Source organism: Sander vitreus, chromosome 17 (genome assembly GCF_031162955.1).
Source record: "Sander vitreus isolate 19-12246 chromosome 17, sanVit1, whole genome shotgun sequence".
NCBI lineage: Eukaryota > Metazoa > Chordata > Actinopteri > Perciformes > Percidae > Sander > Sander vitreus.
Window position 1 is genome coordinate 13,702,746 of NC_135871.1, and position 219,585 is coordinate 13,922,330.

Sequence of the window (219,585 nt, forward strand, 5' to 3'; positions counted from 1 at the left end):
GGTGGTACCTATTCTTTGGTCAGCCACCACATTATGCATTGTGTGTGTGTGTGTGTGTGTGTGTGTGTGTGGGGGTGGGTGGGTGGGTGTCTGTGTCTGTATGCTGTCTGTCTGTCTGTCTGCGTGCATGTTTTTTTACGCCACAAAGATAGGTATGTACTGGCAAGATCGAGTCTGCCTTGTCATGGTAAGCTTTAGTGTTCCTGCAAGCAGAAGAGACTTTCTACTGGAACAAAACATAACAAATTGTCTTTGGAGTAAATTTATGTAGCCATGTTCTTTCTCCATTTAATGTCCTGGAATGTGTGTGTGTGTGTGTGTGTGTGTGTGTGTGTGTGTGTGTGTGTGTGTGTGTGTGTGTGTGTGTGTGTGTGTGTTTCTGTTTAGGAGTTAGTATCTTCTCTTATATGAATTAACCTGCAACAGCCTGATTTAGTGAGCACATGTTCACAAACCAAAGTGATATATTGATGTATTTGTACTTTCCTTGTCTATGTGAGGTCGCTGTGGCTGCACTCCCTACATTGATCTCACCTGTAAAGAATGACGTGTTTATATTTGCATATAAAAGGATTCCAAGGATAGCCAACCCGAACATCATAACACAATCCGGTCCAAAGTTTGATCTCTTACAATACTTTGTCATTTAATGTGACAGAGGGACGAGCTTAGTCTGCATCCAACTTTGCAGAGTACTAGGACACCATATACTGTATATGACAGCACTGAACAGAGCAGAGTATCATGTTGGAGGGGGGAAACAGTACAGAACTCCCAATCTAGTACTTTATTTTGCTTTTCATCATCTACAACTGAAATTCAGTCTGTGCATTTATTTAAATTTTTTTATTTAACCACATAAGCCGATTGAGAACAAATTCTCATTTGCAACGACGACATGGCCAAGACAAAGCATAAACATGCGAGACAACATAGAGTTACACAGTAAATACATAAAATGCCAGCAACATCACCTGTGAAGTGTTTTGGTAGTCTCTCTGGCCTGTGGCCTGAGCTTTGAATGCTTTCCTTTCCCAAATGCGTACTTTATGTAGGAGAAAACCAAAATATACATCAAAAGGCACAGGCATTTTAATGATCCCCCAAAGACCTCTGAGGATCTCTGCTCTTTTGTTTTCATGAACTCAGTGCGACTCATAGTCAAGGGATGGGGATATTTGTGCACGTCAAAAACGTCTGTCATATAGATGTGACTTATGCAAGTGTTGTCAAAGCTTTTCTTTATATCATATATGTTCTAGAAATTATTTCAAATAAATTATAGGCGACCTACTTGATGAGAGCTTTCACATGCTGCCTTAAACACCATGGTGTAAACTAATGCAGGGCTCAGACTACATATCAGAGGCTGACCCACAGCAGCACAGAGCACTAATGCACGCACAACTGTAATCTGCCATGTCACTCAGCCAACTCATAGCAATAATTAATGACTAATACAGTATATGATTAACCAATCTGACATATACATATGTCTTCAACGGCAATATTGAAATATTTTAATTTCCTGTTACTTTCACTGCCTTTCAGATGGTAATATTGTACTTGTTAATTAACCAAATTCAAAATAGGAATACTGCTCAGTTAATGCATATATATAATACTATGATAGGGTCCTTTCAATACAATTCAAACTTTTACTTGATACATATACTTAACATATTTTCAACCACTGATTTTTACACCAACAGCAGCACCAGTAGTTTTCTGGGAAACTATTAATTTGGGCAGTTAGCATGAACAGCAATAGCCAGTTAAGCTAAACAAAGAAAGCTATGCCACCTGCAGAAAGTCAAACACCAAAGAAAAGGTTAAAGTAATATTTATTATTATATTATTATCTTATATTCACATACTGTACATATCTTTGTGTATGTTAAAGCTTTCAAGTCTTGAAGAAACGGTTAGCCGTCCTGTGTTTCTCCTTATGTGGTCAACAAATGAAACTGAGTCATATTTTTGGTTTGAATGTTACAGAACATGTCAGAGTGTTCAGTAACTCTTATAGTAACTCTTTCTGACTACAGTAGACAAGGTAACTGTAAAGGATGAACATGGATGGTGCGCTGTTAGAGTGAGAGTGATACTGGTGAAATATCAGATGGAGCCAGTGCCACACAGGAAGAGGGAAATCGATGTCTTTGTACTGGACTCTGTCCCGAGCTGCTGGGCTGCTGTGTGCACACAACAACGGAAATACTGATTACTAGCAGATGGTGTCATCCAGGGTAGGAGGCATAAACATTCAAATGCTTATTACTTAGATAAATCAACACGAGACCCTCATAGAGTTAGCAGGGGAAAATGGGGAAACCAGGGGCGCGTAACACGAGGTGCCAGAACGCTGAATGATACTGGGGGTCAGGAGCCCCGTCAAGCTTTTGAAATCCTTTCAAATTGTTAGCTTCTTGAATAACATTCTTGATCTATAAAAATTAAATGAGTTTGCTCCATTAATTCCTGACTCTCTTTAAGCAAATACCCGCCAAAGCCATGAATCCTGCATTTGCTGCAGAAAAGGACATTCCAAGTTTTCATTTGAGTCGAAGAACCACTTTTGTTAAGTGCACAATCTTTTTTCAAGGTCTTCATACGGTTAAGACAATTCATCAGCTCCATTAAGCCAAGGTGCAAGGGTGAGATCAGATTATGGTTTGGCATCTGAGTCTAAACCATCAAGTGTCTGCATATTTCTCAGGCCCCATCAACCTAAACTCCAACCTCTCACTGACATAAAGATAGCATTTCAACATCAACCTCTACCATTAGCAAATTCCTTTGTTTTTATGACTGAATTTATTTCCTCAAAGAGGCAATTTTATGTTTTCCTCTTTAATCATGTTTGACCAAGCTGGAGAATTAACAGCACATGTGGTTGAGCTTAACTTCAGTGTATGGATGTGATTGGTACACATGTCTCTGTGTGTAGCGTGTTAATCTTTCTGCTATCAATTTGTGATATCACTGTTACATAACACTGTTATATAAAACCTAGCTTCGGTTCCTAATCTTTTAATTCTCCAATAAAATGTACAAACAAACAAAAGAGCTTTAAGGAGAATGATGTGATCAGAGTAACTCATCAGGTTTAGAGTGCTGGCAGTGTTTGAAACGCATCAAAGTGAGCAATATAAAAAACAGAATATATCATCTGTCATTCTGTACTTGAACTTAGTTTTCAGGTAGTGTGGTTGCAAACCAACCATGGCTATCACCTGTCTGACTAACTCAACTTTGAGGAATAACTTCAGGCTGTGGTATTACTCTAGTCTATTTCATATTGTGCCAGATTTTCATACCCTTGAATGAACTCAATGTACAAATTCAGCAGCAAGGAAAATGTCTCAAAATCTAGTTTGCTCCAGCACTGAATGCACTGGCTGTTGCAGGGATGGAGACAAATGTTAGTATTACGCCATGGCTGCATCACACTCATTTACCCCGAGTGCTTAAAATTCACAGTGAACAGACAGAAGCAGGACACCAGCTGCTAAACCTGGAGTTAATAAGGCGCAGGAAATTCTCTGGAACATTTGGTAACGTTGCTACCTGCACATATCCTCAGTGTGTTTTTAATAATTGTGTTCTTGTATCATAGTCCTAAGAGCCGTACATTCTCTTCTCAACTTGACGATATGTACAACCCAGGTGCTTAAATTGTATAACTGTGCCAACAGCAATGTTTTATCCCATTTTGCTGTTAAAACAATATAAACATGCCGTTATTGCTCACATTCATTTCTGCCTCTAAAGGATAGGGCTGGTGATATTCCATATTTTTCTTATTCTCAACAAATCCCATGAAAAGACAAAAAACAACAATTGGTCCAACCAACAACAATTGTCTGTGTGGCAAACGCCTGATATACTGCACCTTGTACATCTGTACCATGGACCTCCTTGTTGTCCAAAAACTATTTAAAAAATGATATCAATGAGCCAAGTCATTGCATTGGTTGACATTTTTCTTCATGATGATGAACATGGGCACTGTAGTTTATAACATTCCCACTTACACTGTCCCACTGCCATAAATGGCACTCACTCGAATACCAAAATACTAAATCATTTTGTTGAACCTTTATTTATACAGAAATAACAGAAGCAAAGTAAAAACGATGAACAGACACATATCTAAAACAAAAATATGATAATATATGATGTGCAGGCTCAGTGAATGCAGTCTCAAGCATGTAGATAAAGGTGAATGAGAATGTTAATAGTTATAAAGAGGTGCAATTGTTCTGGCACAGGGTTTCCCGGAGCATCAGCTCACTGTAGCGTGTTAGGTACGGGCCATAGTGCCGGAGGAGCAAATATGATGTAGGATGCCAATTTTCCAATAAGGGCTTAAAGGCTTTGTAGATAGATAACCAATGGTTATTATGCTTTTCGGAAAGGGAAGGTCAACTAACTTTATCGTATAGAATGCATTGGTGAATGTAATACACCTGAGGGAAGAATGGTAAATGAAATCTAGTGGCCTCAGAGTGGAGGCAGCAGCATGTTGATATATGACATCCCTGTAATGAAAAACTGAGAGATCTGCTTCAACAATCATCTTCCTACACATCAGCGGGAAACTGCTCTTTTTTCTGCACAAAAAGCCAAGCTTCTGTCATAGTCTACAAACATTTATATGTGATATTTAAATGTGATTTGCCCATCGAGCCAGAAGTCAAGATATTTATATTCTGCGACCCTCTCAATATTAAAACCAGTGAGAGTGGACTCTCCTAGTCTTAGTGAGGACTCTAGCAGCAGTGTTCTGAATCAGCTGCAGCTGTCTGGTCGACCTTCTTTGAGAGACTTTAAAGAAAGATTACAGTACAGTACTGAATATAAATGTATGGTATGAACTGTTTCAAAATCCTGCTGAGACACAAGTCCTCTAATTCTTGATATATTCTTAAGGTGATTGTAGGTTAATAGTTAGTCTAGCTTTGCCAGACCATAGTCCTCATAAATCGACCGGAGTTTTAAATGCCAACACAAAGGAAGCCCAAGGCAACGGACATCCGGCCTAAATGAGTGAAATCCGGCGGATTTTCCGGTGGCAACGGAGCAATCCCAGAAGTGGAACGTCAAGGATATAGACTAGCTGATAGTAGACTTTTAATTGTCTTAATGTGGCCATTGAGCTGAGCACTGACTTTTAATCGTTCTTCTTTAGCCCCAAAAACAATTACTTCAGTTTTATCTTTGTTTAATTGAAGAACATGTTGGCAAATCCAATCACTGATTTGTCACCCTTCTCCTCTTAAAAGGAGGGTGATTGGAGGTTGACCTGAATGAGGAAAGGGGAATAAAGAAGATGAACCTCACAGGTGGTATTTGGCATCAGGGACGGAGAAACTCTCTTGGCTCTGACGTTCGTCATGTTTTAAACTCTCTTCAGGCGGAGGTGGCTCTCTTTCAAGGTTTCTAGCGTGTTGTGTTATGTCTTGTCTGCTGCTCGAGTCCTCACTAAGACCAAGAAAGTGGATCACATCACTCCAGTTCTGAAGTCTCCACACTGGCTTCCAGTGCCTCAAAGAATTTATTTCAAAATACTTTTGCTGGTTTATAAATCACTAAACGGTTTAGGGCCGAAATACATTTCTGATCTGCTACTACACTATGAACCACCCAGACCTCTCAGGTCGTCTGGGACAGGCCTGCTTGTTGTCCCCAGAGTCAGAACTAAACAGGGGGAAGCAGCGTTTAGTTTTTATGCTCCACATATCTGGAACAAACTCCCAGAAAACTGCAGGTCTGCTGCAACTCTCAGTTCTTTTAAATCAAGGTTGAAGACCTATCTTTTCGATGTTGCCTTTCTTTAAATAAGCATTGTTGACACTGTATAACAATCTATATAAACATATAAAGAGAAATTCCTAAAACAAATAATAGAATTGAATTTATGATTATTCCGGTGACATTCTTTTGCAGTAATGGACAGGGGCTGGTCAAAAAGTTAGTCGAAGTAACTAACTAATTTAGGGAGAAGGCCTAAAAAGAAAAAAATAGTCTATAAACACTCTGAGCGAGTTCTTGACTATTTAGAGACAGACTGCAGAAGAAATAAAATAGTTTAAGAACACGTTCTGGACTATTAAGAGATTTTTGTCTGCAGGGCGGTACCGGGTTTTGCAAGGTTTGCCGAAGAAAAGAACTAAGCTTTGCGGTGATGACCACATCAAAAATGATAAGAGTATACTCAAGAAAAGCTTCTGTAACTATGGGGAATGAAACCTCAAAGCCGTGCGACGCATCTGGACCCATAGTGGGTGAGATGGTTAGAAAGTATGGACCGGACTGCTTGAGATATCTGTCATATTGGTCAAAAAGCTTTGGCTTTCCAAAAACTGGATCACTGAGTCCAGGAAAGTTATTTTATCTGCTTTTATATATTTAACTGTTTTAACTGCTCTTCAAGGTTTAATTTCTTATACTGCACTGTAATTTTTCCCGGATTTTATCTGTTTGTTTTTTTTTAATCTGTTTTCATGTAAAGCACTTTGAATTGCCCTGTTGCTGAAATGTGCTATACAAATAAAGCTGCCTTGCCTTGCCTTGTCATTGTTTAGATTCCTTTTGTTTCTTATCCTTTGCGGTGGGAACAGATGGGTGATGCAGAAGGTAAAATAGGTTTGAGGTAAACAATTTTAGTCCTGACTTGTTAAGACAAAGTCCATTGGCCTTAAACAAATTTGTCTGTGGTTGAAATTGTCATTAAGGTGCACTGAATGGAGGGCACATCTAGTTTAAAGCCAACAATCTGCTCAAGCTTTCAATTCCTCTCGTGACTGGTGGAAGACAGCCACTGGTAAACACAGCTGTATTCAAGGAGCTGGGTGTGTTCATTATATGAGTAAAGTCTTGTGACAGTATTTCATATTGTTGTCTCACAATTTCATTGTGTGCAGTATGTGCAGGATGTTTTTCAGAGTTGGGTGTGCCAGAATATGTGGGATGTCATGTCAGAAACCATATCCTTGGGAAAGAAGTAAGCCTATACTGCATGTTGGTGTTCCCTGTGCTTTTTTAACATATTTTGCAGCAAAATCACCCACAATCACAGTTTGAGGCCCAGTCATTTGCTCTTATTGTAGCCCTTTGCTTTCAGCATTACTCTCAGTCCATAAGCTGCTGTGTGTGGATGACAAGTTAAGCAGGTCATCTAACGGAGATCCAGGGTCCTGCAGCAGAAGTGCAAATCTGTTTTCAAGTTGTACACTTGATTGTTGGGGAGGTTTGGTGCTAGTTCTCCCCTTTTGCAGCTGTCTACGGCTTTGTCCTACTGAGCATAGAGGTTGAATGAGGTTTTCTGCCTGGATGGTAGTGCAGGCCAGCCAGTAACATTGCCAATCTCAGGGCCCTGGGGTCTGGCTATCACTCACCCTCCCATTTCCCAGGGAGAATATTTATTGTCAAGCCTTGTACCAAGCGCGTTCCAGAGAGGACTGCTACTTGCAGAATTATTGCCTGACAGGCAGCCCCCCTGTTTCTTAGAAGTCTAGTTGGTGCTAATAAGTCGTGTGTAAGCATTATCTCTTTTTCCACTGTCAGTTAAAGTGATGTCCTTCCCACACAGTCCTTCCACAGTAACTTTTGGTTTCAAGCACTGCAATTCTCTGTAGAATGTTGAAGAAGTCATCCCTGGAGAGGTGGTGCATCTTCCAGATAACTAGCAACAAGTGTCATCTGCATAAACAGATAGGTCATCATCGAATTCCTAAATCTATAGCCTGTAAGGCCTTAAGAACAGAATGTGCACTGAAAGGCTGAAAAAAAAATAATAACTGGAGGTGGCCACATGTGTATGGCCGCTATGTGGAGGAGGGTATTGAAAGCTGAACACATATCATTGTTTACCTAATGCTACAAGATATTCAGAATTAATGCTTGGAGGTAAGGATAACGTGACTTTCTTTTTTATCATAATCTAATGCCTTGCAGAATTTGGGTGGGTCCAAATATAGGAGCTGGTAAGTAGCCGTAGGTAGTATCACTCTAGCTGCATTTGTGCATGTATTCCTTGGGGGCCTAAGAGCCGGCCAGTGGGTTTGGATCCTGTGTATGGTGGGCTTTTGCCTAGGCAGCATTTCTCTCCCCGCTCCCAGGTTTATAAGAGGGCTAAAGGTTAAACTTAACAGTAAAGTTGCAGCTGTAAAAACTGAAACAGTGAGCTGAAAGATGCTAAAATGCTCTGTAGCATTGATAGAACCTGCAGAATAGAGTGATAATACTCTGTGGTTTTGTCATTATTAGGAAACTATGACATTACACAAAGTAATTTGATCCATTGTTAATATAAAAATATTGATTATTGCAGCTTTAAAAGTACTAAACTCTTAGCAGCAAAATGTACTTATAGTATCAAAAGTAGGCTACTCAGGCAGAGTGACCCTTGTCAGTGTTATATTAGTACATACTGTGTTATATTAATGGATTATTGTTACTGATACATTCATGTGTAAGCAGCATTTTAATGGTGTAGCTGGTCGAGGTGAAGTTTTTTTAATTGCAGTTTTTAAATGTCATATGGGTACTTTACTCATTTACTGTATACAGAAGCATTGTTTTAAAATTTTGATTTTCAAAGTAACTTGAAACTATAACTGGTGCAGGGAGCTTTGGTGGGAAATAGATGTGGTACTTTAACATAGTTATTAACTTGAACATATAAACTTGTTTAGTTTAGAGTTTAAACAGGCAGCGAAGCTTCAGCTATGCTGCAGCACCTTCTGTGCCCAGGGACCCAAGGCCAGAGCTCCTCCTCCTTCTCTCCGCTACACTGAAGAGATCTCACTCTCACTTTGTTCTCTCTCTCACAACACAGTTCATGGTGCTTGCTTTCACTGTCCATACACATCAATCTTTCTCTAGGTCCTGCTTTGTTGTTCCATCCAGATTTCTTAGTCATACTTGCGCATGTTCTCCGTAATAAAGGATAATTCTCACAGTTCTTAAGCTCTTTTAAATTTGCTCAATATATCTTACTGCTCTGCCATAACTCTACACATGTCATCAGCACAAGGAGCAAAATGGGAATCTGTAAGTCATTACCAAATGATTGCATCTCTGAAATGAAAATGAAAATTGTGAGAAAAGAGGAAAGCGGAATGGTGATTGTTGTATTGTTGGATTATGTAATACCCCACCCATTAACCTAAATGCAGGTAAGTATGACTCAACGTACATTTAGGGAAACACTGCTATTACTAGTACTTTCTTTCATTTCATACAGCACTCACATTTATTTGAAGTTTAGAACTCCAACTTTGTGTTTCAGACATGCACTTTGGGGACATGTTGCTTGTGTTCAAGTCCAACAGTTCAAATACACATCTGGGGATAAGTCGTAGCCCATTGACTGGAGGCCGGATTACATCACTATGACAGGCAACGTTGCATAAAGCTGGCAGTGTTTGACCCTCGCTAAACATGAGCAACCAGCAGGCAATTAACGGGGTTCTCACAGCCTGCCATCCTCCAACAGTCCTGCAGGCAACAAAGGAAGTAAACAAGATTCCCCTTGTTCATCCTTCCGCTTAGGATATTGGCTAAGCACACAAACAAAGGTTTGGCAGGTTGACGTTTTGAGCAGCGTCATCTGATTTTGTACTCTTTGTGACAATAACGTTGAAGTGTTCCCCTGATGCTGCATAATATCACCCAGGAAATCTTTTGCTGTGTTGAATTTACAAATCATGTATCAATCACTCCCACCCACATAGGTCACATATAAACATTTGAGAGGAGAACAAGATAAACACTGGTTATCTCACTTTGATGTAATGCCTGATCTCAGCCAAGGTATGTGAGCCATTTTCATATGAAAACTGGAATTAGATGATTTGAAAGCAAACAGGTGGTTTCTTGGAAACAATGACCCTTTTTTTTGTAAGTTCTTCTAGACTCTGTATACAATGTGTTTAACTTCTTATGATAGTCCCAGTTTGTTGACAGTGTAGGGTGACTAGTGGACAGCATTAATATGTCAATACCCAGTTAGAACCTTCTTCGGATCCAGAAAGTATAACTAGAAGTCCTGCAGCTTTGATTCATGATTCATGCTGTGTGCAGATCAGCTTGAATGTTTTCCACAGCTTTCTTGCTCCCCTATCGACTTCTCAATTGCCTCACAAAACCTATGAGAACAATTCATGAAGCTCTGTTCTGTAAAATGAAGCCTGTTGAGTGACTCAAATGTTGCTGGAAATTACTATGTGTAACAATCCATCTCAGTATGAGAGGAAATGCTCTGTGTTTCTTCTATTTGAAATAAGATCAGGAGTTTTAGATAGTATTTTTAGGCAAGAGATTCTGGTAATATTTCAGGAGGCCGAGGGATATCGTAATGGTGTCATTTTAGCCATTAAGAGAGTACGTCGGAGGTTAGAAGTTTTTCGAAAATGACATCACATGAGCCAGTTAATGCACACATCTAGTGCTTTTGTCATCAAATGTGTACAAACTGTCATTGGTTCACACAAAAACTATTTTGTGAGTGAAGATCTATTTCTGCACAAGTCATGGTCTCAGTTTTCCAAATCCTTCTGCAGCCCAGAGGCTTTGATTGATGGTTGCACTGATGTGGCTCCATACATCAGCTATAAACAATACACTGTGTCATCAGGTCAAATGAACATGCATGGTAGGAAGATACATATTGTCTGAAGTTTGCAGAAAGAAAATAAGCGAGCGTACACAAGTGTTTAAATTGAGGGAAGAGACAAAAACAAATGAAGTCAGTGACTGTGAAATTTAAGTGACCTGTGTTTGGCAAGGGAAACACTATAATATTTTGACAGTGAAAATTGCTATTGTGAGAACATTTGAAGAAAACGTCTGAGTCCAATCTTTCTTTTTTTAGGTAGGATCACTTGTCTACAGCCGTGCAAGCAGCTGTGTGGCTGTACTTAGAGCACAGCTAAATACAAATATCATCACTCTAATATGCCCACAATGACAATGCTAACACGCGGATGTTTAGCATGTATAATGTTTACCATGTTCATTTTCTTAGTTTAATGTATTAACATGCCAACATTTGCTTATTAGCACAAAACACAAAGTGCAACTAATGCTGATGGGAATGTCGTTCATTTTGCAGGTATTTGGTCATAAACCAAAATTATTGGACAGATTGAAATTTTGACCTGATGATGGAGCTAGATGAAAAGTCATTACAATCCATCCTGAGGGGAATATTAATTGATGTGTGAACCAAATGTCATGGCGATCCATCCATTAGCTGTCGAGAATCTTCACTTATACTTAAAACCACATTGTCAACCTCATGGTGGCGCTAGAGGAACAATCAGTTACTTTAGTCCTACTCCACTACGCTGTGGACAGATAGGTCTGGCAATGTGAGACTACTTCAGTCTGGACCAAAGTGATGGACCAACTGAACAACACTGCAATCCCCAAAGCCGGGCCGTTGCTTTTCCAAGAAGAATGCATGCTTGTGCCACACAGTAACATTTTGCACATACAGTAAGGTGATATAAGGAAAGCTTAATTTATTTAATTTGTATTGTATTGTCTTGTATTTAATGTGACAAGACTGCCTGTTACATGCAGAAGTCTCTTCAGTCATTTTGGAAGAAACAATGACAAGTTGGAGACTACCAATGATAAATCCATCTCTAGAGTAGACTATAGCTAAATGGGGAGGTAAACAGTCACATTGGCTTTGGAGCAACAAAGATTCATTCAAAGATCATTTGATGCCATTACCATAACCACAAGTAAACTAAAGTACTACTATACTGCAGTAAGTGAAGAGCACAGTAATAATGGCAGGAACTACCAAAGAAAATGCTGCTTCCCTCCGGATATTTAAATACATACTGTACATTATGGTGCAATTGTCATGCAAGCAGAGTTGTCATTCCATGTGGGAGATTATACAATGATATTTTACAATGCCAGCCATTCTGACCAAATTTGTTTCATTGGTATGACTCAGCGTTTGGCATGATCAACCTAAATGGACTATTTGATGTAAATCTTAACAAAAAAAGTTAATTTCTACATAACCTCTTTATTTTCATTATGCCCAGAACTATTGTATTTAACAGAAGACGTGCGATTTTCATGTTACATGTGTCACTCTCTCCAGTTCTGGATTGTGCTCCTGAGTCACACTGAACCCATTTTTTGTTAAAAACACATAAACCTCCACAGTGAAGTCACATCTTGGAGAAGAGAGCTGGAAACTAACCTGACATCCATCACTTTCATTTCATGACTACTCCTGATCCGTGGTTTTAAAAGAGGAGTCTATGTCCATTCTCTGCTGCGTAGGTAAGCATTGGACATGGTGTGGTCCAAATCACCCAGAAGGTTTTCAGAAATATCTTGAAAGTGATGGAAACCTGGACTGGGCAAATTCTGTGTTTTGAGCAAGATATTAGAGTGTGTTCTTCACTCTCTCTTTATGGCACCGTTTGGTGTAAACAAGTCTGACATGGACTTGTTGCTAACTCTTATTCTTCTCTTTTCATTTATAAATATTACATGACTTTAAATACATTACAATTTCACTTCCAATGCCTACATTTGCTTTGCTGTAGCTCTGCACTTTTTGAAAGTGATGTTGAGGATGCCAACTCCTCTGGTTAAGCCTCATTACTTAGTACTACTGTTGGTAAAAGTGAGTGAATACAGATTTTAGAAATGAAAGGTATTAGTGGAGGCATCGTGATGATAGTAATTACATTATTTATGGTTAATGGCTATAGTATAAAAAAGTCTAGTTCATACCAAAAGCTATAAAAACTAAAAGCCTATACTAGCTTTACACTAAAACAGCCATTGGAGACTTTGATGATTAATGATTTAAAAGAAACATATTAAATTAAATTAAAACCCATCTTGAGAAACTATAAATGACAGCTGCACCATGTCTAATGAGTGCAAGTCTGTGGAGCATTTCAACTTTTTCCACCCCTGACAGTTTGAATGTGATGTTCTCTTTGGTCACTGCAGAATGCTTTTATCATCAGTGAGCATCTTCATATTCTTGTATGTCTGACTAACCGTTCACTACTGTTTCTAATTTCTGTCAGGCTAGTTAATCCATGTTGTTGAAAAGCAGTATCCCCATTTGTTAAGAAACTGTCTGCTCTTCAGCCCCTTTTTTCCTCTAAATGGAATGCACATTTCCAATTGACGCAAACCATCTCTGAGACGTATCCTATTGGTACACATATGCCTACCCACATCCAGAGCTATGATCCCTCTACAGTGCTCCAAGAATGAGACGTTGTATCAGGACGATCTCCAGGCGCAAGATACTGCTTGCCAGAAAAGTGGAAGCATCCAAAGTATCTATTGTATTAGAGGTCATTTTTATGCTTTTTTTTCTCACATTGCAGACATACCTGGGATTCTCACTTTGAGTTATTGATGTTTTGCAAGTTTTGAATTATAGCACTGCTTTAGTCAAAATGCTGTTACCCACAAATTCAAAATCTACTTTTTGCTTGTGTTATTTATTTAGAAAATAACCTATAAGATTCAGGAAAGTTGTGGTCAAAATTCTGTTTAATACCGCACACATATCTGAATGTATATACAAACTGCTGTTTTTTTATTGTATTTTTGAAGAGCACCTAGCCTACTGCTGCTACAGCTATTGAACATATTTTTGGTTTCTTTATCGCCATAACTTTGTCCCTCCAGAGTAAAAAAAAGCCCACTCCCCTCCACCTCTCTTCCCCAGTGAAAGTACTCCAGACACAGTGGGAAGGTGGGCTTGATGGGGAGGGGATAGTGGGCATCACTGTTGTGAGAGAGGAAGGGAGGGGTCCCCCCAGGGGCTCTGTGCCAGCGCGGATAAGAAAATTACGCCATTGGAAGATGATTATGTAACTCTGTCTCTTAACAACCGGTGGCAAATGGTTCATACCCCAAAGAGTTTGATTGACAGACTCTCTGCGAGCCTTTATATAAGAGGAGGGAGGTTGGTGCCTCATTCAGTCACTGTTGTGCCTAAAGTCCTGCAGGCTGTGGATGTAGTGAACCTAAGTGGACTTTACGCTTGTTACGCACGAGGTTTACAGGAGATACCACTTCTCATTTATTTAATTATCGGCTTTTCACCCAGATTTCAACTTTTTTATTTTCGTGTTGTCGGATATCTGACTGAATTTAAAAAATAAAGGCAGTATTTGCCAGGTAAGTTACATGGACGGCACTATTTATCGTTGCAGTTTTCTGTGTGGAGAGATGAGAGAATTCACCAGCGCTGCGTGTTGAGTAATTTATTACCTGTTGACTGAGAACACTTCAAAAGAATTAAGCGATTTTATTCCTCAACAGTCAACAGGCTACAAAACAGTTTGCATGCGATGCTGTGAACAGTAGATATATTGTAGCCGAATAGTATCTAAATAGATTAGTTTTTTTCCTATTCTAGCATTGTTATCTCTCTATTTTTTTCCTTCGAATTATTCACTGAGAAGAGCTGAAACTCAAGTGCAAACCCAACATTTGAGATGGACCCATTGTGTCGAAAAAAAGACAAGCGGGACAAAAACTAATAATAAATCAACATTTCTGTTTTTTTTAAGGAGATATGATACTCAGGAGAAGTCTCTTCTTGCTCTTATCTTTTTATTTCCTCCACGCATTACCTCAAGGTAAGTGGGACACTTGTTAATGACTGTAATGCTGACTAATAATAATAAAAATAATAATGATGAAAGTCATTGATATGATTGCTATTATTATTCAAGGTAACTCAATTCTAGAAGCCCCACTAACTTGAGGTGCAATCATCCAGTGAAGTTTTTCCATTTGTTTGCCATTGGCCCTTGTTCCTTTGTCTTATGGCTTATGAACTCAAATTATGGAGTATATCTGACATAACTGTCCACTTGCATGGTCTGATTTGTAGATGGTGAGCAGGAGGACGAGACATCATTCGACTTGTTTGAAATCACCCAAATCACTCGCAAGACTCTGGGGGCCAAACAGTTCCGGGGCCAAGACTCAGATGCCCCTGCTTACCGCTTCATACGCTTCGACCACCTGCCCCCAGTGAGCCCCCCCATACTCAAACAAATACTCCGTCAGATCCAAAACAATGAGGGCTTTGTGTTTGTGGCCAGCATACGCCAGGACCGGGCCTCACGGGGCACCCTGATTGGTTTAGAAGGCCCTGATGGTCGCCGGCAGTTTGAGATTGTGTCCAACGGACGGGCCAACACTCTGGACCTGGCATACTGGGTGGACGGCTCCCAGAATGTTGTTTCATTTGAGGATGTGGACCTGTCTGACTCACAGTGGAAGAATATCACACTTCATGTTCATGGGGAGAATGCAAACCTGTTTGTGGGCTGCAGCCTGATAGACAGCTTCATCCTGGATGAGCCTTTCTACGAGCACCTGCAGGCTGAGGGAAGCCGCATGTATGTGGCGAAGGGATCCATCCGGGAGAACCACTTCAGGGTAAGACAGAGACTACAGCCTGTAGGTAGCTAGACAAAGATTTCCCATTTGGAATCTTTACTTCAGTCCCTGTGTGTCTTTTCTAGCCATGCTTGCCGAGTTTAATGGCCCTACAATGTTTTGTCAACTCTCATAACTTACATGAAACTGTGGTCCTAACTAAGCTTATAATAAAAGCTCATTTTAAACAGCAGTTTCACAGAAGTAGAGACGAGCATACTCCCTCTTTAAAGTGTGGCAGACAGGCTTAGTGTTGCTCTGGTCTTCCTGTGTGGAAAAGACTCCAAATTTAGACTCTAAAATTGCCCCTTGTGTTTAAAATTCATCAAGGTCAAGAGTGAAAGTGTTTGTCTGGCTGTTTCCCACTGCATGCTTGACTAGGAATAAGTGGGTATAGAAAATGGACGTATGTCCCTTCTGAAATGTGCCGAAGTAGCCAAAATATGTAAAAGACATATTTTCTTACCACACAGGGCCTTATGCAGAATGTGCGTTTAATCTTCGACACCCCAGTGGAAGATGTCCTGCTGAGCAGAGACTGTGAGGTCCCTAAACAAGGTAAGAGTGGATATTCTTTTTGTGGTTATCTTCAAAATGTTTAAACAGCATTCACCCAAAGGTTCTGGCCATACTCGAGCACTGGGAACCGATTTCTATTTGTGTGATTTTCAAAAGCCGAATGATGAGTCAAAATAATTATATTTGCTAACTGTTTCAAGCCCAATGCCTTGCAGATGTGATTGGGAAACTCTTTCACATGCAATCCTCAAAAGCATGGTGTCTTTGTTGTTTTAAGTATCAGTCATAGCAACTTTCCAGACTTCCTTTGTATGACTTAAGCTTTTTTTGGTCTTTTTTTGTTAGTGGGTCAAGAAATTTGCAGATTTGATATGTGGCAAGATCTCCCACCATTACTTCATGTTTACGGAAACAGCAGTGTCGATGCAGTGGCTTGAGGTCGAGCAGTGTGCGTGGTGAACAAAAGGAGATACAGATGCTTACATTTATTTCCATTGGCAGTGGATTCGGGATAATGCCCTGGGAAAGAAAATAGAAAAGAGAAAGTAAATGCTATACTGCAGAGCGGGGAGCTTCCAGCTGCACACACACACACACACACACACACACACACACACACACACACACACACACACACACACACACACACACACACACACACACACACAGACACACACAATGAAGTCATGAATTGGCTGATTGGGTTGCTTGTCTCAGCTGAAGCTTTGCTCTCATGAGGAATAGGAACTCGTGATATTCAGCGGGGCTCACACGAAGAGCGACTGCGACTAAAAAAATACAGAACCATCCTTTACAACAAAGCTAAAGGTTCACCAGATCTGGAAACACACATACAAAGCAAATCCATATGCAGTGTGCGTGTTGGTGCGGTTGTTGCATTTCTGTTGCCACAAGCAGTGTTGAATTCCAGCTGAATGAGTTTATTTGTTTAACAAATGTCACCCAGGCCTGGAAGTTTTCTGCCTGCTGGCTGGTACCAGTCAAGGTTCTGCCCTGGTAGCAATTCCTATTCCAAAAGTAAAATCATAAACCCACATGACCCACACTCATAAAAACTGTCATGTTGGACATTAATGAGCAGTATTAAAACTACCCAAGCTTTTTGCTCTTTTTTAATTCTTTCCTCTATCTGCTTTGAGAAAATAAGAGAACGTCTATCAGGGAGAGAAGAATGTGTAAATGCTTTCACAGACGAGCTTGCGCACGTTCACATGCACACACAGCGTTAAGCCCTCCTGAGATTTGAATGAATCTAGCAGACTGAAAGGGAAAGAAAACATAGCATTGGCTACAGCGGGACATCATTGGGCAATTTGGATGACTACTTGATTTAGAGTCCCCCAGTTTGCTATTAATCTTCACCAATTTGCATAGCAAGATCCAAACCAGTTGAAGATATGTGCTATGCTTTGGAGTTTTGATATGTGTGTTGTGTGTTTGTTTTCGGCATCACACAGTCATAAAACTCATCATGATGTCACTGAAGTTCAGTGGTTTGTGATACAAATTGGGCAAATAAATTGACGGAGTGTAAAGGATTAGATGCTCATAATTATCACACGGTTTAAAGCAAACTCTGCCCCACAAAAGATCCCCTATCCTGTCTATGTTGTACAACGATCACAGCTGGCAGACACACTACTCTGGGCTGGACTTCGTACTTCAGACTTGCAGATTGTGCACAGAAGACTCAACATTTAGCCTTTCAGACAACCCTGTGGTTTAAGATTGCATTCCCATCATGCACTGAAGGAGAAGTTTTTCTCTTGTTAGTAATGAAGGATAAATGTTGTGACTCAAGGGATTTTCACACACTTTGGTCTCGACTGTGCTGACATCTAGACAAGGGTATCTCTAGTGCCTGTGCTACCGATCAGCTGTAAGGACAAGACCGTGAGCTTCACAGGCTCCTTGTAAATCCATCTGTGTGGTCACTCCGGTCTGTTAAGTTCATACTGTAAGTGTCCACTTCTCTAAAAGGTCGTGGAGATTTATGACGGTGTGGTTTCTCGTCACTCCAGGAACACCCAGATTTCTCCAATCCCCTCCCGTACTCCCACAGCCAACCATGCTATCATCTCTAGTGGTTAGATTTACTGCCACCATTTCAAACAGATACATTTTTTTCAAATCAAACACATGCTGACTGAACATCTGTTTTTTGGAACACAATAAACATTGTAATCACTGCATTGTTGTGATCTTTTTGCCTGCTACAGGAAAGCAGGAAATTGCTCTGTTCCCTGATCAGAGTCCTTGTGTTCCAATCATCATATCTCCCAAGTATGTTTTCCATCACCAGTGTTGCTTGCTAATTTACCCTGATGTCTCTTTTTTTTACCCTTCCAGATGATGCCAATATTGTAAGCGAGAGCGCAGAAATTGTGGATGTGAGTCCCTCCATCACTACAAACATCATCGGTCAAAAGACAGATGATATGGGTGCAGATATGTGCGAACGCTCCTGCGAGGAACTTAGCACCATGTTCCAGGAGCTCAAAGGCCTACGTGTTGTCGTCAGCAACCTGATTGATGGCTTGCAAAAAGTGGTAAGTTAGTGGAAGTGACATTATGTAAATCACTGTGTTTGTGTTAGACAAGCTACTACCTGTTTTGCTGTGCTTTACAGGCCAATTTCAGTGATGAATGTGAAATCCGTAAGATCAGTTTTTGTACACGGGAAGAAAAATCAACATTTCGGAGAAAATTGACATTTTAGGGAAATATGTGAAACAATTCTCAGTATGGCAGCCAGGAGGTTAAAGGTTTGATATAGGTTACTAGGTAACCTACATTGGTTTGAAAGCAAACAGCAAGTAGCTGCAGGAGTTTATAAAGTCGCCTGTGATGGCTGAACCCCTTTGACTCCTGCTATCTGTGGCAGCGTGTCAGAGTGATTTTATGACATGTTACATGTGGATATAGGAAGTGTTCCCCTGGCAGCAATGGGGTCCAGTCTAATGTCTGGCTGTGTTTAAACAGCCCATGTGTTTCCTCTGGGAGCCTCCCAGCAATAAGAGTCTGGGCATGAACCTTGGGAGAAAGAAAAAAAGGCTGGGATAAGAAGGGTCCCTGAGGCTCTTCCAGACCGAGTGGTGTCTTAGATTCCAGTGCTGCACACTACTGCCTCCCTATTCGACAGGAGGATGCGCACACACACGCACACACACACGCACACACAGGCACACACGCACACGCACACACACGCACACATACACACACGCACACACACACACACACACACACACACACACACACACACACACACACACACACACACACACACACACACACACACAAACCTTTGGCAGTAGTTTATCGACTGACAGCTCCCAAGTGTTCACGACTCCAGCCAGAGATCCCCTGGTCTCCAATTGGGTTAGAGGTTACAATGTGCATAACTAAACAGCACTTTTGAAAGGTCTATTTTTTAATAATATTATATTTAATTACATTATAGAAATAAAGATATGTAGTTTGCAATTTGGAGTAATGATAAGCACATTTTGAAATTAACATTTTCTCGTTAATACAATGGAGTAGCTTTTTGTGTAGGTGTATTTCTTTTGTTTTAATTTAAAAATCAATCATTCTTACCGGTCCGTTTAAGTTTTCTCTGGCCTCTTTACCCTCCTTCAAGAAAGATGTCTCATAATGCAGGTGTCCACGTCAGAGCTTTACTGAACTGGAGAGGGACAGAAAGGTTAATTGAAAGGGTGATAGGATGCTACATCTGGCCCTTAATTATTATAATACTGTATCTATAGTGGTGGTTGTGTTTCGCAGAGAGTGATGTTTGTGCTTAAACTTGACTGGTTTTCAACATAAGTAATCTTCCTTCTATATGAGTAATACTTATGTGAGAAACAGTGCTTCTACTAGAGCAGGGTGTACTATTCCTCTTTCCACCTGGTGAAAACATGCTCGCTTAATAGAATCAGCTTGCCAGCAGGTGTATACCTTCAAATGCTTCATGGAATGCAGTGTACCTTTATCATGAGTGTGTCCTAATCGTTTCTGACTGATCTCCTTGCTGACTGCGAATCTGTCTGTTATTGTATGTTCAGACTGAGGAGAACACAGTCATGAAGGAGGCCCTTGGGAGGATGAAGAACTCTAAAGAGAAAAACATGTGCTGGCAGGATGGCCGCCTGTTCGACGATAAGGAAGACTGGGTTGTAGACAGCTGCACCAAATGTACCTGCCAGGTAGTGCCATGTTATATGGAAATACATAAATATATACATATTTATTGTGGATATCAATGACCCTGATATCTCTAATATTAATTGATTGCAGGAGTCCAAGATCGTGTGCCACCAAATTACATGCCCCGCAGTGGCCTGTGCCAGCCCGTCATTTATCGATGGCGAATGCTGCCCTGTGTGTATGCGTAAGTAGTCGAAACCTTCTATTAGCCAATGCACCTAGCATATAAAGACAATTATAAACACATGCAGTTTTGTGCATGCATGGTATTTTAAATTAATGGTTCTATATGCCATAAAACTAATGTTCCACGCGTATTCAATTTTAATACTAGGGGACTGTTGCAGCCAGTTTGTCTTTGTGAGCGACCCACATATTTATTGGTCAAAATATAAGACACTCAGAGTGGCTACTGTGGGTTTTTCGAATGAGGTCATGATAAACAGGCTGCCACAAAGAATAAAAACAGTGCAGTCATGATCATGTGCTAGTATTTGTATTATTCAGTTTTGACATTGAGCAGAAAGGAAGTATTTCTTATGTAAAAAAAGGAATAACATGTTGACTTTGTGCTTTTACTTTTTTCCAGCTAAAGACAGTGAGGATGGCTGGTCCCCCTGGTCAGAGTGGACAGAGTGCACAGTCACCTGCGGGACAGGAACTCAACAGAGGGGTCGGTCTTGTGATGCAACCAGCAACCCCTGCACTGGACCTTCTATTCAGACCCGCAAGTGCAGCCTGGGCAAATGTGACAGCCGTGGTGAGGATGTTTTTAAAATCTCCTGTCACTTCATTTAAATAAATAGTAGTAACCAGTAGTAACACCCTTAGGGCTGTGATATTATCTTGATCAAAGTATGCATCTGCCATTGCCACAACTATACAATAATCTAAAACAAATACCACTATGACATATGGGAGGAAGGAACATGATGGAACTTTGGAAAAACTGAGTAAAATATGAGATGAAATGCCCCAAAAGTACAAAAGACAGAGTTCACACCTCCATAAATCTGTTGAAAATGGATCCATCTGACTGAGGCTGAATCCCAGTAAAAAACTGGATTGCATGGTCGGCTAGCAGGGTCTGCCCAGTCAAAGTTCATTCCAAATAAATCACTGAATGAGAGGGTGTTCCACAGTGCAATGACTCACCACTGCCTGCCATGCAAAATATAAAATATTAATGAATGTGATCATTAGATGTACTATATATATGAGGGGGATGCAGAAACTGATGAATTATGTGTTTGATAAATTGTGGGATTATCATGTCTTATTACTTGCAGCTAACATTACTCTACGTCTGTGTGATTGACTAAATCAGTCTAACCACTGGAGAATAGTTTACCCACAATGACATAAATACTGGCGCAAGCATCTTAGAACATCTTTGAAAGTGAGCCATCATCGCCAGCATTGCATAATGTTTACTTGTAGAAAATGTGGTTGCCATTTTTTTTGCTTTTGCAAATTATACATGTCTGTAACTATTTGACTGAGTGGAAATCTAGAGGATAATACGTTATGTGTTTTGGTGATCTCTGCCTGATATGTTTGATGTTCGATACCCAGTTCGCCAGGATGGAGGGTGGAGTTTGTGGTCACCATGGTCGTCCTGCTCAGGGACCTGTGGAGAAGGACAGATCACCAGGATACGACACTGCAATGCTCCCGTGCCACAACTGGGGGGTAAAGACTGCGAGGGGAGTGGGAGAGAGACTCAGCGCTGCACTGCCAAGCCCTGCCCCAGTGAGTACTTCAGCCTATTCAGGGAACACTTAAGAGCAGCATCTCCATTACAGCAGCATCCGTATCGAACAACCAGACTTTATTGTGCCTCATGGCTCCCCCGAGGCAACATTCCCCCTGTGTTTTGGACTGGTCTCTTGTCTGTCATTAAAATTAGCTCTTTTCTCTTGTAGTATTAAGTTCCAGGCTTCTGACTCTCTGGCTGTTTTTTGGAGTTGAGCCTTTAAATGTTGACTAATTTTTATTTAGTAGGAAAGAGTTCAAATATTTGTGGAATGTAATGCTTTATTTAAAAAATTAACTGCTGAACATCTTTCTCTGTATCCTTTTAGTTGATGGTGGTTGGGGTCCTTGGTCTCCATGGGCAACCTGTTCAGCAACATGCGGAGGGGGAGTCAAAAGTCGCGCGCGTGTGTGCAACAGCCCTGAACCTGAGCATGGTGGCAAGAAGTGTATCGGGGAGGCCGTTGACAGTGACAGCTGTAACAAAAATGGCTGTCCTATTGGTAAGCACCAGTCAGTCTACACTAGCCATGCAAGCGACAAGCTCTAGGGAGCTCAATGTCAGTTGGTTAGTCCACAACGTTGGTCCAGGCTGAATTATCTGAACAACTACTGGATAGATTGCTATGAAATTTGTACTGATATTCATGCTCCCCAGAGGGTGAATCCTTCTGACGGTCATACTATGACTTTTCCTCTAGTGACCAGTGTTAGGCAAGTTACTTTTAAAAAGTAATTAGTTACAGTTACTAGTTACTTCTTCCAAAAAGTAACTAAATTAGTTATTCAGTTACAAATTATGAAAGTAACTAGTTACTTCAGAAAGTAACTATTGCGTTACTTTCAAGTAGCCTACATTTTTAAATGCTCAGATGTGACCCCACCTCCACCTACCCCTCTTTAATGGAACTTAAAATACATGTTCATGTTCAATTATTTATGATAAATTTGAATATTATAATGAAATGGACACTTAATACAATACATTATTAACAGAAACAATGTACACAAATCTAAACTATTTTAATGTTGCTGTGGGACAAAGTGAGACTAACCTCCAATCAAATGCCATGTACTGTATGTAGATATTATGTTTATATAGTGGATCAATACAAATAACACAACACCTCAACAGGCCACAACGGGGCAAAATTAAATTAGGCTTAATATAGTTAAGCACTATACCAAAAATAAATAACAAATATATACACTCTTTGTAGTGCAAATAATGTATGGCCTGATGTTTATACTTGTGCGCTGGTGTGTGCGTCGAGCATGTGTGTGTGTCTGTGTGAGGGGACGGGGGGGACGGGGGGGACGGGGGGAAAATCTGTTCTTGTGTGTCCGACTATGCGTGCTTTCGAACACCCGCCCAACTATACCTCTGATTGGCTTATATTGACATTTTACTCAACCTCAGCCAATCGTCAGCATGTATGCGCTTGTGTCGTGTACTGCCCACTAACCAGTAGTAAAAAAAAGTATTTGCCTCTCAGCTCAGACTCAGAGATCTAGTTGGTCTGATGAAAAAAAACAGCTTCAAATATAGTAACGCGCCGCATTTTTTGGCAGTAACGGTAACGGCGTTATTAAGATGGGAAGAGTAATCAGTTAGATTACTCGTTACTGAAAAAAAGTAACGGCGTTAGTAACGCCGTTATTTATAACGCCGTTATTTATAACGCCGTTATTCCCATCACTGCTAGTGACATTTGTGATTTTTAATCAAACTCGTTGACCAAATAACTGCAAAACTAATGACATTCCCATGCTAACACAGTAAAAAATAATAATAATAATAATACATTTATTTTTATGCTGAACATGTTATTCATTATAGGCTACCTGCTAAACACCACCATGTTAACTTATTGTCATTGTGAGCATGCTAACGTTAGCTTTAAGCTCAAAGCACCGCTGCTCGTAGCCTAGTTAGCCTGTCTGCAGACTCTTAGTCTTGTTACTTTAAGGTTATTACATATTTTTGACAGAATACAGGTTTAAAAAAAAAAAAGAAGCTTTTCTCACTCCTTACAGAGTAAGTAATGGCAGCACTGTTTCTGGAAAGAGTTGTTTTTGTTTTATCTTGAAGTATCAAGTTGAGATAAAAACTATTACAAATTAGAGTTAAAAAAATTTGGAGACACACCATATATATATATATATATATATATATATATATATATATATATATATATATATATATATATATATATATATATTTGTCCAGCCATGTTTAAATCCATTTCCCTTGTTTGTACCAAACGGCAACCTCCAGTGCAGAAACAAAAACTGCAGTTCATCAAGTGGCCATTTGAGGCTGGCTCCAAAAGGGAGTAAATCCCCATAGACCTCATGTTATAACGCCCAACTTTACAGCCGAATTAAACATGTTTACGGCTTAGTACAACAAACGTTTTTTTTATGACAACTGTGGGTGATGATTTTTTTATAATGTTCCCATTTAAATTATATTCAGGCTTAAAGTTTTGTATAATTAAGGGCATTCTGCTTTGAGTGACACGTGGGCTGCCATCACAGGAGGCGAGCATAGTCTGTAGGCTTCATGCGGCCAGCTTTAGCTCCTACACGCTCCACCTCTGCCCATTTTTGGATAAGCTGTCAACACTGCCAAGATGGCAATGGCCAAAAACCCATGGGTGACGTCACAGAGACTACATCCATATTTTATACAGTCTATGGTTTTACCCATTCTTGTCATCTAAATCCCTTACAGATGGCTGTCTGTCCAACCCATGCTTTGGGGGTGTGGATTGCAACAGCTCTCCAGATGGATCCTGGGAATGTGGCCCATGCCCTACTGGTTTCCGTGGAAATGGTACCCACTGTGAAGACATCAATGAGGTAAAAGTTCCTGTTTTTCTTATGTGCATGAACCAGACAAGTATTAAGATTTAACTGATGTCATTATTCGTCTGCATTTTACTGATACCTTTCATTCCTTCTTCCAGTGTGACATGGTTTCTGATGTTTGCTACAAAGTGAGTGGAATGCAGCGCTGCGTCAACACCGATCCAGGTTTCCACTGCCTGCCCTGTCCGAAGCGTTACAAGGGCACCCAGCCTTTCGGTATGGGTGTGGAGGCTGCCAAAAACAACAAACAGGTGAGTTGAAGTTACTCTCATTCAGTGCCAGTAACAAACTATTGATTGGATGTCATTTAAACAGAGTGAGAACAAAATGCAGTAAAGGAAAGAATACAATGTGGGCTTTTAGCCCCATGCTAAGTTCTCAAAAGCAGTTGTGTGGATTGTCATATTTCAGATCTAAATTTATTAAAGCAGCAGCTCAGGTGGTACATAAGCCTTATTCTTGCAGTGAAAGTGTTTACACAGCATTGGAGGGGAGGCCACCATATATGAATGTGACTCACCTTGACCCAGTATCAGCAAGCAGGAGAGGGAGGAGAGTTGGGCAACTCTTAACAACAAACACATGTTACACATCTCTGTTACTTTCATTGTAAGATCAGAGGCAGATTGAAACTGTATTTTAACTGTAGATGTTGACCGGATCAGTGCTTTTATTCAAGTAAAGTTTGAAGTGTGAAGTTTGTTTCTTAACTTTGGCTCTACTGATTCAATCTTGCAAACAGCTCAGTATTTCCACCGTAGCTGTATCACAGGTTATACAACATGCCATATGTTTCACATGAATTACTTGATTGGAACACACTTTTCTGCTCCCTTGTGATCACTGAATTCACAGACTCCCTGGAAAACTGAAAAACTTGCCATGCCACTCTGACCGGCCCTTGCATAACATCCCTCGTGGGCCATTTTGTCACTCTTTGGCCTCTGCAGCTGCTTGTCTTTGATACGATGCCCCAATTTCACTAAATGATTTGGGAAAAAGGGGAATTGTCTCATCGCTGGCATTAAGGGGCCTCCATTTCACAGTTGTTTCACAGTTTCTTGCTGTCACTCTCTGCTCTATGAGCTCATGGAGTGGCATCCAAACTGCAGTTATGTTCATCCTCTGGTAATGAGTGGCAGCTGTGAATACCTTGTGCTGCAATAAAAGGGTAATAGTGGATCGTAGCGGAATGTATGGGAGCGGGATTGCATTAAGTGGGATTTCATAAAATTAACTGTGCCCAGAAGTGCCCTGGACTTTGGTTCCGCCAACATCTCTCCCTTAACCAGTCACTTTGGTTTGTAGTAGCACTTTGGGGTGGCATTCCAAAATGAAAGCTACAAGGAGTAATGGTAAGATAAGTACTCTTGACTTAAACATGTCATCAGAAGCTGATAACATAAAAACATGTCAAACGCTAATGACAGGGGCATGGAGGGCCCGTTTGTTCCAGGCAGATCACATCCACTGCCCATGATGTTGGATGTGGTCTGAGGCATATCTCATAATACATTTCCACCTGCCCTGTTTTTCTCTTTAGGTGTGTGAACCAGAGAACCCATGCAAGGACAAGACCCACAACTGTCACAAATATGCTGAATGCATCTACATCAGCCACTTCAGTGACCCTATGTACAAGTGTGAGTGCAGGACCGGTTACGCTGGAGATGGCTTCATTTGTGGAGAAGATTCGGACTTGGATGGCTGGCCCAATCAGAACCTTGTTTGTGGTGCCAACTCCACATATCACTGCAAGAAGGTATTTTATTAAACACCATCCCATTTTGATGTAGCCTATCCTGCAGTGATTATAAACTATTTTATCTGTAAAAAAAAAAATAATCCTACTACCACTATTTTAGGATAACTGCCCTAGCCTTCCCAATTCTGGACAAGAAGACTTTGACAAAGACGGTCAAGGAGATGCTTGTGACAAGGATGACGACAACGATGGAATTCTAGATGAGCGGGTACGAGAGTTTTTAACATTAACTATGATCAGATTCATGATACTCAAATAATTCCCTAACAACTATGTACTTTACATCACAGGACAACTGCCCCCTCCTTTACAATCCTCGCCAGTTTGACTTTGACAAGGATGAAGTTGGAGACCGCTGCGACAACTGTCCCTATGAACACAACCCTGCTCAAATAGACACTGACAACAATGGAGAAGGGGATGCCTGCGCAGTGGACATTGATGGAGATGGTAAAATAGCCAAGCCTAAACAGATACAATACTGTAATTGTTATATTTAAATTCTCAAGAAAATGTCATCAACCACCCTTTTTCCTCAGAAATTCTGAATGAGAGCGACAACTGCCCCTATGTGTACAACACTGAGCAGAAGGACACTGACATGGATGGAGTTGGTGACCAGTGTGACAACTGTCCATTGTTGCACAACCCTGACCAGGTACCATGTCACACTTCATATAATGACACATTCCAGTACAACAGTCGGTACAGGAAGTGTTCACCTCTGTCTGTATTTATCCAACAGACGGACTTAGACAATGACCTGGTTGGAGATCAGTGTGACAATAACCAGGACATCGATGAGGACGGCCATCAGAACAACCTGGACAACTGTCCATATGTGGCCAACTCCAACCAGGCTGACCACGACAAGGATGGCAAAGGAGACGCATGTGACTATGATGATGATGATGATGGTATACCTGACGACAGGGACAACTGCAGACTGACACCCAACGCAGACCAGCTGGACTCTGATGGTGAGGATGTAACATCATGTGTGAATCCAGCTGTTGATTATTTACATATTTGCCCAGTGGTATACGTGCTGTGTAATGCAGTAATGGATAAATGTTCCTACTCATCTACAAATGACTTGTGTTAACACATGCCTGCGTCAATAGGTAGCAAACTTAAAAAAATCTCAGACTTCAGTTACTAAGTTGCAATAGTATAATTTTGCTGCATGCTATCATAAGACTTGCAAACTAAAACAAAACTAACAACAAACCAATAAATCTGTAACTAGAAGTGTACTTTTTGGCTTATGTAAAATATATTAATATTAGGGATCCATTTTAGCATTTCAGTTTGTTGTCATTATGTAAGATTATAATACTTAATGCTGCATGATTGAAAAGGTTTGATGCAGCTATACTTTTACATGCCAGTTTTGAATGCAATATTTATGGAATTGTAGATGCTCAGATTTGCCATTTTTCTGAGCACTGAAAGGACTTTGTGTTCGTGTTGCCTTAAAATCTGAGATTGAGAGTTTATTCTTGACCTGGGAAACAACAGTTGACAAAATAATCTCACCAATAATTAATAAATTACCATTGAATTATCATTAGTTAATTACCTGCCAGCACACATGAAGTTGAATGTAATTCAGCCTGATGTGAGAGACCTATTGAGACTGTAGCTGAACTTGTCAGTCTGGGGATTGATCAATGATCATCTATCATCAGCTAGATTAATAGCATGTGTAATGGCCCAATGTTTTTGTTTGCTTAAACAGTCTCTCTCCCATGGGCTCCATGCTTGTACTGCTTTGTACTAGTCATTACTCAGTGATGATCACATTAAGCTTTAGTATGCCTCCTCCCAGATGTTTTCACAGTCAGCAATTAGCTCCACTGCAGTAGGTGTGAAATATGGTGGCTGTGGAAAGAGTCCGGGTTGGCACGGGTGATGTCATTCTGCATGACTTCAGTGAGCTGTCCAGCAGGGCACACGCCAAGCTGTGAAGTTTTTATTTCCTTTAGGCTTTGCTCGTGATTAATCCACAGTGCCCATTTTAAGCAGGGTTACCTGGAGTTTGTACAGCTGTCTGTAACTGGAAACAGACTGCAAAGAAGGAGGGCCCTGGACACTGACGCTTTCACAGCTCGTCAGATAGTGTTTATTTGATAGGATCGTTTTAGCCCCTTGTGCAATAACAAAGATGATGACAGAAAGCAGCTAGCTACTTCCACGCAGTGGCTTTCATCCGCCACTGGCGTCCTTTCCACTGTAGCTTCTGGCCTGCAGTCTGGCTCTAATAGACTTCAGGCTTCAGATGGTTACAAGTATCAGTGGAAGTTGTCACAGCATGAAAAGATGGCTGATTTGCCTAAGTAGACTTGGCAAAGGTATTAAAGCCAGTTTCCTGGGAGGAATTTCTATTTTCCCCATTCATCTTTAATATTAACTTGGAGGAGCTCCTCAGTACTCACTGCAGTGGGATTTTTATTATGATACATTAGCTGCCATAGAGATTTTTCCAATCGGTGGGAAAGTAGGAAAAATGTAGTTTAAATCATGCATGTCTAATTTAAATTAGGTCAAACCAATTTATTTGATGTCTTTTTTTGTTTTTTTACAGGCGATGGAAGAGGAGATGCCTGCAAAGATGACTTTGACAACGACAATATCCCAGATATTCTTGATGTGTGTCCGGAGAACAATGCCATTAGTGTCACAGACTTCAGGAAGTTCCAGATGGTCCACTTGGATCCAAAGGGAACCACTCAAATTGATCCCAACTGGGTGGTCAGACACCAGGGCAAAGAGCTGGTTCAGACTGCCAACTCTGACCCAGGCATCGCAGTAGGTGAGCAGCACTAATATGTTTACTCTCCAACAACCATTTCATGTGCTGCTTTTTAAAAGATTTGAAACCCCATTTGACTGCAGAGCACAAAGATTTACCATTACGTTTCTTTCACACCATCACAGGTTTTGACGAGTTCAACGCTGTGGACTTCAGTGGAACGATGTATGTGAACACGGACAGAGATGATGATTATGCAGGCTTTGTGTTTGGCTATCAGTCGAGTGGCCGCTTTTATGTAGTGATGTGGAAGCAGATCACACAGACCTACTGGGAGGACAAGCCCTCCAAGGCCTTCGGCATCTCTGGCGTTTCACTCAAAGTAGTCAACTCGACCACTGGCACCGGAGAAAACCTCAGAAATGCTTTGTGGCACACGGGCAACACTGTTGGACAGGTGGGCTGCAGTCTGAATGTTATTTGGTCTGTTTTAAGGGCTAAGCAGTATTAAGTGTTTTTAACCATTTCACATAGGTGAGGACTCTGTGGCATGACCCCAAAAACATTGGGTGGAAGGATTACACAGCTTACAGGTGGCATCTCATCCACAGACCGAAGACTGGTTTTATAAGGTAAGAAATGAAGTTGACCAGAACAGGAACACCTTTAGTTTTTCTGTCTCATTAAAAGCCACTTTGATTCCAGAACTCCAAAGACCTACCGTACATATTTAAGTCATTGTATTTAATCACTTATATCCCTCTACTGTAGTTTTCTGTAGTTAGTTAGGTTAAATTCTCTACATTAGTAAGCATCATGATCTCAACACATTAAGAAGTTTATGTCTGTCCTGTATTTTGCAGGGTCGTGGTCTACGAAGGTAAACAGATCATGGCCGACTCAGGACCAGTTTATGACAAGACGTTTGCCGGAGGAAGGTTAGGCTTGTTTGTTTTCTCGCAAGAGCTGGTGTTCTTCTCCGACCTCAAGTATGAGTGCAGAGGTTAGTACAAACGCTTAAAGTTCTAACCATGAATGTTTCTGTTTTGTTAGAGAAATAGTGATGTGCGTGTGTATATGTGTGTGTGCATGTATGATGTTACCTTTCAAAAACAGAAACTTTGAAAAATTATTCGGAATTAATAGCACTGAAGGATTCCCACTGTAATACCTACATTTGTCCATATGGGGAGCTGTTAATGATTCAATTAATGCCTTAGAGTTTGAGCGGTTTTATTAATAAGGCTAAATTATAAATTAGGACATGACAAACTATTTTATGGGGTTGGGAAGCTAAGTGAAACCTTCCTGTCGCTGAGGCAGGGGTTAGCTAATTTCCAACGAACGTAGACATACATGCAGACACTTTGAAATACGTAACTTCGAAATATTGTCCTATCAAGTGCCTGAACGGAATAAACGCAGTGTGGTATAAGTGCGATGCAGCAATCATTTACATTATTTAAACGCAACTGTACATATAGAGGATTTGGGATTGATGTGTGTGTGTGTGTGTGTGTGTGTGTGTGTGCGTGTATATTGTATGTATGTGTATGTAATGTGGGCACTTATATGATCCACATATATCGATACGTACAGTATACAGTACAAATATCAGAAAGTGGAGGAGAAAACTTTCTCCATCTTTGAATAATGTGGGTAAAGTCTTTAAACCTTCAACCTCTTTTTCAAACCTCAGATAAGCCGGAGTTGCCAACAGTGTTCATAAGGTAATGAAAAGAGGGGTTTTGTGTTATGTGTTGGCTGAAGCAACAAACAAAAAAAGAGTCACGCTATGTTTCTGCTTGTCAGCTTGCCCACGTACAATGCCCCAGATGCATTGTGAAAGACCTTGCGTTTTGGTCCAAGGACTTCAGATCTCTGTTGAATGCTCAACAGTGGAAAATGAGCCTGCAGCCACTTTTCACAATCACAGCCACAGTTACTGAAGACACGCTCTTTTTTACGCACACAGTGCACATGTTGTTGCTGCACTCTGGCACTTTGACTGTGCGAATCTCACAGAGTGTCCTAGTTTTGATTATAAATGTGGCGTTAATGGAAGCTATTTTCTCAATCTTTCCACAGATAACTGAATCGAGTCTGATAGGAAAAAAAAAAACATCTCAAGGCAAAAGACAAGAATCTCTCAAAGCAAACATCATGTCATCGCTTAATCCATTTTAAGGTAAATGAGACTTTCCATACTTCTCCATGCTTTGACAAGATCCATCCACTGGAGAGGAAACCATGGCCGATTCCAGTTTTCCTGTTGACTTATATACATTTCCAAAGCTCGGAAAGAGAAACTGATGAGAATGGACGAGTTTTAAAAAACAAAAAGCAGATTATCTAATTATAACTAGTGTACCTATGTCTACATTTTAAAGGGTTCATTGTGCAACCACTTACAAGCTGTATATGCTTTTCCACAGTTTCTTGTAACTTGTAAGTGGCTCATTTCTCTATCCTTAATACGTTTCTGTCTGTTTGGGATTAAGAGGCTCATTCATTGCTAATCATAGTGTCTGACAAACATAAACTGTAACCAAAGCATAACCATTTAGCTGTTTAAGGTCCATTTCTTTTTCTCCTCATTCTTTTCATCCTGAATGTCTTTTTTTTTTTTTTTAATGGGGAACGATTTTAGTGAATGCCAAAGATGTTTATACTAAGTCTGTATTATAATTCCTTTTTGTAAATTATTTATGCTCTGCTTGTTTTGTTTGTTTGCATTTTTTGCTAGAGTTTGTAAATAATTATTTATTTGTTTACACTGACAAAACGCATAATTGAATATCACAAACGTCAAGATAACACATTATAGTACTGCAAGATTTCTTGTGTTGTCGTGCATTTCCTTTACTTGTTAGTTTTTCAAATCTTTCACATAAACTGTAGCATAATGCTTTGGAGAGGATAAACAACAGCTGTTTTTAAGTCATCATTACATACATAAACACAGCATGTGTATATGTATGTGATGGTAGCTGCCAGAGGAAGTTCATTTGTGTTGTATGTGTATGTAACAAAAAGTTTCTTTTCTTGGCTGTCCAGACAGGGCTTTATTGTCCTCAAAGTGATATATCACTATGATTTACGTGGAACATGTTTTACATACTTTACGTCTATAGGAGCTTATAAATGGTCCATCACCAAAATTAGCTGCAAATTGGGCTACTGACACTGTAGCAAGCTCCCTTTTTATGTGTAACACTTTTACAACAAAAGAAAAAAGTAGATCAGTGTTTTGACATCAGTTTTAAAGGTAGTGAAATGAATTGCAATTTAAGTGCCTGATTCCTGGTAGATCTAATGTTGTGTACCAAGCACCAAGTGACAGCACATCAACAGTTGAGAGTCTGAGGTTCAGCAGTCAGCCATTGCGTGTGATGGAGTCATGAGGATCAAATACAGTAAAACAATTTTTACAAATTTACTTTTTCAGTCATGTTAGTCACAAGTATCACTTATAGATGTTGTGAAACTTTACAGTGTTGGTTGAAATGGAATCCAGATAAAGGTCTCTAAAAACAAATTGTGACTGTGTGATTGTATAGTGTGGATCGAGGACGTGTAAGTGTACAACCTTGTTGTTGTTAGTCTGTATAGCAGCCGTGTTCTTCTGTGTTTGGGTTCCATCTTGTTCATTTTGTTGAGAGTTTGCAATGCACCAAATGTAAATTTGTTCTGTATACTTGTGTTGTTAGATATACATTTTCTACAAACAGTGTAAGATTGACCTGTCCTATAAATAAATTGTGTGTACACCATTTTGTTGATTATATACATGAGGATCAATAGGTACCCCATTACAATGTTATACTATGGAAATAATGCTGTTTAGCCAACATTACATACAGTATGAATTACTATCTCAATACATTTTAGGATAAGGATAAGGCTCATGTTCTTTTAGACTATCTTTGTTATTATCAACAAATCCCATGTATAGATCAAATCAAAGATTTGTGTTAGAGCCTCGCAATACTTTCTGACTAATTTGTTCCTACTGAAGATGTAAATCTTACAGTTTCATTTTTCTTTTCTTTTTTAAAGGCTTAATAATCTCCATAAACAGCTGGGCTCTAGTGTTTAGCAAATGTTACTCAAACAGGAGTAAATTGTACATTTGTTTTGGACAATTTTCAGCAGTGTATTAATACACGTTTGGTGAGCTAGTGAGTATTTACACCAGCAGATGGTATTTGTCGGATTGACTTAATGTAATCTACTGTGCCCACGTTCATGATAATGAAGGAGCATGTCACCCATCGCAACTGTGGCTACTGATGTGCTTTTAAACGTTTTTGGACAACATAATCATAATCTGTTAGTTTATCTACTGTTAGCACAAATTGAAGTTAGGCACACATAGGCTACATGTACAATGAAAATGTTTCCTTATTGTAAGATGTATTCTATTTTATGAATGCGAAAAAAAACGCAAAAAATCTAACTTCAATTCAAGGATGGGTGTGCTCAAACATATAGTTAATTCGACTATTTATCTCACTTATATTTCAAATTTGCCCACATATTGTCCTTTGAAAGGCTTATCATGCATACCAAGTTTGTCTGATCCATGTCTGAGATGGACTCTGGAACATAAACATATAATAGACAACAATAGATGAGATAATATGAACAGTCAATTTCCTGTAAAAGCCTCTCTCATTCAACTAAAAAAATCTCAACTTCCCACCACTACAAGTCCAGATCCTGAAATACCCTTCATAGTTAATTAAAATGTGCATTACCTCAGCAGATGTCTTTGTGATAATGTAGCATTGAGTTTGCCGAATCTTATGGTCTAGAGAGATACAGTCTGTGGTTATGCAGCAGACCATCTGTCTCACAATGCAGAAACTAGGGAGTGAAGGGGTTAAGTAAATGATGGTGAGGCCAGGAAAAAATGCACTATTAAGGAAAATGGGGAAGTCAAAACCTTGCTCTCGTAGCTCTGTGGCAGAGGTATTTGGGTTGAGGCTCTTGGAATAGTCCACGTGGCACACACCAAAGACTGGCTATATGGGTCTGGCACTGGCGGCTGGTTTCAAGCCCAGAGCACGTTCCAGGGTGGTTCGTATAGCTTGCCAGAGGATGTCAATGTGTGACACACTAAACCAGCATTTTCTGCTGAGGTGAGTATTTAGCAAGCAGCAAACATTTTAAAAGGATGAATAACCTCAAGCAAACTGGCTGCAATTAACTGAAAAAGCATCAAGAAAAGTTTACTTTCACTAGTGGTTTTTAAGATAAAGTGTCACAAGGTGAGCAGTTTGGAATGACACAATGAACGAGTTAAAGATCAGATAGTTTGGTGTTGATATGTATTTATCTTGTATGTACAGATGTGGAGCTCAGCACCAGATTGTCAGTTTTAACAGCACAGAGAGACACAGAGAAAGCTGAGGGTGCATAGGGAAGTTTCTTATTCAAATACAAGTTTAATAGGAGAACTGTTCTGGGTGTGATGTTCTCCTTCGGTCACAGTGATGTGATATACCAGCTTGTCCAATGCTGGGATAGTTACTGTAGACAATTCATGGACTTTCTCCACTCCAACTCCTCTTCCTCCTCACTCTTTCCTCTTTGCACATTTGCCATATCTGCTTATGTGAAAATGTAATATTCTAGTGAGGTTGAGGAGACACAAATAAGCCCAAGATAACTCCAAACCAGAAGTGTTTTAAGAAACCTGCAGACAAACATAGCCTGAATCTGAATGAAGTGAATGGCTATTAGAAAATATGTGAGCTCATTAATAAAAGTCACTATAGATAGACAGCCCAAAAAAATCTGTCTATAAGTTAATTTCATCTGGTCCAGAAATCTTATCTTTCTTAGAACAAAAAAAACTCACCCAGTAGCTGAGATCATTTCTTCAGTTTCCAGTGTAAATCAACTTTTTTTTTAGAGACATTGGGGTGAGTGACCTTATTTTCTCATATCAGAATATTAATTATTGTTCTACAAATATATTGTCTTTTAAAAGATAAGTTTAACCTTTGGGAAAATACACTTAATAGCGTTCTTGCCAAGAGTTAGATGAGAAAATTGAAACAACTGTTATGTCGACAGAAACATTTTTCAACAAAGAGCAATAGTACCTATGACTCCCGGGAAGCATGTTTTTTTTGGGGGGTTTTTTTGTTTCCTGAAATCCAAGTAAAGTCAGCATTTGGTGTTCCCTGTGGCTCCTTTACTGAGTGAGTCTATGTTGCTGTTGAACAAAGTGACTAAGGGGCTGCCAAGGGCAAGTGTGTTAGCAAAGAAGTCTGTCATTTGAAATAAAGTAAGTCATTTATTTCAGGGCATGAGTTCCTCTAGTCATTGGAAAAATATCTATGGTCCTTCTCTCTGCCAACCTTGGGGGCGCACCCTCATTGCTCCTAGAAAACAGAGGTGCCAGAAGTGTTGGGCTGCAAGCTGAAGTCCTGCACAGGGGCTCCAAGCTGTCTACATCAACCCAGATCTTTGATATTACTCATGGGTTTGAGATGCTTCACTTCAGATGCTTTAAATGACTAACATCAGAGAGTGTATAGCAGTCAAGAAGTAGGAATTTTCAAGTAGAAAAGAAGGAAAAGAGAAGGTTTTCCCATGCAGCAGTAATTATACGTTTGGACATTTACTCAAATCCAGGCTGAAAAAGACACTTTAGGAAAACCTAATGGAACTACAGTTTTCACAGATAGTATTCAAGTAGGATCCTACAAAAAACCATCCTGGGTGTCAGAGCGAGGCTTGTTTCCACTTACGTCTTGATGGCACCGGTGTGAAACTGGGAACAGATGTATTGGGTCTCATTAAATCAGGTTGTGAAGTCTTGGCCTGGCAGAAACCTTGCATAAAACAAAGCCAGACATTGCAGATAGCTGCATGCTCTCTAAAGTCTGATTTATCGGACTTACAAGAATAAACTCAGATCAAATACAGCCCTCATATCTTCTGGGAAGCAAAGGCAATCAAGATATCCCTTACTTCCCTTTGCTTTGAGATAACCCTGTCTTTTGTTTTAATGATATTATCCAAGAATGCAAACGTCCATGAAATTGTTTAATATTTAGCTGTGTTGGCTGTGCATTGTGATGCTAGAGCCAAATCAATACAACAAGAGGTCATGTGTCACCAAAGAAGGTTTATAATCTTGGGCTAGATGACTTGTAACTATTTTAGCTTCTTAAAATAACCTGATAGCTGCTCAAATCCACAGAAAATCGGAATGGTGAGTCAATCTGTGCTGCTTGTGCAAGACATATAACCCCTGCCTACTGAAGAAGTCTGTCCAGGTCACATGCAGGTCAAACTGAACCATTTTGAAATGAGAAATAAACTGACATCTCCACCAGCATGCGGCAAATACAAAGATCACTCAGTTTGCTGAATGTACAGCTACTGTAAACACAACGCCTGAATGTGAGTTGACATGCAAGACTTTGTGACAGACTCATAAGTTCCAGCTGGAAACCAGACATGTGCTCTGCCATGCTCTGTGATGGGTGCTGCAGTGTGTGCTGTCTGCAGGAGGCATGTGGAGGAGTGTCAAAGCTGTTGGCACACACACTTTTACACAATCAAGACATCACGTTACACTCCACCTGCACCTGACACAACAGTTAACCCAAATCTGCATGTTGCTGAATTGTCACAATGGGTTCATTCTTGATGTTGGAAATAATAGTTTATCAAAATAAATAAATAAATGAACTCAATATCCACTTACTAGATTTCTTCCAGACCTTTCAGCTACATCTCATTCCATCAGTGGATCGCATTTGCTGTGTTGTCACGGAGAGTAAAGAGGAAGTATTTATAAACAAGATTCTAAAAGTATTTATAATAAAATATAAGGTAATCAAGGTAATTTATACATACATAAATACTTCATATTTTAAATTCATGTTTTGTATGACTTCAGCTATTTTTTATTGTCAATGGTTCATTATCTCTTTACACACCAAGTACGGATGCTACACATGGTAAAGTTACTAATAACTTTATAAAGTTACTCTTTACTACAAAAATAAAAAAAATCAACATAAACAGTAAACACAATGACCCATACAGACAACAAATCAAACATTTCAAAAGCTACAAAAAATATTTTAATACCATTCAAATTATCCTTATATCTGCTACTACTACAAGGTGCATTCAGTATGGAGGCATATGTTAGTGTCAATGCAGCAGAAGCATTATAAGAAGGCCTGACGGATCGACATAACGGGAGAGGAAGGCAGTGCCGGTCTGCTCTTTATGAGCTTGACTACAATGCTACAAGCTCCCCTCCCTTTTTCACCAGTGGAAACATGTGATCACACCGTATCCTTTTACATCTCTGATGGGTTTTTCAGCCATTTGCGCTCTGCTGTAATGGAATATCCACTCATGAAAATACACATGGCAAGCTGTTTGAAGATATCAGCCATTCCTTCCTGTCTTTCCTTTTTTTTGTTATTTTCCAATCACAGAACTGCTGGAAAATATGTCAGAGTTTTCCATTCTTTGTGCCAAAGTAGTTTATTTTATTAATATTTGAAGATATGGAAATGAAAATATGTTTCGTACACATTTCATGATTTTCTATACCTTACAACTAAATATTTAAACGGGTGCCTTAAGAAAAGTGTTGGTGTACTTTAATTTCAACTTACAGAAAAATGTATATTTGCCATATATATATATAAGGAAAGTTTGTTATATGATATATGACTGAATTTCATTAATACCTTTGATGAATTAGGCAGTATTGCTATAATAATAGCCTAATGTATAAGGACTGGGCAACTGCTTCTGCATAACTTCTGCTTTCTTTGTAAGCAATTTATAGCTCTTAAAGAAATGCAAAAAAATAACTTCTGGAAACTTAAACAGTTTAGCCTCGAAGTGATAAGAACTCAGACTGCAGTTAAACTAATGTTAACATTTTCCATGTGTCCTCAATAAACGATTTACTTCAATGCCAACATTTAGCTTACTGTGTGTTGATTGATTGAAGTTGACTTATCTCAAAAGTGAGAAAATGAGAACTTGTTGCAGCTTTCAAGATAAATAATTAATCTTAAAGAATATGAGAAGAAGTCTTTGACTGCACTTGCCGCTGTGCCAGCATGCGCCACCATGCACCACTTCCTAAACTAATGATATGGCTGGATATATGTATAAAAATATATATAGTCTGGCTGGTTGTAAAGTTCAGTCAAGTTTTTATATGTTAACAGTCTTCTGACTTCTGTGAGACGGTTGTTGGCTGCACACATGTTCAGAAGCACAGCTGTTGGAATTGTCAATGCAACAATGTCAGAATGTGTGTGATGAAAATCTTTGTAGGCAATCCCTTTACTACTAAACAGTTGGAAAAGTCTTCACGAGCGGTTTGAAAAAAACAACCATAATGGTCTTTTTATGCTTGTTGGAGCAGTAAAAGTGGCCCTGATGACTTCAGTTATTTGTCAAAATGCTGACACAGAACTATAGGGGCACACTCATTGTATCTGGTGGTCCTGCATGCTTTAATAGGGCTTCCAAGGAGGTAGTTACTGAATTTTATTTTTGGGTGAACCTTCACCTCCTAAACTAGTCATCACATAGAACTGAAGGGCTATAGTGACACAAAACACTGTAATACTGTAAATATAATACATTTTTATTATTATGACACTTTTGTTTTAATGTAGGTTTTCTGTTTTTCAAAAATCAGTTTCGCTTTTCTATATATAATATAAACGTGACTTCAACTTTATGTGTTTGCCATTAATGTGTGAGATTCTTCATATCTCGTGGGTGGGGCATTTTAAAATGTTATTGTACACTGAATAAATACAGATGTAAAATGCAAGTAACCAGATAGCAACTTTATCACATATAAGGTGATATGTCAATGTTGTGTTTACAACTTGTTTCCGCTGCCCCCGGGTGGCCAGAAAAATTATTGCAATTATTGCAGGTTTAAAGTGGCTGTACTCGAAATAAGTGGGCTGGGATTGCCTTCACACGGCTCTCATAGACCGTTCGCCAACATTACACTTAAAGTAAAAACTATAGCTCTCACACATGTGCAATGACTACCATCCACAGTCCTCATGTTGAATCACTTTCTCATTTCTGAGCATTCAAATCCCTATTCTGACATCTGTCAGAGAAGGCAGGAGTAAAGGTTGAAAAAGAGGACATGTGATTGCAGAAACATGCAGTATTTTAATCTTCTCCACCTCAGTGATGCCATTACATCAAATAACTTTGCTCAGGCCAATACTTTATGGCACTTGAGTCAGGCCCTATGCATGAGCCCCAGAGGGCAGCAGAGCAGGTGTATCCAGGAAACCTCCCAGTGTTTCACTGACAGTCGGATGTGTCTGTGGGGCCCACAGTTACTTTGCCTGATGGACAAGGCTGTGGAGCCGAGTCCTGGGAGAAACAGACACTGCATACATCAGGATCTCATTACTGGCTTTCTGCACATATACACTGTGTCATATAAAGTTTAGGCCCCAGGCTATGTTGTCATTTTTTCTGATTTGCACTTTTTTCCAAGAGCCTAAAGCATGCATTCAGAAACTATGAGTACATTATCTCCTTTCATGACATTCCAACATGCAGTCATCCCAAATTACTTAATGAGATTTAGCGCCTTATTTACCAAAGCCTGCACAAAACCTGAATGGATGCAGCATTTTCCAAGTCAGAGAGTTCTTCCTAATTTATTCAGACCATTTGCACAAATGTAGTCAGTCACAGTTTTCCAGTCAGAACATCAACAAATGTCGCTGACTGTGCTGTCTGGTCAAATCATTTGCCCCAGACTTGTTGTGCAGCTGCATCATGTGTTCCAAACATGGCTATACTCTCTTCATTACTCTTTCAAAAACAGTTTTATCACCTGCATATCTGTTACGGAGCCACGCATTGTTACAATTAATAAATTAACTTTATTATGAGGAATATGCACACAGGCTTTCTCACAGTGAGACCCAAAATGTTAAATGTTGGGAAACGTCCGCTGACCTGTTACCTTAAAAAGTTGTGTAGAGTGGTTGAATGAGTGTTAATTTGCTAAGGGAAAAGGGTGAAATGATGGCGAAGACTGGCTCATAAATCACACTTATGCAGTGATTTCATTTAATCTTTGGTGCATTCTTTTAACAGCATGCTCATCCAAATTGCCCCTGTGTTGCTGAGCCAAAAGTATACTTCTTCCTGGCTGAAAGCTGTTGGCTTTGGCCTGCTGCATCAACCTGAGTCAGTCTTGACTGAAAAATGTCAGCTGCAGCCACTGAATTTTTTTTTATAAGAGTAACTGATTAATTGGAAAAAAAGGAACAAGCATCAGCTATTAAGAATTTGTTCCGCACTCCTAATAGGGTGATTGATTTTCAAGATTAAAGCGGATGTTTTGTTGCTGAATTGGCTAGCTTTCCAGCATGTCAAAGAAGCATGTAGTCCATCTTCATTACATCTGGTCTTTAGTTTGATCTAGCAAGGAAGCTTTTTTAAATTATTTTTATAGCCTCTCTGCTTGATTTAACAGTGGGCGATAAATAACAGTTGGGGAATGTCATGCAAAAAAATCTCAAACTCACGACATTACTCTTAAATGGTATCAAATTGCCTGCAAAGAAGCAACTTTAACAGTATGACATAACTCATTTAATGAAAGCTGACATTTCTTGGAAAAGGGTAACTTCTTGTGGTGAGGTGCCCCCCCACACGCATCTTTAAATCCAGTAACCTCATATCAACTGCACTTTTCCACTAAAGAGGCAGTGATATGTGAATGAGACACTCTCCTTCCTGGCTACCCACATTGAGTAGCAGCAGGCTGACTGATGGATAGCCATTTCAGTTCATCAACCAATTACAAGACCTATGTTTTCACTGTGATTTACATTTTCCATTTAACAGTCATCCTCATGTACTTGCTTTTTGCATAGTTTGGCTTTGGCTATGTCCTGCAGTGTTTCGGCTTAAACAGTTCTTAAGTTCTTCAGCTATTTCAGGTTATTTCAGGTTATTTTGAGTCCATGCCTCTAATAGTTGTTTTTTTTTACATTTAGGCCTCCAAACAGTGTATTATTGTGCAATAAAATGTCTTGTTAAAAGCAAAGGTTAGAGACACACAGTTAAAGTCCCCCTCCACTCAGAAATTGTTTATTTTTAATGTCACTTAATGTTCGACCTTCACTGATGTATGTGCAAAGCTTGTCTAGAAGGCTGTTTTCACATTAATTTGCTGAAGGAGGAAAGTTTCTTTGTACTCAACTTAAATCAGAGTTAAAGGTGCTGTAGGTAGGTGTGCATGAGCAGTGATTGACACGCAGTTAACCAGTCATGGTCCAATATGCAACTTACACAAGTGTGAAGTGCCAACTTTAACCCTTCAGCACATATGCTGCGGACAGACTTTTCATTGCAGGATAAAACATCTTGCAATCAGCAGTTAAACTTTCGAAAGTAATCTTATTTGAAGGAAAAAGAGCAGGTGTGCTTTTAGTTATTAATAAACAGTTTATTAAACTGTTTTGCTATGAAAACTACATGAGAATAAATAGTATTCAAAGCAGAATATTGTATATATCTTCATACATGTCTGGAGGGGATACTTTTATTTTGTAATAATGAAATCAGCACCTGTGCTATTTGATACTGCACAAATTGTCCTCTGTCTCTAAAGACAGTAAGAGCTTTACTCCACATAACAACAATAAAGTAGTAGATATACCTGTAACGCATCGTTACTTTAAAATGTATTAACCATGTATGTAGGCCTATTATCTGCCTTCCAACCTTGTGTACTGATGGCATTTTAATCTCCCCTTTTAAAAGGAGACTACAACATTAGGATGAAACAAAGAATGTAACCTGGCTTGAATAACTTAATTCCTTTGTGTTTTACCAACAACTGTACTCACAGTAGACTTCATTGCACATAATGATGAAAAAAAAAAACATCCTTATATATTGTCTCCACCAAATCAACCCAGTAAATGCTTCATGTGTGATCAGCATTGAGCGTAACTAAACGAAATGATTACTTGCGACTAATCTAAACCAGTCTGACGGAAGTACTTGTCAAATGGTTGTATGAAAGTGAGTTTGATATACCTCAATGTTGACTTTGGCAACTTTGTAAATGTGCTATGGGATTTAAAATAGCTAACACGTGTATTCAAACTGTGTAATTCTTCCTTAGTTCACAGTGCAGTGCTTCATCACTTCTGAAGCTACAGTGACTTGCACATATACTTACTGAACATTATTCCCTTGAGCCCATTTACACTCTTTGTCTTTGGTATTTGAACATAAAGGGTTTCCTGAGCTACTTTACTCTATGCTTGGACCTCTGCAATCAGGCATGTCCTCTCTTCAAGGTAATTTGGTCGTAAAGGACATGAGGGCTGAAGCATCATGGGACCTGTAAAAAGAGAGCTTGGAAACACTACTCAGCAACCCCCAAAGGTGCAACGGTCACGGGACCCCATTAACCTCCTTTCAGTGGTCTCTGGGTTGCAAAGAAAAATAATCAAACACTGGTTGGTTTGGCATGGAGGTTCCATATAGATAACATATCAAAACATGTGTTTTGTAGGACAAACAGAAAATATATGTGCACAATAAAAAGTCAGATTTGTTATTTACAGTGTGTGCCACAGAGAAATGTACGGTGGCCCTGAAGTGCAAATCACAACAGCAAATAGAAAAACGTCATCAAAAAATCATAAAACACAACGGCAAATAGGAAAACAGAACGGCAAATATGAAAACTCGACAGCAAATATGAAAACACGACAGCAAATAGGAAAACACGACAGCAAATATGAAAACACGACAGCAAATAGGAAAACACGACAGCAAATATGAAAACACGACAGCAAATAGGAAAACACGATAGCAAATATGAAAACACGACAGCAAATAGGAAAACACGATAGCAAATATGAAAACACGACAGCAAATATGAAAACACGACAGCAAATAGGAAAACAAAATGGCATTAACTTCTACCAGAAAAGGTAGGGCCTATCTAGCAGAGGACGGAGCCTCCTGATTGGACAGACGGACTGTCTCTCTGTTAAAAGTAGGCGCTTTTCCGTGTTTTTCACCTTTCCTTCCTGTTAAAAGACAGACAGTCCGTCTGTCCAATCAGGAGGGTCCGTCCTCTGCTAGATAGGCACTACCTTTTCTGGTAGAAGTTAATGCTGTCGTGTTTTCATATTTGCTGTCGTGTTTTCCTATTTGCCGTTGTGTTTTCCTATTTGCCGTTGTGTTTTATGATTTGTTGAAGTGTTTTCATATTTGCTGTTGTGCTTTCCTATTTTGCTGTCGTGTTTTCATATTTGCTGTTGTGTTTTCCTATTTGCCGTTGTGTTTTCCTATTTGCCGTTGTGTTTTATGATTTGCTGTTGCGTTTTTCTATTTGCTGTTGTGATTTGCACTTCAGGGCCACCGTAGTACTAGTAATATATTCGTTTTTTCTCATTTAAGGGAGCTGTGTTCAATGTATCTTGATTTCCCTCTGGAGTTGGCAAGAGAAAATTGCTTGAGATATTATTTTTGGTTAAATTGAAATAAGCATTAAAATTGAATGTCTAGGTTTGACATCAGTCAGGAAAGGTCATGTGTAGCCGGTTCACTGTCTGCCCTATCTTACTTTTAGCAGAGGAATGGTACCTAATTTTTTTCTGTGAGAGGAGAATGACTATATAACTTAGTGTTTCCACGAACCAACTCATACTAATGTAATTATTAACTGTGGAAAACATGATTGGTGCCTGAGTGCTACACTCACTTCAATGTGACTTTTGTTATGCCTCTTGGAGACTATTTAATTTAGGGAAGTGGCTTACTTAGCCTGTTAAAGTTACTTATGTTGCAAAGTCAGTGAATATCCCATATTTTAGGGCATATGGGTCATTAAGTCCCAACCTCTAACTATTTTCTTTGGTGCAGTGTTTAATTTAAGTTACACTTTAGTCTTGCTGCTACTAAGAGCCAACTCCATTGATGCACATTTTGACCTCAATCATTTTGGGGTCACCTCCTAAGTAAAATCACTTGAATTCTTACGTACATGCAATGCATTACCAGCAGGGAGAGCTGTCCACCAAGACAGCACTGTTTACTGTTGTAATAGCCACAGTAAGCTACATTTTACAGAGCAAAGACTGGGGGCGGGGGCTGCTCTGTAACCTTGGTTATTACTCATATTCAGTCAAAATGAAACAAGGAAGTGACTTTGATGCTATAACAACGGTTACTTTTATTAGCTTGGTGATACTGATTTTTGCATTTATGAAGAAAAAAGACCATGCCTCCCACTCCTAGTGTGACGTCCTCGTGCGTTTCCTGTTACCAAATAAAGGCAGCGCAGAGAGGTGGGGAAAACTTAAAGAGGTCGCACTCAGTTCCAGTTTGTGGCACCAGAAACTCTGGAGTCAGGCGGGCTGAAAAGATCGTTTATACACAACGTGATCAATCAAAATATAGTGGGGGGGAACCTATTCGTGGTCTGCACACTATTACCATGGTGACCGATATGAGTATGAAATTAAGTAACATTTTAACAATAGGCTATGGCCACAAAAGCGTCGATTCAATCAGAAGATAGTATGCCTAACAATACATCTAGTCTGTGGGTGATTTGGCCCAATTAAACTTTTAAAATTATTGTTTTTATCAGGACGCCATAATCTCGCAACATGTCCCGATGTTGTGCAATAACACTCCCTTCAAGAAAGCAGCTAGCTCAATGGCATCCTGGGGTCCAGGCGTGGCTTTCAGATGGGTGTGGTTCCTTGTGTGGGGAAGTTTTGTTTGTACTGTAGTTAGACGACTGGCTTGTAGGCTTCACATGTTGAATGAATGTGACATGAATTTAGAGTGAGATTAATTTAAAGACTGGTGTTTTTTTCTTTACTTGTCATCTTTGAAAGGTTGAAGGTCTCTGAGGCAGGACAGCTCTGTGATCAAGGTAAATGTCATAGGTTGCCTTAGGTAAGTAACTTGACCTTTATCAAAGACACATCTGTTATTCTGTACATCTGTTAATAATCGTTGCTTTCTGTTTTGTTTGCATTTTGAGCAGTTGTTCAGATGTATTTCCATCTCATCTCACCTACACTACATGCCAATGCTGCCTAAAAAGTTTACTTGTTTGTTATCACTTACATTACAGATTTGCAGGCCTGTGTTTTACCATCAGAAACAGTTTGCTTGTAAATAATAAGGATTGTGCTTCTCAGTGCTGTGTGTGAAACTGGGATATGTCATCAGCTGCTAATCTACAGTATGATTGGCCTGACCTTTCAGAGCACATTGATCCTATAACAAAGCATAATTAATAAAAATATTGCCTTGACTTTGAGGAAATGCTCTGACAAAACAACAGTTATGGGATGGGCTATGAATAGTTAATTAAACAGTGCCCCATATCCCTGAAAAGGTCACTGTCAGTAGCACATTTCTGCCCTGCGATTGGCTGTTTTTATGCAAAGTTCAGATCAAAGGCTCCATTCAGCCCATGAAACGAGAAATTCTAGTTAAAGTAAACCTTTATGTCAGAGTGGGTGTGAACAGTGGCTGTCACAGCCCGGGGCAACACTAGCGGATCTCTCTGTCTGACAGAGCTGAATGATGAAATGTGTCCTCTCAGGTCAAGTGGTAGTTGTGTTTTAATTGATTTGCAACTTTTACAGAATGGCCCTCTTGCAGCAGCTGAAATCCCAGTTTGTGTGCCAGATGATCATCTGGTATGTGTTCCTGGTCAGCGGCCTCATTATCAACCTGTTGCAGATCTGTACTCTACCTCTGTGGCTGGTCAGTAAGCAGCTGGCCCGCAGGATCAACATCAGACTGGGCTACTGCATCAGCAGCCGTAAGTACTGTTCTTACTCTCTGCCACATAGATTATGCTGAAGTCTGGTCTCTGTTGTACTGTTTCTGTTTTGCTGCTGGAAGGAAGAAATCCGTCTTTTAAGTGGTAACTTTGTCAAAATGATTCTGTCGCATGCATGCAGTGAGATTATTAATCTGTAACATTAATAATCTGTAAAATAAGTCTGTAACACAAGATGTAAGTCTGTAAGACCACTTCACAAACAAAGATGTAAGTCTGTAAGACCACTTCACAAACAAACAAAATGTCTTTGTTCACATAACATAGACTTTGCTGCATCATTGTGTCCTAATGATCCTCAGAGATGGTAGCTGCTCTGGAGTGGTGGTCTGGGACAGAATGCACGCTCTACACAGACCCAAAGAGTTATCCACTGTATGGAAATGAGAATGCAATTGTGATTCTCAATCACAGTCATGAGATCGACTTCCTGTGTGGCTGGACCTTCTGTGACAGATTCGGAGTTCTTGGGGTAAGAGAAAGTATCCCCAAATATCTCCACGTTTGCCTTTTTTGACTTTGAGGTTGTTTTGTTTTACTTCAGTCCTTAACAAGCTTTACATTTTCATCTTTTTCCAGAGCTCCAAAGTGTTAGCCAAAAAAGAGTTAAGTTATGTACCTGTTATTGGCTGGATGTGGTACTTCCTGGAGATAGTTTTCTGCAAGAGGAAGTGGGAGGAGGACCGAAGGACGGTGGCTCAGAGTCTTCAGAACCTGCGGGATTACCCAGAAAACTACTGGGTATGTTTTGGCCTATGGAAATTCTTATGTTGATGTTTCAGAGATATTTTTGAATAATGGCATTAATAAACAATCTTATTTCCTAGTTCTTGCTTTTCTGTGAAGGAACACGCTTCACACCAAAGAAGCACCAGATTAGCATGCAGGTGGCTGAGAGCAAAGGTTTACCCAAACTGAAGTATCATCTTCTGCCCAGGACCAAAGGATTCTGGATAACTGTCCAAAACCTCAGAGGAACAGGTGAGTGTCCATCATTGATGAAGTGAAAAATATGGCCACCCATAAATATCAAATACTGTGTGTGGATTTCTTTGAGAGGGATTTGCAAATGAAATGAGTTACAAACAGTTAACTGTTGCTGTGTGTTTTGTCTCATGCAGTGGCAGCTGTTTATGATTCCACGCTGAACTTCAGAAACAATGAAGCCCCAAACTTGCTCGGAGTTCTTAATGGGAGGAAATATCACGCAGATTTATATGTGAGGTACAAATAAATGTTTTGCTACATGTCATTTCCTGTCTACTGGTGTAATCATTATTTATCTGAGAGATCTGACTTCCCCTCTTCCTTGCAGGAGAATCCCTCTGGAGCTGATCCCAGAAGATGAGGCGGAGTGTGCTGCTTGGCTCCACAAACTCTACCAGGAAAAGGTACGAGTGTGCTGAAGGTGGACGTTTAGCCTTAGGCTTTTTAGCCTCTATCTCATAATTCTAATCTGGCTAATTTTGAGAATGTTGAACTTCCCATTGCTGAAACATTATACAAGGGAGTTACATCTTTGGCTCCTACTACTTTCTAGCGACATTGGCAGCAACATAGCTTTCAAAGAACAAACAAAGTCCTGTGTTAAGGACTTTGGTACTGAGTTGTGTTTGCATTAATGTGTCAACAGGATAGCTTTCAGGAGCACTACACACAAACAGGGCATTTCCCTGGCCCCACAGTGAGCCCTCCACAGCGACCCTGGGCCTTGATCAACTGGCTGTTCTGGGCCTGCTTGCTCCTCTACCCACTGGGCCTGCTACTTGCTCAACTGATCAGCACTGCATTGATAACGACCATCTTAGCATCTGTGGCTGTCTGCTCTGCAGGTTGGTTTCATGCAAACTAAAGTAGAGTAAAGTCATCCTGAAATGGGTATAAAGATCCTTCCCTCAAGTTAACCAGCTCCTTTTTGTCCAAACTTTCCACAAAGTAGCTGATTTGATAACTCAAATGTAAGTCCTCCTTTTCTTTGGAAAATCTTATTTATCAGTCCTGGGAGCATGTAACCAACAGCAGTCAGACATGTGCTCACACAGCAAAGTTAAAAATTAATTCATCTGAATAGTTTTACTGAAATGTAAAATGGAGAAATGATTTCTCAAACAGCGTGGGTTTATGCGGAGCAGGTTACAGTTTCCACAATAAATAAGTGCCCATGTTTTTGGTTGTAGGTAAAATGACTCATTTTGTTTTCTTGAAAGAGACCAGCCCAATCTTATACTTTATATTTATTTAAAAAGTGTCTGTTAAATTTGGAACTACATTTCGACATTGGTTGTTATTCCTTAGCTTTCAATCTCAAAGTGACAAATTCAATCATGTCACTTAGATCCTGAAACCAAATTAAAAAGAGAATTTACTGTGGAAATAACCACGCTCACCACTTCTTTGGGACTTGCTCAAATAATATTCTAAATGTACCCTTTCTTAATCTTTCCTTTACAGTTTCACTGGGAGTTCGCTGGATGATTGGCCAGACTGAGATCGACAGAAGCTCAAGCTATGGGAATAAGGAAGTTCATCTAAACAACAACTAAAGACTCCTGACCTGCTCAGAGCTGCTTCTTTGCACAGCTACTTATATGCCAGTTGTGTAAACACCCATCTGACAGGACTGGTCCAGCAAGTTCAACCTTGTTTCAAAGCACAATGCAGTCTCAACTTAACGCTATACAGCAGAAGTTCAAGATAAGATCATGAAACTGGACCATGGTGGACAGCTTCGTTTGGTAAACTTATGATAAGATTGCATAAGAACGCAAGATAAACATAAAATGTTCTCCTTAAATCAGAGCGTAAATATTTGAATAGTCAACACAAATACTGGTAACTAAAGTCAACTTAACCAAGTGTAAAATGGACTACCTCTTTGGTTGTGATATAAAGCATAAATGGCATTTTTCATGTTGGAAGAAAATACACATTTCACTTTTTTTAAACATGGGTTTATTAATATTGTTTGTACACTGTATAAGAGGAGCAGAAGTGGTGGTCTGGTGTTAAAAAATACAAATACAAAATCCTTATTTAAGTGATAAATGATGTACTGTAAGTATTAGAATACTTGGAAAGCAGGAAGGCTTTATAATAGATACTAAAGCAATATCTCACCTCGGATTCTACATAATTGTACATGCTTATACACGTGCCTCTGCAAGTTGAGATAAACATGAGGAAAGAGTCATTGCATTGAATGAATAGACACACTTCTCTGTTGCATAACATTGACACTCCACGTAGGAGCGACAACTGATCTACAATGCCTCTCTTTATGACAGGAAAAACTGAGAAAATAACTTAGAGAGTAAGCCTGTCTCCTATCATTAGAGACTCAAATCATACTTGTAGCATCAAAGAAGAAAAGACAAATCTGTGCATACCCTCGCATCTATGACTACAGCATACTGTGTAACACTTGACGGTGGTGTGTAGAGCACTGAGTGACCTTTCCATGAAGCTAGAAAGAAATGATAGAAAAACAGTCATACTGGTGGGATTTATCACCCAGTGATACATGCATACATTCAATTGTTAAAATTTGCATCACATACTTATCACCAAGACTACCATGGACCATGGGCCATACCTACATTTTTTAAGACATTGGTTGGTGGACATCAATGCTGGTGCATAGCTTTCAGGAGCGCATGGCTGTTCTGTGGGGAATTAATGGAATTGTTGGGTCTTTGTAAATTATAGTGTGGTCTAGACCTGCTCTATCTGTAAAGTGTCTTGAAATAACTCTTGTTATGATTTGATACTGTAAATAAAATGTACTTGAATTGAATTGAATTGGCTCTCTGCTCTGCAGGTTGGTTTCATGCGCTCATGCCCCAAGGTGAAGTCATCCTGATATGGTTATAAACGTCCTTTCCTCAATTTAAAATTCTTGGAAACAGCTCTATCAGTCTTTTTCACTAAAAACACGTTTTGGATATTCTCTAGACATTTGTTGTTAACAGATTCATCTCTTGGCCTTGATTATGTCAGCCATCTGTGACAAGTTGTGTGATTTGTATTTTCCAGCCAAAATTATTGACATATTTTGTTTTGTTTTATTTCTCAAAACATTAGGTGCAATCACCAAATCAATATATACTTAGCAGTGCACCATTTTATTTGTCCTCAAAACATTTAGCTATGTGTCCGACAGTGAATAACTGCATCAGCCAGTGCTTCACTGCTACCAAAACTACATTCCCTTATCATTACTTCAGTCAGATGTACAGGGAATGGTGTCAATTGCACTACCAAGTCAAATATCCTTTTGTAGACAACTGAAAACAAAAATGTAATCTTCAACATGTCTTATCTGTTTGATGTTATTGCTTTTCTTTTCCTTTTTTTTAAATTACTTTTGGTTTTTTTCTGGTTCAACCATGTAAAGCACTTTGTAACTGTTTTGAAAAGTGCTGTATAAATAAAGGAGCTAAAGTTAAAAGCATATTTTGGTCCAGATTCACTCTGCAGCCACTTTACCTTAAGGACAGTGCTTTCACAACCTAGTTATCCAACAGTTGTTCTTATAAAGGGCTTCTAACTACTCCATAAAGCATTAGTTCATGTTTACCATTAAAGCCATTAGTTACAACTTATAAACGCTTTATAAAGGACGCCTTATTATAACAAAGTTCATACACTGTTGTGAGAATATATTTTCAGTGTTCTGAAAATAATTTGTATTCAATGAACGCAAACTGAAAAGAACTAAGTAAATAAGGAGGTTTCTCGAAATAACCAAAGACTCCTGAGCTCAGAGTGTTTTCTTTGCAAAGCTACTTATCTGCCAGCTTCTGACACAACAGTAGTCACTAATTGTGACACCGGTAACTTTTGACTTAACGCTATACTTCGAAAGCTCAAGAGGTCAGATCATGAAACTGGACAGTGCCAGGCAGCTTGTGCTTATGCATTTGATTTGGAAAATGTAGTACAACATGAGACAAGATAATATTATGCCTCTAATAAGAATGCAACTATTCCAATGCTGTTGAGAAAGATTCTACTGTCAACTCAAAATGAAACTATTTGATAGTAATGTAATAATAAAGAAATGGCATTTTCATGATGAAAGAACACAAACATTTCATTAAAAAAACAAAACGATTGGTTTATTAATATTGTTTGTACATAGCAAACACTGTAAGAGCAGCAGAGGACCAGAATTTGTGGTGTGTGTGTGTGTGTGTGTGTGTGTGTGTGTGTCTGTCAGTGTGTGTGTTTGGTTGTGTTCAGCAGCAGGGAGGGAGAGCAGGCCCCGTTACGCTCCAGTCACAAAAACAGCTCTTCACTGGCAGCGACCAGTAGACTTGAACATTGCTCCAACTTGACCTTAACTCCTCAGCAAAGGCAAAGAAAAATACATTTAAAAAATCCTTCCTAGTGCCAAATGACAAGTGATAAATTAATTTTTATATTTGGATGGTGTTCATTTCATAAAAGGTAAACCAGCGTCTCCTTCCATTCAGTGAGGCTTACCACACCTTTTTCAGTCTCAAAGGGCAACTGAAATAAGATTACTCCCTCCTCTACTCAACTGCCCCTTGGGTAAACAGTTTAAAAGTGCCATAGATTTTGTCCCCCCCACCCATCCCCTCCCATTTGTTTAAAAAAAAAAAAATTCCTCAATGCCTTTTGAGAAGGTCTCTTCACCAGTGAGAACAAATGTGGCAATAGTTACTTTTACAATATTGTTTATACAAGAATTAAAGCCAATCCTATTCTTACAGTATGTACAGTCCCACCCCTGCCCCTCCTTCCCCCAGTCCATGGGTACATAAAGACACAACCCTATACCCCACAGGTCCAGGTGTCCTCTGAAATGATATTGTATAAGTTCCTCAGTTTAACTCCATGTGCCTTGGGCCGTAACTTCCTCTTCTCCAGTTCTTTTTTTCTTTTGCCAACAGCATGTACAGTAGTGCTTTCATTTGTAAACGTAAAAGCTGCAGAGGAAAGTCCATTCACTCTTCATCCGTACAAACCTGAAACAGACAAGAGATGAAGAAGCTTTAATGGGAAATTGTTGGATGACCAGTTTACCCATCTGTAAACAATCATTTTAAATAACTGAAGTATTTAGTCAAGCCATGACAGTTCACAGGTGAGAGGTTTTGTGATTAAATGTTGTTTTTTTTCCTTTATTTAAATGTATGCCATAGCAGCATCTCACCTTAACAAATGGGTGGTCGAGCAGCATGCTAGCTGTCCAGCGACGTTTGGGTTCGCTCTCCAGACAGTGACCGAGATAGTCCTTCCCCTCTGTGCTCAGCTTCTCCGGAATGGGGGGTTTATGGCCCATGCCCACTTTGTACATGATCTGGAAGTTGTGCTCATACTCGTGCCAGGGCCTCTGCAGGTTGAGATAAAGTTAAGAACATCACATCATTTCCTTTCCATTTACACGTCACATTTTGGTGAAGGGAATTTCCTGAAGTGATAAGAGACGGGGAAAACATTTAAGAAGTAATATGTGGGCAAAAACACACAAACAACTACTACCTTTTCACTACTCTGGAAGAACAGTTTTGCTAAAGCGCTACTAGGTCCACAGATTGTTAGATTGAAACAGCAATTTGTTGCCAAAGCATAACAGCATATCAGCCAAATAGTTTTATTTAGAATCTGCTTAACACAAATAACCTTGAAAGTAAAACTTTACTTGATATAAATGTACATTCAATTTCACTTGAAAGGACTAAACCATAATCATTGCATGTGGAAGCCACAGCTGATCCACAACACGTCTCGTTTGTAATAATAATTATAACAGAGCAACAATAACCTAAGACAATAAGTATTTTAGTCCGTCTTATTTACAACATGGTATACTTGCAGCACAGAAAGATCCCTGAATAAGATACAAGCCAATGTAGCTTAAAAGGATCTATGAGTAAGGCAAAACACTTTCCTATCACTCCTTACCTTTCCAGTCACCATCTCAATGAGAACGCAGCCCAAACTCCAGATGTCTGCTGCTCGTCCATGGCCTTCACCCTTTGCTCTGGTGATGACTTCAGGTGCCATGTATGCTGATTAAGACAGAAAATAATTAAACACTAGAATTTATTAATCAGTGATACAATAATATGCAGGCTCGAGAAATATATTTGTGTACAATTCCACATGGACAATGGGAAATATGTTTGATGTAAAAACGTGTACCAAACAGTAAACAAACATTCAGAAAAATGAAGATTGTTGTATCCATTGCACAAGTTACAGAAAGGGTTTCATAGGACACCACGACTACACAAGAACACACTTTTGTAAGAAATCACAGCATGTGGATGGACATCCATTGGTAAAGGGGGGGGGGAACATCAAGCCACAGTGACCCCTGGTGGTGGCATCCAGACAAAAAATATAATTGCTTACCTGCTGTTCCCAGTGTGCTGTTCACCTCCCCTGGCATGGTGTGAGTGTTGTTCCTCAACTTGACTGAACAGCCAAAGTCACCCAGCTTAATCAGACCCGATGATGTCAAAAAGATGTTAGCTCCTGATATAAAAAAAGGAGGAGGAGGAGGAGGAGGAAACAGAGACAGAATGCACAGTAGGTAAATGAATGCTGAGTTAATTCTGGATTTCCTGCACTTCCGATAAGAAAAAGAAAAGGTGACACTGACCCTTGATATCTCGGTGGACAATGCCGTGTTCATGGAGGACATTGATGGCTGTAGTGATTTGTTTACTATAGAGTCTGATGACATGTTCCTGCAGGCCCAGTCTGGACACCTCCTCCAGAGTGCCCTCGTCACAGTACTCCATGAAGATGTACATCTCCTCCTAGAGGTGAGCGCATGAACATTTAGACCAAACTGCTTCAGTACGCACCAAAAATACCTGGACCGACGGAAACGCGTGCCTCTTACCCGATGGAGCTCGACTCCAAAGTATCGCACCAGGTTTGGGTGTTTAATGCCTTCAAATATTTTGAGCTCATCTGCAGTCTCCTTGATTGTTTTGTGATCGTTCGGCTGGAATCGGATCTGGTTGAAAAAAAAATACAAATAAAATGTTACCGCTACCTGCAGCTCTTATGATTACTTTGAAAACAATTAAATTGATCTTGCTGGAGCACATACCTCCTTCATGGCCATTAGTTCACCAGTGTCAACGTTGATGCAGGTGTACACCTTTCCATACTGGCCTTCACCTATTATGATACACACAAACATTACATCCTGTATGTGCGTTGCGTTAACGCGCATCATAGCAAAAGCAGCAGTCAGTGGGTAGCCGTACCTATCTTGTTGCCCCTCTGCCACTTGAATGTCACCTTCCTGAGCCCAACGTGCATGACGTTGTCATAGGACTTGGGTGTGTGACACACTTGGCCAATGATGTTGCGTTGCTTCATCACAGCGTAGCGTTTGTCCTCAAACTTGCGAATGGAGCGACGGACGGACTCCATGGGGCTTTGCCGTGCTGCTGTGTCTGAGATGGGAGTCAGGAAACAGGATCAATTATTTTCATGTCGGAAGGCATTCCCCATTGTATGTTTTAGTCAATTCAATGTGCCTCAACCCTCCACAATCTCACCCTTGGACTGGCTGATAAAGGTGCGGAGCTCCCAGCTTCGACGAGCAGCGCTGTTAGGGTCTCCCTTAGGGTATGAGGGTTCTGGAGGAAGAAATCACAAGAGAAAATTCAGCCAGTAGGAACGATTAATATGCACAATGTGGATCAAACAATGGGTAGCACTGAATGCACCCACCTTCTCTGTCCTCTGTGGGGCTGGAGTGGCGGCTCAGAGATTTGAAATGTAACTCTGCTGCAACCGACGACAGACGGTCATTCTCATGGTAACTGGATCCCCTGCAGGAGCATGGAAGAAACGGATGCAATTGTGGTTCAATCAAAACCTACTGATTCAGATAGTAGGTTTCAGTCTGGGAGTTTCTGATGGACAATTTAAAGATCAACGCAGAGTACAATCTCTTCTGCCAAGACCGCTTTATTTTTATGCTCTTAAAATGTGTTATGCGAGTATGCTCTTGATAAAACTGCATACACTTAGTCCCTTATCTTTAATTAATTGTGGAAAATTTAGAAGTACAGGCCACTGCTTCCTTAAAGCATCTTAATGATATGAGACACATTGACTTGCAAAGGGAGAGAGACAATCTTCAACTTCAGATGCTATAAGAGCAAATATCGCCAGACTTAAAATGAAAATTACATTAAAACAACTGTGAACTATATAAAGAATCCAACCAATCAAATACTATCCAATTCTATGCTCGACAGCCAGTATTACAGTTTCAAGATAATACAGGTGCTGGTCATATAATTAGAAGATCATGAAAAAGTTGATTTATTTCAGTAATTCCATTCAAAAAGTGAAATTTGTATATTATATTCATTCATCACACACTGATATATTTTAAGTGTTTATTTCTTTTAATTGTGATTATAACTGACAACTAATGAAAATCCCAAATTCAGTATTTCCGAAAATTAGAATATTACTTAAGACCAATATAAAAAAGGATATTTACAAATGTTGGCCAACTGAAAAGTATGAACATGAAAAGTATGAGCATGTACAGCACTCAATACTTAGTTGGGGCTCCTTTTGCCTGAATTACTGCAGCAATGCGGCGTGGCATGGAGTCGATCAGTCTGTGGCACTGCTCAGGTGTTATGAGAGCCCAGGTTGCTCTGATAGTGGCCTTCAGCTCTTCTGATTTCCAAAGGAAATGCAAAATTTACTTTCATCAGAGAACATAACTTTGGACCACTCAGCAGCAGTCCAGTCCTTTTTGTCTTTAGCCCAGGCGAGACGCTTCTGACACCGTGTCTTGTTCAAGAGTGGCTTGACACAAGGAATGGGACAGCTGAAACCCATGTCTTGCATACGTCTGTGCGTGGTGGTTCTTGAAGCACTGACTCCAGCTGCAGTCCACTCTTTGTGAATCTCCCCCACATTTTTGAATGGGTTTTGTTTCACAATCCTCTCCAGGATGCGGTTATCCCTATTGCTTGTATACTTTTTTCTACCACATCTTATCCTTCCCTTGGCCTCTCTATTAATGTGCTTGGACACAGAGCTCTGTGAACAGCCAGCCTCTTTAGCAATGACCTTTTGTGTCTTGCCCTCCTTGGGCAAGGTGTCAATGGTCGTCTTTTGGAGAGCTGTCAAGTCAACAGTCTTCCCCATGATTGTGTAGCCTACAGAACTAGACTGAGAGACCATTTAAAGGCCTTTGCAGGTGTTTTGAGTTAATTAGCTGATTAGAGTGTGGCACCAGGTGTCTTCAATATTGAACCTTGTCACAATATTCTAATTTTCTGAGATACTGAATTTGGGGTTTTCATTAGTTGTCAGTTATAATCATCAAAATTAAAAAAAATAAACACTTGAAATATATCAGTCTATGTGGAATGAATGTATACATTATACAAGTTTCACTTTTTGAATGGAATTACTGAAATAAATCAACTTTTTCATGATATTCTAATTATATAATGTGTCTATTATATGATATACCTGTATATAAAGAAAACTGATAAAACCTTTCAAGGGAAACACTCATTGATCCTCAGTCCGCCTTTTAAAACCCATTAACAGTTCAGTATGCATCAGAGTCATTATACAGCTCAAACACATGTGAAGGTTAGATCTCTAGAGTGCATGTTCAGATTTCAAAAGCATGTGCTTTCTGGCTTATTTGTGTGTACAAAAAAGCCAAAACTATCAAAGCAAGAATGATGTTAATAGCACTAAAAAGCAGAATAGCATAGCCCACTCTTTCATTGAGGTAGTGTGTGTGTGTGTGTGTGTGTGTGTGTGTGTTTTTTATCTCACACCATGCACAACAATCACCGTCTCTTCCTTTGACCAGTAACAAGACTTGTGTAAGGCCTTTTGTCTGATTTGGTGAAATGAAGCAGGGCTTGTAAATGGCACATTAACGCTTCTAAGGCTGCAAATGCTGCTAATTAAGTGCATCCAGAGTTTTGTTCAATTACAATGATTTACTTTTAGCTTACATCAACACAATGCATATTATTTAGATGCATCTTCTAGCACTTTATTTAAGCTGCAGCAAGTCTATAAGTGATTAAAATGATCATCTGTTCAGCCATGCTTTACATGCAGCTCTTCACTCTTCACTGTTAAAGGGCCTGTAAATAACAGATTTCTAATCTTGAACATGAAGCATATTCTCCTTCAATTTCCAGAAGCTGTATAAAAAATTTAAAAAAATGAGTGATGGCTATTGTTATTGTATCCGAAGCTGTGCTTTGATAGCAGCTTCTACCAGGTGACTTGGGGGCAAGGCTACCTGACGTCACAGGGGCTGCTGCTGGGTGCTTTGGTGTGGCTGTGTTCCCCAGGGCCCTGAGGGACGGGGCGAGGGCCGTTGGGGAAAAGCTGGTTCCGGAGGTCGCAGGGGAGACTTCGAGAGCTGTGTGGTGAAAAAACAAACTGAGGAGCTCTGACTTGGGAGGTAAGGTGGCTTGAGAGGGATGTGTGTAGATATGTTTGTGTGTGTGACTGGGTGGCTGGTTGAGGGACAGACGCACACACTCTCTCATTCAGACACTTTATAAAAAAGTGAAGAAAAAAAAGACCACTGACATACTTAGAGCATACACATACAAAACACACAGCATCACACACAAACTCAACAACTACAGAGCAAAAACATCAGTAGGCATACACAGCAAAGGTAATGAGGCACGATGAGCCATGCAGGAAAGAGCAATAAAACACAGGAGGCATGCAGATTATTGGAAAAGCTTGAACTGTAACCACCTACCTGAAACCTTCAGCATTTGGGATGAACAGATTAGGGTTTGGTGGGTCACTATGGCAGCGAGGGACCTTTACAGGACGAGGGCTATTCCTAGGAGCTGAAAAGAAAAACACCCAATTCTTCATTTAGTCACGCCACCCACAAAAGGAAACCTTGTTTGTAGGTTGTGAGAAATCTAAACACTACTTTTGCATGGCATTAAACGGCAGGAACATGGCTGTGGCATTCTGCGGTTGGTCTGGTTTTAATCATTTATAAAAAAAAAAAAGAACATTTCATTTATTTTAATCAGGAAAGGTTTCCTGAGCAAACATGCTCTTTTTCAGTAACACCCATATTTTCATACTGCCCTACGGCAACCACAGTTTTCTGCTGTTGGCCACTGAGGAGCAGCATGAAGTTGCTTAAAAAAGGAGCCTGATTAATCAGTGAGGATAGTCGCACCAACAAACATCAGGGCATACACAATGCTTCTTTGCTATTCTACAGGAATTGAATTGTTTACTTCACTGCCGTTGTGCCTGCTTTGTGTTAAAAGCCCGTCCCTATGACACCTAGGTTATAAAACTAGCAACAGAATGTAAACACCAAAACAAATCCTGAACTCCAAAAATGGAAGTCGTCAACAGTTAGTATCACAGATCTTACCAATGTACAGGCCGGTGACTGGGCTATGAGGTTTTCCAATCACGTGTCCTATACATTCATTCATCAAAGCTTGTAAATTCTGCAGAAAGACAAAATTTAATTTGTAAATTCAGTCAATCGATAACAAATACATCAAATTCAAAGCGCATGCTTTTTGTGCAATTTGTAGAAAACGACAAAGAGAAGAAAATAGGCAATTTTACCAGGAAGTCATCCTCTGGCAAGGCTGATATAAAGGCAGGTTCGATAGCCTGAAGAAAATCAAAACCCTGAGTCGCCCACCTGTAAGTTCAACATGGCAGTTAATCAGTGTGTCCCAAAACTTCACTCACACTGTACTGTGCTGGTAAAGGTGGAGTGTGTATGGTTTGCAATTGTATTTCATGAAATAACCTAAAGGCTTCCCTATGTTATCAGAGTACAATTTATTTTATAATTACTATTTTTTTTATTAGAATTTATTGTCCACCTTCGTGGAAATTTGCCTTTGGCTTCTTCAAAAAACTTGCCGTGCTACCAAAAGCTCTTGACAAAGAGGGCTAAAACAACATAGAAGATAGGTATATCTGGTTTTACATTTAATAGTTCTAAATACAGCAGACATAAAACACTATTTTAATTACGATGAACTTGTACTGTAAGAAACAAAAAAAAGCTTTTCTCTGTCTAAGTCTGCAGTTTGTTTAAGAACATTGTTTGTTACCTTTTTTATCCAAGAAGAATGGCACTAGTAGAACTGCTTATTGAGCATTTAGTGAGGTTAATGCCCAACCAGGCTGCCTGGCTTTAACTCTCTTTGCAGCAATGCTACAAAAAGCATCCCTGAGCAACATACTCAAACCCTTAAATGTTGCCTCAGGAACACCACACTGCGCCCAACCAGAGGGCAAAAAAACAGAAGGGAATAACTTAAAAATGTATGTGAATGCTCCATTGATAGAAGCCAAGGCCTTACCTGGGCTTGGTGCCCCTGCCACTCTCACATTTGGTCAGGACATAGGTCATCCATTTGCGGGCAAACGTTATATAGCGTTCCCCAATCCTTTGCCTGAACTCCCCTGACATCAGACGCACCACTTCCTTGTGGTACTGTAAATAACAACAAAAAAGCAAACAGGAGTATATTTAGAATTACTGCCTCAACGTCCCCTCACCTAAAGACTTTGCAATTAATTCAGTCCTCATGTAGCTTTATTGTCCCTTTGCAAAATATAACCCATAACTACACCAACACTATTAGCCTAATTGTTGCTAAATTGTGGACAAGAAATGTCTGAGTAGAAGAAGGGATAGATTAGATGTGCAGCATCTTAAGCATGAGCTTCTTTGAAAACATACACTATGTAACAGTTACCTCGAAGGCAAAATTGTAGCCCTGTATCATTGCCTCCCTGTAGTACTGATGCAGAGTGGCTGACTCGGACTCCTCCACCTCTGCCTCAAACTCTGTGGTGAACATGTACTCCACTCGGTCGATGGCAGTGCTGATCTTAATGCAGAGCTGTAGTGCCTCATCCTGTTGTAGGAGAGAGAAAGATGGGGAGAAGAAAGTTGTATTATAATTATTATTATTTTCTAATAAAAAGGTTCTTCAGAAAACCGAAAAGTCAAAGCGATCAGTGAGAGCATTTAAAACTTAAAGCTGCATCATTTTTGAGAAATGACATGTTGTAGTGTGGCTCTGAATGTAACAGATGCAAGCTTAGTGACCTTTTTGAGAATTAATTCTAAAATCTGGCCTGATAGTGGCCCGTTTTTTGTTTTTAGGTAACAAAGCTAAAATTCAGGGTAACTGATAGCACAAGCAGAGGAAAGTAGGACACCAAGATGCACCTGTCTTTTCGCAACAACACAAAATAAACAAGTGTTTTAACAGGTTTAAATCATAGCGTGTGGTTATGTAAGTACCTTGAGCTCCTCCAGAGCACTCGCGATGAGAGGCTGACTAGATGTTTGTTCCCGACTAAGAGTGAGCACATCCTCCATGGATTGTTGAAAGGCCTTTCGCTGGGCCACCAGATGAGCTGACTGCATCACAATCAAGAGCATGTTTTCCACCTGAAAGCACATTGGACCAGTGGAAGGCTTGTAAACACCGGACACACTCATACACACAGATTTAATTAAAAATGGTCATATACCTTCATGGCTCTTAAAGTGTCAACAGTTTCCATCTGGGGGACCAGTTTGAGCAGCTCTCCGTCCCACTGAGCCCAATCAGAATCAGTAGTGCAGTCCCCAGCTCCGTGTTTACTCATGAGCAGGTAGGCATCATCCTCTGCAATTTCATCGGGCTCTTTGGAGCAGTCTTTGCCAGCCGCGGCATTGAGAAGCTGCAGGATGAGAGGCCGCTGATCCATCAAGGCACAGGGGACAAAAACTTGCAGCTCCTCCAAGCCTGGAATCTGAACCTATATATAGAAGGAGGAGGTTAAACAGATACTTAAATGACCTGAGGACAGAAAAGAAAGATCAGAAATGTGTGAAATTAACAGAAACGCAAACGCACCTTGACATAGTTTCCCTTCTTCAGTGCCTCCAGGAAACAAGTCACCCCGTTAGTGATACTGAAAACTGCAGCAACTTCTAAGTCCTGCACAGAGGGAATCAAACAAAGTGTGTGTCAGAAGAACACACAGTCCCAGTTCTTCGGTCAGCAGAGAAAACAGGGTTACAGATAAACTGCAAAGTCAGTACTGTTGTAGCTTTCTATTTCAAGGGAGTGAAAGCTCTTTACTGCTGTCTCTCACCTTGCGAAGCATTTTGGCAAAGCCCAGAGCCTTGGACGCTCGTTCCCTGGCCTCGTGGAACAGCTCTTTAAGTGACCGACTAGTCTCGATAACTGACCGCCTTCAAGAATCAAAAAGGTGCAATGTTTAAAACAAAAAAACAATTATTAACACGGACTGAAACAGAAATCAAATAATCATGTTATCCCCCTAACCTGATCTCATCTGAGGCTGTGCTGTCATCTGCACATTCCCAGAATTCATTACCACTCTTTTGCAGGCCAGCATCAAGGAACTCTCCAGTGGATTTAAGCAACATCCCAGCAATATCACTGCAAAGAGCAGAACAGTCCTTAGTTTCACATAAATCATTAGTAACACTCTTAAAGGAAAGGTTCACATCGAAACAGGTTTTTCTTGCTGTAATCATTCCTCATTAACTTCAGAAATTGTGATCCTGTCCTTAGATTAACAAAACAACAACATTTATTTCAGTGTGGTTTGCAGGCAAGTGACTCACCAGAAAAGCTTCCCAGACTGGGCCTCCCCTCCACGGATATAAGGAGTGATGACCTTGGTGAAGTGCCACTCCTCCTCTAACAGGTTCTTTAAGCTGTGAGAGGCCTGAGGCAGCTGCTGCAACATCTGGATCCAACTGTGCATGTAGTCAAAGTAGACCTACAAAAACAGCGACAGATGTTGGATAACCACAACTTACATTTCAATAATGCATACATTCACGAGACTCTCTCTACAATGATTATATACAGTACATTTAAACTTACTCTAACTGGAAGTAGAGTCTTACCTCGAGCATCTTGTGAAGGTCCTCTTCAAACTCATCAATATTGGCATTTGTCTGCAAGCCCTGAGCATCAGTCACCACGCCTCGCAGCATGAACTGATAATACTGCTTCATCAGAAGACCACCTTTAAGAACCTCCTTACACTCACGCACCAACTGCAGAGCACAAACAACACATGTAAATTAGCACATATATATATGACTTACATTACATGTATAAGTCTTCAAAGATAGTTCTGGTCAGTAAAATGGTAACAATAGTTATCTCAATATTTGTTTCTTTAAGACAATATTAAAGGTAGAATATGTAGTGAGCCTAATCGTTTATTTGATAATCTATACAGACAATCATTTTGTGTACCTATGGAAAGTACACATTTAGGCTACTGGTTCTAACAAGTATGTATGTGTTTGCAGGCCATGCCATATGATTGGCCACTTTCATTTGAGTGAAATAAGCAAGCATGCAATGGAAATAAGATATATGTTAGTTAGACACGTTCAGTCATTCAGCATGAGCAGCAGCCTGTATAGAAGAGTCACTGAAAAACTCAACAACAAAAAATTCTAACGCTAAAGTGAGTGTTTCAACAGCTGCTTGCCTGTTTGATACTGAGCAGTGAGGGCTCTCCAGCAGGCCTCTGTTCAAGTCGCAGTTTAAGGCATTCGTGAATGACGTTGAGAAGGACTCTACACAGCACAAGGAACGCTGGTCGAAAGGATGGGAGGTCCATGTCCAGCAAATCCTCCCAGGAAACCTGGTCGGCTCCGAGCTCTGGATGAGCCGGACCACTGCAGGAAACATGGCGCGACAGCTCTGGCAGGTAATCACTGTACAGCATGGGGTCTGGGAAGTCTGCAAACTGTGGGTGGAAGATCCGTTGAAGTTAATTCAGAATGTCTTATAGCACCATGGCTGTTATATTAACTGAGTAAACAGTTGGCTTCATAATAAATTCAAAGTAGTTTTTTTTATTTTGTTTCACTATTTACTAAATGATGATATTAATTGTTGCCCAATCTCAGACAGGCATCTGTAAAGATCCACCAAAAACCTTTGACTAGCTCTTGATTTGTGCAAAGAAAGATCATCACAAAATCAACAATCCAAGACATGTTCAATTCCTCATTGTACATTTCAGCGTGAAGGTCAGTGTCTGAACCTCCCTAAAACGCTCCATGAAATGATCAGAGCTCATCATTTCCAACACCTAGATGAGCCGATTATCCATTATCCAAAAAACTCAATACGCATCTTTACTGCTTTATTTTTTCATTTAGTAACTTGTGTTTACATATCCTCTGTTGTTTATAGCCTAGGCTTGTAAGCTGCAAATGCATTTTCCTCCAGTGCTTAATTACATTTCAAACATTTGCACTCAAAACATTACAATTATCTGTTGGACTGCTTCTGCTCTCCACTTTCCAGTAATTCAAGACAGCAGTGAAGTGTATTACCATTATAAATGTAATATGACACTTATATAATGTCAAATGTGTTTTTTTTAACATGAATTAGCACAAATGTAGAAGCACATCACATTGCATTTCACCACACATAGTACTGGTTTAAGCTATGTGATAAATACATCTCTGAATTCTTGTTTGATTCACTTACTACTTACTTCTACAGTGTGCCCTTTTTTTGATTGTATATTGAGTGAAGAATACTGCATTTAGTTTGATTGTTAAGCGCTATGCCATGCTCCAGGCTGTATCACTATTTTATTATTAACCTGAAAGTGAAATCAGTTTGCTGAAAAAGAATGCAGTCAATGATCTTGGGTCTCATTTGTATTGTCTACAAGAAAATGATCCAAAAGAAGGAAATTATTTCTGTATAAAACCCAGCCAATGTAAAACACAAAACTATTGTCGATGAAATTTCAGAACATTTCGAAAAAAAGCCATCACAATGTTCCAGAGCCCAAGATGACATATTTAAATTGCTCCTTTTTTCTGACCGACAGTCCAAAATCCAAACATTACTTATTGCGCATCAAAATTGTTGTCAATTACTTTTCTGCCAATCAACTAATTGATTTATCAATCAGTTCATCAATTATTTCAGCCCTAAACAATAGGCTACATTTTGATATATACATTTTAAACCTCATTTGTTACCTTATTTATTTTTTTTTTTTTATAGTTTAATATTTTTATGTATTTGTATAATACTGACATCATTTAAAAGGGATGGAAAACTTTTTATAAAGTTTAAAGACTCCCTGTAGCAAAACAACTTAGTTTATTTATTCTATGTGCACTTGTGTCAGACTCAGCACAAGACTACTGAGAAAGAGAAGTCTACTTGTACTACTACATGGCTTTTTTTCCACAGCACACCAGTCAGTAAATGTTAATAATTACTGACTTAGCTGTAATAATGCTATTTAGTTAATTTTAGATTTGCTTAATACAAGTTTATATAGGATAAATTATAGTAATGATTAAGTGTGGAGGTAAAGAAACAATAGCCTCACCTCCAGTGCAGGAGTGTGGCGGAGCAGCGCTGCTCTGGACCTCTGAAGAGAGCGGTCCATCAGTTTGTGCAGTCTGAGAATCAATTTACGCAGTCCCATCTGTTTCAGAGCTTTATCCACAAATGGTCTGTAGATGGCAGTAGGGCAGAATACTCCCCCTCCCGTAATGGCTTCTGCACTTCCTGCAGTAGCAGTTGGGAGAAACTCCTCTTCTGACAACAATCGGGAAAATTTAGGAGTCAGGGAGGGAGGCAACTCTCCCTCTGCTACACATCCCAATATTCCCTCCTCCTCCTCAGCATCCCTGTCCTCTCCATCGCTTTCAGCTGTAAAAGTGGCTGTTGAGTCATTCTCCTCATCTTCCTCATTCTCCTCTTCTTCGTTGCCACGGGAACAGCGAGGTGAAGGGATCTCAAAGACAGGCCACCCGATACGGGATAGATCATGAAGGCCCAGAACAGTGGCCATAACGCGCAGCTTCTGGTTGAGGTCCTGGGTGATATTGAGCCACAGACAGAGCGCCTGCACCCTGCCCTGGAAGTCTCGTGCTGCATACTTGTCATAGTCCTTCTGCAGGGCCTGCAAAGAGGGGTACAGTGCTTCCACAGACTCCAGCAACTCAATAACACGCTTGACCTGCTCAAATGCAAGCCGCTGGCGCTGGAGGTGCTCCCTGTAATCAGCACCAGAGCCCAGAGGCTCTGCTGCATTCATCGCTGGTGAGGGGAAGGCGCTAAAGCCCCAGGGATCTACTCCACAGTGGTTGGTCATTGCTACAGCAGTGTCCCTCTCCTCTCCGCAGACTAGATCGGGGACACTCTGATAGTCCTCCCCGATTGTTTGAGGCCCTGAACACTGGGCCCCTCTCAGGCTGGCATAGTTTACCTTAAAGTGCAGCACCTCATTGATGATGTCAGGGATGGCCTGGCGGGCAGTGAAAAGAAAAAGGTCTTGGTCGCTGGTGGAGCGTCGTGCATGCCAAGCTTGCAGCTCCAACCAAATTACCTCGTTGTTGTGACCCATGAAGGCCATGTTTTCCAGGCCTCTCTGCTCCTTCTCCTTCCTCTTGGAGGACATAGATGTGAGCTTGAGCAGCAGCCGCAGAGTTTCAAAGAACTTGAGGCGATCGGCAGGACAGTCTGTCCTAGAGGTCTGGCGGTGGGTCCGGGCAATATGGGGCATAGACACAGGAAGTTTGCAACTGCTGCAGCCCAAACTCAAGTAATGCTTCCTGGGATCCATGTTGATGGCACCAAAATGGCTTGACTTTGAGAGTGGATCCAGCATGAAGGAGCCTTCAAAAGTCTTCTTGTGGTCTCTCTCCGTGGAGCGCAGTGTTGCCCTCTGCTTCTTGCCCTGCTTGTAGCTATGCTCCTCGGGGGCCTCTGCTGGCCTGGGACTTTCTCTCATGACAGACGGTGTAGGGTCCACTGAAATAACCACAGTAAATACCCACTCCCAGTCAATATATTGCACATAAAACTGCATGTAAAAAAAGGTAGTATATTTATATATTTTTTTAAAGATTTTTTATATACTTCTGTCAAATAGATTTATTTACTTACCCTTGTTCGGAGACCGACCAGCACTCCTGGCCGGGTTGTTTCGTTGATGTTTGCCAGACATGCGCTTCATCTGGCGGGTGGTATAAGGAGGTGTTGTGCCATACAGGACTTCCTCTTCCTCACTGGGAGAGTCCCAGGATTCATCCACCTCAGAGTTCTGTTGAGATGCATCTTCCACTGGATTGGCCTGCCTGTCAACATTTAATGATATCAGGGCAAAAACAGACAGGAAAAACTATCAACATGGGTTGCTTTTCATCTTTACAATAAGCACCATTACCTGGAGGCGATGTTAACAGCAAGCCAATGCTTTGACATTATAAAACTATTTCAGTCATAACATAACGAAACCAAAGAAATGTGTGTGCAAGGTCCAATAGTGCTGGGTTGTTTGTACCCATAACAGAGTGTGCAGCAAGTCTCCTCTAATGCCACGGCAAACAGGTTGCTAAACTGCAACTAGACTGAATGTCTGCTGCTACCTACAGCAGACTGACGAGTTGTCCGTCCTTTGGAGCCTGGCTGGCTGCCTCCCAGATGTACAGCAGCAATGCTCTGTGCATGACCACAACCGTCCAGACGCAGGATAATAAGCTGTGGGTTCTCTACTGGCACCCTCTCTTTGTCTACGTAAACATAATGGCGCAACCAGAGTGAGAAATAGTAACCCTCATTAACTGTCTGCGAAGTCATCAACCATACTGCACAATTCAAGATTCCATGGAGCACTGAGACTCACTCACCCAAAATGTGTAGAAGTTGTTAGATCATATGCAAAAACAGTGCTAATGCAAAACAGCATGTCACTTTCATGTGTTGTTCATAGTAACTCTTGAGCAACAATGAAGCTGTGAAAATCATTGTTGCGTCACAACATTCTGCCTGCAAATTTCAGGCTTTGAAAGGCTATAGCAGAATATGATGCATCTAGTTCTGCAGAAAGAAAACACAATATCGATAGAAACACCTTCTACTGGGAAAAAAGTAGAAAAAAAAAAGAAAGGAAAGCGGAGTGTGCGAGCAGCGTGCCTTTCCAGATTACAATGTCAGAGCTTTGTTCCCTAATGCCTTTCTGAGGGGTTTTTAACAGGATTAGAGAGAAAGGTTGAAAGGTCTGACCCCGCCAACAAAAACAAAAAGAGAAATAACGGGAGGGGCATGAAAATGGGCGTTCTATATGCTGGTCGCCATGTGTCCCTCCATCGATCATCTGACTGAAAGGCATTCCCCAACACACGCCTGTTTGTGTAGACAGAGCTGAAAGGGGCACACTCTCGCTGGGGGAGTGTGTGTGAGTGTTAAGGGAGGGGGGTTACTCTATGGAAATCACTTGCTTAAGCTTTTCAAGAAACCAAACAGAGAGAGAGTGCTGACTTCTATTGCCCATCTGCCCCACTGCAAAATCTGTCTCCACAGCACACACAGTGAGTGTGAGTCCCCTGGGAGCAGCAATGGAACTACGCGCGAGGCAGACAGACACCTGCTGCAAATCCTGCGACCTCAAATGCAACAAGACTTTATGAACAAAACATACTGCAAGAATAATGTCATTTGCACAACCATCTTAACCATGACAGTCTTGAAATTACAGAATAACTCTTGCGTGAAAGAACACTGGTGCCTTTATGAGTGTATTGTATGGGAAACTGTGAAGGGGCTTGTTCTGCAGGAGCAGGACACAACAGTGATCTTTTCAGTATGCAGGCACGAGAAGGCACAGTAAGCAATCGTATGTGTTGCAATAATGCATTTAACACAACAGCAACATATTGCTGTGGTTTTGCAATGCAACAGACAGGTATCAGGAAACTGCATAAGTAAATGCCATCAACCTCCTACTGCATCAGTTACCAGTGTGATCAGATTGTGCGCACATTTGTGAGCATCTCAAAGCGTGCATAGGTGTGTGATGTCAAGAACAGAAATAGTACATGCATTCGAGAGAGTAAATGAGACCAAGTTTTAAAAAGACACTTCTCTACATAGAAAAGCATGACTAAATCACTCAGGAATGACAGCGGAACCAATGACGCCATCACTGCCGGTTGTTTGTTTGGTTGCCATGAGACACTTCAAGCACAGATTGTGCTGCTGCAATAAAGACTGCGCAAATTCCTCTTCTGAATTCTTTGCTTTTTTCCTAAAACCTACTCACAGGCCGCACAACAGTTAACCCTTGCAGCACTATGGTCTTCAAGCTGTCCCTGCCTGGCTGCCACTAGTGAATTATCACTACAGATGGTGTCTGGCTGGTCTCAATGGCTCATCTGATGGCTCATTGGGGCTCCAATAAAGGCCAGTGGAATGCTAGAGCCCCCAGGCAGAAACACTGAGTGCATAATAAACAGCACAAAATCAAGTCTTTTCTGTATGGCGACTGAAGCAGTGATACGAAGGGCTGCCAGAGTCAGGGGGGCCTGACCTTTGACACCAACCATCCACACACTATTGTACCAGGAAGGGGCTCTCTATTGTACAGCTGTGACACGTGGCCGTTGAGGCCCACAGCTGAATAGCACACAGCTGGTTGGTGAGCACACTTGCTCACAATGGCCAAACTAAAGGGGATTTTTTTTTCAGAGAGGAAAAGGAGGAGATGGAGGCCGGGGTTTTGTAAGAGCACACTCTCCACCAATTAGGTCATGCTGGCATGACTGATGCTTGGTTGGCTAAATCCAGATTTTGATTACCCCCCACTGTAAAAAGGACATGTCTGCCCAGGGTTAACTGGTGAGGCAATCAGAATATAAAACCTATGTGTACACATGTACCCAAGTCTCAGTGGAAGGGTAGCTCATACTTACAACAGTATGCATCTCTGAACTGCTGCCTATCCCTGATAAACAGACAGAGCTGATGCAGCACCAATAGGCTGACAGAATTCAGAAACATTGAACACAACGTACTTGACCCCACCCTTCTCTGTAACAGTGTGACATTGCCAGGAGTGGACCTCCCAACCTCTCACACATGCAACTGTGCAAAGCATACAGTACATGCACACAGAGGAGCTTGCTTCTGCAAGACATTATACTATATGCAAACAGCCATCTTAATTCAAAAGAATCAGAAAGCCAGTGCATTCCTAAAACAATGATGTGCTTACTATCTGACCTTATAAATCACTTGACACCAGAATACATCCTCATTCTAAAAAAGACATAGACCTGGCTGTCAGCAGAAGTTCATGCTATTAACCACAACAAGTCACGCAATGCAAATGTATCTAAATGTAGACAATGATTGCAGACTGTGGGTTGCAGCATGAGGTAAATTGTATAATTATATGTTTTTCACCTTATGCTACTTGCATCATAAATGCAGTGCAGGCAGCAGTCTGCCCTACTTATGAAATGTAATCTGAAGCTGTAGAGAGTCATACGCAACATCTGTGTTAGTTTCAACTTGCATTTCAGTTGTTTTTGCTGTGCACACCATAAATTCCAAATCAAATAGAAGAACACAACATTCTGCAGAACTTAACCATCCTTGCTTTCCTTCTCTACCATGACGATGTTATTCCTGCAAAGTATTAATAACATAATTTGCGATAATTTTCGTAGTTACAAAGATCCTATTCTTTAAAAGGAAATGACAGATGAGAGTGACAGAATGTGAGAGCAGCACACAATTCTCTCAAGCAGGTGTGGGCAGAGACTGGATGCAGTTAGGAAATGCTCGAGGACGGTCCATCTGTATTCTACAGCCTGTCCTCCTGGCAAATGCAGGCATTAATGAGTTCTACCCATAACCTCTCTGGGGCTCCAGGCAGCTATCCACTGCGCTCTGTTCACCACATCCTGAAATCTCTGGAATGCTTGTGAGCCACAATGTCTTCAGACTGACTTTGTGAAGAAGATATTATTGACAAAGGACCTCTGTACTTGCTAGTGATAGCCCTTAATTGCCAAGCAAGCACATCTTTCTCAGAAATAGTCAGTCAGATTGAACCAACCTCACATTCAGTGTTAAAGTATGTACACTCAGCAAGGTGGATGGAAGTTAGTTACAAAAACTAAAAGACAACTAATTTTGCTGAATCTGAATCGTATTACGGAGATATGCAGTCTAAACACAAGGCAGGTTGAACTTCCTGCAAACTATGCAGCTTTGCCATGTAACCTCTATTGTTTACAATGGTCCAAGTTTTGTATGTTTCTAATTCCATTACTATAGAAATGGTAAATCCAACAAATTCTCAGGCGGATCCACATTCAGGCTCACGGACACATACATGCTAACTAGTAAACACTGCCAAGGCAATGAAGGCATACATTTGAGCTCTCCAGAGCATGCTTTACCTTTCACCTCAAACTTTGTGCACAAACTAAAGTATAAAACCGGAAAAAAACGAGAATTAATCTCTTGTAATCATGTCAACCTGTGACACGTTTCCAACAATAGCATGACTCAGTATTTTTCTTTATGCAATAATGTCAGGCAGCAATTAGCATACTTTAACAGGTCCAGTATTGCACAATCATTCAAGCTGTTTGTGTGTCTACATCGGACTGAGTGGCCACAAGGGCGCAAGGGAATAACAACTGGCTGGTACTCAATCATTACTGAAAAAATCGACAAAAAAACAAGCTGTTTGCTCGAAACTAGGATTATAGCAGATGACAGAGCTAATCCAACGTGATAAATGCCCTCAAAGTCACTCGCTCTGCAGACAGACGAATGCATGTTGAAGAGAAGGGAGGAGAGGGGAAGACATAACAGCAGATTCCTGAGGGTCTGTCGCCAGCGGTCAGGGGCAAACACTGCGGCATTTCGATTAGGAGATGCGCAAATATGACAAAAGCATCTTATGACTGTCTGTGTGTATGCATTCCCCTGCGAGATTGCACAAATGTCTCGTTCAGTAACCTTGTCATCTGAGCACTAAGAATACAGTATGATTAAACCTTTGCCGTTGCACATGACGTTACATTTGCAACAGATTGTCAACAAAGTTATAACCTCTACGAGGTACAATAATGATCCAAATAAAAATGCATTACGTGTATACTTTACACAGTCAACGAGCCCATCATGATTCAGCATTGGAGTGCGAGACAACAACACGAGCGCCAAGTCTAGCTAGATGATTAACAAAAACAGTGGAGCAACATGCTAGCTAAAGCAAGCGAAGTTTGTGCTTTTGGTGTTATAATGAACTGCATGGTCTGGCATTCTCAAATAATTAACAACACACTTTTAAGTCCACTTTACGAGCCCACATTGCAAAAAAAAAAATATATAGCTTCAGCTCGATTAGTTTCTGTTAGTGAACTTGCGGGTAAACAATAAAGTGACAAGCGGCAGCTAGTAACGTTAGACGTTAGCTAGCTTGTTCCCTGACATGTTGCACTGTTACAGCGGTTGATCATTGTTTGTAATGTTACCTTATCATTTGGCGAGCATTTTGCCTTTCTATCTAGCAACCGATAATCAGACGACAAGATAATATCTGCAGCAAAGTACGCCTAAAAATGTTGCTCCAAAAAGTTTGCAACTCCAGTGTTGCAAATGCATTAACTGCACGCGTACCACTATTTGACAGGAAGTCAATTTCTAAGAGATGCGCAAGCGCTCCCATAGAGCCGAGTGCAGTGTCACGTTCAGCTCCCTATTTGGCAACTGCGAGGTCCTGATGGTGTAGTGTCTGTTCAACAAATTCGCATACCTGCTGGGCTTGTTACGATCCGGAGGCTCCATAGAAAAACAGTGGCTTCTTGTTCCTAGCCGTGCATGGACTAAACCATGTCCAAGCGATATCAGATAGACTTTGCACCGTTAAATCTTTGCAAGAGAATTTTGTCTCTTTAGAGCACTTTCTATCCGCCGGCACAGTTGATTCTAGCTTGTGCGTATGCCGTCGCCATCTTTCCAACGTTCATTGAGGAGGAGTGCCTCAGTCTTGCATTACTACGGCAGCCCGGATAGGTCAACTACGGTCATAACTGTGCAGCCAGGGCCCCAGTGTTTTTAACCACAGAGTACAGTCACAGTGAATTAGTTATCATATGGTCACCTCTAGACTGATATGATGAATGATCATACTTTAAATAACTTGTTATATAGTACAGTGGTATTCCTATGCTGTAACATTACAACAGCCCATGCATTATGGGGGTTCTGGGGGCCCCTGGTGGTCTTGTGACAGTTGCCCACTTATTCAACCATGCTAAGGCTAAATTAGAAGGTTTGCATTTAAATGTAACAACTTAAGTTTACATGTTTGAACATAAATATTATGTGGTGACACTGAAATTTACCTTATTGTTTGCAAGTTTTAGCCACAAATAGCAAAGTAAATAGAACACATATTTTCTATGACAACTCATTTAATACCAGAGTAATACAGGAATCCTAAATTAATAGATTAAATAATGTTGCATCCAAACCAAAGTGTGCCTGTTTAAATTAAATGGATATGGTTCTAGGCATTATGCACAAATGGTGACACCAAAAACATTGTCTAAACATCTACAGCTAAAACAATTTTATCTAATTAATCATTAGACAAATCCTGAAACAAAGGAGCTCATGTTACCCTGATAACACTGATAACATATAGTCAGAACAGTGACCTCATTCTGACCCTTATTCAATTAAAATGCAAATCTTTGATGATACGAAGGAACCGCCACAGTCAGTGATTTGCTCAGATATGTTTTTTTCTTCAAGATTAAGTAATGTTTTTAATTTCAAGTGTAATATACACAGAGACCCAAGATTATAATAATACAATTATATTTGTTTGTTTCAAGGCATTAGTTAAAATGAGCAAATCATCTATGAAATTGAGTTAATATGAATAATAATTTAATTATGAGTTATAATAAACAACTTTAATCTTTAGTGGGTGCTGTAGCCTTGTGAAGGATAAAAAAACTTAAAATCCAACAATTAGTGCTGGTCTTCATCTTTTCATTTCCCTAGAAACACTTTCAGTTATAATATCATTTTAACACATAATATTATGTTATTTTAACACACCTATTAATTAGCTATTAATCAAGTAGCCTTCTGGAAGGAAGGAAGGAAGGAACTCTTCAGGAAACAACACTCACTCATAATTCAACATATAGTACAAGTAAGCCCTTCCACAGTGTCAAAAGCTGCACTCAGGTCAAGGAGCAGCACCAGACTACTCTAGGCAGTTTCAGTTGAGTGACAGGAACGGAAGCCAGATTGAAATTTATTAAAAAGATTGTTGTTGGATAAATGGGCAGTAAATTGGCTCGCAACAGCCGTTCAAAAAGTTCTAACATAAAAGGTGGATTAAAAATTGGCCTGCAAAAAAGAACTTGTGGGTCAGTATTTGTTTTTGTAAGCAGCGGTTTCATAACAGCGGTTTTAAAAGCTGAGGCCACAGAACCCACGGAAAGCGACATATTAATAATATTAAGAATAGATCTACTTAAAACAGGAAAAAGCTCTTAGAGGCAGTTACCAGACTGGCAAGGACCTCAGGGGAAATGGTTTGGAACTGTGAGAGACTGCAGTTTATCTGGGTCGCAGTGCCATATAAGCATCACTGTATACACTGTATACTGTCATATCCACCTACCTCATGTATATAAAGCAAGCTGTTACACTTATCATCCCATATTTATTCTGGCACCCTTTGCACTCTGCACCATTGCACTACTGTATTATCTAACTATGTAGGCTATTTGTTGATTTATATCTTGCATTAATAATCTAAATCTGTAAAGTAACTAGTAACTAAATCTATTAATTAATGCAGTGGAGTAAAAAGTAGGATTTGCCTCCAAAATGTAATGGAGTAGAGGTGTAAGTAGCAACTAAAATACTCAAGTAAAGTTAAAAAACCTCTGAATTGTAGGCTACTTGTAAGTTTTAGCCTACATTCCAACACTGACAAGAAAATAGGCTAGGCCTATATAAATATAAATTTGAGTCCAAACACACAAAAAATCCCCACAGGAGTAGCAGTAGTTTCATTTCATTTAATCTAAAAGTTTATATTAAGGAGTCATTAATCCGTTATTCCTGAAGTATAGGTCTGGCAATGCGATACTATTCCTAAACCACGTCTGTCCCATAGACTGTATGCCTAGGCCTATTATATGTCTCTGCACACAACCTGCTCCATTCTGCGTCTTAGGGCGTCTCATTCTCTTTGTTCCCAATCCTCATCTTAGGTTACAAAACAACAGGCGACAATAATGACAATAGCTTTCAGACATTTTCGATGGCTTTGAATTGAAACTGAAAGACGTAAAAACCGGATCATCAGACTACCTGGGAGGAGAGAAATTCTTACGTCATACAGCCTTTTTCGCCGCCACATCACTTGCTGCCTTCATTGTCATTTGAAGCTCGGAAATACCATAAATAGCCTACATTCAGGAGCCTTTAACTTAGTGTTTCTGAAATAATATAAAATGTAAATTGTAGGCTAAATTAATATAAATTGCATCATTTTAGAAAGTAGGCACCAATGTGCTCTTTTGACCTATCCCATAGAGGATCTCAGCTTCTCTAGTCAAAATAGGTTACTCTTCTCATCCAATAATAGTGATATTTCCGACAGCACCTGAAAGCCTCATATGCCACAGCAGGTTTCGCGGAGGGGGAAGAGAGAATCCTCATTTGAGCTTTGTAACAACATCCTTCTCTTAAGGATATATTTCGCTAAAATAACGCGCGAGGCGGTTGAATTAATAACGTCAGTTTAGTAGCCTATTATATTTAAACCCGTAACGTAACACCGAGGTGATAGGCTACCTCTTGAAAATGCTTCAGTCTCTAGCCAGCAATTCGTGTGTGCGGTTGATACAAAGTCACAAATCGACGTGGTATTTTGTATCTCTAGTCTTGGGGTATATCCTTTATCTCATATTCGGCGCTGTTGTCTTTTCTTCGGTTGAGCTGCCTTATGAAGACCTCTTGCGCCAGGAGCTGAGGGCCATTAAAAAACAGTTCCTCCAAGAAAATGAATGTCTATCCGAAGAGCGTCTAGAACGTTTTCTAAAGAAAGCCCTGGATGCCAGTAATTATGGGGTTTCCATCCTTAATAACGCCTCAGCTAACTGGAACTGGGACTTCACCTCTGCGCTGTTTTTTGCGAGCACCGTGCTGTCCACCACAGGTAAGTGCTGGTCACCGCCGATAACCTCACGCTGGACAGTATAGGTGATGCATCATGCAGCCGACCAGGTGCGCAAAATAAGATAGAATAGGCCTCTATTTTTTTTTCAACCAAAATTAATCTTAAGTGTGCTCCTGTTTTGGCAAAACATCCTTAGTCTGACCTGGGCCTACTACTGAATGTAACTAGTCAGGTAGTGGAAACTAAAATGTTTCATGCAGAATGTGCCTAATTTTTATACACATTAGCCTACAATAATTATGTCACTATTTCAATCAGGCCACAAAGCTGTTTGTTGCATTTTCTCTTTAGGCCTACAGAAGCTAAAGCGGTGTTTTCTATCTTGCATTTATGTTGGCACAGCGTACACTGCCTTGCAGTCAGTACAGCCTTTGACAAATATAGCCTTACATTACTATAAATGAACAGCCCTCTTGCAGAATTTACAGTAGGGCCTATATTGCAGTATTCCAGACAGAAGCAGGGCTATATCCAATGCGAGGCACTGAAGTACACAAATTTGTGACAGTTCAATATAAACATCATCTCCCTTTCCCCCCAGGAAATCACATGTTCCAATTTAGGCACAACCTAAACACACAGTTTTTTAGATTTTCTTTTAAGGCATTTGTACAGTTTTGCACAACACTGTGCATAGAGTATTTTCCTCTTATCTTGCTCAAAAGGACATGGCTTGCAAGAGCTTGTCAGCCAGGATATCTGAAGAACTTTAGTCTTGCCACAAGGCTGCAGTTATCTCAGAGGTTTCAACATAAACGATTGTGCTGATACCTAACGGTACAGCAGTGGCTTTCTGGCTGCATAAAACCTTTCCTGTTTTAAGTCTCATCAAATGTCTGTTGATGGTTAAACAGAGAATCGACAGACATGTAGATCAGAAAGAGCTCTGACTTTTTTAGTCTCAAAACGTTTTGTGGTTTTGTGACTTTTAATAATCGCAATGGCACTTTCAGAATTACTTTTTTTTCCTCCACAAGCTATGATTGATGTTAGTGAGCCACAGTATTTTTAACACTCTTGTTGGTCTACTTCACAAGAACATGTAGGTTTTAACAGCAATACCTCCTTCACATCACTTTGAGACACTACTCTCAGTAATTATCCTCTACCTGCCTGTGAATGCTTTAATTAAGCCTGTACCTTGTTTACTGTCTGTTCCTCTGTTTAATGCCTATTACATTTAATTAGCGACTGTCTGTTCCTGTTATTTTATTTCTCAGTTAAACTGGGGCATTAAATTAACATGGTTGCTCAAGAACCTGTTTTAGTTTCAATAAGCCAAAAACAGGCTGAATTCTAAACCTGATGCACACGTATACACATATTCATTTTCTGTCCTGTTTGTTTTCCTACAGGATATGGTCACACAGCACCGCTGTCCGATGGTGGGAAGGCCTTCTGCATTATCTACTCAATGATTGGCATCCCCTTTACCCTCCTCTTCCTCACTGCTGTGGTGCAAAGGATCATGGTGTTCAGCACGCGGAGGCCAGTCATGTACATCCACAGGCGCTGGGGCCTGTCCAAGCCACTGGTGGCTATCGTACACGCCACTCTGCTCGCCACTTTGTCCGTCTCTTGCTTCTTTCTCATCCCCGCCGCCATCTTCTCAGCGCTGGAGGAGAACTGGAACTTCCTGGAGTCCTTCTACTTCTGCTTCATTTCCCTCAGCACCATCGGTCTGGGTGACTACGTACCTGGAGAGGCCTCTAATCAGAGGTTCAGGGAGCTTTACAAAGTGGGGATCACTGGTGAGTGCTGATGATTCTTCGTACTTTGAGCTATTTCCATGGCAAGGTGGTGGCTTACTGTCCATTTTCATCCTTATTGAGGTGTTTGTCTTGAGTCATTGTAAACAGCATATATCATTGTCAAACCATTTATGCTGTGAGCCAAAATATATTACAGAACAGACGACAGGCATTGTGTCTGTTTCAGGATCACATTTCTCATAAACTCTAACACTTCATGTTGCAAAGAGGATATGAGTGCTTGCTTTGTTTGCACTGGAAGAAAAGGAAGCATGCTATCCAGCAAAATAACCCTAATAACATCATATATAATTTGTGCAACACTGTGTAACATGTAGTATATGGATAGTCTAAATTTGTTCAAGTTAATCTTAAGTCTCAGAATTAATGTTGTAAGGATTTACTGATGTAAGAATATCCCTTATAGCATGTTTTATGATGGTGGACTTTGACCTACCTGGGTGTGACACGTGTGACACAATCTGCTGGGTCTATTTCTTGACCCGTTTATTGAAAACGTGTGTAAAGTGGAATGTCATGTGTAATTAGTAAACACATGCTTACAAATACACAGATAGCATTCAGATATATTTGGTTCCTCCTAAAAACATTTTGGTTTTGTATTGGCATGATGGATAAGATTTTGACATACATCAGTTATTGCACTTTCCAGCTTTGGGTTATAGCCAAAAGGAGATGTGACATATACTTTTACCTGACAGATATAGTAGGAATTATATTGCTAGCAATATACTTTTGATTTTAAAATTGGTCGCTATTACAAAACTAAACTAAACTGAACTGAGAAATCAACCCCTACAGCATTAGAAATGACCTGTCCTACTCACACAGAGTGTCATGGACATTGTTACAACAGAAAGCATATATTCTGCAAAACTTTTCACTGCAAACTTCTAAACAATGCATAGCTTATTAAAAATGGTTCAGTTGCAAAATCTGTAGCTTTTTCCACACTTTGGATATTTTTAAGCTGGTGAATGCTGCTGAAAAGGCAACATTTTGACATCCTATTTGTTCAATGCTGTTTAAAGGCCGTTAATCAGTCAGGTAAGAAATCATAGTGCTGTGCAGGGGACAAAACGAGCCATGGCCTAATGGAGAGCAGCAAGGCATTGATTGCATTTTCTGGGTGATTGTGCAGCTTTCTGTCAGCAGCATTGTCAGGGCTAATAGTGGGGGGGGGAGTCAAATTCTATTTGAACCCTTGCGCTCTTGACAAGCTGTGTGCATGAATGTCGAACACTACTGCAGTGAACTGTCATCTGCATGTGTGTGTGGGTGTGTGTGGTACGCACCAGCCAGCGAGACGTCATTCAGTAGGAAGAGAGTGAAGTCTGTGACAGAGTGTATTTGTTTCCACAAATAACACAAGACACATTTGTACAACTTCCTCTGTGAAGAATTACATGTCCGTAACGGATGTGAGTGACATCATTATTTGGATCATTAAAACAGAAGAGCAAGACACAGTTTGCCACAAATGATGAACAATTCATGTTGTTTGCTTAAGTGTTTTGTTTGTCTTGTTCTGCCATGCCTTGGATGCTAAGCAGTCACTGCTTTTGTTATAAGCATTTAAGACACAGCGCTACTCTGTGTACATACAGTAACAAAAAAGGGATTTGTAATGTATTTTAAACAGAAATGCCCCTTGGGTTGCTGGGGCGTTTCAAGCGGATTTTTCATGTTAGATGCTGCCAAAGATGGTTTGCTTGTATCAAGTGAAAGCAAGTCGGTGAAAGCTCAATCAACATCTCACTATTCAACAAAGCACACGCTCTGTTATCACATGGTTAGCTAGACACTGCCCTCTTGTGTCAGTGCATATAAGCAACAGGTTTTGGGAAAATAGTGAAGAAATGCGTTACTTGTTAAATAATTACTTTGTTTTTCCAAAAGAATGACTTAAATAAATCACAAAATATTTTTTTGAGTCTCACTGTGTAAATACAACAGCAGCTGCCATAGTATAAAAAAGCATCAGGTAAAATTCTACAGTAATAAAAAAAAAAAGACATCAGAATAGTATGTGTTAAGTCCATACACTTCTGTGACTGTACTGACCTGGACACATTCAAATCACTTATCAAAACCTACCTCTTTAGATTAGCCTTCACCCTCTAATAATATTACATTTCACCTGGTATTATTTGCTGGTTTTATTGTTTCACTTGCTTTTGATATGCTTGTTTTTAATGGGTCGGTTGTATTGCTTCACTTGTTTTTAATGTGCTTAATGTATTGGTTTTATTGTAAAGTGTCTTTGAATACCTTGAAAAGCGCTATATAAATAAAATGTATTATTATTTTTAAATCCCATAAAGAAAGGAATGTTGAGAAAGTGATTTACTGTCAGGGTTATAAAATATGTGGCAACTGTTTGTTTTTGGCTGTAGGGATATTTCAATATGTTTTGATCATTTAATTATGCTACTCACTTCGTCTAATTACTCCCTTCTTCTTTTTTCTTCTACATGTGTCTCTTCAGTCTACCTGATCCTGGGTCTGATAGTCATGCTGGTGGTGCTGGAGACCTTCTGCGAGCTGCAGCAACTGAAGCAGCTGAGGAAGATGTTCTACCTGAAGAAGGAGAAGCCACAGGACCGCCTCGCCATTATGGAGCACGACCACCTGTCCTTCACTACTGTGTCCAACAGAGCCACAGCTTACACTGAGGGCAAAACCCCGACATTTGATAGTGTCCCAACTCTGGCCTCCCCCAATGACGATCCCATGATCCAGTAAACATCGACACAGCAAACATCTATTGCAGGATGAAAATGGGAAAGTAGTGGGTAATGCACGCCAGACTGTAGGTAGATAGAATGAGTAGATCAAGTCTCAGCTGTAGGCATTCTGCAAAGCTCAGCCCTGCAAATTTTACTTGTAAAACTAGTTGAGACTATTCAGATTAAGCAAACAAGCTTCTTTATCAAACCACAATACTGAAAATATAGGGCTATGCAGGAGAGATTAAATGTATGCACATTAATCAGGGAGAAAATTAATATTTTAACAGTGACTATAAAGACATAGCCAGCGATAAAAGAAAAGCCTTCAGCTGTATTTATGACTCACAGGAGATACGCTCCTTTTATGAGCTGTGATATTTATTGCATATTTAGGAACATTTTAGAAAATAATTGGTCTCTTAAATCTAGCTGAAAGATAGGGCAATGCTCTAGTCTGTGACAAAATAGAACATAAACATGTACGTATCTTATAAATAGAGATGCTTGACAGGTATGTGGAATGTACATAATCGGGTAAATGTTTTAAGATGTACAGTATAGCTTAAATTAACACACCTGATAAAGATGAGCCAAAGTGTAGCCAACACATAAGAACAACTCATGTAATTAACTATCATTGGAGTTCAGTGTACATTATTTTTTTTCATTTAGAACTTTGACAGGAAAATGTGGTCAGTGTACCATGACAAGTATTGCATTCAGTTAACGTTATTTTCAGGCGTTTTCCCATTGTGTATCGACTGACAGAGAGCTTGCAGTTGATTCTGAACAAAGCATCTGGAAAAAATAGACAATACATTTTATGAATTAGTGGTCTGAGCTCAGAAAAAGATATACTGAAAGTGTGCAAACAAACAGGTTTTGTTTAAAAAATAAGAAATAAAACCAAGAAGAAACTAAGATAAGTTAGACTTTATTAATCCCACACCGGGGAAATTCCTGTGCTACAGCAGCTTAAAAGAAAAGAAATGTACACACATCAGAAGAACACAAAAACGCATTAAATAGACATGATAAAAATATACAGAAAGTATTATAAGAAATAGAAAAAAACAAACTATTTACTCTGTATATAAGAACATAGTTTTACAGTCTATGTTTTGCAGCATTTTTGGCTCATCTTTATTGAGGCGTTAACTATTCTTGTTGTACTTCACGTCGTCACACACTTCATTGTGAGGGATAGTATTTGTCTGCGGATGTGTGTGTGTGTGTTTTCTCTACATGTTGCAGTGCTATTTCAATATCCATGTGTGATGATAAGCAGCACTATAATTTATTGATTTGTCTGGCTTAATGTGTGCTGGACTGTTTGAAAAGGGAAGGAGAGGTTAGCTGAGCTTAAAAAAAGGGAACCACAGAGTGCTGACTGGCCCATTGCATTTTACTGTCAATAAAGAGAGCTCAGTTTGCACGTGTACTGGAGCCAGGCAGTAGTACAGGGGAAAAACATAACTGTTTGTTATTTCTCAGAGAGAAAAGGGAAATGATTCCAAAGATTTTATCGTTTAAAAAAAGGAGATCTTTTTTAATGGAAAAATAATGGTACTTTTGATGTGGATGATCTGTAAAGGCTCAATAATGGCGCTAACCTAAAAAAGGCGCAAGATGTCGAAAGAAACTATTTTACTGTATTTACATCATTTGAATGTAGAAATGTATATTTTTTGACATGAGGAAGATTTAAAACACTTTAGTAGTAATTAATGAAAGTAATTATCTACTAGAAACGGTGCATTAGGGAAACTTGAAACTATAAGTTCAAGCAGCAGGAGTGCAGCTAAAACATTCCAGTTCTGATTATTTACATCGGATCTGCTCATCAATCAAGAATAACTTTCCAAAAATTTGCATACTAAACTCGCAAGTTTGTATGACATTTGACTGTGTTTTAAAAAAAAAGATTTGTATCTGAAGGAAAAATGTTGTGACAGAAGTACTTAATTTCATCCCCTTACCCATCCTGCAATATTCCGTTTGGCGAAAATAGACACCCAAACGTACAGTGTATCATACGGCTGCAATGCAGACTTATTTGTCATGAATCCTATTTTAGTACATTTAATAGAAAGACATGCATTTGTTATACATTTTAACTATATCTCAGTATCTGGGTGGAGCTGAAGTTCTAACCTCATCTTTCTCTGCTACATCGCCACATCAAGACACAGTCGCAGCCTTTTATGATGTCTTGAATGTAACATTTTTTTATGCCGTTTGCTACAGCAAGATTTAAGGCCTGCACAGAGTGCAGCATTACGCCTTGCTGCTCAGCTGGCTCTGTCAGTTTAGTGATGACAAGTTGATTTGAAAACAATGTTTTCATGACCGCTTGCAAAATTAGCTTTAAGTGTGTCATCATCTGAGTTACTCACTGATCTTTAATATTGTATTTTATAGATCAGTGGGATTGTAGATTTTTTTTTTTTTCACCAGTCTGGGCCTTCGTGTAAACTGTGAAGCATTGCAACTGTTCATATTATCTGCTGAGAAAAAAAAAGGATAACTTACTTTTTGCCAAGCAGGGGTTGCTCTTTTACTGTAAGATGTTTCATTGTTTTGTAGATACATTAAAATAGATTGATGTCAAGGCTTTTACCCTTGACATCCCACCCCAGCATTACTGTTTTCGACAGTATTTGTCATGCACATACAGTTTGTCTTGAGGGTGAGAGCTGTCAGGTAAAGTAGTTCTGTTCAGGGAGAAAATGTGTCAAGGATTACAAATGGAAGCACAGTGACGTTATTTATTTATGCTGACAAAAGTAACAAATTTAGGCAATTTGGAATCACAGGTTTCTGTACATAGCTCTTCAGTTGTTTTAGTGCATACTGTAGATTCATATGCATTGATGAGTATTTTAGTATTACAATACCAATTTTGTAATACAGCACCTAGGTTTTCTGTAAAATTCATTTTGGCATAAAAAGTGAATCCATGAACTGTAAAATATCAGTGTGTCTTAAATAAAGTGTTGGTTTATTATTACGTAATCTGACTGTATTATCTAGAGCTAGTACTGTACATATGTTCAATGCCATATGTTCAATGCCAATCGAAACTAGCTGATCCAGTGGTAGGTCATTGATTTTGTGCTCAGCTGTGTCCCTGCAGCAACACGTGTGCTTACATAACATGCAGTTACCATACACGTGTACTTCAATTGAATCCAATTAAGGTTGAAAGTTGTGGATAATTGCCAGGCTTTTCCATATACAAAACACTTGGGTGAATTGTAAAGAAGAGAAGAATAAATGGCAATCAATGTGATTATCTGTTGGGTAGCATTTTTTTCTTTATTTGTTGCTACTTTAAAATACTATTTTAGTCATTTGTCTTATCTTAGAAAAAGAAACGGAGGTGTGGACTTCATCATTGTCTCCATCATAGAAGAGCAGTAATTAAAGTTGGAGGTGAACAAGAGGCCCACAGATATCCCATTCATTAATTAACAAGAAATGCTTTCTTATTTGAGCATACGAAGCAATGATTTGCACATCAGACACATTATATGTGGTACTTCATAAAAGAGGGGACATTGTTAGCTGTTGAAGGACACTGATTTATGATGAGAACCTGTGAAGACCAACAAAGCTCCAAAATGTGCAGTATATATTAGTGGCTTTGGTATTACTGTACTATATCTAGCACACAGAAATACATAGAAAATACAAAATGAAAAATGTAGGTGTATTCAGTCTAAATTATCCACCTTATTCATCCCAGTATAACAGAATATATTGTATTTTATTGCACCGGGCAGCATATGTCTCAGAGGAAAGTGAATTTATTGGGTGTGTTTAAGGTGCTGAAAGAAAATAACAGTAAACACTTTTTTTATTCAACAGCTGTAACTCTTGTTGATCAGAAGTGTAATTAGCTCTGACATGCAGGCACTGCTCACTGCTGAGCCACTGAGCTGACAACCATGCTATCAAGTTGAACTACCTGAATAAATATGAGGCAAAGGCAGCTCCTGGCAAAGTATTCATTGGATGCACGTTATGAGAACACAATTAGCTGTGGGCGCACAGTGCACAGTAATTGAAAATAACTGTTGAGGAATAATTTACATAATGTGATTGTAAAGAAATATCATTCATTCAGATCAAAATCCCTGCTTTGAAGTACACACGCATGCTTGAATGTGTATTATATAATGCACTATACATTTCTGGAAGTTAATTATAATAATCTGCAGCCTGCTAAATGTCACTAAATGAGTTTCTTGAGTTACATACCTGTTCACATGTAAAAAAAAAACAACAAAAAAACCCAATGTTTAATACTTAGAGGGGAGAGCATCCCCTTACTGGAAATGAAACATTCTGCATGTACAAGCAAAGTCTGTATCTTACAGCAAAATGAGACTGCATTTACTGACTCTAGAGACTCAACTTTGGCAGGTGGCCAGCTAAAGCATAGAACATCACTCTAATGCCACAACTTTTCTATACTTAATTTGCTTTTTATTTGTTCCCACACGCAAACATGCACATACATACATACATACAATTGTCAGTAGACGACGCCAGGCTGTCAGTCAGGAGTGTATCAAGCAGAACAGGACTATGCCCTAAAGGCACATCTCTACACACTGGAATTAAATGTTCCTGCCGGTCCTTGTCATTAATATTGCTATTTGATCTTTTTGCATCATTCATATGCACACAGAAAACTACCATAGCCTGAGCTGTGAAGATAAAAAAGAATGTAGCCTCACACTGCAAGAATATTGTATCTATGTGCTGAAAGTGAGAAATGCATAATTTCACTGAACCTAAAGCTATTCTTTAAGAAATCCGGATGTGCCCTTGGTTGCATTACTGTACAAATAATTCATGTGTTTTGTTGTGCATGTGCATCAAACAGCCACTCCAGCAAAGCCCAAGAGTAACACACACTGCAGCAAAATATGTGATGCTTGACATTTCATCAGTCAGGTTTTTCAACAAGTCCACTGTTGCAACTTTGGCTCCTCATTTATCAATGGTCCAGAGACTCAGGGGTCACCCAGGACAGGAGGTGGGTTAGACTGAGGCATCAACTGGCATCTACCCTATAGCACCGCTTTCTGGTGGTGGAGCAACTCTATTTATATCCTGACACACACGCTGGGACTATGGGAATGCAGGAGGCCTCAAGCACAAACATTCCCCACTGCCAACTCTGTAACTGCTCTCCTTTGCTACTGGAAACACTGCTTTCATTTTGCTGGAGTAAAGGGAGTGTAGCTTATATTTTCTAAATCATAGTGTGGATTTGCGTGAATTAATGTACCCAATTAGAGGTTGCAGTAGTGCACAACAGTCCTATTTTCTTGGCGTAGAAGGCATGTATATATACAGTATGTTCAGACATGCACCAGGAAACACTTAGCAGGACATACACACTGCCCCAGTTAACTGTCTTGATTGTATAAGATGTGAGAAAAACTGACAGGACCAGAAGAAGGGAGAAGAGAAGAGAAGAGAAGAGGAGGGGGGGGTGAATGGATGCTGCAGCCATGCTCTTTCTTGCAAATATTTTGCATTTAAACCTCCATTGCTGCAGTGTGTCATGTTTAGAGAACATCAGGACTCACAGTTGGCTCCCCTCATGTTTCAGACAAAGAAGACACATGCACCTTTATTAGGTGCTGAATAACAAATATGAATACATGAAAAGGGGAACAGGTCAAAAACTGTATCCTGCCGTTGTTTTCCCGGGAGTTCAGATTTCTGACGAAAGCGGTTACAGGTCGAAACATTATCAGTCATGCTGAAACATTTAAAGTAACTCTTGGGAATGCAACAGCACGATGCACGTTTCTTTCTTTTCCATTTTATTATCCCACTGAGATCTGAGTATGATATCCAGCTGTGATGACAACTAATTGGATGACAAAAAGCAAATAGTCATGTGCCTTTGACCAACACAACTTGTATCACATCATAGGCACATGAAGGAACAATACTGACAATTGCCATGACAGTTATATAACACTATCAGAGTGCCTTCACAATAACCTCAAAATGGCCTAATTCATGAGATCTCGTCCTCACCAAGTATTTACAACCCAACAAAAATAATTGGTTATAAATATTTGGAAGAATCAATGACTTGTTTCAAGTGGTGAATGTCAGACAACCTTCAGGGCTGAAAAGCATGGTGCCGAGTTTCCCCTCGCGGACATGGAGTGACCAATTACTTTGAATCCCTTTTGGCAAATTGGGCAAAGAATATGCAGCTCAGTCATTTATACCAGGAGAGGTGCACACTGTCTAAGACACCAAAAAGCAAGAGGATTTACATGTCAAAAACAGATCTAATATTATTCAATGTATAAAAACATGTTTTATTTATAACAATGGCTGTGAATGTTTAATGGTAAAAGGTAGTTATTCAATTAGAGGGTGGCCCAGTTCAGTCACTGATTATATTGATGTCTGTAAGCAAAGCAGAGTTTATTATCTATGTGTAAATTAAAAACATTTTACACAACACATTCTGTGTGAACTATATGTCAAGCTAAAAAGCACCTCTGAAGTGCCAGTTTCCTGCTTTTTCTGATGTTTCATTTAATATTAATAGCAGCAAAACAGAGAAGGGACTATGCATGGATACTTCTAGAACTTTAATCATGTATTTTTGTATTTTTTCCATTTGTCAGCAAAACTAAAAAGGGAACATCTAAGAATGGAAATCAGGGCGGTTAAGTCTGGCCAGAAAAGAAGACTGAAGATGGCAAATTTTTCTTCCCACTGGAGCTGTTTGCCTCGGCAGCTAACTGGTTCCCAATGTTGACACATAATAGCGTCTGCGGGTCCTCTCATCCATGGAGATTCTGACTCCCCTCCAGCTGTGTGTCAACCTTACCAATAATGGCAGCTAAATAACAAATATACCCTAAAGAAATCACACAGGCCCATTCCATAAAGGTTATGTTTTCTCCTGGCTGAAATAACATTTCTTCCTTAGCAACAGAGGACTAGATGTGTCTCTCTGGATTATAACAATACATTGCTCCTCATGTTGGCATATGCAAAAGTCGCTAATCAAACGCTGAGTAATAATGAGATATAACATGTTTACAAAACTTAAGAAGTAAGTACTTAAATACACTATGAATGTGACCTTTTTAACTGGCTTAGAGTGTCACTTCGCCATCTGCATTGGCCAATCAGCAGTGGACTGTCACACTGTTTCCAGGCTGACCGCTGCATTAAATATTGATGGTGAGAAGAGAGAGGATATACATCTTCTTCTTTTTTTAATTGTATGAAACTGGACACAGGAGGGTAAGAGAAATAATGGAATTAGGTTTATAACATACTGGCTTTTGTTTCTGATTAAGTGCTCATACAAGTTTTTGAGAATACAGAAACGACCTAAAAGGGAGGTTATGATGAAGGATAGTGAAATATTTATCACGCGCTTGCACTGTTTTTATCATGACTACAGATACCACAAGTAACCTGGAGCCCATGCACTTTGAAATCCCTCTACATTCTGGAAATATATGGACTATCATATTTTGAGGGAAAACTTCTCAGGATTATTGTAAAGATTTCTCAGGATTTAGAGCTCCCCTGAGAAATGTGCCTTATTAAAGTAGGCCCTTTTCACAGAAGACATTTTGTCATGTCAGCAGGAAAAGTGTAGATATTAAAATTAATGATGGTGGAATTCCATGTAGCTGCTTTAGTTTTGGGGCTCATTGCCACACTGCCATGACTTAGTGGGACACTTGAATAGAACAGAGCCATCGTTAAAGTTATCACTGCTGTGAAAAAGGACTTATAACGACTAATTTCAAGTACATCTGTGAAGTATTTCTTTGGCCTTTATCAGGACCATGGGCTGATAATGTTACCATCAAGGTACAGTAATCATTCTCATAAAAAATTACACAATTCATCCATATAATAAGACATATATATATATACTATATATAATAATATATATTTTGCACAACAGCAATGTTGACGTGTCATAGCAGTAAAAGCACAGGTGTAACTAATAACATTAATGATGGCTGCATTCAATTTAGGTGAGTCAGTTCCACGACCCAAGTATGGTGCATGCTGACTCACTGGAATGACTGGGACACGCGATGGAGCGTAGTCATTGTTAAACCTATTAATTACACGAGCACTTTTCAAGTCAAAATGTTTGCTGTGAAAGAGAACCATTACACCTGGACATATGGAAATAAACTGATAATTTGAAAACTTAATAACTGTTTCTCACAGGGAAGGTTTCCACATTATTTAGATTGGGTAAAGCAGAAGGTTGACCAGTGAGAATTGATTTGGCATTGGCTGAGATGTGAAGTTGAGAGGTGCATTATGCTAAATGAACCTGATCCTGTCCTCCCTAACACTGCCGATGGGAGGTGTTGACCCGCTTATTGATGACTATAGACTCCAGTTTTTTGCTCAAGTAAGCACAGGTCCCGTAAGCACACGTCCCCCCCCCCCCCACTGCGTTGATGTGAAAGGAGTGGCTGGTCATTGATCCATGCAAAACCTGTCTACAAAAAACAGTCTGTGTTCTTGTACAGCTCTCTGCAGTCAGGAGCTCACAGAATGCCGACGCAATGCAGCCAGTGGACCACAGACCTGGGACCTTTGGGCGACACTACCCCCTTCCTGCAAGGTAGAGCTTGACTCTTATTCATATTATACTTTACCTAAGGAGTCCACCAACATTTCAAGATTATAGCAGGGCCTGTATTTCAAAGGTCTGTGTGAACAGAGGCAGAAAAGAAACAGTAGAAATGTTATTTCTGTTTAATGCCACAGATCAAAGATGACTACAGGGAAATGGTTGATTGCAACCAATCAGAGAAATGGTTCAAGTAATTGGGTAATCACGTTCACTGGTGGTGATTATATAATTAAAATCAAGTATCTGACTTTGTTTTGAGCTTTCAGAAGTGTGATCTGTGCAACAACATTACAAGTAGTGTGTTTTTCAAACTCTCGTGTTAATATAAAAAAGAACTGTGACTGTCAACTGATGAAGATAAAGATGAGCTACATTTCATGAACATTTTGCATTAAATGTGGCAAAGTTTAGAAGTCTATAAACCTAAGCAGTATGTGTAGATCCAACAATGAGGAAAAGGGGAACCCATGGCCTGTGAATTGTTGAAAAAGCTATAGTTGCTTGAAAAAAGTTATCTGGTAAGAGGGATCAGTATGTTTCACACCTGTGCTGAAAAACATCTAAAACCGTCTGGGCTTGTGCAGTCAATAAATCTGTGATATTCTGCACCATAACGGAGGAAAATACATTATTTTTCATCCACACAGCAGCGGAAACGAAAAGTATAACAATTACCAGGAAAGCAACTTGTCTGTCTTTTGACTTATCCATTGACATAAAATGTTTGGGGCAAAATGAACTTGATTACCAAACACATCAACAGGAGTTTTATTGTTAGACAGATGCTAATATCAGCTAGACAATTGTGCCTCTGCCTCACATTCCTATCCCCTTTTTCACTTGCTAGTCTTTTAAATATCACCCAGAACACATGTTACTGTTCTGAGCCACAAATAACTGGCACTATCAGATCAAAAATAAAACACCTACTTCACACTTTAAAGTGTGGGAGAGTTGCTGTGCCTGTCTGAATGTGACAGTTTGAGGGAAAAGGACCAGAAAGACCTAATTTGCAAAGTATGACTGCATGCTGCTGATGTTAATGATTGGACTTTTCGAGCCAAAAAGCCAAAGAAAAATGCAGATACTTTACATCAGCTACAAGGAAGAGAGCTGTATAAGTGCATATATGTGCAGATTGAGATTCAGGGGCCACTGTGGGTCTTTTTGGAGTCTGGGAACGAAAGCAAATTCTGTTTTGTCTTGTGTTTCACCAAAGAAGAGAGTGTACTATGTTCATATATCTGTATGACCTACTGGTACTGACGTGGTGGTTCAGAAACACCAGGTTAAATTAAAAGGATTGCATCCGGTAGATGGCGCTGTTGCAGTGCCTCCAGGACCCATCAGCAGCATCAAGAGCACAGCGCACCCTTTTGTTAAAACAGTCTCTATCGTAGTGGCCAGGCATATATGTTGGTGGGGCTGAGAAGAAGCAGGACGATGGTACTTGTCTCCGTCAGTATTGATGAGGATTTAGATTTACAGTAGTTGCCCTGCTTAGTTGCCTTAAGGATGTATGGTGATGGAGAGGGCCGTGTGTGGGACCGGGTCGGACGGCCCCACCGGGACTGTATGTACTACCTTGGACCTACTACCTTGATGCCGATGTAAGACATGTAAACTTTTACAAAAGCATTGCAGCCATGCGACTGGAGGCAGGGCCATACCTGTTGCGCACTTGATTTCATAGGCGCATTTATAAAGTATTGACTTTAAAGGGCACAGGTGTTAACAGTAATAGCTGTAGAGTGTTATTCTCTGTTCTCTCTCTGTTAATTGTTGGGAGTCAGCTATTGGATTAGGATACGGCAGCACAGAGGGTCAAGTAAATCATGTTTTGCTTTCACGTTTCATAACAGCTGAGAGGCTGCCAGGTCACCACTGTGCCTTATGGTACATCATACTACAGAGCTTTATTAGTGCAACATTTAACCATTCTTTTTCGTTTTATCTCACCTGCTGGACACAAAATAAGTATTTTCCCCAGCTGCATGATAACATGATATTTGATAGGCTGTACTGTGTAAGCTGCGTACAGTTTGTGCCCCATTGCCTCTACATGTAGGCTATGAAGCCCGGAGCTGTCACAAGTGTCCCGTCTCCGTCTCTACAAATCACTCCTGATCGATTCATTAGCTTCAGATTCCTACAGTATAAGCCTATAATAAGAGTTGCAGTGCACAGTGCATAGTATACAGCAGTTGCAGGAGCAGTCACTTTCGCTTAGTGTCTTTCACAGTGTTGTTGTGCGGACTGCAGGGCCAGCGAAGGATGATGATTTCTGTACAAGAGAGGAGCTGCAGGGACCCTTAACGCCGGTCATTGTGGAACATACAACACTGACTTTCCTGCTTTAGCCAACGAGAACTCTTGTCTTATCAAGTCATATACAAGGATTTATAGGCTTCCCTTTCTTTTCACTAAGCGGTTTCACTTTTGTCTTACTGTATAACTCCGGCCACCCTTGTTCTCTCTTCCCAGCGGGATGCGCAAGTCGCCCGACGTCAGCCCGAGAAGGCTTTCGGACATCAGCCCTCAGCTCAGGCAGCTCAAGTACCTGGTGGTGGACGAGGCCATCAAAGAGGACCTCAAGTCCTCGCGCTCATTTGAGGACATCAACAGCGCGTCCATAGAGGAGCGAATATTGCGAATAACCGGCTATTATGGATATCAGCCTTGGAGTGGAAGCTACAAGAGTGAGTCAGTTTGCATGCATGGAGCTGTTAACTCCTGTGACTATGATGTGGTAGGCCTACATAGTGGCCAATACGTCTACTTTATCTATATAGGCTATGCAATGCTGGCCATGCATATTAGTCCTTGCTACATCTGGCACTGATTGGATTTTAGATAACATTAAAGTAGCCTACTATTGATGATAGTGATACAATAAAAAGTGCTGACTTCTTTGGAGGTGCAGCTTGATGGTGTGATCTTACTGCCCTGGACAGGTTTCACATTGTTACTGGGAAAGGTCACAGGATGATGGAAATCACCCTGTTCATGCATGTTTAACCAACCAGAAGCACATTTAGACATTTGGGCCCCCTGAATGTAAAGCAGTGTGATGTGTCCCCCTTGAATCCCACCACTCAACTTCTTTCTATCCATCCTTTCATCCTCATCCTTTACATTAACCTGGTATTATTGCAAAGTGAGGGCTGGTGTGCCAAGTACAGTGTGTGTGATGCGCAGAACAAGAAGAGAGCTTGTCTGAATAAGAATACACATGGTGTCACCATTATGTTGCTCATCTTCATCATTATTTCCCATTAAATCTAAATTTGCACACTCTGATAATTTGTTGCTAAAGCATCAGTGTTGCCTTGCTGCAGACAGTGGAGCTAATGTTTGCTTCACTGGACTTTGTTGAGCTCGGAGCCAAACAGTGGGAGTGGTGCTCGGAGCGGTTGATTCTTTGAAGAAAAGAAGCTTGTCAACACAGCTTTAATTTTCCTCATCTCATTTCTCTACATCGTCTCTGTGATGATGTATTACAGTCTTGCTTCCCTTGCTCTATCTTCATAGGATCTCTATCTTGCTGTGTGTCGAAACAACTGTCAATCTTCTGTTCATTTGTCTGTTATTGCTGCTCAGATGTGAATACATTCAGTAGTGTTTTGCCATTTGATGACCTATAACCGGATAGTTGGTGGAACATTTTGTAAATTTCATATGAGAGACTGCAATATTAAAGAGCTACACGGCTACTTTAAAATTCATAGGCCTATACCTATATTAACAATGCAGACTTTACAGAACAGCTGCTGTTCAGATCAGAATTTGTCTTTACTTCTTTGGTAACTACTGGTGCTGGGACAAGGAAAGAGGTAGTCAAGTAAAGTGGAATATTCCACTTTGGCCTGATTGAATGGTGGGGGTCCAAAATATATGCATATTTGTTTACTTTAGATGAAACAATTTATTGTGTCATCACCGAGGGCCATCTGGCTGCCAAAACAACTGTAGTTAAAGGGGTGATTGAACGCAAAACCGATTTTACCTTGTCATAGTTGAATAATGACAGTTTAGTGGGTAAACAGGACATACATAGAACCTCAAAATCCCATTGTCACCTCTTTCCTCTGCAAATCTCACAATTTGAAACTGCCTCTGAAAACGGGCAAATCTTAACGAACCACCGAGTTGACGTCAACTCGGCGGCTCCTCCTCATTTGGCTCTAGTCTATCTTTGTCACGCCCCAACATTTACATAGGCTACACCACTGATCTGAGATCAGGTAGTTTTCTGAATAGGTCGCGCAGATCTCTGAAATTGTATACATTGTTAATCTGCTATTTTACCACTAAATTCACTTCTGAGACTTTTTTATGCGAGAAATCAACTGTGTAGAGGTCAAATATGGGCCGTTTTACGAAAATTGATGGCTAATTGCAAATTTTGTCCGACTGTGTGTCGGAGTTCAGCGGCCGGTGCTGCCTGTGTTGCTGCCTCGCCGCCCGGCCTGCCTTCCTTCACAGACCCCGGCCTGCTGTGAGGTAGATGGAGCTCTGTCACGGCTGGCAGCCCACAGCACTCCATACCCACGCAAAGTCACCGTTTTTTGGGTTAATGGACTACCAAACGCCGCTGCCCTGACAGAGCTCCAGGGCCTGCAGCTTCCCTCTTCCTGCTAAATGGCCGGTGTGTGTGAGTGAGAGCGCGGTCAGCAAGCTTGTTACGCCAGCAATCTCTTACCACAGGTTCCAGTTAATCTTATAATGTGTGTAATTCTAATGTGTTGAGTTATTTAAACAAACGATCGGAGAAATGAACGCCTCTTGTCCGCGAGTCTCATTGATAGAGCCTGCGGCTGGATGGAGCTCTATCAATGAGAGCTAGCTAGCCTCCTCTTAGAATTCGTCTGGAATTCACAAAAATGCTTTAAATTGAAATCGGACACCATTGTTAGCTTTAGAAGACCTTGGGGTAGATGTTATATAAGTGGCGTAACAAAATTCAAACTGTAAATATACTCTAATTACACCAAAAATGAAGCTAACTAGCCGTGATCTGTACACATAGGATTGAAGGGAGAGTCGCAGCTAACGAAACCCCTAATGTTCTCAAAAATTCATTAAATTGAAATCGGACACCATTGTTAGCTTTATAAGACCTTGGGGTAGATATTATATAAGTGCCGTGACGAAATTCAAACTGTAAATATAGCTACTCTAGTTATGCCGGCAGCTGGCAGCCAGCCAGCTCCGCGGAGCTCCAGTAGTCCAGTACCCAGGGAAACAGTGACTTTCACTGGGTATGGAGGTTGCCGCTTTTTCGTCAGACTGTGTGGAGCTCCTAGCTCATTATTGATTAGCCATCAATTTTTGTAATATTTGAGCTTTAAAGTCTCAGAAGTGAATTTAATAACGAAATAGCCCGACAAACAATGTATGACTTTGCAGTGTCTGAAATATGAGACCTGCTGTCTCGTCTCCAATGTGTTTCTATGTGGTTCGCTCAAACCAATCAGCGCGCAGCGCATCTAAATATTCATGAGCATACCATATTTGGAAGAAAAGCTCTTGTTCCAAATAGAGCCATATTCACAGGGTAGTTAAGGGCCTAATAAAATAGCATTCGGGCAATTTTTAGCCCAACCAATGTTACATACCCTATTAGGAGACCTTAAGGAACAGTTTAAAATACCCTATATAATCACTTAATCACCCCTTTAAAGTGGCTATAAGTAACTTTCAGTTTGTGTTGATTCTAGCGGCCACTTTGGACAAAAGCAGTAGTGTTTTTTACCACGCCTGCTGTCGTATAGGTCTTTTTCTTTACAGTGTTGCCCACTGTATATTAATGAGTTACTGGGAGGTCATATAGTCTAGACTTTGATTTATAGCGCATTTCATGAAACCCACGGACGCTTTACACAAGTATAGGTGGACAGGGGAAATGGAAGGGTGACGTAATTTAATACAGGCTACTGACGTACAACCACATTGCGCATTGTAAAGTTATTTTATGAATGAATAGACATAGACATATTACATACCTGAGGGCCAATTCAGGGACATTTTTATCTCCATCTGTGTAAAGCCTGGCAGAGATTGAATCTGGTTTCGCCCATTTCACTTTCCCTTTTAGCTTTTAGTGCTGCGTTTTAATTTCCTTTTTTTGTGATGGTCCTGTCCAAGTATCAGACATAACTACATCATATAACTTCTAAAATACTAATTAAAATACAATTAGGCCTATATAAAGAAATCTCCTGCTACCTTTTACCTGGCTGGATACAATAACATAGGCTTTTCAGGTGTTTCAATGAAATCTGTAAACCGTCAGAATGTGTACTCTGTAGCACCGTCTACCTGCCGTAAATTATTTTGTGACTTTGAAAAAAAAAATTGGATCCTGGCAGAGGCATTAATTAAAAACAATATAAATATAGCATTATTTTCACTGTTGGTCTCGCTTCCTGTTACAGGTCATTTATGATCTTCAGATGGAACATTACACAAGTACTTTATATTTTATACACTGAACTCATTATCTTCTATATAACAGTTATTTTCATCTTTTTCTTTTTTCCAAATTATAATAGCTGCTGTGGAACACACATAATGCCAAGTACTGTTTGTTGGAGTGGTTGAATTTTTATTAGACTGAATGAGAGTAGTGTCCACTTCACGTTTAATGAGATAAATATGGTAGGTTTAATTCCAAAAGAGAGGCTTTTGCATGCTTTTTTAAATTCCAAAACACAATAACCATGTTAATAAAAGAAACGTTCCCCTGAAAAAGCCGCCACTACTTGGGTTATTTAGTGTAGTCTGTGCCCTAAAATAGTATTTTGTTGACGTCAGTCGAATTGCGAATAAAATATGAAGGGTTGTTCTGTCTGTGTGGGGCAATGTCTCCATTAATTAATGTTGCATTTTGCCTTTTCAGTTTGTTTCTGTTTCTAGCAAATCAAATTAAAATATTCCATGTTCCAAATCCACACAGTGGTCAGTTCCATCTGGACCCCTTACAGTGGTTGCAGAACAGAATCAGCCCACAACCTCCTCCAGCACAACCTGGCTACTCAGTATCCACTGGCAACTAGAAAGCAATGGCTGAATGTAGTGGAAGGCTGATGCTGAAGTAGGGCTGCACGATATGAGGAAAATATGCGATACGCGATAACTTTGTTGAATAGCACGGTAACAGTATTACTAGTGAGAAAAAATCTCCATGGAGAAATGTTGCACCTGTAAGATTCGAAAAAAGAGAGTGTTGAAAAGCTGAACGCAGGTGGCGAAAAACTAACCTCCATGGCCATTATGAAATCTATAAAGAGAGACTTTGCATTTATAATGTGGTACTAAGGAGTGCAAGGCAGTCGTTCTTCTCCGAAATTATTGCTAAAAACTTGAATATTCACGTGCTCTATTTGCTACTGTCGATAGGTTATCAAACCCTCCAGTACCAGTAGCAGCTGAATTTTTTGTCCACCGAAGCCTGCAATAACTTTGTCATCTTCTTTAGTGAAAAAAATTCAGAAAATTAGACTAACAGTCAGTGCATCCATATCAGGTAGAGGATATGTGCTGTCTCAGTTTTTAAGCAAAACAAGACCCCATATGACACAATTTCAAACGATTCACCAAGGTAATCTGGCAGATATACAAAATCTGAAAACCTCTTCCTGTTACCTTGATGTTTTACCAACTGGCTTTTTCAAAAATGTTTCAAATTGTTTGGCTTCAGATCTTTTACAGATTGTAAACATGTCTCTTCAAGCAGGTATCTTCCCACAGGCATAAAAAACTGCAGTAATCAAGCCACTCTTAAAAAAGAATAACCTAGATACGTAATAATGGACAACTACAGACCTATATCAAACCTCCCATTTTTAAGTAAAGTTATTGAAAAAGCAGTTTTTCAACAAATAAACCTTTTATTGTCCCAAAACAATATTTTGGATCCCTTACAGTCAGGTTTCCGACCACATCACAGCACTGAGACAGCTCTTCTGAAAATCTTGAAATGACATCCACTTAAGCACAGATAGTGGCAGAACTACAGTCTTAGTATTACTAGATCTCAGCGCTGCTTTCGACACAGTTGACCACAACATATTATTAAACAGACTGGAAAACTGTTGGAGCAGGTTGAATAATTCTTTCTCTAAGGTTTGCCAGAGTGCCCAAGCATCAGTGTGAATTCGACGCAGCGCCATCTATGGGAATGGCGAGCTAAACTCATTTCAGGACAATAGCATACATGGCATTAAAAAAGAAAAAAAAGAAGAAAAAAAATTAATCAATTTTTGGAATTCTATTAATCGATTTTTAATCGGTGGAGCTTGAATCGCGATATGAATGTAAATCAGTTTTTTTGCACACCCCTAGAAGGCAGCCAATTTCAAGAGACGTGGGAGGCTAAATACTTCTCAGTAGAGTACAAAGAGATGCCTGTTTGTTTCATTTACCACCAACCTTTCCAAATTGCCACATGGGCTTTTTTTCACACAGCAGAGAGAGAGAAAGTAGAGCTAGTAGTAAGCCATGACTCAGGCTGAGGATAAAAGATGGATGTGTGACTTAATGGATGAACATCTCTATGATCTGAATATGGGACTGCAGGCATCACAAACATGCAGGATGCTGTAATAGTCCTCTTAACATAACTGCATGTGTAACAGAGCCAAATGCAACATGAAAACCTTACTCATTTATCAAGCCTGCCTGAAAGTCACTTTGCCTTGAGTGGTGCAGATGTAAACTCAAAGCAGAATTAAGCAAGCATTTTGCTTTTGATGTAGTAGATATAAGTGAATTATACTCCCTTTAAGTACCAGGATGCCACCGCCACAGGCTGTGTTTAGCATGATTGGACCCAGCTATGTAATGTGCTCAGCTACCATGTGCAATGTCTTCTGTTTGATTCTTGTCTCAGACTTGTGTCATCTATCTCCTTTCTCTGTATCCACTACAAGAGATTGATAAACACACAAATAGTCACAGCCAAAATTATAGTAATCAATTTTATTCTCAGTGAAGATTAAAGGTACAGTGTGTAACATTTTTAGTTGTTCATTCTCAAAATCTGTGTTGCCCGTTCACAAACTTGTCCTTTTTCATGAATATTTATCACCGCCTTTCAATTCCAAGTATTCCTATTGGCTTGAAATTTTACATTTGCGTTTGCACGAACTGGGGTAGACGCTCCATATTCATGCGCCATCTTGAAATACGTTAGCCAGTAAGGGACATACAGGACATACAGCTCCGCCTTTCGCGTTTTCGCTGTCACATGATAAACTCACAGGTGCTGTTAATGCTGCTAATGGGTATCGTAGCTTCCCGGCCCGGCAAGTTTGAAGAAGGAAACATGGAGGACCACACGTATTCAAAATACAAATTTCAGGAACAGGAGTCTTCTTCTTCACCCAGAAAAAGAAAAAGGATATTGAAAAGAGCAAGAGACCAGCGTCATCAGAAAAAAGCGTGAAGGCTACCGTAGCTGTAATACGTACTTTGAACTGCGTGGCGTGAGAGAGTTGATTGCGATATATGATCTCAACGCTAGATGGGAGAAATTCCCACACACTGGACCTTTAACAAATCCTGACACGTGCCCTATCTGAGAGAAAAAGACTTACTGTACTTTGAAAATGGCCGTTTTTTTTTGTCACTAGAGAAAGGTTACTGGAGAGAATATATTGAGCTACAATATTTCTATATCCTTAAAAAAACACTTTTTACAAATTCTGTCTTTAGCATTCTTCTATTCTTTTGTTTCTTTTGTTTCTGCATGGGAAATTGTATATATATATATATAAATATATAAATATATATATATATATATATAAATATATAAATATATATATATATATAAATATATAAATATATATATAAATATATATATAAATATATATATATATATATATATAAATATATATATATATATATATATATATATATATATAAATATATATATATATATATATATATATATATATATATATATATATAAATATATCGCGTAAGATTTGTACTTTCTAGGTTTACTCAAAGAAGCAGCAACCTAGAGCAAATACCCTTTTACACTTTAACTAGTCAGCTTTGACATAAAGCGGCAGAGCAATGGTACTATCAATGCTTACGTCCATCCACCATGGAGGATTACTTCTGCTGAATTTGAACAAAATGTCATCTTATAAAACCTACCCACGTCATGATTAATAATAAATGAATGTCCTCTTCGCAGACCAATTAGAAATTCACTTTGATATCGCTGCTGCAGGTTATCTACTGAGAGATACATGGGGGACAAGTGGAAAGTAAAAACCTCTTTTTAAACTGAGAGTGTCATCGCTTCCCTCTTAGCCTGAGGATTCCTCATGACACAAGACACAATTAGCTAAAACAATACCACTTAAATTAAAATCATCTTGAATTTTATGTTTTTGGGCATTTTCTTGATCTTTTTTATTTTTATAGTTATTTTACTGGTTTATGTTTTTTGATTGCTTATGTTAGTCTTTTGCATTTATTGAGTAAAAGATATACAGTCTGCACAATAGTGACCGTTATAAAGACTCATATATGTGCTTTAAAAGAAGAGGTTTCTTTCATGCAGGAGCAATACGAAAAAGAATGTAGCCATGGAATATAAGAGAAAACCTGAATCTTTCTTTCTTTCTTTCTTCTTCCACAAGCAAAACCTTTGATTCTTGTGGTATCCAGTAGTAAAGTATATGCTTATAGAAAGTCCTTTTGAAGATAACAGTGCCCTAAAAGGAGAGCTGGCATTTCCAAAGTTCATTCCATGGACAAGTTCAGGCTGAAAATGTTTGTTTTACTTCAGATCCACATAGACAGAAATTGCGTTCTCTAAGATTAGTCTTTTCCTTTGCCTGGGAAATCGTCCCTTTAGGTTTGTGAAGTTCCACTGAGAAGTAAAACATTTGTCTGACTTTGTTCTTTTCCTAATTTACTTGCGCTATCTATCACAAATGTAGAGTCCCCTCTGGTGCAAATTTATAGCTTCATGGGGCATGAAATAAGGTTGGATTCTATTTTGAGCTCAAGGTTTGGGCATGGTAAGATGCAACAGTGGAGCAGGTTGAAGAGAGCCTATGCATGCATGTATGTACGCATTCATTGCTGGCAGTAACAGGACAGCTGGAAGGAATGGGCAAGTATGGGCTGTCTGTGGCTGACGATGATAATGACACATAGCTGAGGAGAAAGACGGGAATAGTTATGCAGATACACGCAGCTGCTTACGGCTGAATCTAGCTTGCATTCAGGCTTAGTTGAAAACTCCTCAAAGTCAAAGAACAAGAGAGTTTTTCTTAGAATTTCCATCATACACCAGTGATCAACAACAATTAACCAGTTAAATATACCAGCAACAAAAAATGCCTCAGTGGACCCGAATGCAATGCAGCCACAAGAAGTCCTCTGACTGAAGGGTACAGCTCACACTTTTTCTCGTACTCTACTGTAGAAGATCTGTGGTTCTGCTATCCCTGTTCCTCTCTTTGAAGTATAATCCACAGCTGAGTGTGACAAGCTTGAGCATGTTGTCTGAGGGTTGGCAAAGGCACTATGGGAAATGTAGTCAATCACAAGCTCAAATAGAAGTAAGCCCCAGACTGATGATCTGTACAATGTAAGTGGGTGACATTTTCTTTAAAAGCAGCCTATTGCCATTATTTAAATGTGGTGTTAATATTAGAACAGTATTGGCATTTCAGTTGTTAATTTGTCACTGCCACACAGAGATAAAATCACTGATTCATTGGGTAGAAAATATTTTTTTTAATCCTTTTACGGTGTGTATTACACTGAAAATGAAACCTCTCCAACCTTGATCAACTTCCTCCACATACCTCTTATCCAAGCCAAGCGACTGCACGCATATAGGCACAAGTCATGCAGGCTGATGTTCAGTCAAGGGTGCAAGATAGTCTTTGTATGTAAACAGAGACAGTGTTACACTTAAATTTGCACATGTTCACATGCTCACATGCGCAGTCATCCACAAAGAGAAAGAAATGTATCAACAACAGTACAGTATTAAATAATTCATTACCTTGCAGGGTTGCATATCTATAATGTTCTTTCTTTATGCATACATTTTTAAAACACTGCTATATGTTCATATACACAGAGGATTTGGGCATCATAATATATTTAATATTTTATGTAAATGAGTTATATGACCATATGGTGCTAGCATCTGACATGTTCCCTGAACGGAATGCTTCAGACATACAGTCCTTTTTTCAACATGTGGGTGCTCTCGTTCAATCAAAGGGACTGAAAAGTCGGCAAAGAAAGGAACCAGCACGCAATTTAGTGCAGGAGACATTTCTGACGGTGGCTTTTGGGCTTATCCTGATTCGAAAAAAAAAATAGATCCAGTAAAGTACGGAGCATATTTGAAGTACCGAGCATATTGCCCCAGTTCTGTAGGAATTTAACAGGAAAACATTTTTAATTTGGTTCAACATGTTTAAAGATGAATTTGAATAATTTATGTTTTGGAGAGCATTGGTACAGCTTTATTAGATTGGAGTGTCTTTAAAAACGGTTGGAAAGGTTACCAGTGTAATCATAGGAATTTCTGACTCCAACCAGTCCTTGAATAATGTCACCACTGTGTTTTAAAAACACTGCTTGAGCTGAACATTTTTAGTTTTATGTTCATGTTTAAGTGGTGCAAGCAAGGCTTCTCTGAACAAGCGTATTTTAGGCTTTTTTTTTTAACCGTCTCCAGTACAGTAGCTGTAGCTTCTGTTGCGTAACATCACATCTATAATTCAGAAGGATGCATAGATCATTAGACACCTGCTCCTGTTGTCCCGCTTGTGCCTAGTGGACTGGAGGAGCTTCGAATCAGCTATACCACTTTGAAAGAAGAAGAAGAAAAACCTCCAGTCCTGTCTCTTTCAGCTGCTCGTCCAATACCAACTTAGTTCAGAGCTGAATATTGCTTAGAAGACCACTTTTGTGTTTCTTGCACAGAGACGCTTTGCTTGGAGTGGTAAACATTCTGCATGCATGAACTTGTGGAGCATCTTATGTAATGTCCGAGACAACTGGTTGCCTCAGCTTAATATTGTTCGTGTTTGTGTTTCTCAGAATTAACCCCGAAGACAATAGCGTTAAGTGAGTCACAGCGTTGGTGCTCCGTTCTCAGTGCTCACTCTACCTTGTAATGGAAATGCTTCTAGTTTAATGCTAAATCCTGTCCTGCTGTCAGCCCTTTCTCCTGCTCACTCCTTTTATCTGCTGTTAATTAGAAGTTGTGAAGTGATGACTCCTATCTCTGTGTAATTAATCCAGGGTCTGCTGTGACCAGACACAGCACATCGTTGGCTGTGTATGGACACAGAAGAGCAGTGCTCAGGAACAGGGAGAGCAAAGTGTAAATGGGGTTGTGCAAGTAATTAGGAAGCTTATATGGGCATCGTGATGGGAGAGGATGAGTACTGATGGCAGCTTGTAAGCACGGATACACACAAACACAAGCCTTGGTTAACTACTATTAACTAGTTTAAATCTTGTTTAAGTGTGAGACGTTGAACATTTAGTGTCCACTTGTACTGCTTAAAGGCAGTTAGAACAGCGAGTGCAGACGCCATTAATATGACAGAAAAATTTATAAGACTGCAATCTTGACACTTCTTCACCAGCCAAGTGTCAAGAGTGATAGTGGAAGAGTACAAAAAATACAATGTCAGCTCTATCTATATCTCAGTTCTGTAGTTTAAGCATTGGTTTGGGAGAAAAGTGTTGTATCAACTGACCTAGTTATAAAAAGTTGGGCAGCCGGAGAGATCTTACCATCCACCATTTACATTTTTCAATCGCATTAAGCTCTCTGAAAAAATATAAGATTCCTTTTCTTCCAGATTTGCGTATCCCATTACACATTAATTGATACTGTATTGATATTCCCTTTCATATTCCATATTCCCAAAGCAATATGCTAATGACCGACAGCTGACCTTCTCACAGCATCAACGCCTGAGATGCTACACAATCCAACACTAACAACACTTGTCAGCCGATAAAGAGGCGTTGCATTAGAGAACTATAGCACCAAAAAGAAAACCAAAGACAGACACACATGTCACTTAGTTTGCTTTTGTTTAAGCTGCCAAGTTATATTGTTTTATAATGTAAGATTTCTGAAAATATTCTTGCACACTTTTGACTTTTATGGACACTAATCGATGTTCTCATACCACAGACACACATGTAAAGGCCTATGGGCAATACATACATTTAAACATTAGCAAATATCAACATGAATTCATTAACATTCATTGTACAATACATTAATCATTATACAGTCCTTCAGGTAATCAGAAAAAAATGTAAGCGTCAAAACAATTATTACTCACTAGAGACAAAAATGAGTCACTTTCCTTTGAACAAATGAGAACACATTGTAAAACTGTGAGTAAATATATTGTGTGCAGTCTATCTTTCTCTAGGGCTTACACTCTTCACATCAACAATAGTGACTCATTTTATCCAGAGGCTGACAGATTTCTTCATGTTTGTTTGAAACCCGATACTTTGTCCCCAAGAATCAATTATGTTGCGAAACAAACCCACAAATGTTCCAGTGGGATGAAGTGGACATTGTTTTGGAAGTCATGCCCGATTGTGTTCACTTTGTAATAATGTAGTGAAAGTTATTATAATGCTTGATTGAGTTGTCAATAAACTATGTATTGCTGCAGTGCCCATTAGATGATTACAACGTTGTCTATGATTAGGGTCTGTATTTGTACTTAGTACTTACTTTAAAAGTAACTTCCATAGCAATCAACACTATATGCAGCAAATTGGAAGAATTCAAAAATGATTGATCTTCCATGAATATATAATTTAGTTGCATAGTAGCTGTAAATTTGTTTATATGATTTTAAATAAAGAAAAATGTAGATGAAAATGAAAAATATTTGTAGTTTTGTAGTTTGATTGATCTCCTATTATTATTATTATTATTATTATTATTATTATTATTATTGTTGTTATTATTATTATTTTATTATTATCCTCTTTTCTTCCCTGCACAGTCAAGAGTAAGTGCCATCGATTAACCCATCGTCTCCTAAAGCTGAATCCATACCAGTCTTATCCTCTCTGTCCTTGTGTCCCCCTCAAGGTAAAAGCAGGTAGGGACATGGAGAAGAGAAACAAGTATGGCCATTTCTGCCACCACTGCAGCAAAAATCAAAAGAGCTCAGCATGTGACTCTTATATATCTCTGATAAATTTGGAAAGGGTTTCTGCTGTCAGAGGCAATGGAGAAACAGACAGGAGCAGCCATGCTATGGGATTATGTGAAGAATCGTTCTGGTAAACATTTGATCCAGCATTTGCCTACTTAAAAAGTCAGTAATGATGTAAATTTGGAAGGTATTGCAACCCTGACTTTATTTTCAGCCCATTGTTAAATATGGTGCCTCAGGTATGTTTGTGTAAGAAGCATTGTTCAAGATGATGGCGTGCTTGGTGTTACCACTGGAGGATCAGAGCTCACCCGGCTTCTATACTGACATTGTGCATCACTCTTCATGGCACAGCATCTTCACTCAGTTTGTCACTGGCTAAAGCATGGAATTAAAGGAATAGTTCAACATTTATTTCTTAACTGGTTACTATAGGGGCTTTCTGCCAGAAATCTTTATATCTTTCTGGCTGCAAGCATGGCAGAAAATCGTTTTGGCAGATTGGGCCTTCTGGAAGAAATCTTTCTGGCGACCCAGAATTTTTTTTAGCAGATAGCCCTGAAGGCTTACTTCTAACGTGCAGAAATAGTCGGGCACATAACTCCCCATAAAACCCCAACTTGTTATTTTCACACTTTGGTTTTCATACGGATAAAACAAGCAAGGTATGATTAAACAAACTAGATATAACATGTTAATTAGTGAGCTTTAGAGATGCTGGTAGCTGGATTTTTAGACCTTTGGACAGTTGTTTCTCCTGTTTTCAGTCTTCATGACAGGCATTCTCCTCCCCTTCCGCTATCTCTCCACTATCTATTTCACAAGGGAACCGTCACTGTATCTGGGGCTCAGTGCCGTCCAAGATGATTGTGAGAGGTTTACGTAAATACAAAGAACCCAGAGTGTTTTTTCCCCTATACCCACCACATCCTCATACCCAAACGACAGACTAGGTTGATTGCCAATGACTCCTAAAACAACGTAAATGACCGTTCTATTTACTAACCCCAGTCTCCTGGGTAAAAGTCATGTTTGTTTGACTTATCCACCATAACAAACTACCTTTTTATGAGGCACTCTTATTCTTTGTCAACTCACATCCTTGTTTGCTCTTGCAATAATTACTACAGCCACAAGAGGTCGTTACCGAACAAGAATGTAATTGTCGGTTGTTATGAGCGGCTTGCACCAATCGACCTATACAGTTGTTTTCTGGTTGAGGACGGTCTGCTATACCAGAATGTTAACTCGTGCAACCAGACCATACTTCAGGGCTGACACAGCTTAAAGCTAAGCTAACCGGCTGAGAGTGGTATTGATCTTCTCATCTAGCAAGAAAGTGAAATAGCGAATTTCACAAAATGTCAAAATATTTTTTTATGTAGGGGATGCATTTCTTGATAGGATGCTTATGGTGTACAGACAGGCTACTGTCAATGTGTGAGGGCGAGTTGCTTCCAAAGTCTGAACAGATCTGTCAGAGAAAGAGGGTGAGACTCAGAAGAGAAACAACAAAGTAGACCAACTGGATGAATCTATTTCTAGATGATAAAGGCCGCCATTCTGCCTCTGTAGTGTGTAGGCTGTGATAGGCCAGCTAATTGGTGTCTCTTGTATGAGAAGTATTATCACTGGTGAATGTTTGACAAGTGATCCCTTTCGTGTGAAATTGTTAAAAGGGGGAAAATCCTCACTGAGGACTGTGTGCACACCAACTTTAATCTTTTCGGAAAGTAGTTTTTTGTTTTTATGCGCTCGTTAGACTAAGATTTAATTAACGTAGACAGAAAATTGGACTCCAACCAGTTGATTGTAGATAGCTTGCACTAGTTAAAATTAAAAAAGGAGGTGGTAAACTGAATTAAATCAGATTATACAGATTTGAAATTGTACTTCTAATTTCGCATCAGAATCACATCAAGTAGTAGGCTACACTGTTGTCTAGCGGAGTCTCTCAATCTCTCATTCCATCTCACAGATTATTGGTGCGTTCGAAAGAGTATCACAAATGACTGTAAGAGTGTAAGCAGTTGATTTCCTTTGGAATCCAAGAGCCATGAGCAAGTACATCTGACCATCTCTCTGGTTCCTCACTGCATGTAGAGATTCATACACAAAAAACTCCCCAGATGACGAGTTTGTGTCCTGACTGTAGTAGATATAAAGTGCTTTAAGGTCTCGATGCAGTACATTACAAACTGTTCAAGATGATGAGTAGGACATGCCCCAAAAGATATTTCATGTTCCCTCTCTCATGTATTCTTTCAAAGCAACTGTCAGGAATACCTTTTTGAGCCGTGTACCGCTTACTTTGTCTTTGCAACATAAACACAAGTGCATTCAAGGTTTTCAGGATTTTATTGATTCCACAGTTGAGTAGAGCTGGTAGTAAGCAATTAATATGTACAGCAAAAGTGGAAATCATCTTTCCAAAGCCCAAGGTGACATCGTCAAATGACTTGTTTTGTCTGAGTCTGTCTAGTCCAGTCCAGTCTGAAACTTAAATATATTCAATTAACAATTAATAAAATAAAAGAGTAAAGCAGCAAATCTTTGGACCCAACAAATGTGCTGGGGCATTTTTTATGATTTTTTTCATTATTGATTAATCTATGATACTTCTTTAGTTTATAAATGAGAGAATGACACAGAATAATAATAAGAAAAAAATGGCTGTTACCATTTCCTGAAGTGACATCTTCAAATGTTGAATAGTCCAACAAGGCTAAGAGTCATGCTAGTTGATTTGTAAGGCTGTACTTGAGCTAAATGCTAACATCTGCATGCTAAAATGCTTATAGTGATAATGCTACCATGTTTAGCATGTTCATGTATTGCATGCTAGCATGCAAACGTGCTAATTAATTGTTAATCAGTAAAATTACTTAAACAATTAATCAGTTATCTAAAGTGTTGTTGATTTACTAATCCATTACTTGACTCATTGTTTGAGCTCTACTTGACTTAAATAATTAACTGATCATTAAAATGCGTCATGATTCATTTTCTATCCGTCATGTCTAATCATTCATCACTTAAAATAGTATTGTTGTGGTAATGGTTTTATTCATACTTCTCTGTTCTTCTGAAAAGAATGCTACATTTCTGTTAGGTTTGGTTTTATGCAAAGTTTTGCTTTCCTGCTGTGTTTCTTCATACATCTGAATAGAGAAGGGGAATTACTAGAATTGTTGGGGCTTTGTAAACTATAGAGTGTGGTCTAGACCTACTCTATCTGTAAAGTGTCTCGAGATAACTCTTGTTATGATTTGATACTATAAATAAAAATGAATTGAAAAATTGAATTGAAGTGAATTGATAATGAACCCCCTTTTTCATTTTGCATTGGTTTCATCTGACACATGGTCCTCCTCCCACAGACCCAGAAAGTTTTCTGTGCGAAACACTCTTGTACTAAATATGAGGATTTGATTAAAGTATTAAATCAAGAGGTCTGTCGGTTAGCTGTGATAGCCAAGGGAGCTAGTCTTCCCCATGCATGTCACTATAAGTCATTATTATAACCCCCAGCCACCAGTGTACAAAGTACTCACTGTGGGGTTAGGAAATCAGGCAATTAAGGGAGCTGTGGACATGAGATGAGAGCCGACAGGCAATGGAGGAGTGCAGAAGGAGCCAGGAAGGCTTGAACCTCTTCTCCCCCTCAGGGATCTGACTGGTCCACATCCCTCACCCCACTACATGTACAAAACAACTACTTATTCACAATGCTTATTCAAATCAAGCCAATGCATAGGCCTCCATTTGCCCAAGTACTTACTATGCACAATCACTCCATGCTGAAAGGATAGCACTGTGACAGAACTGTTTATGACTGGAAATTGTATCAAGAATGTAAAAGCTTTGACTACTGTTTTGTCTCCACTGGCTGCCAAAATATGCAGTTTAAAAAGTGCTTTTACAGTATTTTGACCAAGAAAACATATGGTAACAATGACAATATATTAGTATAAATATTAGTATGATTACTGTAAATAAGAGTTTTAAGTTTCTTCATGCTCACAGCTTTTAAAGGCAAATTGTATATTGATGAAGACTTTCAGATGCTGAGGATTAATTAATGAATTAATGAATTATCTTTTATCTTTCTTTCATGAACGAAGACCTGAGTTTGTTCTGCAGTACGACTGACACAAACAACAGATTACATGACATTAATAGTGCAAGATTATAGTACTCCTCCCTGATGACATAATTTCTGGGAACACATTCTGTGAAAAGTACTGAATAATGCCTAGCCTGGAGATTGCCTTAGGAGGGCTATCTGCTCCAGGTCAGTCAGACCTCTCAGTATTCTGCTCGTTCTTTCTGACATCCTGTTTACCACAATTCTTAACCATTATGATACTTTAAAAGTTCTAGGAAACCTAAAGGCTACCTGTGTGTGTGCTTTTCAGTCAATACTTTAGTATACCTTGAAATTCTACCACAATATCATGTCCAAGTGGTGCAAATGTTCTGAAATACAGACAATACAACCCTCAGCTCTAGAGCACCTTTTTTTTTCTTTCCGCACTGTGAATTCAGGGTAATTACTGTGGAGAATGGAGCATGATTTCAGGTGACATTTGTCTCCCATGATGGAAGACTTCCCTATAATGAAAAGCATTCTCATTGAAATGATGAATTGCCAAATTTTTGGTAATTTCATCACCAGCTGATAAAAAACACATCTCTCCCATTCACCCTAACAAGCGCTGTGCATTTATAGTCTTGGGAATGCAAGGCATCAAGTTCTATTTTTGTCCAACACTGAAGGCTTACTTTGCTTGGGTGCTCTCACTGTCTGAGGTTGGACTTAGAAGTGGAGGTAGAGGAGAGAAAGGGTGTGAATTTTAACCTACTGACAGCACACACACACACACACACACACACACACACACACACACACACACACACACACATACACACACACACCTGCTCCTGGCCTTTTGAAGGGCCTCCAAACACCTGCTTCTATAAGTGGATGCAAAGGTTCGCTTGTCATCAGAACCCAGTTTGATCAGTGTTGAAAGCGCCCCGGCTGGACTCGGCATCCAATCTGAACACTTCAAAGACAAAAACTAACAGATCTGAAGCTGGCATACAGGGCAGAATTCATTTCTTCTTTCCATTTGGCCATCAATAAACACCATTCATCCTTCGTGAAAAAAGACTTTCATATTGTTATTGCTGCAACTGCCAACTGTCTTTCCTGGTGTTTGGACCTATTCCCCAGCTTTTAATTATTTACCACAAAAGGCAGAGAATTGTTGTCAATCTGTCAGCCTCAATTGTGTTAAAGCAAAATGATTTATATCGTCAAATCTCTGCATAATTGAGGTGTAGACTCTCAAGTGTATAATTTTACTGTTATTCGCCGGCCTCATTTGTGCCCCAGATATTCACAGTTGTGTCAGAAGCATGGCACCACATTTAGCAAGGATGGAGATTAGTCAAATCCCTTATTTAAGGTCCCATGTTGCTGGCAGGGAGACAGTTAGGCTGTTTCTGCTGGAGGAGTGAATAGAAGGTCTGCAGCAGGATTCTGCACCTGGTCACTGCTCAGACTCAGATAATGTTATTTTCATTTGTTGTTTAGGATTGGTCTGGCAGTTAGCGAGAGTGTCTCCAAACTGAATGTCAAAGGTTTGATCCCCTGTGTAGCGCTACGTGTTGAAGCATCCTTCAGCAGCATAAATAACTCCTCACTCCTTCTGCGACCATTTTATCTGCAGTAGTATACTGGCTTTTCAGTGCAACATCCAAACTAGAAAGGGGTAAAAGAACATTTCCTGCCCGTGGGGTTCAATAAAAGTATATCAGAAATTCAGCCGAGCCTTGTTGAAATTCACATTGCCGATTGCTATTCATGTTAATTTAACTTTACTAGCTGCCTGAATGTAAAATAACACAATACAATATATATTATATGTACATGTCATTATATTTTATCTTATTCCCGATGACAAATTTAAGGATAAGGTTGGAAATAATCTATCTTTTTATTTTTAACAACAACCTAACCCACAAAGAGACCAAAAGAAGCAATGAATTGATCATATCATATTATTTTGGGTAAATCCCACATACACATTCCTGCTGCTGTAAATACCAGAGAACCAAATGTGTATTAAACCGTTGCTGAAATTAGTCAAATGCACTTATACACTGTAAAACATTACAGACCCATTTAGTTATGTCCACTTATTTCTTATTTTTAACTGAACGAGCTTATACAAGTTGTGGATTTTGAACTCAACTTTATGAGTTTTTGAAAGTTAAACTTGCATTTATTCATTGGGTCGACTATTTAAATTTTTTGTCAGATATGTATGTGTTGATTGAACTTGGGTATGTAAGCTAAGTTATCAGTTGAAAAAAAAGCTGTTGCAACAAAAAAGAGTTGCCTTTCGAGTTTAAAATAACTTCTTCACGGCAAAGTTAAAGCATGGACACAATAAATGAATTATACACCGCAGATAAGTGATGTAGCCTATTAAAATTTCATTTAAAATATAACACGTGTTGTGGCAAACAAGAAAGCACTGGTGCCCCCGGCGGAGGGACTACCTGTTAACGGCTTGTGAATTGTGAATTTGGCATTTCACTTTTCTCAAATTGAAATGGAAAGTACTTTTCAAAAGTCAAACGTTTAGCTCCGCCCACATTTAGCCCAACCCCGATCTGCGTACTGCAGTCAGGTGCAATTGGTTCATTGGCTGGTCAATTCCCATGATGCAAGGCGGTAAATAGAGTTGTGTTAAAATTTGCTGAAAGGTTAGCAGTTTGTTCGAAATACAAATGTAACTTTATGAATTCCGTTTATTAAATGTGTCTGCTTAGAATGTAGTGTTTTGTTGCCTGGTAATTGTCATTGTTGTGCTGGTTTACATTTGTAACGATGAGTTAAGTGACTGTTACGTTTGATAAGAAGAGCTGGAGTATTGCAGTGTTAAACTTTGAGCAATAATAGGCTTTCTTCAGCCATTAATCTATGGCGTGTCAATTCACTGGTGGCCCTTTTATGTCAAATGATGCAAGATCAGCAGCTATAGAGGGGACCCTATTTTGCTCGGCTGCACCCAAGCACCCACACTATCTCTGCTATAAATGTGGTTATGTTGTTGTAACTTGAAACTCTGAGTTGTAATAAAGCAGGAACGTGTGTCTGTTATACTAGGCAAGGAATAACTTTAACTTTAATTTCTAAGTTGAAACAAAGGCAGTCTTCAAATTGAGTGAACTTTGATTTTCAAGGCAGCAGGTGAACCTGCATTTCCAAGTTAAACTAGAACAGATAGGTGAAAGTGAGGACAAAGACAAAGAGAATTTTTCTAAAAGTTTTCATTTAAGTGTACTGTACATGTGTGTATCATGTGGGTCACATTATCACCTTTCATTACTGCTGTCCCACTTTTTGCTCCACTGCTGAGCTACAGTTTGATTTCTTGGTCATTTTTCATCCAAACCCTGAGCAGGTGTCTGTGTCATCAGCGTGTACATGATGTCACAGTGCCCCCTACAGGCACAATTGAGGCTCTGCAATGTCAAGATATTGTCTAATATCAAGACAGGATGTATGACAGCTATGATTATCATATATTTCCATTTTCATTTGTATCATACGCTGTTTAAAACACAGCAACATAATATTTAAAATGTACTATTTGTTACATGTTATGGGGCTGTATGTATAAATACTTGATTTAACATTTAAGAGCATATTTTCTTTCTCTTTAAAAAAAAAAAAGAGACTATTTTATAATAGAATGGGAAAAAATGACATAACTGAATATGGTAGACCGTCATGCCCACACTTTTCAGGCTCAGGTAATGGCCTCATATAAATGGTGGAGGGAAGCTTTTGGAAATGCTGTCCCATAATTACAGCAATTTAGAACAATTTGATGAATAATGGTAAGCACAGTGAGATAAGTGCAGTTTAAAGCATAGCCTTTTAATATACAGTCTATGGTTTAAAGAGGACTCGCTTCAGCAAAAACAGCTGGGAGGTTTTTTATACATTTCAGTTCCATGGACAGCTGTGAATGTTAAAAATGTATCAAATGTAAATGAAACACTGGACTGGTGCAACATGAAAATCAAATTTACAAAGCAATATATACAAAAATTGAACTGAACTTGTTATTTAGGCTGTATTGCCTGCCTAGTAAAAAAAAGATGAAATAGTTGTACTGTAGCTTGACAACAGAGGGAGCCAGCGCCATTTAGACGAGGAGAGTATGAACCAATGATAGGTAAATGGATTATACATGCACTGATGCTCTGCACAAATGAAATTCCTAATGGATAAATAAAGATCTTGGAAGTAAATTGAATTAAGAGAAAGTATCTTTCTCTGTGGGCATAAATTACCTTCTACTGAAACTGGAACCAGCAGCTGGGGTGGAAAGGTCAGTATCTTTGTTCTTTAGTGAGTAGGAGTTAAGGTGCCTCTTCAAGGATAATTTGACAGTACAACCAGACAAAATATGTAATCACCACGGCCCACTTCATTAGTGGGGCAACCTCAAAACCAGTGTACCATTTTCCTGCCAACATGTTGGTTAGGAAGGTTTGAAGGCTTGACTGGAAGGTTGGCTTCCAGATATGAATGTGTAACTGTGTGAGTGATTATGGTGTTTCTGCAAATCTTTTCCCTTTACGTCTGGTACTGGTCAGAATCATTCTTGTCTCAGTTAAAGCATCTCTACCCACATGTCCAACAGCATACAGGGCCGTATACTGGACTGTGGTCTCTGAGCCTGCCTGCACATCTGCACCACGAATTAAACTTTTACACATTACATGTTGTGGTTCTGAAACAACATTAATTGGAAAGGAGAAATGTACTATCGGCGGCTGATTCCTCTAGTGGGATGTAAATTTAATGGAGACTCACTTTTCTTAATTTGGCGTGATTATAAGGCTATCACTTGGTATTACAACTTGACGGATACTGCTGGACTTTATTAGCTGTGGATGTAATTAAGAGGAAGCCCCACATTACTATATTTTTAAGTGGCAGCTTACTTTCTGTCTTCCACCTGGACAGCTCTGTGTTTTGAGGGTGAGGTTATAAGCTCTCTGACACATACTCTTCTCTTTAAAGTTCCCAGTCAGTTGATTAATCCAAAATGTCTCACGTTTACTGGCACTAGCTTCTCAAATGAGAATATTTTGCTGGTTTTGTTTGACCTCTGTGATAGTTAACTGAATATATTTGGGTTTTTGACTGTTCGTCATTTGTAAATATATAAATGTGTAAACTAATTTTTTTATTATTATTTTATGGCACTTTATAGACTAAATGAGTAATCTTGTAAATAAGAAAATCATATGAAGATTAATCAATACATAATTAAAATAATGGTTAGTTACAGCCCTAAAGTGTTTGTGTGTCTAGACTACTGATGACATCCAGCAATTTAGTTTAACTACTAACTTGTATGTGGCATATCTTCAGACTGAAACCAAAGACATAAAAAAAAGAGTTTGTCTCACTCTGAAACTCTGAAACATTTAAATACCCTCTTTTTTCAGAGCAATGTTGGTCTGTCTGTTATTTTGGGGTTGACTATGTACTGTAGCAACATCACTAGATAGTCTATCAAGTCCCATGGAGTGGACTATTAATGTTTATATCATCTCACCAAATATAATTCATGCTGCTTTTGTCAATGCAAGTCTGGGCCAACAATGTCGTTCTGTAATGTACTGTAACTAAAATGGGGAAAGTTTTTTGGCAACTGTTTTCTGTCTCCTACACTCCAAGGGAACCCACTATGGCCACTAATCCAGTAAACTGCTGTTGGTTGCACTACCTTGACAGCCACCTGCCTCCACAGATGAGCTGTGTCTACTCTGAAGATATATAGGGCCCAGGAAGAGGGAAAGTTAATTTGACTTGACCTTTCTGGTACTTGAAACAAGCTGTTATTTAGGACTCTATATGCCACAACCTTCCCCTCTTTTATTTCTCACGCCCTGGGAGTAAGTGTGAGGGCAGTGAGCCAGACTCCTTAAGTTCCATAATGAACCTTCAGCTCTCATGTTTACAGCTCTGCTACTTGTTCTCCATGCTAAGCAGGAGCCAGAAGTGACCTGGAGTGGAACAGTGGAGGGGGAGCTGCTTCAGAGGAAATTAAAAATGCACTTCTTTTTTTCCAGAGAGAAGCAAACACTGAAATCCTCTCTTTAGTTTACCTAAAAAAGAACACTGCCAATATTTTATATTAATAATATGAATCACTGCACCATTAATATTCATAGTGGTAATATTAAACTGAATTGACCCATTTCCTTTTTTACGTACATAACCTCATCTGCTTTGCTCATACATGAAAGTTGGTCATGTCAGAAGCTTTTAAAGCTGGGAAAAGTTTGCAAAAAGTAACCTAATCCTTAAGAGCAATCTGAGCATTTCTGTGAGCAGTGCTTTAGCCCGCTAACATTCTTACAATGATGATACCATGCTGATGTAGCAGGTATAATGTTTAACCTGTTCACCTTCTAAATTTAGCGTGTTAGTGTGCTAACATTTGCTGTTGATGGGAATGCAATTAGTTCTGCAAATATTTGGACATAAATGACAATTTTGGACTGATGATGGTGCTAAATGAAAAGTTAAGGAATTAGTGCAATTCATCCTGAAGGGGGACATACATGTGTGTACAAATGTCATGGCAATCCATCCAATAGTGTTAAGACATCTCACTTAAAATCAACCTCATGTTTGCACTCGAGGAAAATTCAGGGGATCACCAAAGTCACCAGGATACATTGTCTGAAAATCATGAATGTCTGTACAAACATTTGTGGCATCTCAGATGTTGAGCTATTTCACTGGATAAGGGAACATTTGGATCTGACTGGACGCACTAGAGGAAAAGTCAGAGGATCTCCACTGCAAATTCCATGGCAGTCCATCCAATAGTTGTTGAGATGTTTCACTAAAAAATGTCAACATCATAGTGGCTCAAGAGAAAATGTCTGGGATCTAAAAAAGCAGACATTCTCTGGCCAAGTGTCTCCAAGTTTCCTTAATTTCAGCTGAGTAAGTACAACATTAAGTTGTTCTTACTGGTTTTAGACAAGTAATTGATTTGTCTTAAATTAAGATTAGATGTGTCATTGGAATGGATAGGAAATGCCAATAACAAATATGTTAATGTTTTGGCAAAGAGGCAATTACAACAGTGCCAACAGTCTGTACCAAACAGCTGCTATACACAAATTAAGCCAGACACATTTACTCACATTGGCACTATTGGTTTATTTAGATCAAACTACAATAAATCATGTACTCTTACACTCTTTTAGCAATCCAAGTCAATCATCTTCTACATCTGATTAGCAGGTGAAGCACAATTATGCATGATCAATATAATAGATTTCAGACTACCTAATTTTCCTACTTCTCACCTTGTTCTGTAGGATTACAGTAAACAGCTGATTTGTAATTGTGAAAGTGTTGAATACATGAGGTATCAAGTAGATGGAAATAACATAAGGATGGAAGATTAACTAAAGTGCAATTCTTACTCATAAGCTCTGTCTTATGTAGTTTTTTTTTTTTCAAAACAGTTATCCATTGAACAGTTCTTTTCCTCTAGCACCACCAGCAGGTCAAAGTTTTTATGTATCCTGTAGAAATATGTACAGACGTTTATATTTTCTAGAGGATAAATCCTATTGACGTTGGCGATCATCAGACTTTACCTCTAGCGCCACCATGAGGTTCAATTCCAGCTGGTGCGATGACCTTTTCTCACTTTGTCATACCCCTCTCTCTCCCCCTGTTTCCAGTCTGCCTTTCTCAACTATCCGATAAAGGTGAAAATGCACCCCCAAAAAAACTTTTTCCATCAAATACATTTCCTGAGCAATATCAAGCCATTACTGTTTCTCTGGAAGACCAGCTAACACTAATTTGTTGTTATAGCTTTTTTGCTGTCTCTCCCTTGTATAGCTACCTCAATTTTCTCTATTTGCACCTAACAGCAACATTGTTTAGAATGACATATCCCATAATGTCTTACAAAGCAGTATATTCCCAGAAAGGTTTCATATGAAGCCATCACCCAAGTCTGGTTGATTGCAGTTGGTGCAGTTAAAGATTGTTTGACCTGGACAATGGCTACTTTAGCTTCCCTTCATTATTCAGCATGAATAAACATAAAAAAAACACTTATTTGGAGCTCACTAGTACATCCCGCTGTACATGAAAGAATAATCACGTCCCGTCCCGGATCTGCTTCTATCAGTCCCTGGGTAGATATAGGGATTCAAAAGGCTGTGCCAATGCAGGGGCCTTTTTACACTTCTTTATTGCTCATGCTCATACGCACTTATCCCTATTCATATATTATGTGAATGTGTGTTAGAGAGAGAGAGAGCTGTCATGTGGCGTCTCAGAGCATGGACTGATTTGATCCTCCTCCGTGTTTACAGATAAAAGTCTATGAGTCACTGACTGGGATCTTGTAATGATCTCACCCGCTCCACCTATTTCCGCCTCCCTGTCTTTTGTATCAATAATAGCATGTGCACTCTGACTGAATGTTCTTGATCTTAACATATAAGCTGAACATTATGTAGTTTCCAGTGACAGCTGGCAGCTGCAGAGCCCAAACGACACTCACACAGACACACAAAACCATGACATGGAATCTTTCACCGTGACACACAAAAATATAATTCACAGGTGACATGTATATAATGTTTGTCCATCAAACATCCTGTGCTGCTCTTTTACTTTGTTCGCTGTGAGTTCTTGCACTTCATCAATTAGCTCCCATCCACTGTTCCTGACGTCTCCCCTTTGCAAACCCAAACACAAGAGTGGGAAGCAATGGAAAATAGTCAAGGATCCAGTGCATTTGGCTGCTAAGGGATGCCAGAATGGGTCTGGGACAAGAGTGTTTTTAGAGCTTCCTGTCCTAGTTATAGGCAGGGCTTAAGTGTGAGGTAGAGTCTAAGCAGTGAATTATTCAGTGCAGCTTCCTTTAGGCATGCTCACACTCAGGGGCTTTTACACACACACACACACACACACACACACACACACACACACACACACACACACACACACACACACACAGAGCCACTGCAGTCACACTCATATGCATGTCTTTAAAGACATTGATGCAGGGTCACGGGGACAGCAGAGGCATTGACAGATCGATACTGAGCAGTTCAACTTGCACCGCTGACAGCGATCTGCTTTCCTCTGATGGATTATCTGTTTGTGTAAAATGGCTCCTCAGGAGTAAAACACAAGTGACATGCAGAATGACATAATAAAACAATTTCTGTTGACCAGCTGCTTCCACGAAGTGAGTTGGACAGCTCTTAGTTTAAAAGTGCTGTGAAACTTGATGTGAAGCTCTCAATTGCCACTTCAGGTTTCAAAACTAATTCCTGCTTTTGGTAGAAAGACCTAACAGACAAGAGTCAAGAAACACTCAACAATGTTTTCTGCACCTCGTGAATGAGCCTGAAACTTATACCAGTACAATTTGAACTGTGATGACTTTGGGAAAGTCAAAGACAGGATATGTAAGGGTGATGTGAAACTGAAAGCTATCAGGACTGTGACCCAGGTCAGTCAGAGTATCAGTCAGTCAGCTGGGAGTTACGTCTCAATCCCTTAACAAACCACAGCTGGAAGGAAACTCTGAACACAACAGCTAGAGTTTGTTCATGGCAGTGCATATAGGACATTTCTCCCATAGCCTAGTGAATTAAAGCACAACAATAGTTGAAGTTGTGTATTTGCCTAGTCATCATAAGACTGTGGGACATGTTTGTGTTAATGTCATTCAAAATGTCAATGTTTCTGCTGTCATTTGGATCAATTCAGTCACAGTGGGCCGCCAACTCAGCTTTTATTTATTTCCACAGCAATCCCTGACCTCATACTTTACATAAAAAATGAGTTCTACGCAGTGCATATTTTAAATATGACAGACTCTGATAGACTTTAATGTGAAGTTGCATTATTATTATTATTTTTATAATCTCCCTAAACTGCCCTTCATTCTCATTTAAAATCTACAATCCCTAATGTCCATATCTTCTTTATCAACCCCACATGCCCAACCAGCTGGGCAAAAAAGAGAAACATGTGATTTAATACTCAAATAGGGGGATTAGCACTTCCAAGAATTGTGCAACACCTTAACACACTGTACACACCTATGCAAAATAACAGGTAAAGAACTGCATGCATGACCTTGAAGGAACAATCTTGTCTTTAAAACTTTGGTAATCCATACAATGTATGTGCTAATTTCAGATTAAATGAAACACATTAACGATTTTAAAATGTATTATTATTAAAATTAAAATATATTAACAATAAAGCCATAAACCAAAACCCAGGAGCATAAACACGAAAAATAGGAAGATTGTATTACAACGTGCAATCTGGGGACCCTCAGGAAGATTTAATTGCAGGAAGTCAACGTGGTCGCGAGATCAAATAAAGGATTAGTTCGTTTCAATATAATTTAATTGTCCTGAAAATACTCCAAAGAGTGTTAATGTTGTTGCTAAACAACACTCTCGCACCTTCACTGCATTGATCCCATCAAATCTGTCACAGAGTCCATTTATAGCTCAGAGTTTGCCTGCACGCTGCCAGGTTAGTGCCTCCGTCCAGTCACTTCCATGCGGAGCTTCCTTTGCCCAGGAGGGACCACCGCCACGGGGGGTCGGGGAGGACAGCCGGGCACATCTGCCTTGGGACAGGAACTGGTGGGTGGTGGGAGGTGATCGTGATGCTGATGGATGTGTGACGTTGGCGAATTGCAGCAATTGCCAGACTGTGCGTGAGGAGAGACCAGCCAGGACGCACTGGATACAGCAGATTTGGGGAGGGAAGGCAAGTGGAGGAAGGGGGTGGGGGAATACAACGGAGGTAGAAAAAAAAGCATCAAGAGGGAGTTGTATGGATGCGAGGGGACAGAGAGCAGGAGACCGGCTCTAGAAACATCAAGGGTCCCATCAAGTGGTCTGGTGTCTGCACCAAATCAGCTTCAGGGATGTAGTCGAAGCGGTTTAGAGCTCAGCCCATCCGAGCTCATCATCATGAAGAAACACTCCGCTAGGGTTGCCCCGCTGTCCGCGTGCAACAGTCCGGTGCTCACCCTCACCAAAGTGGAAGGTAGGGAGAGTTCATATCTATTTAGAGCTCCTGGAGCTGGTGTGTGTGTGTGTGTGTGTGTGTGTGTGTTGGGCAGCCTGTTATGTCTTTTCACAGAATACATTTAGAAGCATCCCTCTGTTAATCTGAGAGAGAGGATTTCAGCTAATATATTTCTCCCAAGGCTACTCACGTAGGCTATCTCGTTCAAGAGGCAACTTTAGAACTGCGAGCAAGATAAAACAACACGGGAATCTATCAAGCGCGCAACTTATAATAGGCTACAGTTAAATCTATGATACAACATTTATGCAAACAATTTGACATCAGACAGCATCCTGATTAATTCCATGCAGGTCGTCACTCGGAATTTCATCGCATTATTTATTTATGATTTTCTTTCATCGTGTGATGTTGTTGAAAACCCCAAAATGAAGCCTAAAATAGACCTGCATTACCATGTTATTGACGCATTAAATGCACTGCTCCATTGGTAGGATCTTAAGTTGTTATTGCAGCAGGGGTTCCCCCTCACACTCTACACCCTCCACCCATCGCTGGCTGCAAGAGTCACAGCTAGTGTGTGTGTGTGTGTGTGTGTGTGTGTGTGTGTGTGTGTGTGTGTGTGTGTGTGTCTGTGTCTGTGTGTGTGTCTGTGTGTGTTGCTGCATCACCTGTCCTGCCATCTTGAACAAGTATAGTCTCATATCATGTCTTCCCGACTCTACAATGTTCTCCTAATGACTCACGCTTTTGCAAAGGAGGGGTGTTATGCATTCTTTAATCCACCCCTCAGGTCAGAGGACTAGTAATGTATCAGTGTTTGGCATGAGACCAGAGTAAACTAAATTGGCTGCTGATTTCACAGCATTTTAGTGCCTTGCTCCTGAAGTAATTCCTCGCACACCTAAAAAAAAATAAAAAAGGGATTAAATTGAACTGACAAATGATTGGTGCATATAAACTTGCATTCTATGCATACACTTATGTCTTCAACTTTCGTTGTTTTATTAATGTTTGCATGATTAAAACACACATACACATGTCATGGTGCATGAAAAGAGTCCTCGGAGGTTGTGATGACTTACATATATAATTACTATTTGATCAGCTTAATGTTATACTGCTGGTAGATGTAGTTTGTGCAGTGCAGTAATGTAGTGCTTGAATAAACACTGATGGCGACCAGTCAAATTGGGACAGCGCAGCAAGTGGAGGTAATTTGCCAAAATGTCAGTGTAGCCTCTAAAACAAGGTTTAGTACAACAGTTAATCATGAAGACAATAATATAAATAATTGTGGAATTGTGTACCTCTCATGCTCTGTTGTAAAAACCTGAGCTACAGATCTTGCTGACTCAGACTTGTCAGTGAAGCTTAACCTATACCTCCTGATGTTTGGGAGTTCAACAGTTTTATTAATGTGGAAATATATTAAAATACTTCATAATTTATAACAAGACCAGCAGCTAGAATATAAATGATGTATTTTCATGCAGTTTCATATGTACACTGCAGAAATCAAATTAACTAACCAGATGCTATAGCTGTTTAAACTGTGTTGCATATATTCAGTCATTGTAAGGCATTCTGGGTAACCTCAGAATCACTGCTGCTGGATTACCAATGATTTTTAAGCTTATTAGTGTGAATGTCAGCTCAAAATATTTGATTCTCAGAATAGCTGAGATGGTGGGCTGTTATTTGAAAAGCTTCTGTATACAGAATTAACAAAAGCTATGCTGTGGATGGAAATGGATGGAAATGTGTGTGTTGAGGGTGATACAGTATTGTAAATTTTTAAAGGGAGTCAAAGCTATGGCGTTTATGATGTGAATGTTCGGCTTCCCATTTCAGCAGCTGCTTTGAAGGAAAAGGGAATCGCAGGGGGCAGCAGCAGATCGACACACCGCTTTTCTGAGACTCCACTGCTTGTGTAACCACAGCTCCAAAACCTCTGTTCTAACAACCTGCACCCAACTGTCAAAGAGTAATTTTTTTCAGTTTGGGATATTCAGTGGTCTTTTTTTGTGTGCGTGTCCAGTTAACATCCACAGTGCCATGGAGTATTAGTGTGGCAATGCCCAGTCTTCAAACAGCAATTACAAGACCTGAAACCAAGTCTAATTTGATTTATTTCGTATTTCAACATGAAATTCTAGTTATTTTTACGTATTTTTGTGCTTTGATGGAACCAATCAATTTTGACATCAGACTTATTATTGGTGTCATCATCACGAGAGGCTAGAAACACAACAATCGATCATCACGCAGCAGATCCCAGAATCATCCTACGTTCCTTTAATGTTTCTTGATTTTGTTTTGTGACAAAAGTCTATCTCCCGTTGTCTTCTACAGCCACAAGTTTGATTCACTGCCTTCATCTGCAGTATTTACCTCTTCCTGTATGTGTCCTTGTGACAAATCAACCCAACTAATGGCCCATGGATGATAATTATTGATTTCTCTTCAACTGTATTTCTAATGGTGATGTCTTTGGGGAATGTCTGCGTTGTGTCATCAGAGGCAGGGGTAAGAAGTTCATAAAAATCCCTTTAATCTCTGTAATTCTATCACACACTTGGAAACAGAACAGGCGTCTTTGAAAAGTGATTCAGTGTACATATGTCCCCAAGGACGCTGGTCATATTTCACCCGCTACTATTATCAGCACACTGAACCTTTTCTTCAGGGCTCTGTGTACCTTCGCCACAGGCTACTGTACATCAATCAATTCATAGCAAATTATAACGAAGTAGAGGTTTAAATGTACAGATAATGAACTCATTTACCATAGTATAGGATCTTCAGTGTTTCCTGGTGAGATGGATTTAGCGTATCCTGTCTGCTTTAAGATTTTAAAGATGTATTAAAGAAGTATTAGACTAATTGCTTTGTGTGGATATTGCCTGAAATGATTGATGAAAAGTCAGTGAAGAACACAAAAACCTGAATCATCATCAATGTTAAAAACAAAAATAACAGGATTCCTTCAAGCGCACTCACAAAGGACATAAATATAATCTTGCATCTCATACTTGTTTGCCTGTGTCTTATTTGTATGCAAATGTACATTCAGGCCTGTGTGACTAGCAATAACCTCAGCATGGAGATGAGGCTACATCTGTCGAAAACAAAAGTATACATATACATGTGTTTAACTTTCACCAGTTGTGTTAAAAGATCACCAGAAGCAGCTATGACGATCATTTTGGAGTTTTCCTTTCCAAGCTCCATTAAAAAGGCACATCTCACTTTGATCCTTTGAAAGTAATTGGAGTTGACTTTAAAGGTAGTCAGAGGAGTAATGCTTTTAAATAAATTTGTAAAGCAAGTAAATCAGGCCTTTCTCACTTGATAGGTGTGCAATGAATACACAATGACAGGGCTTTTGTTTTATCACGAGGCCAAGCTTTTGCTCCGGTTTATTTACATAAATGCAGAGTGTGTGTGCAGAGAAAGCCATAATGAATCATATTAAACTGATTAGATGGATTAATGTTAGGTGCTATATTGATTGATGTATACGTTCATTTGAGATTTGCTGCCATGACTTCCTTCCTGCATATCTCATTTGTACGTCATATAAAAAAATGCGTTCTGTGTCGTAGTGTTTCATCTTTGAGAAAAATCCTCTGCAAAAATGTGTAGAGAGGAAGCTCTAAACTCTAATCCTAAATTGAGGGAGTTGATCCAAAGGCTTTCTTCAGGGTGCAGGAAGGCTGCCTATCCAGCCAGTAGACCTGATGGTACAGTTGAGGTGTACATAGAAGGCTAATTATGAAATAACAAAACATTTCCACCATCTCTACAGCAGTTGTGGTAACTAATTGTGACCAGCCTGAAAATAATGTCAGCAAAAAAATTTATCTGAAAATAGTGAAGTCATAAGTCAGGTGTATGTAAGTCTAATAGGGTTTGTATATTTTAAGCGGCCTTGGAGTGCAGGGAGGGAGTAAAACCGCTGTTTGGGCAGACACTCAAAGTGTACACCTGCGGTGGTTGCTTATCCATTACTTCAACAGGGGCGCTGTGGCCAATCTTTTTAATATTGATTTGTCGCGGAAAGTGCTGGGACTCTTGCCAGTCTAGTCTAGTCTAGTAGTTAAAATGCAGGTCCATCAGGCTATAGTCACTGTTGTAAGGGACTGCAAGAGAAAGGGAGGGATGCTTCAGGACTGGGGGATATACTGTTGGGCAGTGTACCCTCTGCCAAATATGAGTAATTGCTATTGCTCTGCTCTAACACACAGTTCACGGACACAAACACAAACACACACTGGCCTGCTTGCACCTGTGTTTTGTCATGTCACTTACCAATGAGGCATCAGAGGGCCGCAGCATTGACCTGTATCGTGAGCATCTGTTGAACCAGCTGGGCAGGTCAGGGCAGTGACAACCAAGTTTGCAGCTCAGTGAGAAAGTTGCTCCGTTGTCCTTTGAGGTAGAAGGAGAAACCGGTCGGGAGTTAAGGAGAGCGGGATCAGTAACGGTACTGCCCTTGTCTGCCCTCCTGGGCCTTTGTCCCCTCAGCCCATGTGGTCCCACCTATCAGCTGGTTGGTGTGGCAGGGCGTGTTTACCGCCTGACTCTCTGTTGTGTTATTGAGCGAGACAGGCCTGTCAGATGAGCCTGCTCTGGTGTGTTGAAAGGCCTCTGACTGTCAGCTTGGCCTGACCAAGCTGTCACAGCCAAGTATCACAGACTCCCACTGTCTGTCAGACTTAGAGATTACAAAGACACTGACTGCTGCCTGTCTGTCTTCTGCCTGTCTATCTGACCTGCCATGATGAAACTACCATCCTTTTCTAATGTGAAGTTCATACAACTTCCGAGATTATGCCTTACTTTTTATAGACTGTAAAGCTCAGACTTTGACATGTCAGGAATGACAAACCGCATTAGTCAACATGGGATTGAAGGATTTATTTTTATTGAGACTACTGATGCAATGATTGATGTTGTGTGACAGCCAAAGATTGACAGAACAAGTATTTTGCATTTTCATCTTGCATCTATGCAAAGAATCTCTTTCATTTTAAAAATCTAGATTATGATAAAATGTTATATTCTCCTCTGTGGAACCAGCTCCCAGTCTGGATTCGGGGGGCAGACACCGTCACCACATTTAAGAGTAAACTTAAAACTCTCCGCTTCGATAAAACTTATAGTTAGGGAGTGAGGAGTTGCAGTGTTCGCCTAGACCGGCAGGGGAGGGTGTATATCCAGAGTCATGGTGCAACCCCTCCCTATCTCTGCTTCTCTTCATAGAAAGCTTACATTTAGGGAGTGAGGAGTTTCAGCGTTCGCCTAGACCAGCGGGGGAGGGTGTGTTACCACAGTCACGGTGCACCCCCTCCCTATCTCTGCTTCTCTGCAGCTCTTAGCTATGCTGTTATAGTTTTAGACTGCCGGGGGACTTCCTTTGACATACTGAGCTCCTCTCTCCTCTCTCTTTTCATCTGTGGGCAAATGCTTGTTACTAACCTAGCTCTGGGGAGGGTGTTCCCCGGAGCCCTTATGTTTTCTCGCCCCGCAGTTTTACCTGGATTAGGGTGGCACCTAAATCATGGTTACAGCTGTCGCCGTGGTCCTGCTAGGGGCCCTGCTACACCCAGCTAGGCGCCCTGCTACACCCTTCTATGCCCTGCAATGCCCTGCTATGCCCTGCTATGCCATGCAGTGCCCTACTACGCCCTGCAACGTCCAGCTACACCCTGCAGTGCCCTGCTACGCCCTGCTACGTCATGCTATGTCCTGCTACACCCAGTTACACACACCCCTGCTACACACAGTGTGGTCTAGACCTACTCTATCTGTAAAGTGTCTCAAGATAACTATGATGATTTGATACTATAAATAAAATTGAAAAAAAATGGAATTATATTGTACTGCATATGGTATAATGTTTGATTATGAGCATGACAGAATGAGTTGCACCAGTCAATTCATATTGATTACCAAGCAGAGACAGTAAGACAAGAAGAGTTCCTCTGAAGTGTGTATTGGTGATTGATCTGTTTACCCCCTTAAATCACTGAGGCAGAGCGCTGCTGTGCACTCTCACTCCCACGAAGGTGTCGCCAAACAGACAAACTTCTCCAACTTGAGGTCCCAGTGAAGCGCTCCAGACAGTTGTACAGCCACTCTGGTGAACTCACTGCTGCCTGCTAGGATCTCTGTTCTTGCTCTGGGAGTAGCAGGACAGCAGAGAGAGTGGCGTAGGCAGTGGCCTGTTAAGGGAGCTACAGAGGGACATAGTTGGGCTTTCACGGCCTGTCATGGCCAGGCTCTGTGAAGTGTGAGAGCAGGCAGTCAGGCAGGGCTCTGCTGGCACGTTTGGGATTTGCAGCTATCAGCAGGAGAGATCTGCACTGCAGATTCTGCGGGGGGGAGGCGTGGACTGAGATGGGAGAAAAACTGGAAAACTGGCCAGATAAATCTCAAAACCAGTCGGGGTGCTTCGGCCTTACTGGAAGTAGGACGTATATTAAAAACTATATTCACCACCCAGAATGTACACTCAGCAGGGCTGAAATATTATTCTTTCTGTTGATAAATGCTTTATATAACATAGCAAATTCTTATTTTTAACACTTTCTCTATCACCTTTACCTGTGCATATGGAATTCTAAGGTGTTAGTATGCCTTAATTCAGCTGGATGAAAAGCCATAGAGCTGTCAGAGTGGATCCAAAGCTGGTCCTGCAAGGATGCCAACACTTTTTTTGCTGTCTCCAGTGATTTCACAGATGCCTGTTACATTCAGTTAAGCACATTCGGACATAGACTGTGTTGAATGAGTGGAGATATTTTCATCTAGTGTTAAATTAAACTTCTTTGCTAGAATACAGCAATCTGCAACTACACCTAATCTTAATCTGTTTTAGTATGAAAAAGGCTGAGATTAATTTTGAGATATAATAAAAAATACACGTTATCAATCCAAAGATTGCATTGTAGGCTCTTTACTGCAGTAATGTCTGACCTTGACAGTTGCCATTTGATTACAAACAGATAAGGTTAAGAGTTATCAGTTAATCATTTAGCAGTTACAGAAGGAGACTCTTCCTGGGTGTTTCAGTCATGGTAATAATGGCTTCAAATGCTATTAGTTGAGGAGCCTTTTTATCTCACTCAGCCACTCTACTGACCCAGCTCTCTCACACTGATGAGTTCAGCAGTGCTCCATATTGGTTATCACTGCCATTCAAGGTTGATACAGTATCATTAGTCACCATCAGGCTATCAAAAGTGTTACTTTCAAATCATTGAGGCAGTGCGTCAGTGGGTAAGAAATGAATATACCTTGATGCCTCAGCATTTAATCATAGAAGCTTCAATTAATAATTTATACAATGTATTTCATTTAATGAAAGAGAGAATGTATTATATTCAGAATATTGTGCTAACAGCATACTGGGTGAAAGGAATATTACTACGCTTGATGTAGTTGAAGTGTCATGATGATTGTCATGACACTTCACACAGTGTGTTCACATGTGCCAGAGCTGGAAGTGCTTAGCTGGGCCCCAGTGCCTCTCTGGGGGCTGATTGGCTTGGCCCATTACTGCATTTTGAAGATTAAACTGTGCTGCACTATGGAGCTGTGGCCAGGGCCACATGATGTGGGACGGAAGCCCAGGAAGGACAAAAACTGGGAAGCGTAAACATGAGATGACCTTCAGAACAAGACAAAGAGGCTTGGAGCTCAGAATAGAGAAACCTAATTCTCACCCTTGTGCCCAAGACTCTGACAGACATTCATCCACGTGCTACTGTCTCTTTTTTGTTGGTGTTTGCTGATTCATCATTTTATTGCAAGAACAGACAATGATCTTGAATCATCTTTCATTGCTGCCAAATGTGCCCCAAAACTGTCAGAGCTGTCAAGTGCTTTTTTTTTCAGGTGCAAGAAGCATTGTTCAGGAAGCCCAAATTATGCAGCATATTTTCATCTTAATTGCATCACATTTATTTTCGTAGCAGATAAACAGAAATCAGAAACTCTTGTGCATTCAGCAGAGAGCCTGGGGAAGCCGGGGCATTAGCATGGGAGGCGATAGTCATCAGGGATGTTAATCTGTCATATGATGAGACCACCTGGCAAGGTCAGAGGCAGCTCTTCCAGAAGAATGAATCGTCTCATTGGGCATGATGGATGCCCTTGTATACAGCTCTTTTGTAAAATAGTAGCAAGCAAGGCAATAGGTGTCCATTTGACTGCACAAATCACAATAACATGAAGGCAGACAGTGTCATCAGTGCTGACTAGATGAAATAATGTGAGATGGTTCAGTGTCCTGTTGCTGTACAATGAGAATTTTCACAGTGTAACCCCAACCTAAGTTAGATTTATGGTAGTCTCGCTGAGGCCTTTTGAAGTGCGTTCTGTATTCCAGTCAGCACTGTACAGTGCAGATGAATCGGCAAAAGGTTCCCTGCGGCACATCATTACCTCTGGAAGCACCATTAGGGAGATCCCTCAGTTTTAACTTGTTGGAAGGCAGGACGCTATAGAAGATGAATGGTGCATATTATTATACAGCCGTAATGAACAGAGCGCATATAGTTGGGTGATGTTTACTGTGTTGTCCCCTCACTTACACTGCCCTGATTTAAAGGTTGGGATCTTGCAGTTTTGTTTTCTGTGGTAAAAGTTTAGCTATAGGCTCTGTTTGACTCAAATATATAGTGTTGGTGTTCTTTGTTACTGTACTGTGCTAATTCTTAGCCAAGATATGTTAATTCATTGTCATACACAATGTCACTGAGAGATAAAAGGAGGGTGAGTGAATGTAGATCTCCTGTATGTATAATATATATTTTGTTATGTTGCGTTTGAGCTTCTTCGCTTTTATGCTTCCACGCAACGATAAACGATAAACAGCTGTAAATGAATGGTTTAGAGGAGACAATAATCAAAGTATCCATGAGTGATTTCAATGACTCGAGATAACAAAATGACCTTGGTAAAGGAATCAGCTTTGAAGCACAGAGTGGGTGTGAGTGGGACAGAAAACAGCACATCAACACTTTGCTTCAATTCCCACATTATTGAAGAAATATGGAGGCTATCAGGTTCTGACAGGAGAAATAGCAAAGTTAAGCACACACACACACACACACACACACACACACACACACACACACACACACACACACACCATTGTAACTCACAAGGTGGAGAAGAGGTCGTCTTGGATTGGATATCAGATCTGCCCTCTTTTGTCCTCTGTTTGGCTGCAGCCTGTCACACTTGAACACCACATTTTAAACTCAGATGTCTGTCTGATTGACCACCTTCAAGTTCAATTAAACTGTGAAATAAGCTATGTTTAGCCAGAAAAAACATGGGTGATCTGAAGTCATTCACATGGCGAAAACACTCTAATGTAAAAGGTCTTAGTTCTCATTGAGATGTATAATGCTTAAGGGCATAATAAAATTCCTCAGCTGACAAATTATTGAAAAAAATATTCCTGATCATAGAACACATTTCAGTGTGTTTAGTTGTCAGTCTAACACATATGTGTTCATCCATAGGAGAAGACCGCATCAGGGAGAATGTGGTGGGCACCACAGACGCACAGTCTGCTGGTGCTGCGGCCGGAGCGGAGTCCGGCTCCAACAGACGGAAGCTCCACTGCTGCATCAGAGTAACAACCATACAGGTGCGGAAGGCCCTGTGGGGAGTCGCCATGGTGATATGTGTGTGCTCCTCCTGGGCAGGCTCTACTCAGCTGGCCAAGCTGACCTTTAAGCAGTTTGACGCCCCCTTCACCCTCACCTGGTTCGCCACTTCCTGGAACTGCCTCTTCTTCCCCCTCTACTACATCGGCCATATGTGCAAGAGTCCAGAGAGGCAGACGCCCAGACAGAGATTCAGGTGAGAAGACTCTCACTGCATGCAAGCGAGCAAGTAAACATTACTTACATATCACTTTTTAAACAGAGATAATATATAAAACAAGGAGAAATAAGAATTTACATCTACAAAGTAAGCCAAACTAAAATTAGGTTTTGATTTGGCTTCTTTGAGACTTTGTGGAGGCTGTTCCAGAGTCAAGGAGCAACAACAGCAAACGCACAAACACCTTCCTTGACTTTGGAACAGCCAGAAGTCCCAGCTCTGAAAACTGGAGGCCCCTGCAAAATACAAACAGCTCCTTTAAATACAAATGAGGCTGACCACAGGGGTCGAGATAAACGAGGTAAACAAGGTATTACAGTAGTCTAGACATGACGTAATACTGTATAAGCATGGACGACTCTTGAGGTAAGGGTCTGCTTTTCACAGTATTCCTTAGTTGGAAAAAAACAAGACTGAACAAGAGATTTCATATGGAGCTCAAACTTAAGGTTGGGATCAACAGCAATCATATGCAACGGAAAAACTGAATCTCAGTGCCCTGAACAATGTTGTATTGTAGTAATGCTGACAATGCATCAATGTACCATTATGAGGGGTAGGATATTATGAATTTCACTTCATAAGGGTCTACTTAACAGTGCATCTTATCCACCCTAAAACACTTCTCAAGTTCAATTGTTAAAAATGTGTTTTTCTTATTGTCATGGCTACCAAGCCAAATACACACACATCACAAATATTTCTTCTGCAGCTACAACAGAAATGACTACGAGAAAAATATCAACCATGTATGTGAAGTCAACTATAGTCAAAGGGAATTATTTTCTTTCTATGCTCAGTGATGATGCTGACGTTATCTCATACAATTTCCCATCATAGAAAATAAAGCAATTTCTTTCTGTCCCCATCAGCAGCAGCCTCAGTAGACCAGAATGCAATGCAGTCATTAGAAATCATTTTGTGGAAAGTTTGTTGGAACGAAGAAATAGTCTCACTATTCTTCTTTATACAGATCAAATCTACAGCTGAAATGCTTAGGCACATCCTGTGGAGATTGTTGAAAAGCCTTGTGGGAAATATATGAATACAGTGGTTTCAAACCTGGGGACGAGATCCCCAAAAAAGGTCGCAAGACAAGACAGCTGCTTGCAATCAGAATTTGGAATATCAGCATTCTCTTAATGTAAGCCTGTTGATAATCTTACTGATTGACCAGAGTTGTTTACCTTCCATGTTTGCTGGTTAGTTATGCACAGTCACTCCCTGTTCATATTTGTTTTCCAAAATAGCCCACCATTAACTTAATTTGTAATATCAGGTTCCAATGCCATCTTTAGTTATGCTGCTGCAGCAAACTTAAAGAATATAAACTTAAGTGTGTTAGAGGTGCATTCACACTTAAAACGATCCATTCATCATGGGTTTTTGGCAAAAATCTGCTACCTGATGTGCTTTTGACTTCAATATGAGGAGTACATGCTTCTCTTTGCTGTTGTTTGAGAGGGTTTGACTGTTCTTGGTTATTAATAAATCATTTTAAAAGTCTTTTGAATGAATTCAAAAGTTGTCAGTGTGAAAGCAAGGATGTTTTTCTCAGTTCCTGAAACCTTTGCATGTGAGAGTTTTTCTCTGGGCAGCTAAAATAACAATTAGTGTGTATGATTCTTGACCTTGGAGAAAGTAGTTTGTCCAAAAACAATATTAACTCAAGGTCCACTTACTAGCTTTTTTTCCTTAGGTTTTAATATTGCAGACTTGGAGCTTGCTCAGTTAAGTTGCTTAATTGACTTAAAAGATCGGAAAAATAATAATAAATAAATTGACTTCTATTGCTGATTTTTATTTTCTCATTACCAAGGAAACCAAATACAAATGATGTCCAGGCTCTTTAAAATGTCTACCACCAGAGAACGACTTGCAGATTTGAAACATGTTGCTGCTGGATGCTGCTCTACAACTTTCCTCAGTGCAGTTGTAGATCTGGAAGACTTTCCAAAATCAATGCAGATTACAGGTCTCACAAGTGCAGCAGTACAGCAGAAACAACCCACAAACTATCCAGTGTTTGGATTTGAAGGTGGTGTATCCAGTGTCTGTAATGAAATGATGATAGACTTTAATGTGATTGCCACTCAATCAATGTGTTTATAAAGGGGGTGCGAGTTTAGTGCTGCTGACTCAGCTCTCTGGAGCTGATTCATAACAATGCCACTCCTCAGCTAATGCTGCTTCATTACTTTCACAGGGCCAGCAGCTTTCAGAGTAAACGGTGTAACTCAAGAGCACAATCAAAATGCCAGTATCTCGAAAATGTTATATTTTGACTCAGGGTGTAGTTTTTCTTGGCATCACAGCAGAGTGATGCAACGTAACATCTTATTGAGTAGAACATTTCCAAACATAGTAACAGAGTAGACAGGATCACTATCAAGTATTTTGATACTGATACATAATGTCACGCTTTGGTTCCTCTCTCACGTTACATTGTGACACATTGACTATCAGTCAGGCAAATAGCTTTAGACTGTTTGCTTTTATTTAAGGGCATTTTCATTCTTTTCAAATATTTGACTTCTTAAATCTCTCTAAATTCTCTAAATTATAAATTATTCTCTATTTTAGGATCAAGTCCAGCCCTTGAAGTTGAATCACTTCATAAAGATAACAAAATGTCACCAGACTGACTCTCTTTTACTTCCAAAATATGTCCAGTAAGACTGAGCTCACTATCATTTATTATACTGAGTCATCACAAACTTGCTGCACATATTGAACATGCATAAGTTCCAGAAACAGTTTTTTTTGTGTATGTCCCTAGTGTATTTATAATATATTGACATGTTGGAGCCTCCACCTGGTAATACCTGAGTAGTTTACTTTCATTAATGGAGACAGATCAGAAATATTTAACTGTAATGCCTTGTGGCAGATCTGATTGTATTTGTAAATATTTACTTATTTCTCTCAGTCCCACATGCGCTGCGATGCAATGTTCTCTGGTATCATTTGTTCAGACAGAGCTGTTTGTGTTCATAAATATTGATTACTGTAAAGTCTCGGACCGTAAAAACTCATCAACTGTTAAATTAGTTATATCACATTTTTCAATATGCTAACACTGTGCTCTGCATTATATCTCTGCACAGGGAGTGCTGTAGGTTTTTCGGGGATGACGGACTGACACCCAAGGTGTTTTTGACCAAGATAGCTCCCTTTGGCTTGCTGTGGCTCCTCACCAACTACCTGTACCTGCAGGCCCTCAGGAAGATCAACACAACAGACGTGTCAGCGCTCTTCTGTTGTAACAAGGCCTTCGTCTTCCTGCTGTCTTGGATTGTATTAAGAGACCGCTTCATGGGGGTCAGGGTGAGTACATCTACCTGTGTGTGTGTGTGTGTGTGTGTGTGTGTGTGTGTGTGTGTGTGTGTGTGTGTGTGTGTGTGTGTGTGTGTGTGTGAATAGTAAAATTATTATTTAGCCTCTAGGCTACACTATGAAAACAACAAGCAACATAATAACAAACAAACAAGCAATCGGTAAAAGAATGTCATTTGTGTCCATGTGCTATTACGTTTGTGTGTATGAGGTTACATATTATCAATGTAGCTTTTGGTTTTTGGAATCAACAATATGGCGCGATATTATCTTTTAATTAAATGTTTGACCATCCACAGTCTACTAAATTCAGTTAAGATTAGAGCCTGGCCAGTACTGTATTTTTCAGGCCGATTCCATTATGTATATTTAAGTTATCATGAATCATGAAAATCTGATATATGAGTAGCTCCACCAAATAGTGATTTTTCCTTCCTAGATTGACTCAATTTGAGAATTTTCATAGCCTTGTGGAGGCATATGTTGTCACAAAACCAAGCCAAGATTAGAGAACTGTCAGAAAAATACAAAATTTTGTGTAGCAGAAGTATGCTCTTTCTTCTTTCCTGTCCTGTAACTCCCCACCCATCAGGTTTATCTTGTGACACCTTGGAGGGGTAGCGAACATCATCCATTAACATAGACAAAGACAAAAATGCTGAATATTTTTTTGTCTATGTTACATGTCTGTTCTTCTATTAGCATAATATCTCTGATAAGCCAGTATTGTCCAATAACTTACCAATATGTCAGGCAAAGGCTCGCTGTATGTTGGATAACATTAGATAAAATGACAACCTTCACTTGCCTTTAGGCTTCTTATTGTGTCTCTCTTTGGTTTGGTGGAGAGAAAGAAGTCCACTATTTCCTCTAAGCGCTTATGGTAAAGTGTGGACCTAAACTGAGTACTGGTGTGTATGTATCACCTCTATTGTGCACTAGAGTTCACTCATAATGACACACAAAATTCAATTCAAATTTTTTTATATGAGTTATCTCAAGATACTTACAGATAGAGTAGGTCTAGACCACACTCTATAATTTACAAAGACCCAGCAATTCCAGTAATTCCCCCAAGAGCAAGTATTTAGTGCAACAGTGGCGAGAAACCCTGGGTGGTGAGGAAAACTTCTTTTTAGGGAGAAAACCTCGGACAGACCCAGGCTCTTGGTAGGCGGTGTCTGACGGTGCCGGTTGGGGGTGTGTACATAACTCTGAAAGGAATGCAAATAATATGTGTAGTGTTGCTCTGACTGAATTTGCAGTTGAATGTTTGAGCTGCACATACACAAGCAGGGATCAGGAGTAGAGAGCATGTTACCTTTGTGACAACTTGCTTTCCCACCAGTGATCACTGTGCCATTCGAATGGGCCTCCTGGTGTGTGTCTGTGTGTGTTTTTGTCAGATGATTTTGTTCGGATGAAGAGAGAGAAGGAGTGAGGGTTTGTGAATTGAGGTATCCCCACTGCACTCCTCAGATGCTTTCATAGCTGCAGCCGTCCTGCACTCTGCAGAATGGCTTTCCCCCTTTTCTCTTTCACACACTCACAACCACCCCATCTCTCCGTTGTGCATGCCCTAACTCCCCACCCCCATTATATGCGATGAAAGGCCTCAGTAGGAGACAAATACTGTAATAATCTTGCTTCTCTCTCCCTTACACCCCCAGCCTCTCTCTCTCTCTTTCTCTCTTTCTCTCTCTCTCTCTCTCTCTCTCTCTCTCTCTCTCTCTCTCTCTCTCTCTCTCTCTCTTTTGCTTGGTGGTGGGGATTGCAGTGTTTGGATGTATGCAGCAATGCAGGGGATCTTGGACAAGTTTGTCATGAAAGTGAAGGAGGGGAGAGAGAAAGATTTGGGATGCTAAATCATCCTTATTAAACAGGGATTAAACATGTTGTTTCAGTGATATTGTGTACATACAAAAATGGCTCAGTTTGGTGGCAAAGTCAGAATGGTTAGAAGGTCATGAAATAAATCCACGAGCCTTTTGGCTGATGTGTGACTTGCATTTGGATGTATCAATTGTTAATGAAGTGAGATACAGCCTAATCCACATCTGCATACTGCAGTAATAACACTGTTATCCCATAAGCTACTCAATGTGCAGGTGACATGCTGCTTTCCTCCTTTGACGCTGTGCTAAAACATCTCAAGAAACTAAAACACTAACACATGTGTGGTCGCTGACCTTGTAAGCAAAAAGTCTATCACGAGAAGAAAGGTATAGCTGTGATTGACAGCCAGCCTGCACTGCAGAAACAGCCATTTTGGCAAAGGTGCCCAAGGGCTTTGGCCAAGCAAAAACATATGGCTCATTTATCTTCCTGACACCTTTTTAATGCACAGCTTATCCACTCAGCTGGACGGCACCCTGTCCCCATTGCTATTCTTCAGCTGAACACTCTCACACACACATACACTCAAACATATAGCAAAGACAAACGTTAAGTGTATAAAGCGTAGATGAAAGATTTTGGTATGGATTCTTAAAGCAGGATTAAACATGGTTTTGGTGGCATTTTGAAGCTGTGATAATTGCAGAGGCAGGGAATGGGAGTGGGTGTGAGGAGTGGGGGGCTGGCAGATCAGGGGGGGGGGTATTTGGTTTGTAAACATGATGGCAGTGTAACGAAAATCAATGTCAGACAATCAAGCCAACACTGTAGAAGCTGCCAGCTGTGTTGAAAGCATGTGCGCTGTGAATCTGAGAACAGTTTCATCTGGAGTGTGTACAGTGGTGGAAGATGTACTCAGATCCTTTACTTAGTAAAGGTACCAATACATTAATGTAAAAACACTCCACTACAAGTAAGTCCTGCATTTAAAATTATACTAGTAAAAGTACAGAAGTATTATAAGATAAATTAAGTTAAAGTATTACAAGTAAAAGTAGTTGGTTTTGCAGAAATTCAGTCCCTGTCTCTGATATAATATATTACATAATTATATTACTTATTACCTCAGATAAATCTGAGCTGCTGTCAGAAGATTTAATAGGAAAGGAAAGACGAAAACAATCTTTGATTTTAGTGAAAAATATTAGAGAGTTTTACTTATTTGGTACCTCAAACAGTTATTAAAATTAAACCATGTGAGAGGTTTAAAGGAGAAATGTCTATTTGGTGGAACAACCAACAGCTTATGTACAGTAAGGGGTCACAAGCACACAAAAAAAGCTGAAACCACTAGTTACATTTTTGTATTTTATTAGTTTATGTCATGTATTAATATTTATTTTATGTAAAATCTTAATCTGAAAAGAAACCAAATAATGAATATAGTGGAGTAAAAAGTACAATACAATCCAAAACGCAGTCAAGTAGAAGTATATCATAAAATAGTACAAATACCTCCAAATTGTACAGTACTTGAGTAACTGTACTTAGTTACATTCCACCACTTAGGGTGTATAAGTGCTTGTGTTTGCCTGAATGTGAGAAAATGTAAATACCAAATGAGCAGACTGCGGAGGATAAAATAAGCCCCACATTTTAATCACACCATTACAAGCCGTGTCCCGTGACGCTTCTGCAGTGAAATCATATGTGCCATGTGTGCCTGCTGTGTCCCTACACAGCAGGAAAGGCTTGGGTGTCTTTATCACCACGCTGCGAGCAGCGTGTAGTCCATCCGTCATTCGCTGATGTTCCTCCTTCTCTCTCTGTCTCGCTCTCTATCTCTCTCTTGCTCTCTCTCTGTCTCTCTCTCTCTTTCTCTACAGATAGTAGCTGCTATCTTGGCCATAGCAGGCATTGTAATGATGACCTACGCTGATGGATTCCACAGCCACTCAGTCATCGGTATTACTTTGGTCGTGGCCTCTGCTTCGATGTCAGCCCTCTACAAGGTATTTGTTTGCAATATATCGATTGTAAAAAACATTACTGGGCTTGTGTCCTTCCATAAACCTCTCCTGTAGTGACACCTTCATTTGCACAAGAATAAGAAATGTTGAAAATAGCAATAATATAATACATAAATTATGTATACTGTAAATAGTCTTGTCTTATATAAGAAATCCTGGACTAGCTGCCTTCTACTTATGTAACCAGGTGACAGAAGACAGGAGGAGATTATGAAATGTAAGACTCAGCTGACAGAAGTGTGTGATATGTGAGTGTTTGGTTGCTGACCTCGGGCTGCAATGTCCTGAACAAGGAGGTTAGGGGACAGATAGCTATATTTTGACAGCGCTCTGGTCTCCTCTGCCCCCCCGCTGCTCTAATGTGATAAACAGACAGCAGCGACCCTGTGCCAGAAACATGACAGGTACTTGGCAGGGGCACGCCTCTGCAATATCCCTCTGCTCCTCAAGGGGGCAGATTTTGTGCATTCATGACTCTTCCCCCGTCTGTCCTCAGGTGCTCTTCAAGATGGTCCTGGGCAGTGCCAAATTTGGAGAGGCTGCACTCTTTCTGAGCATTGTTGGAAGCGCCAACTTCTTTTTCCTTAGCTTTGTTCCGGTCATCCTGTATTTTTCACATGTGGAGTACATCGGCTCACTTGGAGACATCCCCTGGGCCTACCTCTGTGGGGTTGCAGGCCTGCAGTTTGGTACGGAAAGATGACTTATGGAGCAATGTTGTGCCTAAATCTGATAATGCAATTATTATGCAACCCATGAATATCATTTTGGAAGTTTTGTGGTTTCACACCCTCATTTTGTAGTCTGCTGCTGATCTGATTGTGCTTCTTCCCACAGCTTTCAACGTCCTGGTGAACTTTGGCATTGCGATAACATACCCAACATTCATCTCCATTGGCATCGTCCTAAGTGTCCCTGTAAATGCCAGTAAGTCTCTTTGCATTCCTCCCAAACCTAACTTTTTCAATCTGGCCACCATTTAATATTTGATGGCATTAAAATCCCCCCAAAGGTTATCATCTATATTTGATGAATATAATTTAAATTTCAAATTGGTTTTCTTCTCATTGTATAATTTGATGTTTTCTGTGACAAACAAATTAACCATAGTGAATAACATTCCACTATGCATATTTAATATTTACATTAATCCTATCAATTCTTGTTTGTTTGGCACAATATTTGCAAATTCCTTCATATGGCTCATACTAATGCCTCCTCCTAATTTTACAGTGGTGGACCTCTACACATGTGAAATCAATTTCAACACAGTGCGCCTCATTGCTGTGTTCATCATTTTCCTGGGTTTCCTCATGCTGCTGTTACCGGAGGACTGGGACCAGTGCATCATCCAGCTCAGCGCAAAGCTGCGCAAACGTGACGAGCCGGCAGAGGTCGGTGGAGAGGTGGGCGCCACCACAGGGCTCAACTGGAGAGGGAGAGCCAGGACCTCCATGTCAACATTTGCACATTGATTCCATGAAATATCACCATGCAAACATACACACAGAGAGAGACACAGGGAGAGAGACACGTTACCACCTCGATGTCGGCACATTTGACCTGCCCTCTCTTTCACGAAGCTCCCTGGATGAAAAAAGTATTTTAGACTTCCCTCTTATCAGTAACATTTTGGTCAAGAGGGGAGATGCAGGAGGCACAAATTGTGTATCATTCATTTGGCATTTATTCCACTTAGAAATGATCAGAGTTGGTGCATGGACATGGACAATATCAATTGTAACCCCTCTTACTCAAAAGATTATCACGTGTAGCTGATGGAGTCACGTAATAATTTTGTTGTACCTCCTTATCATTCCATGGATTCACTACATCCTTGCGCCTGGGAAGACTTGCCAACTTGCCTGATATTTTTCAGTTTTGAGAAGAAAAAAAAAAACTTTTTCAAAGCAGGCCTAACACCGTGTGGACTTGCTGTCTTTAACATGTACACATTTACACACCTTTGAGATCCAAAGAAGAATGCCTAAAATGCTGAATGCCTGAAAACAAAGGGGGCCCACAGTGGTGTCCCTCAGGTGTAAACATAAATGACAAAAACAAGCCTTTCATGCATTGTACATACTGTAGCTGTGTCTCACACTGTGCATGTCCTGGAGCTGTGGACCCAATGGGCTAATCTGGTGTGAAGGGACCTGTCTGGACACCTGACGATCAATCTAGAGATGAAGATGCTTTTCACAACACCTCTCTTTGTTAACTCTGAGAGAAGAGGTCAGGTCCTTTTTGACCACACTGATTGGCCCCCTGTGGTTATGAGCTTTCCTGGGGCTAAACTCCCACTCTAGTCAAAGCTGACACCCATTGCTCTGGCCCGCAGTTAAGTCACGAGAGATCCAGTATCTCTATTTCATACGTTTTCAATGCATGAGATGGTTCAAGTGCTTTCAGTCCATTCATAAAGCACTTGCCTCACATTTTCTGTTGCCGAGATACTGGCAGCAAACAATATTGGTAATACATGAATTTGCAGGACATGTATTGTCATTCAAATAATATAAAATGTTAGTTTTTTTTAACTGTCCATAAGCTGTTTAAACTATTAACCGGTCAATTTTCACAATTCATGTTTCAGGTATACCAATCTTTGGATGGACTAAAAGCACTAACATAACAGGAACACTAACATGACATGGAAACTTGGAACTACTCCTTTAATAACGTTCATCAACCTAGCTATATCACTGAGCCTCCCTTTGAATTCCTATCACATTTAACTTTCTAGACTTAATATCCACACAAACTAATCTTTGGCAATTATGACTTACATTTGTTTTCCTGGAGAAAATATCAGTGCAGACAGTAGATGAAAATTGTCTCACTGTGGATTGAGGAGAGGTGAGCTGACACATTAGAATGGTTCCCATTTGTTCACCTCGGCTCTTTGTCAAAAAAAATAAAATGTCTTAGTGTATCTGTTTCCATCAATCACATTTCTGAGGCAAGTTAACAACTTAGATGAACCTGAGAGCGACTGAGGCACACGCCTTGTAAAGCGACTGGTGGAAACTCTGCCTTGTTGTGAATGTATGAACATCACTTGACCACACATGCTCGCTACGTGCCATCTGTATTTTACAGTGCCACTACAGACTGCTTCAGAGACACTCTTTAATACTACTGGATCCTTCTTGTTCTCACCTGACCGACATTTTTTGGAACTAACTCTTGACGCATCATACAGGACTTTTTTTTATATTTGGTTTCTGTCTAACTTCAAGGGCACAGTGAGTGAAATCTGCAGGACGAGCATGCACATGTACTGTATGAGCAGATACAGCTGAAGTCCACTTCACTGCCTTTTCTTTGTTTTGCAATAGAATACATTAGCACTGTTTCCCATTGTCATGCTCTATGACAATAAATTATAATATTGTATTCCTCTGGAATTATTGCTAGACATAAATGTAAACCTTTGTAAGGAATGATGATTTTTACACTGAGATGCAACATATGATTATCACATTTGAGGAAGAAATATTTAGAGTGTGAATAAATGATGGGTTTATTAAATCTTCTGTTGGGTGTCTTCAAGTGTAATCACATGTACTATATAAAAGATTTCTTTTCAATACATTTCCTTGTCGAGGTTTGTTTTTTCCTCAGGGTTGTAGTTCTGTGCTTCACTATCACTGATCTCAGCTAGAGCTAAAACAATTAGTCGATACATCGATGGGTATAAATTAATCTGCAGCTATTTTGATAATCTTTTCAGTCATATTGCAAGCAAAAATGCTAACATTTGCTGGTGTCAGTTTCTCAGATGTGAGGCTTTGTACCTTTTCTTGTAATGATATATATTATAAGATACTTTGTAGAATATTTTGGGGTTTTGGAACATGGGACAGACAACACAAGGTATTTGAATATGTCTTATATGAACATATGAAATGATTGATCAATGTATATGTTGATAGACAGAAAAATAATTTCATCATTCGTCTTTATTTTTTTGCAAAAATGCCACAAAAATCACTTATTCTAGTTTCTCAAATGTGAATATTTGCTGGTCTTCTTTAATAAAGTAAATATATTTGGGTTTATGAGTTATGACAAAACAAGCACAGTAAATATGCCAACCTGGGCTTTGGGAAATTGTGATGGACATTTTTTTTATTACTTTCTGACATTGTATTGCCCAAATGATTAATCAATTAACTGAGAAAATAATCAACAGCTTAATCAATAACAAAAACAAATGTTAGTCCTATAAGAAGTATTCTGCAACATCTGCAGATATCAGACTAACAAACATCATGCTCTACTCTGACTGTAATCTGTCCGTAGAAGAAAGTGGCCTGATGATCCTGAGTCAGGGCAGAGAAAGGTAATCTGCTGCCCTCTTGCGGCCGAGAGGGCACCTGCAGACAGTCCACTTTCCCTTCACCACCAGCATCTTGCCACATGGAGCATGATGGGAAAGTATTTTCATGGTGACACACTTTGCAAAGATGCTCCCTAGAGTGATGTTTGAAGTCAGTGCTAACAGTAAAAATGGAGGAGGAATACTTGGAGGCATCACAGATTGAACTCTCAGAGGAAGGTGGACCAGGGTGGATGGTGGTCAGAGTGCAGGGGTCGCTGCTCCTGCATTCATGTCCCTCTGCCCTGAAACCCCTTTCCCTGCCCACCACACTCCCCAGACGAGCTCTTATTTTTTGCCTCAGTCCCTGAAGAGCACCCTGGAAACGTTTGCTAAGTAGAGCATACAGCAGTGGATTGATGTCAGAGTTCAGCAACACCAGCCAGTATGAAAAGGTAACAGCAGAGGATGGGACGAGGCTGGATTGGCCTGAGATTGCAGTTTCTGTTGCCTGAACCAGGGCAACGCCTATGTAAGGTGTCCAGCAGAGGAAGAAGGCCGAGATGACCAGGAAAAGACGCAGCACTCCATGATGGTTATGGTGCTGCAGCGATGGCTGGGAGGTGCCCTGAGCCAGGAAGGAGAACAAACGTCTGGATGCAGGGTTATTCTGCTCTGTCGCAGAATCAGGGAGAGCAGGGCTGATATAATTCCCCGCTTCTGTACTGACCTCAGACACAAACTGTCCACTTACATGATAAATCAGTGTCGAGGGGCTGCGGAGGCTCCCACAGTGCTGGTGAGATGAATCACCACGGGCGAAGCTTGGATTCCTGCTGCGCTGTACAGAGTCCTCCAATGTATGAATCCTCCTGGCATGGCTGCGGGCCACCTTGACGATGTTCACGTAGCAAAAGAGGATGACCACTGCCGGTATGAGGTAGGAGAGGGCAGCCATGAAAGTCGTGTAGCTGGGACTGCTGGCCCAGTTGACAGCACAGCTGTACATGGGAACCACATAGCTGACAGAGCTCCAGCCCAGCAGGGGAGGACAACTGGTGACCAGGGCCTGCAGCCAGATCCACAGGACCACAGCGCAGGTCCTCCACAGGGTGCAGCGGGAGCTGTAACGCAGGCAGTCCACGATGGAGTGGTAGCGGTCGAGGGCAATAGCTGCCAATGTCAGTACAGAAGCTGTACAGTAAACAGAGGAGGTGTAGCCCACGTACAGACAGAGGTCCTGTCAGACAGGAGAAAGACAGTATGTCATCACATGTACACTCACTCCAAGGGAAATAGGTGGTATCAGCTTCGGATCATGTTAGACACTAATGCTGTAGTCTACATCGAATCGAAGACGGTTCATTTACGGGATTGTTCCGGTGCCACCAGAAGTTTCGCCGGCTTTCTTTGAGTTAACTTTAACTGCGGTCGCATCTGAGCAACGTTACAGGCTGAAAATGGTAAGCTTTAAGGCAAATTTGGATTGTGCAACAAGGTAGGCCTGCTTGAATCGTTTGGCATTTACTCTCCAACAGGGACGTTTTGGGACCGATTGGCGGGGATTTGCAATGGACAAAATATACAAGGCAATACACTGGTAGGAGGAAATTATGTTTAACCATGTATCCAGCTAATTTAAATAGCTCACGTTACTGTAATGTACAGTTCACTTTATCTAATATTGTATGTGACATTTTCTTTTGCGGCAAAACAAGTTCCTAGACTAGAGACTATTTTGCAGAGCCTCCGGAGCTTGGCGCCGCCGAAGACGACTGTGATTGGTTTAAAGAAATGCAAACAACCCCTGACCGTTTATTCTCCTATTCAGGAGTGTTGTGTGGCCAGACCTCCCTTCGCAGCGCTGTGGAGGTAGGTCTGGCAATGCGAGACTACTACTGCTGTGTTGTTACATGACTGTAAAGCATTTTGTAGTACTAGACAGTGATGACGTACAGTACAATCCACCCATCCATGGTTCATGATGGACAAAGCAACAAAAGGCATCACTCCAACGCCCACCAGGAGGTCACTGATGGCCAGGTTCATAATCAGCACTGACGCCACCGAGTGGAAAGTCTTGGTTGCAGCCACAATAACAATGACAAGAATATTACCTACACAGAAACACAACACGCATACAAACAAAAAAACACAATGATACAGAAGTCAGGCTGGTTGGATTCTAGACCACACACACATCTTTTCCATCTGTAACCCAGCAATAGAGACACAAATCCAAACACTAGTAAACCAGTGATTTAATAACTGAATTCAGAAATACTAAATTGCAAGGAAACAAGCAAAAAAAATCTCTTATCTTGCTTTACAGCACTGCAGAATGCTGAGCCCATGATAGTTAACTGAGCAGTAGCAAGTACCCTGTTTCAAACGTCAACAAAGTCAATAATAAAAGGTCATGATCATCTGACTTTCTAATTATGCATCAAGCCTGCAGTCATACATTTATGACTGCAGGCTTGAAGGCATAATTAGCAAGTCATTAATAAAGTGAAATGGGTATAACTTTTGTAGTTTCAAATGTCAAATAAGTATTTGATGAAAATGTTTTTACAACATTTCAGCAATAAATACATATTGGTTCCAGAAGCTCTGCAGTTCTTTTCCAGAAGGTCAGAAGTAAATGTTGCATTGCGTCTTTTGATTAAAGAGCTAATAAAAAAGACACTGCAAATGCCATGCTGGAGGATAAACACCAGTCAAAGGGATATTTCACAACTTGGCAACCCAAAAATCCCTTTATAGCAAGATTGATCTTTAGATCATTAGTAAATGGTTTATTAACCACTTGAAAAACAATAACAATTAATTTATAAAGGGTGCCTTATTAGAACTTTGGCCAATATCCCATGAACTACCAAAATACAATTATTGCTTGCCAAATTACATCTGAAATGATGCAAGATATGAAGAATTTTCCATTTGTGCAGCCGTGAAAATGGAGTCGGTCACTGTGTTATTCGTGTAATATCATTAAGGCGCTGAACAAGAAAGTATAATGTTGATTTTATGTGCTTTTGCTTAACAGTATGGATCCAAGATGAAACTTTAAGCGGGACATTGTGTTTAAATAAGTAGAACATAACAGAAATTACAAGTCAGACATTTTGTTGATGCTTTAAAAAATAAATAACAGGATTCAGTTTAATTGTTTACCTGTCACAGCGCCCAAACACATCAGCACCATGAGGATCTCCAGGAGCAGCTGCGTCTGCCTGGACACGCCGAGCCCCGCGCCCTCCAGCGAGCTCGCGTTGGCCGATGCTGCCTGCAGGGACACCGACCAGGAGCCATCCAGGTCATCCATGTCCCACCCAAAAACAACTGCTATCCTCACATGATGAGCCACGTACAAGCGTGGCTTGACGGAAAAATAAATGAGTGTTATCAAATGTACTCCATCTGCTCCCCCTCTGGTCGGACGGTCTCCAGGTAAACCAAGTCATTTACTCTTTTGAGGAGGGAGGAGGAAGCTCAACACCTGATGTACCTTATTTAACCCCTTCAGTGCTCCCTATTGATGCAATCTCTAACCACAATAAATGAAGAAAAAAAAAAAAAACATGTATATAAAATAGAAAATAATGTCAAAGTTTTATTTATTCAACTGCATAAAAAACAGTTTAAAATTACAAACTGCAATAAAAACATTTAGAACACAGACAATTATGCCATAAGATAAGCAGCATTTATACATTATGTAAAATAGTTTCCTGGGTATGGACATTATAGTTCAGTCCTGGTGCCATGAGGGGAAAAAAAAAATGTAATTGCTCACATAAACATGAAACTTCCTCCTCAAAAGGGGAAGATTTCCATTAATGCTTCTGCTCTGCCAACACAGAGATTGCCTCCATTAATATAAAATCATGCCCAGTGGTATATTTAGATGTAATAACCAGAGCCCATCTCTATTCATGACTCTAATTAAAGCACAAGAGCAGCACTGATGACTACTGACCACATCAAAACCCAAAAGAACAGAGTCCTATCTAGACAGAACATGAAAATCCTTAAGGTTCTGGCGTTAACTGTATGGAGCATCTTCATGTTCCCCAAGAGGCTTTTTAACACTTGCTGCACTTAACTGAACATTTGGAGGTCAGATGTCACCGTCATAGGGCTGCACTGCTGGTTCCTTCTTCAGTTTTCAGGTTTTGAGTTGACCTTTCTTGAGCCAGAGGTGAGATGTTGCCGTGTATATTCCCAAATCAGCAGGGCAGCGCTTACATGCACGTTTAGTGAACGAGTGACCCCTTGTTGAGGGATCTCCACACACACATCAAACATTTGGAGTAAATTGGCAGGGATACCTTCTCGTTCGTTGCTGTAAGAAGGAAAAGAGACAAACGATATACTGTAGACCCTGGACAAAGAAACAGGAAATGGGATATTTCATGTTTGGTGCCAGTATTTTTGTAATTAAGCCACTAAGAGCTAGGTTATTAGGTGCTGATATTCAATATCTTTAAAGGAATACTTACACACATTTTGGGAAATATGCTAATTTGCTTTCTTGCCTAGATTTAGATGAGAACATTAATACCACTCTCCTCACATAGGGCTAGAGCTAGAGCCAACAGCCGGTTAACTTGTCTTCGTTTACCTTTGTTTTGGTTTAAACAAAAATATATAACGTGTTAATTATTCAGCTTTAGAGGTGATGGTATACACATTTTGTTATCTTTGGACAGGGCTAGCTGTTTCCCCCTATTTCCAGTCTTTATGCTAAGCTAATCTAACCAGCTGCCGGCTCTAGCTACATATTTAACGTACAGACATGAGTGTGGTATTGATATTGTTATCCTACAATTAGCAAGAGAACGAATAAGATGATTTTCCAAAAATATTATTATACATATTATTATTATTCCTTTAAATTTGACAATTTTCATGACTACTATGAAAAGAATTCAGTTACCTCAGTTTAGTTTACCTCAAACTTTTATTCTTGAGGAAAGAGAATTTACAAGGACATAAAAACCCCCACTGAAGTCCAGACTAACCTCAACAGTCTTTTTAATAATAGAGATGGGATACATTCTACAGAAGCAATTACTAAAAATGTATTAAATATCAAGAAAATAAATTCCACCGCAGGGTTTACATGTGCAACCTGTGAGCAATAACTGTTGCAACTTAAAAGGAGAATTCCGGCCAATTTTTACCTTAATCTTGATCGCTATAGCTATGCGAGTACTTTCGATAGAAAAAACCCAGACCCGAATCAGTGCAGGTAACACGGAGAAGCTGCAGCTACGTACTACAAGTGTCCCCTGAGCTAAAACGGCAGTGGTCGGGGCAAGTTTTAGAGTGCCTTTGTGCCTCTTAACAGACACAAAATGCAATTAATATGTCTGTGCCACATGAACAGGGATGAACATCAACAAGATGGGTTTTCAACTCAGACATTGTTTAAATTCACCTACCCTGGTCCCTGTCTTGATCCTGCCTGGTAGCTAGCTTGCCCTGCTAGCTGATAGCCTGGGATACTTTTTATATATATCATATTTTTTTTTTGAGATGCAATGCCTGTTCACGCCTGAAATTCTGCAAGTAAAGAATCCTCGTTTTGGAGCAGTTACCGTTTGCCCATTTATTTGCTGGCTAGTTAGAAATACAGGACAATAACCTCGTGATATCTGGTATATAACATCACCAGATCATCGGTTTTCTCAGTCTCACCTCTGATGTGCATCATATACCACCATAATCCACTTACTCCTAGATGTCGTTAATTTCAGCTTTCATCTGGCGTAATGGTGATATCAAATTGATTTACTTTAAGAACCCTTAGCATGCGCAGCCAAATTAATCGCTCATCATTTTTACAATTATGAGGAATAAGCTTGTCATACAGATGACGCATGAGCTCAAGTCCAAGAGCAATTCAAACTGTAATCAACTGAGTATATACTGCGATCCAGCAATACAGGCCATGCAAAGCAAACATAAAGAGGTAATGAGTTTGGCGTTCAATGAGTCTACACAGAGGGGTGCCACACAGTAAGAAAGCCTGATTTGATGAGCCACATTTATGGTGAGTGCAACTGGGTGAGATAATAGCGACCTGATGAGAGATTAGACCTGGGCCATGATGTGCTGGGGGAGAGCACAGCTGTGTGAGAACTCAAGATTCAAATCAAACACGCAGGGTGTTTAAGCTAACAGCACAGCTCACACCTCTGTGACTGAAAAGGGTAAAACAAAACAGGACATATTTACTTCTGAGTAGCTACAAATAAAGCTGCCTTACAAAGGGTTTATTAAAGCTATTTTTTGTGTCCTGACTGACGAAAGCCACAGGGCAGCATCACTCTCGACGAAGGTTAAAGTGTTTCTGCTGTTGTCATCACACTGCTTGTATTCGTTTGTATAATTTATTTCCTGTGTTCTCCTCCTTAGGGAGACCCAATTACAGTCCAGCATGTCCCGACAGGTACACCATGGAGAGGAGAGGCGCAGGTCCCGCGGGGAAACACACTTAACCAGTGAGATAACATTAAATAGCCTCGTCAGTCACACCTTTATCTATGTGTGAGTCACAAGGGCAAGGGAAGTCAGACGCATGCATGCATTTTATGAACAACTGGTTGTGTGTAGGTTACCACATTGATGGAAAAATGCTGTCATACCCCAGAAGTAGCAGGGTCTTCTCAGGGAACTGGTAGTCCTGGAGGCTCTGACTGTTGGCCGTCTGCTCCACTCCAACAATACAGTACCCTTCACTCTTCTTTACCTGCAGGAAGTCAGTGAGCTCCATTGGCTTCACCTGATGGACAGTTTATAATCTTAGAGATGACGTAAATGAACTTTAACAACAAGGATTCAAACTATTCAAGCAATCAAGGTGAAAGAAAACAGTCAGTATACATTTTAAAAGGGTGGACGGTAACGGATCTGCAATGTGTTTTGAGACTTTTTCACCTATGTGGAAATCTACTACAGCACTGTAAAATTATCAAAAGCAGATGTGTTCACTTTTTCTGCTCCATACAGCTGACGAAAAGACGCTCCAGATTTGGAGCGACACCAGGGTATCAGCAGGTTTCAGACAGTCAAATCTAAGATGACCTCAGACATTTTATTCTTTCCCTTGAGTTTAAATTGAAGATTTAGATCAATTTTTGGAGTTTTGGTTTACTGCCTTTTCCATCTCGGCAGTTACTAGAGCCAGAAATCCCAAAAAGAAGGAGCTTGGGTGGATGGAGCATTCAACAGCATCCACCACTTTTAAATGAGACTGAAGACTGCTCCCAAACATGCACCTCTTTAAACATTAATGCGTCAAAATTTTTACAGAAAATGATATTGCATCATATATTTATTGATTTATTATCCAAATGGAATTGACACTGTCTTCCCTTTCTCTCTCCACAACACATCCCATAACCTGCCTTGTTCCACACACCAACCTGTCCAAGGATCACTCCCTCTAATGCAAACATCCACACTCGCACAGTCACCCACGCACGCACGCAGGTCACTAGCCCACTGGAGACAGAGCAGACATCATGATCACTAGAGTGAAAGGTGAGATTGTTTTATGCACTTTACCTCTAACAGAGGAAGCCAGAGTTCAGACGAGACACTCAAGGACTGAAAGTGTTTGTCATTGACATGGCGAAGGCTGTCCAGAACCAGAGTGCTGGCACCAAAGATCTCACAGGTCCTGCACAGACCTAGAGCAACAACAAACAAACACTTGAGGACAAAGCCCAAATGTGATTCTATCTAAATATCAACTTTGAATTGCCACGATATCAACCTGTGGTAAAAAGAAGGCTCCCTGACATCTAAAAGGGACTTTACCTTTCTTTTCTTTTTTTTTTATTAAATAATTTGTGGCAGTGATGACTCACCAAAAAATGGCTACCAGTCCACCATCATGGGCACAGACAGACCGACATAAAAAGCTACACCTGTAATGGCAATTTGGCCATTGGCAAAAAGTAATACATTTACAGAACGGCCAAGCTAATGTTCTTGTTTACGTCACCCAGTATCAATATTGGTTTTGAAAATGGGTCTTTTTTTCTCTATAAACAAATTCGGATTGATTCAGCCCCTTATCATCTGAGACAAAAGCATTGGAGTACACTTGCAGATAACACAAAATAGGAGTGTCTGTGATTAAATCTGGGCATTCTCTGTCTAAACTCTGATAAGGGGGCTCAAGTGATTGGTTTTAGCAGCAGCTTTGTTTGAACTCTTTGCCCAGATCATCATTGTGAAACCAAACAAAAGCCTGTCATGTTAGTTCTTCAAAATATTACACAAATCAAGGAGAAGTTTGCTGACATTTTGTATCATTTCCACACAAATAAGAAGTATGATAAAAATGTGAAGTAATGTAATTTGTCGTGCTGCTCCTGACCTCCTAGATTGGTGGGCTTGTCTATAAGTGAGGCTACCACCAGCAGGGCACCATGCTGTTTGCCCAGCCGAGCAGCCCTCTGTTGTGGAACAAGCTGAAGTTCAGGCTCCTGCTCCTGGATCCCCAACCTCCAGGGAGTGATCTTCTTCTGCACCTCGGCCCAGCGCTCCTCTTTATTCTGCTCGCCTGGGAGATAACAACAACACAACCACTCAAATCACAGATGAGGTAAGATTAGGGTAAATGTATCAAGTAGTCCTGCTGCTTGTGAGAGGTGCGACTATACCTTTGTCTTGCTGAATCCAGTCTCCAGGCTGGAGCTGACTCAGGTCAGGAGCAGGATTTCTCAAAGGAAAAGATGGACTTTCAGAGAAACACAACAGTTTCTCAAACTTTGAGGGTGGAATCCATTCCTCATCAGCCAACTCTGACAGACTGGGGAACGTATAGAATATGGTCTGGGGAAGCAAAACAAAGATAGAAAACAAGTTAGTACACTGTGTTACTGTATTTTAGGGGGCTCCATCTGTTTAGCAGAAATACTAGCAAACCTCAGCACTGTAATCCCTGATAGGATGAAAGGCGCCAAAAAAGAAGTGCTCCTGAATCCTCGTCCAGTTCTTGTTGGCATTTCTAAATGGTGAGACAGCAAATGCATACTCAAATAAACACATTAACACACCACAACAACGTTTTTGCAACTGCTGTAGCTGTCCTGCTCTCACCCGGTGTTCTGCATTGCCTCAGCCTGGTTCAGACAGGCCTTGATCACAGTGGACAGCCCTCCGAAACCCTCGGCCCCTTCCTCTGCCCGGACCCCAGCCAAGCTCCACACCCTCTTCAGGGCCAGTAATGCATACAGGCGCACGCTGAAGTTATGGTTGAAACACCACTGCAGGATGATGTCCAGCGCTTTACGCAAATGCAAATCCTTAAACACACAGGGGGCGAGATTTTGTAGATACAGAGAGGTGATGCAAGAAGAATGGTGTGTGTGTGTGCGAGTAAAGAAAAAACATTAAAGGCTTTACCTTATCCTTAAGATTAGGAACGATGACATTGAAATGTACCAGGACTGACAGGAAGGTGCAGATGCTTGTCTTGGTCTTTTCGTGATCCTGTACAGATAACACAGAAATTGGTCAATAATGTAACTATTTCACTCATAATACAGTATGTTCTGGTAGGTAGGTCTCCAGAGTGGGATCTCACCCTGTTGAAGCAGGCCCAAAAGCTGTCCATGTGTTGTGGATAGTGTATGAGGATCAGAATCATCATCCACTCGATCAGGTACTTGACTGAGGCATGGTTACTGCAGAATCCAGCTTCAAACACAGAGTTAAGCACAGTGGCGACAAACTCCTGCCACACACACACACACAGTGTTACTTTCTGAGTGATTATTTCCTGATTTCCTGTGTGATTGCAAGTGTGAGTGTAATTGTCTTACCTCTCTGATTTTGGGCAGCAACAGCAGCAGTGTTTGCCATACTCTGTTTTTGACACGATGCTGCAAGGAGTTGCTATAGTAACGCACTTTTGACTTTGATATGTCATTATCCTGGAGAGAATGAGGTGGAAGGAGATTATGGAAAATGGTGTTAAGTGTTGTTAAATTAGCTGTTACTGATGTTTAACTTATTATCATAATGGAAAAAATGCCACGTCCAATTCGAAATATCATACAGCAAAACAGGCATTTGTTGCCATACATAAACACAGTGCAAACTAATTATATATTGTTGGGGATCAACACATTAAAGGAGGGGTTGAGATGTTTTTTAGGTCGCAATATGAAATGTCATGATCAACATATTTGCAAACTATTCTCAGATGAAAACAAAAAACAAGATAGACAAGAAACAAAAGCTTAAAACTGATCTTAGGGCTTGGACAATAACTGAGTGCTCTTGTTTATTGTCTTTTAGTGGAATTATGTCACGATAACAAGATATTTTTGGGATTTTGCTTTAAAAAACTGTGTTCAAATGAATTAATTCAAGTAAAGTAACATTTTCTTGGGTTATGTTTTGTTTAAAGAGTTGAACATACATTACATTAGGGGTGATGCATTGTTGCATTGTATTTGGGATATGTTGGGAAAAATACGAATACATAATTTTGTATCACACAACCCAAACTAGTCAAAACCTACCTTTTTCAACAAATCCATAACTATTTCCTCTATTAGTCTTTCATGCTGCAGATTAGAGGGATCCAGGCGGCTAAGAAAGGCCAGTACACATGTGCGGGGCAACTGGTCATCCCTGTTATCACTGGGAAATAAAAGCAGTAGTTTATGTGTGAAAACATATGCACAGCAAGAGAGACCTCTAGTGGTACTATTTCAAATCACAGCCATAAAGGAAGAACGTTACCACAAAAAGAGAACTGCAGCTCACCTTGTAACTGCAACATTGGCAGCACACTCTTCACCAAGTTGCTCCACATATGTTTGGACATCCTGGATGAGCCTTTGAAAAAGAGTAAGATACAACAGTTAAAATAGCCCAAAGAAACAACTAAAGAAATCAGAAAACTGCTGTTAAGAGAGTTACCGTTGATCTCTCCTGAACACTGGTCCATAGACACAAGCCTCAGTGAGTATGTTGATGTGGCTGAAAACACTAGAAAACATGGTGTCGCCGCTGCGGTCTGTGGGCAGCCATGTCTGACAGCAGTGTGGAAGCAGTACGCCGAACACTCCGCTCTTTGACTGAGACAGCTCCATCAGCTCAGTAGCAATCTAAAAAAAACAATCCCACCACATAGTATATACATGTATAGATTATAGAACATGTTGAAAGTGCAAACCACAATAGTCCTTCCTTTCCAAGTCAACCAGCCTGATTTAATCACCAGTTTCAAGGTGGCCAGAAGTGTTGGAGCAGAACTATCTGTCAGCTCCAGCAGTTTACGGTGGAAGGCCATGGAGATGAAGCCTTTCAGGGACGGCCAGAAGTCATGGGCATTAGTGCTCAGCCCCCGCACCAGCTCCCAGCTCAGAGTCACAGCCTCGGCACACAGGGCCTCCTCATGAAGTAGTAACTGTTGGGATCAAAACATCACCAAACCACACTCATTAAGAAACACACTTTACCAGATAGTACCTCGGTTTTTGTGAGAAATTCTATTATATCTGCAAGGAACTCCTCGTTATACCGTTGTTACACCTGACATCAATCGCTTAAATTTGACCGAAATTGACTGAAACTCACTTGTGGCAGCACTGTCTCCATAAAGGTGAGCACAGGCAGCACCATGTCACTGGGCAGCAGAGCCAGGGCCTCCACACTGCAGCTCAGAGCAGTCTTGAGAGTCTCAGGCGCTATGGAAATCTCGACAGACTCAGGAATCCCAACAGCCTTAATCAGGGAGCTGAGACAAATCCACTGGTCCCGCATAAAATTGGCAGCGATGCGTCCCCAGTCCTGTAACAGACGACCCTGCGCTCCTACATCACTAAAGAAAAGAAGAAGAAAAAAGGTTGTACCATATCATGCCAGGCTGGTGTTTTTTTATTCATCATATATTCTAAGGCTTATTGAGTACTCTAAGCAGATTTTCACTGACCATGAACCGTCTCCTGTCTGTGGTTTTTGCAGGCGTTTATTGAAGTTTCCCAGAGAGGACTGACTTTGGGAGGAAGATGACACTGGGTTGTAGAAGTAGTCATTCACTGCTTTCAGAACAGAAATGGTCTCTGATTGCATGTCCATCCCTTTCTGCTCCACGAGACCACATACCGTAGCCAGGGATGCCATAGCAACCGCTCTAGCCACCTGGTTTGCCACAGAGTGGATCTGGCAATGGAAAAACAATCAGTGTGAAACAATCAAGCAACCAAACTGATGTATAAAATTCCTGTCTGAGCTTTGTACCTGCTGGCTTGGTTCTTGCAGGACCTTGAGGCTGTGCCTGAGGAGTTTAGGGAAATAGGTCTGCTGAATTTTACTGTGGTGCTGTGGGGTAGAACTGTACGTGACCACCAGCTGTCTCAGGACACACAGATACAGCTCTGCCCGCTCCACATCGAACTGCTGTAAAGGAAACAGCACATCGGAGCTAGCCACGAGGGGAATCTAGTATGCTAATTTAAGTGATGGTGACTTGCTTGACTTGTTTACCTCTTGCAGCTCCCCAAGTAGCTGCCTCAAGATAAACTCCTGGATTGGATCGACAAGTTTAAAAATTAGCCTCTCCATGGCAACCATCACGGTGTTCACTGTGAAAAGCAGTGAGTGAGAAGAGCTGAACATCACACAATCCTGAGCCACTTAATATATGAACAATGACAGGAAATACTATAAGCACACTGCTACAAGAAGACATAAAGAAAAGTTTTACTTGTTTTATGTTTGAATATTAGTGCCTAAAGTTCCCTCATAATGCTAGCAGAATTATTGGCACAAATCTAAATTTCTGAGGGCCAAGATCTGTTCTCACGACAACATTATAACTGAATAATTTCTTGATGAGAATTTCTGGAAGCTAGCTTGACCAAATGATGTTATGAAGGTCTTGAAGCTAAATCTGCAAACTACTTATTGTTCTGTTGTAGACTGAATAAAACAAGTAGAGATTAAATCTAGTCCATGAGTTATTACATCTATGGATAAAGGGATTCATATTAGAGGGTACTCTGTAAAATCTCAGTCTAAGATACAAGAGAAATATGACACCAACGAACAAGAATCTTTCAATTCCTGAAATGTTGTTCCTGAGTAGTTTTGTAAAATATCAGACAACACAGATACTTTTCCATGGGTGAAAAATATATCACTTACCACTTTGTAAGATAACCATCAAACAAATTGAGGGTGATGTTTACAAGGATAGTCCGATATTGGTTTCCAATAGCGCACCCAGCAAAAAGTAGTTGGGAGGAGAGGTACTGTATAACAATTTGTTATTTGTTGTATGAACGCACCTATCCGTCTACTGAACCTACTGCATATGCATGAGGGTGGACTTGAGACAGTGAAACAACTGAATCAGTATTGTCAATACAGACCTTGCTCCTCTCCAACATGCTGGCAGCTTGGTGTTCCTCCAAGCTGGAACAGGCGGAGCACGAGCTGCAAGCTCTTGTCGCTCTTACGCAGAGGTAAGTAGATATTGGTGCTGACTCGGCTCAGGGTGTCCAGCAGCGGAGACAGTAACGACTCCAGAGAGTTATCAATCTCTGCCCCGAGTTGATTCCTCTCCATGTCCACACACAGCAGAATGGCCCTGGCCAACTTGTCGGCTTCTCTGGAGTCAGGCAACCTCTCAGTGTGACCTGAGGAGCACGGAAACTAACTTAAACCAATGTATCTTGTCTACAGATTGAATCATTCACTTTATCTACGACCGTCTCTTCAGACTTACCTGCGCTAGCTGGGACTCGGAGATAGGCATGCATCTCGCTTTGAACATAGCCTCTTACAGTTTCTTCCTTTATGACAGCACCAGTGCAATCTCCATCCATAATCCTGGGCTTGAAACGGCCTTCATTGTCCAACAGCCAGACACACAACTGCAGCAATGTCACAAATATGTAGGGTAGCAATTAGTCCATCGTACAACGTCCCTAATGTCTCATTTTACCACGTTAGGTTGAATGTTCCTTTTAAATCTTCCAAATGTCTCTAATACAGCATACCTGATTCCAAATATGCGTCCCTCTACACAGTGACTCATCTGCACGAAAATGCATCAGGAAACTAAAAACATCATCGAGGGTCACTATGCTCTGAAACGAGATATTTCAATTATGCAGCTCACTAACTTTAAAGGTGTGTATGAAAGCACAGGGGTTGGACAAAATAACAGAAACACCTTATGATGCAGCACAACAGCCCTGATCTGAGTTCAGTGTTTTTTGTTGAGGCTGTCAGAGGTATTAATTTAACTTGATACTTTTGATGCTGTAGTTCAAAATATCCCACTAAGTGTTAATTAAGGGTAATTTCTGGTAAAGATGACTGTGTAACCACTGATCCTCTTTGCCACAGCACATTTCCTTTGTTTGTCATTTGATAAATGACTTCAAAGTCAAAATTGTTATTAATTGATTTTTTGTTAATCAATATAAATTAACTGTTAAAACATTCATTTACACGGTACTATTGCATCAGCACCTCTGTGGTCAGAACTAGACCCTCACCACCACTGACCAAAATAAACTAGTATAGTCACTTAAAACAATAACATGCTTGGTACTTTTAACAGTCAAAGAAAAAAAACATAATGAGGTTTGATCAAAATGCTGTTTAGAATATAGCTGTCATATAGTAATGTGTTTCAGTTATTTTAGCATTATGTCAAAGGTACACTAATTGCATCTTACCACTTCTGTGAGACAGAGGACACTATTTAGCAGGAAGCACTGAGCAGCGCCTCTCAGCAGGACTTGATGAGTGATCATGGTGCAGCGCAGCACCTCCCTGTAAAACACAGCAGATAAAATGAGCTTCCATACCAAGCATAACAAGCTACAACACAGCCTGTCTAACTGTAACCATGATTAGGAACCTGAGAGCAGTGAGCCCATCGATCCCCAGCAGAGGGTTCGGGGGGAGTTTGGATAGAGCCTGGGAGAGGAAGAGAAGGGGTGCAGCGCACCAGTGCTTAGAGCACAGCTGCTGAATCATCTGCAGCAACATACGGCCTACAAAGCAAACACAATGTTTAGAGTGACAGGCATTTTAACCATGAGAAGTGAGTCAGAGCTTTGTTTAAATGTATTATCTGCGGCTTCTGTTTTTCTGTACCTCTATGCTCTGATGGTAAGCTGCTGAAGAAGGTGGTCATGAAGACTTGGAGTTTAGCCCCGAGCTCAGGACAATCTCCTACACTTTGCCCAACTGACCTACATGTGGACAGAAGGTTGGTTAATGAGGCCTGGTGCAGAACTACTTAATAACATAGTAATTCCTGTTTTTATTTATTGGCTTGGTGTTTTGATTTTAAACCTCACTTGTGGAAGAGCGAAGTTTCAGACAGAACATCCATAAAAGGACCAACGATGAACTGAGGAGCAAAGCAACAGAAGAGGAAACTTCAATGCACAATGTTACATTTAAATAATTTCAGTAAAATTGAATGAATAACCCTAAAGTCACATTGAACAAATTGGGTCTGAGCCTGTACCTCAGAAAAGGCCAAAGCAAAGGCTGGCTGCTGGAGGACATGCAGCTCCAGCAGATGACACACTCCCTCTCTCATTAAGGATTTATTCTCACTGTGGAACATCCGCTGGTACACACACAGCAGCCAGGAGGGGTGGAAGAAGCCTTGATCTGAAGCTGAACAAAACGTTTGCAATTTTAACAACAGCAGGATCACTATATCTGACCTACACCAAAACAAAACCAGAAATGTTTAAAAAAAAAAAAAAATAATTCAAAAGCAACTCCCTAATTTGCCCAGTTCTATCGTTACCTTGACTGTCATTCACTGTTGTTTGGATCAACGCGTCTATTCGGTTTAGAACTGGCCGGACGACATGAATCTGCAAAAGAAAAAGAGACAATCCATATCACAAAGCCAGTGTTTCCCATACACAGACTTTACTTGGGCGCATTCTTTCTAAATTAATGTAATGTAGTCATTGCTTTCAAAAAAATAGTTCATAAACTTTCATTTGACTAGTTTATTACTGAACCCAGCCATCACGCGCTGCGCTGTCACATCCTGTGACACCCACCACCACAAGTAAATTCTCAACCTGTGGGAAACACTGAAAGCTGTATCAGGATGCCCACCTCTGAACTGACAGTGAACATGTGGGGTTTTCTACCTGGTTTTCCTCCAGGGTCTCCATCACCAGCGCGTAATCCTCCCAGAACTCTCTAAGTAACTTGCTCCTGTTAGAGGCCCATTTGAACAAGATGTCATCTGCAACAATTAAAAAATATATATATATATAAAAAAAAAAGAGTGAGAAAACAAACCACACAACACCAGTGAACATAAAGTTGCGACAGTGTCAACAAATCTGAGCACCTTCTTCTGATGATGATGAGAGAGGACAGTCCACCCCCTCCTCCTCTGATAGGGCCACGCACATTTTCAGCAGGTACAACGCCCTTTTACGAGACACGTTGTCTCTGTGCGTCAGTCCATCCTGAACCATCCTCCAGAACTGGAGGGACAGACGAGGGTCGGGTTCACAGGAGGAGGAGGAAGAGGAGGAAGAAGAAGAGAAGGGGAGGCTGTGAGGTTTCAGCAAGTGGTCTGATAGGGCGGTCAAACACAGCAGTGCCCGGTCTGTGACCACAGGTGTGCGGTCAGTGGAGTGCCAGATGCACAGATCATCCAGGATCAACTTGAGGATGCTTGTTAACCTCGCACCGCTGCAGCAGTTCAGGACAGTTAAGAGAAGCCTGACTGTGATTTTAGAGACCAATGCATCAGGGAGTGTTTTGATGCAGGACAAGGCAGCTGACAGGGTGGTAAGTGTGAGCTGTTCATCCAGAGACGGTAGAAGAGCAGCCATGACTTCACTAGCAACCTCCACACTGAGTCGTCCCGGAGCAGACCCCTCCTCCTCTAACAGCTGGAGCGACGGCAGGACAGACAGTGCTACTCGCCCCGGCACAGCCTCGTCACATAGCGGGACACAGACACTCACAAGTCTGCAGGCAGCAGCGGTACTCTCCCTGCACCGCATGCATTCACCGGCTTCTGCTGATATTCTGGAGAGAAGAGGTAGAGACTGGGTCCAAATCACCGAGTCGATTTTATCTTTAATACATTTTCTTTTCGCAGCTGAAAACAGAGTCGTGTCCGAGTCAGCCAAAAGTGGTCCGAGTCCTTCAATGAAAGCTGTCAGCGCCTCCACTCGCTCCGTCCCCGGCCATGAGTCACTCGGCCAGGTTAGAGACTCAAACAAAAGGTCGTAGTCAGGAGAGCTGGACAAGACCGCTTTAATTAAAACGGAATACATCGTAGAGAGCTGCTACACTGCCAGGAACAAGCAAGCTAAAGATACCCCGCAACCGGCTCTTTTCACCACTTCCATAAGCAGCAACACGTTTTTCCAAACCGAATGTAAACTTCCGCAAACGTAATCTGTCAAACTCTCGCGAGAGGTGTGAGTGAAAGTAAAGGCATAACAAAACTTGCAACCTAAAAAGTTATTTAACCCTAATCTTTGCCATAACCCCAAGATTAAACCTACAGGAGACGTCACGCCCAATTTTAACTTTAAAGCACAGAAGATTTTCCTTTTTGTGATAATCAGTTTTGCTCTTTGTACTTCTGGTACGGCTGCAAACGCGACTAGACTTCACCAAAGAATTTCTAATAAGGGACGTAGACGGGCTTTGACTTCACTGCAGATTACTTGTTTTCAAATGACTTTGACCTGTCTGCTGATACATTTTCAAATTGAACATCATAACGTTATACTGGAAGATATGTTCAACTAAATTAGCCCAAATGTTTTAACATTTAGATGACTGAGTCATGTCATTTTAACATTACAGTGGTGAAACAGTACAAAAAAAAGCAAAAACACATGGTTTCATTTAGTAGCATTAAGAATTTATTTTCACCTTCATAAAAAAACATTGCTTTAAATAAAAATGAATTGTTCAGTATTGTGAATTAACACTGGTAGACGCTCATACATTATTGGCTTTGATAAAAGCTGTGTTTAATGACTTACAATCTTTCCAAGTGAGTTAATATTGGCTGAAGACACAAGTTCTTCTGCATACCAATTATCATTTACAAAACAGTGGAAATAATGTCTGAGAAAAAAAATGACAAAAAGGCTCTTTGTTTGGGGATTACATAACACAAAAATACTGCACATTCATTATACAATTACTGGTTACAGAAATAGTGCTTTACAAAGAATACTTTTCTGTTGTAATTACGACAGCAGGGGGAGAGTATAGAATGGGGAAGCTTTGGATGAATGCATTACCAGCTGTAAAGAGGTTCAATTTTCCACATCAGCAGCTACATTGCTGTGGCAGACTAATAGAAAAAGCACGACAGAGCACACTATACAAAAATAGAGAATATTATATAATATGATTTTAAACATGACAAAAGAATACAGGAGCACAAACATTAGCACTGTGGCTTCTGGAGATTCTCATTAATAAAAATACATTAGCAAATATGCTAATTGCAAGGGAAGTAAGTCCCATCTTATGAATGTCCAATACGACTGCATGGCCTTAAAACGTCAAAATATCCGTTATTGTCAAACGTTTTGCCCCAACATTAACCTATTCAGACATGTCAACAGTGTGAACTTTATAAAAGACAATACAATTGATTAGAAAGGTTTTGTTCAGAGGCCTTGATATGTAATAAAATAGTGCAAATAGTATGTACACAATATACAGCATTAATAAATATGCTCTGTTTACTGATTGAATGTTGCTGAATTAGATCTTGGTTCTCTAATCCACAGTTTTTCTAAGAGGACTAAGGGGTCCTGCCATTTTAATAATGTCTCTCTGCAATTTGACACACACATCCCACATTGTCATCATCATACAGTAGAAAACACAATCTATGAGTTAAGCTGCACTGTAAATGAAGGAAGAGAACGGGCGTATTTGTGAACATCAGGGTATTCAAAGTATGAATTCCAGGAACTGTTCATCACCTAACATGTCCAAGGAGAGGCAGTTAGTAGACCTGCAGCCATAGAAGGAAGGTTTGGCATGGCAGTGCAAAAGGGGGTAATAACTGTGATCAACAGGGATCTTTGTGTTTGTTGAGGCATCTGGGAGGCCAAAGGTATAGCTGTGGGAGGAATCAGGTGGCAGTGTCTTCCCCAGCCGTGCCGGAGGTGGGAACAGACGTACATCATCTAGACTGTGGCTGTGTCGATCTACGCAAACTTGTGCCCTAGATTTCAGCATCTAGAATAGAGACAGGATGTAAAGGTAAAGGCTAATACAACAGAGAAATCCATAGGAGTCAAAGAAAAAGAAGGCAAGGGAAAGAAGATAGACGACCAACCTGTTTTAACATATCCTTGTTACGCAATTTCTCGAGGTCTTCATCACTGTCTGTGGGAAACGTTTTGTTTTCTGTAGAGACCAAAACATTTTATTAGTGTTTGAGAATACAACCAATTTTGTTTTCACTAATGGGATGAGAACACATGAAATATTGTTTAAATAATATATTGTTTTTCACTAATTATTCATACCTGGTGAGCAAGTCTCTGAGGAGAGTTCGGAACAATCCACAGACACTCCTTCAAGAAGATCAGCCAACTGGAACATCTCATCAGGATCATCCACAAGAACCTCATTTGGATTTTCAATATTGGTCTTGATCTCTGAAAAAAAAAAAAAAAAAAAAAGGAAAAGAAATCCGATTATGAAAAATCTGAAAATCATGTCTCTCATCTGCCGTGGCCATATATTTATTCAATATCACAATGAAACAAAAAAGAAAATAATTTTGCACACAGCGTTTACTTGAGCTCGAGGTGCAGGCTACTAAAAGAACACAGCTATGCGGAAATGTGGAATAATGACATCACGTTATCTTTATTGAGCAATGTGTTTTGCATAGTGCATAGCCTGAGGAAGCACTGTGAAACAGTGTAATTATCCCAACTGTATGGAACTGCTAAAGTGAAAACACCTGCACAGATTAAACCGATGTCTCAGGGATGCATTGTCAATATATTCCTTATTGAAGGTTAAAGCGTAACTCTCGCCAAAATGCAACCTAGGGTCTTTTTGTGAATGTACCCGAGTCAAACTTTCATTTAAAAGCATATTTAGGACGGAAGCGCCACTTTTAAGATTTACCGTATTCTAGTTTTTCGGTCAAATGGCCTTTTGAATGGGAGTCCTAGGGGCACTTTTATGCTAGCCTCAAAATCGCTATTTTTAAAACACTAAGAAGGCTCGACAACATGAAACGTTGCTCGAAGTATCACCAGGGGCTCTACACATGAACTCCAACATTGAGAACATTGTTTGTGTACAGAGAGTTTACTGAAAAGAAAGGTTTTGAGCAACTCACGTTAGCAGTTGTTGTTTACGCTATCCGCCATTTTCTCAGTCAAAAAGAGTCGATCTCCGAATGCGAATGAACAGACTCCATAGGAGGAAATCCATCCATCCATCTTCATCCGATTATCCGGGGTCGGGTCGCGGGGGTAGCAGCTCCAGCAGGGGACCCCAAACTTCCCTTTCCCGGGCCACATTAACCAGCTCCGACTGGGGGATCCCGAGGCGTTCCCAGGCCAGGTTAGAGATATAATCCCTCCACCTAGTCCTGGGTCTCCCCCGAGGCCTCCTCCCAGCTGGACGTGCCTGGAACACCTCCCTAGGGAGGCGCCCAGGGGGCATCCTTACCAGATGCCCGAACCACCTCAACTGGCTCCTTTCGACGCAAAGGAGCAGCGGCTCTACTCCGAGCTCCTCACGGATAACTGAGCTTCTCACCCTATCTCTAAGGGAGACGCCAGCTACCCTCCTGAGGAAACCCATTTCGGCCGCTTGTACCCTGGATCTTGTTCTTTCGGTCATGACCCAGCCTTCATGACCATAGGTGAGGGTAGGAACAAAAACTGACCGGTAGATTGAGAGCTTTGCCTTCTGGCTCAGCTCTCTTTTAGCCACAACGGTGCGATAAATTGAATGTAATACCGCACCTGCTGTGCCGATTCTCCGACCAATCTCCCGGTCCATTGTCCCCTCACTCGCGAACAAGACCCCAAGGTACTTGAACTCCTTCACTTGGGGTAAGGACTCATTCCCTACCTGGAGAAGGCACTCCATCGGTTTCCTGCTGAGAACCATGGCCTCCGATTTAGAGGTGCTGATCCTCATCCCAGCCGCTTCACACTCGGCTGCGAACCGATCCAGTGAGTGCTGAAGGTCACAGGCCGATGATGCCATCAGGACCACATCATCTGCAAAAAGCAGCGATGAGATCCCCAGCCCACCGAACTGCAACCCCTCTCCACCCCGACTACGCCTCGATATCCTGTCCATAAATACTACAAACAGGATTGGTGACAAAGCGCAGCCCTGGCGGAGGCCAAATCTCACCTGAAACGAGTCTGACTTACTGCCGAGAACCCAGACACAGCTCTCGCTTTGGTCGTACAGAGATTGGATGGCCCTGAGAAGGGACCCTCTCACCCCCGTACTCCCGCAGCACCTCCCACAGTATCTCCCGGGGCACCCGGTCATACGCCTTCTCCAGATCCACAAAACACATGTAGACTGGTTGGGCATACTCCCAGGCTCCCTCCAGGATCCTTGCGAGAGTAAAGATCTGGTCCGTTGTTCCACGACCAAGACGGAATCCGCATTGTTCCTCTTCAACCTGAGATTCGACTATCGACCGAACCCTCCTTTCCAGCACCTTGGAGTAGACTTTACTGGGGAGGCTGAGAAGTGTGATACCCCTGTAATTGGCACACACCCTCTGGTCCCCCCTTTTTAAAAAAGGGGAACCACCACCCCGGTCTGCCACTCCTTAAGCACCGTCCCACTTCCACGCAATGTTGAAGAGGCGTGTCAACCAAGACAAACCCTCCACACCCAGAGCTTTAAGCATTTCTGGACGGATCTCATCAATTCCTGGGGCTTTGCCACTGTGGAGTTGTTTAACTACCTCAGCAACCTCCACCAGGGAAATTGATGCCAATCCCCCCTCATCCTCCAGCTCTGCCTCTACCATAGAGGGCGTATTAGTCGGATTTAGGAGTTCCTCAAAGTGCTCCTTCCACTGCCCTATTACCTCCTCAGTTGAGGTCAACAGCGTCCCATCCTTACTGTACACAGCTTGGATAGTTCCCCGCTTCCCCCTCCTGAGGTGGCGAACGGTTTTCCAGAAGTATCTTGGTGCCGACCGAAAGTCCTTCTCCATGTCTTCTCCGAACTTCTCCCACACACGCTGCTTTGCCTCTTTCACGGCAGAGGCTGCAGCCCTTCGGGCCCTTCGGTACCTTGCAACTGCCTCCGGAGTCGTCTGGGATAACATATCCCGGAAAGACTCCTTCAGTCGGATGGCTTCCCTGACCACCGGTGTCCACCATGGTGTTCGTGGGTTACCGCCCCTTGAGGCACCTAAGACCCTAAGACCACAGCTCCTCACCGCAGCTTCAGCAATGGAAACTTTGAACATTGTCCACTCGGGTTCAATGCCCCCAGCCTCCACAGGGATGCACGAAAAGCTCCGCCGGAGGTGTGAGTTGAAAGTCTGTCGGACAGGGGCCTCCTCCAGACGTTCCCAATTTACCCGCACTACCCGCTTTGGGCTTACCAGGTCTGTCCAGAGTCTTCCCCCACCCCTGACCCAACTCACCACCAGATGGTGATCGGTTGACAGCTCCGCCCCTCTCTTCACCCGAGTGTCCAAAACATATGGCCTCAGATCAGATGAAACGATTATAAAATCGATCATTGACCTTTGGCCTAGGGTGCTCTGGTACCAAGTACACTTATGAGCATCCCTATGTTCGAACATGGTGTTCATTATAGACAATCCATGACTAGCACAGAAGTCCAACAACAAACAACCATTCTGGTTTAGATCAGGAGGCCGTTCCTCCCAATCACGCCTCTCCATGTGTCTCCATCATTACCCACGTGCGCGTTGAAGTCCCCCCCAGCAGAACTATGGAGTCCCCGACTGGAGCCCCATGCAGGACTCCACTCAAGGTCGACTCAAGGCCGAATACTCTGAACTCTTGTTTGGTGCATATGCACAAACAACAGTCAGAGTTTTTCCCCCCACAACCCGCAGGCGTAGGGAGGCGACCCTCTCGCCCACCGGGTTAAACTCCAACGTAGCGGCGCTCAGCCGGGGGCTTGTGAGTATCCCCACACCCGCCCGGCGCCTCACACCCTGGAGAAGAAGTAAGTCCAACCCCTATCCAGGAGTATGGTTCCAGAACCAAGACTGTGCGTAGAGGTAAGCCCCACCAGATCTAACCGGTAGCGCTCCACCTCCCGCACAAGTTCCGGCTCCTTCCCCCACAGAGAGGTGACATTCCACGTCCCCAGAGCCAGCCTCTGCTGCCCGGGTCTGGTCCGTCGAGGCCCCTGACCTTCACTGCCACCCATGTGGCAGCGCACCCGACCCCAGCGGTTCCTCCCACAGGTGGTGGGCCCATGGGATGGAGGGATGTCCGCCACGTAGCTTTTTCGGGCTGTGCCCGACCGGGCTCCGTGGCAAACCCGGCCACCAGACGCTCGCTGACGAGCCCTCCATCTGGGCCTGGCTCCAGACGGGGGCCCCGGGCTTCCTCCGGGCAGGGTCACTTCATCCCTTCCTCGATTTTTCATAGGATTTTTGAACCATTCTTTGTCTGGCCCCTCACCTGAGACCACTTTGCCATAGGAGGAAATGTCATTCTTATATGAGGCTCCTTTTTCAACTACAAGGTCAATATTGTGTTTCACTCACGACAAAACAACAAATTATCTGTGCATTTATATGGAACTAAGCTTTAGGAGCTTTCCATCTTTACTCTCCTCCCTCGACTATTTTTGACTGGCTCGATAGACGGCGACCGGAAGAACAACAGCTACAGTGAGTTGTTAAAACCTTTCTTTTTAGTAAACTCTGTGTACACAAACAATGTTCTCAATGCTGGAGTTCACGTGTAGAGCCCCTGGTGATACTTCGAGCAACGTTTCATGTTGTGTCGAGCCTTCTTAGTGTTTTAAAAATAGCGATTTTGATGCGATCATAGAAGTGCCCCTAGGACTCCCATTCAAAAGGCCATTTGACCAAAAAAAAACGAAGATACGGTAAATCTTAAAAGTGGCGCTTCCGTCCTTTTTAAACGAAAGTTTAACTCGGGTACATTCACAAAAAGACCCTAGGTTGCATTTTGGTGAGAGTTACGCTTTAATCTGTATATACATATACTAATATATTCTTATATTAATCATAAGCATCCCTATTCCACATTCGTATGGCAAAATGACTTACTTTGAGACATACTCAACGATAAGGGTGAAAGCAGGTGATGATAACAACAGCAACATTGTTAACCTCTCATATTCTCAATGGATCACCAGTAAACCATTATTCCCAAAAGGTAAATACAAGATCAGCATGGCATAGAGCTGCTTTTGTGTCTACCAACTGACTAAGTCATTCAAAAAACAATATGCAGAGGGATGAATAAAATGTCCTGTACAAATGTTTCAGTATAAAAGTTCTCTCACCTTCCTCTTGCCACCCCTCATCTTCTATTGGAGCCTTACTGCCTATGTCAAACCCAGATGTACAGGAGCTGCTGTGGCTGGCTACTGAGCTGAAACATTTCTCTGCTTGCCGTTGACCTTCCTCCTCCATGGAGGCCATCTCTGTGGAGATGCTGCGCTGGCGGGCGTCCGCTTCAATTCCAGAGCTGCTGGTGGAGTGTCGCGACAGACCAGGGCTGCTCTCGCTGCCTGTGGGGCCCAAGTCCAGGTCATCACTGATGTACGACTCTCTGTAGCGCTTTTTATCTAAAATTAAGAAAAGAGCATAAAACATCTAAATAAATTGAGGTTGGCTGTTCGTTAAGAAGATGATAGAAAGTATTGAAGATATACCAAGAATACTAGTAGTCTTCGCTAACTGGAAGCTGCCAGAAGCTACTTAAAATGCTGAAAATAATATTAGTAACCCTTAAGGGTTGCTGATCATTGAAAAACTCTCGACTCCCACAGCTTATATATTTAGACCTTTAAACACACCAAAATACTTTTATTCAATGAAGGCTCAACAATTACATGTTTCTTATATGATGCATTTTATTAAGGTACTGTGCTATAAATGTGATTATTGAACAGGAACCTTTTTGATTTCGTTGTGTGGGGGAAAACGTGACTTTTCTTAAGTTATTATTTAACTTTCAGTGGCTTCTCCCTACCTTTGCTCTCCTCCAGCTGGCGTAGGTGTTTGAGAGCAGGCTGGAGGCTGAGGTAGAGGCGATGGCTGCTGCTCAGGTGCAGGAGGAGGTGGCGAGAGCGAAACGATGACCCAGTGTAGTAAACCAGCTTCCTGGCTGATGGCAAGCCATCTGGCTGGATCTCAAATTTCTTACCCTGAATGGGACAACATATTATACATAGCGTACAAAGCTAATGCCCATTAAATAATTACAACAATTCCACCTCATCTCAACAGGGAATGGAAATGAGCAGTGTGCCTACCAGGAAAGTGAGACGTCCCACATTTGACCAGGGGAAGTCGTACAACAGCTGTCGCGTGTTGTTCACCTCCTATGAATAACAAACACACACACACACACACACACACACACACACACACACACACACACACACACACACACACACACACACACACACACACACACACACACACACACACACACACACACAATACCTCATATGTTTGTGAGGTTTTGTGTTTCAGCAGCAAGAGATTTCTGGATGTGTAATCTACTAGGTTATATTTTATAATTAGCGATCAATAATCCATTGTATTTTTGTTTACAGGAGACATCTGGACTTGGCAAAGAGGCCAAGGGCTTCTCGACGAATCTCATGGTCTGTTAGCTCTTTAATCAGCCAGGCCTGGAGCCTTAATCCCCCCAGATGCCCCCCGATGGACAGATCAAACAACTGACTGGCAGACAGCTCCTATCTTCTGATCCATTGCTGTTGGTGGAAATCCCACACATTCTTCACATGTCTAGTCAGAGGTTTTATAGGGTTATAGATACAAAGACTGAATCTTGAGCATATGCAGATTCACTCTTATGTATCCATGTGTTGACGCATATACTATGCATCAATAACACACATGCACATACCTGATAAACCTGCATTCCTCGCAGGGTCAGGCCGAGCAATGCCGTTCCTCTCTCTGCCTTTTTGTCCTGGACAAATGAATGATGAGATGCCAGAGAGGCATGTGAGCAGTTCAGATAAGACAGTTATTCCACAGTTGAGCCCCTCTCCCTACTTCAATGGGAAACACTGGGCTGCTGCTAACAACAAATTAAAAGTGATAGCACATTACGCAATGGATGGGCCAGCCTTCAAAATTCACTCAGTAGATGAGTAATCTTGGAATGGGGAGGACAATAAACTGGATTAGATGGAAAGTTACATAACTGCCCCTTAGTCATTTGTCCAGCACAGCTGAAATGAAGCCAAAGTAACTGTATTTGTGTTGGAAAAGACAGTACTTCAGTCAGAGGGAAGGAATACGTCTGGAATGGCCGTAGATAATAATGTGCTGAAAACAAATTCCACTACCCACCAGCCTAATTGATGATTCTGATTTTAATGATATAAATCAATCATGCAAATAAACACACCTTGCAGTATTGTGTGTGCTACAAAAACGCAACTCAAGAAACTCTTATAATACTAAATATAATACTAAAAAAACTAAATAGACCTTTTGCAGTTTATAAAACGTGACGGGTACATCCTCCAGTTGACATGACTCCCTGATGAAGAGCAGCATGGCATCACGAGTAGACATTCCCCACAGCTCTTGATGCACCTTGGGCCCATGGCAGTGGAGATAGTTTACTCCACGCTTAGCTACAATCTGCAGAAGGATGAAGGGACAGACATGGATTAAGGCAGAGAGCGCAACATAACCTCAAAATATAAAACATTAAAACCTATTAGAGACAATAGTTTTTTTTAATGCTGCTGCAACACGATAACTCCTACCCAAGGGGGGAAGTACTCCTTGGGTTCAAAGTAAGGAGCGACCTCCATATCCTGCCTGGGCAGCGGGTGGTCACCGAGATCAGCCTGCAAGGCGTAACCTGCCAGCTGGAAGTACACCTCCTCCTGCTGACGACATTCAGAGCGAAGCACCCGCTCCCGCAAGTCAGAGTAGTATAGATGCCGTGCCTTACGTTCACTGGTACCACACCAAAAGAAAAATATGTCAGAAAGGAGGAAAAAGATGGATGGACAAAAAGCAAGCTTGTCCAGTAGTGAAGACGATGCATAAAGAACATGGACATACCAAATGAGTCTACCGTTTTCTATGTAGTACTGCACTTTGAGACAGAGCACTATAGGCAAGGGTCTCTTCGGTAATCCCTGTATGCAGAAAGAGACATGTTAGAGAAGGCCTGTGCTCATCTTTTTGTCATGCTAAATGAAAAGTTGGTGCATGTAGGCCACTGGACTGTACCTCCCAATTAACCAAAATCTACAATAGTTTGGAGAGTGGGTCACAGCAAAAATGCTCCTAATTTACTCATCGAAAATGTTCCAATCTTCACAACAGGCTGCCTTACCTTTCCTGAATCTTGCTTCCATTCCTTAGGAAAGTACTTAGTCAGTTTCTCCTCCATGTCTAAAAAGATGTGCTCATTTTCTGGGATGGAGAAAGACAATCATGAAACAAGCAGACAGTTAGCAAGCAAACAAAACAATAATGTAACCAAGCGTAAAATTTGACCAACAATGGGATTCATTAGGGTGAAAGAAAAAAAAAACCTTGTTATTCCTTTTGTGAATGGGGCTACCAGGAACAATGCTAATGTTAATGTATCCATTTTCTAATTTCAGTGGTAGCATGGCAGCACAGACCAAACACTGCCGGCAGGAGCTTTGTCAGTCACATAACATAAGTAACATTCTGTTAATGTGTAAAGGGATAGGTAGATGCATCTAACATAGCATAGCTTTGATCTTGATAATTAGCTTTTTATCTATCCTGCAATCCCATGAAAACCATTTGCCAACGTTAATGTTATTTTATCAAAAACTAATTTGAATTCTATTTCAGGAGAGGGGCTAAAAAGCTGTTTGCAACCTGTGCTGAGAATGAGGATGTTTCACTCGCAGCCTGGTCCTATGAGTCATGTCATGGGCATTTTCTATTTGATCCACCTTATCTCTTTTGTTCAACTTTGTGTAGCCAAATCATGCTCGCCGAGCCGTTTCACAACGTGTTCCTTTAACCATCCATCTCTCCTTTCAGCCCATCCGTACTCTGACTCATTCCAACTCCTACCTCTCATCCTTCATTGAAGTCTTTAAAGTAAGGCGGCCTGTGTCATGATGGGTCCCCCTACCTCTTTTCCTCCCTTCCATTCCCACCCTCCTCTTTCCATCATCAATCCGTCCCTCCCCTCAGTGAAGAGGAGGAATGCAAGGGTGCATTCCAGGCTTAATGAAGTTAATATTGCAGGAATCCAGGCCTAAGTGATCGCTGAACCAACACCACAAAAACAAAAGGCTGCTTGTTCAAGTGGTGAGCTACACAAGATTACCAATGCATTTTAACGTATTTGAACAAAGAAAGAGAACAGAAACACAAGGAAACAGAAAGTTCAGAACTTTGCTCGGTGGCTAAAGTGGATTACACCATTCAATTATGTAGACTGGAAGGGTGCAATGTTTTGTCTTTACTAAAACAGCCTTCTGACAGAAAACATTTTCCACAATATTTAATAAACAAGTGCCAGTAAAAGAGTGGCACTGCAAAGCCCTGCAGTAAATCGTTATAATTGTCTAAAACCAAACATGATACTCTTGTTTACAATCTAACTGACTGACTGCTGAAATGTGGTATAGGCACTGTACTGTATGTGCATGAACTGGTCAACAAACAGTCTTCTGATAAAACTGCTTTGTACTCTAGCGTGAGGCTGAGGAGTCAATGAGGAGTGAACTTACCCCTCACCACTGTGAGGCCAAAGAAGTGCAGCTCTTTGATTCCAAGAAGCTCTGCCATTCGATTAAAAACATCCTGCCCTGTGGGCTTTGGCTGGAGCAGGTTAAAAAAAAAAAAAAAAAGACAAAGAAGTCAGTATTCAGAATTCAATAGTATGTGGTGCAGTTGAAATGATAAAAAGAACTTTGACCATCTGTTAAGACCTCTTTGTGATCTTCAAGAGGACAGCTAGAGACATATTAAACACCCACCCCGACAGTAATGTCCAGCTGGTCTTTGTTGGGGAGGAGAACACAAATGGTTCTCTCCTGCTTTATCGAAGTGGACATGATGTCTGGTGTAAGTCAATGATAAGTACTTTCTCTCTGTTAAACTGCCTCTGTCTTCTCTTGCTTCCTCTATCCGTCACTTTTTATCTGTTCCAGGGCGGTAAGTCCATATTGCATCTGAAAAGATAGATGACGTTAAAGTAAGATAGGCAAAGACATTAAAAACATGATCCAACTACAGTTCAAGGTGAATGATGAAGACAATTCAATTCAATTTTATTTATAGTGTCAAATCATAACAGGAATTATCTCAGGAGACTTTACAGATAGAGTAGGTCTAGACCACACTCTATAATTTACAAGGACCCAACAATTCCAGTGATTCCCCCAAGAGCATGCATGAATGCGTAAGTGCGACAGTGGCGAGGAAAAACTCCCTTTTAGGAAGAAACCTCGGACAGACCCAGGCTCTTGGTAGGCGGTGTCTGACGGTGCCGGTTGGGGGTATGACGAACAATGGCAATAATAGTCACAATAAAGACAATGACTAGAAGTAATAGTTGTAATAGTTCATGGTGTCAGCAGAATGGAATTTAAACAGATCTAGGTTCTGCTGTGGAACGTGCAACTAGGGCTGGGCGATATGGAGAAAATCAGATATCACGATATTCTTGATCAAATACCTCAATATCGATATTGCGACGATATTCTAGGGTAGAAAATTGGGGCTTTAACAAAATATCTTCACACTTAGATTTTAGATAAATAATCATCAGTAAACAGTCTGGTAAGTTCAGAAAAGTACATCACTTTACTGTAATGCAGCCTTTAAAACCAGTAAAAGACACCACTTATGTCATATCACGATATGACGATATCCAAAATCTAAGACGATATCTAATCTCATATCAGGATATTGATATAATATCGATATATTGCCCAGCCATACGTGCAACCTTCCTCATTGAGGTTGCATCAGTATACTGTCAGTCAGTCATAACATAAACAATCCCATACTCAGACATAAGTACATGGCTGTCTCCCATTATCCCACAACCAAGATGAACTCAACATGGCTTGTCCCTTCTGAGGCCAAATGTTTTACCACCACAATAATCTTCCAGAGGGATCATCCAAAAAAATTAATCAAATCCATGACTCAAATAAATGACTGGTATTGGTCTACCTTAAAAAGCATCTTACAGGGATATAGTTGGGCAAATTCAATGAGTTATAATGTAATCCTAATAATAGTCATTAACTGGAAACAATATTTTCAGATAATAATAATAATAATAATAATAATAATAATAATAATAATAATAATACAATCCTTGTGCATACCTTTTCTATTTCTATTCTGACAACAGCAACACTAAATTATGAAAACGAATTGTGTTATGCAGATACTGCTTAATGGACAGCAGCAGCTTGGCCCTCCATGCTGACCTGAAGCCCCTACTGGTACGTGGCTCATCTGATTAACGTCTCAAAATCAATTAATCAGGTTAATTACTGCTGCACGTCGACTCTGATCCCCTTAAATCCTGCTCTTGACGATAACCAGTAAAACAAGAGAAAAAAATACAAGGGACCAAAAACAAATGATCCGTAACTGAAGCAGTCTGGATTTTGTGCCAATCTCCTCCAAGTAAAAAGTAGAAAATAACCAGCATGGTAAGACATTCTTGGACAAACTAACTTTCTTCTTTGCGTCATACTTGTGTCTTTTTACATGCAATTCTTCAGGAGTTTGGCATTCACATAGTGGAAAAATATGTTATAAAGCACTAGCAATAGGCCTCACTGTGAGATAAATCATAAGAAAATAAAACATTATAAAAAGGTGTAATGTACAATACAAGTTGTGGAAACTACAAAAGTATATGTTGTTGGCTCAAGGAGCAAAACATTTGTCACAGCAAATGTGATTTATAGACATGTTCAAACACAGCCTTACTCACATCTGTGTGGCAGTGCAAACAGACATAAAAACCTGAAATTCCTGTATCTTGAACTTCTGACTTCGTTTATGAGTCTAACTATACTGTACATTTACGCTGTAGCAAATGGTACAAAAACTCAACAGACCCAATTCTATTTTCACACTGACAATGTATAAATAATTCATACATCATTCTTTTTAATCATTATCTACTGTTTGAGTCTTGGAGTGCTTCTTCAATATAATGTATGCCCATTATGTTGTACCGCTCTACTCTGGTTAGTCAATATTCTATAATGTGAGCTATACTGCTTACAATATTACAATACTTCTGCATTTATACAATAGTCTCATTGACAAAGATGTATTTTTATTCAATAATCATAAACATGTAGCCTATACTGAAGCAATACAATCAAATTTGTGATCATGATTGTGGCCGGGTTGAATCAGTGGGTAGAGCAGGCGCACATATACTGAGAGGCTTATGCCACGACGCAGAGGTCCAGGGTTCGAGTCCAACCTGTGACGATTTCCTGCATGTCTTCCCCCTCTCTCTCCCCTTTCTCACCTAGCTGTCTTATCAATTAAAGGCGGAAAAGCCCCCAAAAAAATCTTTAAAGAGATAGTAAAAGAAGAGGTTGCAGACATACAGTATGTGAACAAACTCATGTGTGAAGTAACAAGACTGAAAAATATAGACAGTTTTCTTAGGAGAAAAAAATGCTTTGTTTAGGAATGTGGATGGTCTTGTGGGTATTTTTTCTGCTTTTATTTTTCATCTGCCCTGACTCTGCTGAAAACTGTTTTACACTGTACATTTTAAAAACAAAAATACTTAAGTACAATCCTTGTTAGATATCTGAATTATACTTGCAATGTAATGTTTGGCCAATTAGCATTTCAGCATTTGGTTTGTTTATGTTGAAGACTTTTTCCACGTTTGACTTAAATGCAATATACATTTACTTAAGAGCTCAGTTGAAAGAATAAAGCTGCAATATACAACAGATGCAATGAGTTTAAATGCACCCTGACATTCAAATAAATAAATAAAACCTTTATAAAATGGAATGTATTTAGAACAAATAACCTGTTATCAATAACACAGAGCAAACATAAGATTACTTAAAAGAATAAGCAGTGGTAGTTATCAATGCTGCCATATTACATCAAAACCAAAGTCTAACAGCTGGTGTAAAGCCTGAAAAGTACTGAGTAACTAATGAATGAAGTGAAGCTATACCAACCTTAAATCCAGAGCACAATTAGTTACAAGCTACACTAGTCTCCACTGCATCCCACCTCCAAAACAAGTTTACTATCAGTCCAAACAGTGCTGGCTGACGTCTTCAGACTTCCCCTTGCTGCTGACCAGGGTGAAACCTGGCATCACATGAGAGCAGCCATCTGTAAACCTTAATTCCCCTCCAAGACTGTCATAATCCCTAATTCAGAGCACACTGCTGGCTATTGGAAAACATCCCCTCTGCACAGAGCAAGCTCTCTCTGAAGTGTAAGGGATCCTCACAGCCCGCTAAAACCATAAAGGAATAAAATAAAGAGGGGGTTTCAGAATAAACAGGGGCATCACCATTACTAATACCACTTAATACAAGAGAGTGAGCCAGCTTTTCAGTTCCAGTTTAAACTCCCATGGTTTGACTGTTTATATATTCACCATATTATCAAACGCCTGATACGGTATTTACATATCGGGCGATAAAGTTAGTTAACGCAACACGTCCTTTCTGTCAAAGTTTCGGTGTAACGTTAGCTTAGTTAATTACACATATAATGTATAAGTGAGCTACGTTAAATCAGAAACAAAGCAGAATAAACTAAAGTAATAGTGTTTTTAAACTTATAACGGTGGTAACGTTTCTCTAAGGGAAAACGGTATGTTTGTTTGGATGGGATGGCAACGTTACAACCTAACGCAACAAGTGCATCAGTAACTCTGGCTAACGTTCCTCATTTAGCTAGCTATGAAGCAGTAAGTTACTTACCACCACATTATACGAGGCAAAGGAGTTCAAAATGCAGTCCCAGATATTCTCAGTATTTGCTCAGACACAATCTTTTTTTAATCCGAATATAGCGGCATGACAGAAGTGAGGACACCAGTTTTTTTTCCCCTCCCCATTGCGTGTTGCAACTTCTTCAACCACCGTGAAGCCATACCATTTAGGATAGTTGTAGGGGTAATGTGTTGTGATTGAATTCTGATTGTAACTTTTCTTACTATTTCCACGTTCTATTCAACTATTATTTTAGTTTTAATCGCGTGTATATTAACTAAATAATAAAGATCTTTCTTAATCCATATAGGGATATACACATCGTAATACCTGAATACAGTACCAGACAGACATGCCCCCCATGTTTTGCGTTGGTATAGCGACCCTGTGCTAATTAGAGGTCCACAGCACATAGTGCTGAGACCGGTTGAGTCTTTATGGTCGGGACCTTTGCTGTTAAAAGAGCGATGAATACTATCAGGTCTGAAAATTAATTAGTTTGCAATTACTGTATCCTGTATTTTGACCAATATGTCTGCTCTGAATCGGAGACCCTTTCTCCGTTTCCAATACAGTATAATCCGCTTTTAAATTAGATTAGGTGTGCTTCTCTGAGCGTCAAACCACACCATATGACCAATTAACATATGCATTTGTTATGGTAAATGTATTTCACTCCATGTTAAGTCATTAGGCCCATCTGTATTTTTTCTTATTAAGTTGGAATTAAAAGAAGTAGGTATGTATCTCCTGGCCTTTTTATGTATGTTATACTGTGTATTATGTAGGCTTAATATTTCAATAAAGACTTGACGGTTCATCATCTTGTGTAAATAAATTCCTTTTTACAGTCTATGTTCCCTATACTCTACCCACATTTCTTTGCCATCATTAACGTGTTAGCCTCCATCTATCTTTTTCTAAACATTCCTGAGATCATGCACAGGCCTACAGTATGTAGAACATTACTAAGGGATATTTGAATACTCAATCATTGATAAGTATTGCACTATAAGTTAAAATAGTTCGAATCTAACATGACACTTAACCAGGTTCTAAGCAAAACACTGCACAGAAATCCCCACATTTATTGTAGGTCTTTAAAAGAACACGGTACTGGGACGACGCTGCCATCTGCAGGGCCATTTGATCAATTGCAAAAAAGAAATCCAAACAAAAGTGGAAGGCGATGAATAATCACAGAAAGAATCACCACCACAATAACAATTCAAACTTTAGAAACAAAGAACTGAAGAAACTATTACTGCTACATGTGCTCAATCATAATGAACCCAACCCAAGAGGTGTACATCAATGTACAAATCCAAACTAACTTAATAAGATCTTGAAATGAATTGCAACAGTGGCTAAAATTAGTTAGCTCATTAATACATTTATAAAATGAAACTTTTTTCTATATAAACTTTCAATCATATGTCAGCTAATATTGTATTAGTAGGTGATATAAAATGACTTCAGAACTGTTTTCCTGCACTTAGTGTACCAAGCCCTCTGAGATCTAGGCCTGTAGGCTACGAAGCAGGGTTTGGCGTTAACGAGGTAACTTCAGGTTCAACCCAGGGTTTTGTGTATCACGACGGTAGATCACTTGTTATACCGGGTTAAATCGCTGTGGTAACTTATGCTGAACACCTAACCTGGTCGGGAGCAGGTTATGTTGGAGATTAGAGATCAACCGGTGTAAAAGCACCGCCTACTGACCAATCAATACTCGATTGATAACGGCGTCACCGTTCTCAGAAAGATCCGGTGGAGCGAAGAGAGAGAGGTGCGCTCATAAAAGTTCAAACATTTAGAGACCGACAATCCCGTTAACATTCCATGATGGGTATCTTTATGAAAGATAGCCTATAGATTTTCAGTGGAGGGTTTTACGTATAGGCTATTTGTCGGTTTCTTGAGCCGTGTGTTGCCAATGCGCACATCGGTTTGAATTATGTTTTTATATTTTGTATTTGCTCTCACGATCGCTCACCACTGCCAGGGTGGCAAATGAAATAATAGGCTAAAGCAACAACAGTTTATGGAAAGCACAAGTGTAATTATGGTCAGATCTTGTGCCGGTGTTCTGACGATCTATGCTGCCTTGTCGAAAAATGCTACCGTAGCGCAAATCGATAGTAGAGTCTATCGAGTCGCGCTGCCCTATCGAAATGTGCTTCCTTATGTGTTCCCATTTCCAATTGTGCAGGCAGGCTGAATCCCATAGAGGTATAACTCTTAACAGTATTGACATCTTATGTTTATTTGATAATATTTTGATACTCCATTATATCTTTATTGAATATTTCAGTGGTAGTGTATTCTGACAAATATACCCTATCAAATAATGGTCCCCCAACAGAATCATTATATATTGTACCACTACTCACTCCATGTGCACTGTCAGGAGATAAGGAGCATATTTTGATATTCTATTAAAACATTTATTATTACCACAAATACAGTACAATGTGTTATTTCTATAACGTAAGCGTAACAGTATCGACCGCATGTCCGACCGCAAGGTTGCATAGATTTATGGGCGGGGAATCAGACCCAGTGTTGCCAACTCTTTTCCAATGAAAGTCGCTAGCACCAGCTCCAAAATTCGCTAAAAGTCGCTAGATGACGTCATACGCATATACTTGACGTCATTACGCAATAATTTCTCCCGTCGCGTCCTGCTGTCTCTCCTACCTACACCTGCACACTGTCAATCCTGTCCCTCTTCTACCTGCCTGCGCACTGTGCACAGTGCTGATGCACATGAGGAGAGAGGTTAGCTCCGCTGCTCCTCAGTCACAGAACAGAAGACTGTTTTGGCGGCTACAGGCGAGAAATACCTCGCGTGCTCGCTGGACAATGTCGCTAGTCGCTTTTTTGAAAAAAAGTCGCTAAGGGGGTCTGAAAAGTCTCTAAATTGGCAACACTGATCAGACCACGCTTATGGGTCGTGCGCATGCGCAGAGCCGCTAAGTAGCACATCTCGATAGGTAGCATAGATCGACAGAACACCGGACTGATTAGGAAGTGATATTGATAAGCGTGGTGATTTACGCATTTACAGCGTCGGCTATTTTTCTTGCCAGCTTTCCTTCCAGTTTTAGGAAGCAGCGACTGTATTGCGTTTTGCCTGTAAAACTGTGTCTGTTCTTCATATTTATGTAGAATTATAGTTTGCTCTTATGTAAAATATGCGGCTGTGGTAAATGTTTGCGATTGGTCATGCTGTGCAAACACCGCCTCTTTCATGTGGACGCGCGCATCGCTGGACTGGGAAACCCTGGGTTGATTGAACTAGTTGTTAACCACTGTCGTGACACAGTATATGCGGGACTGCGGTGGTTAGGTTTGGTGAAGCCGGGTAACTGAAATAAATCCAGGGCATGCTTATCTTCCTTCGTAGTACAGCCTGGGTGTGGCACATAAGAAATAAGTCACACAACCAACTTCATAATATGCATATTTAATGGGAGTATGATGATATATAAACAACTTTCCAAGAAACATTTTTTAATTCCAAGTAATACTTTCCAGTTTTAAACACAAATCACCAAATGATACCAACCAAATACTTTCAATAAAACAAGTTCATATTACCGACATGTGTTTTTGCTGAATCATGGTCATTACTTAAAACCCCTAATACAATGTTATGTTATAGGCAAAGCTTTGTTCTCCCAACACCAGTTTGGGTAAATGTGCAGAATGCTGCAATGGCAAGGGACAGCATAAAGTATTAAGACCAAAGCCAAGGCTGCCATCTGATCAACAATCCTATTTCAAATGCAATCTTTGCCATTAAAAATGATGGAAAATTGTTGATAAAAAAAGCAACTTGTACAAATGATCATTTTCAGTACAAAAGCTTGTAAAATGTAGTTTTGGTGCAAATCAATGCAGTGTCTTTAAATTGGTGGGAAACATTTGCGATAGTGAGGACAGTATGTGCAGACGTGACTTCGGCCAGCTCACCAAAACCGCCATTTCATTTTTGTAGCAGCTACATTTCCAGTTCAGCATCTAATATTAATTGAATAACTTTTAAAAAGTGAATTAAAAGTGAAAACAGAACACATAAATAACACTGAAAATATAGCATATGATGGGGGAATAATTTCCCAAACACAAAAAACAAAACGATTTTTAAAAAGATGGCAGTAGAAAAATAAAAATGTCCATATCCACTGTGATTCCAATACAAACATGAAATGAAAGAAATTGTGATTTTGCTCATATGTCTTAAAGTGATTATATGTATTTAATAACCAAGAGATAATCCAGATACCATAATCAGAATAAGGTTTAGATGCAGTGAGGTATTAGCTCCACATTCCTCTCATCCACCAATATGTTTGATTCTGCCACAGTTCTACTGAAAAAACTTGAGGCCTGCAACAAGAAAGAACTTCTCCAGGAAGATCTCAGAATCAAGGACGGCAATGTGGGCGGCCCGGCCTATAAGGGAATTGGCTGTGTTGGGCAGGGCATGAATGACATCATATCGCACTAGATTACAGTCTTTGTTCTGAAGTACTGGCAGCAGCAGGTTTTCAATCATCTCAGCATACACAGGACCTGGTACAGACAAGAGTGACAGGCTCAACAGGGTAAGGTTTGTTCCATTTGATGTTCTTTACGTAATTTAAGCCCCCATGTGTATAATTGTATGATGATATACAATTTAAGCTGGATTTATGCTTCTGCGTTAAATCCATGCTGTAGGTACGTACGTGTAGATACGAATCTTACACCGTACACCAAGCCGTAGCCTATGTCGTAGCCTGACGTGCACCTCTCAAAACATTTAAAGGTGCAGTAGGTAAGACTTATAAAACTAACTTTGTGTCATATTTGCTGAAACTGACCCTATGTTCAAGTAGAACTACATGAAGCAGGTAATAAAAAAAAAAAAAAAAAAGAAAATCCGGCTCCTCTGGCACCACCTACAGCCTGTAGTACAATTTGCAAAAATCCACCGCTCCCTGTTCAGATGCACCAATCAGGGCTAGGGGGGGTGTCAACTGCGTGTCAATCACTGCTCATGCACACGCATTCATTCTCCCTTGTGGGGGGAGGGGCTTAAGAGACCGTTTTGGGCTTTAGCAGAAAGGGGGACTGAGAAGTTGTCGATGTTCAAATTATTTGGCTAAGTCCTGGATCTTCACAATCCTACCTACAGCACCTTTAACTACACGCCGCGGCGACGCAGACCACGACGACTGCGAATGGTCTGCTTGGCCATGGCTTGGTAGCATCGCATTTCCTCCTACTTATTTCTGGGTTCTCCTCCGTAAACAACATGAAATCAAGGAGAGGGTTAAGTTTTCCTACAGCTTTCCCACCGTGGCCAGAAAGCACAGGCGAGACGCTGTTTCTCCCTCTACGCCTCCAGTCGGTACTTGCGCCGAAGCGAATCCCCATCACTCTCTCACTCACTCTACCACACACTCCTCAGCATATACACACATGCCAGCTCTGCTATTCTCTTAAAGAGATACGCTTGAACGATGCAGACGCTAGTATACCAGTGCACAAGTATAAACCTCAGGCCTCTTACGCAGGCTACAACATAAGCACTGTATAGAACCCCTGCAGAAGCATAAATCCTACAAAAAAAATAGACAAAAATAGTCAATCCAAACTCACCTGTTTGTTTGTCCTTTAATGCAGTTTTGCACATTTCTATTCGAGCAGAATGATAGGGGACATAGCGATCCTGCAGTGACCCCACCAGCACCACATTCTTGAAAAACTGCAGCCCTTCAATAGCAGATCAACTGAAAAGTTATCTTTACAAACTCATATTTCAAATTTCACATATACAGCCTAAAATGTCTTATAAAATAAAAAAGGAAAGCTAACCAGATTTCTTGCTGAGCTTGTAGAGAAAAGTTTGGCGAGGATCAGAGTTATCACGGCACGTCAGCTGCAGGAGTGACCCTGACTTTTTCCACTTCTGCATGAACCAAAGGCCTAGGAACCAACAGTTAACAGTTACATATTAACAGGCTTCGCAATGACCGAGTAGAGAGAATACAACCATGGCAACTCGCGTCTAGCTGTGAGTGAAATATCTGAAAACGAGCAGCTAAATGTTTGGAAACGTACCTGTATTGACCAGAGCAGAGCTGTTGTACAATGTGCCGAGGTGAGGTCCACTGAGGGAGAGGAAGGTGTGCAGCCTGCTCAGGTAACATTTGAACCTAGGCCTAGTTAGCACTGAGCGAACGATGAGGTTCCCCAAGGAATGACCCACAAAGCTGCAAATGAAAAATACTTAGACAATAATGACACCAAACATTTATAAACTTTTACAGTGCGACATTTAAATAACAGGATGAGTGATAAGGCAGTTGCTACAAGTGATTTTTTAAAATATTTATTTACTATGCTGTTGAGAACATATAGTAAATTATAGAGTCGACTGCTACTGCATCACGCAGCTACTTATTTTTTAAATTTTTTTTTTTAGATAATATACATTACATATGGGTAGGGTAGAACAGTTTACCTTATCTTTGACACTGTGAGGTTGTATATCTGAATGTACTGGACTATTTCATCCAGCAATCGGTCTGTCATCGACTCAAAGTCAGCAAAAGTGTCATTCTGTGGATGAAAAGAGCATTAAATGAAAAGATTATATTTTGGGGTGTGTTTGATTCACTAAGAGGTGTTACAGCTTCTTAATGCTGATAACAGATGACAGTAGTGTCTTCGTGTGTGCTTATCAACTCACCTGGTTCCTCTCTGACATGAGGAAGTCTATACGAGCACCAGGCAGTCCAAGCTCCAGGTAAGTCTTCACCAGTCTCAGGTCTGCACTGTTACCTGCAAGACATCAATGTGTTTTTGTATACAAAAAAAATGAAATACTATGAAGAAACTAATTTACTCCAGAAGATAAGGTTTCCTACCGTCCAGGCCATGAACGCAGACTATGAGATGGATGCCTTCTTCACAGCTTTCATCTTCCTCCAAGCTAAAGTAGGGCACAGTGGATGCCAGCTCATGTACATCACTATACAAGAAACCCGGCAGCCTTAGCTGTTTCATTTCTTCCTTGGCCTTAATGAACCTGCATAATTAGAATCAAATAGTTGATGAATATAAATATATAATGCGTGAGACAGGACAATATCTGCATAAAATATAACATTAAGTGGGATACGAAAAGAATTGTACAAGATGACTCACGCTTTCATCTGTGGTGTGGGTGCACATTCATACCACCGCAGACTTGAAGAAAAGAGGGTGGAGGGACAGGGAGGTCTTCCCAAGCTATACCCAACACTGCCGGAGGCTAGGTTGGAGCAGATGGGAGCTTTTGATAAATCCTTTGTTTCATGGGGGTAGCCGATGCCAAGCTGTTCAAAGAGAAGACCCGTCTCTGAAGCGGCTGCATTCCCAGCCCCACTTTGCTCCTCATCAGCAACACCGTTAACAAAAGCATAGCCATCACCTTCCTCGTAGTAACCATTCTCGATCATCTCTTGCTCGATCTCGTCCTCATCCTCCTCAACCTGTGGTCCAGCGTGAATTCCCAGCGTGATAGCAGATGTTTCTACAGGGCTGATCTCAGACACATCTGTGCTAGAGCATGAGCCAAAGTAGTTCTCTACCATCCCACGTTTTACCAGGTCAGTGCTACTGGTGGCAGAGTTACTGGAAGGGCAGGCAGTATGGGGTTCACTACGGGATTCTTTACCGGCCCCAGAACCAGCTGCTCCCTCTAGTCCAACTTCAGAAATACCTGTTAACTTGGGGTCTGTTTCCAAATCAAAAGAAGGTTGTATAAGTTGGGAATCACCTGCAGCAGGGTCAGAGGTGCAGGCCACGCAGATGGCAGGTGTGTTACTGATATCCCCAGAAAAGATTACACTCTGCTCCTGCACCAAAACACTGGACTTCCTGCCTCGGACATCAGCTCCACTCGAGCCCCTAGAGGAACCTTCGCCCTCATCATCTGAGGGCAAGGAGTTGATAGAAGTAAGAGAGGACTGGACTCCACTGACTGCACTGGTATTTTCTTGGTAGAGAACTTCTGCTGCCCCACTTGGCTTTTGCACTGAGCTTTGCTGAACAGGCCGTGGTGCAGGAAGGAAGGGCCTCTCAGGCTGTGGGGCAGCAACAGCTGATTCAGTGACGCCTAGTCCTGCACAAGCCTGAAGTCCTGGAGCAAACGGAGTAGCGAAGGAGCTGGGCTCACTTTCAATGCCCGAGTCTGAAAGGCGAGACGAGGCACTGGGGTCTCCTCCATCTGGCAGCCTGATACAACCACCTTTCACCTGTACTGAGACCAGACAGGACTGGCTACACTGTGTTGCCTCTCTACCTGGCCTTTCAAACACAGAGTCCACTGCAAACTGTGTTGAGTCACAGAGGTCTGTCTGGGTGATCTCAGGAATATTACTGCTTAGAGTTCCATCAGTCCGACATGGTAGAAGAACTGTTACTTTGTCCCCTTGGTATGGGTCCTTGTTACTTGGTTTTACCTCAATTTGCTTCAGCCCAGCAGACCACTGTGGCAGCTTTTGGCCACCGTGGTCAACTTGCTCATCTTTGTGAAGTGGTTGATTGCATGTAGCAATAACCCCAGTACCTGCCTGAGGATTATTCTGTGTGTCGAAGTTTAAAGGATTTTTGAAAAAACCTTTTTGACAAGCAGCAGTAGTTATATTGTCATCTGGAACAGAATCAACATCACATTGTGCTGATGTGGCACCAGAGTCAAACACTGAATTTGCATTAGTCCTTAAACTACTACTTGAGTCTCTCTGTAGGGTATCTCGTTCCTCTTCTTGGTTTGGGGGAGCTTCCCCTTCCTTGTGCTTTGTGTCACCATAAGGAGCTTTGAGGTTTTTATAGCCCATCAACACTACAGAGTCCTTGGAGCCCTGTCTTATCAGCTTCTTGGAGTTCTCAGTCTTTGAATTTTTCTTCAGTTTGACTGACTTGCCTTTGGACTTAGGTGGTAGATCATAGTTGTCTGGCCAGGTGTTATCCACAGGGCCACACCGAGACTCAGGTATGGGGCTGGCTGCTGCACTGCACTCCTTGGAGTTGGGCTTGTCCGTTTTGCTGGACACTGAGCCAGTCCTTGTATTGTGCATGCCCAGCCAGGGTCCATCGCGATCTTCCGAATCAAACCAGGTTTAACATAAAAAAGGAAGCACACAAAAAAAAGATTTGGTTTAATAAATTAGTCAATGCCTATATATCTAGTTGAGTGGCAATACTGTATTACTGACCTTCAGTGATAGAATCCAGGTATCTATCCTCAAAGATGATCGGCAGGGAGCTAACATCACCATCCAGATCTGCACATTCCACTGGAAGTGGAGGCAGAGACAGGAAGTAGCTGGCGCTTTTGATAGCATTAGTCATCTGCTGGTGACTGTGAGCACTAATATAGAGGGAGAGGGAGGAAAGGAGACGCTAGGAGTCAGCCAGAAAAACAAAAAGAGCCAGCGTTTTCCATACGAACAAGACGAACATGCCATTGTAACTTACTGAAGTTCCTGATATGCTAGCGCAGATTGTCTTGGATGTTCGAGACAAAAGAAAGCCTCAGCAAACCGCCTTACCTGTAATAACACCACATTACAGAGTATACGTTCAACATTCAGTCTTGCCCAGAGGTTTGAGTATAGTTTTGGATCATTTTCCAGAACAAAATAGGATTATTGTAATTAGAAGGCAACTAGTCAGATATTTCAATTTGCAGATCATTTAGAAAGTAGGGACTTACTCTTAGGGTGTGGTGCTCCATAGCTAGTAGGGAAGCAACATGCTCCTGCAGGGACACTACCTCTAGGAATTGTCCCCAGAGTGCCATTAGCAGAGAGCAGAGCTGAGCCAGGTTCATATTTACCAGTTCTGCCAGCTCGTCAGGGGACTCTGCTTTCTGCTAAAAGTATAAAGACACAAGTCAGCCACCAGAGGGTTCAAGTGAACATATCTCCCTTACATCAGCATATTATCATGTAACGTATAGTAAAATAAATTCTGACATTTCTTGATCGTCAACAACGAAGTTGTTACTTGGGTCACAAAAAACACATAATACATTTGCATCACGGACCTTTTAGACACAAAGACACTAGAGTAGAGTCAAGTCACTTTTATGCACAAATAATATTGTCATTAATATCTATATCGATTATAAAACCTGCTTGTTATAATAAAAAAAACTGCATGTGAAGTCTCCAAAACAAATGCAAGTTAATGTATTTCCATTCCTGTGTTTGTCTGACCGATTGTCATTGGATATCTAATATATTTGGAAACAACGTGCTATCCACTTAAACATACAAGAGGCACTTGAAAGTGCATGATGTATCACAATCATCTACAGAAATTCCTATCATTCCACAGCTCTACAAAACATTCTCCATCACTCCTAATCTTAAATGGGCCAACCTATCAGGACTCGAGGACCCAACCGCTAGAGTGGGTAACTCGCCTACACAGTTATGATATGTTAGAGACTTGCTTTAAACTCCATTCTACCAGCTGTAAAAATCAAGGAAACTATAAAGGATTCTCACCACTGGCCTCCAGTTAAGTTTTCTTGTGCAATTCTGTATCAAAATACCTCAGCCTCAATATCCACCAACACTAAATCCCTTGAAGCAATAAACACTTTATTCCCTTCTGTTATCAGAGGACTCCGAGCTCACTCAGCCCATTTATGTTTAGCTACTCTTATATACAGCAACAGACCCAGTTTGCATACGGTACCATTTTCTCCCACGCTAGGTTCACCATTACCTACAAAAACAAACTGTCATATTTATATGCCCATGTACACCCTAAACAATCTTACTACTACTATATCATTTATAAAATGTAACATGAGCACTTCACACTCATGCCCTCCAGTCATTGAGAAGCATTGATCCAATGAAAGCGTTTTCCCTTTTCCAACTATTTTCATGACCCTCTGCCATTTTTCCAGTTAACCCCTCCTGCCCCACAAACTAAGCAACAGGCTTTTGCCAGGCCTGTTGCTTCCTATAAAAGGTTTTGTAGCATTGCCTACTGAAGAACAATTATCAGAGACAGGTCTTACCTTGATTTGTTCACATAACTCAGCCAGACGGGCCTCCAAGTCGAGTTGTTCTGAGGAGGCAGAGGAACAGCATTACTAAGATTCACTTTTACAATTCATCTATTTAATTATACATTTTTTTGTATAAAAGAGCATGTAAAGCAGGTAGAATAAGGAAGTGGTGTTAGACAGCACTGGTGTCAGAAAATACTTTTTTATATGACATGACCAGAGACTACAAATTCTACAGAACCCCTGTGTTATGAGACTATTTGACCAATGCCTTGTTATAAAAGGTGGAAAGAAAGATCGAGTACATAATTGAAAAGATGGCGTGACAGAAGTTTAAGTAATGTCTCTGGCTAGTAGGATATAGAGAGGACATGGTGTTTTCTACAAGAAGGAAACTGGAGTTAAGAGGAAACAAGAGAGAAATGCAGGTTGAGCTGAGGTACTATAAGGGTCAGGACATACCTATGTAGACGTGTCTTTGACTTCGGGGATAGGGTCTTCTGAGTACTCTCTCATATAGGACTTGCATGCTGGGCTTGGCTAGTAAGATTGCACATATAGGCATATTTAACCTTTTTATTATGTGTTCCTCTGGGATGGGTGAATATATGTCCACTTGTGTGGGTTAGGTTTGGTGATCCATAGTTACAATGATGAGTTGTGTTTGGGAGCTGTTACAATTTGGCTTCATGTTACTTGTTAGTAGACCTATCTAATGAGTGCAAGTATGATTTTGTAAGTATAATAACTAAGATGAGTTAAACACAGATTCCTAAATTAACTTAGTGGGTTGCTGGTTGTGGAGTCTGTTTGACATGACACAACTCTACAAACTAGCAATGTACAACAAACGCAGACACTGAAAAGACAAAACAATAAAAATCCATCCAAAGCAAAACATGAATTAGAAGGTATTGTAATGTATAACCATGAAAATACTTGCTTCTTCTTAGTGCTTGGGAGTTAAAATAATAATAATAATAATAATAATAATAATAATAATAATAATAATAATAATAATAATGAGTGCAGAGACATATTTGAATAAGTCTGGGATTAAGGATTTCTTTGCTTTACAACCTGTTGTAACCCCAGCCTCTGATATGAGTTGATGTGAAACCACAGTGCAGTATACCTAGTTCCATACGATGGGAGGAGGGCAGGTCCTTAGTAATAGAGGTGAAGTAGTCAAAGAGGCCCTGGTAGGCTAGCAGAAGATTGGAGCAGAGGCTATGGTGCAGACTAAAGGCATGCTGCAGACAGTGGTCGGACATCAGGAAAGTCTTGCCCTGAGGGAACGTGAGGGACACAGAGTTTAGTTTATTTACTTTTCTAAACCATATTACTGCTGTTCTGAATATTTTAAGCTGTTGTAAACCTTTGGTTCGAAGCCACTGCTGTAGGAGAAGACAAGGGCAACATAATCTGTAATGCTTTTGCCAATTTTAAGTTCTGTTTTTGTGAGTAATGTGTTCTGCATTAAATCTGCAGTCAATGTTCACAAACACAATTTAGTGAAAAACAGTAGTGTATAGACCTAATCAAAATGTCTGTTTGCAATAACTTATGGGTAGAAAACTCCTGTGTCAGCATTGAGCAAACAGGGACAAGGAACAACTGTATATACTCTCATCGCGTTCATCTAAAATGCATGTTTGATGCTTTCATATGTCAACACTTTAACAAACGTTAGGTTGAAGACCTATTTACCTGTTGGGCCACAGACTAAATAAAATTACACCACCCAAACTAGCAGTTATTCTGACTGGCGGTGAGATGTTGCTGTTCGTAACACGTTCAATTTGGTTTATCAAAGACATGAGCAAAGCAACACACTACCATAAAATAAGCACAGCAGAAAACGTCAGATAGGTCGGATCGCCGTGTTTAACTATACATCTTTAAATATCACAGGTATGGCTGAAAATGACAACATAAATAAAGACGTTTGCCGAATTCACATATCTCCGCAATTCAAATTATGACGGAAGTGATTTTTGTGATAGCCTGACATCACAGTGATTTGGTCTATTTTATGTCAGTGTATTGACATCAAGTACATATATGACTCATTACTCAGGTATTACAGTAATCACTACAGTCCAATAGATCACAACAGGTTAACCTGCCAGTTACTTCCAGACATTTATTTTGTGTGCAATATCTAAGCGGTAATGCTTTGAAGGGACTTCTGCACATATACCTGTAGTGAACTAAATAGTGCATAATGGTGGATGTGTTGTAATTCCCAAGCTGCCCATTAGTGATGCATCAAGGAATGATAGGGGGCATTGCCTCTGTTCTGTCTAAATGACTCTAGTACACTCACACTACCACATCTCAGGGGCAGCTTTAACTGGCCACCTTTCTCTGTCAGGAGAGGCCAATTACTCCTGGTTAAATCTGACAGCGGTCTAATGAGTTTCCCCTTCATCTCCCATATCTGTCAACAGCCTGACACATCTCCACGTGCTTCAAAAGCAATGATTGTAACACACCATTCTACCCGAGGCAAAGAACGGTCAAATCCAAGTCAACACCCATGTCCATGTACTAATCAAAAACCTGTATTATTGGCAGGCAGCCTTGCTTAAACAATACATGCATGGTTGTTTTAATCCTTTCATCTTTATGTCACACTCATGAAAGGAAGAAATATGAATTCCACAGCATATCCTTGAGTATTATTAGGTTTATGACAACAATTTACTTTTTATCAAGTGCTTAATTTAGCCCTTTGTAATCAAAACAGTGGCATCTTTCAGACTTTCATGACAGCTCAGAAGTTTTGAAGCATCTACAAATTTTAAAAAAAAAAAGATTTCCAAAGACATTGTCCACGCTATGCAGGAGGTCCACTTACATCTGGTGATACTTGCTTGACATAACTGCTGCCGAACACTACGTTCTCCAGAGGTGGGATGACAGAGTCTTTGCTCTGTGGTGGAGCGTTGCGATTAAGCCATGTGGTTTTCACGGGTCGAGGCAAACTAGGTAAACACACAGAGTGCAATCAAAGTCAGTTAATCACCACAGGAACTCAATGGGGCACTTCTAATAAGGCTTTTTCTTCTCATTTACTGTTGTACATGAATGCCAAGTTAAATTGAAGAGCTATGTTGTTCAACTGTAATGTTACATTTGTTGTGTGGAGTTTGCAAAAAGGTTTGTGTTGGAATTTACTGCAAACAATAGTATATAACACTATGAAGATATATAAAAGATCTGCTACACTTGTGCATGAATGTATAACTGCATTCAGTGAGTGTTTTCTTGGGTTAGGTAGCAGTCTGACCTGATAAGGGGCTGATGTAGTGCCACTAGGGAGGCATGGATGGCTACAGAGATGACAGACAGGTGGAAGTAGTCAAACATGACATTGACGTGTTGGTGGATGCCTCGCTGAAGGGTAAAGTGCAAACGAAGTGTGCGGCCACTGATATTCTGTAGAGCGCTTGGGTCATCTGGCCTGTGGAAATGAAATAAGGAAGATGGAAAGGAGCATTACTGCCTCATTTGCATAAGAGATGCAAATATCAAATTCACACTTGAATAAGTACAAGCAGTTAAAATGTTGAAACACCTACGTGTAATCACCATCTGTGAAATATAAATCCAAGAAGAGCTGGAAATCCATGTCATTGAGGGACTCTTCCACCTGTGAATATTGAAAAACAGTGACGGTATCAGCCTTACTAAGCTGGATACATTTTGAAGCCTTTAGTTGTTGTAATCCATTACCGTGAGGACACACTAAATGTCAAAAACACTGTAATGTGCCCCATTAGAACAGTTGATGCTGCTTTGGGTTGATAAAAAAAAAAAATCACGTCTGATATGAAGACAGATTCAGCAACTGCATGGCCTATTTCTCTCTTAAAATGTTTTCAGAAAGACATTTCGGTGTTCTATTTTAGTACAATATAAGATCGTATCAAAGAGTATAGAAGTACCTCTATACTCTTTGATCGTATTCTGAACAAGCCGCCATGACAGTCTGTCTTTGAATTTCCGGAGAAACAAGACACACGTGACGAGTTCGTCCAATCAGCTGCCGGTTTTCATTTTTGGGCGACAATACAGATTAGCGCCGCCTGCTGTCATGGAGACGTATTACGTCTCGTCTCTTCAGTGTGTTCCGAGGCATTATTTTGACAAACTCGGGGAGACTGATCAGTCCAAGTGCCTTTTCTGCTGACGGTTGGCCAGCTGGTTCGTGTGTAAGCAGCTTTAAACGTACCTTCTTCTCATCCAGCAGCATCATCACTTTGAAGAGGAGGACATCGTTGACCACAACCTCTTCATTCTTGTACAGGATTTGGAAAGTTTTGCTGCAGATGACATCATCTTGGACTAAAGCAGGAAACGCCAGATCAGAGCCTAAACAAAAGTCACTAGGATTAAAAGCGTTTATGAAAAATAACAACTGAAGGATTATAGCTAGCCTGTCTGCTGTTTCTGTGTTAGCTTTAGAAACACATGCTCTGGTGCAGTGACTAGGCACATAACCACATGTCAGGTGTTACACATGGCTGACAGTTCAAAGACGGAGAGAAATCTAGATGGATTTTTCAGATCCAAATATAAATAAGATTATAAATGAGCCAACCTACAGGTAATGATATTCTTATAACCTGCGCCAGGAATGATCTGACAAGGTATATCTTATTAGGTCTGCATTGAAGATCAAAGTGTGCTGAGGTGCCGTTTCCCCGTCACAAAATGGAATATAAAACATTTAAGCATAGGAATTACAGTCTCTTGATGATGCCGTTTATTAATGAAACAAAATAATTGTGTGCTTTGTGTGAAATGAGCCGTGCAGGTCTCTGAACGAGGGGGTGAGGCATAAGCACTAAGCTTTAGAGAAATACTGAGAACAAGGAATGGCCTGTGACATAAGCCAGTGCCCTACCAGTTCCCTGTTAACAAAACAATAAGTAAACCAAACCTGCAATAACACTAACTATGTTCCTTGAAACAGTGCTAATATCTCAGATGAAATAAAATTCAACATGCAAGGCTACCTGAAGTTTACCGGGAAATAATCAGCCCTCTGGTGAGAAAAGCAACAGTGTGTTACTTTACGCATACTGCAAGTTACTGAAATATTACTTTAAGTAGTTTAATAGGAGAATACAGGTGAAGGGGCAGGGCATAGGGTTGACCAAATGGATCCACAAAGGGTGCCGGAATCCTTTCAAAAATACAGAAAAGGTCTCGTTCCATCTTCAAAGATTCATTTACCTCCCGGGTGAAGCAGACTGGTCTCAACTTTGTGTGGGACCCGGGGAGGCACCTTCAGACCGGCACGAATCTGGTAGAACCTGAAAAAGCAGACACATTTTGTATTGGCTTGGTCCAAGCACCATTAGAGGCTCGGTGAAAGGGGAACAAACTGCACAGGTTAGCCACAAGTGCCTTTACTTGTAAAATGACACTACATCTTTCATAAATAAATAATGAGCACTTTCTTTTGCAGTCACTCATGTAGTAAAACTGAGCTCTTAAAGCACTGATGAGCCAGGAGCATAGAGCAGGAGTGGAATCTATATCATATCATTAACGCTGCTGCTGTTAAAAAGAATTTCCAGAATTCATTTTTCCACCTTTAGTTTTCCATGAAACATAGCAATTCTGTTATCGTCTCGAAATAAACAGCCTTTGTTGTTTTTGTTTTGTTTTATTTGATAACATTTGATGTACAGTATGCTATATAAGGTGTCCTAAGAAACATGTTAATGATTCACTTAAACACAGATAGCCTTACCACCTTACTGTCCCTGCAGCTCTACAGTAATCAAGACACACATTTAAATTAAGGGAGTCAGAAAAGAGAAGCTCCTCCATACCCGTGCCTTTGTGGTACACTCCACTGCAGCTCTGACAACCTTTTCTTAAAATCATTTAGGTTCTTTACTGGGCACTTTTTGAAACACACCATTTACCCTTGGATCTTTTCCTGCGACATTCAATGTGTCGAAGTGAACCAACCAGCGTTTTCACAGAGAAACAGGGAAAAGGTCAACTTAAACAAACATATGAAATAGAATAATCATGCGCTGTTCAGCATATTGTATGCGTGGAATAGGGATGCACGATATATCGAAAACAGGGCTGATGCCAACAACCGATAATTATAGGTTATTATCGGTAATTACATGCTAAAGTGGAGACCGTAATGTGCGCGGTCTGAATGCTTTTCACGGTGAAAAAATAAGACACGTCGAAGTAATCAAATTCTTAACACCTCCAATTGTATCACCTTTTATGAAGAACTGCCATGCAGAAGTTCACAAACAACAATAAGGAGCAAGCTTCTAGCTAGCAGCCTAAATGTACACAGCAGCAGCTGCAGCCCACAGCAGTAAGCAGTAATGTTATAGCTGTGAACATAGCAGTGCAGTCTGTGTACAGTTTCTGTCGGTAACTAAAAATGCTACCATGATACACATCTCTTTCCGGCACAAAGCTTCTTAGGAGTCCCCCCCCGCAGAAAGCTCAAGTACCTTCCCCATTTCCTAGTGTAGACTTCCAATCTGGAATGATCCAAACTTTTTCACAGATCTGAGTTAAACTGGACTTTCATTAACTTATACACTAACAACTAGCTACAAAATAATAAAAGAAGCCTAAAACTAACACTATTAGTTACTTCAACTTTACAGATCAGAAAACATAGAGCTTGGTTGTTTTACGCACTGGCATACACATAATTTATTCTCCCCCAAGTAAAATAATTTGCCTATTTTTCAGGGGTGAATGTCTATGTCTACATTTGTAAAATCATACATTTATGGTATAATCAAATATTGTTTGTCTTGTTTAATGTCTGTATCTACAACAAATTAGAGTAATAGGGTAAAAGTAGTACAGGAGAGACTTGGTGTTCTCTTCTGTGAAATAAAAAAAAAAGATGTGTATACAGTATATCGGTATCAGCCAAAAAGGAGTTTGAAAATATTGGCATATCGAATATCGGCCAAAATCCAATATCGTGCATCCCTAATTCTATGCCATCTGTACAAAGGGCATTTTCTAATCACCCTCGAGGTCTAACCAAGATTGCCAACTGTCCTAGATTGGCTGGGACACTCACAGAATACATCCTGGTTCCCTTCTACCACAAGCTGCAAACCAAAGCTTGTTCATGTCCATTCAAAGCATATCATCACAGCAGACTTTTTAAATCAGCAAGGTAAACTTGTCTGTAATATATGTTTGAAAAATACATTTCTTTGGTAAAGCATTAAGAAATTGCCACCTGCTGCAGAATATTGGTATGTAGCGACAATGAGCCAGTACTCACCCTCTTTGGAACAGGTCCACATTGTAGAACTTGTGGAGCTCCACAGAGAACTCCACTGTGGCCTGGACTTCAGTCATCTTGGTCTCTACAGGCAGATAAGCCTTACATCACCTGGGATACACCTGTGGGCCTACAGGTTAAACTAATTAGCCATTTTAGCTCAAGGACTCTTTTTTTAAGCTAAAGCAAACATGTGGTTTTGTAAAACTTTCTTTCCACTGGGTTAAAAGAGAAATACCAGTAAATAGAAGATTACAACTAAAATGATCCCCCAAATTAAAGCCGAGGCACAGTAGTAATACAGTCACAAGATCAAGTTTGAGAATATGTAAGACTTTGGTGATGGGGATTACTACAGTAGGGAATGAGGTCTACATTTGGCATAGGAGGCATCCCGTCCTCTGGGCCTAATTGGTTAACAGCCCTGACAATTATAGCATTACTATGACAGGGTAAGGGAAAATGCTATGAATAACATTGCAAATATAGGCCTGAAATACAATATCAATATATCTGGTAGTGTTAGAAATAGACATCCTTGCAGACACAGACATCCTTGTCATTTAATGCAAACATTTAAGCTAAAAATGTATTAAGACCTAGGCATAATTAAATAAAAGACCATATAGTTGTTTTTGGCTGTAGTGGGGCAAAATAAAACTGGCAAAAACAATCATAGAGACGGCCCCTAAATTAGTCATGTATGAAATGAATAAATCATCCATTGGGAGACAACAGGTCATTGTGTTCATGCCAGTGAAAACCAATATGAGAGACAAATGGCCACCATAATTTTGATCTGGTTGAAACAGATGCCTGACGCAGAGCAAGTAGTACCACGTTTGGTTAATATCAAAATATGCATCCCTTCCTGGAAGAAGTGATCTTTAAAAGCTGTCAATTAAAAACAAAATTAAACTGGGCACAACACAGAGGACATAGGAGGACACCAGTAGTCAATGAATAAATTGGCTGTTCCTGAGACATTTATGTTTTAACTTAGGTGTAAATACCATATACTGTATAATACCCTATACTAAAAGCTTGAAATAGCTACTTTGTCATTATTTTACTGAAATTGACACACATTATTAGTTTGACAGACAATTTGGGATCCCGGATGTAACCTGGCACTTAAGACAATTAAAATCGACAAAACACCTCGGAGAAAGGAAAATTAAAACAACTACGTCAGCTAACATTAGTCGTATTAAAAATATATATGACAAGGCCTTAAGATACATCGGCTTATGGTTTCTTCTTAAAAAAAAAAAAGGGGGAACCTTTATGTCACCAGCAGAAAAAAAAAGAACTGATACAGATCAGTTTAGGAACAGCTGTTAAAGTTATGAAGGTTTTGATGCTATTACTTGAGTTAGTGAGGCGATAAAAAGGTCCCTGGCTAGAGGGCAGAATTTCAACAAGGGTATCTTTTGGGTTACAGGTGGGGAGCTCACAAAAGGTCCAGAACGATCCAACAAACACATAACATAACATACTTACAAACTCTTACTTGATAGCCAGTTAGCTAACGGTAACAGTTAGCGTAACATTAGCTACCCACCAAGCTGTTGTCACCTATCATTAGCCGCAAGTGGCTATTTATTTTCCCAGGATGGCGAAGGCATATCTCGCCCTCTGCCTCCGATTGGCTTACCCTGACATTCTTACCCTAACCCTAACCAGCCCACTCATCTTGCCTAAATCTAACCAACCCAACCAGAGCAGGCAACGAGTACTAGCCAATCAGAGGGAGAGTAGGGCGGGTCAAGCCTGCCCCATGCCTTCGCCATCATAGGAAAAAATAAATTGGCTAGCCGTAAAGGCAAGCAGCTACTCACCATTGCGTTGGCAAGCTAACTTTAGCTAACCAACGTTAGCTCCCCCTTCAGTCCTCTCGTCGTCCTTTCACTGTGAGTTGTTGACAGAAAGCACTACTGTGCTGAATATTTCACTTCCTAGTCAGGCTAACGTTAAAGGAGAAAAGCCCTTAAAATGATACACAGTGTAAGCTGTCCATGTATCTCCCTGAACAGCGCAGTCTGCTTGCCATCGAGCTAACTGTGCTCAATCTGAAGAGAGCTGACAACCATAGCCAGCGCTGCTCCACCTGCGCGCTTACGAACATTTAACTGCGCGTTTACTGCACATACCAAAGGCGCAGTTGACGCACATGCAAAATTGGCACCTGTAAGTGGAACATTCAAGAGTTGGATACAATAATAATAAAAAGAAGACGAATGATATTATTATTGTTATTATTATTATGCTATCCCAATTACGCTGTCAAACATAAACTCAAAAAATGCAAATATATATATATATATATATATATATATATATATATATATATATATATATATATATATATATATTTTTCTTTTTCTTTTTTTTTTCTTTTTTTTTTGCATTTTTTGGTGGAACGTTTTTCAAAATACTTGGACGTATTCCCAAATTATTTGAAATGAATGGGTTGGCTTAACGCACCCTGCCAACAAAAGTGGACTTAATATTTTCTACAGTTTTCTTATTTCCTTGCAATAACATTTCCAAATTATCAAACCAAATTCCCTGTAAAAAAAACATCATAAAGGCTGGGTTTCCTGGTAATAAACATAATGCATTTCCATGGATTTTGGATGTTATCACGAACATTAAAAATACAAGTCATCCACCTTATTTCAGGAATTGCATCCTTAAAAAAAGGAAGAAATCTAGTTCTGCCTCTTGGTCTGACAGAACAAACACTTCTCAAATTGCTTCTTAGTCAGCATTTCTTGATTTTCAGTTTGGACTGCACTGGAAACAATGCAGTCTGAATACTGTGCAACCATAGAGATCACAGAGAATGTAGATCCCAAAAGTGCTCGGCAATTAAAGCCACTGCAGGGTAACATTATCGTTTTTAAAGCTTAATGAACTTGGTATTACTTATCATACACATCATGAAAATGTAACTACAAATTAAATGGGGTACAATACTGTAATTACAATTTGCTTGAATAACCATTAACATTAAATCCAATGTGGGTGCAGGAGAACTACAGTGGAATGTAAAGTTGACATAGAAGGCTGTTGACTCACTCCCCCAAATAAATGACAAGAGTCAAGCCTATAAGAGACCCCTCACTGTGACCTGAAGGTTTTCACTCCTGCTGAGGGAGCAACTATCCAGGGTCTTGTTCTCTCCTGGAAGCCTATCTGTAGAAACATCCAGCAGCAGGTGTTTATTTTTATTTCATTTCCAGATCAAGCTATAAAATGGATGGAGTCAAAAGGTAAGTTTTAATTCTACAATGACAGCCATAATGCAAACAAATAACTGTCTAACTCAAACTGCATGTTAAGTTTTTTTCTGATTGCATTCCAGAAAAATCCTTCTGTATTCACTGTGCTGCTGCTATGTGATTCCACAATATCTTTGCACAGGACTTCATTCTCAGAGTAAGTAGAAAAATAATGTAAACATAAAAAAAACTCTTCAACATTGAAGAACACAATTACTGGTGTGGTGCATTGCTGCTAAGATGAGTCGTGTTCACTTGCATGCAAATTATCAATATCTGTCAAAGCACTGTATACTTGTGCAGTTTTTTAAATGCATAATAAAGTTTATGGAGCTCTGTTAACTGATTCATGTTGCAGATCTATTTTATGGCTGACAAACACTGCTAATTGATGTTCATTCATATAAGGCACTTGTTACATTGTTTCCTTTCTACTACAATGTGTCTTCCTTCCATACACATGGCGGCTCTTATCTATATTTTATGACATGTATCCTATGTGGGTCTGTGTAGCAGCACTAACGTCACTGGCCTAGGGAGTCCAGCCGTGTGCCTGTATATTATAGATTCAACTGTTCACTGAATGGTAATACCCGAATACACTGATAAATCCAATACTGACAAAGCATCAAAGTATAACTTTACAGTATTAACCCGAACAGTGTTAGATGTTTCATACAATGCGAGCACCCTGCTTGGCAAATGGAGAAATGAAGACTCTGTTGTATATGTGAAGCATTTCTTCAAACTTGATAAAGACTGTTACCTTTCTGTCCAGATGTGTAAAAACAGGCAAATCTCGAGCTGAAGTGTTAAAGAGGAAAGCACTAACAGCCAGAGATAGCCTAATATTTATTCAAGGAAGTGGTGCAGCTTTCCAAACACTGAGCTTTTATTCCCTCCCCACAACACACGCACACACACTCTCTTCGACTACTAACGGGCTGCTTTCTGTTTCCATCTTGCAGCTGTGAGATTTTCATCTGAAGTTGGTATTCATAGGGAGCAGCAGTCCATGTGCCCTCAGATCAGTATTGGGGAGGCTCATTTCCCAGGTGGATTCACAAAAACTAAACACAGTTTGCTGTTTTATTTGCTTGACATTTGCCCTGCCTGCATGAAAAAAGATTTTTATGATATTAGTCCTATGTAAGAATATATATTACAGTAAAACTTGAACATATTATGCAGATGCAGATGTTTTTGTGAAACTGTAAAAGATAATCTTACCATACCATAGCTTGGGAAAAGCAACCAAATATATATATATATATATATATTATATAGCCTACTCTATTGTTTGACACTGAATACTAACACTTGTCTCCAAATATTCGTTTTTAATTTTTAATTATTTTAAGTTTTTAAGTATAGCTTCCTAACCATTGATTAGGATCTACCTAAGGTCTTACATGACCTCTAAGATGATGCATTTAACCACTCTTTTGTCCCTGTACCCTTAGGGTTTTATATTATGTCCCAGTTCCACATTGCTGAGCTGGCAAGAAGGGGCACAGTTAAAAAGGTTACAGGATCATCTCCTGAGCATGTTGCTTATCAGATAGGCCCAGCATTCAACTTCAGGATCAACACAAGGTAAGCTGCAGGGTGTCAAAAATTGAGTTGCATGAGTGAATAGTGACGCCTAGTGGTTTAGCTGGTATAACGCCATTTACCCTCTCCATGGTCCTGAACATCAGAGACTGACCTTATCTGCACCATTACATTCCTTCTGTAATACAACTTAAAAAATGATACTACACAAATATGACATTTTACATGATAAAATAAACGATTTGACCATTATAAACAGGACAACAGTGGATGATACAAACCATGTTCAGTACACAAAATCACAGACATCATAAATCCTTATTGAAATATTTATTTTCTAAAGAAGCTGGGGGTTTAATAATGGCAGTCCATCCTATATGTTACAGATCAGCTTATCCCCTGGGACTGCCGGAGGAGTTTGCATTTGTGGCCGTGCTGCGCATGAGTGGCAGCACCATCAATGCAAACTGGAATATCTGGCAAATGCAGGACGTGAATGGCAACGAGCAGCTGGCCGTCAGGCTCAATGGGGAGTCTCAGTCTGTGGAGTTTACCTTCACAGCGCTGGACACCGGGAGGCAGACTGTTGCTTTCAGCCCCCTGACTTTTCTTTTCAATGATCAGTGGCACAAAGTCCTGCTACACGTCAACAGGCGCTCTGTTAGCCTTTTCGTGGACTGTGTCATGATCGGTTCCCTGAATATACCACCCCGACAAAAAGTAAATCTGGATGGATTCACGCTGATAGGAAAGCTCAAAGACAACCCAGTGGTGGCAATTCCGGTAGGTCTATGTCTATTATAGCACACTGAGTAGTGCAACTAAAGCAAGACTTAGGCTATACATTTCTGACATTTTAGAATGCTATCTCAGTATAAAGTAGCCTACTACGAAAGTCCAACCACTTCTAGAGCCACACCCCAAAAACGTCATCATCTTGAAGAGGGAGATTAGGCACTGGTGCGAGTTTCTCAAGCATAGCAAGGAACACTGGTAGACAACAGTATTTGACAGTAACAATTTTGTGACACTTGATATCTTTATTCCAATTTAAAAAAAAAACGAAAGACAAACATTTCCCCTTTCTTTTTGACTAAATGTATGTGCAGCTAATATATGATGAATTATTAGAGCTTTCACCAGTGTGACATGTTTTCTGACTGATATAGGCCTAATGACTTAATGATTTACCATTGTTTAAAGAAAATCTTGTTTACTTTTTTACATAGAATCTGTGTGCTCCATTTGTGTTTATATTGTTTCACTACTTGACTGATCATTCACGTGCGCCAAACTTACCCTTATTTAGTAGCTACATTTCAAGGTGAACAGGAAAACCGTATGTGTGTCCCTTCAAAATAAAGTACAGTAGGCCTATATTAGGGCTGCAAATAAAATGATTTCCATTGCCGATTAATCTTTCTATAATTTTCTGGATTAATCGATTAGTTGTTTGGTCTATAAAATGTCAGAAAATTTTGAAAATGTCATCAGTGTTTTCCAAAACCCAAAATGATGTCCTCAAATGGCGCCTGGGTAGCCCACTTGGTTGAGCGTGCGCCCCATGAGGCTCAGTCCTTGCAGCAGCGACCTGCGGCCCTTTGCTGCATGTCTCTCCCCTTTCATGTCTTCAGCTGTCCGAGAATTTCTAGTCAAAATAGTTTATTATATAACTATAATCATATAGTTTATTAGATTATCAAAATAGTTGGCGATCAATTTAATAGTTGACAACTAATCAATTAATCGATTAATCTTTGCAGCTCTACAGTACATACCCCTATGAAGGGTATTTCATTAGCGACCAGTAGTAGAAGCCTACAACATTAAAATGCATACAGATTATTGCAGCAGGAATATATAACAAGTATATATAATTATACATGTACTATAAGCAGAGGAGTTTCTGCGTATGGGTTGACATGCAAACGTTTGGCAATCCCTGTGTTTTCTCGCCCTCCTGTTTGGTTTGTCTGTGACAATGTTCAGTAGGCCTAGTTAAAGTCTGCCGTGTCTCCATTCAGGCTTTACCGACAAATATGTGGAATTTCTTCAGGTTCTGGTGAAGAATACAAGTTGTTCACAGGCTAAGCCATCCCGCAGTACCACACAATGCAGCATTGTTTCCAAAGATTCAGGCGCATGTGCAGAATTACGCGCGGAAGCATATCCTTATATACGAATTCAGGTTTACCAGCTTTGAACACATTATAACTCATATATATATGCCATACGTTTAAAACCCATTGTAATGTTTCGATTATGAGCCCTGTAACAAATGTATTGTGCAATCACAGCCTGCTTTCTGCTTTGTATCGTATGCTGCAGACAGTCCAGAGTTGGGTCTAGTTGTTAATGGAAACAGCCTTTTGCTTTCCTCTTGGGACGCAGGCACGCAGCGACGACATGTGGACTTTTAAGATACAAATTGTTCCAGGATTAGGGTGCGAGATCTCTCATGATGATGTGATGCTAATGCTTTATTTTCCTTCATGTATTTATCAAGTTTGAACTCCAGTCAATGCTGATTCACTGCGACGTGACGCGAGCCCGAACAGATGCTTGTTATGACCTCCCAGCCAGGACATCGGTAAGAACAATTTAAATAACACAATAAACAACAATGTGAGTCCATAGGTTGAGGCTACATAACTTTAAGTGTTGGTTTAGTTTTTTGACTGTATCTTTGTGTCTTTGATGATTACAGTGCAAACTCAAATTTGTCACCACTTAAAGTAATAAAATCATCATCAGAGGTTAAATAACCCGCTGACCCTGCTTATTGGTGGTGTCTGCGCTGTGGCCCCTCCCCACGGTGTGCTCCCCCTCCCGCCCTCCAATCCCTTCCTGTAACCAAACATTGTATGAATATACATGAGCCCCTGATGGCTATGGAACCTAGGACGGTCTAGATAGCTGAAGCGGATTCAGTTGGGTTGTTTTGTCGGGGGCTCCTTCAACCCAACAAATCCCAGAGAAAGGACTACAACCTTTACCTTTCCTGCCCACGGGGAGATCATGGCTCAGGCCCCCAGCGTTAGAGGGCCACTTTTGGTTCTGCTTCTGCAGCTTGTCCTTATCTGCTCCGCTCAAGTAAGACTTATTATGTTTCCTTCTCTCTCGCTCTTTCTCTCTCTCTCTCTCTCTCTGCTCTCTCTATTTGTCTCTATAGACTGATGTAACAGAGGTTCAGGTGAGTGTTCTCCTGGTGCCAAATAACAAGATATATTTTACCCACAATTGTGGCGAGATGCTGAGATTGTTTGATCTCGTAAATTTATCAGATATCTGTTTGGGAAAAAGTCAGGGATGCACTATTGTCTGGAGTCTCATTGTTAAACTTTTCCTTTTGCAAAAGTGCAACATAATGCTGCTGAATTCTGCAATCACAAATTACCTCTATATGCTGTAGGCTATTTCATTGTATCCCAGAGTCTTGTCTTCTAGTCACATACATTAAGGCGCTGCACCTGTTCTCATCTTTTCATATTGTCTGTGTAGCAGTATGTCAGTATAAGAAATGGCAAAAAATGGTCGTTTTCAGAAATGTAAGCTAATATTTTATTCCTATATATCTTATTATTATTATTCTTCAGAGGAGCCAAGGACCTCCTGGCCCTCCTGGACCTGCAGGTGTCCCAGGAATTGATGGCATTGCTGTAAGTGCTCTCAGTTCTGTTGAACATATCATGTACCCTATGCAAATAGTTCACTTTTTGCTCACCTTAAAGCATCGAATCTATTTTGTTTCAGGGGGAAAGGGGAGCAAATGGCGAGGATGGACTTCCTGTAATTATAACATTTAATGAAAATAATGTAATGATGCATTGCTTTTTTATTGTAGGGCTTTTCACTGAAATATGTGTGTGGAAACTTTGTTTTCAGGGACCTGATGGAGACGCAGGTAAACCCGGCTCTTCAGGATTACCTGGAATTCCTGGAAATGATGTGAGTACTATATGTTCTATATTTTATACATTTGACGTTTGCTGCATTGTTGGCCACAACGAGGTCAACATGCATTCCACAAGTCTGCAAGTGGGTGGAACCACAAAGTGTGATCCTCCCACTATGTAGGTTACGCTCACACTTAGTTTTGTAGAGTAACCAAAGAAATTTCAGATTAAGCAGGGGATGTTGGGGAAATGTGTGCAAAAATGTGAGGAATTTATTAATCTGGATGAACAAATTCAAATTTCCTTTGCAAGAGGGTAAACCAGGGCCAGAGTGTAATTAACTTTGCTCCCTGCAGTTTAAGGGTTAGGAAAACATCCAAACATAATACTGGTGCTGATGATAGACTCACAAAGAGGGGTTGTAGGGGCATTAGGTCACTTTAAAAGGCTTATGTAGATTACATAATATTATTTTGATGTATTGCCTGTGTTATACCTCAATACATCTACTAGGGCTCTGAGAACAATAGCAGCTTTGTTGGCTGGCCGCTGTTGGTATCTCCTGTCGAGAATCCTCAAAAGAGTGTGGAATGATTTCTTTCAGTGCACTTGTTTGAAATGAGCCAGAGGAATGTTGCTCTCTGCTTGGTTTGCAGTCTGAGAGTTTTGCCCTCTGCCCTCTTGCTGACTTTTTCTGTGTGTCTGTGAAGTTGAACGCGCTCTCATGGACGTCATGACGTGCTTTGATTTCAATGTGACTGACGTGGAGCTGCTGTGCAGTATATATAGAAACACTTTAGAGGAGGGCGTTATAGTCCGGTTAATCCCACTTATGAATACGTAGGACTCCTCCCACTTATGTTATGATGATGTAATACATGGTGATCTGATGTTGAATTTACAAATATTAACGGGGGGGGGGGGGGGGGATATTGCATGCTGCATAATTTTCAAATATAAGGTGAAAATATATAGCACTGAAATTCTCTAAGGTTTGTTAAGATGTATTAGTTAAGCATGATATCTTTCCTCTGCAGGGTTTGACCGGCCCTTTTGGAGATCCAGGGCCCGACGGCCCCCCCGGACAGAAAGTGAGTGACTAATGAGCCTTTTCTTTCCTGCTTCAAGGACTGTCAGTGAAATGGTGCCAAGCTGCTGTCCAGTCTTTTGACATGGCAACGAGAGCCGCAGTGCATAAACCAATTCCTCATGACAAATGAGACTTAATCCTGCAAGTCTTCTGTGTAATCTCCATGGGGAACGAAGCCCCAACATCGGTCCTCATTAGGCTAAACATTGCTGGGTCAAGTGCAGTCATGTGATGAGCTGGAGGAATGTTAATACAGACCGTTTGCAGGCTCGCACAGCTCAATTATACGTGAACACAATATTTCAGTATTTATTTCAATATCTATCTATGTATCTAATGTATTTATCCTCGTTCTTCAGGGTGAACCTGGAACATCTGGACCTCGTGGAGCAGCTGTGAGTAGCATTTCCTCTCTAAACCCAAGGATCAGATCAGCCATGCCCATCTGGAAATTAAGGAATCTAGAAGCTGTCTACAGTTGATTGTTTACACCCAATTATATACATCACACATAAGTCATACTGTATATGTTTCTCTTCAGGGTGTTGGGCCAGATGGACCCCCCGTAAGTAATTTCTTTATGTTACACAATCAATATCACATTTTATATTACATTTAGGTGGTCTTTGTCAAAAATGTGTTAATATTGAATACCTAAAATGTGACTTTGAACAGGGACCACCCGGGCCTGGAGGACTTCTGGGTGAAGTGGGAAAAGTTGGACCACTTGTAAGTAGAGACTGTTACTCTGTTTTAAATTAGGACTAGAGGCTAGAAGAAGCCAAAACTGAGCACTGAGGTGATGGTTTGCCACCATTGGTCGATGACAGAGGTGTTTATGTTCATATGCCGGCCATGGTAACAAAAAAGTGATCGTTGGTCCAAACTGCAGTGAAAAATACTGTATGTAAGTGAAGTCACTTTCATTGGATAGATCATTGGCGTCATTGAAGCATGTCAGTTTGATTCAGATAAACACAATGTATCTGCACTGTACAGCGCTATCTACTGTAGTGTCAATAAACTGAGGTGGAGCCCCTGAACCCTCACAAATCTATGACAACACATTTGTAAACACACACACACACACACACACACACACACACACACACACACACACACACACACATAGATACACTGTGCATCATGTACTAATTACATAATCATAAAGTACTTTATTTGACTAATTTGACTCTAAAACATTTCAACTTGATGGTTTAAGCATTTTTTCCACACATTCTAAGATATTTTAGAAATTGATTTATGGTCAGAAAATCAACACAAAATATATAAAATATTCAACCGACTAAATTGTTGTCTCTGGGTATTTATTTATGGGCTCTTTACAACCCAGAATTTATCTTTAATGGTGAGGCTTATTTTTTTATTTATTTTTATTTCAATTTTGTCCTTTGGCTATAGTTGTCGGCATCAGCTTACATTGGATTTCAAAGCAGTGATTTTGGATATACAGTACAGTAAGGGTTGCAATCTGGGTTTAGCTCCCAATGTGGCCTAGTGCATTTAAATTAGTATCACCTCTTACTATACATGAAAATATGGACTTCCACAGTAAACATGAATGAGTATTTGCATAATTTAACAAGTGAGCTAGGTATAAAAAAAAAAATCAGAATGCAGAATGGAATAAATAAAACCTGGTTGATGTACATTTGTGTAAGAAAGGAAAACTGAAAGGAATCTGTTGTTTGTTTTATGGATGTTTCTTAAAATACTGAATGGATTTTACCACCGAGGAAACTGATCAAAAACTATATTTTATTTTGGGAAAACATAACAAATAAAAAACAAATTCTAATGGTAAAAAAGTCTTGTATTAAGATTAATTAATTTTCCAATTGGCCTAAAGGTTTTTTAAGCCAAAAGTTAACTTGTGCTTTTATGCTAATTGCTATTGAAATACTTTTGTATATCCAAAAATGCTTCTAGCAGAGTGTATAATTCATAGTAAAGCAATGAAAATCTTTATCCATGCTAGGACTCCTAATGAACACAATGGAGAGCCAGTGCATTTATTCTCTTTGTGTAGTTTTTGACACATTTCCGGTCTTTCCACAGGGGTCCATGGGTGTGAGAGGGCCACAGGGACCTGCTGGACCTACGGGGCCCAGAGTAAGTGACACAGATTTGCAAATGATTGCATTTTACTTTATATTTCACAAGGCAAGGAGCATGATGCAGACATGAAATGAATTTGGCCTTGTTAGCGATGCCACCACTGCACACTGTCCTTTCTCTAGTGATTTACAAGCTCCAACTAGATCCATCATGATGTTGATAAATGACGTTATGAAAGTGTTAACTTGTATTTGTTTTCCTAATGTCAGGGTGCATCTGGAATGCAAGGAAGTGCTGACCTGGTAAAGCTTTGTTCTTTTGGAGATTATGAATTAGATTTTATTTTTTATAAATTGTCAGGAATATTTTCTGACTTTTATGTTGTTTTCTTTTAGTGTCCAAACTCTTGTCCACCTGGGACCTCTGGACATCCTGGCCTTCCTGGCATGAAGGTGAGGATCACAGTTGAAGTGTTTTGTGCTGTACTATAATCACATTAGTGTCCCAAAATATGTGTGTGTGTGTGTGTGTGTGTGTGTGTGTGTGTGTGTGTGTGTGTGTGTAATCGGTGCTCCTTTTATTCTCTGTACAATTCAAGGGCCACAAAGGTGTAAAAGGTGAAGCAGGAGAACCTGGGAAACAAGGGCACAAGGTAAAATATGTTTAATTTAGGGAATAATCCTTGTTTATAAACCCAAAGCCAAGTATTTCTAGTCATATGGAATGTTTTATACATCAACAAGATGATTTATACTCACATAAAACTGCATAAATAGTTACTTAAAAATATGACTTTCCCTCCATAACTGTCACACATGCCCCAACATTCCACATCAGAAAACAATTATGCTTGACTTAAATGTGAAAAAAGGATTCCTGGCACCTTTGAGACAAGTATTAGTTGTGCTGCTCTATTTCAAGAGGAGGTGATACATGCCTGTGTGTAATGCCGCTGACTCCTAGTAATGCATGGAGGATGATTTATTTGAAATGATGTTCAAGCACAACTAGCCTCCCCCTGTAATGTGTCTATGCACTATATAAATGGAAATGAGTCTGAGCCTATCCCCCTTTATCACCCCGTGCCAGGATATGATTTACTGTCAGTCTGAGCTCCGTCCCCGAGAATGATTTTCTCAAATATTAAAATGTTTACAGCTAACAGCTGACCAGATGTTGTTCTTGGGTTTAAAGTGTACAATACCATGATATTTAAAAAGAATATTCGATATAAAATAAGTATGTATCTGAAAGCAAAATTAGATTGTTCGAGCCAGTTACATAACATACAGTGCTTAATTTTGTATTTGAAATTAACAGAAACAATGATATGTTCAAGTAAATTGAACATTTAAAAATATCTTAAAAATCTATGACAATAAACAAAGACAGGAAGATTATTTTTAGCCATTTTTTTTTTAAATCAAACCACCAGAAATTAAAGACGTTTCTTTGAATGATTCAACAGCGTAGCTGACTCAGATTTCCATCTTCCTCTTTTTGGAGAATGTTTTTGTATCAAGCAGAATTGTGAATGTGTTCTCATTTTATGATGTAAACAGATGTTGACCCATTTCATTGCGTTCATTTGTGTTTGTTGTGTAATATTTAATTATCAGCTATGCATTGTTTACATGTCTTAATAGCCAATTCTAATGTGTGTAATTAAAAGAAGAAATTGCCTTTTTAACGACAGAAAACCTATCACCCGAACCTATCTTAATGGATAGGCCTCTTCAGGTCTGCCACGGAGTCAGCATATCAATTATTTGTAATTTTGCAAAGCAGGAGAACGGTAATTTGGAGTCTGCTTTTGCCTACTTATAATCCATTAAACAGTGGGTATTAAACACATTTCAGAAAGGCTGCCTCGATTTCTAATTAACACACAGTTTATAGGATCAGCCTTTTTCACTCTTATAATGAAGTTAAATTTGCTGTTCAGCGTTTCATCTGATTGACTTTATGTTACTTTTCTGCTAACTTTCTCTTTCGTTCACTCAGGGTGAGGAGGGGGACCAGGGAAGTCCAGGGGAGGTCGGATCCCAAGGACCAGTGGTTAGATATTACATTTATTATATGATATGAGTCTTTTAAGTTACAATTTGTTCTCTACTGTGTCAGGTTCTCTTTTTATCTGCTCACTGAGGCCCCTGTTGGATGTGTTTGTTATTTCAGGGTCCTCAGGGAATTCGTGGAGCCATGGGAATGATGGGCCGCAAGGGAGACATGGTAAGTGTTCCTATGATTTTTAAGCCCATGGTACTTTTTATATATGTTAGATACTTCCTGAATACATGTCTATTAAAATGTTTGTTATGTAAACAGACTATAATACCAATACTAATATTGTTCTCTGGCAGGGAGCTCGAGGTCTTGATGGAGTTCCAGGTCCCCAGGGTGTTTCAGGGGCAACTGTAAGTTTGTCCCACAATACAATTATAAAAATACATTTATTTTAGCAGCAAATATGATATGAGTAGCGTATGATTCAATGCATTGTTTTAGGGGGATCAAGGCCAGAGAGGCGTGATGGGCGAGCTTGGACCCAAAGGTGAAACGGTAAGCAGATGCATCAATAACATAGTGTTTGATTCACTGGATCTTGTTTGTACAGTTTTAACAAAATGGACTGTTGCTCTGTTGTTCAGGGTATTCAAGGGCTGAGAGGAATCACAGGTCTTCCAGGTCCCAAGGGAGAGGCTGTGAGTGTTTGATCAATAACGACTTAAATAAAAAAGCTTAAATGTTCGGACACATTGTCTGCAAACTGCTCATTTCACTTTGCGCTTTCTCTCCCCAGGGCTTGCCGGGTGTGGACGGTCGCGAGGGTATTCCTGGGATGCCTGGAGCAAAGGTAGAGCAACATTTCTACTACTTTATTTTTGAAACTAGTAAGTCTTAATGTTACAGTTTAAATGTTTTAAAATGTATTGTCATGGGCTCTTTTAAGTGCAGGATTAGCTTCATTCTTTCACTGTCTGTTTCCCTGCAGGGAGACATTGGGAAGGCAGGCGTTCCTGGAGAGGTCGGACTTCAGGGGCTTCCTGTGAGTATGACCTCTGACCCCAAACTGACTGACTCTGATTGGATGCACCTGACAGGAGCAGTTTAAAGCACCATGCCTCATGCACGCTGCAGTACTATACTCATTGTCTCCACATCGGCATTGCAGTAACAAGCAGCAGTCAGAATGTTTTTATATCTTGTATTTTACAATATATAACGTTTCCGTAGGTTGACGTTTAAAGAAAATACTATTGTATTCCACCCCTCTGTGAAATTATTTACACATACAGCAATGAGCCCGTAATCACTGTCTTCCTCCGGCAGAAAAGTGAGAGCAAAGTTTTTCCATCCCACTAAATATTAGTCTAATAAACAAAACTAATGAGAATAAGTTAGCAAACATGAGCCCGCCTGTGGCAGCGTTAAGAAAGATCTTGTAGGCGTAAAAGTCATCACCTGTATCACATATCCAGATCACTTTCATCACCTTAAGCTTATTTGGGTCAAAAGCTCAAACCAAATGTATTTTTATCCACTAAGCCTTCTTTATGCGCCAGTGTTTCTAACACTGAGGTGTATTTTCTTGTATGAATGGCACTTGCTGCAAGAAATATGTCTCCTTTTGTTGTAAGACATTGTTCTCCTTATTATTGTTGCATCGCTTCAAGACTTGTTCTTTGTTTTTTTTAGGGTTTGCCTGGAGTACCTGGACCAAAAGGCTTGAGTGGCCCTAAGGTTATTTGCTCGATCAATTATTAAATATGATCAGCTGTTTCTTGCACTCATTTAGTTTTTCTTAAATTGACAAAATCTAAAAGGAACTTTTGGTTGTTTCTGCACAGGGAGACGCTGGTCAAGCAGGCCTGCCTGGAACAATGGGACCCGCTGGCAAAGCAGTAAGTATGATGAGCAACACATGTTGATACATTGCTGTGATTTTTTTGTCACCTCCATTGTGTCACTTACATTTTCCTGTCACACCTCAGGGCGAACGCGGAGAACAGGGAGAGTTGGGACCTGTTGGACCTATTGGTGAACCTGTGAGTATTTTTTTCCTGCTTGAGTTTCTATTGTCCTTTCTTTAGTTCAAATGTTCATTTTAACTTTCTTATCATGTTCTCGTCTTCCCTACAGGGAGCTATAGGAGAGCAAGGCCCTGTAGGTTCAGCCGGCAAGCCAGGTGCCAGAGTAAGTTATAAACACAATAGTTGTAGAGCTGTAGAATAGATTCAAGTTAGATCTTAATGGATTGATTTTAATTTAAACTCACATCTAGTTTTTATCCATAACTTTATTTTGAAAATAAAGGCCTTATAAATACCTTAGCAGCCATTGTACATGCACTTTTGATACTTAGAATAAAAGAAGCTGAAAAGGAGGAAAGCCTCAGTGTATAGTCCTGGCTGTTGTTTCACTGGAATGTCTCAGAGAATAGAGTGAGGCTGGATCTCACATGAGGTCTATTTTCACAGTAAGGGGAGACAAGTGGAGCTGAATGAGCTCTCTGTTTTCCTGGCATTCCTCAGACAGTCGTCCAGTGATCAAAGGGGGAATGGCACACACAAACATGCCCTAAAGAATACGTAGCAATGAGTTATTTCACTATGACTATTGATAGTTGAGCAATTACAGCCATGTTAACAGGTGTTATGCTTTATGAAATAGCTTAAAAAATAACGAGCAAAGTGCATTATTTTGTCTTTTAAAGGTTGTTGTGGATCTCAAGATACTTTAGTTAACCCTGCTTAGCTGTCCTCATCAGATGTGCCTGTTTATTTGCCATAGGGACCCAAAGGTGACCCTGGCCTTCCTGGTCTCCCTGGTCCTCCTGGCCTTCCCGGGGTGAAGGGAGAGAGGGTAAGAAAAGTGCACAGTTCCATTCAAAGACCTTTTTAAGATTTAGAGACAATTGTCTTAAACAGTAAGAAAGAGATGGATGCTCAACAACTAACAGCTGACCAGCTCCCTCTAGTGTGGGCAAATAGAATATTCACAACACTGTAATGATCATTTAGCTAGTTTGTTTTGGTTATTACAGGGAGAACGTGGAGAAGGAGGACCAAAAGGAGAGCAGGTCTGACATCCTCATACTGAATATTATATCATAATAGTAATGCTGCATTTTAATAAGTAAGTAGGTTGCTTTGCATAAATCATTTACAGACTGTGTTTTCATAGGGATCACAAGGTGATGAGGGAGACGCTGGAGACAAAGGGGATATTGTAAGTTGTTACAACAACACAGACACTATTAATTTAACTTATGAACCATTCAACAATCCTATTCAGAAGAGAATCTCACCAGAATACGATTGTCCCTGTTTCCGTCCTCTGTGTTTTATAAATGGCGCTATAGGGTGAGTCAGGAGAATCAGGACCTAAAGGAGAGGTGAGTTCAAACTGATTATTTTATCCTGGTACCTCAGTATTTCCCTGTGGTGTCAAACGATTGAGGCAGTTCTGCAGTTTCGTCACATTTCTCTGGTCTTATTTTCTGTTAAGGTTGGTAACCCCGGCGAGCCTGGCAAAAGAGGTCCTGAGGGAAGTCGAGGCCAGCCTGGAATCGAGGGGCCGTCTGGCACATCTGGCCCGCGGGGCATGCAGGGAAACAGGGGTCCACCTGGAGTCAGAGGGTCCCAGGGCCCTGCGGTAGGTCCAAGAGAAAAAGTGTATGAGGATACTTCCAGTATCGGTGCAGCAGTATGACAGAGTGAGAAAAGCTACAAGCCAAATAGTCTATATCCTCGACGTTCCACTTACGGGATTGCTTTGTTGCCGATGGAAATTCCACCGGATGTCACTCATTTAGGACAGATATCTGTTGCCTTGGGCTTCCTTTGTGTTGGCATTTTTTAACTCCGGTCAATTTATGAGGACTATGGTTAACCTTTTCTCAGATCTCTGCAGGGTAAATCCAGACAGCTAGCTAGACTCTTTGTCCAATCTGAGTTTTCTGTTGCATGACTAAAACTACTTTTGAACGTACACATGTTCCACCAAAACAAGTTCCATCCCGAGGCTATTTTGCAGAGACGCTGTTGCTCTGTACAGCGCTTAGTACCGCTCACGGCGATTGTGATTGGTTTAAAGAAATGCCAATAAACCAAGGCACGTTTTTCTCCCATCCCAGAATGCTGTGTGGAGTAGCCAGACCCTCTTCCGCAGCACTGTGGAGGAGGGTCTGGCAAAGCGAGACTACAAGCCAAGTAACCAAATCTCTGAGGCCTAAAAGTTTGGATTTAGCACTTCTTACAGAGGGTAGACACAATAATAATGTGATCGACTCACAGAAATGGTCTTTCAATCTGAAGTGATTTGATCCCAATTCAAATTGTATCACATTCTTCAGCTGTGACTTGTTCCTTCTACACAGTGCTTTCCAATATGGTGTTATTCTTTTGTCTTTCCTCTGTAGAGTAGGTGCAAGAGTGGGTGGGCGGAAAAAAATATGTAATACATGAAATTATAATAACAAATATTCTCCTTGTGAGCAAATTTTCCTTATCATCGCTGTCGGGCAGAAATCACATATCTCTGTATTTTGCCATTTTAATGTTTTTTTTCATAAATCAGTGCTATTGGTCACCCTTTAGGTCCATCTGTGGGTTTGATAAATATTCTCCATTTCCTGAAAAGCAACGGTTTTGGACATACAAGTTTTCACCCACTAGCGACATTATGTAAAGCATACAATTTCCACAAAACTCCACAACTTTTATTGTTTTGTATTTTGCACTGAATTCAGTGTATTGTTAGAAAAGTTCCAATCAAAAAAAGCCACAATACTGTTTTGGACCTTTTCTGTCACTCCTGTTAAATCCTTTCTTTTCCTAACTGATAGTCCACTCCTAATCAACCACAGTCATCTAAAACTTCCAACCAAAACGTCTTACTAGGAAGTATTTCTTTCTTGAAGTCTACAGAACAAAAATAAAAAGGTAGAGGTCATTAATAAGTCCCTCTGAGCTGAATACTTTACCTTTATATTCTGATGTCCTTCTCATAATTGTAACTTGTGCAAATAAACTCTTTTTCTATTGTGCAGCAGGGAATAGATCAAACTGCAGACACCAGATACTCTGAAAATGTTTTTTTCAGTAATCCCAAGAATAGAAGAATTGTCTCCACCCAAAGATGATGAAGCCAGTTAAACAGGAAGAGTTCTGTTTTGCAGTGTTGTGATAAATGTTTTAGACACTGTCCTAAATATATTATGTCATCTTTTTTCCTTCCAGGGTAAAGAGCCAAGTGATCAGCACATCAAACAAGTTTGCATGCGAGTAATGCAAGGTAGGAACTCGTAGGCCTTTGACCCCATTTATCATTCCTTTGTGCCTCATTTCATGACTTTAATCTTTCCCAGAATGCCTCATTACACAACCTCACATAGAGCTGCCCCTCCACTGTCTCATTGATCTGGGGGTTGTTGAATACTCTGAGGTTCTCATAACCAGAACATGAAATAAGCTTCAGTCTTTGTTTATTTGATGGATGAAAGATTCCCCTCTCCGAGCTTTAGAAATGTTTTTCTGAAGTCACAACCTCTGTTCTCTTCATTCTGTTGCTCTTACGGCTTCACAACTCATCTCCTACACTCATGATTTTTTTATACCCGATGTGTTGAAAAATTAATTTCACCTCCAGCAGACCTGCTCCCCTCCCCTCCAAGCAAATAGTCTGCCTGGAAAGGAAATCTTAAGAAAAAGAGTAGTAAAGCAGCCGCTGCATGAATTTTCATCAGGAGCTGGGAAACTGGAATCTCAAGTGCAAAATACCATGCAGCAAGAAGCCACGGGAGATTCATATTAGATCCATAGCACCATGAACGTACATTTCCTGTCGCTGATTGCCTGAAATAAAGAGTAGTAACTTCTTTCTGCTCAATTTACTGAGGTTCTATAGAATAAGGCTGGAGAAGCTCAAGGGATATCGTGGCCACAGTTTCACCTCGCTCTGCTTCACTCTGACTCAAGTACAAGAGCTGTTGGACCATCTCTTCCATGAGAGTTGCTCTGGGCTTTCATGATTTATAACAAAATGTCAGTCATGTATAAAAAAAGTCCCTTGATAACTGTCAGCTACAACTGTTTCGAAAAATGCAATGTCTTGGTGCCAGTTATGCATCTGTTGAATTACATTACAGTTTAAAATTGATTTAAGTTCACCATCTTCTTTCTGTTGTGCTCCAACAGAACAGCTGGCTCAGCTAGCTGCTAGTTTAAGGAGGCCAGAGTCTGGAGTAGCTGGTTTACCTGGAAAACCTGGACCTCCAGGGCAACCTGGGCCTCCAGGAGACAATGGCTTCCCTGGGCAGAGTGGAGCAAGAGGCCTTCCAGGACTCAAAGGGCCATCGGGAATTATTGGAGCGAAAGGACCCAAAGGTAATCAATGTATTAGCAGGTGTTAATGATTTGGGTGATGTGAGTGAATTATACATCGAATAAAACAATGACTTGTTTGTACACAAATATCATCATTCCATAATACGTGTTGCAGGTGAAATGGGAGACCGAGGCTCCAGAGGGCCCACTGTGCGCGGACCTAAAGGTCAGCCAGGACCTCCTGGACTTCCTGGTGAGTACATTTTTCCTTTTAAATTGGCCCTACTATTTTAAAGATTACACTTTTACACACAAAAACTATTTAAATGTATAAAAGGGCATGCGACTGCTGTATTAAAGCGTAACTCTCGCCAAAATGCAACCTAGGGTCTTTTTGTGAATGTACCCGAGTCAAACTTTCGTTTAAAAGCATAATTAGGACGGAAATGCCACTTTTAAGATTTACCGTATTCTTGTTTTCGGTCAAATGGCCTTTTGAATGGGAGAGCTAGGGGCACTTCTATGATCGCATCAAAATCGCTATTTTTAAAACATTAAGAAGGCTCGTCACAACATGAAACTTTGCTCGAAGTATCACCAGGGGCTCTACACATGAACTCCAACATTGAGAACATTGTTTGTGTACACAGAGTTTACTAAAAAGAAAGTCACTTTAGCAGTTGTTGTTTACGCTATCTGCCATTTTCTCAGTCAAAAAGAGTCGATCTCCGAATGCGAATGAACAGACTCCATAGGAGGAAATGTCATTCTTATATGAGGCTCCTTTTTCAACTACAAGGTCAATATTGTGTTTCACTAACGACAAAACAACAAATTATCCGTGCATGTATATGGAACTAAGCTTTAGGAGCTTTCCATCTTTACTCTCCTCCCTGTTATATTGCATTCGGAGATGGTAGCGCCCAGAAACCACAACAATTGCTAAAGTAAGTCGTTCAAAACCTTTCTTTTTAGTAAACTCTGTGTACACAAACAATGATCTCAATGCTTGTGTTCCTGTGTAGAGCCCCTGGTGATACTTCGAGCAAAGTTTCATGTTGTGTCGAGCCTTCTTAGTGTTTTAAAAATAGCGATTTTGATGCCATCATAGCAGCACCCATTCAAAAGGCCATTTGACCGAAAACAAGAATACGGTAAATCTTAAAAGTGGCGTTTCTGTCCTAATTATGCTTTTAAACAAAAGTTTGACTCAGGTATATTCACAAAAAGACCTTAGGTTGCATTTTGGCGAGCGTATCGCTTTAAGGTAGACTAGAAAAAATGTGAACCTAGAAACTATCGTCCTAAAATGAATTTTGTGACCACAGGTGAGCCAGGCAAACCCGGCTACGGTCAGGATGGTCGGGACGGGCAGAGGGGACCTCCTGGTGTTCCTGGACAGCCCGGTGTACCTGGGCCTCCTGGTACAGCTGGTCCCAATGGTTACTGCGACCCGTCAGCCTGCAACCTCCAGGCCGGGGCCGCCCACCAGTCTCTGGATGTGAAGGGACCTGCAGGGAACTAAGAGCCACTCTGGCACAGACAGAAAGACTGTTGGATTGGCTCCCCTGAGCACACAACATTTTTCACACTTTTTTCCCAGGGGCTGGTGTTGGTGTGGTGCCTTCCATCCATTCACCTCTAGTCCTGTGAGCATGTTTTGTGCCAGCCACATCTCAATCAGAAGGAGCCAGCCTCTTCATGGGACACATTTGTTTTTTACGTGCTGCAAAAATCTAGCTCGTTCTGGTGTTTTTCTACCTGAGAGATGTTTTGATATTTTCAGGAAGGTGTGCTCACATTTCTGAGACAATATGAAAATGAACAGAAGTGTATGTTTATCCCACTCTCCTTGTACCTCTGCCTGCATTTTCTTTTCTTGTTCACCAGTATTTTCTTAAATAAAAGCTCCTCCACTTTCTCACAGAACATTTCAAATATCCACCCAAATCAGGATCAGGATTGTGTTTGGTGTAAGTCACTTTTTGCAATAATGTTGTTCTGTATGGGCTAATATACCAAAGATACACCTCCTGAAAGCCCTCTTTTTTAATATAAAGTCCTACATGTCTGTCTGTATTTTCAGCGCCGCTGTTCAAAATAAAAAGGAGAGAGGATGAAAATGTCATCAAGTCACACTGACTTCACTTTGTTGAAAATGTTGTAAATCTGTAAAAAAAAAAATGTTTGACTTGTGGTTAATTATATTTCCTACAAAACAACCTGATGTGAGATTTTGCCTCATTGTACATAATGACAACAGATGACAGTCGTGCATATATGGAAATATATTTGGTTACACTTTATTTGAAGGTATCTACATAAGAGTGACATGACACTGTCATGAACGTGTCATAAACATTATAAACAAGTCATAAACGTTTATGACATAACGCTTCTTTTAGTAATTGTCATTCGGTTTTTGTCATGACAAGTTATGGTTAGGGTTAGAGTTAGGGTTCACGTGTCCATGACTGTGTCATGTGTTCATGACAGTGTCATGTCACTCTTATGTAGATACCTTCAAGTAAAGTCTTACCATATATTTTAGGGATGAGGGAGACCCTCATTAGTGTTACAAATAAAGAAAACAACACATGACAGTGTTTCATTTATTCTGTATACTGCCATCATTTTGTGATGATATACTATTGTGTGATAAATATGAGGAAATAAAAAATGTAATAGTTTTTTTGAAACCTAAAATAAAAACAAAAATATCACAGTTGAAAAAACAATCTCACCTCAATATTAATTTGCTCTGGAGCTTTCGGTCACATCACACCAGCTTCATCAGCAGATGGAGTTTGCAGAAATGTAGACGCTGAAATGTACATCTTTTCGGAGCACTTTAAGGATTTCTACTCTACATTTCTTTATCTAAACTCCATATGCTGATGAAGTTAATTTAATGTGATCGAAAGCTCCAGCTTTAAATGGACCTAAAGGTGAGATTGTTTTGTCAAAAGTTGATTCGAAGGTCAAGAATGAACTTTGAGATTTAAAAAGATCACAGCCATTTCCTTAGTTTCATTCAAAAAAGCTTTTAAACATATCTTTGCCGTTTTTAATTAATGTTTAATTGACTTCATTCCATTTTAAAGACAACTGAGATGCTAAACATCTCGAAGAAACCTTGGTTGTGAATTATTTTACATACCATGTGATATAACTTCTTAAAGGAGTTATTATTGTTAACACTAACTCATGTGAAACAATAACTGCCATTCAACACACATAAATGTGTCATAAAATATGTTTTACTTATTGTAAAAGATAGAAACCTGTAACCCAGGCTGTGTTAGTGCCCCAAAATACAACACAAGAACACAAGACATAAAGCACTGAATTACATTTATTGCACACGTGTAAGGCAGGTGCCATTAATCAGTTAAATAAAAGAAAAGTTGTAAAATATAACCTCTGATACCTGGTAACCACATAAACACTGGATCATCCTCCACAACAGGAACATTACTGCCTCTATTCTTTATCACAGTCCAGGACTGTCTGTTTCTACACACACATGAGGTTTCAATTGTTTTTTTTCCAGTAAAAGGCAACAGTTAATGTTGTGATATTCCTCCCCCCCATATAGCTAATCAGTGGTGTAGTCTAATGTATTGTAGTGGGTATACAGTGATGGGGGGGGTCTGGGTGTCCTCCCCCAGGGAAGTTTTGAGCATCAACGACTTCATTTCCTGTATTCTGATTCACTTTTATGCACCAATTTACAGTGGAAATCCCTTTATTTAGCCTATGTGAAGACAAAAAACACAGATGATGATTCAAAATATCAAACATATAATGGAAAGTATGTTGTTGCATGTTATTGGACATTTTTAAGTGGGTATATGGAAATCCTGGAGCTTTCTTAGTGGGTATAGTGCGTATACCTGCGTATCACGTAGACTACACCACTGTAGCTAATCATGTAGATATGTGGTAAACCAAGACTGAGGTAGATATTCAACGAAACAAAGACTTTCAAGAACACACATTAAAGTCCCACAGCACGACATGAGAGCTTATAGAGTAGTGAGAGCAGCAGGCAGACATTTTTAATCCGAGGGGCCGTGCTGAGAGGCTGATCCACATTCCCCATCATTACAAGCTTATTTACAAGATTAAATTATATGTGGCAACAGGATCAACTTACATTACTGTGAAAAAAACAAAACAATAATGAAATGTGGATGTATAAAATGTATTGTTTTAAATGAATTTGGCATTATTTGAGAAGCCTATCTTTAGATGTATAACAGCATTTGATTTGAAGGATGCTTCAACCTACAACATTGCCATCCTTTGAGTTACAGCAGACATTTTCCACTTAGAATAAATGGATTTTAACTCAGAGTGATATAAAAAATGGCTGGCACCAAATTGCTAGTGAAGTGGGCTGTGACATCAGCGGCCATTTTGTGTCCTCCCTTGTTATCATACTGTTTAGCTAAATTGAAGTTGCAAACTGGTTACATTAATATCAATTCAAGCTCAATTCAATATTCACAGAGAGTTGCTCTCATCAGTTCGCCAAAAAAGTTGAGATTGCATTAGTCTCTCGCTGATGCTGCCTCATTTGAATTTGGTCAAGGTTGGAGTTATCGTCTCCAAGGGGAACCCATTAAACCAAATATGAAAATTAGCTTGATGAAAGTCACGTTGAGTGAATTTTATTTATACAGCCCAATATCACAAATTGCCTCAGGGGGCTTTAAAATCAGTACAGCATACGACACCCTCTGACCTTTTAGAATCTAGCTTCGGATAAAGAAAAACTCCCCCCAAAAAAGATGGAGGAAACCTCAGGAAGAGCAACTGAGGAGGGATCCCTCTCCCAGGACGGACAGATGCGCAACAGATGTAGTGTGTATGAAATAGACCAATATAATACAATTACAATACAGATAATTCATGACAAAATGATACATAGAATGTGAATATATATGAAAAAGACAGAAGCCAATAGAAGGATCGGGTTTTATGTAGCTTATAACCCAAAGAAAGATGGTTTTCCATTCAAGCAATGAGAAAATAAATACATGTCCAGCAGGGGGCTCTTTCAACTCACAAATAAAGTCAGTGGTATACATTTGATTCAATAACCATCTAAAAATAGACCCACTCACACTAGCAGACATAAAACTAAGCCTGCATGCTGAGAAAAAAAAATAAAAAATGCTCTGCAGCTTCAGAGTAGGATGTGAGTCATAATTCATATGTGAAAGAGAAGCTCGATAACCTTGTGAGACATGACATAAAAAGTCTCAAACGGATCTTAAAGCATGAAATACAGATAGAACCGAGTTCTTAACATCACAAAATGTCAGATACGCCCACAGAACCTTTCAAACATGAATCACAGCTGGGCACTTAAAAGTAAAATTAAAGCCTTTGAGTCAAACTCTCATTAAACAGCGAGGGAAGTAATACACACATCAGGCCAATTATGTTTATCTGCTATACAAAAGTTCATTGTTTAGTGTGATTATAAAGTTTAGTTTAACTAAGTGCATTTACTTAGAAGGCTTCAAATAGGCATTCATTTAAATCTAAAGTTTGAATGCTGGGAACTTTTATCTTTCCGTCTTGGAGAAGGTCTGCATGTTTTCAGAGTGATTGTACTGAGTTTGTGGATAAGATAAATCATACAGTATGGCCTGTAAAGTTGACTCAAAACCTTCTGAAATGAGTTGAGAACATTAAAATGGCTCCAAAGCCTGTTATAGCAAATAAATAAATCAAACTCCAGTCTTAAGACAACCCAAAACCAAAGGATACGTAGTGACACACAGTGCTGGTCAGCGAGTGAAAAACCAGGATGTAGACCATGATACGGTTCAAACGAAGAACGAGGAAATTCAAGTATACATTCATGAGTATATTTTTAACAAAAATAAAAAGTCTGAAGTTGTAGTGTAGTAGTCCCGATTTCCTTTGTGTAGCTGAAAATCAAAAATATACAAATAAACCAGAGGAATCATCATACAGCATGTAAACCATGTAAATGTTAATAATTATCATTGGACACACGCACGCACGCACGCACACACACACACACACACACACACACACACACACACACACACACAGTGGGAACCTTATTGTGTCATTACAATGACAACTTGCTTATGTAATTATATTGTCAGGTCCCGGTACAAGCCCCATTAGACGGGAAGAAAGAAAAAGAAAAACCTCAATAACTCGTCCAACTTATTTACAGATTAAAACAACAGTAGAGGTGAATGTGAGGTTACATCACACTCCTTAAACATACACAACATTTAAAGTACATTCTTCAAATCTGCCCTTGAAATATGTGTGTTAAGGTGTGTTCAGACCAAACACAAAGCAACATTTTTGTTCAGCGCAATTACATACAGTCAATAAAAGACATTTTAATACATGCACATTGGGTGGAAAATGTGTGTGGCGAAAGCCTATCAGTGTGAGATTATACTGACATCACTGAGAATCAGAAATGGAGGACAAATTTACTGTCGGTGTCCGTGGGCACCCGGAACTCTAGGACTCATCGTCAGTACTGTACAGAGAGGAGACGGCTTGGAGAAAAGCGAGCAAAGCAAAATACATATTTGTAATTTGATTCCAGCTATCGCTTGTACTTTACTACAAAGTTAGCACTGACGTCGTAACGTAACTAATTTAAGGGTGAATATTTGCGAGCTAAATACAAAAGAATTCTCTTTGCATTTGATCTGAACACACCTTTTAAAATACAGTAGTTTCAGACAAACAGTATGAGTTGTAGGTTTATGTACTACAACAGATATGGTTTTCAGTAACGTTGCCGAACCTAAAGAAAATAGGAAGACGTCTTTATAAATGATTATACTGCAGATTCTTAAAAAAAAAAAAAAAGATTATCATGCACATTGAAAATGTGTCATGAGTGATAATTTCATAAAACACAACTTTCAGTAATCTTGAAATATATCAATCCACCTTCTAATAATAATATTACTGAATATCCATGCTACATTCACTACAATTATTGGAACCATCCTTAACTACATCCTTGAAGATGCTAAAACACGCTAAAAATAAATAATTTGCATATCGGTCACATTTGCTGAACTTTGGTTGCATAAGGAGTCTCAGAAATCTGTTGTTTTATCACAACTCCACATAAAACAAGGCACACACACACACACACACACACACACACACACACACACACACACACACACACACACACACACACACACACACACACACACACACACGTGACAGTACCTTCTGACAGCACATTGGCTTATCTAAATAAGAACAGAATAGTGAATAGGCAAGCCCATTAAGAAGGCAAACAAATAATTAAGATCATGTTTTCAGACAGGAC

General features: G+C 40.3%; 10 protein-coding genes and 1 long non-coding RNA gene across 20 annotated transcripts; 5 read left to right on the forward strand and 6 right to left on the reverse strand.

Annotated features, from left to right (window-relative positions):
* The first annotated feature begins 13,900 nt into the window (after positions 1-13,900).
* thbs2a (thrombospondin 2a) lies at positions 13,901-32,399 on the forward strand. 2 transcript variants are annotated; one of them, XM_078273128.1, is made up of 23 exons: positions 13,901-14,196; positions 14,592-14,660; positions 14,918-15,471; positions 15,945-16,029; positions 18,361-18,560; positions 20,079-20,219; positions 20,311-20,404; positions 20,810-20,980; positions 21,796-21,972; positions 22,305-22,478; positions 24,713-24,840; positions 24,948-25,100; positions 26,393-26,611; positions 26,715-26,822; positions 26,905-27,064; positions 27,154-27,272; positions 27,360-27,594; positions 29,202-29,429; positions 29,555-29,826; positions 29,904-30,001; positions 30,233-30,372; positions 31,069-31,099; positions 31,458-32,399. In XM_078273128.1, the coding sequence occupies exons 2-23, from the start codon at positions 14,597-14,599 to the stop codon at positions 31,459-31,461; spliced, it is 3,555 nt and encodes a 1,184-aa protein (XP_078129254.1). In that variant the 5' UTR covers positions 13,901-14,196; positions 14,592-14,596; the 3' UTR covers positions 31,462-32,399. The 2 variants fall into 2 exon arrangements, with proteins under 2 accessions (XP_078129254.1, XP_078129255.1); XM_078273129.1 differs by lacking the exon at positions 31,069-31,099.
* Positions 32,400-45,162: 12,763 nt separating this feature from the next.
* On the forward strand, positions 45,163-49,211 carry agpat4 (1-acylglycerol-3-phosphate O-acyltransferase 4 (lysophosphatidic acid acyltransferase, delta)). 2 transcript variants are annotated; one of them, XM_078273880.1, is made up of 9 exons: positions 45,163-45,365; positions 46,067-46,245; positions 46,569-46,738; positions 46,846-47,007; positions 47,094-47,247; positions 47,388-47,490; positions 47,582-47,657; positions 47,900-48,098; positions 48,718-49,211. In XM_078273880.1, the coding sequence occupies exons 2-9, from the start codon at positions 46,068-46,070 to the stop codon at positions 48,807-48,809; spliced, it is 1,134 nt and encodes a 377-aa protein (XP_078130006.1). In that variant the 5' UTR covers positions 45,163-45,365; position 46,067; the 3' UTR covers positions 48,810-49,211. The 2 variants fall into 2 exon arrangements, with proteins under 2 accessions (XP_078130006.1, XP_078130005.1); XM_078273879.1 differs by having other exon boundaries at positions 45,163-45,342.
* A 2,646-nt stretch (positions 49,212-51,857) lies between these two features.
* Positions 51,858-72,155, reverse strand: map3k4 (mitogen-activated protein kinase kinase kinase 4). 3 transcript variants are annotated; one of them, XM_078273881.1, is made up of 27 exons: positions 71,938-72,155; positions 66,270-66,460; positions 64,705-66,134; positions 62,824-63,084; positions 62,225-62,377; positions 61,937-62,094; positions 61,632-61,748; positions 61,438-61,537; positions 61,197-61,280; positions 60,829-61,098; positions 60,596-60,745; positions 60,042-60,203; positions 59,643-59,776; positions 58,891-58,969; positions 58,688-58,766; positions 58,043-58,136; positions 57,566-57,688; positions 54,991-55,091; positions 54,816-54,896; positions 54,519-54,710; positions 54,359-54,429; positions 54,146-54,262; positions 53,900-54,059; positions 53,650-53,772; positions 53,197-53,303; positions 52,445-52,624; positions 51,858-52,256 (listed from the first exon to the last, which is right to left on the reverse strand). In XM_078273881.1, exons 1-27 carry the CDS (start codon positions 71,967-71,969, stop codon positions 52,236-52,238), a joined length of 4,770 nt encoding a protein of 1,589 aa, XP_078130007.1. In that variant the 5' UTR covers positions 71,970-72,155; the 3' UTR covers positions 51,858-52,235. The 3 variants fall into 3 exon arrangements, with proteins under 3 accessions (XP_078130007.1, XP_078130008.1, XP_078130009.1); XM_078273882.1 differs by lacking the exon at positions 71,938-72,155 and adding an exon at positions 71,657-71,803; XM_078273883.1 differs by lacking the exon at positions 57,566-57,688.
* Positions 72,156-74,815: 2,660 nt separating this feature from the next.
* Positions 74,816-82,910, forward strand: kcnk1b (potassium channel, subfamily K, member 1b). The gene is made up of 3 exons (XM_078273026.1): positions 74,816-75,375; positions 76,752-77,147; positions 79,657-82,910. Exons 1-3 carry the CDS (start codon positions 75,021-75,023, stop codon positions 79,911-79,913), a joined length of 1,008 nt encoding a protein of 335 aa, XP_078129152.1. The 5' UTR covers positions 74,816-75,020; the 3' UTR covers positions 79,914-82,910.
* Positions 82,911-89,986: 7,076 nt separating this feature from the next.
* slc35f3b (solute carrier family 35 member F3b) lies at positions 89,987-139,636 on the forward strand. 2 transcript variants are annotated; one of them, XM_078272994.1, is made up of 8 exons: positions 89,987-90,184; positions 91,059-91,273; positions 128,471-128,813; positions 131,945-132,164; positions 135,896-136,021; positions 136,536-136,728; positions 136,877-136,966; positions 137,273-139,636. In XM_078272994.1, exons 1-8 carry the CDS (start codon positions 90,090-90,092, stop codon positions 137,512-137,514), a joined length of 1,524 nt encoding a protein of 507 aa, XP_078129120.1. In that variant the 5' UTR covers positions 89,987-90,089; the 3' UTR covers positions 137,515-139,636. The 2 variants fall into 2 exon arrangements, with proteins under 2 accessions (XP_078129120.1, XP_078129121.1); XM_078272995.1 differs by lacking the exons at positions 89,987-90,184; positions 91,059-91,273 and adding an exon at positions 118,634-118,946.
* Positions 117,657-119,654, reverse strand: LOC144532305 (uncharacterized). The gene is made up of 2 exons (XR_013503329.1): positions 119,600-119,654; positions 117,657-118,636 (listed from the first exon to the last, which is right to left on the reverse strand). It is a non-coding gene; the product is annotated as an uncharacterized LOC144532305 (long non-coding RNA).
* Positions 139,637-139,972: 336 nt separating the features above from the next.
* Positions 139,973-143,877, reverse strand: LOC144532426 (5-hydroxytryptamine receptor 1D). Its single transcript, XM_078273182.1, has 3 exons — positions 143,541-143,877; positions 142,320-142,480; positions 139,973-141,603 (listed from the first exon to the last, which is right to left on the reverse strand). The coding sequence occupies exons 1-3, from the start codon at positions 143,689-143,691 to the stop codon at positions 140,305-140,307; spliced, it is 1,611 nt and encodes a 536-aa protein (XP_078129308.1). The 5' UTR covers positions 143,692-143,877; the 3' UTR covers positions 139,973-140,304.
* Positions 143,878-143,954: 77 nt separating this feature from the next.
* Positions 143,955-157,823, reverse strand: tarbp1 (TAR (HIV-1) RNA binding protein 1). Of its 2 annotated transcripts, none has more exons than XM_078273180.1 (29): positions 156,751-157,823; positions 156,545-156,642; positions 156,187-156,256; positions 155,896-156,050; positions 155,723-155,775; positions 155,517-155,614; positions 155,278-155,413; positions 155,093-155,189; positions 154,406-154,495; positions 154,132-154,279; positions 153,776-154,042; positions 152,889-152,986; positions 152,643-152,801; positions 152,335-152,564; positions 151,980-152,223; positions 151,621-151,809; positions 151,320-151,507; positions 151,164-151,235; positions 150,917-151,037; positions 150,212-150,322; positions 149,974-150,123; positions 149,793-149,879; positions 149,487-149,692; positions 149,313-149,394; positions 149,048-149,219; positions 148,762-148,947; positions 147,942-148,066; positions 147,020-147,156; positions 143,955-144,711 (listed from the first exon to the last, which is right to left on the reverse strand). In XM_078273180.1, exons 1-29 carry the CDS (start codon positions 157,691-157,693, stop codon positions 144,528-144,530), a joined length of 4,896 nt encoding a protein of 1,631 aa, XP_078129306.1. In that variant the 5' UTR covers positions 157,694-157,823; the 3' UTR covers positions 143,955-144,527. The 2 variants fall into 2 exon arrangements, with proteins under 2 accessions (XP_078129306.1, XP_078129307.1); XM_078273181.1 differs by lacking the exon at positions 143,955-144,711 and adding an exon at positions 145,774-146,915.
* Positions 157,824-158,270: 447 nt separating this feature from the next.
* LOC144532515 (FERM domain-containing protein 6) lies at positions 158,271-173,738 on the reverse strand. 3 transcript variants are annotated; one of them, XM_078273307.1, is made up of 14 exons: positions 173,595-173,737; positions 169,623-169,817; positions 169,374-169,464; positions 167,987-168,066; positions 167,710-167,786; positions 167,406-167,601; positions 167,122-167,277; positions 166,529-166,594; positions 165,906-165,974; positions 165,623-165,797; positions 164,931-165,215; positions 159,929-160,060; positions 159,736-159,806; positions 158,271-159,635 (listed from the first exon to the last, which is right to left on the reverse strand). In XM_078273307.1, the coding sequence occupies exons 2-14, from the start codon at positions 169,698-169,700 to the stop codon at positions 159,345-159,347; spliced, it is 1,767 nt and encodes a 588-aa protein (XP_078129433.1). In that variant the 5' UTR covers positions 169,701-169,817; positions 173,595-173,737; the 3' UTR covers positions 158,271-159,344. The 3 variants fall into 3 exon arrangements, with proteins under 3 accessions (XP_078129433.1, XP_078129434.1, XP_078129435.1); XM_078273308.1 differs by lacking the exon at positions 173,595-173,737 and adding an exon at positions 172,836-173,032; XM_078273309.1 differs by lacking the exons at positions 158,271-159,635; positions 159,736-159,806; positions 159,929-160,060 and adding an exon at positions 163,301-164,062 and having other exon boundaries at positions 173,595-173,738.
* A 3,321-nt stretch (positions 173,739-177,059) lies between these two features.
* On the reverse strand, positions 177,060-194,100 carry fam135a (family with sequence similarity 135 member A). 2 transcript variants are annotated; one of them, XM_078272854.1, is made up of 21 exons: positions 193,828-194,100; positions 191,987-192,116; positions 189,925-190,004; positions 188,918-189,057; positions 188,265-188,335; positions 187,973-188,146; positions 187,541-187,667; positions 185,813-185,966; positions 185,140-185,217; positions 184,687-184,736; positions 183,364-183,519; positions 183,126-183,199; positions 182,864-183,018; positions 180,810-182,748; positions 180,530-180,690; positions 180,352-180,443; positions 180,124-180,221; positions 179,721-179,872; positions 179,475-179,585; positions 179,259-179,372; positions 177,060-178,187 (listed from the first exon to the last, which is right to left on the reverse strand). In XM_078272854.1, the coding sequence occupies exons 2-21, from the start codon at positions 192,061-192,063 to the stop codon at positions 177,982-177,984; spliced, it is 4,209 nt and encodes a 1,402-aa protein (XP_078128980.1). In that variant the 5' UTR covers positions 192,064-192,116; positions 193,828-194,100; the 3' UTR covers positions 177,060-177,981. The 2 variants fall into 2 exon arrangements, with proteins under 2 accessions (XP_078128980.1, XP_078128979.1); XM_078272853.1 differs by having other exon boundaries at positions 183,364-183,522.
* Positions 194,101-194,794: 694 nt separating this feature from the next.
* col9a1b (collagen, type IX, alpha 1b) lies at positions 194,795-213,929 on the forward strand. Its single transcript, XM_078273743.1, is given in 40 exon segments — positions 194,795-194,836; positions 195,058-195,213; positions 195,215-195,264; positions 195,357-195,430; positions 196,242-196,328; positions 196,737-196,869; positions 197,214-197,610; positions 199,334-199,417; positions 200,000-200,020; positions 200,424-200,486; positions 200,581-200,616; positions 200,713-200,775; positions 201,761-201,814; positions 202,173-202,208; positions 202,355-202,378; positions 202,489-202,542; positions 203,893-203,946; positions 204,162-204,194; positions 204,288-204,344; positions 204,491-204,544; positions 205,897-205,950; positions 206,071-206,124; positions 206,256-206,309; positions 206,401-206,454; positions 206,544-206,597; positions 206,696-206,749; positions 206,888-206,941; positions 207,592-207,636; positions 207,744-207,797; positions 207,888-207,941; positions 208,036-208,089; positions 208,687-208,758; positions 208,940-208,975; positions 209,080-209,124; positions 209,258-209,290; positions 209,404-209,550; positions 211,137-211,191; positions 212,094-212,282; positions 212,398-212,475; positions 213,551-213,929. Coding segments are annotated over 40 exon segments (3,009 nt in total). The 3' UTR covers positions 213,748-213,929.
* The last annotated feature ends 5,656 nt before the right edge of the window (positions 213,930-219,585 follow it).

What these genes read in the sequence shown, in the direction of transcription:
- LOC144532426 (XM_078273182.1), bottom strand. Translation starts at nt 143,691, where the DNA reads ATGGATGACCTGGATGGCTCCTGGTCGGTGTCCCTGCAGGCAGCATCG. An exon ending in GTGTTTGGGCGCTGTGACAG is followed by an intron (nt 142,481 to 143,540) that starts GTAAACAATTAA and finishes GTTTCTGTGTAG; the next exon opens with GTAATATTCTTGTCATTGTT. An exon ending in ATGGATGGGTGGATTGTACT is followed by an intron (nt 141,604 to 142,319) that starts GTACGTCATCAC and finishes CCTGTCTGACAG; the next exon opens with GACCTCTGTCTGTACGTGGG.
- agpat4 (XM_078273880.1), top strand. Translation starts at nt 46,068, where the DNA reads ATGGCCCTCTTGCAGCAGCTGAAATCCCAGTTTGTGTGCCAGATGATC. An exon ending in GGGCTACTGCATCAGCAGCC is followed by an intron (nt 46,246 to 46,568) that starts GTAAGTACTGTT and finishes AATGATCCTCAG; the next exon opens with AGATGGTAGCTGCTCTGGAG. An exon ending in ACAAACTCTACCAGGAAAAG is followed by an intron (nt 47,658 to 47,899) that starts GTACGAGTGTGC and finishes ATGTGTCAACAG; the next exon opens with GATAGCTTTCAGGAGCACTA.
- tarbp1 (XM_078273180.1), bottom strand. Translation starts at nt 157,693, where the DNA reads ATGTATTCCGTTTTAATTAAAGCGGTCTTGTCCAGCTCTCCTGACTAC. An exon ending in AGACCCTGGAGGAAAACCAG is followed by an intron (nt 156,257 to 156,544) that starts GTAGAAAACCCC and finishes TTTCTTTTGCAG; the next exon opens with ATTCATGTCGTCCGGCCAGT. An exon ending in TTCCTAATCTTAAGGATAAG is followed by an intron (nt 149,693 to 149,792) that starts GTAAAGCCTTTA and finishes TGTGTGTTTAAG; the next exon opens with GATTTGCATTTGCGTAAAGC.
- slc35f3b (XM_078272994.1), top strand. Translation starts at nt 90,090, where the DNA reads ATGTATGGTGATGGAGAGGGCCGTGTGTGGGACCGGGTCGGACGGCCC. An exon ending in TTGGAGTGGAAGCTACAAGA is followed by an intron (nt 91,274 to 128,470) that starts GTGAGTCAGTTT and finishes GTTCATCCATAG; the next exon opens with GAGAAGACCGCATCAGGGAG. An exon ending in GGTTGCAGGCCTGCAGTTTG is followed by an intron (nt 136,729 to 136,876) that starts GTACGGAAAGAT and finishes TTCTTCCCACAG; the next exon opens with CTTTCAACGTCCTGGTGAAC.
- thbs2a (XM_078273128.1), top strand. Translation starts at nt 14,597, where the DNA reads ATGATACTCAGGAGAAGTCTCTTCTTGCTCTTATCTTTTTATTTCCTC. An exon ending in ATGGAATTCTAGATGAGCGG is followed by an intron (nt 26,823 to 26,904) that starts GTACGAGAGTTT and finishes TTTACATCACAG; the next exon opens with GACAACTGCCCCCTCCTTTA. An exon ending in TGACCCAGGCATCGCAGTAG is followed by an intron (nt 29,430 to 29,554) that starts GTGAGCAGCACT and finishes ACACCATCACAG; the next exon opens with GTTTTGACGAGTTCAACGCT.
- map3k4 (XM_078273881.1), bottom strand. Translation starts at nt 71,969, where the DNA reads ATGGAGCCTCCGGATCGTAACAAGCCCAGCAG. An exon ending in AGTCACCGGCCTGTACATTG is followed by an intron (nt 58,137 to 58,687) that starts GTAAGATCTGTG and finishes TTTTCTTTTCAG; the next exon opens with CTCCTAGGAATAGCCCTCGT. An exon ending in TTGAGATGGTGACTGGAAAG is followed by an intron (nt 52,625 to 53,196) that starts GTAAGGAGTGAT and finishes CTCAACCTGCAG; the next exon opens with AGGCCCTGGCACGAGTATGA.
- LOC144532515 (XM_078273307.1), bottom strand. Translation starts at nt 169,700, where the DNA reads ATGTCCACTTCGATAAAGCAGGAGAGAACCATTTGTGTTCTCCTCCCC. An exon ending in GGAAGCAAGATTCAGGAAAG is followed by an intron (nt 167,787 to 167,986) that starts GTAAGGCAGCCT and finishes TTCTGCATACAG; the next exon opens with GGATTACCGAAGAGACCCTT. An exon ending in ACAAGGATATGTTAAAACAG is followed by an intron (nt 159,636 to 159,735) that starts GTTGGTCGTCTA and finishes TCTCTATTCTAG; the next exon opens with ATGCTGAAATCTAGGGCACA.
- kcnk1b (XM_078273026.1), top strand. Translation starts at nt 75,021, where the DNA reads ATGCTTCAGTCTCTAGCCAGCAATTCGTGTGTGCGGTTGATACAAAGT. An exon ending in CACCGTGCTGTCCACCACAG is followed by an intron (nt 75,376 to 76,751) that starts GTAAGTGCTGGT and finishes GTTTTCCTACAG; the next exon opens with GATATGGTCACACAGCACCG. An exon ending in TTACAAAGTGGGGATCACTG is followed by an intron (nt 77,148 to 79,656) that starts GTGAGTGCTGAT and finishes GTGTCTCTTCAG; the next exon opens with TCTACCTGATCCTGGGTCTG.
- fam135a (XM_078272853.1), bottom strand. Translation starts at nt 192,063, where the DNA reads ATGACTGAAGTCCAGGCCACAGTGGAGTTCTCTGTGGAGCTCCACAAG. An exon ending in AGTTATGTGAACAAATCAAG is followed by an intron (nt 183,523 to 184,686) that starts GTAAGACCTGTC and finishes TTATACTTTTAG; the next exon opens with CAGAAAGCAGAGTCCCCTGA. An exon ending in TCATGTCAGAGAGGAACCAG is followed by an intron (nt 180,222 to 180,351) that starts GTGAGTTGATAA and finishes TTTCATCCACAG; the next exon opens with AATGACACTTTTGCTGACTT.